The sequence below is a fragment of the Callospermophilus lateralis genome, chromosome 16, assembly GCF_048772815.1.
Source record: "Callospermophilus lateralis isolate mCalLat2 chromosome 16, mCalLat2.hap1, whole genome shotgun sequence".
In the NCBI taxonomy this organism is placed as follows: domain Eukaryota; kingdom Metazoa; phylum Chordata; class Mammalia; order Rodentia; family Sciuridae; genus Callospermophilus; species Callospermophilus lateralis.
The window spans coordinates 91603885-91861635 of NC_135320.1; the positions used below are offsets into that span (position 1 = coordinate 91603885).

Here is a 257751-nt window from a genome sequence, read left to right on the forward strand (position 1 = left end):
AGGAAGAGCTTGGTCCGGCTCTCAGGGGATAAGGGTCATGGGGGTGGGGTCCAGGACTCGACCTGTCTCACAAAGCCGGAGCAGACCAGGACCAGGCAGACGACAAAGAGCAGCAGTCCCTTCCAGAGTGTGTCCAGGTAGTACTCAAGCACGAAGACTGTAGGTGGACCGGCAGTGCGTGTGAGGACAAGGGGTGGGGGGGGTGTGGTGTGGCGGTGGTGGGTGGGCAGTGCCAGGGCTTTGGTAGGGAAGGGCCTGTTGAGCGCAGGCTCCCGCGCTATTCTAGCCGGCCCTACCTCTAGCGGGCGGGTACCCCTGCCCGCCCCGCCCCCAGCCCCTGCGCAGGGCTGAGGCCCCGCCCACCCACGCACCGCCCGGCTGCTGCTGGGTGAAGGGGTAAAAGCCGTTGTTCTTGAGGCGCTTGGCCAGGTGGCGCTCTGTGCACAAAAATCCCAGGGCCCAGAGATGGAAGCGACTTCCGGCAGAGGTCGTGGGCAGGCCACTGCCCCGGCCCTTGGGAACCTGTCAGGTAGAGGTGGTCATCCTGGCGGCCATTTCACTGACATCGCCCAGTACCCGCAGTCGTGTCATACCCGGGAGAAAAAGGCCTCCAGGGCTGCGGTCCAAGAAGGAACAGGTACTCTCTGGCAGTGCTGGGGCAGCAAGCCAGGTATCAGTACCATCTGAGCCACACAGGAGTTCTAGAAGTTCTGGGGCACGTTCTAGAAGGGGCTGCTCTGTTAACCATCCCATTTCCGTGGGCGTCTATGAGTACTTGGCAATCCCTGTACAGCCATTCAGTCCACACTGAGGGGTGGACAGGTGGACATACCCAGGGACAGCCCACTAAGTGCCTTTTTTTTTTTTTTTTTTTTTTTGTACCAGGGATTGAACTCCAGGGTGCTTAACCACTGAGCAGCATCCCCAGCCCTTTCTACTTGTTCAGACAAGGTCTAAGTTGCTGAGACTGGTTTTAAGCTTGTAATGCCCCTCTGCTCAGCCTCCCCAGCTGCTGGGATTTCAGCATGCTTGACCCAACTCACTCAGTGTCTTGAGGTGGGACACACACAGTCCAAAGTGTGAGCCCAGCAGTGACCAGGCGCAGCCCAGTCAGACTCCAAAAGGCCTCCACACACCGACTCCTGCCTGCTGCAGCCTACAGGGCTCCATCAGATGTGACCCTGTTTCTCACCCAAGGACCACACAGAGTTCCTAAAAATATTTTACTATAACAAAATGTTTAAACACCCCAAACTGGGAAAGGGTACAGGCAGAGCTGGAACTGCCTAGCTGGAGGAGGAGGGGCTGGTGAGGAGCTGCTCCAGACACCGCTGGACTTCCTCTAGACCTCGGTAGGCACGCTTCAGGCCCCTGGGGAGGCAGCGGCAGGATTCCAGGTTGAGGTACAGCAGGCCAGGGCAGCTACTGATCACAGAGCTGTGGGAAGGGCAAGTCATGGGAAAGTAAGCTGCTGCCAGGAGGAGGCAGGCCCAGAAGGCCGGGCTCAGCTAGGGATCCCTGTTTGCCTATGCTCTACCCCTGGCCTACTACCCACAGCTAACTAGGCTCAAACCCAGCACCCTTAGTGTTCCCAAGGCCAAGTGTCCACTCCCTCCCAGACCTCAGGGGTACTGAGCAAGGTGGCACACCAGCTCTGGGCCACAAGCAGTACTAGCTTCAAGGGCCTGGGGGATGGGTGCTAACCTGATCGTGCTTGCTGTAACCCGGGTACCCCTGAGGTTAAGGGAGCACAGGGCTGGGTGGGCACCTCCATGGGTGCCAGAGAAGGCAGCTAAGGCTTGCTCCAGGTCCTTTTCACTGAAGCCCTGGCCACTTAAGTCCAGTTCCCGCAGGGTGTGATGCCACTTCTCAGTCAACAGGGTGCTGCCCTCCTTAGCTAGAGCCAGCCGGTCAGACACACCATACAGGCCCAAGTGCAGCTGCTCCAGCTCTGAGGTGACAGGAATGGTGTTGGCCACAGGAAAAGCAAGGGTCCCCACATCCCACCTGCCCAGCCACCAAAAAGGACAGCTGACCTTTACATGGCAGATCACACAGACCAGCAGGCGTGATGCGGGCACAGCCACGAAGATCCAGCAGGCGCAAGTTGGGGGAGCCATGGAGCAGGCGACTCAGGACATCGTTGCTCACAAAGTTGCAAGTGGAGCTGGCGAGGCAGAGCTCCTCAAGGTTGGGGAAGCCTGGTCCCAGAGCTGCCCCTCGCCCAGAAGGCTTGGGCAGCCACATCAAATTCAGCAGCCGCAGTACCTGGGGACAAGGCTCAGGCTGCAGGTGGGGATGGGGTGGCAGGTGTAAGAAGCAAGTCATCAGGTACCTGCAGCTGGGGACAGCCTTTCTGCAGAGCCTCAATAGGCAGCAGCAGAGGAGTGTTGTTGCGGTTGAGGCCGGTGCTTAGCTCCAGGACCTGGAGCTTGGGGCAGCAGCTACCCTGCAGGAGTGGGAGAGTATACCTGGGTCACCAGCCTGGCAGTCCCCAGTTTAGCATTTGGCTCTGCTCCTGCCCGTCACCAGCCTACCAGTAGTGCACCCAAGATAGCTGTTGTCTGGGAACTATAGGTCAGCCACAGCTTGCGCATTCGGGGTCCAGCCTCCTCCAGAAAGCTCACCACAGCTGTGGACTCCACCTGGGGACCCAAAACAGAGCTACTTGTCACCTCTACCTAGGCTTCTTCAGGGTCCCTTGGGACACAGGGCTCACCATGGAGTGCTGTAGGTCCAGGCTGTGGAGCTGGTGGCAGGCTTTGGCTAGCATGATGAGAGCATCCGTGGTCACACTGTGGCAGTCTGAAAGCTTGAGAAAGGTGAGCCGAGGGCAGAACTCACTAACCAGCTGTGGGAAAATAAAGACCGCCTGGGTTTGGGGTAAGGTAGGTGAATGTCCACAGGAAAGACAATGATGGCCATGCCAACCCACTCTATGGCGCCTGTTATGACCTGCATTCTTCAAAGTGAGGCCTACCTGGATGCCCTACCTCTAACCACCCCCTACCAGAGATGAAAACAGGAAAAGAGATACAAGCAGGCAGGCGGGCATGCTGTGGGGCAGCACTGGGCTTCTCCCTCCAAGTACACAGCTGGTATGCAGGCCAACTTCTAGCTCTCACCTTCAAAACTGCATGCACCTGGGACTTCCAGTGGATGAGGGTCAGTTTCTGGAGCTGTGAAAACCTGGGCAACAGTAGAGGCCCAATTGCACTAGGTTCCCATGCTGACGTGACCAGCATCCTCCCCACCCAACACTGGTGCAGGAAGGCACAGGCAGAAAAGGGAGTAAGGACCACAGGGGATTCTTACCGATTGGGCATGAGCCACTCCAGGGAAGCAAGGAGCTTCTTCTCTGCCTTGACGCTGCCCTTGACACCGCGGCCAGCCAACGGGGGCGACAGGGTTACCGTATGCCAGAGGGCGGGCTGGGAAGCTGCCTCATGCCAGTGGCGGCACACGCGCGCAGCCCTGGGGGAACAGACTACTAAAGGCGCCCCCGGCGTCTCACGGGTGAAGCTGCCTACCGGGAACTGAAATCAGGACATTGCACTCTACCACTGAGCTACATCGCCAGACTCTCGCCATGGGTTTCCTAAGAGAGGCCGATATGCCCCTGCACTCGCAGTGCAGCGGCCACCCCAGCTCAAAGCCAGGCTTCTGGAGCTACAAATGAGAAATCTTGTGCTGCGGATGGGTGCCAAAACACTAGTGTACGCGCTCTCAGATGCTTTCGCTCTCAAAATCCAACTCAAGTCTGCGCTGGGGCCGGGGGTGTAGTGTACCTGCCAAGAAACGGCATGGGTCCATCGGCGGCCACTAGCAACCCGAAAATCTGCACCAGGACCTCCAAGGGAATGCGATCTCCCCAGCCCGGGTCCGGCCCCTGCTCCGGGTCGGGAGCCGGCTCAGGTCGGGGCCGGGGCCTGGGCTTGGCAGTTGCGGCGGGGCCCGAGGACTGTGGCCGCGGCGCGCGGCGGGTGATGCGCCTGTGCGCGCGGGCGCGGACAGGCCCCGGGCCGGGCAGCACGAGCAACATGCTGTCTGCCTGAAGCAGGTGGTATTCAGAGCCGCTGGGCGCCAGCCGATCCCACCACCAGTCCTCGGCCGAGCGAGCCCGCGCCCCGGTCAGTCTCCGGCCGGGGGTTCTGCGCCAGGATCTTCGCCTGACTCGCCTGGCGTCCATGGCCACCGACCGCGCGGCGGAGGAGCCCAGAGGAGCGGAAAGACAAGGCTGGAGGAAGCGGGGGGGCCCGCTGACCCCTGCCTTCCTCTCCGGCTGGGCCCGGCGCCCGGCGCTGAACTCGGCTTCCGGGGCGGAGCTTCCGCCGCGAGCCTGGGGGCGGGCCGGCCTAGGCGACGTGGGTCGGGGCTGAGCGTAGCAGGCTGCGTCCCGCCCTGCTGGCCGCGTCCCCGGCCCGGGCGGCGTGCTCGCGGGGCTGGAAGGCCGCTGGGCGGACAGCGCCGGACCCACGCCCTCGACCACGCCCTCGCCGGCAGCCCTGGGTCGCAGCAGCCCAAGGTGCGCGGGGCGCTGGGGCGGTCGTGGGGAGAGGGTGGTGGTGGTTGGTTAACGCAGAGCGCTGGTCCTCCGAGAGTAGCAGGGTCAGCGCCATCCTTCGCCCTCTTCCTGGCCACGCCTTGGACCGGTTTCCTGATTCTCGGCTTGCTGGCCTTGCTGTGTCCTGGTCTCCGAGAGGGCTCCGTGGTATGTGTAGCTCCTGACTGCCCCGCGGTGGCCTGTCCAGGTGCCCTGTAGTGGTTCCGCCCTGCACGCCTGCCTTTTTCCTTCCAGCTGGAAGGGGTCTTCAGTTCCCAGAAGAGCCAACGCGTCCTGGAATCTAAGTGGGTAAAGAACGGTCTGTGACCTTCACCCTAACCTGGAGGGCCTTCATTTGGCCCAATGGCTGCACCTCCGCTGGGCCATCTGGTGCTAACCCACCTGCTGGTGGCCCTTTTCGGTGTGGGCTCCTGGGCTGCAGTCAACGGAATCTGGGTGGAGCTGCCCGTGGTGGTGAAAGACCTCCCCGAGGGTGAGTGGGGGTGGGGTGGGCGTTGAGCCCGGGATGGTGGGCAGGCTGCCCTTTGCCCCTAGCCTTGTGCCCCTGACAAGACCTCCCCCCACCCCCCTGCAGGTTGGAGCCTCCCCTCGTACCTTTCTGTGCTTGTGGCGCTGGGGAACCTGGGTCTACTGATGGTGACCCTGTGGAGGCGGCTAGCTCCCGGCAAGGGGGAGCGGGTCCCCATCCAGGTGGTGCAGGGACTAAGTGTGGTGGGCACAGCCCTGCTGGCCCCTCTGTGGCACCATGTGGCCCCAGTGGCGGGGCAGCCTCACTCAGTGGCCTTCCTGACACTGACACTAGTGCTGGCGTTGGCCTGTTGTGCCTCTAATGTCACTTTCCTGCCCTTCCTGAGCCACTTGCCACCTCCTTTCTTGCGGTCTTTCTTCCTGGGTCAGGGCCTCAGTGCTCTGCTGCCCTGCATACTGGCCCTGGTGCAGGGTGTGGGTCGCCTTGAGTGTCTGCCTGCCCCAGCCAATGGTACCCCTGGGCCCCCCATCAACTTCCCTGAGCGTTTTTCTGCCAGCACATTCTTCTGGGCACTGACCGCCCTCCTGGTCACTTCAGCTGCTGCCTTCCAGGGTCTCCTGCTGCTGCTGCCTCCTTCACCACCATCTGTACCCACTGGGGGCCCCGGGCCAGGCCTACGGGTGGGAACACCAGGAGTGGAGGAGGAGGAGGAGGAGGAGGAATCACCATTGCAGGAATCCCCAAGTCAGGCAGCAGGCACCCCCCTCCCAGACCCCAAGGCTTCTCAGCTGTTCTCAGTCCGGGGTGCCTGCCTGCTGGGCCTGCTAGCTGTCACCAACGCACTGACCAACGGTGTGCTGCCTGCAGTGCAGAGCTTTTCCTGTCTGCCTTATGGGCGCCTGGCCTACCACCTGGCTGTGGTGCTGGGCAGCTCCGCCAACCCCCTTGCCTGCTTCCTGGCCATGGGCATACTATGCAGGTGAACACTGGCCCCAAACTTGTTGGTGGGGGACAATGTAGGGGTAGGGTCCTGATCCTGGCTCAGCCAGTCCTGAGTTCCTGCCCCTCTCTGGCAGGTCCCTGGCAGGGCTGTGTGGTCTCTCTCTGCTAGGCTTGCTCTTTGGGGCCTACCTGATGGCACTGGCAATCCTGAGCCCCTGCCCTCCCCTAGTGGGCACCTCTACAGGCGTGGTCCTTGTGGTAGGTACAGTGGGTCATGAAGTGGGGAAGGGGATTGCCCCTGTACAAGAGCGTCTCACACTCAGCTGCTGCTGTCGTCTGCCTCTCAGGTGTTGTCCTGGGTGCTGTGTGCAGGTGTGTTCTCATATGTCAAGGTGGCGATCAGCTCCATGCTGCACGGCGGGGGGCGGCCAGCACTGCTAGCGGCTGGTGTGGCCATCCAGGTGGGCTCCCTGCTCGGTGCTGTTGCCATGTTCCCTCCCACCAGCATCTATCACGTGTTCCACAGTGGAGAAGATTGTGTGGACCTGTGTGGTCCTTGAGCCTGTGCAGGTGGGACTCTCCACCCACCCCCCAACCTCCCACCTCTACCTGGACACTACCACAATACCTGAGCACCTGCTGCCCAGGGGGGCTTCCCACCCAACACTGACACGTTCATGGACACCTGCACACTCCACAGGAGCCCCTGGAAATTTCATACCAGGGTGGGGATCAAAGAGCAGGCCTGAAGCCAGGGACAGGTTGGGTCTGCAGGCTTGGCCCTGGGCCTAGGACCTTCATGGGTTTGCACAATAAAGCATCTGTATTCAGTGGGCAGTTGTTGATCACATGAGCACCTCTTCCTGCGAGGCCATCCCCCTCCCTGGCCTGTTCAGTAGGGGCCACTTCTCCACAGGTCCTGGCATCATTTCTGGGCAGACATCTAGCCACCCCCAGGCTACTCTCAGATGCTGTGATCACCCCAGGACTCCTCCCCACATTCTGTAGAACTGCCCTGGAGGTGAAGGCCAGCTCCCAGGGCCCACATGGACCCACGGATGCTGGGCTCAGGCAGTGTGGAGTCTGCCTGTCATCAGGGCCACTGTTCCACAAGCCTCTCTGAGGCAGGAGGGGCAGGCAGGACTGAGCTGTGCCCTGGAAATGCAGTGCCTAGCCACTAACTGCCTAAGAATGTCCTGCCAGAGGGTTGCTGCAGGGTCCAGGCATTCTAGAAGGGGTTCCGCGAGGGAGACTTAGAAAAGCTGGAGTATAAGGCTCTGAGCGGTGTAGGCCCTTCAGCCTGAGAGCGCCACCTGTCTTGAACTGCCGGCTTCTGGAGGAACCTCCAGGTGGGTGGCTCCCAGGTAGCTCAGACAGCCTGGCTCCAGAGAGGGGCAGAGGCACTTGGAGAATGATTCCCTTTGCAGCGTTGGGCATTAGGGGTGTGATGGCTGGTTGGGGTGAACCTTGGCAGTCACCTGTGCTGCTAAGTGGAGAAGAGGGACCAAAACAAGTGGGTGGAGTCGGCAGCTCAACAGGGCAGCACGACTCCAGGCCCCATGCCCACTTCCCTTCCAGCACTCTGACCTCTTCACCTGTCCACCCTGGACTGAGGGCTGCTTGGGGCCACCTCCTAGCTCCTTCTGTCTTCCTTGCCTCAGGTCAAGGATCAGGAGCATTACTGCAGCCTCTGCCCTGTGGCCACATGAGATTATGCAGGGTGTGCCAGCCCTGCAGACCATAGGGAGCAAGACCCTGCCTCTGTAGACATACCTGGCCCTGAAAGAGGGGGCAGGTGCCCATGAGTCCAGCCAGCCTGGTCTGGAGTAGGCCATAGCTCTGAGGTCTTCAGGTCCTTCATGTCCTTTTGTAGGAAATGGGACAAGGATCAAAATAGCAAGGGGAGGGAGAAAAGGCCCAGGGCCAGGAAGGTCCCATCAAGCCATGGGCATCCTTCAGAAGGCAGGACCGCCACCACACTGGGCCTGCCTGGGTCAGGGCACCCACCACTACAACTGGACAGGAGGGTTTCACACCTGGACCTGGGGCTGGGGTTGAGGCTCAGTGGTAGAACATTCACCTAGCATGTTTGAGGCCCGGGCTCGATCCTCAGCACCATATAAAAATAAATAAATAAAGATGTTGCGTCCAACTACAACCAAAAAAAAAAAAAAAAAAGGCAGCAGCTGAGGCTGGACACAAGGCCCATTGTTGCCTGGTCCACCACCAGGAAAAGTCCCCTCAGTTCCTCAAAGCTAGGGAAGGGCCAGTTGCGAGCAGCCCTTTTCCCGAGTGAGTGTGCCGTCAAACCTGACACTGAGCCCGGGGTGCTGGACAGAGTTCACGTGGCTGCGGCTGAGTGACTGCGGCAGGACCTTGAGTTCTGTGGCTGTCAGCCCAGAGGCCTGGACAGCTAGAGGTTCTGATGCACTCGCTGTGTAACAACACCTGGTGAAGGGACAGTGGTGACCTTTGATTTGTGTCTGTTGAAAGACCCTGTTGCCTGAAGTGGGGACGAGAACGGTGGTCCTTGAAGGAGTCCCTCCACTGGGTGGAATTCACAGCACCACCCAGCTTCCGTGTTGCCAGGAAATGGTGTGAGGAGTGGCCAGGGTTGGGAACCCGTCCCCCACCACCCCACCACCCCACCACCCCACCCTATCCTGGAAGAACTTGCTGCACACTGACATGAGGCTACTGGAGTTTTCTTTGCTCCAGTTCTCGCTAGCTTCTGGGGCTCGGAGGCCACTTGGGTTCTGGTGGGTATTGATCACAGTACTTCCAGCCCCTTGGGTGCATGTGTGAGCCATTTTCCTGATCACTGTGATTGAACTGGCAGCCTGGCCCCTGTGAGATGTCTTAGTGGGCTCAGTCATCTTCCTGAGAATGACCCAGGATTCCAGGCGCCCACCTGAAATGGAGGCACAGCAGAGCTGAGCACTGACAAAGTCCTGGGGCCGCCTGGAGCCAGCTGTGTCTAAAGCCAGGGCCCTTTGTACTTGGATCTCCAGGACTCCCAGTTCTAGTCTTCCCAGCCCAGTTTACAAGGTTCTCTAGTTTTCTCAGGAACCTAACTCCACCTCATCACATACTGCCAGCTCCAGCTACCCAGGGCCTAGTCCCCCCTCCTGGTTCTCCTCTCCACCTCCAGACACCAATCCCTCCCATTCCATGGATTTCCCAGCCTTTAGACCACTCTCACTCCTGCAGCACTGTGTGTGACGGTCACTCTCGGACTGAAGACCAGATCACCGCCCATCTTGCCTGGCCTGGAGACCTGGGGTCTAGCACATCCAGCGGGGAGGTCAGGCCCAGTGAGGGCCGAGCCTGTCTACCCCTGGCTTAGTGGGGGTGGAGATGGTGGCTCTTCGTTAAGAAAAATCAAGAAGTGCGGTGTTCCCGCTAAGAGCCCTAGAGCAGGTCCCTTGAAGGCACCTTGGGCAGGGAGCCCCTGTTTGGAAGAGTGGCCTCACAGGCGAAGGCCACGCTGCAAGCCTCCCTTGACGTCTCTTGCAGGTACCTGGGGCTCTGTCGGGGCGGTCCAGCTGAGGAAGGGCTCGCACACCTCCCCATCTGGCCCAACTCTGGGTGTTCTGAGAGGGTCAGGTAACCAGCAGGTCAGCCAGGGGCCCCAGGAAAAGGGTCACAAGGAGTGCATGTGGTGCCAAGGGAATGGTCAGCCCCTCTGCAAGATCAGATGGACAGGGCTGCAGTCCAAAGTCTGGGCCCTTGACCCAAAGGCTTCAGGTTTGGAACGGGGGGTGGGCGGGGGGGGGGGCTTGGTTTCTGAATCCCTCAGCCATGACAGAAAGTGACTCATCCTCTTGAATCTGTAGGCCCACAGAGGTGGGTGAGCCAAGAAAACTTGGGGAGTAGGGGGGATGGGACCTGGGTGTGGTCCGGTGGTACTGTACCTTCTTGGCACATGTGAGGACCTGGGTTCTATCCCCAGACTGCAAAGGCAACTTGATGAGACCTTGTCTCAAAAGGGATGGGGCTGGGGATGTGGCTCAAGCGCTAGCGCACTCGCCTCGCACGCCTGCGGCCCGGGTTCGATCCTCAGCACCACATACAGACACAAACAAAGATGTTGTGTCCGCTGATAACTAAAAAATAAATATTAAAAAAATTTTCTCTCTCTCTCTCAAAAAAATAAAATAAAATAAATAATAAAAGGGATGGGGAAGTGGCTCAGTGGACAGCATTTGCTGCCATGTGTAAAGAGAGACTTCAGTTTGATCCCCAGCGTGCCAAACAAAAATTTTAAAGTCATTATATTTGATTCTCAGGAACATCCTAAGAAAACAACTTTACAAAATACAGTAGAAGAATATGGTGGGGCACACCTCTAATCCCCATGACTATGGAGGTGGAGGAGCAGGACAGCACATTTGAGGCTGGCTTGGACAATTTAGCAAGACCCTTTCTTGGGGGGCGGGGCGGGGAAAGAACTGCGTGAGGATGTAGCTCAGTGATGAAGCACTTGCCTAGCATGAGGCCCTGGGCTCCGTCCCCAGGACACAAAACAGAACAGAAATGCTATGATGACACCCTAAAAATTAACAAGTCTTACTATCATCAAATATTCACTGCTCAGATTTCCAATTGTCTTGAAAATGTCCTCATGTAGTTCTGTGCCTGAGTAAGCCTTATTGGGATACTTCTTCAAGTATTAGTTGTTAGTTGCTAAGTCTTTTTTAATATTTACTTTTGAAATAGTAGTTGGACACAATACCTTTATTTTATTTATTTATTTTTATGTGGTGCTGAGGATCGAACCCAGGGGCCTGCACGCACTTGCTAGCCAAATGCTCTACCCCTGAGCCACACTCCTAGCCTGCTATGTCTTTTTTTTTTTAAGCTTTTTTTAATATTTATTTTTTTTAGTTATCGGCGGACACAACATCTTTGTTTTGTATGTGGTGCTGAGGATCGAACCCGAGCCGCACGCATGCCAGGCGAGCGCGCTACCGCTTAAGCCACATCCCCAGCCCCCCGCTATGTCTTTTTGAAGCAGCTTTTCCCCAAACTTTCACATGGTAACTACATCTAATATAAAATCTGCTGTTTCAACGGTGGTCAGTGTGCAAGTCAGCACCAAACATGGTCACTGGGTCCTGAAACCACTCCCTCTCTTCAGGCGCATAACTCTTTCATCTCGCAAAAAGGAAACTCTGAATCCACAAAACACTGCCTCTGTGTCCTCTCCATCTTCCAGGCGCATGGAAATCACTCTGCACTTTCTACAGAACTAAAATAATAAACTAGAAACACCTATTTAGTGCCAAAGGAGATGGTAATAGAAGATTACAGGAGCGAAAAAGGTAAGATGCCCAGAAAACAGATAGCAAATGCCAGAAAAATCCTTCCTGAATCATCAATTAGATCAAATGTGAATGGACTCCCGGGCACTGGACCCAACAAGTGTCTACAACAGTCTACCCAACCATGCCAGATACACACTGTGTTCAGGGGCACACGGAACGCTCCAGGACAAACCTACGTCAGGCCACAGGACACATCTCAATCAATTTAGAGGAATTGAGTTCTTGGAAAATCCCCTGTCAAAGAATTTGCTGAAAGGTTGCACAAGACCAAAGGAAGCAGATGGCCAGGGATTGTATGGAGTGCAATTTATTGGGGCCTCACTGACAGTGGTGTGGTCCTGGGCAGCAGCAAGGCAGGGGAACCCTGTTATTCAGATCAGAAGGAGGACAAAAGTGACTTCATCCAAATCAGAATGTACCTCGTTTATCTCAAGTTCATATAAAATAGGAATGTCCCAGGAGGTAGGGGTGCAGGGTCCAGTCACAAAGCTCTGTATGCTGCTCCGATGGCTTTGTTGGTATGGAGTTGTGGGAAGCAATTCAGAGAAAACCAACCATGGTTCCTTAGGGGCAGTCATAGCGGTCACCCTTGAGGGAGCTGCAGGGTGAGGCAGGAGGGTCGCAAGAGCTGGGGTGTGCCTTAGTGGTACCCAGCAAAGTGGTAGATCTCAGTGGTAAATCCTGGGTTCAATCCCAGTAAAGGGGGACCTTGCTTGAAATCCTGTCACAGAGACAACAGCGGTGGGATGTGGGGTCCAGAGGGTTAGTTCCGCAGACTGAGCCAGTGGCTGGCTCTCCAGCTGACCTCTCCTTGAAGCGGCTCACAGAAGGCCATTCTAAAAAAAAATTAAAAAAAAAAGAAGGCCATTCTGACCCAGCTGTGACTTAAAAAGATAAGGGCAGGTCACAACACTGGAAGAACGAGGAGCTTGTTATTTTCAGGGTTATTCTTTCTTAGACTGAGAAGTATAGGCCCCAAATTCCTCCAGGAATCCAAAACAGAACAGGGCACCTTGGTCTGGGCTGGCACAGGCGAAGCTCTGTGGCCCTCACACAAACCAGAATGACCTCAGTGTTGCCTTGAGGTCAGGACATCGAGGAGGACTTTAAAACTCCACCCCAGCCTACTGGCAGCCAAGGGTGGACTTGGAGCTCAAGAGGCCCCCAGGGACCTCCTGCACCTCCATCTGACCAGTAGTGAGTCCTGGCTCTTCTCAGGGGGCCGCTGTGCCCCTGAGGAGGCTCCCCCTCATCCTTTCTCTTCTAATAAACTCTGCCACACTGTGACTCACTCTCACATCTTGCTTGAAATCCTCTTACAGCAGACACACAGCCAAGGACACCAGGCAATCTCCAGTAAGATCTGAGGTCAGGTCTGACCTCTTCTCTGTTATCATCCCTGGGAATGCAGTCAGCACAAAGACACCTGCTAACAAAGGACAAAGGCATATGATATATCAATAGATTCAGGCCAGGCACAGTGATGCATGCCTGTAACCCAGCAGCTTGGAGGCTGAGGCAGGAGAATCATGAGTTCAAAGCCAGCCTCAGCAACTTAGCAAGGCCCTGAGCAACTTTGTGAGAACTTGTCTCAAAATAAAATAAAAACAGGCTCTGGGGTTGTGGCTCAGTGGTAGAGTGCTCGCCTAACAGGTGCAAGGCCTGGGTTCAATTCTCAGCAGCACATAAAAATAAATAAATGAAATAAAGGTATTGTGTCCAACTACAACTAAAAAAATAAAATATAAACAAAAGGGTTGGGAGTGTTGCTCAGTGGTTAAGCATCTCTGGGTTCAATCTCCAGTGCCAAAAAAAAAAAAAAAGGACTCAGAACAAATGTTTAACAAAATTAAACACCCACCAGGCCAGGTAGCCTGCACCTGTGGTCTCTGTAACTCAGGGGGCTAAAGCCGAAGGAGCTTGAGCATAGGAGTCTCAGGTCAGCCTGGAAAGGAAGTCAGACCAATCTGAAAAAAAGAAAAGAAAAAGGCGGGTGCCGTGGTACAAGCCTGCAATCCCAGCAGCTCAGGAGGCTGAGGCAGGAGGATTGCGAGTTCAAAGCCAGCCTCAGCAATTTGATGAGGCGCTAAGCAACTCAGTAAGGCCCTGTCTCTAAATAAAATACAAAATTGGGCTGGGAATTCGGCTCAGTGGTTGAGTGCCCATGAGTTCAATTCCCAGTCCCCAAAAGAATAAATAAATTAAAAAAGAAGAAGAAGAAAGGAAAAGAGAATCTCTTCGTGGCCTCCTGGCTACCTCAAGTGTAGTGCCTGTTCTCATCGGTGTCATAGCTAATGTGTCCTCTATCCAAGGACAATATGTTAAGTGGATTTTTGGAGAAGGGAGACCCGTCAACTTGGGACTGCAGCACCTCCCAGAAGGGTGCATCCCTTTGGGGCCATTATTAAAAAGAGGGGGAGGGGAGGGGTGGGGAGGGGGTGGGGGCAAGTCTACACCTTTTCATGACAAAATCACTCAGCACTCTAGGGTCAGAAGAGAACTTTCCCACCTGACACCGTGCCAGAACGCCCACACTTTGTCTCTAATCAACACTGTACAGGAGGTCCTGTCCAGGGCAAGTGGCAAGAAAATACGTAGAAGGCATCTAGACTGGGAAGAAGTAAACCATCTCTGTTCACAGTCAATGTGACCTCACTTATGGAAAATCCTAAGGAACCTGCAGGAGAAATCTAAGCTAGTAATTCCCACAAAGTTGCAGGATACAAGATCCGGTACCAGAGCAAGTTGTGTTCCTGTATTCTGTGTGCTGTCAGTGGTGATCTGAGAATGAGTGAAGGAAGGAAGCAATTTCTTTTCTTTTTTTCTTTTTTCTTTTTATTATTATTTTTTAATTTTTTAGTTGTTGACAGACCTTTATTCATTTACACGTGGTGCTGAGAATCGAACCCAGTGCCTCACACATGCCAGGCAAGGGTGCTACCGCTGAGCCCCAGCCTCAGCCCCTGAAGAAAGCCATGCCATCCATAATAGAATCAAAAAATTAGATCCCTCCAAATTTAAATAATCAGAAATAAATTTAATGAAATAAGTGAAAGGCTTGTACCCTGAAAACTACAAGATATTGCTGAGAGGAATTAAAGAAGGCCTAAGTAGGTGGAGACTCACCCCCTCTCTGTGGATCCTGCTGTTAAGGTGGCGACACTCTCGAGCTGCCCTGATGAAGCCCGCAGCCCCGCAAGGACCCAGATGCCTGCTCTGCAGAAGCTAGCAAGCTGACCCCAGAGGGCACAGCAAAAGGCAAGACGCCCAGTAGAGACAAAATGATCTTTAAAAAAATATATTTATTTTTTAGTTGTAGTTGGACACAATATCTTTATTTTTATTTATTATTTTTTATGTGGTGCTGAGGATTGAACCCAGGGCCTTGCACGTATGAGGCAAGCGCTCTACCACTGAGCCACAACCCCAGCCCCCAAAATGATCTTTTAAAAAGGTAAAATTAGCCAGGTGCAGAGGCGTGCACCCAACAGCTTAAGAGACTGAGGTAGGAGGATCAAAGCCAGCCTCAGCAATTTAGCAAGGTGCTAAGCAACTCAGTGAGACCCTGTCTTAAATAAAATACAAAATAGGTCTGGGGATATGGCTCAGTGGTTGAATGCCCTGAGTTCAATCCCTGGTACCCATCCCCTACCCAAAAAATATAAGTAAAATTAAGCCTGGCAAGGTGGCCCAAACCTGCAGCTTGGGAGGCTGAAGCAGGAGGATCGCAAGTTCAAAGCCAGCCTCAGCAAGTTAGCAAGATTCAAAGTAAAAAATAAAAAGGGCTGGGGATGTGGCTCAGTGGTTAAGCATCTCAGGGTTCAATCCCTCATACCAAAAAAAAAAAAAAAATTGAAAAAAATTACCTGTCTGTGGTACCTGCTATCGCAGCATGACATGATAAGATTAACTAGGACCTTCTACAGATGTCCATATTGCCAAGAAGCATGAGGAGAATCTGTAAGAGTCTCTCAATATCAGGGCACAGAGGCAAGAACAAACATCTGGGAAATATCCAAGGTAGCTTTGGATACAAAAATTATCCTGGGAGAAGCCAGGCAGGGTGGCACACATCTGTGATCCCAGAGACTGGAGAGGCTGAGGCCAGCTCAGCAACTTAGCCATTCTGTCTCAAAATCAAACTTAAAAAGGGTTGGGGATGTGGCTCAGTTATACAGCATCCCTGGGTTCAATAACAGGTACCCCACACACACACCAAAAAGACATACATATCTCCACCTCTATCCAGGGAGAAATTGAAACCCTTATTCATTGATGTTGGGATTGAACATTGGGTAACTGCTTTGGGAAACTATATTAGCAGTTCCTCAAAATTAAACCTAGAGGGGGCTGGGGATGTGGCTCAAGCAGTAGTGCACTCGCCTGGCATGCGTGCGGCCCAGGTTCGATCCTCAGCACCACATACAAACAAAAATGTTGTATCCGCCGATAACTAAAAAAAAATAAATAAATATTAAAATTCTCTCTGTCTCTCTCTCTCTCTCTCTCTCTCTCTCTCTCTCTCTCTCTCCACTCTCTCTTAAAAAAAAAAAATTAAACCTAGAGTAATTGTAAGGTGTAGCAACTCCACTCCTAGGTGAAATAAACACACCCAGCCACACAAGAATCTGTATAGATGAATGTTCACAGCAGCAGCATCCTTCCTAACCAAACAGTGGAAATAATCCAAATGTCTATTAATCAATAAACAGAAAAATAAAACGTGATGTGCCGGGTTTATGTTATCGCAACTAAAAGGCTCAGGAATCGCTCCAGGTAAACTGGGCTGACTGGGCTGTGCGAAATAACCACATAAGAGACACAAAGACCTTTTTCTTTGGGGTCCTGTGATGGCTCCTCTGAGCTTAAGGGTCCGCAGAAAGAGAGAGAACGAGAGCTATTCAAATGAGGCCAGGGGTCAGGTTTCAGGGGGCTGAGTATCTTCATGATGTCCACTGTCAGCAGGTTGGCTGACACCTGGGTAGGCCACACCCCAGGACACAGTAAGAGGAGGGGACACACACAAGGCACTTCCATGGAGGATTCTATCCTAAACAGGGCAAGGGGTTAGATTACAAAGGAACAGGTGAGCGTAGCTCCACCATGGGGCTGTAGCAAGACACACCCATGCATGTGACACTGAGCGCCTCAGCCACCTCAGCACCCAGCCGGGGAGTGTGACTCAGTCACGTGTAAGGTTGGTCTCCCATAGTGATGTATCCAGACAATGAAATATCAATCAGCAACTAAGAGGAGTGAGGCTGTCACCGTGGCCTTGGGAAGGCAGGCGAAGTGGGAGAAGCAAGCCACCGAGGACTGCGTCCCAGACAGCCCCCTCTGTGAAGGGCTCAGAACAGGCATATCCAGAGACAGAAAACAGAGGTGCAATCCGAGACCTCTGTGGCACTGCCAGCGAGGCTGACCCTCCTCAGAGTGCGTCTTTGCTGAACACTTACTGACACTTATTTTGTGGCCTGAAATGTTTTTTTTCTTTTGAGATTTTTTGTTTGTTTTTAATCCCCTTTTAATCAAAAGGGGAGTTGGGGAGTCAGTAATGAAAACTTTAAACTTTGGAGTAGGCAATGAGTCCCGGTGTTTCCAGGGGAAGTGCCGCCTTGTTCCAAGCACATCCTCCTGAGCAGTTGGATTTTGCTCTGGTGGGTCCCTGTCCGCTGTCAGAGCTCCCTGTGGGGAGGCACTTCCTGTTCACCATGGCTTTGATTTTGCTGCAGTGGAAAGTCAGTCTCACACCCATTAGTGAGTTCATTCCCTTTTTTTTGGAGGGGGGTATACGAAGGATTGAACCCAGGGTGCTCTATCTTTGAATTGCATCCCCAGCTCTTTTTTTTTTTTTTTTTTTTTTTTTTTGAGAGAGGGTCTTGCTAGGCTGCCTAGGCTGGCCTTGAACTTGGGAGCCTCCTGCCTTAGCCTCCTGAATGGCTGGGATTACAGGTATGGCCACCTGGGCTGACTGGATGGTGCTCTTTTGAGGGAGACACTATTCACCCACATTCATTTCATGGCAACAGGAAAGCCGTGCCTGCTAATGTCTGTTTATACTCTGTTTTTTTTATCAGCAGTTTTAGAGGGTGGAGTTTATTCCTGCATTCTTTCTGGATCAGGAAACCCTGTACTGGGTGTCCTTTCCCAAGAGTGGACTGAGGGAGGGGTCCTTCACCCACCTCTTCCTGTCTTAGGGACAGTGGTGGGTGTTTCCAGCATGCAGTTAAGGACTGGCTCCTTGCTTCAGCCTCGTGTGTGGCCCACACTGATCTCCAACCTGCCTCACTAAACTGTGCAGGTTGAGGAGGAGGGTCTGGGGGAGATCAGTGCTGGCAATGGAGAATATTCCAGAAAGTTCAGCCCTGGGACTCCATGTCCTTCTCTTTTTTTTTTTTTTTTTTTTTTTTAAGAGAGAGAGAGAGAGAATTAATATTTATTTTTCAGTTTTCGGCGGACACAACAACACAACATCCTTGTTTGTATGTGGTGCTGAGGATCGAACGCAGGCCGCACGCATGCCAGGCGGGCGCCCTACCGCTTGAGCCACATCCCCAGCCCCCCATGTCCCTCTCTTGATCCCTGGCCTAGATGTTGGGGATGAAGCACTGACGATGAGAGGTAAGTCCCTGTCCTCTTGGTAAGGTGGGCAAAGAATGTGCAAGGACAGTTGGTGGCATTCAACCAGCACGGGGGAATTTAATACCTAAGGGACACCAGATGCCAGCCAGGCGTTAGAAGACGAGGCCAGGGCCTCAGACTGAGCTGAGGACTGCTCATGCCGCTGGCCGAGCCCTGGGGAAAGGAGGAGGGCTGCGGGGGTGAGAGTAGTGCAAAGCCCCTGAGGCCTAAGCCACTCCCACTCCAAGCCTTGGTACCTCTAGGCCCCGCCAGGTGGAAGAAGAACCTGGAGTAAAGTCCAAAGGAGCTGGGTGTGGTGGTGCCTGTAACCTCAGCGACTCTAAGGCTGAGCTGGGAGAATCGAAAGCTCAAGGCCAGTGCCTAGGCCTGTAATCCCAGCGGCTCAGGAGGCTGAGGCAGGAGGATCACCAGTTCAAAGCCAGCCTCAGGGGCTGGGGTGGAGCACTTGCCTAGTGTGTGTGAGGCACTGGGTTTGGTTCTCAGCACCACATATAAATAAACAAATAAATGAAAAACAAGGGTTCATTTTATATATATATATATTTTAAAAAAACCTCCTCAGCAACTTAGTGAGGCTCTGCACAACTCACTGAGAACCTGTCTTTAAATAAAGTATTTTAAAAGGCTGGGGATGGGGCTAGGATTGTGGCTTATTGGTAGAGCTCTGGCCTAGTATGTGTGAGGCATTGGGTTCAATCCTCAGCACCACATAAAAAATAAATTAATTAAATAAAGGTGTTAATTAAATAATTGTGTCCATCTACAACTAAAACAAATAAATAAATAATTAAGATTGGGGATGAGGCTCAGTGGTTGAGTGCCCCAGGTTCAATCCCTAGTACCAAAAAAAAAAAAAAAAAAAGTTCAAGGCCAGCTTCAGCAACTCAGTGAGTGTGGGGAGCCACAGTGAGTGACCACACCTTCCAGGCCTGACACCTCCAATTCTGACCAACCTCTGCATTCGCTGTGACTTGGGTGGGGTCTAGCTCCGATAGTAAGGGGGGTCTTCTTTGTGGAGTGTGCCCCTAGGGTTGAGTTACACTCCCTGTCCCTTGAAGTCCTGCCCTTTGGATAGAACTTTCTAAGAACAAGAGTCCCCCCAATAAAAGCTCACTTTCAAATGTGCTCCCTCTCTTTCTCTCTCCTCAGCTCTAGTGACTTTCTCTTGCTCTTCCTTTGGGGAGCCTGAGGCCAAGAGCGGGGAAGCCATCCGGAAGCTTGTGTAAAGGTGAATTGTGTCTGTGTTTTATTTGGTGTCCCTGCAATTCACAAAAGAGATCTTAAGTCCAGCTGCCTGCACTGGTCAGGGGTGGCAAGTGACACCCTGTCTCAAAATAGAAAATGAAAGGGGTTGAGTTGAAGATGTAGCTTAGTGGTAGAGTGTCCTTGAGTTCAATCCCCAGTACAAAGAAAAATTATATATGTATATATATAGAGGGGGGGGTTTATTCCATGCTCAAAGTGGAACCTTGGGAGGGCTCCTGCCTGCGAGTGACAGGATCCATGCCGCAGTTCCAGTGTGCTATAGAAGAGACTTGAGGGGGAGCCCTGCGGGAGCCCTGCTGGGTGCTGGCTCCTGCCCAGCAGGATACTCAGTGCATTGAAGAAGAGCAGACAGTTGGGTCCTGAGTGTGTCCTCTCAGCTTCCTGGGGACTTGGGTGGAGACGGGACCTTAAAACCCTACAGTCTCAGGGCTGGGGCTGGGGCTCAGTGGCAGAGCACTTGCCTGGCATGTGTGAGGCACTGAGTTCGATCCTCAGCACCATATATAAATAAATTTTTTAAAAAAGGTACATTAACAACTAAAAAATATTTTTTTAAAAAACCCTACAAGCTGACAGCTCTGGGCTGGGGAAGACCCCTATATGAGTAGAGCTTCTGGAAGAGGGGCTTCAGGATGGTCCTTGGACAGTTCCTGGTGGTCTTTCCAACTCAGTCAGGGGGAGCTTTGCTGCCCTCAGAGGCAGATGGGTCAGATGGTGAGTTGCTAGGACAAGCTCCTTGGATGTGGAGAGTGGAGTTACTGGGAGGAAGGCCTGCAATTGGCCCTGGATCGACAGATTCTGGAGATGGCCAAGGCCAGAGGGGCCTGGTGATGTCGGACAGGGCAGAAGAGAGAATGGGGACAAACCAGAAATAGACCTACTGTGGAAGGAGTAAGAGATTCTGGTTGGTCCCAGAATCCCCAGGGCTCCTGTAAGCTCCAGAGACCAGAACACCAGGCAGAAAGGACGGCCTTGTTGTTCAATGGTAGATAGGAAGGCAATTGCACGTTCCCTCGGAGTGATCCTGTGAGGTGAGACAGCTGTGGGTGCAGGAGGAAGAGGGCCAGGAGGAGGAGCTCCTGTAACAGAGGGTTGAATCTGGTGCGCCAGGTGCAAGTCCCATGGAGAAAAGGGCAGCCAGATATCAAGAGAGGCAGGTGGGGAGAGCCGGTGAGGAGAGGCAGCTGCCATGGAGAGGGTCCTGGTGCCCTGGTGCATTTGAGGTCTCAGGTTCTGAGTGGGAGTGAGGGTGGGCAGGCTGATGCAGGCCTGGAGCTACAGGGAGTTACCTCTGTGGGGTTGTTGCCAGGTTGACCAGGAAAGGAGAGAACCCACTCCACAAAGAATTGACTACAGATGAGTTGTGAGGGGCAGGTCCTAAGTCACAGGGGTGGGATGGGGAGGGGGTGGCCAGAGGCTGCACAGAAGGGAGTGGCAGTCCCCCACCAGAGGGATGAGAACCTGGGCGTCATGAGGGACCCAGCAGGAGGAAGCCCTCAGTCTCTTGCTAATGCCCACTCTGCCTGTGTCCTGGAAGTGGGCCCTCACTGAGGCCAGGCTGAGCCCTCTCCACCTCTATTTGCCCGGCCCAAACAATCTCCTCAAGCCCCAGCACCCTGACCTTGCAGGTGGAGGTCACTCTTTCCTGTCCTGTTGGCACCCAGACACCTGCTTGAGATCTCTGTTTCTGAGGCATTGCAGGCTGGAGGGCCTCCTGTATAAATCCTGACACTTGGCTCCAGGAATACTACCTGGTATTAACTTTCTAAATCACCTATGAATACTGAGCCAGGCCACTCACCCTGCCATGTTTGGGATGCTTGCCCATCTCCTGGGGTGGGCAGGTATCCTGGAGCCCCAAATCTTCAGACAGGTCTGAAGTTCCATCCCCAGTGGCCTCTGCTGCCAGGCTCCTGGTCAGGCCCTCCTCAGGCCTCTCGCCTGCCTTCCTATGATGCAGGTTCCTGGGGCCCAGGACATCATGGGCGGCTCCCCAGCAGGCTACCTGGGATTTAGCTGGTCATCTGCTATCACTGAGTGCCTTCTGTCCTCTTTCCTCCCATTCCCATCTGAGGTCAGTGTACCTTGAGTCCTTTCCGTCCATGGCCCACTGCACCCTAGCTGCTTTTAGGGACCCCCATACATCCAGACTACAGCGTTCTCGTCATAGATCTGTCAAGGGCCAGGGCCAGAGGAGGTGGTCCTGAGAGAAGCACTACTGCCCTCTGGCCCAAGGCCTCTGCTTCCCTGATATGAGATCCCTGGAGTCTCCAATTGTTCCAGAAGGCAGTGTGGAAAAAAGGAACAGGTGCTTAAGGTGCCTTGAAGAACAAAGCGGCCACAGCAAGGTGGCCAGGCCACAGGAGCACCCAGCCAGAGACGCAGAGACCCAGGGGTGTTGTTGAGAGGGGCAGCAGCCAGCACAGCAAGAGCCGGGGGCGAGGAGAGTCGGGGAAACCGGCAGGACGCAAGGCTTCTGCAAGAGAGGGAGGGCTCTGCGGGCTCCATCCAAGGCAGCGCCTGGGTGCTGCCAAGTGCCACAGGCTCAGTGCAAGTGAACACTGGGGGTTACACGTGACGACGAGCATATATTAGTCTATGAGTTACCACCTCATTTTGTAAGGAGGAAAGTGAGTCCTGAGGAAGGTAAAGAGAGTCATTTCATCCCAGGTGCACGGAATGTTGAGCAGGGACCATTTCAGGAGACCTCGGGTAGCCCCAAGACCTTTAGGCCTCATCCAGCTTGCTTCTGGTTCAGCCCTTGCTGCAGGTGGCAGGGTCAGGGAGCTCGCCAGCGAGCGCGATCCCAGAGCCCGAGACGGGGCAGTCAGCGACCGCCAGGGGACGCTGCTGCGCCGCAGAGGAGCGCGAGACGGGCGTGGCCTACAGTCTCCGCCCAGCTCCGGGGCGGGGCTCGAGGACCTGGTGCGCACGCGCACCGCGCGTCCTCCCGCAGGGCCTGCTGGGCGCCGGGACGCCAGGGACTGAGCTCAGCGAAGCGCGGCGGTGGCATGTGGCGGCCGGTGAGGACTCGCTCATCCCGGGACCCGACCCCGCCCGCCCGGGACTCCCGCCCCAGGCCCCGAGATCCCAGTCACCCGGACCCCCGCTCCAGGACCCAGACCCGCATGCCAAGGACCCCCACCTCAGCGCTCCGTACCCCCTCAGGCCCCCACCGCCCCATCCCGCTCCCGTCCTTCTCTGCTCCTCGCAACCCGAGTGCTCTTGGACTCCCCCGGGCCTCTGACCGTTAGGGAGCGAGTGGACACCACACAACTGCCCAGCGAGAGGCGCAGCCTGCTTGCGCCCCACCCCCAGTCCTCTCAGGCCCCCGGGAGAGGGGGACACTCTTCCAGTCCCTGTCTGCAGCAGGACCCGTCCCCTCCCTGCGAGAGCCCGTTCCCTCTTATGTTTGGGTCTCGACGGACTCAGGGTGGCCCTCCCCTCCCTGGCCCCCATCTTCTATGCTGGCGATGGCCCTGTCCTTGGAGGCGCCCTGGATTATGGCCCTTTCTCCAGCACGTTTTTTGTGTGTTCTTTGTTGTTGTTTGCAGTGCTGGGGATCGAATCTGGAGTGTTCTATCACTGAGGTCTACCCCCAGCGCTTTTAGTTTTTTTAAATTTTGAGACAGGGTCTTGCTACATGGCTCAGGTGGGTCTCAAAGTTGACATGACTCTCCTGCCTCAGCCTCCTGAGCTGGGAGTATAGGCCAGTGCCACTGTGTGGTGTTCCTTTTTGGGCTTTTCTGTAGAGCTTGTGCTTTTCTAGGAAGCCTGGCCTTCAAGGTTAGGTACTGATAAGACCACAAGTCTGCCAGCTCGTGGCTTGCAGTGGGTAGCTTTTTTGCAGAAGACTGTTTTCTGGGCTGACAACAATGGAGTGATGTCAGAGAGTCAGGCAGAGACAGGGTTGGCCTTTGGCAATGCTTCTTCACATATCAGGCCACCAATCCTGCAGACAGGCCTCTGAGCAGGAGCTGCTTTGAGCTTTGAGTACAGCTTGGTCCAGCAGGCTTTGAGCACAAGAGCATTTCTAGTCACTAGACCCAATTTCCTGGCTCAGGTTCACAGTCTGACTCTTGGTTTTCTTTCCTTAGGGTGCATAGGGCTGTGGATCCTGCTGTTAAGCTGCTTGGTTCTAGTCCCCTCTTTTAGTTTTTCTTTTAAAGCCTCATTTTGAGAGTCCTAGTTGCTTCTTCCTGCCGCAGGCTGGCTTATCTGTGGCCACCTTTCATCTTTCCTCCAATTTGCTCTCTGACCTGCAGAGAAACAGGAGGACTCAGCCCTGCTCTGCCTGATAGCACCCACTTTGGGTACCTATTGGAGAGGTAATATTCAGAGCTTGCTTTTGCTACTTTATAGATTTTTGTTTCCACTGGAAACAGCAGCTATTGGAGAAAAACTGGGCAAGTGTTTCTTTTTGCAGACAGACTGGACACACAAGCCCTATAAGCAGTATGAGGGCTGGGGTAAAGGGAGCCAGTTTCATTTTGTCCAAACTGGAAGGAGAGGGGTTGCTGCTGGGACCAGTATAGCTAGAGCAGTCCCAGTAGGTAGGAGTATGTGGTCTCAATGGGGAGGAGCTGGTGATATGCGCGACAGTGTCCTGGGATCCAGTCTTCTCTGCCTTCTTGCCAGTGGTTTGGTGGTCGTGTCCTGGGTGGGGTTTGGTTTATGTGCAGTGTGGTGGAAATTATTCTGGCTGTGGGCTTGGCCCCACATACACTTTTTGGGCTCTGAGAGTCCCTCTGACATGGGAATTTCAAAGATGATTGCTTGGAGAACCCTGGGCATCCCACACTAGGAGGCAGACAGTAGAATTGCCCGATGAGCTTGTAGGAGCTCTTGGGCCATCTGCATGAGATCTTTTCCACTTTTGTCCTATCTAGGGCTGGACTTGCCCTCTGTTGCCTGACTGTGACCTTCTGCCTGTTGCTTGGCAGAGGTCCTAGTGTGCGCTGTGTAGGTTAGTTCTGTGCTTGCCCCCCCCCAATGTTATTGTATTTTTAGATTTTTATTTAATTAATTAATTTATTTTTTATGTGATACTGAGGATCTAATCCAATTCCTCACAAATGCTAGACAAGTGTCTACCGCTGAGCTGCAATCACAGCCCCCGCTTGGCCTCTTTTGTCTCTCAACAAGTGTGTGTGCCTCACCCCAGCACAGCACTCAGTCCTGGAAGTGTGGAGCTGCTTGGGAGGTGGACCTGCTCTTGGTCCAGCCAGAGACAGGTGCTTTAAGTTCACTGTCATGCCTGCCCGGAAAAGGACAGTGGGAGAGGGGTGTACAAGATGCAGAGGAACCAAGGAAGAGGAACAATGGTGAGCAGGGTGGAGCCACCGATGGGGCGGGGAGTTGCAGGTGGGATCCCAGGGCCAGAGCTCCTATTGTAGTGGGGGTTCCTAGGAAAACATCAGGAAACTGTGACTGGGTGTGATGCTTAGGGGCCAGAGCCTCCTGACTTCACCTGTGAGAGCAGTGTGCCCCGTGCTGATGAGTACTGGGACCTGCACACTTAGGCCTCAGCTGCCCACCCGAGTCTTGATGGAATGGGCAGTCATCAGCAGCACCCAGAGCTCCAGTTTCATTGTAAAGTAGTTTAGATGAGTGTTCTTGTCTGTCAAAGAATTGTGTGTGTGGTTTTTTTTTTTTTCTTTTTTTTTAATATTTATTTTTTAGTTATCGGCGGACACAACATCTTTGTTTTATATGTGGTGCTGAGGATCGAACCCGGGCCGCACGCATGCCAGGCGAGCGCGCTACCGCTTGAGCCACATCCCCAGCCCGAACTGTGTGTTTTAATATATGAAACTGATGTGACTTGATTATTTTCCTTCCAAACCTTTGGGGACAGTGTGCTTGACTCTGTGACCTTGGGAACAATACTGAGCACTGTGGCCTTGAGGACCCCTGCTTGAGGATTTTACCATAGGATGCCGAGGCCTCTGTGTCAGCTAAGAAAGCAGTTAGATTTGGGTCTTCCTCCCAGCTTTGCCAGGTCTTGTGAGTCAGGACATGTAAAGTCCCCATCTTAAGTGACACCTACTTTTACAGCATGTCTATTAAGTGCCAGTCCCAAGTGAGCTCCCCTCTCCGACCTTGAAAATGTCCATTTTTTCCCCAGATTCAGTGGGGGCTTCTCCAGGCACACTAGCCCTACCCTAACTTAGCTCAGCACTTGGTGGGCTCTAACTCCTCAGCAACACCCCTTCAGCATGAGGGTGCCATTTAGACACTGCCATTGCCTGGGGTCACCAGAAGACCTGAGGGGCTGGCAGCTGATGCTTGACTAGGTTGTGCATACTCTCCTTTGGAGATGAACTCTTCCTGAGGCTTCTTTGAACCTCCCTGAAGGGCTTGGGACCTTTCCCAGGAAGAATTGGTGGACGTGGAGTGTGAGCCCTCCCCCAGCCTGGCTCTCCCATCCGCTGCCTCCAAGTCACACGTACCCACAGCACATGGGCCCTTCCTGTCCAGCCCTCGTGTTGTCCTTGGGGGCCATGTGATGCTGGGGTCAGCCCTTTATCCTGGACAGCTATGTGTGAGCCTTGGCCCTTCCTGGGGCAGAGGTCCCTGATTGGTGTGGGTACTTGCAGCCTCTACCTTTCTTCCAGTCTCTGCCTATTGTCTAGAATGTATGTGGCTCCTTCTCTTCTGAATGCTGAATCTCAAGAGTAGTCATTGTGTCAGCTTTGGCCATTTTCTTTGCTTATCATCCCCTTGAAAACTGCAGCCAACCCTCTCCTGACCTGTTCCAGTTAGTGCACACCTCTCTTCATTTTTGGCATCTAACCTGTATGTACATGCTGGAAGTCTCCTTTTTCTTCTGGACTAAATCCCTTTTATCCTTTTGAAAATCAGCGAGAATCTGCCACTCCTAATAAAAATAATTCAACTCAGCAAGTAGGTATGGGATTGCCCTGTTAGATCGGGTGAGCTGAGGGTCACTGAGGACCAGTGAGGGGCTTGGCGCAGGGGAAAAGCCTTAGAGGGCTGTGTTGGGAATCCTGAGCCTAGCAAGGTCTCAAGCCCATCTGCCTGCCACGCACCTGCTCACAGTGCCTGGTGTGTTGGGCACTGCTCCAAGGACTTTGCAAACAGCTTGGTGGCCTTGAATTGCACGTCGTTTGTTCAGTGATCCCACTTCATGGACAGGGAAACTGAGGGACAGAGAGAGAAGTAATTTACCCCAGGCTGATGGCCAGTTAAGTGCTGGAACCAGGACTCCAGCCCCCAAAGACCTTCCAGATTCTTCCTGAGATTCTCAGCCTCAGCTTCTGGAACCCTGCACAGTTGGTGTGAGCAGCACCCTGGCCTCTCCCTGCTTGGTGCAGAGGAAGTTTTCTCCCAAGTGGTAATGAGAAGAGTCTCATCAGTGCCAATGTCCTAGGCACAGAATCACCCAAGGTGTGAGCTGCCTTAGCTCAAAAAACACCACTTTCTCAGCTGGGACTTTCAGTGCTAGATATTTTGCAACTTTTCTTCAGGAAAGTATTTCCCTTAATTTATTATTATTATTTTTAGAGATACTGGGGATTGAACTGGGGTGCTCTACCCCAGAACCTTATTTTGAGACAGAGTCTTGCTGAGTTGCCTAGGTTGGCCTTGAACTTGCAATCCTGCCTTGGCCTCCCATGTTGCTGGGAGTTGCAGTTGTCCAGATAACTACTGCTTAGATCTACTCACTATTAATATGCTGCCTTAACTGTTTTCTCTTTCTGCTTGGAAAAAAATATACTTTGTTGTCACTGGACTATTTGAAAGTAAATCGCAGACATTTTGACATCTAATCTCTTAACACTTTAATGTGCATCCACTAAGCAAGGACAGTCTCTTGCGTACCCAGGGTAGTTTTTCATGCCTGGATCACTAGTAATTCCCTCCATCTGCTGTAGAGTCCAGTTCAGACTTGCCTGGTGACCTCAGAATGTCTTGCAGGTGTCTTGCCCTCCTTCTGACTGAGGCTTTTGCTGAGCTTGCCATGGTGCCTGTCTGCAGTGCTCTTCTCACCTTTTCCTGTGACTTTTTGTTTTAATTTTCTGTTTGGAGAAGTTGCAGTTATTTGTAGAAGTAGAGAAAGTTAATGCCTGTGCCCATACCAGCAGTGCTCAATTCCTGGCTCATGCTACTTTTTGAAAGGGCCAGGTCGTTATTAGAGGATGTCCCTCACTGTGATTGCTTATATTTCAAGGTCAGAAGGTGCCTATCGAGCACAGGGGCACAGCTGGTGGCAGATGTTGCTTCTTATCCACTGGGCGGAGGTCTTGCTGGGAAGGTCAGTCGCAGCAGAACCCTTGAGAGCCAGAGTGGCAGCAGGTGTGTGATGGTATCAAGGCACCAGCTTCAGGCCATCTTGCCCCGGATCCACTTGGCTCCTGTCCCTTCTGACTGGACACTGCCCCTGCCTCCTTGGACTGATCTCCTGAGTGGGGGGTCAGCCCAGCTCCCTCTACTTCCTCCCTGTGGCCTTGGGACCCCTTACAGTACTGCTGAATACAGCTTGCTCTGTGCCTTCCCTTTCCTTTTGGACCTGGGCACACGTTCTGCTTTCCAGCCACAGGTCCTGTTTCCCACTCCTCAGAGATGCCTATGCCACCCTGGCCTTGGGCCTTGGTCCCCCACTGTCCAGGTCGTGGTGTGTGCCTCCACATTGTGCTCTCTGGGCTGGCCATGGAGCTCTGGCCCTGGTTGTAGGCAGGGCTGGTTTGTCTGTGTGCCCTGCATTGTGGCATGGGGTAGAGGACTCTGGGATAAGGTGGGCAGTGGGCAGGATGACCGCCTAGAGCCAGCTGCTCTGCAGGCATTCCTAGCTCCTCTTGTGAGCATCTCTGCAGCACTTGGTTAAGTCGCCTACCCCCTGGGCCTCTACAGGTTGTGCATGTCATGGCACTAGAAACATCTAGGGTGATGAGGTAAAGTCATATGGGCTGCAGGTGTACTCCCTCTGCCTGGGGCTTCCCCTGTTGCCTCTGGTTTCTTGAGAATCAGTGCCTATAGCTTGTGGCCTTGCTGAACAGAAGGTTTGGTCAGCCAGTTCTCCTGGGACAGTAGGTCATGAACCTTGTCCTTTGACCTTGGAATTGTTTTCATGGCTGCACACCTTGGCCAGAAACCATTTGGGTGTCTGCTCCTTGGTTGGCCCAGCTCTTAGGGCAGTGCTGTTGGGTGACACTGTGGGCTTTATTCCCTTAAATGCTGATTTGCTAGAAGAATTAGCAGTTGAGGAATCTTTAAAATCTCACATTTCAAATGAGACTGGGAGCCAGATGGAGTGGCACATGCTGTGGTCCAGCTGTTTGGGAGGCTGAGGTGGGAAGGTTACTTGAGCTCTAGAGCGTGAGACCCCATCTCTGAATAAACAAGATTGAGAGGTCAAGGTTGCCGGTGAGAGTCTGATAGCTGCGGTGCTGCCCCTGGGCTGAGCCTGGCCCCGGACCATGTGCACAGTTTTCTCTGCCTCCTCACCTTCGGGGAGGGGCTCTCTGGGGTCTGGTGAGTTGGCAGCTCCTTGTGCCTTTGTGCTTTCAGAGCAGCAGTCCTCAAAAGGGTCAGTTCTCCTTCCTGCACTTATTTCTAATTGTGTGGCCTGTGAGTGGCCTGCCTTTCTGTGGTCACTGGTCAGTGTTTCTCAGTAACTGATAGGTCACAGAGCCACCAAAAGAGTGACGGTGGGTCTTGGCATAGACAAGCCAGGTCATGATGAGTTCTTCCTGCAGAGACTGAGGGGACTTTGACAGTCGGGCATTTTTAGCCAAACCACCTTGGCCTTTCTTTGCCTGGGGTATGCTTCCTTCCGGGAGTTAGGCCTGTTCCTTTGTCCTGGCATCAGGTTGGTGGCCCAGTGAGTGAGGCACCCTGTCCTGGGTGTCACCTTGCTGAGCCTGCTGTGGCTCTTTGCAGTTGCAGCTCTGCCCCTTCCACTTGGCTCTGCTGAGGAGCAGGCGGAAGCCCTGGCCTTGCCCTGCAGTGTTCTTCAGGAGGAACTTCAGGGGCCCACCTGCAAGGTAACCAGCGCCTGTTCCATGGACATGCACCACCCCCCACCAAGGCAGGGAGGCGTTCTGTGTCGGGGATGGAGGCAGAGGGGCCTGAGCAGGACCTTCTATTGTACCTGCAAGGCAGGGTGCCTCTGCACACATGCAGTGCCTGGGACCCAAGATGACTGGGGCCCTGACCCAGGACAACATAACCAGCAGATGCTGGCACATCAGGAGGACATATGGCCATCTGCCTCAGACATAAACAGGGAAACCATTCTGAGCATGGAGAAGGGGGAGACTGCCATGGGTGGGGTCAGGCAAGAGATAGGAGCATCCAGAAGAGAGGTGGGGAGGTGTGTTCTAAGCAAAAGGAAAGGCCTCTGAGGCCTTGCGGGCAGTGAGGCTGGACCATATTGGACAGCTCTTCCTCCCAGCATCTGTGCATGCTCACACTCTGTGTCCTTGGAACAGACAGACTAGAAGTGGACACAGGTGGATGAGCAAGCCTCCTGAGTGCAGCAGCATGGAGGTTTGCTCTCCTTGTCTAGCTCCGCTGGGTTTGGGTGTCCTACCAGTCACTGTCCCGATGCTCACAACCTAACTGACCCGTCATGAGGGGTAGTGGTGGCTGTGACTCTGGCAGTGCCCTCGTCCCATGGAGTGCAGACCCTCCAGGCTGCTTTAGCTTGGCTGAGCCACTGTACACCAGTGGCCACAGTGGGACTGAACACGGGGAGACTTTCCCTCAGAGCCGCCTGATGTCCACATCATTGTGGGCGTCCTCAGTCAGGCTCAGTCTTGGGAGGGTAGCCCCTGCAGCTCCTGTCTGCCCCTCAGGTCCTCGAGTCCCTCGTCGCTATGGAAGAGGACACTTTCCACCACTGTGTTGGGGGTGCCCCTGCTCCTTGGAATCCGCTATTTCACAGCAGAGGCCCGGGAGAAGAGGAAGATGCGGCTTGTGGTAGACGGCTTTGGGCGCTTTGGCAGGTAGGAGGGACAGGTGGGCTGTGCCTGTCCGTGGAAGGGCTGCAGTGCTCTGTGGGGACTCTTGCCACCTTCCAGGTGTCTTTGGCTGTGGGGGGTGACAAGCATTGTTGCCATGCCACATGTGGATGAGGGACTGCCAGAGAGGGCCTCTCACACTGGATGCAGCCCCACAGACCCTTAGCTGGATGGCAGCTGCCACCTTCCCTTCTCACCCCACCACAAGAAGAGCTGGTGTTCCAGACAGGCTTGGGCTGGCCACAGCAGCCGCCCTGTTCCTAGTACCCATGGTTTTCCAGCCTCTCCTGTCTCAGTACAGAATGGAGGGCATGGGACAATCTGTGCCCTGCCAAGTTGACCCTTGTGGGCACTGGCAAGCCTTGGCTCCTGGTGTTTTACCTGTGGTAGTGCCAACATACCTTCCAGCTGCCCTTCCTCCCCTGTGCGCCACACTGTCACTTGCTGACACTATTATTTGGGTAAATTGTTTACGGTGGTCAGAAGGTGGTTCTTCTAATTTAGTCATTCCCTCAATATTTATTGCTGGCACCTCTTGTAAGGGAGCTCTCTGCCAGTTATGAATCCATTGGTTTATTTATACCATCTAGACTGAGAGATTTGCTTTATTAATGTGTTACTATAAGTATCATTTTTTTTGGGGGGGGTGGTATTAGGGATTGAACTCGGGGGCACTTGACCACTGAGCCACATCCCAGCCCTATTTTGTATTTTATTTAGAGACAGGGTCTCACTGCGTTGCTTAAGGCCCTGCTAAGTTGCTGAGGCTGGCCTAGAACTTGTGGACCTCCTGTCTCACCCTTTCAATTTGCTGGGATTATAGGTGTGTGCCCCATGTCTAACTTCTCCAACATTTTATTTTGAAGAAATTTAAACAGCAAAGTTGAGCACGCTCTATGTGCCAGTGTGGTGGCATACTCCTATAATCCTAGCTGGGGAGGCCGAGGCAGGAGGATCACAAGTTCAAAACCAGCCTCAGCAATTTAGAGACGGCCTAAGCCACTCAGTGAGACCCTGTCTCAAAATAAAAAGGGCAGTGGTAAGGTGCCTCCGATTCAATCCCCAGTACCTCTGCCCTTAGAAAAGAAAATGCTCTCTGCTTACCCATGTGTATCTGTGCCCATCCTGAGGCTTTGCCATGAGCTTCCTGTATCTTTGAAGGGTGTTTCTTTCCTGAGCGTTCTGCCCCTTCCTGGCACTGCTGTCTCCAGTCTTTCCCTGCCCAGCCCTGGGGTCAGTTTTCCAAGGAGCCTGGCACCTGGAAGTGGGGTGGGATGGTTGGAGCCACTCCTGATGCAAGCAGGCCTTGCCTTGCGAGGTGCACAGCTGGGCTCGGGGTGTGCATAGACACCACTCCCATGTGCCTGTGGCTGCGTTCCTCGTTGGCTAGATCACGTGCTCACATGGACGCCTCCCGTTCCTAGCAGAGTCATTCTGTCTCCCTCTGCATTAGTGGAATACTGAGTGTGGCCACCATCCTCACCTCAGGCCACCTGAAGGCTTCAGGTCTGCATTGCTCAAGGGGGAAGGGGCCTCCTGGAGTCCCAGGGAGCTGAGCAGTCCTCTCCATGCCCACTCTGCTGGCCACCCAAGCCCCTTGTGGCAGAGGTTCCCCCTGTGGGACGGTCCAGCTGTGGAGGACAGCTTAGCAGGTGCAGGGCAAGGCCTCACCTTGCCACTCCCATGGTGAGGGACTTATATCCCAGAATGGAAGGGACTCTTCCCCTCCCAGCTGTTAGCCGGGGTCAGACCACCCACCTTTTAGTTCTGAGCCCCCCTGTGCTGCAGTGTCCAGACCGACCAGCTGAGCAGCTCTCCAGGATCCCCACCCTTGGGCTCCATTCTCAGAGGAGTAGCAGCCTTGCTTCTCTTATTCTTGGAGACCCCTCCTCCTCCTTTCGGTGGTGACAAGAGGCCTTCCTGATTGGTGCATGTTTTTGCCCCCCCCCCCATCTACCTCCCCATCCCCTGGGTTTCTGTGGGTGTTAACAGTCAGGAGTGAGAGTGGCCTTGTGAGACCTGGGACTGAGACTGACCAGCAGGCACTAACTAGCTCACTAGGACCTGAGTCCTGGAGACTGGCATGGGGTTGGCGGGGGTGAGGTAGAGCCTGACAGGGCTCTGAGAAGAGGAACCAGCACTGGACTCCACCTCATAGCCTACCTTCAGGGGCTAAGGCCTCCTCTGCCCGCAGGTCCCTGGGGATTGGCCTGTACATCTCCCTGGACTACTGGTGGTGCACAAATGTCATCCTGCGAGGGGTGGAAGAGGTTTGTCCCCCTGCCCTGGGCATGCAGGGGGCACACTGGAGGTGGTGGGTGCCTTGGGGACTGAGGAGGTGGCTGCCTGCCCCCATCCTCCCCTCCACGTCTATGGTCAGAACAGCCCGAGGTACGTGGAGGTGATGTCTGCTTGTCACCAGCGGGCAGCTGATGCCCTGGTGGCAGGGGCCATCCGCAATGGTGGCCTCTATGTGAAGCTGGGCCAGGGACTGTGCTCCTTCAACCACCTGCTGCCACCAGAGTACATCCAGACACTGCGTGTACTGGAGGACCGGGCCCTCACTCGGGGCTTCCAAGAGGTAAGGCCTGCCAGAGGAGGGAAGGGGGTGAAGTAGTGCCCCCCTGCAGCTCCAAGTGCTGGCTCCTCCCAGGTTGATGAGCTGTTCCTAGAAGACTTCCAGGCACTGCCCCTTGAGATCTTCCAGGAGTTTGACTACCAGCCAGTGGCTGCAGCAAGCCTGGCTCAGGTGCACCGTGCCAAGCTGCACAATGGCACTGCTGTGGCTGTGAAGGTACTGGGCCACCACCCTGTGCCAGGTGGGCTTCAGGCTTGGTGGCGACCCTGGGTCCTCAGTGTGCCTCTGCCTGCTGCAGGTGCAGTACATTGACCTGCAGGACCGCTTTGATGGGGACGTGCACACGCTGGAGCTCCTGCTGAGGCTCGTGGGGCTCATGCATCCCAGCTTCAGCTTCAGCTGGGTCCTGCAGGTAGTGCTGCTCAGAGCAGGCCAGGCAGTGGGCGGGAGCTGGTCCTCGACAGTGACCAACCGCCCACATATGGCCCCAGGACCTAAAGGGGACCCTGGCCCAGGAACTGGACTTTGAGAATGAGGGCCACAACGCCGAGCGCTGCGCACAGGAGCTGAAGCACTTCCCCTACGTCACCGTCCCCCGAGTGCACTGGGATAAGTGCAGCAAGGTGGGCTGGGATGGTCCTGGGGGTGTGGCGGTACAGGCCTCTTGAGCTCAGCCTCCTGCCCTCCCACAGCGGGTGCTAACAGCCGACTTCTGTGAGGGCTGCAAGGTCAACGACATGGAGGCCATCGAGAGCCAGGGGCTGGCAGTGCGGGATGTGAGTGCTGCGTACCTAGTCAGGGGGTGGGGTGGGGGTGCTGCCGGGTCTGCTACACATCCTGCCCCCTCCCCAGGTAGCAGAGAAGCTGATCCAGGTTTTTGCTGAGCAGATATTCTACACAGGCTTCATCCACTCCGATCCCCACCCTGGCAATGGTAGGACCCCTGGGAGATGTCTTGGTGGGTGGCCTGGATTGACATGCTGTGTGTCTGCCACCCTGGCGATGGTGGCCTCAGCCACATACTATGTCTGTAGTTCTGGTGCGGAGAGGCCTGGACGGGAAGGCAGAGCTCGTGCTGCTGGACCATGGGCTCTACCAGTTCCTGGATGAGAAGTGAGCTGTGGGCAGGTGGGACCCTCTCCCTGTGGCCTGGCCTTTCCTGCCCCGAGACGTGGGGCTCATAGCCAGACCCTCCCACAGGGACCGGTCAGCGCTGTGCCAGCTGTGGCGCACCATCATCCTGAGGGACGAGGCTGCAATGAAGGAGCACGCAGCTGCACTTGGTGTAAAAGGTAAGGGCAGGTGCAGCCCTAGGTTGGGCAGTGCTAGCTGGACACAGCCCAGCTCAGGCCCTGCCTCCACAGACTACTTGCTGTTCTCTGAGATGCTCATGCAGCGGCCCGTGCGCCTAGGGCAGCTGTGGCACTCCCACCTGCCCAGCCACGAGGAGGTGGCCTACATGCAAGAAATGGCCCGCAGCCACTTCGAGGCCATCATGCAGGTGCTCCGGGCACTGCCTCGGTCCATGCTGCTTGTGCTGCGCAACATCAACACGGTCCGTGCCATCAATGTGGCTCTTGGCACCCCTGTGGACCGCTACTTCCTCATGGCCAAGAGGTTAGTGACCGAGGGGGTTCCCTGGGGGTGGATGAGGCCTGTGGGCTGATGCCTGTGTCCGACACAGTGCGGTCAGAGGCTGGAGCCGCCTGGTGGGAGCAGCATACCTGGGTATCTACGGCAGTGGCCTCCTGCGCCACGTGAAGGTTGCCTGGGAGATGTTCAAATTTGAGGTGGCTCTGAGGTGAGTATGTGGTACTGGTTGGGTGGTGGGCCTGGGCCTTCTGACAACCAATCTTTGACCCCCCTACTCTACCCTCCCATAGGTTGGAGACCCTGGCCATGCGGCTCACTGCCCTCCTGGTTCGTGTTCTGGTCCGCCTGGGCCTTGTGCCTCAGGCCGAGGAGCTCTACCAGTACCTGGAGACGTAGATCCCCAGGGCCAGGATGACCACACAGCTGCTCGTAGCCCTGGCCCACTGACATCAGGCAGTCGGGCACCTCACACTGTGGGGCATGGGGCAGTCATGGCCTGAAGCAGGGGAAACATTGTGGGGCCCTGACCAGCAATGACCACACACTCGTCTCAAACAATTTGTTTTCCTTGTTTTGTACAAAAGGTGGGGGGAGGCAGTGTGCGGGGGCAGGGTGGCATCCACATGCTTAGAAGTGGGCGGTGACACGGTCAGTCTCCAGCAGGTCATCAAGGATCTGTGGGGTGAAAGCCGTCAGGGCAAGGCTCAGCAGGGCAGGGTCAGGATGGGCGGGGGGTAGCAGGCCAACTCACAATGTCTGGGGTTGTGCCAATCTTCTTGGCCAGCTCCCCACGCTCCATAGTGCTGAGGTACAGGTAGCGGTTGAGCAGCTCTCCGTCAAGCACGTTGCGCACTGCGTTCTGTAGGATGCGCCGGTCCACGTGCAACATCCTGGGGAGGGGGTGTGGGGGGTCAGGGCAACCTGGGAGGGTGGGCAGATCCCTGAGGATGGTGGGTGCTCACCGGAAGGCACGGGGGTTGAGGCCAGCATGGTGGGGCAACATGGTGGTCAGTGCGTTCTGCAGCATCAGCAGCCTCCGGTAGGTCTTCTCCTGCATGGGCAGCAGGAGCCCAATGCCGCCATCCAGTGTGGCTGGGGATGGGGGGGAACGTGTGAGCCAGGTCAACCCCCTAGTCATCCAGTGTGGCTCGAGGGGGCACAGTGAGCTCGGTTACCCCACCCCACCCCACTCACCAAACCACGTGATGTGCTTGTTCTCCCACACCACCGACTTCTTGCTGGGCCCCTCAGTGGCCCCCCTGCATGGCGTCCTCCAGAACGTGTTCACATGGGCACCCACGTGGAAATCTGCCCTGCGCAGCAGGCGCATGCCCCCAAAGCTCTCCTTGGCTAGGTCAGAAGAACTCAGATCACTGCCCACCCAGTGCCCAATACCCAGCCCGAGTAGAAGTGAGGGAGGGAGGGAGGGCTGGGGTTGTGGCTCAATGGTAGCTCGTCTAGCATGTGTGACGCACTGGGTTCGATTCTCAGCACCACATACAAATAAATAAAGGTCCATCAACTACTAAAAAATATTAAAAAAAGAAGTGAGGGAGGGAGCCACTGACCTTCTGGCAGGTACATGTACACCATGAGGTTGCGGTCTCGGTCAGACACTAGGGAGCAAAGACCCAGAGTCAGCTCCAGCCACCCCCAGGGTGACACTCCCCCGAGACCCTACTCACCCAAAAAGCCCAGCTGGGCATTGTCTACCATGAAGTCCACACTGTACACCTCCAGAGGCTTGGCATCCTGTTGTCAGGGAGCAGAGCAGAAGGGGTGTCAGGAGGGGCCTGAGTATGACTCACCTGTACCCCAAGACCACATGAAGTACCCGGGACACCAGGCTCAGCGTCTTGCTCTCTTCTTGGTAGCGCAGCAGTGAGATGCTCTTCATGACATCTGCAGCCAAGATGAAGTTCTTGACGCTGATCATCTGGTGGATGTACAGCTGGGTGTCGATGAAGGCCATGCCTGTCAGCTCACTGGCCCGCAGGCTCCACAGGAAGATCTAAGGGGCAGGAAGGGTCAGTGGAGTGGGCAGGGTGAGCAGGCACAGCAGGGAGGGGTAGCTGTGTACCTTCTGGCCAATGGCTGACACTAGGTGACCATTGCAGTGGCACAGGGCAGTCACAGGCCCCTTCTGTTCCTTTTCATATAAGACCTTGAACTTGTTCTTGGTCAGGGGCTGGCCAGGTTCGGGCACCACCTCAATCACGTCCATGATGAGGATCTGGCAGGGCAAGGGAACGTGTGGGGATGGCAGACAGGCTGCCAAGGGCCGCCTGTCCCCACCTGGCAGCTGCTTACCCGCCCGCGGCACGTGACCTCCTCTCCCTGCATGAGGCAGGTCCCAGCAGCCACATAGCCCTTGAGGCCCGACACAGTCTCCTCACTGCGCAGCGACACTGTCTTCATGCACGTGACGTGTTCCCATTCCTCCAGCTCAATTCTGCACAAGGCCAGGCTGCATCAGGACACCCCAGTCCTGCCCTGCTGGCACCCAGAAGCCCCCACTGGGCCCAACATCACCTGGCATTAGGAATGGCCTCCCAGCTGACTGGGGAGATGAGCTGGATGGAGAAGGCCTCCTGTTGGGGGTGGATGTACCTGTCATCTGCAGGGACAAGGAGGCAGTGGTCGTAGCCAGCCCTGGGCATGGTCCACCCCACCCCTGGAGTTACATACCTCTCTCAATGGCCTCAAACTCCTTTTCCTCACCAGTCATGCGCGGGATGCGGGTGCAGGGTGTATTGGTGCTGGTGGCCACGGCGTACACCTAGGAGTTGAATGGTGTCACATGCCTGGGGTGCATGGGGGAGGGGGTGCAGGGGGAGGGGACAGACCTTGGACTCCACGTGGTAAGCCACATAGTGAGCCGTGCAGCGCAGTGGGATCTTCCTGACGGGCCATGGGGCATCGTAGGACAAGTAGGCAGGCAGGACACTGATCCGCAGCTCACCCTGGGGTGGGTGGAAATAGTCAGCAAGGCCTAGGGCTACAGGCCTCCCTACCGCCTGGCTAGGTCACCAAGTCTGGGAAAGGTCTGGAAGAGCTGTAGCCTTGGTCGTCAGTCCCCGTGCCTTCTGGCCAGGGAATACAGCACAAGGCATGGGAGCCCAAGCCCAGAGGACCCTAGAGACTAAAGCCACATGACTGAGACTGGCCACGCCGGGGACTGCAGAACACAGGCAGAGGGAAACCCTGCCAGCCCCAGCGCCAGCCCCAGCTTCTATCCAGTCCTGAGTGCACTAGCCCCTTGGAAGCACTCAACACCAGAGTCTGTCAGTGACTCAGGTGGTCATGGCTGCCACGTGGGTGTCACAGATGAGGCAAGGGCTTTCAGGGTATGCCCCACCAGCCAGGCCTCCACTGCCAACGCTCCAGCCCCCAGACGGCCCAGCATTAAGCCCCAGATCCCCCCTCCTGGGCCCTACCCTCCTCTAGATAGTCATCCCTGGTCCTCTGGGATGTGCTGCAGCTGAGGAGCCCTCCTGTCCCTAGCGCCTAGCTTAGCCAGGGCAGTATCAGTGCTTGTGGTGCGGCCAGAGTTAACCTTCCTACCTGTCTGTTGAAATACAGAAAGCCTCGGGGGCAATTGACATTGTGGAATGGGGCGAAGGAGTCGATGGGGCCATCGATGCCCATGGGGTGCAGCCGCAGAGCCCCCCGGCCAGTCACTAGGAGCCAGTGGGGTGAGGGACCACAGATGAACACCTGGAGACAGACACTGTGAGAACATGTGGGCAAGGTCCTGTTCCCCTACCCCCAGGCCCAAACAAAGCTGCCTGCCTACCCCAGAATAGCCATAAATGTCCTCGAAGTAGCGGAAACGTGCCACACGTCCCCGGGCCCCAGACCCCTCCTCCACACTGCCACCTTCTGCCTTCTTCTTGGAGGGTTTTGCCTTCTTTTCACGGAAATTGATGTTGTGGGGGACCTGGTGAAGGTGTCGATGAATGCCAGGCCCTTCAGATGCTGTAGCCTGGACCCCTCCCAACCCACCCCAAAAGGGTCTAGCAGCTGCACCTTCTTGAAGCGAACTTTGAGATTGCCCTGGCCAAGCTGAGAGTCATGGGGAAAAGCCTCATAGATAAGCAGCTCCTGGTCCACATGCACCTGGAAGTGAGGCAGGGTGGGCCACGAGGTGGGGCTGGGCCCCGAGGACAGAGTGGAGGAATGGGCTGGGCTGTGAGGGCAGGTCCCAGCCTCTGGGCAGGCACCAAAGGGCTCACCAGCAGGTAGGGCCTGCTCTGGCGACTCCCCAGAGCAACCAGCAGCACCTCCTTGACCAGGGGCAGCTCCCCCTGGCGCGTGGCCTCTTCCTTGCGGGCCTCACCCTGCGTGGTAGGCTGTCCAAAGGAGCTGTCCACCAGGACTCGCTGCCCCACAGGGAAGTTCTTCACCAGGAACACCAGCCGCCAGTCTGGAAGCTGGTAGATCTGGTGGGGGACAGCAGTCAGTGATGATAGGGCCTGCCGTGCTGCCAGGGCTGCTGAGCCACATAGGTGCACCTACCTCCATGGTGCCGTTCTCTCGCACCAGCAGGCACCAGTGGGTGGGCTCTGCCCGAAAGGGTGCAGGGTCTCGGTCAGCAGGGGGCTGGCTGCTCCTCCGGGCCTCCTCTTTGCTGGGGCTGAAGAGGGAGCCTGAGTCCCCATAGAGCATCTCCTCCTCGTCATCCACTGTAGGGCTGAAGACCACAGTCACGTCTCAATCTGCACAGAGACCCAGGTCTCCTGCACCCCGGCCCCCTGCACACCTGGTCTCTGAGCCCAGTCCCTCGGCCTCTGAACTGCTGCGGCCCCCCATCTCATCACGGGCCCCACTCAGGCGGCTCTCGGTGGTGAACATGCCGCTGACATCACGATACAGGCAGAGTGTGATCACCTTGGACTGCTGCAGGGAGAGCAAAGCCCAGTGTAGGTCGGGGTCAGTGGGGATAGGGATCATAGGCAGGGATAGCAGACACAGAGGGTGAGGCCTACATGGTGCAGTGGGGGCTTGTGAAGTGCCAGGCGGTGGTGGCGGCCACCATACGAATCACTCTTGAGCAGGAACATGGTAACATGGCCCTCGGCGCTCATGATGACCACATAGGGGTCGGCCACAGCGCACTGCACGATGGGGGCACCCAGGTCCACAGGAATGAAGTGCAGCTGATTCACTGTGGGCACAGGGTGGTCAGCACAAGGTGGCCAATGCAGCATACTCCCCAGGACGCGCTTCCCTACACTTGCCCACCTACCTCCTTCTAGCAAGCGGATGCCCAGTGGTGACACTTGGACAATGTAGCGATTGTCCCCAATGTTTCCAGCAAAAACCGTGGGGCCCTGTGTGGCAAAGCCACTGGTGTCCAGTTCCATGATCTCCTGGCCAGTCTGAAGGATCTGTAGGTCACGTAGTGAGTTGTGCCCTTCCCCGGGGAACCCCAGACGCCCACATCCAGACCCCGCCTTTCACCATTGTTGAGTCTTCCCGGCTCAGAATGAGGAAGCCGTGTCTTCGGCCGTCATCTTCTGCTTCAGGGGTGCTCAGCTCCTGCTCTGGGCCCTCTGCCTTAGGTGCCTCCTCCTGCAAGGGCCAAGGACAGGGAGGACAGAGAGCTGTGATGGCTGTGACCACTGGATCCAGGTGCCCTCAGGCCGCCACAGTCACTATCACCTGGGGTCCCACCTACCTCCTCCTTGCGCACAGGGGCAATGACTGTCCACATGTCATAGCAGCCAGGAAGTTCAAAGGTTGTCACTACCTGGGGCCGGATACTCTTCTAGAATGAAGACAGGGTGGGATGGGGTCAGCCTACTCAGGTGCTGCCAGCAGGAGCCCACCCCCCTTGCCCTACACACCTGCAGCACCGATAGGGCCCCGTTCTTCCCGTAGCCGGAGCAAACCACAATCTCCAGGTCTGGCTCAGGGCTGTTCTGAAACTGCACAGGTCGGGGTAAAGATGCTGCCCCAACCCCGCTCCTGCCCCCAACCCAAGCCCAGGCCCCAGGCACCTCTTCGGAGAGGAAGGCGGGCTCGCCCACAGCAGCATTGGCGCAGGGTCCGATGTTGAGCATGCTGTCACACACCTGCAGACACAGTGGCAGTCAGGTGTGGGGAGGGTGCGGGCATCCACGGCTGTCCCCAGTCTCACCTCAAAGGAGTAGGTGGCCAGCTGTGTGCCTGACTGGGCCTCACTGCCGTACACTTCAATCTCGTCCACCTCGTCCTGTGGCACGGACTTGCCCCCTGTAGCACACACAGCCCACTTGAGCCTTGCCCTGGCTCCCAGACCCACCCCACCCAACCAGTCCAGCTCTCACCTGACCAGCCCACTATGGGGTCCACCCGCTTCTTCTTGGAGGGAGGCTCTTCCTGTGAGGCAGGAGACAGAGGTGAATAGCATTTCCAGGCTGCTTTACACCAAGGGGAGGTGGCCAAGCAGACCCTGGGCACCACTATGAGCACCCACCTTGTCAGCAGCCTCGCGGACAGCACTGGCTGGGGGCTCCTGCAGCTTCTCTGTGTACTTGAGGAGGAGGGAATTGCCCAGGCGCGAGCCCAGGAACAGGTACCCAGGCTCCATGGTGACCATCTGAGGGCAGGCGTGTGGATGAGAGGAGGCCAGACCTGGACCCAGTGCAAGACCCCCCCCGGCCCCTACTCACACTGGTGGTGAGGACACTGGCGGCTGCCTTGTCAAAGTGGAAGGCACGGACGCTGCGCATGCCATCTGTGACGAGTGTCAGCACATAGCTGTGGGCGGGGCGGGCTGCTGAGTAGGGCTGGGGATGAAGGATGTTGGAGGGCAGGGGTGGGGGGTGCTGAATGAGCAGGGGAGGGAATGTGGGGGTCTCAGGGCAGACAGGGCCAGGGGCTCACATCTCGCCACCCTTGAGGGAAATGACCATCTTGTCATAGGAAATGAAGGCGGCCTGGGCGCAGTCCAGGGTGATCCGTACGCCTTCCTGAGTGCCTGTGAGGAAGGTGTCAAGCTGGCTGGAGGCCCTGCCCCACCCACAGCCCCACCCACTAACAGTCAGCTACACTTACGCAGTGGGAAGGCAGTGGTGCCCGTAGTGAGGCTGTTGAGAGCCACGCCGTACGGGGGGACACTCTGGTTCAGGTACAGCAGCGAGTTGACAGCGAAGACCACGACCCCACCTGGGGACAGACACGGGCTGGTAGGCAGGCTCACTGGTCCCCCCCAGGACCACTGGGTACTGCTGGGCCCTGCTCACCTATGGGCTTGGGCACAGCCAGGGCCTGGGTGCAGTCAAAAGGCAGGCTGGTGAGGGACCAGATGACAGGGTGGACCTTCTGCGTGATGTTCAGTGAGATGGCCACAATGGAACAGGTGTCCTGTCGCACTGCCACCCGCCTGGAGTAGCAGGTAGGTCAGCTGGGCTCGCAGCACCCCCAAGGCTGGGGTCCCACTTCCTCTCTGCGGGAGCTACACATCCCTGTCCCCTCTGCCCAGGCAGCTGGGTCCACAGCAAAGAGGGCATCCCTGGGCCTCACCCGGGCCAAGTCTGGTTGGGCTCGAACAGGATGAGCAGGGTGGGCTCGTAATAGCCGTGCAGGAACTGCAGGTCAATGATGTTGAGCAGCTTCTCGTCCAGGGCCCGCACATCGATGATATAGCTAGGCAGGAAGCTGGACCTCTGCCTGGGGGAACAGGGACGTCAGGGTGGGGCACACAGAGGGGAACCAAGCTCCATGCCTCTCAGACCCACAGCCGTGACCCAGTGCTCACCCCTCACCCACGAGCCCCTCGTGCTCCTCGGCCAGGCTCTCCCTGCGGAAGGGCAGCACCACCAGCCGGGTGCCGTAGATGAGCATGGCTGCACAGCGCCCATCGGGGTCCACCCGCACTCGAGGTGTGTGCACGTTCTGCACAAAGCCGTCCTGGGGGCAGAGGGACATTAGCCAGGAGACCTCACGGGCAGCACTGGGGGTAGAAGGAGGGAGGGAGTAGTTGGGCTGGCCGGGGTGCCTCGATGTGGCCTACCCGAAGCTCAGGCTCCTCAAAGTAGTGCAGGGACAGGGTCTTCAGATCGTGGGTGCCTGGGTCATACTCCACCACGGACAGCTGGGGGCAGGAGGTCAGAACTATGGCCTGCCCCCATGCACCCTGGGGGTACCAGCAGGCCCCTGTGTAGCCCTGCCCCCTCCACCCCCCACCCCAGGCCTACCACCCTCTACCACTCACCTTAGCATCCTTGAAGCTGAGCAGTAGGGCATCACGCTTGGCTCCTGCCAGCTGCACGCTGGCCATGGACATGACGTTGCCAAAGAAGGAGAAGGAGGCCACCAGCTCCAGCTTCTCGCGGTGGGCCTTCCCCTCTGGGAGAGGGCCAGCAGGTCAAAGCTGGGTGATGCCCTGGCTACCCACATGCCCAGGGTGGCCACCCCTGTACTTACCTGTGCTCCTGTCATTCTTGGTCAGGGCCTGGAGGGGTAGGAAGAGAAGGCAGTGAGGGGCTACATACATGCCTGCCTCTCCTCATCCAGAGACAAGCCCTGAGGAAGGACAGGAAAAGTTCACTCAGGGCTGAGCCCTGCCACCAAGGACCCTGGAGATAGCCATGCACCCTCCCTGGCCTGTCCACCTCTCACTCACGCACCCATGCCCCCAAGCCTGGTCTCAGGGATCTTCCCCAGGAAGCCTCTGCCTCACGTTTCCCCAGAGGCCAAGCCCCCTGCTGCCCACACTCATCTTCTGCCCCAAACCTGCCCAGCTGGGCATCCACAGATGTGAACCTGTGGGTGCTGCTCCAGGCACAGCGTAGGCTACACTAGCGCCTCCAGTTGGAGCCAAGGTGCTGCAGCTACCGGGAGGCTCAAAGGCTAGAAATGAGGCAAGGTGGCCATGCCCAAAACTTAACCCTCAGGGGGCTAAGACAGGTTTGAGGCCAGCCTGGGCAACTTAGTGTGGTGACCTCAGGGTTGTCGTACCTCAGAATTTTTTTTAAGTTTAAAAAAAAAAGTGTGGGGGGGATGCTGCGAATGTAGCTCAGTGGTGGAGCACTTGCTTTGGGTTCAATACTCAGTATGGGGGGGCAGGGGGGCCGGGGGAGATAGGCCCTGAAGTGCAGAGAGACAGGCACAGAGGTGCTTGTCTGTAGTCCCAGCTCTCAGGAGGCTGAAGCAGGAAGATGGTGTGAGCTCGAGAGAGAAGATAAAAGGAAAGCAAGCCAGCCCTGAGTTCTCCATGCCAGCTCAGGGTGCTCACTGTGGCAGGACTGGCAAGGCTGCACTTACACTAGACTCCAGGGACAGACTCAAGACAGCCACATATGGACCTGGGTGGGGTCTGCTCTGAAGAACAGGTGTGGTGGTCAGCACACTGTGCCCTGCTGGCCTAGCTCTTGGGATGATTGGCACCTTTCACCTTGGTGTTCTGAGGCCCTGAATTCCTGAAAGAAGGCTGACTACCCTGAGGTCACCGCACTGCCAGGAAAACTGGGCTGGCCACTTGGGGGCGGAGTGGAAAGGATAGAGAGAGACAAGACCACCTGCTGCTGCTGTGTCCTGTGCAAACCCAACCCACGGGTGTGTGCACAAGACAGACTAGGCTGTCCCTCCTGGGCAGCAAGCGTGCACACAGCAGTCTCCCCGCAGCACCACCAAACCCTGCTGCCTTGTGCTCATGCTGTCCTGAGAGGGCCGGGAAACAACTACCACATCTGGTGTCTTTGCATGTTTCATAACGACGGACAGGGAAGGATCACCGCAATCCTGGGGGCTGAGTGCCTTTCAGGGCAGTCTGGGTTGCTCCCTTCCACGCAGATGAGCTGCCATTTCTCTGATCTTTAAAAACCTGCGTTCCCTGTCAGTTACTAACCCATTTCTTTGCTTTCTTTTGCATGAATCTCCAGACAGTTGCCTGGGTTCACTGTTACCAAGCCTCCTTCACAGGGCCTCCCATCCTCCTCAGGTCAGGCCACAACCCCACTTGCCCCAGCCGGTCTTGTTCCACCTGAGGCGCTAGTGTCCTTCTCCCATGTGCTGCACCCCCAGCCTTTCCTCCTGCTGCCCTGGCCGCGGTCCTCCAACTCTTCCTGTCTCAACCTTTGCAAAGCTGAGGTGCCCCAGGGCCCTGTCCTTTGCTATCTCTGGGTAACTATACCAGCTTCAAAGGACAGACGCCACCCATAAGCTAAAGACCCCAACTCTGCCTCCAGCCCAGACCCCACTCCCATCTCTACTGCTGCTCTAAACGGCCACCTGCTGAGGAATCAGCTGACCAGCATGGGAAGCAGCTTTGCCCCACCCACCACACACAGCTCTGCATCCCCTCCCTCACTGTACTAGGGTTGGTCAATAGGACCAGCACAAAACGGCAGAAGGGACAGCAGTTGCGTCTGAGACCAAGCTCTGGTCTCAGAGGACCTGCCTCACTCTGGCAGTCTGTCATGCTGTTGAGGCCCATGCTGAGGAGTGGAGGCCTCCTGCTAGCAGTGCAGGCAGAACTCCAGTCCAGCTGAGCCCCAGAGGACCACAGCCCTGTGGGAAGCCCATCAGGAATTGCTCTGCTGAGCTGCTCCTGACTGTGGGTCCTCAGAAACTGAGAAATACTCCTCCTTCCTTAGCTTCTAAGTTTTGGGGTAACCTGTTCAATGGCAAATAGTAACTAATACAAGATCCATCCACAGCCTTCTCCAGGGCACAGAACAGCAAGGCCACCACTCCAGGTGCTCATACCAAACTTCAGACTTGCTGCCCACAGACCTGGGAAGACTTTTGGTCACCCTCACACACCTACCTCTACCCCACCACACCAGTCCAAGGCACTAATGCCTCTCCACTAATGGTACAGCCAGCTCCCAACTGGTTCCCCTGCCTCCTTTCACCTTCTCTTCAATGTGGCAGTCAAAGTGACCCTTGAAAACAGGTCAGATGATTCTTCTGCCAAAAGTGCAGCTCCACACTTGAGGCCTGGGACACTGGAGGCCACCCACCTTGTCACCTCTCTGACCTGTTTGCTCATCTCTCTTCCCCTCCAGCCCTCACTTGCCCTCCTGCCACAGGACCTCTGCTGGAACTGCTCTGTCTACTTAGAACTTCTTCATCTGATACCCACAGGTTTCTCCATCACTTTTCCTCCCCTGCTCAAATCCCACCTCCCCACGGAAGACATTCAGCACCCCACCCTGTCTCGCTCCCTCACCCTGCTCTCCAGTCTAAGACACTGCTCCCCTCTCACACTTCCATGGCTGTACATGGCTTGTTGTCCTCCGAGTGCAAGCTCCACGGGCAGGCATCTCTGACTGTAGTGTGCATCAGCATCACCCCAAATGCCTGCACACAGCAGCACTTAAATAAACATCTGCTGAAAGGACAAATGAATTCTGGTGGGGTCTCAGCCCATTCCTTGGGTTATTTTTATTTTTTAGTTGTAGATGGACAATACCTTTATTTTATTTTTATGTGGTGCCTCACACATGCTGGGCAAGAGCTCTACCACTGAGCCACAACCCAGCCCCGAACCCATTTCTTAAAAATGTAATGATGCACGTGAGCATGGTAGTGCACACTTGTAATCCCAACAATCCTTGAGGCTGAGACAGGAGGATCACAGATTGAGACCAGCCTGGGCTACTTAGCAAGACCCTGTCTCAAAATAAAAAATAAACAGGACTGGAAGTGAAGCTCAGTGGTAAAGCACTCATGGGTTCGATCCCCAGTACCAAAACTCAAATAAACAAACAAAAAAACCAAAACCAAATAATGATACAATAACTTCTAATTAGTAAAAGTCCACTACAACAGGTAAGAAAGACTGTTTAAACACTTATTTGGCTCTTTCAGAGATGGACCTGAAAAGCCCGTTCTTTCCTGTCTTGCTTGGTCAAGCACACCGCAACGGAGGTGCTTCTCGACCCGGGCAGCCCCTACTCAAAACGCTTGCGTGGCTCCTCCACCCTCTGCGCGCCCCGCTGCGCACGCGGGCCCTTGGAGAGCGAGAAGCCTTCCCGGTCGGACCCTGGTCGCTCTGGCAACCAGCGCGGCTCCGCGCCCCGTCCGGCCAGTGGACTGTCCTCGCGCGGACGCAGCCCCGCGCCGCGGGCTGGCGATGTTCGTTCTCCGGCTCCGCCTCAGGGAGGCAGTTTCCAAATACCGGCAAAGCGGCTCTCAGCCCGGCGGCGGCGCACGCCTGTAGCCCAGCGGCTCCAGAGGCCGCGGCGGGAGGATGGCAAGTGTGAGGCCGGCCAGGGCTCACGCGACGGGCCCGCCAGCCTTCCGGCGGCGAGGCAGGCTGCGGGCGGGCCCAACGGTGCGCGGTGCGGCGGCGGCCTCTCTGCGGGCGCGCAGGCGGCTCCGGCCGCATCCGCACCGCCGAGCGCTCTGGGCGCCGCCGCCGCCGGCCGCGCACACGAGCACGGCGGCGCGCGGGCGGCGCGGGCCTACCTCGGCGTCGCGGTTCAGGCGGTACACGTAGAGCTGCGAGGTCCCGGCCACCACCAGGTTGCGCTCGCTGTTGTTGAAGAAGTTGCAGTACATCGCGAACTCGAGGCCGGTGGGAGGGTGCGCCTGCTTGTAGACCGCGTACATGGTGACGCCGCCGCCGCCGCACGCCGCCGCGGCCGACTGGGGGACCAGGACAGCAGCGAACGCCGTCCGGCCTCGCGCGGAAGCCGAGCTGAGCGTTCCGCCCTCTTGCGTCTGCGCGGCGGCAGCGGCGGCCGGCGGCAGCGGCCCCTGGCGGCCGGGAGGGTCCCTGCGTGCGGCGCAGTTCTCCGCTTCCCCGGCGGCCCCAGGGTTGGCGTGCCGCCCGCTCCCAGGCCCAATCCTAGAAGTCCAGGGAAAGAGGGTGGTCATACCAGAAAACGGCTTGGAAACGTGTTCAGGCCAGGCCCCTATCCGCCGCCCAAGCACTGAGCAGTGGACTGACGGCACTTGGATGCTCAGACGGGTGGGTGACTTTTGAGCCACCCCCAAAGCCCGTAAAATGTGTTAAGAAAGACCTGGGACACAGCAGCCTGGCTCCCGCTTCACAGGGCGTCTGCTTTTTTGTTTCGTTTTGTTTCGTTTGAGGGACGGGGTGCTGCCCGCACTCCTGGACTTCACCAGGCCCTCACAGACGAACCAGTGTCTGCGTCAGGGGGGCGCAGGGAGCCCGCTGGACCCACGGAAGGAGTGGAGTCCCCAGGAGGGCGCAGGCGGGGTGCCCCTGAGCTCCGGGCCCTTCTGTCTCGGGGCTGGGGCCGGAAGGAGAGGCAGACCTGCCCCGTGGCCTGTTCTTCAATGAGAGATAAAGGAAGACCATCAGAGAGGGAGACTGGGAGGCACTGTGGGGAAGGACAGTGGTGGCCTGGACCATGGCCCAACGTTCTGGGAAAGGAGCATCTCGTCATCAGGGTGGGTGTGTGTGGGAGGGGCAATGGGGCCACCAGCACAAACCCTGGCAGATTCAGGGCTCTCAGCTTCGCCATTCAGAGGCCTTTGCCCTCCACATTTTCCTCAGCTCCTGCAAGGTGGGCCCCGGCTAGGGGACTGTCCAGTTCACACTCCTCATGCACCCCACACACTCACCACAGGCAGGCAATGTACTAGGAGCTCATGGGGTTTTTTTGTTTTGTTTTGTTTATACTGGGGATTAAACCCAGGGATACTCAACCACTAAGCCACATCCACAGTCCTTTTTATTTTTTATTTTTAGACAGGGTCTTGATTTTTTTGTTTTGTTTTGTGTGTGTGTTGCTGGGGATTGAACCCAGGGCCTAGTGCATGCAAGGCAAGCCCTCTACCAACTGAGCTATATCCCCAGCCTAGACAGGGTCTTGATACATTGCTTAGGACCTCCCTAAACTGCTGAGGCTGGCTTTGAACTTGCAATCCTCCTGCCTCAACCTCCAGAGCTGCTAGGATTACAGGCATGTACCACTGGCTTTTTCCTTTTTTACCCTCTATACTCATACTCATCTTGGCATGTTCAGTATTCTGAGCTGGGTTTAGGAGACAGAGAGTAATTTCTAGATGCCTCTTTTAAGGTTGATGATGATCCTTAAAAAAAAAAATCTGTGCTGAGGCTTGTTGTGGTGGCACACGCCTGTAATCCCAGCAGTTTGGGAGGCCTAGGCAGGAGGATTATGAGTTCAAAGCCAGCCTCAGCAATTTAGCAAGGCATTTAGCAATTCAGCAAGACCCTGTCTCTAAATAAAATTTAAAAAGGCTGGGGATGTGGCTCAGTAATTAAGCACTCCTGGGTTCAATCCCAATTACCAGAAACAAACAAACAACAACAACAAAAAAATAGAATCTGTGCTGAGTGCAGTGGCACACATCTGTAATCCTAGCAACTTGAGAGGCTGAGGCGGGAGGGTTCAAGTTTGAGGCCAGATTGGGCAATTTTGTGAGACCCTTATTCAAAACAAAAGTAATAAGGGCTGGGAATATAGCCCAGTTGGTAGAGGGCTTGCCTTGCATGCACAAGGCCCTGGGTTCAATCTCCAGAACCACAATAATAAATAAATAAATAAATAAATAAATAAATAAACAAACTTAAAAACGGGTCTGGAGATGTAGCTCAGTTGTAAAGTGCCCTTGGGTCTAACCCCCAGTTTCCTCATGCTGAGGTGAGTCTCAGAGTTGGCTGGAACATATGGCTTCTTGTTCCACACCATTCATGGGGAACTGTGTCAAGTCAAGGAGCTCTTGGATGTGGCCCTTCCTGCCCAAGTTCACCCCTGTTCCCTGAAGGCAGTACCCCTACCCAGCACAGGTGAACATCACCTGAGATGGACCTCTGGCTTTGCTGTTCGTGGACCTGATACTGGGTAAATGATGGGCTGGAACTAATGCCCCTAGGCTTCTCATTCCTTTTGCTCTCTTCTCCCAACTTTTTCTTTTACCTGGGGCGTGCATATAATGGCTAGAGCCTTCTGGCAGCTCTGGACCATGAGGAGTATTGTGGATTGAATTGTGTCAACCAAAAAAAAAATATGTTGAGGGCTGGGGCTGTAGCTCAGTGGTAGAGCGCTTGCCAAGCACTTGTGAGGCACTAGGTTCGAACCTCAGTACCACATAAAGAAGTAAATAAATAAAATAAAGGTATTGTTTCCATCTACAACTAAAAACATTTTTAAAAAGATATGTTGAAGCCGGGCATGGTGGTGCATGCCTGTAATCCCAGCGGCTCGGGAGGCTGAAGCAGGAGGATGGTGAGTTCAAAGTCAGCCTCAGCAATGGCAAGGCACTAAGCAACTCAGTGAGACCCTGTCTCTAATAAAATACAAAATAGGGCTGGGGATGTGGCTCAGTGACTGAGTGCCCCTGAGTTCAATACCCAGTACCCCCCCCCCAAAAAAAATGTTGAAACCCTAACTCTCACCCCAGAATGTGACTTTATTTGGAAATAGGACCATTGCAGATGGCATTACTTAAGATGGGGGTCATCTGGATGAAGGTAGACCATTAATCCAATGACCGCTGTCCTTATAAGCAGAGAAAATATGTACACAAGACAGTGTCATGTCAGCTGGAGGCAGATTTGAGCTGTGCTGTGACAAGCTAAGGAGCACCTGAGGCCACAGAATTTGGAAAGGCTCATGGAGCGGGTTCTTCCCTGGATATGGGAGGGAGTGTGGCCCTGCTGGCACCTTGCCTTTGGAGTTTTGTCTTCCAGAACCGTGAGAGAACCCGTTTCTGTCGTGTTAAGCATCCAGTCTGTGCTAGGTGGTGGTGTTAAGGCCGTCCAAGGAGACGGCTGCCAGGGACTCATGGTGGACACTTTCTGTGAGAAGCACAGGGCAAACCCAGTGACAGTGAGCTGTCACACTCTGGTCTGATCACCTCTGGGACTGCTTCTGTGTAAGAGCAAAAAGGCCTCTTGTGTGGAGCCCCCCTGGTGGTGCTGGCTTTGATTGGGAATGGGGTCCCACCTGGACAGCTCCTTTGACCTGGTTCTCTGGGTGGGGTCTTCACAGACAAGGGCTGGCGGCTGGAGGAGCCCAAGACAGCTCTCCTGGTGGCTGCAGGGTGGGCTTTCTTCAAGATGACTCTTTGTTCTGGGCAAGGAGAGTACAGCAGGGCTTCACGGATAAGGCTGCCTTTATTGAAATAGGGGCCCCAAACCTGGGGAGGGAGAAGGGGACTCTCGAGGTTCTGGGGTTCTCTGGCTGCTGACCCATCCAAAGGTATGAGGAGCCCTGGTCAGAGGCAGAGTCAACAGCTGTAGACAGGGGCAGGATTATTAAAGGGTGATATTGTCCTCGTACAGTGACAGCAGCAGCAGGACGGTCCAGCCGCCCAGCAGGCCCACGTTGTGCAGCAGGAAGAGGAGCCAGGGCCTGCGGTCCCGCACATTGAGCATGGCGGGGAGCTGAGGAGGGGGCACTGGGTTAGTGGCCGGCTTAGGCACCTTCTCAGCTCCCCACCCCAGGCTCCCGGCTGCCCACTGACCATGTCACAGAGCGCCACGTAGAGGAAGAGGCCTGTGGCTACTGCCAAGATCCAGGCCTCGCTCTCCTCGCCGACTCCGACTGCAAGCGCCACATAGAGGCCGGCGAAGGCCGTGAGCGCGGAGGCTAGGTTCAGCAGCAGCGCACGGCGCACCGACAGCCCCGCGTGCAGCAGGGCCGCGAAGTCCCCTGTGGACAGGGTCCCTTCCAGAGGTCCGCGCCGCAGGCAGGCCCAGCCCACCTTCAGGACCGACCCGCTGCTGCCCAGGGTAGCCAGCCTCACCACCTGGCGAGGTGCCCCCGGCACCCAGGGTCCCCCCACCTCCCAGGGTACCCCCACCACAGAGGCCACGCCCTGACCGGTATCCCCGCCCACCAGAGCAGGCCTGGTCCCTGCAGCTCACCCAGCTCGTGAGGCACCTCGTGGCAGAACACCGCCAGCGAGGTGGCCAGCCCGGTCTTCCAGGAGGACGCGAAGGCCGCGCCCACGGCCAGTCCATCAGCGAAGTTGTGCACGGCGTCGCCCAGGGTGATCAGGTAGGGTAGCAGCCTCAGCTCTGCGGGCGCGATGGGCATGAGTCCTCTCAGGCCTACTCCCGCCCCGCCGCCCGCCCACTGCCCGCAGGCCCTGGCACTCGGCGCCTCCCCAGAGCTCACCTGGGTTCAGCCTCCGGGGCTGGGGGTTCAGCAGCTCCGGACTCTCCTCTGCCACCTGGGAGGAACGAGGGGGAGCCCTGGCTGAGGTGGAGAAGGGGTCAGGCCTTGGCATGGGGACGGGTCACGGGACTATGGAGGGTTCTCCTGAACCAGGCTTTGCATGGAGCAGGGGTGGCCCGCTCACCAGGTCTGCGCTAGAGCCCTCGTGGGCCTGCTTGGGCTGCCGGAGCTCGCTGGGCGCCAGCTGCAGGGACACACCGTGGCTGTGGCCACCATGGCTGCAGTGCCCGTCCTTCTCTGGATCCTGTGGGGAAGGAGGTCAGGGGCTTTCAAGTCTCCTTCCTGTGTACCCACTGGGTCCCCACGAGCCTGACCTGGTCCTTGGGCAGCAGGATGTTGAAGAGGCTCTCAAACAGGAAGAAGATGTAAAGGCCTCCCAGAACGGCCAGTAGACGCCAGGTGGACTGTGGGCCAAGGCCCTCCCCACTGTGTGTGTGGTCCTCTCCACTGTGCGTGTGCAGCCCCAGCACCTGGGGAGCAGAGTGTGGGCGGGGGGATTTAGGGCCCACAGCGGGGGGGAAAGGCTGGGTCTGGGGAAGGCCAGGAGAGGGAGGGAAAGGAAGGACTCTGGTTGATGGGTGAGGACAGACCTTGGGTGTCAGGTGCAGGAGGGCGTCACCAGTGAGTGCACCCACGGCCATGCTCAGGAAGGTCTGCATGACATAGTGGGTGGCGGAGCTGCAGCGGGCACAGGTCAGCAGCAGGAGGCCAAGCACAGCACAGAGGCAGATGAGTAGTGTGGCCAGGGAGCCATACAGATACCCTAGGGGGTGAGGCCACACTGAGAACCCCCTGCTTCCCAAGCCCAGCCAGGGGATGAGCAGGAGTTCACCAGGGCTGCCCGTGGTCAGCAAAGGCCTTTGCTTACACTGGCCCTCCTATCTCAAAGCCTCCCTGAGCCCCCTTACAGGCCTCCATCCTTGCCTGCCTCCCTCTCTACCTGCATTCCTCCCCATTCCCAGTAGCCACTCCCTCTTCCCTAGGTGGGCCCCACTCCTGAGGCCAGCACCTTGGGCACAGCCAGGTAGGCCCAGCTGGGGGTTGGGCACGCACTCTCTGTCTGGCTGAGCTGGTCCTGGGCGGGTGACTTGGCCTGGGGGCTGCAGGCCCCGCTCAGTTGCTGCTGGAGCAGGGCAGGGCTCAGTCTGGTCCAGGCTTCAGGGCTCACCCCAGTCTTCTCAGACAGCCCATAAACAGCCATTACCTCCCTGGCACTCAGGCACACCTGTGGGGAGGTGTGCAGAACAAGGGTCAGGGGCTGAGCATGCACCCATGGGGCCCCCAGTCCTCCTAAGACTGCACAGGTGGCTCACCGTGTCCCACACACTGGAGCTGCTGTTGAGGATGGCAAGGGGAACAGGGTCCCGGTTGTTGGCCTCCCTATCCAGTTGACTGTGGTCCTCATGGTCACTGTGGTTGTGGTCACTGTGGGCCTCTCCACCCACTCCCAGGCGCTTCATCAAAGCTTCCAGCTCTGTTAGGAAGGACAGAAGTAGTGCACAGTGTATGGGCTCCAGGTCTGCCCTTCCCAGGGACATGGAGCCTGGGGGGTCTCAGCCCAGGTCTCACCTGCCAATGTCATGTTGAGAGCTTCGCTGCTATGCTGCCGGAACACAAAGTCCACAAAGTACTGAGGGCTTGGCAGGGCATGAAAACAGGACCCGTTCCTGAAGTGGTCCAGCAGGGCGGCCAGGACAGGGCCCGGGTTTTGAGGAGCTCCTGCCTCCACTGCCTCCTCCAGCAGCTGAGGGACATCTACACAGGCCTGGGGAGGGGTAGTGATAGGAGCACCAGAATTATTATAGGGTTATTGATTGTTGATTATGTTAATTAGTATTAATTAGTGGGTTGAGTGAATGAGTCTATGACTATAAGTAATGTGCCCATGATGCAATGTGAACTGCAACACTTAGAGACACTTCAGTTAGGGATGTAAGCGTCTACACCGGGAGCGTACTCCCCAGACCTCACCCAGTTATCCGCCACAAGCACAACTGAACTAGGACTTGAAGACCCAGACTTCTGTGGGGCGACGGGACCAACAGGACCTGGACAAAGAAACCGAGGCCTCCCGTTGCTGTTTTCCCCCCTGCACCAGACTCCTCTGGCTTGGATGAGTTCCAGCGACCCAGACTTAAGACATGTCACAGGTGAGCACCTGGGACCCTTGGTGTTGACTCAGGACTTAGAATTAGGAGGTCTAAAGTGTGATGAGCATTAATAAAACAGATTTGGTTGAATCTAACTGTGCCTCAGACTGAGTCTGTAGTGAGCACTTGTGACGGATGGGCCTCAGCCCCACCCTCAATGAACTTCTGGACTCCAGCTCTGCCTTCACCTGTTGGAATGTCTCCCACTGATCCACAGGGTCTGCACCCACCAGCCTGATGCACTTCCTGGATTCGGAACCACTTGTTTCTTCTCACCTACCACCTGGCTAGCCTCAGTTCTTCCCTGGGGCCACAGCCCAGCCCTGCCCTGGCCCAGCTAGTCCGGGCCCCCAGTCTGCTCTCTGGCCTTCTTGGGGCACCAGAGCCTTCCTGGTCTGCCGTCACTGGGGAACCCCACAGCCTACTCTGTCTTCACTGGGACTCCTGGCTCTGGCAGTCCCTGACCCAGTCAGTGTAAACCCCTATGAGATCCCCCAGGGCCACTCTACCTCCCAAGGTGGCCCCAAAGCCTGGAGGGCATTGTGTGGGTGTTTCCCCTGCTTTAGTCAGGACTGACCCCCTAATGGCCCCTTCCTGTGTTCTGGCCACTTTACCCTACTTCCTGACCAGCCCACATGGGCCCTCACCTCCTCCCCAGCAGGCTGGCCAGCAGACTGGGCCTTGATCTTCTGCAGCAGCTGACTTAGGCCCTGGGTCAGGGCCTCAGAACTCTCCAGTAGGACCAGGAAGTGGTCGGCATGGGAGGCCCAGCGGCCAGCCTGGATGTCTGCACATGTGCTCTCTGGATTGCTAAGATAGAGAGCTACAGCGGCGCTGAGGCGGGCTATGTACCTGGACTCTAGGACTGGTCCTGGAGCCAGCCCCTGCTTGTCAGGCCTACCCAGGGCCAAGATATCCTCCACAGACAGGCACTGTGGGCAGAAACAGGTGGACAGGAGCTGGACTGGGCCCATCAGAGAGGGCAGAGGCAGGCCCTGGCAAGGACGGGCCCTAGACCTTCTCTCACACCCTTCCCTGCTTGTGCCCCTCACTGGGCTCGCACACACAAAGGTCCCCACCAGTCAGATCCCCACCTCTGGGTTGGTTCTTCCTGAAGCCACTGCCGACTTAGTAGCCTGGGGAAAAGAGCGGAACTCTGTGTGTGGGGTGGGGGGCAGGTCTGACAGCCCCTAGCAGGGGAGGAAAGGCTCTGGCCTGTGGTAGGCCTGGCCCTGGCCTTGGCCCTGGCCCGCCTCCTGGAGTTTGCCCAGCTCCCTTTGCTGCAGGCTGCAGGGTGGAGCAGGCAGGAAGCACCGGGGCTGGGGGACCCATCGGGTGGGGCTGTTACCTTTCCACACGGCCCGCTGGTACAGTGCACACGGTCCACCAGCCTATTTAATAGGCTGCTCAGCTCCTCTCCATCCAGAGTGCCCTGGCCTGAGGTGAGCAGGCTCAGCAGACTGGCAGGCTGGGCCACCACTGCCGTTACCATCGTCATGGCCAACAGCAGCCCTGGTGTGAGCTGGGCTAGGAATACCATGCTTGGTCCCCAGAGTGCTCGGTGCTGTGTGGAGTCTGTGTGTCTGAGCCAGTTGTGGGCTGCTGGGACCAGACTAGGGTTGGGCTCTACAGGTCTGGCCCCAGCCCCAGGACCTCTCCCAGGTATTTCCTATAGGGCTCTGTGATTGGTTGCTGGAGGTGTCTGGGTTAACCATTCCAGTGGCAGGTCCTCCCTGATAGCAAGGAGCTGAGCTGCTGCCTGTTGGGGAATAAGGACTGGGCTCCTTCCCCTCGGTGATGGCCTGGGCATCCCTTCCCTACCTGCCTAACCCAGAGTAGTGGTGCAGGGTCACCCCCTCTGCTCTCCCAAGGGCTCCAAGCATCCCCTCCTGGGACTCTCTCTGGAGGTCACCCTCAAGTTTATGCTCCTGGAGCAGAGCAGCATGAAGGCCACGTTTGCACCTCAGAATCCTCCCCGCCAACACCTGCCTTGGTGCCTTCCCAGCTGTCTCCCCAAAGCCTGTGGCCCAAGTTGGGGATGGGGCTGTGGTCTCTGGGCCAGGGATGGGCTGCTGTGTAAGGAACCACAAAGGTGCTTGCTGAGTCATGTACCGCACCCCAAGCCCTTCAGGGAAAATCCCCAGGAAACTGCCAAAGCTCCAACGGACAAACAGTAAGGGAGGACACGACCTTCGCCCTGGCCCCACCTGCAGGGCTCTGGGGGTCAGGGTGTAACAGTGCTTCACTTATGCTTTGAATGTGGCCTCCCTGCTCAAATGGACCTGCTTCATTCTCTTGCTCTCTCCCTGCTCCTCTCTAATCTCTCCCCTCCGTAACCTCAGGGGAAACAGGATGAACTTTCCTCCCCATTTTAGGCATTTATCTTTCCTTGAATACACATCTGTCACAGGAACAAAGTCATCCAGACTTTGGGGATGGCACCAGATTTCAGGACGGGAGTCCCCTGTGTTTCTCAAAACCAGGTCCTTCTTATTGGATTGGCATCATCAGGGACAAGGACCGAGAGATGAGCAATAAGGGCAGGAGGTCTGGGAAGTGCCCAAGCTCTGGGCCTGGGGAGGGTCAGGGGAGGCTGTGGCTCCCAGTGTGCTCCCCCTTGCTGCTCTCTCTCCAGCCTTTGACCCCTGGGCCTTATCTCTACCTCTGTGCAGTCTGGGGGAAAGGTTGAACCCCAGGGATCTTGGACATCCCCAGGCCTAGGGCAGCCCTGCCTCTGGGCTCCTCCCACTGAGTCCAGCCAACCCCTGACACCCGAGCTCTGCAGGGTGGGGCTGGGTTGTTGAGCTGGGAGCCTGATGCCAAGGACTCTGTTCCCTAGCCCTGTAGGGTAGGGCAGGGCAGGGCCTGGTGAGCTTGGGCTGGATGTCCTGGGCCCTGGGGTCAGGTGCCTCTCCTGCCTGTCCCTAAGTGGAAGTTAGGGCAGGGCCTGGGAGAGGCTGCCTGGGACAACAAAAAGAGGGCAGCCCCACACATCTCTCAAGATGCGATGGCCAAAAATGGAGGTTTCCTTCTACTTCCTTCTACCACTGGGCTGGTTAGAGGCTAGGACCAGGCTGGCTTGAAACAGCCTCTGGCCACACAATGCTCAAGTTGTCAGCTTCTGGGCAAAGATCTGGGCTGGGTCTGATGTTCAGGCCTTCCCTAACTTCTGCACCCCAGGGGCCAAAACTGTCTGAGCCCTCAAAGGTCAGTGCAAGGCTGGCCTCTGCCCAAAGGGCCTCGGTGCATTTTCCTGTGCCCTCTCACTCTCCCGATGCCCTCTTGTCTAGTCTGAGAGCTACCACTCAGAGCATTCTCAGATGGCTTCCCTCCCCAGTAAGGCCAGTCCTCTGGGTACTTGTGAGGATGGCCTTAGGCCCGAGCCTAAGCAACTCACCAGTACCCAGGCTCACCAGGCACACCCACAGATCCCTCCAGTGTGGCCTCAAACAAGTCACTTCCACTGATCCTGATCAACAGAGTGAAGCCCCTGGCAGGCTGTCCTTGCCTGATAAGAGGGAAGGGCGAGAAGATGGGGGCGGGGAGACACCAACCAGATGCTTCTGACCCCGGGGTAAATGATGTCACTGAGAAATCCAGTGGTAGCTGATAAGGATTGAAAGGAGGGGCAAAAGCCCCCAAATGTAGTAAAAACAATAGAGCAAATGAACAGGGATTCAGCCACCAGAAACAAGGATGCACTCGAGCTGGAGAGCCTGCTGAGGACCTGACGTCCCATCACTTGTCATCCTTCCTGAGCCTCTGCATGATCCTCACCACTCTCAAACTCTACCACCTCATCTGGACCTTGGTGAGAGCCGCAACTTCTCCCTAAGACCCCCTCCTCAACCGGTCGTCCACTCCATGCCAGAAAAAGCCTGCTTGGTTCCAGACCTGGTCACCACGGTCTGAGTGGGTGGGCATCTGCTGGACATAAAGCCTAAGACTTAGGACTTTTGAACTTAGCCTGCAGAGGGGATGTCTGTCATTAGCCTGTCATGATTAGGTGTGTCTGCAGTGCTTAGAATGAATCTAGAATTGTTTGCTGTGAATTGATTATGTCTATTGCAATGCCCAGCATCAAGGATTGTCATTTTCTTGATTAAGAACCTACAGAGTGAAACTGTATGGAGTAATTTGAGAGAATAAAGCTCTGAAAGGAGCAGAAGCACATGGACATTTTTATTTCTCCCCTCGACTGCATACGTCGCAATTTTGCCCTCTTGCAACAGTACTGTACCCTCTCCTGCATCCCAGATCCTCTGCGTCATTCCATCATCCAGTAAGCTCAATGTAATTGCACCCATCATAAAAACAAAACACTAGGTGGAGGAAGTAACCCAGCAGTAGAAGGCTGGCTTAGTGTGTGTGAGGCCCTGGCTTCAATCCACAGAACAGTAAAAAAACAAAAACCATAAGCCTGTCACAGCTGCATTACCCAAAACAGCCAGGAGGTGGAGCCACCCAGTGCCCACAGAGGGGTGAGTGACAAGCCATAGTGTGTGTAGGTGTAGGCATGCTGGAGCAGCATTCTGCCTTTTAGAAGGGCGGAAATCCCATCACATGGTACAACATAGGTGCACTAGAGGACACGGCTGAGTGAAATACAGACATTCTTAAAAGGACAAACAGTGGATTCCACTTACACAATGGGGCTGGAGTGCTCAAATACAGACAGGAAGCAGAAGGGTGCTAGGGCTCGGGGCTGGTGCTTCCTGGGTGCTGAGGTTCACCTTGGGAAGATGGGGAATTCAGGCAGTGAAGATGGCTCACTGCAGCAAAATTGCCTGAAGTCACTGAACTGTGCACTCCAAATGGATACAGTGGCAAATTTACATTTTATTACAATAAAAGAAAAGAGATCAAAGCAACATACCTTTGCCATTAGCCCCTCTGAACTCCTGCAGGCCTTACATGCTGTAGTATCAAAAGGCTGTTTCTGCCAGGGGTGGTGGCACATGCCTGTAATCTCAGTGGCCTGGGAGGCTGAGGCAGGAGGATCATGAATTCAAAGCCAGCCTCAGCAAAAGTGAGGTGCTAAGCAACTCAATGAGACCTTATCTCTAAATAAAATACAAAAATAGGGCTGGAGATGTGGCTTAGGAGTCGAGTGCCCTTGGGTTCAATCCCTGGTACCCCTTCCACACACACAAAAAGGCTATTCCCCAGCCACCAAGGCTGTTCTACCAGCACCCTGCTCTGCCATACCCTGGTGCCATGTGCTGCAATGTTTAGCCTGCCTCTCTTGGTCGTATGGCTTACTGCTTTTCCCTGGGTGTCTTTTTTCATACCAGGGATTGAACCCAGGTGTGCTCTACCACTGAGATGCATTCCCACTCCTTTTTATTCTGAGACAGGGTCATATAAGTTGCTCAGGCTAGTCTCAAATTTGTGACCCTCCTGCCTCAGCCTTCCTAGTAGTTGAGTATGGTGGCCTAGTATGTGGCACGAGCCTGTGCTTGTGGTCTCTGACATGAGTCAGGTTCACAACAAATGCCACAATGGGCAGCTGGCAGCCTTGTTATGGTTGGTAGTTTTTCATGAAGCCGCAGGCTGCCTGGAATAGCCTTCTTGTGTGTGTGGAAGGGGTACCAGGGACTGAACCCCAGGGCTCTGACTGGAGCACTCAGGTGCTGAGTGGGGAGGCTGGCGTGGCAGGCGCAGTGGAGATTCCCCCAGCCCTACTACGTGCCCAGGCAAGGCCCACTGGGGAGGACAATGCCCCTGAAGAAACAGATTGTGTGCAGAGTGGAAGTGACAGGGCCAAGCTCCCATGCTGATCTCGGGAGCAGTGGCTGCAGGATCCTACCAGAAGGTCAGCAGGGTAGACAGATCAGGCAGGGCAGGCCCAGGGTAGCTACCCAACGCAGGCAGAACAATAGCATCTTTATTGGGAGTGAGTCTTGACAACACAGACACAGACAGCTGCTCTGGACATCAAGTCTCACAAAGCTGTCCAGGGTGGGTGTGGCCAGAGGAAGTGGGGGATGGTCCCCTAGGTAGCCATCCCCCATCCCCCATCCCCCACAGGCCACTCTGAGGCTCAGGCGTGCAGGAAGCGGTTAAAGGCGTTGTAGGCGGACTCCAGATCGAAGAGCATTTGCCGTACCTGGGAGTCATCCAGCTCATCAGATGCTGACATGCCACTCAAGGTCTGTAGCCTGGAAGCAGAGTGAATGGGGGTGTGGGCAGCAAGGCCATGAGGGCCCCTCGGTGAGGGCCTACATAGGAGAGGCACTCACCATTGGCTGACTGTTTGGCGGCCCTCAAAGTCTGGGGGCAAGTGGCTCATGCGGTGCATGGTCTCCATCAGCTCCCGCAGGTCAGGCTGGATCTGCAGACACAGGTGAGGGGCTGGGACTCTGGCCCTGCCTGCCCACCCACCCAAATCCCCATTCCATCTGACTCCTTTACCTCGTCCATGGCGCGGATTTCCAGGCGCAGTTTGTCCATTATTGTGATGAAGAGCTGGGGGGGCGTGTACGAGGTTTCACAGACCAGCTTGGTGTAGGGAGGCCCCTGGCAGGTTCCCCTGCAGGGCCAGGCCCCAGGCCTAGCCTGCCTGCTGCTCCCACCTCAGGTTCTTCATCATACCTGATCCCAAAGCCCTGGGGCTCCTTCCTGTCTGGGGTATTATGTACAGGACCCTCCTGGGGGTGTCTCCTGGCTGCAAGGAGAGCTATGTGGAAACTATGGGTACACCTACATACAACTTTCCCAGGCCAGGATCTTGCCAGAGTGGACCCTGTGCCTGTCTCATAGGTGCCTATGGGCAGACAGGTGGGCTTTGGGATGCTGCTCAGCTGAGGCCCTGGACTCTATACCAGTGATGGGCTGCAGAAAGTCCTCCTGCCCTCCCAGGAGACTGGGCTTACTGAGACAACATCAGCAATACAGCGGTTGAGGTTGCCCTTGTCATCCTTGATGGTGATGGGCCTGTCTTCCTTAACCCTCTCCATGGCGAGTGGGCAGTCCAGCTGAAGGGAGGAGATGCAGGTGCTCAGTCTTGCAAAGGGGCAGGCCCTATGCAAGCCATGGCCTCTTCTCAGGGGCACCCCACCGCACCCTTCCTGTGGTATGGAAAGAGTGGCTCACTCACGCGGAACTTGCGGCAGAATTCATCAATGGAACTGATTTCTGAGCCTTGAACCTGCCGGAAGGCAGCTTTGTACTGAACCAGGAGCCGAGAGCAGGCTGCAGTGTACCTAGTGAAAAGGCCAGCTGCTACCCATGCCTGAAACCAGCCCCCGCTCATCCTGCTTTCCCCAGCCTGTTCAGGCATAGTGGCTCTCATGGAAGACCAGGTGATGGAGTCAGAGACTGGACACTGAGGGCTGAGGCTTGCCATCGAGTCTGTACAAAACAAGAATTCTGGGGGAGAGCAGAGGCCAAAATACGATGGCCACAGGGGATAAGACTCACACTGGCACAGGTTCACATTGTCCTGAGAGGCCAATGGCTTGCTGGGCTTATTACCTCACTGAATGAAACCCCCACATCCACACTGGGTGCCAGGCCTAAGTAGCACTGCCTCCTACTAGACATCCCCAACCTCTCTCCTGGCCTCCAAGGAGTTTCCACAAATCTGGTCACCCGTGCCCGGCAGACAGGGCCAGGAGCACACATATTTGCATGTCTGCCCTTCACTAGATATCTTTCCACCCATGCAAGGTTTCCCTGGTTGAAATAGCACTGAGGCCACCTAGCACCCAGGAGCATTACCATGGTGCTGGGAGCCCTACAGAAGTGAGTGCCCCAGCAGAAGCCCCAGACCACTATTTCTGCTGCCTACTGAGCCCCTCTGCCTTGCAGAGCGTAGGAATTGGCTCCCAAGGTAGGGTACCCTTTGGACATTGAAGGGTAGTGGGCTTGCTCACTCGTTGGGGGTGACGCAGTCCTTGATGTATGCTTTTTCCAGTGCCTGCATTGTCTTCACTACTGCAAACAGCTCTGCCATGTTGTCATACCTGAGACAATCTGACCATCAGGCATGGCCCTGAAGCAGGGAAACCTCCCACAATGGGACGCAGCTATGGTGGAACTGTCAGCCCACCTCTCAGCCCATCCTTGGCAGATGTTCCTTGGAAAATGTCCCCCAAACCTGACCCCATGTTGTCTTCCCCAACTACCAATGTGGTGGTGGGTTTGGGGATGGCTACTCCCAGGAGGCTTGGATGGGCACAGGTGCATGCTGGGGGCAGCCTAGATGCTTGACTTACTTCTCCCTCTCCCGGGCATTCTTGTACAACTTCACTTCCTGTTGGAGAGAGTAGGTAACATGTCACCCAGTTGCATCTGGTGGCCCCAGGGGCCAGTGGAGGTCCACACAGCTGTTTGCTGTGGGCCAACACTGGCCAGGTGGGCACCTGACACTCACCTCATACAGCTCTGGCTTGTTCCCAGGGGCTGCAACAGAGTAGGCAGAAAGCTATCAGGCTGGCCACAAAGTGATCCCAGGGCAGTTTCTGATCCCAGCCCCATTCAGTTTCCTCCCTCAGGCCTCTCCTGAGCTCTATCCCAAAGAACTTAGATGGAGCTGAAGGATGGGGGTTCCATTTTCACCCCCAGTCAGTGGGCAGGATACTGGTTTTGAATGGCTGTGGCAGGCCTAGCTGCACAACAGGGAGAACCCCACTTTGTTTATAATGCCACAGTGTGGTACAAATAAGGCCTGTCACACACCTTACAACTTGGGCTCAATGGGAATCTCCAGGATGCCGATGCTCTGTGCACACTGAAGCTCATCATCTCTGTGCTGAGCAAGGCCAGGCTAGCTCTACCTGGAGGTCTTGGGGCTCTTACTGTTTATCTCTGGCCACCTCCAAGGCAGTATGAAGGTGGGGGGAGGTCGGTGACTTAATGACTCCCTCCCCTAACACATTTCCATCAGCCCCGCCACAGCATAAGCCTGGGCCCTTCCTGTTCTGCTTGGTGCAGGCATACTCACCTCCCATGCCGGGAGTGGCTGGGATCCCGTGAAACATCCTGCAGGATCTGTCAGCCACAAGTGAGACCTGGGGAGTACATTCAGCACCAATTCAAGAGGACCCTGACACCCCGAGTCAGGCCCTGATGTACATCTTCCCCACTGGCCCTCCACAACTATCAAAACACAGAGCCCATGGGGCGTCAGAAGCGAGAGAGGCTGGAGGCACTGAGAGTGATGTGCAGGACAGAAGATGGAACCCCCATCCTTCTGAGACAGGAGGAAGTGACAGTTGTTGGAAGACAGCATTTGAGGCAGAGGAGAGCAACCCAGCACAACCCTTCAGAGAGGGGCTGGGCTTTCTGAGCCCAGAATGTTCTAGGGTAAAAGGAAGGAGAGAGGGTTTTATCGTAGTATGGTAGGAATTGGAGTGCTAAAGGCAAGCTCGTCGTGGGAGGGCTCCCTGTCAGGCAGGGGCCTTTTGGAAGCGAGACCCCTGCAACGGTCCTACCTACTAAGGAAGTTGGGGGGATGGCTGAGGCGTGAAACCACAGTCGCAACGAAGAATTTGAGACAGGGTGGAAATAAAAAAGGAGTTAAAAGTGAGACGCCCGTTTCTGGCCTAGTGGCATCAGGACGGTGGGCGAACCCTGACGGCAGGGGCCTGGTGGGCAGGTGCGGGCGGCGTAGTAGGGAGTCGCCAGCCTGGCGCGCGGTCCCGAAGCAGCATCACAGCTCGCTGGCGGGATGGAACCCCGTGCTCCGGCTCCCTCCGAGCTCCCAAGGACACAGCGGAGCCCGCGGAGTCCGAGCACCTGGGAGGGCGCGAACGGGGGACGTCCGAGGGGTCGGGTCGAAGGGCCGCCCGCCGCCCAGGCCTGTCCCGCCCCGCCGCGAGTACCTGGGCGCTCTCGGCCGCTCCCGGAGATGGCGCCGGGGCGGAGCGCTCCTGACAGGCCACTCGGCGCTCGCCCGCGCCCACTGGAAGGGGCGCGATCGGCAGCTCGGCGCTCGGCGCTCCCGCCTGCGCTCTGCGCGGGGCTAGCCTTGGCCACGCCCCCGCGGGCCGGTTTCCGCCAGGGAACTCTTAGAGGAATGGGCTGCGGCAAAGTGAATCCCGCTTTACACCACCCATCCTCCACCCAGGAAGCCACTCCAAGAAGGCAGCAAAGACGTTTATTGAGGCTTCTGGGCAGGGGACGGGCAGGGTCAGAGGTCCCGGAAGAAGAGCTGGGGGCCCCGGGTCAGAGTGCATGAGCTGGGACTCTGCAGCCGCTGGCGCAGGGCATCGTGGTCCTCGGCACACAGGCCTCTGCTACATAGTTGGAGCTCCCGCAGCTGCGTGGTGATTTTGTCCCAGAGACCCGGGCCCAGGGGACCCTGGACAGTGCAGCCTGGAGGGCAAAAAAGTCCTGCTTCATCGTGGGAAGGAGGTGTGCCTGGCCCATGGTCAGGCAGATGGGCCCACTGGTGGATGCCACCCCCACCCCGACCGCACAGCGTGCCTACACTTTGGCCCACCCACCCATAGAATGAATTTTTAGTAGATCTCTATGTCGTGGGCCTGAGGGCTCAGAGCTTGGTCCTCTGGCCAGAAAGCCCAGTAGCCTCAGAACCTGGGGAAGCTGCATGACGTCGCAGGTGCCAGGAATCCAGCCAGGTGTGGAAGCAGGAAGTGAAAAGCCCAGGAAGAACTCAGGGGTTCCCTTGTGCACAAGCCTATTTCCCCTGAAGGGCAAAGCCTGCCATTCTGCCCAGGCCTCAGCTAGGGATGCCAGGCTGCTGGTGGGCCAGTTCACCAAATGCCCCTCTTCTGGAGTTGTCCTTCAGACAACACAGGTGGGGGCTGCCCTGGTGTTGCAGAACAAGCTACATTGTCACAGCCAGGACAGAGAGGGTCAAAACAACCCCTGCCAGAAGGTGGGAGGGTCCCATTGTGGCAGGGAACCTGGACCCTGGGTTTCCTCTTCCTGCCATCAAGAATGAAGAGATCCCTGTGGACGAGGGGCCTTTCTGTTATTGTCTACACTTGAGGGTTAGGCTGGATTGGGCAGAGGCAAAGACCCCAGGCTCCCCTGTCCCTTTCTTGTCATGCTCCACACTGTCTTTCATCATGCTGGCTTCTTAGGAGAAGTTACCTGAGCCTCAGCCTGTGAAAGTGTGGCAGAGGTGGCCACCATACTCAGCCCTCACCTGAAAGGCCAAGGAAGTGGAGGCCTTGGGGCCTCTGCTGGAGGGCAGACAGGAGCTCCTGCAGGCTGGCACAGCTGATTTCAGGGTTGGCAGACAGGTCCAGAGAGATGAGTGAGCGGCAGAGAGGCAGGCACCTGAGACAGTGTGGGAAGTTCAGAGATTAGCTTCCACAGAAGCCCTCACTCAATCTCTAGGGAAAGCTGCCCTACAAACCCTAGCTCTGGGAGCCATAGGCCAGGCCCAGCAGGCTGTGGCCCAACACAGCATAGGGAAGGTTGGCAGCACTACCTAGAGGTCGAGACTGCCAAACTCGCACACCTCTTGTCGCTCCCCTTAGAGCCGCCAAGTCTCCAGAGACATGGACTGATGCACAGAGGGTGCCAAGAAAGGCCATATAAGAAGGAAAGCTCTCAAGAGTCACGAGAGTATGGTAATAAAAAAAAAAAAAAAAAAAAACCTTTAGGATAGCAGCATGCTTGCCAGGCCAGCCCTAGACAGGGTGGATGTCAGAGGAACAGGGTCCCAGGTCTTCAGGTTGAGACCCCCCCCAACAGGCAACAGGGCAGGGGCATCACCTGCTTAGTTCTCTCACAGCTTTGTCATTCAGGTAATTTGCAGACAGAGTCAGGTGGACCAGAGCACAGTCTTCCTGGACATAAGCACAGGGAGGGAGCTAAGCCCAGTGGGCACTGGTCCTCCCTCCCTCCTGGCAGAGGTCCCCACAACCAGGAAGCCCCTGAACTTGGAAGTGAGAAGAAAATTCTCCTTCCTGGTGTAAGTCATGCTTGGCACCTTGTGATGTGAAAACCACAAGGACTTGGCCCTGGCTGGAAAAGTCCTTGGGAGAAAACACAGGGGCTTGGTGTGTTCCTCGGGAACTGTTTGGGGTAGAGATGCCATCCCAAATCCCAGATGTCCTTTTTGGTGGCCAGGAATTCATAGCCTGAGGCAGGTGTCTGTACAGGTGTCCTGCAGCTGTTTGTCCCAAATCAAATCCCTCCAACCTCCCAAAGGTCACAGTTATGGGAACCTTTGGTCTCTGAAGCCTCATGTTCTGGCTTTTCCCCACCTCATACCTTGGCCAGGTACCTGACAATGGGCTCCATGAAGCCCAAGTCACTCTTGCTGGCTGTCACAGAGCCAAGTTCTAGGTGCAAAAGAGTACAGGTGGGCAGGCTTTGCAGGGCCTTGGTCAGGGCAAGGGCACCCAGGGCATTGTAGGATAAGGACAGGGTCTTCAAGCGCTCAGCATCTGTACCAGGACCAGAATTTGTAGGCCTCATGTGGCCACCATCCTACCCACCCTCCACCCTGAGTTCTGGGCCTAGAACACTTACGACCCCTTTTGGAGAGGCTCTTCTCCATTAATTTTGTGGGGAAACAGGTTTAGTGGCAACGGCTCTTGCCCACGTTCTCTTGAGCCCAGCCTTCCCCACCCACCAATCCCTGGCTGCTGGAAATGGGCCCTGGGCCAGCATATCTGTGGGGGGATCAGGAGGAACTCACACCACTGTTGCCCAACATAACCCCTGCCCCAGGGATCCCTAGGTGGCTCTATTCCCAGCCTCTTGGCACTAGGGCTGCCAGTTATGCTCATGGCAGAACTGAAGCACAGAAGGCTCTAGCCATAGGCATGTGGTGGGGTTCAGCGCAGAGATGGCCTGCCTGGGATCCTGCCTGTAGTCTGGGAGCACAGCCCAGACTGATCCAGCACCCACACGTCTACCTGTGCCTTCAGAGGAGTTAGCTCCTCCTGAAGAAGCCAGGCTTGAAATCCCAAGCAAATCCCATCTTGGTCCTTATGCCCAAGACCCTTAATGCCTCCACACCTGGCTCAGGGATTAGACCTGCCTGGTCAGCTCACCTTGGAAGGCACTGCCCAGGGCTGCCTGGTGGCTCAGGAAGAGACTGGGACCAAAGCCACAAGCCTTCAGGCGCAGAGTGCTGAGTAGGGGGCAGGCCCGCAGGAGGGAAGCCAGGGCCTGACCACAACCGTCTCCTAGAGGGTTCATGCTTAAGTCCAGCTCCTCCAAGTTCTGTGGAAAACATGGTGAGCACTGAGTCCCTTGACATCCATGGGCCCAGTCCCCTCAGGTCTAGTCTTCTTGCAGGATCCCTGTTCCAGGCTGGGCATTGGCCAGTTCTCCCAGCTGTTGCAACCTGTTACTAGAGTTGCTGGCCTGCTGTACCCTAGGCTCTACCTGCAAGGTGGCCTGGCCTTGAGGGCCCCCGGCAAGTTGGCGTAGACTTTCCTGGCCCAGGTGATTAGATGAAAGATCAAGGAGGACCAGGCTGGGCATGGTGCTCAGAGCAGCCAGCAGCTCACTGGCACATCCATCCCCGAGCCGATTCCCTGCCAGGTGCAGCTCCCGGAGCGCTGTGTGTAGCTTGAGGGCTCGAAGCAGGGGTGTGAGCTGGGCCTGGCTCAGGGCCAGGGAGCAGGCACTGAAGGAGGGGCTTGAGCCCTGGTGCTCCATGGCCTGCAGCACCTGTTGGTGTTCCCCTGATGAGGGAGACATGGGGTTATCAGGGCCAGTGCCTACATTTTGCCTTTGGAGTTCTGTGGACAAACCAGGCAGCCCCAAGAGTTAAAGCTGAGTCTATTCCTACAAGCCTGGGATTCAGTGCCATGAGTATCTGCATAGGTGGGCCACTCTCACATCTGCATCCAACAAGCTTCCTGGCAGCTCCTTTCCTCAGCTCAGGGTTGTCTGCCCCCACCTGTCACCCATTCGTGGGGGCAAGGGTTAGGCAGGGAAGGGTGCACCACAGAACTGGAAATGGCAACTGGAAGATAGGGCCTGCATACCAACCACCTCTGCTTAGGGCTTCACCTAAAGCCAGGCTCTTGGAGCCCTTACCTTGTCCCAGGCTCTGGCAGGCCCTGCGGTAGCGGTCAATAAGTGGGGGCAGATCCCATGAAGTCACTTCAGCCAACACCTGAAGAGCACCGTTGGTGAGCACCATTGATGAGCAGCCTGGAGAGGCAGCTCCTGGGGGTGGTCTGTGCCCATGGCTGTGGCTCACCTCATCGTTGCTCTGCAGCACATCTGGGATGGAGTCCTGTGGGGCCAGCAATGCACCCTCCTTCCGCAGGCTGAGTCTGGGCAGTAGCCCACAGGTCTGGTAGTAGCGCTGGGAGGCCTGCTCAGCCAGCCAAGCCACAGAGTGGACCTCACTGTTGGGGGAGGGTGGGATGCTGCATCCAGATGTCCTAGGGTTCTGCCAACACTGCTGAGGCCTACAGCTCTCTCTCCTGGTAGCAGCCTTCTGTCCCTGCAGCCTGGCATCCTACCTACTCCTCAGACTACTCCTAGGGACTATAAGACTACCCAGGCCACATTCACTCAGGGACCCTAGGGAACAGTAGGGACAGGCCACCGAGGCAGTCATCACACATCCTACCCTGATATGTACACAAAGGAACTATGTACTGTGCTACCACTGAGGGCTCAGGCAAGGGGCTGCATGGTGGGCAGGGGGGACTGGGGTTCAGAGAGGGTAGATGTCACCATACCTGTGTGGGACAGGGACAAGGAAAAGGTTATCCTGAACTTGAACTCGAATCCGGATGGGAGGAGGCTGTACTAGACCCTGATAGGAGGAACAGGGGACAGGGCAGTCAGGAAAGACAGAGGCCTCCATCTCCACCTGCCCAAGCTGGGGGTTAGCTCTGCTACCAGCTTGTCACCCACCGAGGGCTGGCCTGTTGCAGGGCTTTCCCCAGGGACCCTGGGCACGTTGGGATTCTCTGGGAGCTCTGCAGCCAAGCTGCTGCCTCCAGCTCTGTCCAGTGTGCTGCAACTCTCAAGACAGGTCAGGCGGCTCTGCCTGGTCCGGGTTCGGGGCCTGGCAGGGTGTTCCTCATCGTCTGGCCCTACAGCACTGGGCCTGTTGCTGTCCCCACTGCCCTGGGGGCGGGGCAGGCGGAATGGGCGACTGCGGGGCAGGGGTGTGTCCAATTCCAGCCAGTCTCCAGCCAGGTATTCCTCCTCCGGAACGAGTGCTGTCTGGGGTGTAGGGGCTTCACCTGGGCCCCAAGGGCCCTGCCTGAGGCAGCGGCTCTGGGCACTGCCCACACCTCGGATGGCTGCCTGATAGGCTGCCTGGCCAGCACTCACTGTACTCGCCTCCCTGATGCTGGCAGGGCAAGCTGTCCTGGCCTCATCCTGTTGTGCTGGGGCAAAGTACCTTGGCCTCTTCTGGGATGGCATTTGGGGCCCAGCACTGTCCTCACCCTCTGAGCTGCTGCTGCTGGCCAACCTATGCCTGCTCCTTCGAGGCCTTGCCACAACTGATGCAGCCTGCTGTGGGGAAACCCTGGTGCAGGCTAGAGAGGCCTCTGAGGACCCAGGAGTGTGCCAAGGGGGTTCTGGGCAGGGGCTTGAGGGAGGAGAGGTCTCAGGATCAAACAGGTGGTTACTTGGGATGGTCCAGGAGGCTGGGGAGGCTGTAGGAGGGAGAATGCATCATGAGACAGGTACCAGACCCTCTCTCTCTGCCCCCTATGCTGGAGTGTTAGTCAGGGCCCAGAGCCCAAGGCAATGTCAGCAGGTGAAGAAGACCCCACTTGCCTGAGCCTGAAGAAGCCGCCCGGAGCCTCCTCTCCATGGCTGCTGCCTTCTGTTGTGTCTCAAGGTCTAGGTCCCTGCAGTACAACTTCACCCACTGCTGCAGTGTCTCCAGTGGGCTATGGCCCTGTGTAGCACCCAGCTGAGCAGGGAACAGAGCAGCTCCCACCCACCCTCTCACCCACCACCACTACTCCAGCTCACCTTCCTGGTTCGGAGGGTGACAGATGCCCCTCGCTCAATAAGCAGCTCAGCCACCTCAAAGTGGCCACAGGTAAGGGCGTCATGTAGAGGGGTAATGCCCTCACACCCCTGGCCACCTGGATCATCCACTGCAGCCCCGTGGTCCAGCAGGAAGCGGACGATCTCTGCAGGTAGGGACATAAGCCCAGCTCCCAATGTCTGCTCAGCCCCTCCCCGCTCTCTAAACCCCGTGTTGTGCACCAGGACTTGCCCATCCCCTGCTCACCCAGGTGTCCAAAGTTGCAGGCTTCATGTAGAGGTGTCCAGCCACAGTAGTCCCGAGGATTCAGGGGGTGGCCCTGTGACCAAGGACAGGAAGGAGCCTGGCCCTGTGTGCTTTGCAGCCTGGCTCTGGCCCTCTCCTCCACTGCCTGAGGTCTCCTCAATGAGGGTACCACTTCTGCCCAATAAGGCTGGCTGAGCAGCCACAGCACACCCTCTAGTCTATTCACTTGGCGCCCTGGGGCAGGCACAGAGCCTAGCTGAAGGGCCTGAGGTAGGAGGGAGGGCACCAGGGTTTTGGTCTGTAATACAGTCCCCATCCTGGCCAGGCCAACCCAGATTCTGCTTGGCATCTTAGGGCCCATTCTAAATATGAGAAAGTCGAGCCCATAGCTCCTCCCTAATGGAGCTAGGGTCAAGCAGTCTGTTGGTGTGATAGCTTACCTGCCTCACGAGGTCCTGGACACGGCGCAAATGGCCCTCAATGCAGGCTCGGTGCAGCAGGGTCTCCCCCATGTCATTGCGCCGGTTCCACTGTGGGCAGAGTAGCCTTGACTTGGGGCAGAGGTGTGAGGGGTGGGTGCGGCTGCCAGGACAGGAGGGACTGGGGCACATGGTCCTTACCCTGTTCACCTTCCGCCGGCCTAGGCAACCCTGAAACTCCTCATCCTCTTCCAGCTGCCAGGCCAGGCTGTCAGCATCATCCTCTGGAAGAGTCGAGCCAACTGACTGAGCCTGTGAGAAGCCAGCAGTAGAAACAAACCCCTGCCCTGCCCAGGCTCCTCTGACCTCTGAGGCAGCAGCAGCCATAAGCAGGAGAGCAGAATTCAGACCTGTGGGGCCAAACCTTGCTCCTAGGCTACCCCTCACCTGCCAAGGCCCCATTATTCCTCTGTCAACAGGGGATGCAGCCCTCCCTCAGTGGAAATGCCCACTCACCCCTGCCCCCAGGCTCTGCTCTACAGGGCAGTCTCCATCCAGACCTTCTGCCACCCTCTCAAATATCTTTGTTAGGCCGTGTACCCTGCCTGTTCTCACTTTCCACCCACTCCTGGTTCTGGTGATACTCAAAGGTTCTCTTCTGTTCCTTCCCTGCTGCCACTGCTCTTTCTACACTATCTTCTGTTGCCTACCTGCTGAACAGTTCTCCCTTACGTTTTAGTCCTTGGTCACCTCTTCCCACACCACTCACACACCAGCAATGTCCAACCTGACCTTCCTCTAAGACCTGGCCCAACTTCCCATGGCTGCTGGGTTACTCACTTGTGGTCCTAGAGGCCCCTGAAGTTTTCAAGTCACAGTCTTTCCAGGAACCTACACTCCAAACCTCATAGCCAGGCTCCCCTCTACCCACTCTTCAGTCAGAAATCAGCCTCAGCTCCCTACCTCCCACCAAACCTACTCTCAGTCCCATATCTTCTCACCCTAACCCCATAGCTGTGACTTAAGTTCAAGATCTGCTCTAGTCAGTCTTTCACACCCACCCTCTGCACAGCTGACCACACCAGCCTCTGGAGGGTTCCAGGCATGTGCTTGGTCTGGCATGAAGCAGCAAGGCCCTGAGATGCACCCTGCCTGGATGTGCAATACAGGCCTCTACTGGACTATCTCCCCAGGCTCTGGCCCTGTAGAGCCTCCCTGTAGGCTTCCAGCCCTTTGTCCACCTCCACAAAAGCAAGGGCTGCCTGCCTGACTGCTGGTGAGTCCTGAGCAGGCTCTGTGTAGGCAAAGTACCAATCCAGGACCTAATCCAGAGCAAGAGTCATGGACAAGGCCAGCTGCAGCCACAATGCCCTCACCACTCTCTGAGAGCTCTAGCTCACTGGCCTCTAGGGCCACGCTAGCTGCCGCCTCTTCCATCGCCTCCTCCTCCTCCTCTTCAACCAGTTCTTCAGCCGTACTCAGCTCTTGCAGTCTGGTTTTAGTGCCCGGAGCTTCTTGGGGCTGTAGTCTCAGCTGTACAGTGTGGAGGTGCTGCAACACCTGTTTCTGAAGAGAAAGAGGACATCTTCTTGCTCAAGGCTGGGGGTGGGGCGGGGAGAAAAGGGGCATGAGACAAGAGGGACAAGCAAGTTGGGCTTGCTGGGGACCCAGTAAAGGTGGGGCAGGCTCAGGTACCTGCAACTGGGGCCGCTGGGCCTGCTGGGCACAGTTAAGAGCCTTCTGGAAGCATGGAGCCAGAAGCTCATATGCATCCCCAGCCTCCTCGCGGGAGAGTGCAATGTTGAACCAAGTATTGGCCTCCTGGAGTGGAGGAAGAAGGAGCTGATGGCTGCTGCCCACGACATCCATAAAATGGCCTCCCCAGGTGCCTACACACAACAGGAATATCTGCCTTGGTTCTGCCCCATCTCCAAAAAATGGAGCTCAACGATTCTCAGAAGGAAGTCCTGTCCAGAGAGGCACCCATCTATGCGTACTGGAGAATGGTGGTCCTAAGGCAGAGTCCTGAGGACAAACCTACACTGAGGAGGGAACAGGGCACATCACCTCCAGGGCATTGCCATTGCGCAGCCTGAGTTCTTCTTCATAGTGGTATACTGCCTGGCGATAGTCCTTCATGTCTGCCCGTGTGGCGGCCAGGGACACGTGGATGGTGGCCAGCTCGAGGTCTGGTCTATTCAGTCGCTCAGCAAAGTGCAGCTGGAGAGAGGCACAGTGAGGCCCAGGTCCACTCTGTACCTTGCTGGCTCTTTTCTCCCACCCCACAGGGGCCACACACCTGGTTCTGATAAGCCTCAACAGCCTTGGGGAAGTCAGCCGCCTTAGAGAACAGGTCCCCCAGCTGCTCACAGATGGCCATGGCACCCTGAGGGTCACTGCTCTCAGACTCCTCCAGCTGCTGTTGCAGCCTGATCACTGCTATCACTGCCAGAAAGAGTCTCATGCAAGGGGGCAGCATAGCACTGGACACTGACCCCAGTCCTACCACCTGCCAGCAGATAAGAGAGGGTAGAAGAATCTACCATGTGGGTCCTTCAAAATCAGAACAAATAAGCTTACAGTCTAATAGTGCCTGGCTTGCAGCAAGGGCTCATTACTGTCAATCAGCACTGGCCACCACTATGATCAGTACAGAGTCACACACATGCCACCTGCCAGCGTGTCAGTGAAGATACTGCATTGTGAATAAAGGCTTGGCTAGTCCCCCAACCACCCTTCAATGCCCTTTGACATGTTGTGCTACAGGCTCAGATGAAAATGAGGGTTTGTCTGAGTCAATAGGGACCTATTCCTCTTGCTGGGAGAGGCCCAGATAAAGTTGACACACACTTGGGCCTCCTCTGTTGGAGGAGCAGAGCCCTCCCAACTCTTTTGGGGTTCACCCTCAGGCCCTGTCCAGCCTTACCATACTTGAGGCTCTGGCAGATAGCTGCCCTCTGTACAGGTTTCTGGGAACCCAGCCTGTAGGCCTTCTTCAGGGCACGTTTGGCAGCTAAAAAATCCCCCAGATCTTGGAGGACCTATGGAGAAAAAGAAAGTGAGGTGCTGACTCCTTAGGGACCAAGCTCATCCAGAGGGGGATGAGCCTAGAGTAGGTGAGGGCAGCACCTGGGAGACCATCACACAGCACTCGCTCTCCATGAACCGCTTCTTCATGGCACGTGCACATTCCCGGGCCCCCTCCAAGCAGCGCATGGCCTGAGAGTGCTTCCCTTCCCGACAGTGAATGGCACCCAGGTTATAGCGGGCACGGAACAGGTCCTCATAGAGGTGGTTCTGCCTGCAGAGGGCGAGGTAACAAGTGCTCAAAGTGCCCAGGACCCTCCCCTGATCTATAACAGTGGACAGAGGACAGCAAAGTACTTAAGATACCCCTGAGGTGCAAAGATTACCAAGCTAGTTATGGTTACTGATGCCACAGGGATTACAACTCTGCCATGCTGTGAGCTTGGGACCTGAACCTACTCCTCCCCAACTCTCCGCACAGATGACAGGCTTCCCTGCTCATGGAAGAGCAACAGCCTGACCAGACTGCCCTCTCTGGAAGATCTTGGGGCCCTGCTCCCTCCTGGGGTGGGGATAGAGCCTCACTCAGCAAGAAAGATGCTTTTCTTGAAGTAGTCATTGCACAGGGCTGTCTGCTGCAGGCTCTCAAAAGTGAGACCCAGGTTGAGGTAGAGTCGAGTCCTCATCTCACTCAGCTCTCGCTGGGACAGGGTCCCTGGAAGATGACCCCCCCCAGATACTGAGCTGCTTCCTCCCCCACATGCGTCCCCCCGCGCCCACCCCCCCCCCCCCCGCCACCAACTGTGGGAACAAAGGTCTTGCTACAGGCAAAGCATAAAGGGCACAAAAACAGATGCCTGCCAGAATCTAGATTGCAGGCAGCAAAGGTCCTATAGACTGTCATGCAGGAGTTTTGGAAAAGGGACCTGGATGGTGGGACACAGGAGTTAGGTGAGGGCACCCACCCTCCAGCTTCTCATCTATAATAGCCAAGCTCTTCTCAAAGGCAGCCTGTGCCTGTAGCAAGTCATCCCTCGACTGGCAGTGGTCATAGATGTCCAGGTGGGTGCGGCCAATGGTGGCCCATGCCCTCTGCAGCTCTGTGTGATTGGACAGGGAATCTGCCAGCTCCAGGTAACGGTGCTGGTGCTGGTGGAGGGAAAAAGCAGCTGAGCTGATTTCACCTTAAGCAAACCCATAAGTCCCAACCCCAGGGGAAGCCACTCTCACCCAAGACAGCCTCTGTTCTCCAAAAGCCCTGCAGTGCCATCCACACATGCCTCATCTACTTAGTGCCAGAGGCTGTCTGTGGTAATAGTTGCTCATAACATAGATGACTTGGAAGTTGGCTGGGGTGTTGCCACCACCTCCAGCAACAGTTGGTCTTGCTCCCTCTTCCCACAAAAACTGGGCAGAAGTAATAGTTCCTTAATAGTTTCTGTTGCCAGGAATTCACTACTGCCTGGTCCCAGGGAAGGCCGCAGTGCGCTGACCCCTGAACCAGGCTGCGCCCCTGGCAGGCCCAGAATGTGTGGCTGCCTACCAGTCCCTCTACTCTGAAACTCCCAAGTGGGGCCTCCTTCCTCAGAAAGCAGCCCCATAAGCGCAGGCTGCCACGCTGGATGCGCACCTGTAGGGCAGCGGAGTAGTCCTCCATCTCAGCCAACCGCTCTCCGATCTTGCGGTGAGCCACCGCACAGCCTAGGATGTCCAGGGCGCTCTCCAGGAGCCGCAGCTCCTGCTGGTGCTCCTCCAGGGCTTCAGCATAGCGACCTGCATAAGGGCACGGCGCGGGCCACCGGGCCAGGCAGGTTACTGGCGCTTTGGTGGCGGCGGGGAAGAGCAGAGTTCCCAGCCGCCAGCCCGCGCGTGCGCTCACCACGGCTGGCCAGCAGCTCCCCCAGCTGATGGCAGAAGGCCGCCTCCTCGTGCAGCTGCCCGTTCTTCTGGGCCCTGGCCTTGGCCTTGCTCAGCTCTACCAGGAGGAAGAAGGGCGGGGAGATGAGTGGAGACCAACTCCCCGCCCCGCGCTCCCGTACTTGGGCCCCTAGAGACTCACGGCGAAGTTCACGGTCTAGGCTCATGATCCTGCCGCAGCCGCCGCGATCCGGAGTTCCCGCGCTGCGCCGAGGTTCCGCCCAGGCCCCGCCCCTTCCGTCCAACGCCCAAGCCCCGCCCAAGGCCCTACCCCTGACGTCCACCTCGCGGGTCTCTCCTAGGCCCCGCCCCTCCTCGCGGCGCGCGGGCGCAGAGCGTCCTGGGAGGTGTAGTCTGCCTGCCTCAGGCACCCTGAGCTTTACGGCCAGGTCAGCGTCCAGCGTTGGTCACCAGGCACACGTCTGGGCGGGGCCGGGCGGAGGGGCGACCTTGCTCACAGCACCTTGGGGCTGCGGCTCCTGCTTTCATCCAGGTGTTCTGTTGCACCGTCGCTGCGTCCTCCTGAAATCAAAACGCACCACCTCACACTTGGATTTAAAAAGGACGCAGTGCCCTAACGTAAGAAGAAACAAAAGTGACTTGTGGTAAAATACACTTTGGGTAATTGGGCATGTGAACTCAATCAAGGGGACAGATGCCCCAGGGAACAACCTGCATTCAGGAGACACAGCCAGTCATATTAAAGGACTCAAGATCCCAGGGATGTTTGGGGGAGGAAAAAAAGAAGGAACCGTGTTTTCTTAAATGAACTAAGTACTATTTCCTAGATGTATATGCAGATTTTATGAAGGCACATTAATAAAACTGCGAAGCTACTTTGTGTTGAGAGATAAAAGGGTGTTAGGGTCTAGGCTTGGAGCATTTTAACAGATTTCTCACCTGTAGGAAGGTCTAACACGTCTGGAATCCCATGTCTTGGGGCACCCTGTCCCTCATTACCTTGAACACCAAATATCTGCCATGTCTTGGGGTTCTCACTCCTGGCTACACTGTAAGAAGAGTATTGGACACCTGGTGCTCGGGCTGTGTCCTGAGGCCCCAGAGGAGGTCCAGAAGAAGTGGGAGATAGATGGATTTATTTTTTTTTATCATAATCAAAACAGATCCAGGACTGGGTTGTGGCTCAGCAGTAGAGTGCTCACCTAGCACGAGAGAGGTTCAATCCTCAGCAACACATAAAAATAAAATAAAGGTATTGTGTCCAACAACAACTAAAAACAAAACAAAACAAAACAAAACAAAAAAACAGATCCAATGAGGTAAAACTCACTCGCTGTCAGTGGATGGACAGCAAGGCCTACTGTGGAGAGGGCATTGTGGAGGGCAGGTGGGTCCAGTAAGGGCTGCCAGATGGTGAAACAGGATGGTGAAACAGCACTGGTCTCTAGGTGTGGGCTGGGCCTAGGCTGTTCTGGGCTTTGCTGTCTCCACAGCTGCGGGTGTAAGGTGAGACTAAGCCTACAGAACTGAGCAGGGGGAGAAGAGACATTGGATGTAGGAGGGTGAAGTGCCCCACCAGGCCCCCACCTAGACCCAGGGGTGTTGGGAACAACAAGGTCCACACTGTCAGTCCCTTCTACACCCAAATCGTGGCTCTGAAACTGAGGCAGCTACTTGGACAGGCTGGTGAGGTGTGTGAGGAGCATAGTGAGGGTCGAGGGTGGGGTGAGGATCAAGGTGTGTGGAAGTAGAGGCTGGCTGATGACACAGGGACGCCCTAGCCCTAGAGCAGCTGGGAAGACCATGAACCGCCTTCCTTCCAGCCCTCAGATTCACAGGACAGCATAGTTCCTAGGGGCCCAACTCCCTTGACATGACTGTCTTCTCCATGCTGTTCTCCAGGTGAGCAGGCAGGAGGTGCTGCACAGGGCTGGAGGTCTGGGGAAGGGCACAGGCTGGGGCGGAGGGGAGCCGTCTTCTGGTAAGGACACACAGACAAAGCATAGTTTGGAATATTTTTTTAAACTACAATTACATACAGAAAATATCCAAAGAAAATGCAGACCACAAAAGTGACATGTAAGTCATTTCTGACAGCCATAAAAGCACTTCTTGCTCTGATGTTTAAAAATTTATTTTTATTGTTTTTGTAAATGTCTCACTTTGGGCAAACTGAGGGATGTGGTGCTCACAGAGAGTGGGAGTAAGATGAGGGGTATAGAGGCCTGGCTTGGCCTATACCCCCACAAGCCTCCCCACATCTGCAGAGACTAATCACCCCCATCCTCACAGATGACAGAAAAGGGACCAGGCTGAGACAGCAAGAGGACACAGGCCAGTAGATGTGCCTTCAGTAATAAAGGGTTCATGGTGACAATGGTGCAAGGTTTGTGGTGCCAGGGCCCAGTGTGGCCCAGAGACATGCCAGTCTCCTCCACTGCCCAGTTCCCCTAGGTTGCTAGGCTCAGCTGCTGCATGTGACAGTCATAGGGCAGGGGCCATGCTGGGGACAGTGCTGCAAGGCCTAAGCAGTCCTCCTAGGCATCACCAGACACACCACACCCCTAGAGAGGGCCTTGTCTGGACACTGCCCTTGTCCCCACATATGTCTTGGGCTGACCCTGTTGTTGACCCTGTGGGCTCCAGCACTAAGGAAAGGCTGTAGGACTGCCAGCCCTGGGCCTCCTCCCTCCTTGTGGCCTCCCAGACCCCACAGCCACACATGTACATACAGATCTGCTGCCTCCAAACCCCTGCCAGCCCAGTTGTGCCCTTCCTGCCCCAGCATAGCTGTGGCCTTGGAGAACAAACCTTCCACCCTGTCCCACCCCAGGAAACCATCACATCACCCTCTGCTGGATCAGTCTCACAGATACCCGCAAAGGACAGTTTCGCACTGTCCCTCATACCGTCACCTTGGAATCCAGAGGGGCTCCCTGAAGGGCCTCTGTTCTCCACAGGTCCTCTGTGCCTGTCAGTGGGTGTGGGACAGGGCTGTCCCATAAGGGCAGAGTAGTCATCGGGCTGTACCTGAGTCAGAGGCCACCGCTCCTATAGATGTGCTGGGTTTTGGGGTTGGGTCTGTCTTTGTAGAATGCAGAAAGCCAAACATGGGTCTTCCCAACTATCCAGGCCACATCAGCTTTGCGGAGAGATGGTTCCCCAGAGGAGTTCCCTGTAAGCTCTGTGCCCTGAGCTGGGGACTGGAGCCCAAACGGATCTTTGAAAACAGCTCTGAGAAACTTTCTGTCTGTGAGGAGACAGGAGAGCCATCCTTGAGGAGAAAACTGTTTCAGGCAGCCACCCTGGCCCCTGTGCTAAGCCATGCTCAGGAATATGGTTGGGGCTTGTGCTCTATGCCACAGCCCCTTCTCTCCATTTCTCAGCCCCCTGAGGGTAGGGTGGGAGGAGCCTCAGGGGTCATAAACTATGCACCCATGTGGCCAGGGCTATCCAGTCCTTCAACCCCATGGGGCACAGGCAGCCTGCGGGGAGGGTGGGGGCTGCTCCCAGGTGTGTGGTGGCCTGGTCAGGGCAGAGGAAACCCAGTTCTTTGGTATTAAAGCAAAAAAAGCTATCACAAAAGAGCCCCATCTCCTAAACAAAAGTTGAGGGGAGCTAATTCTACCTTCCCAGTAGCTCTGCAGGTCCCAGGGGAACAAAGGACTAGGGTCTGCTCCTCCAAGCAGGGCTGCTTCCCACTCCCCAGTCCTGCTCATAGCTCACACTCTGTGAGAAGCCATGCTGCCCAACCTTGGCCCTTGCAGTGGCTCTCTGAACAAAGGCCCAGCAGCCAGTCCCTGAGAGCAGGTTGGGGTGGTGGCCCTCTCTGACCTCACCCAACCAGGCTCACAGCCAGTGGCCTGCCTCCTTTGCAGCCTGAAGACACTGGGCCCCAAGGCTAAAAGGAAGTGAATGAGCTCTCTCTCACTAAAATGGCATCACTTTTAGAAGAGCCTGTAAAGAGTTTAATTTTTTCCTGGGAAGAGACAGAATTTCACCCTGCATTCCGAAAACATCTGCTGAGCCCTGGTGGCTGAGTCTTGCCTCCCTGAAGTAGCCGGGTAGCTGGGGGCGGGGAGTCCCCGACCCTTCATGGCTGTCCCTGTCTAGGCCTCATTCCAGAGACCTGTGACAGACTGTGGGAGAAGCAATGTCTCCAAGTCTCTCTTGGGGGCACACACAGGTGCCGTAACAGTAACCCCCAAGCCATACCAGAGCTCCCACGCCGTCCATTCACAGCCACTCCTTCCCCTCCAACAAAACAGAAAGTAGGAAACAAGGCTGCCTTTTAATTGCAATCAAATATGCCGTCTGAAGTCAGCAAGGGCCCCTGAGCCCGGCCCGGGACCAGAGCAGGCAGTGCTGCCTCACTGTGAGGATGGGTGCAGGGGCAGGGCCGCTGGTTCTTGCCCTCCTCACCACCCATCCCTGAGCCTGGGCAGCCCAAAGCACTGTCTCCTCTGTGGTCAGCCCAGCCTCCAGCCACCCTCAGGAGGGGGAGGCCGGGAAGAGGGGGAGCTGGAGGCAGGGACCCTGTGGCACACGCATGCAGACTTTCCCAGTGTTTGGTTTTGTCTGTTCTCCTCTTTTGCTAAAATGATCAGATGGTCATGTGAAGCCGCTGCCAAGCCAGGGGTGGATGGGATGGCGGCGCTGGCCTTGGCCCTCAGCTCCTTGGGCATCCTGAGCCCATCCTACTTCTGTATCTGGAAGAGGAAGAGCCGCAGGTTGATGTTCTTGGCAGCCAGCAGCTTGTTGCACTCCACAGAGTCGATGATGGGCAGAGGCACATAGTCCGTCTCATTGCTCTCGTTGGTGAAGACAAAGTGGTAGATGACAGGACTGATCCGCACATCATCATATGGGCCCTTGAGCAGCAGGAAGGAGCACTCCAGGGGTGCTGTGACCTTGCTCTTGAGGAGGAGCTGGAAGGAAAGTGTGCGCTTGCAAGACAGGTTGGGGTTGCGCTCTGAGTCATTCACACGAGCCTTCAGGACCCATGTCTGGTTTAGCACTGTGAACCGCGGTGTTTCATAGTACAGGCGTGTGATGAAGTCATCCGTGCGGTATGGTCGGAACTGGACTTCTGTGGAGACAGACAGGGCCAGAAAAGCCAGCCATTAGTGTTGGGCAGAGCTGGGTGGTGGTGCCTTCTCTGACCAGGCTGAGGACAGGCTCAGCCAGGGAGAAAGGCAACTTACCCGGACCTAGTGAGCTCTACTTGTCACAAGGCAAGTCAAATGCAAGTATTGCACATGGAGGCGCACAAGCTTTCAGGGGTCCGGGGATATAAACACCAATTAGCTGTAGAACCCAAGGCTATGGGAGGTCAGGCCATCTCCCAGGCGTGGCTGACCCATGGACCACCCTCCTCACCCCAGCCCTGGTATCCCAGCAGGGGCGGGGTAAGCAGACACACAGACAGGATGCAGTTCTGAGAACAAGTGTACTTTATTGGTTTGGATACAGAGCTGCCAGAAAAGCCGGCAGGTGAGTAAGTGGCACCCAGTCCTGCCCGAGGGGAGCGCCAGGTCCTCAGGTGTCCAGCTGCAACCAGGCTCTGCCTGGCATCTCTGGGGCTGTCAGTCAGCGGGCAGACCTGCTTTTGCAGTCCTCTTTTGTACCCACAGCCTGTGGCTGGCAAGTCCCTCTGTGGAGGTGTGGGTTCCCAGGCAACCAGTCCTTCCTGCATGGATGGGGCTTCCTACCTGGCCACTGATGTAGCCACATGCCCCTGCCCACCCAGACCCCACAGGGCCTGTCCGATCAGCTGAGGCTGCTCTTAACCAGGGGCTGTGGCTTTCTGCTGCTGTAGCCCCCTGGTCCCTCAGCCTCTGGAGCCTGCTCAGGCCTATACCCAGCCAAGCTCAGTCTAGGCAGCATGGTGTGACTGGCTGCATGGTTGCCCTGGCCACCTGGTGTTGCTGAGCAGTAGAGGGATGGGGTCTCCCTGAGTGTCCCATTGTCTGCAGGTGCTTCTTGCTGTCCTCTGAACCAGGCTCCAGCCTGACTCCTGCTTTCCGAAATGTTCAAAGGTGGTAGCAGTAGCCCAGGAGCCACAAGATCCAGTGGGCCTAGGCCCAGTCCAGTCTGCCCATCTGTGGACATCCATTCCTGGTACTACAGCCTGAGCTGGGTGCCCTCAGTTTGCTCTGGAGTTCTGTCCCTGAACAGCTTCTTACCAGCCTTGGGAGGCCTGTGGTGGCTTCAGTGAGGTCTGCTGACAGGGCCTGACCTGATGGAGGCTCCTCTTGCTCCAGCTCTGAGTGGCAGCCCTGAGTTCCCAGGCTTCCCTAACACACACCCACTTCCTGGTTAGACCCCACCTGTCCCAAGGCAGTGGAGCCCCACACAGTGATACCAGCTTGCTGGGATAGTAGGCCAGGGTGGGGAGGACAGGGGCAGGGGCTACTGTGAGAGCCATGCAGGTATGCCCTAGGCCCGGTTGGCCCCTCCCTCTGCTCAGTCTCCGACCTGACCTATCTTTTTTTCCCTGAGATATCCTCCTGTCCACCTGGAGGTTGTCCAGAGCCTAGCCATCCGGCGCAGCCTGTGCCCACTGCACAGAGCCTGCTGTCCCCAATACCCAGCTTCTGGTCACCAGCATCATCCCCAGTTCATACCCGTGTGGCATGCAGAGGGCAGTGGGGCACCTCACCTGTGTAGCCAATCTTCTCAAAGCTGAGCAGGCTGAAGATGCTATTGTAGAGTTGCATTTCCTTGCGGTGGCTCTGGTCCATCTCATCTAGGATCTCCATCAACTCATTGCCCGTCTTGGTGGGGTGGGCACATGCAGCTTCATGCACTGTCAGCTCATGAAAAGGGCCATGCCATGGGCAGCCGATGCGCTTATATTTGCACTGGGTTACCCTGGGAGAAGGTGAACACTGAGGTCACATCTATGCCAGAAGCAGGTGGCTGTGACCAGCTATCCCCCAGAAGCAGCTTCTGCTCAGTCAAAAACCTCTTCCAGTAGGACATACTTAATCCTGAGCCCAGCCACAAGGACAGGCTCAGAGAACATCTGTACCTGCATGCCCACATGTGGTGTGTGTTTGCGAGAGAGAGAAGGAGGAGAAGGAGGAGGAGGAGGAGGAGGAGGAGGAGGAGGAGGGAGGAGGGAGGAGGGAGACAGGGAAAGAGGGAAGGAGAAGAAGACAGAAATAGAGAACGGGGGGCAGCGCGGGGAAGTAAGAGAGCTATAAGCCAGCATGCTTCTTGTACCCACTGCTGTGGTGTTTCTTCATAATAAGGAGGCAATGACCATTGTCATGGTCCCATACAACATCATTACAGAGGAGGCCTGGTATTAGGGATCCACTGGATGAGTGGCCCTGTCCACCTACTGGGCCCATGTTGTAGAGCAGAGCTTCTAGAGTTCCTGAGCTGGCCACACTGTCCTGTGCCTTCTGAGGGGCTACCCCATAGCCAGAGAACCCTGAAGGTCAGGGTCATGTCTAGATAGCAAATGGGCACAGAACCTGCCCTGTCCCATGGGAAGCCCCATGCGCCCCCGCTACCCTGGGGCCTACAGGTTTGTTATGTTGCATACGGTACCCAAGGCCCAGACAACAAGGACAAACTAGCCTGTCCTGGGAGGGAACTTGCCTGCACCAGGGTGGGCTTCCAGCCCCATCCTGGGCCCCACATGTGTGGTGGAGCCCACAGCCTTAGTGGTTACCTGTCCTGGCATTCCTCTTTCTGGTGCCTCTCCAGGATGGAACGAGGAAACTGGCGCAGGCAAAAGCCACATTCTGAGGGCAGCTCGCTCACGGCTTTCTCCACAGCCAGGTTCCGGCAGCAGAGGCTCTTACTGATCTCACAACGACAGTTGGGGCATGTGGCCTGCTCCTCCTTCAGCCGGGCATCTGCTAGTAGGTGGATAAAACAGCCAGCGCACATCAAGTGACCATTAGTACACTGTGAAGAAGGAAAGGGAGATGAAGCTCACAGACCTGCGGGACGCGCGCACACACGTGCCCGCCCTTTCCCGTAGCATCAGCTTGGTCAGTTGTCCCAAGGGACTCCAGCTGGTGAGGAGAGGAGGGAGCATACGCCAGTCCCCAGTTCATGTTGGTGTCTAGAAAATGTAACAGCTGCTCCAGGGGGTGCCAGGACTCAGTCAGCTTGAGCTCTGTGGGGCACCATCAGGTCATGGGGGTTCCGCCTCTTCCCTGAAGCAAGCCTGGCTGGTGGAGATTGATTTGGCAAACCCAGGTCTTAGAACCTGGAGTTTTCCTTTGCCCTGTCCCATAAGAACATCTGGTTCTTGGCCTGGCAAGGCAGAGGCCCTCAGCCAGCAGCTGTCTCATTGGGGAGTGGAAGCTGCTCCCCACACACTGCAGCAGGCTCTCTCTCTGTGCCTTCTTGAAAGGCTGCTCATATGGGGACTAGGGCCCTCAGGGTGACCTAAACCCTGGTTCTTCATGCCAGCCCTTGCTAGTGAGCACAGGTGAAAGCCAGCAGCTGCAATTGCCCAGAAAGAGGAGCTACCTGTTGGGGCTATCTATCACCAGAATGACATACAGCTGTAGCAGGCAGGAGGCCAGGATGACCCAGGATGGAGGCAGGTAGGAATGGGGGCTGCGAGCGAACATGGTGCTGTGTTGGGTTGGTGTAAACTGGGTCAGCAAGAGCCAGACCGCTCCTGCTGGGGGGTCCTTGCTCATGTGGACAGTGCTGCCACAATCATTCCCATCTTGCATCTCTCACTTGTTCAACATACACCTCTAAAGTCACACAGTGCCATCAAAGGACTTGGGGTAGGAAGACCTCAAGAGGCTCACAGTGTGAGAGGGGAGGCCCAGGTGCTGGGGTCTAGCTCAGTGGGAGAGCACTTGTCTAGCCTGTAGAAGCACTGGTTCCATGCCAGCAGCACAGAGGAAGATAGAGAGACACCCATATGCCAAGCCCATCACACTACAGCTTCTAGACAGTGTGCACTGGGGAGAGGGATGTTCATAAGCTGCCACCTGGCTATGCCAGGGATCACACTACACAGGTGGGGTCCTTAGTGAATCCTTGCTCTCTTTCTATTGCTTTAGCAGGACCTCTCAGGCCAGGCCTGATGGACCCTACATGCTGAGGACTGATGGCAACAGAGTACTGCCACAGAAACCACATCTAGAAAAACACCACACATCATCTGCATTCAAGTCTAAGTTAGGTTAGAAATTAAAACACACTACAGCGAGTGCGGAGTGACTGGCTGGGTGCAGCCTGGATGAGAGGACCTAGCAGGGGTCAGGCAGCAGCAGGTCCAGACATAGAAGCTGGCTGAGGAGGGGGTTAAGGCAAGTCCTGGTGGGAAAACCAGGCTGCTTTGTATAGCCCCAGGAGTCAGTGGGGTGTGGAATGTGGGTAGCACAAGGGCTTAGGTCACAGGGCCTCTCTTTGCCCCCACCTGCTTGGACTGTCTGGTCCAAGGGCTGCTGATACTACCAGGGAGGGCAGGACATAGCCAGTGTCAGATGGCCACATATTCCTCAAGTTGCCTCCTCGGAGGGGAGCCAGCCATGTAGCACCATGCGGCATCCCTCAAGAGGGAAGCCCATAAGGAACTGGCACGGGTCCCCTGCTTTGAGGCTACCTAGGTCTTGGATGAAGCTCTGGGCCCAGCTAAGAGCTGCCTCCAGGGTCCACCAGCCTGAGGAGAGGGCAACAGTATTGCTGGCTACAGCCTGGTCTTCCCAGCACTTCCAAGCAGGGCTGGGGCCACTTGCCCCCATCCTGGCCCACTGGGCCTCTCCTTAAGCACCCCAGCTATCCTGGGTCCTGCCAGGTGGGTATCAAGGCTGCCAAGCATAGCACCATGACTTCTTAGCACCACACTTGCTACCAACTCCTGGCCACAGACCCCCAAACAAGTAGTTGATTCCTCACTATGGGAGAGGTGGTATTAATCCTGCCCTCTTTAGTCTCCCTCTGGACCTCCTGGGGGATCTGTAAGCTCTGGGGTCACTGCTCCTTCACCCCTGACAACTACTCAGCTGAAGATGTTCTATGGCATACTGGACAAGTCACACCCACACACAGCCCCTCACCAGCTAAGGGACATTCTCCAGGTAAACTCCCAGGTCAGACAGTCTCACCACAGCAGGGTGGTCACTATGCCCTAGGTTGTCTTCTGTCAACCTCTTGAACACACATAGGCCTGGCCATAGGGTAGCCACACAGTGTTTCAGCAGTGGGTGGGCCAGACTGCACCTGGCCCCTTGATTTGTGCCCACTACCAAGCCAGAAGCTGGGCCCCACCCAATGACTACACACAATGCTCACTCAACATGGTAGGGTCAGGCACCCAAGAGCCCAGGTACCTCCAGAATGCAGGTCAGGTTGCCCTCCTACAGCAGCCAGGAGGACTTGTACCTGCAATCCAGAACAACACTACAGGGCCTCCCAAGCAGTTCCTCCTAGGGCAGATGCTGGCTTGGAACCACAGTTCTGGACTCAGACCCCAGACCAAGGTCAACAGCAGCATGACTTTAGCCTCATCAATTTTCTTCTTATCGTTTCCTCACATGCACAAGGTGATGATTATAATGAGGTAAGAGGGTTAAAGTGACTGGTGGCAAGGGTGGGGAGCCAGACTACAGCAGGTTCAAAACATACACCACCCTTATGATCATCCACAGTAGAGCCCAGGAAGACCTAGAAATAGCCTGTACATCCCAGGACAGCACCTAGCCCTTCTCTCCACCTTATTGCAGGCAGCTCACATGTGCTCAGCCTGTGTATACCCGGGAGTTCATATGAGTGGCCCTGTCCCAGCCCAAAGAGAAGCCTGGCTACAAGCAGGTCCTAGAGATGGGGCCCCATAACTTCCAGTTGGTCATGAGTTTTCTGTGGTCAGCTGGCCTTTTAGGACCTCTTTCCACCCTGCACCACATGATCCTTTCAAACCCTGGGGACCCACTCTTTCCACTACCCAGACCCATGTGAACAATCTACCCTTCTGCCCAGTGGTCAGAGACCCACAGCTCTTTGCAGAGGTCACAATACCAAAATATGGCTGAGGGATTTCCCTTTGGACACTAACCCTAAAGCACTGCTCAGTCAGTTGGAGGTGCCTCCTTCCTCCCAAGAGCCTCCCAGTGTAGGCAAGGCTTTAATAACCACAGTGGTACTTTGGGACGTATCCCAAACTCAATGAAGCCTCCTTGACCTCCTTAGCATGGGCCTGAGCAGGACTAGTTCCTTGTCCAAGCCCACATAATCATTAAGGGAGAAGGCAGGACTTAAACCTTCCACTCAGGCTAGATCTGAATTACTGAATCAGGTGAAATCTGACCTCCCCTCCTGATGTCAGATTCAGGTGGGGCTCAGCAACCCACCCCCATCCCACCTAGAAATGCTCTCAGTAGCAAATGCTGCTTAAAAGTGATTTAAAGCTGGGTGCAGTGGCACATGCCTGAGATTCCATCAACTCAGGAGGCTGAGGCAGGAGGATACCAAGTTCAAGGCTAGTCTGGGCAACTTAGTAAGACCTTGCCTCAAAACTAAATCAAATTAAATTTTAAAAGGCTGGGAACATGACTCACTGATTGAGCATTTGCCTCGTATGTGAAAAGCCCTAGATTCAATCCCCAATACTACAAATAACAAAATGACTTATATTGATAAACTATCCCCACAAAAAGAACAACATAGCCTGTAGAAACTACAGAAACCCTCCTTGCTCAGTCCTGGGTTTTGGACACCTAAGCAGACTTATTTCCAAGATTCTTTCCTGTCTCAAGGAAAAAATATTCAGTGGTATCTGAGCTCATGGGCCATGTGAATGATGAAACCTGAGCTGCTACATCTTCTCAGGGGGTGAGGGACTGTGGGCAGAGATGGAGCAGTACCTGTTTTCTGGGCCTCTCATCGACAGGACTGTCAATCAGGTAAAAGTCCCCAGAGCTGAGACTTGGCATGGAGGCAGAAGGTCTTGGAGTGGGATGGCAGCAGAACATACCAACCTCCCTCAGGGCTGAGAGGGATTCAGGCACTAGGAAGGGATGGGCACTTTTGTGGCAGGGAGTGGGGAATGTCTTGACATGGGGCACTGCCTCAGACAAGCCAAAAGAAGAGCAGATGTGAGGGGTGACATGGAGAGCAGCTCAAGGTTTGCTAGAGCAACAATGGGGCATGCCAGAAGGCCATGGTCATACCAGATGGAGGCTGGACCACATCCCATGATAAAAGACCATCACCTACTGACTCCTGTACCTCAAAGTTCATGAGGAGTAGAAATGACAAGTGGTGTCTTCCTCCAGATGTCAAGACCCAGGCTTTGGGCCTCACAGACATCCAAAGGGCTGGGACTGGGTCCGCCTTAGGGAGAACCAAGTTGAGCCTTATATAAAGGGTTGTGCCAGGAGAGCTGGGATAGGGAGGTCAGGAATGAGGCTGTGGTTGTAACATCCTGGGTACCACCAAAGCTGGGTCTTCCTCAGAGAAGGTATTTCATAGGCAGAGGTGCTAACAGGTCATACTGCCCTTGAGGCCCAGGACTGTATCCAGAGCAGGGTGTCAGCATAAGCTTCCTGTCCTGCCCCTAAGCTCTTGAATGGGTGTTCCTGCTACCCCTCCAGCCCTCCTTCCATACTCTTGCCTGCCCTGATGCCTGCCTGGGACTTTGGAAGGGCCTTGCCCAGGATTCAGGAAGGTGGCTGCACACCTTGCCAGGCCAGTTGCCCAGGACACACCTAACACCCACACAGAACATCAAAGCATGCATCGGCCATCCCTGCATTTGCCCTTAACCCGACATGACATGGGCCACAGCAGCGAGAACCATTTGCTTGAGGGCCTTAACAAACTGCCCAACCTGAGACATGTTGGTGTATGTGTTTGGCCCATGGGGAAGCTGGCCCTGTGGGTCCAAGGACGCAGTTTTGAATCAGGTAGATGAACAAATGCCTGAGGCTCATGGCTGTTTCTGCCAATACCCAAAGCTTCCTTAGCACCACAAATGGTGCCTGGCTGCCAGGTAATATATTCTAAAGTTGCCATGTAACCAGCCAACCACATAACCCAGAGATACAACACACAGGGCTCAGCATGGCCACCGCCTCTTCTTCTCATGTCAGAGCAGAGTGCCTGAGCCAGCCCTCAGGACACTAGGCATGGCAGAAGCCCATTCCCAGCCATGAATTCTGCTGGGATCAGGCAAAATGTTGCCAGCAGGACCCAAGCATGATAGTGCACACCTGTAATTCTAGTAACTTGGAAGTCTGAGGCAGGAGGATCACAAGTTCAAGACCAGCCTTGATAACTTAGTGAGAACCTGTTTCAAAAATTAAAAACAAAACAAAACAAACAAAAAAACAAATTCTTTTTTTTTAAAGGGCCGAGGTTGTAACTCAGTAGTAAAGTGCCCTCAGGTCCAATCCCCAGCAGCAGGGGGAAAATGTTGCCTGAGGAGCAGAGAGCAAGAAGGCAAAGACTGGTTCACGACAGACAGCCAATCAATGTGGGTCATCAATGAAGGCTAGCAAAAGATGAAGGGGCCAAGCCAAGATAGTGGTCAGCAGTAGGCCCTGACTAGGGGCATGCCCACTCCATCTGTGCCTAGAACCTTTGGAAAGACCAGGCAAGAGCGTGGTCTGTCCTGACCCACAATGACTTGGTGGGGACAGCAATAATTAACCTCCAGAGTCACTGTACATGGCAGGGAACCCCCAATGGAAGTGTCCCCAGTGGCATTCAGAGGCAATAGGGAAGCTTCCTTCTTTCCCCTGGCCCCCTCCCCATTTCACACAGCAAGTCCATAAGCAGCCAAAGTTCCATCACAGGGCTCAAAGGCTCTTCTACAGCTACGTATTCTAGTTCCTTCTCCAGCTTCTAGAGATGAGAGAGAAACTCTTGTTCTGAGTGTCAGCTGGGAAGAATGAAGGTGGGATGGAGACTTGTGGCAGAGCCCACAACTTAGTGTCAGTAACCTTGGCTCCCCATGCTCAGCTTGTCTGCTCTTAGGGAAGCCATGGGGCAGCCTCAACCTGGCAGGGCACTAGTCAGGGCAACCCTGGACTTCATGCTGTTACATCTGCTCAGCTGCCCTGCCTCTAGCTGCCCAGGCCAGAGCTTACTCTGAACAGAGTGCAGGCTAGTTTGAACCAGCCAGGCTCAGAGGCCTGGTCACCAGCTTGTCTGGCCACAAGCAGAGCTGTGTGCACTAGAAGCCAGTACTGGGTGGCCTGTCATCATGCCAAGTCCAGCTCCAGACCATTCACAGGAAGGGAGACAAGGATACCCCTGACTTCCCTGGGACCTCCCCACTACTGACTTGGCCCTCACTCAAGGCCAAGGAGAGGAAAAGCTATTCCAGCAAAGGGGACCATGAGGCTGTAGGCAAGGAAAAATGGGCTAGGGGTTAAAGGGGTCCAGATGGTCCCCAAGAAGAGGGGTAAATGCTGGTGCTGGGACCAGCACTGTGGAAGATTCTCCCCCAGCTGACCCTGGCCTGACACGCATGAAGGTGGTTGCCCCATCCAGGACACCGGGGTCCTCCCAAGCAACCTCTGGTCAGAGCAGAAAGGACTGAGAGACTCAGAGGCTAGGGAAATAGCAACCCAAACTAGCCCTATCCTGCTTCCTACATATGTGGCCCCCTTGCACAGGACCCTGTCTAAACAGAAGCAAGGACCCACCAGTCATTTCCAGCTTCTGTAAGTACAAAATAATTGACAGGGAATCCACATTGTTTCTCAAAGGGGCTGGGGCCAAGGTGGAACGATCAGGAGAAGGCAGACTGATACTGCCCACTGACTCTGGGCCTAAACCAGAAGTCTGCTCTGTAACCAGGAGGGGACATTCTAGATCTACCTGGACTAGGTACCCATCAAGCAGCCCTGAGGTGGCAAGGATCCTGAGTCCAGCCACTGCACTGGATCTTCCTCAGATGGTGAATGGGATACCAAGGAAACCAGGCCTGGAATGGATGAGGGGGGCTGGGGTGGGAAACTCTGGCTTGATCTGGAGAAAGTACCCTGACTGCCAGTCTTGTAGCCGGCTTGTTGCAGGGGTTCCTCCAGACCAGAGCAGGAGGGCCGGGGGAGGGACAAAAGGCAGTCCCCTCCCTTCTTCCTGTTTTTCAGAAAGAATTTGACAGGGCTCTGGAGAACAGAAAAGAAAATATATACGAGTTCAGAAATGGACGGACACGCTTGGGGGTGTGGCTGCCAGAACAGAGGATCTCCCTCAAGTAAAGGGGCCTGTGTGCCCGGAAAGCCTGGGAGTGAGGAGCAGCGCCAAGAACGGGCAGGGAGCACAGGCACCTGTCTCTAGCTCTCCTGGGGTCAGCTGGAGGGGAGCGGAAGGTATCAAGAAGAGAACCTTGAAGGAACCTGGAAGAGGAGAGGCAGGATCTAAACAAGAAAGAGAAAACTGAAACTGACAGAGGGTCGGAACACGGAAAAAGGGGGTTCGGAGCAAGGAGAGGAGAGAGAAAACGAGGAGTTTCGGGACAGGCTCCAGGGTCCCGCGGGCGCAGAAGGCGGAGGTGAGGACCGGAGAGAGTCCCGGCTGCCGGCCCCGGGCCTCCGGGCCCGGCTCGAGGAGACGCGGCGCCGGGCAGGGCCGGCGGCCCTACCTGGTACACGGAGGCCTTGGGCAGGTCCAGGCACACGGTGCAGCACAGCACCGAGTAGAGCCGTTCCTCCAGCTTCCCGCTGCCCGCCGCCGCCGCCGCCGCCGCCGCCTCGGCCGCCTCGGCCGCCCGCAGCCGCTTCTTGGGCGGTGCGTCGGGGTCGCCGGCTGCCTCCTGCAGCTGCCGGGCGCCGGCCAGGCCCGCCTCGTCCGGGATCCCGGGCCCCGCCGCCTCGCCCAGCGCCGCCGCCGCCGGTCCCGCGGCCGCCCCGGGCCCGGCCCCGACTCCGGCCGGCACGGAGCCCGCGGGCCCTGCGGCCGGGCCGCCCCCGCCGGCCTCCTCGGCGCCGGACATTGCGGCCGGCCGGCCCGACGGGCGGGTGCCGGCGCGCTCGCCGGCTGGAAGTTAGGGGCGCCGCGCGCCCCCGCCGGCCTCTTGCCGCCGCCGCGACCCCACAGCCTACTCTCCGCGCCGCCGCCTCAGTGGGCCCGGCCCGCGCGTCGCCCCGCAGCCGCCGCGGCCACCGACCCCGGCGCGTCCGCCATCTTTGTTTTCCCTGCGCGCCCCCCCCGCGCCACCGCCCCCTCGTCCTCCCCATCACGTGGGCTCCACGCGGGGCCAATGGGACCGCAGCCTGGAACTAGACGGCACGGCGCCCAGAGCCAATAGGTGCACGAAGCGCGTGAGGCCCGCCTCCTGTAGAAGGTGGGCATGAGGGGCGGGGCCCGGACGAGCCGAGGAGGGGCGCGCACCTGAGGTGAGGAAGCCCGCCTAGGGGCGAAAGGACGGCCCCTACACGCAGCGAGTCAGCGGGGTCGGGGGTCTCCCTTCGCCATCGTGTCCCAACACTCGGGGTTGAATGTGGCCTGGCTCTCCCGAGTGGAAGGGCACCAACTTTTAAGAGCCCGACCGACCACCCGTCGTGTGCGGCATAGGATATGCTTCTGCTGGACACATGGGTACTGCCCGGGGGAGGGGGCACACTTGGGACCTCCAACCCCCTGCTCTGTTCAATCCGGTTTCCTATCCTGGGGTTGGAGGCTGAAGAAGGGTCCACAGAGGAAAGTGAAGGTCTTAGGGAATAGGATTTTGCTCGCACAGACTGGAAGGCAAACAGGTAGTCATTGAGTCAGCCCAGGGAAGGAAGATGTATTTCTGCGAATTGCTGCGTACAGCCAGCCCCCCCCCCCCTTGCCCTTACTAATCCAGCCATCAGCCCGTGAAGGTCACTGCCCCAGAGGGCCACCTGCCAGGCTGGGCAACAATATCCGGAATCTACTATGTCAAAGGAGAGCAAGGGCTCTGGGGCTATATATTCAAGGCACAGCAGCCCCTCCTGACAAATGTGCCAGAAGGAGGCCAGACTGAATGAGGCCCAGGCATGTTCCAGCACATCCCCTCCCTTTGTTCAGGGAAAACAGCTGATGCCCTGGAGGCTTCAGGAAGCTCACCAAAGGCCCCTCAGTCCCTCTCAAGAATTGGCAAATTTCATATTCCTGTAGAATTCCTAAGGTTTATTGGAGATCAAGTCTCTCTGAACCCACAACTATGCCCTTCCCAGAAGGAGGCCCCCCAAATGCCTGGGACCCTGGCCCTTTCATTCTGGTCAAGTTCCTACAGTGACTGGAGAAGAGACAGCACCTAAGCTCCATTCCTGATCAGTCAGCCTGCAGCAAGCCCACTGTAGGAGGGAAAGCCTATTCCTAGGGGAGGAAGCTCCAGGAGCAGGCTGGTGGAAAGGGAGGTGGTAGCCAAGGGAGAAGCTCAGCCTCGCTGTGTGCAACTGTCATTCCCACTGCAGGCGCTGTGTGTGCAGGGCCCGGCAGTAGGCCCAACTGCCTGCAGCCAGGGCCCAGCGACAGACATCCTCCTTCCGCAGCAGCAGCAGCCTCTCCTCCTCCAGTCGGCTCAGGAGGCCTGCTACACCTAGCATAGCACCCCCCCACATCCCATAAGTGTTGGCTGTGAAAATAGCCACAATGAGGATGGTCACTGCGACCACCAGCAGTACTGCCTGACCAGCCACAGAGCAGCCTTCAGGGCCAAGGTGATCACCAGCCACTGCCAGCACCATGCCTCCGCCCAGGAGTAGGTTAGCAGAGGAGCGGTCCCCGTTCACCCAGTGGAAGTCGAAAGCCAGAAGGGGCAGGCCGATGACTGTGGTCACCCAGGCTCCAGCGAGACAATCTTCATGTGTCCCCAGCCCTGGGACCAGCATGGAGGCAGCAGCCAAAGCCTGGAGCAGGAAACCAGCAGCAGCCCCTCGACTTGACTGTTAGTGAAGGAAACAAGAGGGTAGGTGACCCCTTGAAACAGGAAAAGGTTTGGGCTTCTCAGGGAGACCTGGTCCCACCTTCGCCTCCCATCACCCTCTCTCTGGTGCAGCAAACTAGGATTTTAGCGTGTGAGAGTGGGGTTACTTACCTGCGCAGAACTCACCGCTCCATGAAGAGACACCATTCCCAGCACCAGGTGGGACAGGACTGTGCTCCACTCACTCCCGGGCTTGGGGGCCATGGCGCTTGGGCAGTAATGAGTTTGAGGAGACAGGAAAGAGAGTTTTAACTTGGAGTGGAGTAACAGAAGTCAGGGACCTGGAGCCCTAACGGCAGCTCTGCGGGAACCCCAGGTTCCAGGGTCCCATGACTAGATGATAGAATAGGTACAGTTCTAAATTTTCCAGAGTCCCAAGGCCACTGGAAACACCTGTGCTAAAAGACTAATTAGACTGGAAAAAGCGAGAACAAAACTCGGGAGCTGGGCAGGGCGAGCGTGAGCTCAAGTAGGTGCAGGACGCGGGGGAGACCGAGCGGCGGGGCACGCAGGCCCTTGTGGCGGCCTGGGCCTGTCCCAGCGCTCAGGGAAGCGCCGACCTCGACACCTGGCCCGGAAGGATCCACGGCGCAGACCTGTGGGCCGCCAGCCGTTCGCAGTTCTTGACGGCGGCGAGCCAGAGGCCCTGGCAGGTCCACAGCGGTCGGCCCCGCCGCCTCGGGTGGCCTCCGGAGGTCCAGGCGAGCGGGGCCGAGCGCGGCCGAGCGCCGCCACCAGCGAGAGGAGTCGAGGCTAGAGAGGCCGGGGCGGGGCCTGAGGGGGACGGTCGAAGGCTCTAGGAGGACTCGAAGGCGCGAGCTCGGCCTGGGCTAGTTTGTGGGCGCTGGCATTTGGAAGGAGCTCGCCTAGCGGAGGGATCTAGGCGGGGCTTTGGGGGTGGGGCGGGGCGGCGAAGGGAGTCTGGGCTTCGAGGGGCGGGGCTTCGAAAGAGGGCGGGCTGCAAGGGGTGGGGAGGTGGCACACCTGGTCGCGGAGTGGTAGGGGTCTCCGCGGAGGACGGGAGGGACTCCAAAAAGAGGTGAGGCTGCCGTGGGCGTTCTCAATACTGACCGTCAGCGAATTAAGAACTGGGCGGCGAGCGGCGGAGCCGTGAGCGGACGGACCTTGCGAGGTGCGGTAGCGGGAACGCCTGTTTCAGAGAACCCCCGACCACACGCCCTCCCCTCAGCCCGAGCCTTCCGCGCGCGGGATCTGGGCCGTGGGGGCGGCCGCCGCGAGCATGCGCATGGGCATTGCGGCGGGCGAGTCCGGAGTCCGGGCGCGGGGACACGGGACGCGGGGCGGCGCGTAGCGGGGTCCTCTGCCGCCCCGCGCGCCCATGTACGCCTTCTATTCGCTTCTCATCTACATTTTCTACAGCCTTTTCCGCAGGGATGGAGGTGCTACGGCGACCGCCGACCCTGGGGACCCCGCCCAGGTGAGCAGCGCCGGTCGCCCCCACCAGGAGATGGGGTGGTGGTAGGCCTGCCCAGCTTACATCCTCAGGACGCTGCCCCTGAGGGACGCGGCGGTGCAGAGGACCCTTCTCTTGGTCCGGGCATTGGGAGCTTAGATCTCGGCCCCAACCATTCCTGCCCAGTTCCGGGAGGGAAGGAGCCCCACAGGCTGCCTGCCTCCTCCTCAGGGACGCCCCCTGCTCCCTTCCTAGAGAGTCCACTGCAAGCCCAGGGGTCGTCGTCGCCCCGACCACCTTACGCCAGAACTGTGGACCGAGCTGACAGGCTTGGCCGGTAAGTGCAGGCCCGAGTGCCTCGGGGTCCTGGAGGGATCCTCGCTGCCTGAGAGAGGGAGGGATGCCGTGACCTCATTGGGAGGGAAAAGAGGCCTAGTCTCCAACGATGGCTTGAAATGCCTCCTCCTTCTACTGCCTGGCCTAGCGGGCAGCTCCGAGTCTGAGGATGGGCCTGAAGGGGGAGCGGAGGACCGCCCAGCCGAGGTGTCCCTGGAAGAGGCGCTTATGCGCCTTGCTGAGTTCCTCTCGGTCCAGTTGGGGGCAGAAGAGAGCTGCGGGAATCCTCCTGAGTTGGGCAAGGTGAGCAGGGCCGAGGAGCTCTCCAGCAATCACTTCTCTTTCTTTAGCCCTTGTGACTCCCACAGTCCTGCCCCATTCCATCTCTGCTCTTAATCCGCTTTCCTTGGTCCAGGGGACTGAATCTAGGACTCTCCACGGTTTAGCTACATCCCTGCTTTTTGTTTGTTTGTTTGTTTTGAGACAGGGTCTTGCTAAACTGATGAGGTGAGTTTCAAACTTGCCATTCTGCCTCAGCCTACCCAGTATCTTGGATTACAGATGTGGGCCACCATTCCAGGTTTCTTGCTCTGATTCTTATCTCCTCACAGCCTGGGGAGGTCCCTCCACTGTTGACAGTGACCAGTCAGCTCTTGGCTCTTCTGGCATGGATTCGGAGCCCCAGGGGGAGGCAGGTCCTGCTCCAGGGGACTCATCCAGCCTCCAACGTGCAGCCCCCAATTCCAGATGGTTTGTAAAGGGTATCTTCTGTAGAGGAAGGGAATCCCATTAGAATCTAGGTGGCGTGCAATCTGGAATCCCTAGCCCAGCTTTGCTCCCCAGAATTTAGGCCACCTCAGTACTAACTGAGCTCGCCCCTCTCCAGGAACCCTTTCTCAAGAAGACAGCCCTTACCAGCCTACCCCCATCCAAGGGGAGGTGCCAAGGGGTGAGGCCCAGGGGCAACAGTTGCCTCAATTGGAGGAGGAGCAGAGAGCTTGGCAGAGGCTGGAACAGCTCATCCTTGGACAGGTGAGGGGCCCAGAAGCAGCAGGGACTGGAGCGGGTGAGACACAAAAAAGGAGTTTCATCCCACTCTTCTGCAGCTGGAAGAACTGAGGCAACAGCTGGAGCAACAGGAGGAGGAGCTGGGCAGACTGCGCCTGGGAGTGGTGAGGCTATTGGAGCAGGGGCTGGGAGAGGGCAAGAGGTTGCAGGACTTTCATATGGTTCTTAAGTGCAGCTATCTCTGCCAGGGGGCAACAGACTCAGAGAAAAGGATTCAGCATCTCACACTGGAGAATGAGGCCCTGAAACAGAGCCTGAGCCTCACTCAGGACCTCCTGCTGCATTGGGGCCCAGGCCCCCCCACCAGAGCCCCACAGGTATCCTGCTTGTTTGTTGCTCCTCGTTGTATACACCTGGCATCAGCAACAGTGCCCAAGCCTCCTTAGGTCTTTGAGTTTGCTGAAGCAGTGGGCTTTATCAGGGGGTCATCTCTAACAGGCAGGTCCTGGGGTGGTCTATGCAGAGCAAGCCCATCAGGGAGGCTGATGCACCTGGGAGAGAACCCCCACTTCATAATTCTCTGAGTGACCAGTTCTAGGAAAGTAGAGGGACTAGGGAAAGGAGTTCTGCCTGGAGTTGGGAGGCATGGGTTTGTCTGTGCCTGCCACTCTTGACTTGTTTTTCCATCTGTGAAATGGATCATGGAATGCCCCTCCCTGAGTTCACACCTGACTTGATGGCCTACCTGACTCCCAATTCCTGCAGGAGGAGGCAGAGGCACTGTTGGAGCTCCAGGGCCGGCTTCAGGAGGCCCAGGACACCACAGAAGCCTTACGAGTCCAGGTGGGCTCGGGGCCCAGGGACAAGGAGGGCTGGGACACTGGGAAGGGGGCATCTGGGACAGGGCCTGGTAAGTGCCTGTTTCCTTAGTGACAGGGGTGGGGTTCGGTGGGGCAGCTGGGGGTGCAGGAGGTGCAGCTGCAGGGCCTTCGAGGGGCCCTTCAGCAGCTTCAGCAGGAGACGGAGCAGAACTGCAGACGGGAACTACAACAGGTGCATGGGCAACTGGCAGGTAAGGTTTGGGAGCATGTGGCTCATGGAAGGCCATGGGTTCTGGGCTTTCCCTCTCAACTATTTTCCCACTTCAGGACTTCGGACCCGGATGGCCAGCCTGCGCCAGGGCTGTGGTGACCTCAGAGGACTGGTCAGCACCTTTACCCAGAGCTGTCAGGGTTCGCTGAGTGAGGCCCAGGGCCAGGTCAGGAACCCTCTTCTCTTCACATCATCTGTCTGTCTGGGTAGCCTGTTCACTGTTCTTCCAGGGGAGTTCCTATTATTTCTAGAGCTTCCTGGCTCTAAGGAATGCTCATACTTGGGGGTCAGTTGTAGGCTTTTAGACTAGAAGAGCTTATTTGTGACTTATGATCTCATGTCCATCCTGTGCAAACTGACAGTTCCTGAGAAGCCTAGAAGGATAGATATGATGTCCTTGTCAGGCCAACCAAAGGATGTCCCCAGGGTACCAGAGCCACTGAAAGTTGTGAATCACTACAGCTGTGGGCTACGAGGGCTCTTTATTGCTCCCAGCATTCCACCCTGCTTGGAGACTCTGGGACACCTGTCTTTGTCATCCTCAAATCCATGTTCCCTCAGGTATCCTGGGCCCTGGGGGCATTGTCAGCTGGAGGGGCTGGGACTCAGCTCCCTGAGGGGCAACAGGGGCCCCCAACTGGATGCCCAGGGCGGCTGCTGGAGCTTAAGGGTATGGCAAACTTGGGGAGCAGAGCGGCAGGGAGGGCAGGCCTCAGTGGTGAAAAGGCAATCTGCTGACCTGATCCCCACTGCAGGGAATATTCGGGTGCTATGTCGGCTGAGGCCAGGTACACCCTGCAGCCTGGTGAGTGTGGAGGCTGGACCAGGGGGCACAGTCACCACCTGCTATCGAGGGCGCCAGCGTCGTTTCCACCTGGACTGGGTCTTCTCTCCAGATGCCAGCCAGGAGGAGGTGACAGCCACCCTTGCACCTATTCTGACCCTTCCTCAGAGTCTCCCAGAGTCCAGAAAAAACTCCTTTCCCCTTCCAGTCTGTCCACCTATAGAAGGGAGGGTGAATCAGTTTTAGCCTAAAAGGGAAGGGAGCAGCTGGAGGGTTGGGGAGTGGCAGCCCAGCTGGACACTAAGGAAAATGAACCTATCTGAGGTTTACCGTTACTGCTCATGTAGAACTGGCCACAGAGTAGAGTACAGCTGGGTGCCACAGGTAGGAACAGTGCCATGACCCACAAGTAATGCCTCCTCTAAGGCTTCCATGAGAGATCACTGCTCCTCCCTGGGGTCCAGGCTCTTCCCAGCTGGGATTGCATTAGCCCTCCTTACTTTGTGGCCCTAATGCAGGTTGGGGGCCATGGGTGAGCAGGCCAGTGTCCAGCCCCAGCACTCCCCGACTCCCTTGTGTCTCTTATTTCTGCACCACCACCTGCCATGCCTCCTTTGTCCAATCGTGGACTCTTATCCTCCATACTGGCAATTTTAGATTATGGTTTCATGGCCATTAGCCAAGACTTTAAGCAGAGGTGACAGCCACCCAGTTACTAGCAACCTTCTACAGTGAAAGTTGGTTATGTCATTGCTCAAAAGGCCACTCTTTGTTGGTCATGGTGGTGCACATCTGTAATACCAGCTACCCAGGAGGGTGAGGCAGGAGGATTTTCAAGTTAAAGGTCAACTTGGACAACGTAGTGAGACCTTATCTCAGAATGAAAAATAATAAGAGCTGAGATGTAGCTCAGCTCTCTGGTAGAGAACCCCTGGGTTCAATCCCCAATACTACAAAAACAAAGCAAAAAATGAAGGCAACTATTATGTCTACCCATCTGCCCCTCAGTCACCTCTTTGCTCCCCTCAGGGCCAAGGTTCCAGTAGTCCTGGCTGGCTACTACCCTCCATACCCCCAGAGCCTTTTCTGGTCTCATCCTTCTCATCCTTTGTGTGTCAAGTGCTGCTCTGGACTGCCTGGACACTGCCCACTAAGCCTCAAGACAGGTGCCATAGAGAGGAACAACACAGAAGAGCCACAAAGAATGAGTAATATGCTTCCAGTCACATCTAGGGTTGGGACCAGGCAGTCAAGCTCCAGCACCTGGACCCTTGACCACTGCTCCCCAGGACCACCTAAATGGTCATCAGGACTCCACGTTATTTGCACAGGCTATTCCCTTTTTGTCACGTCTCTTTCCTTCTTTGCCTCACCCATTATTGCAAATACCACCTTTTCTAGGGAGGCAGAAGGTATCTTCTGGGCAGCCCCCTGTGCTCCCCTGGAGGCGTCTCCCTAGCGAATTGTGTTCTACACAAACTTTTTTCACTGTGCTTTCCACCTTTCAAGGTCCTAAACAGAGACCTTGGAAAGGGCTCAGGACACTTTTTCCACCTCTCTTTCATTCAGGTCTTTGGAGAGCTGGAACCAGCTGTGCTGTCCTGCCTCCAAGGATACAGTGTCTGCATCTTTACCTATGGCCAGACTGGGACTGGAAAGACATACAGCATGGAGGTGGGGTGGAGCTCACATCTGGGCGGTGGGGGGGGGGGGCTCAGAGGCTTGAATGTGAGCCCAATGGGGTATTCCACACCACCTTCAGGGCCCACCTGAGGACCCAGGCATAGCTCCCAGGGCGCTGCAGTCACTGTTCAGGGAAATGGGGACTGGAGGGCAGCACCGTGTGACCCTCAGCATGGTGGAGATCTACAATGAGGCAGTCAGGTCAGGGCTGTGCTGAAGGGGTGGTGGGCTACTATTTGCCCTGGCCCAAGACTCCTGCTACCCTTAGAATCCTGGAACCAAACTCTCCTGGTCTCCCCAGGGACCTCCTGGCCCCAGGACCTCCAGAGCGCCTAGCTGTGAGGCAGGGCCCAGCAGGACAGGGGGGAATCCAAGTAGCTGGCCTCACCCACTGGGACGTGCCCAACCTGGAGACTTTGCACCAGGTAAAGATGCCCTCTAAGGCCCCTCCTCTTGCTCCCATCTGGGATTGGGGACTGTGTACCAGCCGCGGCCTCATCGCTCCTAACAGATGTTGAGCCTGGGGAGAAGTAACCGGGCCACTGCCGCCACTTCCATGAACCCACGCAGCTCCCGATCCCATGCTCTCGTTACACTGACGCTGTGTGCAGCTTCTCCACCGAGTGCCCCAGGCACTGCAGGTAGCAAACACTGCAATGCCTGAGCTTTTGCAGGGTGTCCAGTGTGCCTGAAGCCTGGCCTTCCTTCATGTCGGGCTCGCTCACCTTTGCAGGCACGCTGCACCTGGTGGACCTGGCCGGATCTGAGCGTGCTTGGAAGGCGGGGGCTACTGGCACGCAGCGAGGAGATCCCAACAGTGCCCAGCGTCTGCGGGAGGCCCAGACTATCAACCGTTCACTGCTGGCGCTGGGAGGCGTGATGGCTGCGTTGCGTGCCCGCCGGTCCCACGTGCCCTTCCGCGACTCACAGCTCACACGTCTGTTGCAGCCTGCGCTTGGTCCGGGTACCACTGCTGTGCTGCTTCTACAGGTGTGCGCCCCGGCAGCAGCGGGTGGGGTGCAGGAGGGTCATTTGTGTGTGAAGCACTGCCGGCTGGCCCACAAGCACTTTTCCTCCTCAGATCTCTACGCGGCCAGAGGATCTTGGGGAGACCGTCTGCTCGCTCAAGTTTGCGGAGCGAGTGGGTCAGGTGGAGCTGGGACCAGCCCGGCGCCGCAAGGCACCACGCTCCGAGACCCCCTCCTCCCTCAGTACCGACACCCCACTTACTGGGACCCCCTGCACTCCTACAAGGTCTCCTGTCAGCCCTCCAAGCCCCAGCCCCGACAGCAGCTCATACTCTGCCCTAGGGCCCTCAGGGGACCTTCCCCCCTAGTCTTGGGTGGAGGCCTTGCACAAGAGACCTGGGGATATAACTCTGCTGGCAGAGGCAGCAGTACAGTTCCTATATCGGGTCTCCCAAGACAATCTTATTGACTTCTGGGGGTCTACTTGTCTCCAAACTTCCAGAGTTGCTCCCCACAACCCCAGCCAGAGAAGAGCCTGGAGAATTGATTTTGCCCCACCCCACTGGGTCAGAGGCCCTCAGCTCCCTCCTTATCACCATTTGCCATTATCACAGCACACAGCAGGGGATCCCAGAGCCACAGGAACCAGACTCTGGCCAAGGAGTTTCCCAAGTCACCACCTCTGCTCCAAAAATAAGACTAGGCATTAAAATGCTGTAAATTCTTTTAATGTTACACCACTACCACCACTTCCAGTCTATGTAGGGTCCAGTCTTTATTCCCTAACCCTTTCCCCAAAAGGTGCTACGTCCCAGACAGTTGAGGGATGGCAGGACTTCAGGCTGGACCCACCATTAGGCGCTCCCTCCCCCAGCCTGGAGCCAGGAGGGAGGTGACAGATGGTGATGGATGAATAGATAGATGGGCTAGGCCTGAAGATAGAATCATGATTTGCTACTCCAGGTTGAGTCCTGCTCCTTTAGCATTGCCCCTGGGTGTAGGGGGAGGCAGAGAAGCAAGACTGACCAAGCCCAGGTTGGTGCCCAGCTGAGTGGCAGCTTTTTCTGGAGCAGCCCAATAAACATTGTGGACTCTCATTAAGCAAGGCTGCAGCCTGGTGTTAAGACTATTGGGGCTACAGACATCTTCCTACCTTGGTTCCCCATCAAGGAGGTGGGGAGAGAAGCCACCCCTGCTCTAGAAAGCTTCAGAGGCTGTACCAGGAGAGCAGCCAGCCTGGAGCAGGGGCAGCCATGTCACGAGGGTGGCTGACCCACACATCATAGATGCTCTTGTTGGGTGGTACTCCCTGGAAGAGAGTGTCTAGATCCCAGAGCAGCCTTGGGGACCCTTGGGATTCAGAGGCCACCCCCCAGTAGGCTGGGCTGGTTGAAGGTGGGCACCGGGGACAGGAAGTGGATGGTAGTGGGGCTAAAGGCATTACCACATTGGGTGTGTAGATGGGCAAGTAGGAGGTGGGCAACTGTCCCCACAGGGAGGCCCTGCATCCCCCACTGGACAGTACCCCGGCATTGGAGGTACTTTGCAGGTAGTGCAAGGGCCAAGTTCTGGGCTCTGGGGATAAGCTTGAGGGCCCAATGATTGTCCCCTGGGAAGTCTCCCTCTCCATTCCTGTGGGCACTGGGAGAGGGCAGAGGGGCCACAGAAGCCTTTCAGAGGAGGGTAAGTGTGGAGTAGGCACCACTTCCTCCCCACTGCAGCCTGTGTCTGCCTGAGTTGGGTTGCTCTGTCCAGCCTGGGTGGACTGTTGGGGCCAGGGTGCTCTCTCCCCGGGGTTCCCTAACAGGGACTTGATGCTGAAGCCTTCCCTGGGTGGCGTATGGGGTGTGGGCGGCCGGTAGGTCTGGCCATGCAGCACGTAAGGGCTCAGGTCCTTGGCGAATGCTCTGCGGGCCTCCGGGTTCTGCCAGCGCCGGCACAGGGCTGTGTTCTGCAGGCGTAGCGCTTCTGCCGGGATGAGGCTCACATCCACGGCCCAGAAGTTGCCCTTGGCCTGAGGTTTCGCAGGGTCCTTGGGCACCTGGGGGTGGTAGGTTTGGGTGGGGCCGCCCAATCCCGGATACTTGGGGCTTACTCGCCCGCCCCGCCCCCGGGCTCCGACCTTCGAGGGCCCCACCTTTCGGAAGCACGGGTTGGAGGAAAGGTTGTGACGGATGGAGTCCTTCCAACCCTCGTAGTCATCCCTGAAGAAAGGGAACACGGCCTGGACCTGACGGATGATCTGAAACCGGGGGTTGACCGGCGCAGTGAGCCGAGGCGGGGGCAGCACCCCACCCCTCTCTCACAGCCCTGCTCAGGGGCACCCCCCTCAGAGGAAACTTATGCGCCAGAGGGAGACGCGGTGGGGAGGGTCCGAAAGAAAGGTCGCTTTGAGTCCCTCCGCTTCCATGACTGGTCCCACTGGCAGAGCTGGGTGGGCCAGGTTGGGGTGGAAACCACACCTGAGAGTGAGAGAGTTGGGGAGCCAGTCCGGGAAAAGGCCCACCGCGGGGCTTGAGGAAGGCGGGGGAGCCTCTCACCTGGGCCAGCTTCAGCCTGCGGGAGGGTGCAGCCTGAATTACCAAGGCAATCATCGCCAAATAGGTGTAGGGAGGCTTGTCATGCCGCAGGTATCTCTTCTTTCTTCTCCTGGGGGGCTGCGAGGCTGGCTCTGGATCCTGGGGCCCCAGGCGGGAGTTGCTACAAGGCCCCATGCAGGGGAGATTGTAGGCGTGGGTAGGGGCCTGGCCTCGTGGAAGGCTCAGGACTGTGGGGTAGTGTGGGGAGGCTGGGCCTGGGGCCTGAGGCCTGGCTGGGGCAGGCAGGCCTGGCCCTTTATCATTCGGATGGAAGGGGGAGGGGAGGGAGGAAAAGGCTGTGGGGGAGGGGAGTTGCAAGGGCTGCCACAATTAGCAGGTTTCAGTTAATCTGAAAGGGAGGGGCAGAGAGGATTCCAGTTCGGACTTCAGGTGACCTCCTGAAGCCACAGTTCCCCATTCCCAGGTTGCCTTTGGAAGCTTGGCATCTCCCAGGAGCTTGAAGGAAAAGCCCTTAGGAGGAGGGTACCACCTCCTCCTTATTTTGTCTGCCTAGGGCAGGTCTCAGGCTCCCCTTTAACAGATAGGAATGACTTCTTGTCCATGCCAGTTGCCAAGAAGGGACGGGTGTTCAAGACAAAGTTGCCAGTAGAACCTGGGTCCTATGGGCTGGACTTAAGGAACATGATCAGAAGCACTTCCTGAAGGGAAAGACTGTGAAGTCCCCATCCTAGGAGAAAATGGGAATGGGTACAGTGGACTTAAGTGATTTTTTCCCCAGGAATGTGCTACAGAGTTCAGATGAGCTCCTTCTCCCTGGCTCTGCACCTGGGGCCAGTCAAAACCTGTGATCTGTACCCAGAACCAAAGCCCAGTTTCTTCTCCCTATACCAGGCAAGCTTGCCCAAGAGAGCTTCAGAGTCAGGGCACTAGCTGTAGTGGTTGGTGCTGATACCAAAGCCAAGGGCCCCTAGATGTGCAGGAACCCCTTATTAGCATGCTAAATGGTTGACCTGCAGCATACAATGGGTATGAGGTGCCAAAGGCAAAAGACAGGAGTCTTGAGTGCACTGGAGGAGGGACTGGGGCTGAGGTGGGAGATGAACGTGGGGCACCACACTGCTCCAGCCACCCTCTGGTTGTGCTCTTTCTCACCACCAGATTCTCCCTTCAGACAGCATCTGGCTTTCTCTAGACTCCTATCACCTTGGCACTCTCGGGGCTCTCTCCTCTCTTCAGTTCCAGGACTCTCATTGAGGGGTCCTTGTGTCTCAGGAGGGTAACACCTATGGACTCTTAGCTCTACTTGACAAGGACGTTCTCTCTAAAAGTCTGAGGGTGTTCCCCACTGGTCCTCCCTTGCTGCCTCAACGGCGCATACCAAGGGCTCCTTCTAGCTGCTCTTCTCTGACACACCTCTCTCTCTCTCCCCTGCAGTTTTGGCTCTCGCTCTTCACTCCGCCCACGAAGGCGCTGATTTGAGAGATAGACTCCTACTACCCTTTCTTCAAAGCCTAGCACGAATAGACGACCACCTCTCCGGATCATTTGGCCACTTGTCCTTCCCGCCCCACCCGAAATCAGGGGACGTTCGCGCCACCGCGGCGCCCACCAGCGCAGAGGAAAGGCGGTGCCAGCCGCGTGAACTCCCCGGGCCCCGCCTCGGACAGCGTGACTCCACCCCCCGGCTCCCACGGGGCACTGCGACTTCCGCTCGGGACCTGGCAGGCCGGAAGTGTCGCGTTGCCATGGCGAGGCCGGCGCGGGGCCCGCCCCCGCGGCGCCTGAAGGAGCGCGGGGCCGCCTGTCCCCCTGCGGGGCCGGACTGAGTGCGCAGCCTGCGGGCCGAAGGTGACTCGGGGCGGCGCGGGGAGGGCGGCGAAGCTCGGGAGGCCCGGGGCGGAGGAGGCTGGCCCCCGCGGAGCGCCTCTGCGGTCCCGATCGGGCAGCGATTGCCGAGGGGCCGGAGAGGCTTCCGGAAGGGCCGCTTGCGGAGGCCACCAGTAGGCGTGTCCCATTTGTCCAAATGGCAGGTGTGGTTCTTGCAGCCTACTGGTCATGTAGGCAGTACCTATCTAGGCCTTAATTTCAGATGTGGACACAGAAAAGAGACTTGTCCACTCTCGGTGCGGGCTTTGGAGTCAGGGGAAAGGAGAAATTGGAGCCCCTCTGGGATTCAAGGAACCTCACTTGTAGGCGGGATTGTGGGCGACGCTGCGCGAATTGAGGTCAGGCGTGAAGTACTAATCAGCCCGTGGAAAGTGCTTCAGCTGATTTCGCCTCTGGCTGAACCAGACCGAAAGCTCAGGGCCTGGTGGGGTTGATTTCCACCGGTTCAAAGAGAAGAGGTGTATATGGAGTTATCCCAGGCTCAAGGGAGCCAGAGCAAAACTAGCCCTCCTTTCTTCCTGGTCCTTGTTTGGGATGCAAGCGGAGGTCAGGGTACCACGTCGTTCTCTCAGGCTCAGCAGTGACACCTCCTGGGGGTCTTTGCTCCCCAGGTGTTTCCTGGAAGGACTAGGGTTTTCCTGAAAGATTCCTCTTGTCTGTGGCAGCCTGGTATCCAGAGTCCCCATGGACCAACTTGGATAACTCCAGAATAAAACTGAGTGGTCTGAGAGGCTGGTGACTGCCCAAACCTGCACAAACCTTGGCTGCTCCGTGTTTGTCACTGTGATGGACAGCTTTGAGAGGCCAGCTGCCTGACCCTGTTCCAAGTCTCCCCATCACGTTCAGTGCTGTGATGGACAAGCTTTAAGGAGGTCCGTTTTTCTCCTGATACCTGGGCTGGGTTTCCCCCTATTAGCTGGGGCCCACCTCCTGTCTCTCTCTCTCTTTTTTTTTTTTAAAGAAAGAGTGAGAGAGGAGAGAGAGAGAGAGAGAGAAATTTTTTGATATTTACTTTTTAGTTATCAGCGGACACAACATCTTTGTTTGTACGTGGTGCTGAGAATCGAACCCGGGCCGAACGCATGCCAGGTGAGGGCGCTACCACTTGAGCCACATCCCCAGCCCTGTCTTCCTGGCATCCTCCCTCACCAGCTCAGGGTATGCCTGAATTTTGCTTTCCACCAAGGGTTGTCTTGGCTGGCAGGCCCCAAGAGAGGGGGCTCTGTGTCTTTGGGCTCAACTTTGGGTTCTGTGTTTTAGGGATTTCTGAATCTCTGGTTTGTATCAATAGCTGGTTACTTGTATGTCTCCATTGCATGGAGCTTAGGAACTTCAGTCTTAGGCATCCCAACAGACTGTTTCAGCCCCTAGATTCCACACCTGCTCAGCCCCACCCCAGTGCCTGTGCCACATCTACACATTGGCCAAGAGAAGACATCTGGGTGGAAGGTGAAGGGTCTTCTCTCACCTCTAGGCTTTCTTGGAACTACCTCCTCGATGTGCCTGGCACGTTGGTGTGCACAGCTGAGTGAACCTTCCTTGTCCCATCCCGTGTCCCATTCTGTTTGTACCCCCAATGCTGGCACATGCAGTGGCTGTTCCCCTGTATGCCCACCAGTTATTGAGTGCTTCCTGTAAGTCAGGCATTGGCTGAGCTCTGAGGATACAGCAGGGAAGCCAACGGTAAGCAGCATGTCAGAAATTAAAATGTGTTGACCATGAGGTGACCATAGAAGACTGCTGAGGAAGACATTAGACTTGATCTGAAATGCCAGAAGGAGCCAATGATCCTAAGATTTTGTAGGAGAACTTTCCAGATAGAAGCAATAGCTTCCATAAGGTGGGGTGAGGTTGACAGTAGACAAGCCTATTCTGTAAATATCACGGGTTTAACTTTATCACCAAGCCACACCTCCAACTCCAATCCTTTTAAACTTTGTCCATGCTCATAGATGTGTGTTCCTGGTAGTTCACGGTGGTTTTAATTTGTACTTTTCTAAGTTTGAAGGGTGTTGAGCATCTTTTCATGTGCTTTATTTGTATGTGGTGCTGAGAATCGAACCCAGTGCCTCACAAGTATCCGGCAAGTGCTTTACCTCTGAGCCACAGTCCCAGCTCCTTGGCTGTATATCTTATTTCATGAAGTGTCTGTTCAAATCTTTTGCCTGGAAAAATGGCTTGTAGGCCCCTTGTGTGGAGGTACATGCTTGTAATCCCAGTGATTCAGGAGGCTGAGGCAGTAGGATCAAAAGTTTGAAGCCAGTTGCAGTGGTGCATGCCTGTAATCCCAGCAACTCGGGAGGCTGAGGTAGGAGGATGAGAGTTCGAAGCCAGCCTCAGCAGATTAGCGAGGAACTCAGCAACTCAGCGAGACCCTGTCTTTCAATAAAATATATACAAGGTCTGGGGATGTGGCTCAGTAGTTAAGCGCCCCTGGGTACCAAAAAAAGAAAAAAAAGTTTGAGGCCAGTCTGAGCAATTTAGTGAGACCTTGTCTCAAAATAAAAAAATAAAAAAGGGCTGGGAATGTAGAACATGCCTGGGTTCAATCCCCAGTATGAGGTATGTAGGGGGAGAAACAATTAGAAAAATGTTTTTTTTTTTTAAATCTATTTTATTTTATTTTTTTTTAAGAGAGAGTGAGAGAGAGAGAGAGAGAATTTTAATATTTATTTTTTAGTATTTGGCGGACACAACATCTCTGTCTGTATGTGGTGCTGAGGATCGAACCCGGGCCGCACGCATGCCAGGTGAGCGCGCTACCACTTGAGCCACATCCCCAGCCCCATGATTTGTCTTAATAATTTTTTTTGGTGATACTACAGATTGAACTCAGGTCCTTATACATGCTAGGCAAGCTCTCTGCCACTGAGCTGCAACCCCAGCCCATTTATTTTAAGACAGGATCTTAGTAAGTTGCTCAGGCTGGCCTTGAGCCACTTGTGTTTGTGGGACTACAGGTGGCTATTGGGCTACACTCTCAGCCCAGCTGGTTCCTAGTTTCCTTCCTTCTTTTCTTTTCCTTATTATTTTCTTTTACAGTACCGGGAATTGAACCCAGAGACACTCTACCACTGAGCTGCATCCCCAGCCCTTGTTTTTTATTTTTATTTAAAAAAATTTTTTTGGTACTGGTGATTGAACTCAAGGGCACTCGAACACTGAGCCACATCCCTAGCCCTATTTTTTTTAAACACTAAAAAAAATTTTTTTATAGCTTTGTTTTATTTTACTTATGTGGTGCTAGGATCGAACCTAGGGCCTTGCATGTGCGAGGCAAGCACTCTACCGCTAAGCCATAACCCCAGCCCCCCCAGCCCTATTTTGTATTTTATTTAGAGATAGGGTCTCATTGAGTTGCTTAGCACTTTGCTGTTGCTGAGACTGGCTTTGAATTGGAGACCCTCCTGCCTTAGTCTCCCTAGCTACTGGGATTATAGGCAGGTGCCCCTGTGCCTGGCTGTCTTTTTTTGAAGTACTTTTACTTGGGGTTTCTCTATGTTGCCCAGGCTGGTCCTAAACTCCTGGGCTCAAAGTATCCTCTTGCCTCAGCCTCCCAAGCTTAGGATTACAGGCATACACCACCACGCCTGGCCAGTGTCCCAACTTCTGCACCCCATAAAGAATGTTGGGGTTCAGAGGAATCTGCTTGTGTGCATGTCTGTCTCTGTCTCTGTATATGTGCATATATGTGTGTGTATATATATATATATATTTTAGTTGTTGATGGACCTTTGTTTATTAATTTATATGTGGTGCTGAAAATCAAACCCACTACCTCACACATGCTAGGCAAGTGCTCTACCACTGAGCCACAACCTCAGCCTGGAATCTGCTCTTTTACACATCACAGGTCCCCTTTGTCATGTTCCTGATTTTTAGAACTTTGTCATTCTATGTATTGTGTCCCTCTATGATTTTTTTCCCCAGTGACCTTGGGGGCTGTCTCTACTCTGCCAGCCCCCACCTTTCTCCCATCCAGTTTATAGGAATTTGCTGAGTAATTGTGAACTGTCTTCCCTGGGATGCCCCCTTGTTCTTGCCTTGTTTGGATGGGGTCTCGGACGATGTGGGCATTGTCTAGACTCCATAGGTCTCCTGTTCTAAGGATCTGAATATCCCTGACTTCTGGGATATTCAGATGCCCCTTGTGTCCACCACTCCCAGGCCTGAACCTTAAGCAGCAGGGCTGCTGCCAGATAGGTGTCTTGCCTGCTGCCCTATCTTGACTAGGCTCATTCTCTGAGGGGGTAGGTTCTGAGCCAGAGCCAACCCAGGGTTATAACACTGTCCCCTTCAAAGCTCCCTTTTGTGATTTTGGTTTCCTCACTGTTGTACTCGGCAGACCTTCGTTTCCAGATCTATATAGTGCCTGCCGGTCATGGGGCATTAGAGCCCCAAGGCTAAATGAGGCTGCTCAGTGGAATGGTGCCTGTGGCCCTGGTTTCTACTAAGTTTATTTGCAGGGGCTGCTGGAAGTCTTCCCTGTCTGGTTCTCTTTCTGGGAATCTTGGCTTTTATCTTCAGTGCTCATTGATTCTCTTTTTAAATGCAGATGTCTCTGGCTGCCTATCTGCTTTCATTTGGGCATGTCTTCTGACACTTTTCTGTGAGTTTATTAGATGTGTTTTGGAGTCATGTGGCAAAAGGAAAGGAAAGTGAGAAGGGAGATTTAGAGCCTGCCCTGACTTCTGGGGAGAGCCCCCCAACCCACCCCCGGAGATTCTTCATTGCTGACAGATGCTGCTGCTAGAGCTCACAATTAGTCTGGTCAGACCCCCATGTGTTTCACGCATAGCTCTGCCCCTAGACCAGAGTGGGCTAGGAGCATGGCGTGCATAGATGTATGGATGGCGTGGGTCCTCCTTCCTCACAGGATGGTCAGCAGGCAGTTGTTACTGAGCTAAATAACACTTCATTTTGTAGATCAAAAATAGCAGAAGCCCAGTGTGGTGGCCTAGCCTGTAATCCCAGCTACTTAGAAGGCTAACAGAGAATCACAAGTTCAAGGCCAGCCGGGGCAAGACTCTTTCTCAGAATAGGGGGTGGGGCGAAGTGCTGGGGGTGTAACTCAGTGGTAGAGCACCTCTGGGTTCAGTCCCCAGTCCTGCCAAAATAGTGGAAGGTCTGTATGCGTACTGCTCTGTTAGGTGTCATGCCGAGAGTGCGTGAGAAGCATGGGGGAAGGAGGGGGGCTTTGTGCTGGTGGTACAGAGGGGTGGAACCTGGGGCCTTCCTGCCTCCACCTCCTCAGTAGCTGGCATGGGCCTCCTCACCTGGCTGCCTCCTTTTGATCTGTGTGTGTTAATTATTTAGGGAGGTGAATAGCAGTCTATCTCTGCCAGAACTTGTGCCCTCTCTCCTTGGGCACAAGGAGCCCTTTGCTGCTATGCTGACCTGAGGACTTTGTCACTCTCATTGTGTTTTTGCCCAATTGATCATCTGTCTTTTTTTTATTATTTATTTTTTTGGTTAGACACAATACCTTTATTTTGTTTATTTTTAATAATTTTTATGTGGTGTTGAAGATCGAACCCAGGGCCTCGCGCATGCTAGGCGAGCACTCTACTGCTGAGCCCCAGCCCCAGCCCTGATCATCTGTCTTTTGACTTTATGGGATTTTTTGTTTTGCTTTTATAATATAAACTTTGAAAATTTAATTGGATTTATAAGTTTCTGGGTTTTGTGGCAAGCTTAGGAAGGTTTCCCACTGTGCTGGGACCACAGAACGTTTTCCTTTTTGTCCTTCTTGAACTCGTGTAGTTTTGCTTCTCTCAACATCATGTGTGTGCTCTCTGGAGTTCATTTTGGTGTGAGAAGTGAGGAGGCCCTGCTGTTTCCCAGTAAGTAAGTGCTTCTTACTCTGGCACTTCATACCTAGAGTCCTTCCCCGTGCGGCCCAGTGGACTTATGGTGGCTCTGAGGGCTCTGAGGGGCTCTCCCTGCTGCCCTGGCTCCCCTGAGGACCACCTAGGCTCTGTGCATACCATACTGACCACTCCTTTCTAGATGCAAGTCCTCCTACTCGGGACCATTCCATCTGCACTTCCTGGCCTTTTCCTTACTGTGGCTGCCCATTGCTCCCCAGTCTTGCCTTTTATCATTTCCCTGGACTGTCCTCATGTCCACTCCTTGCCCCATACCTTTCCTCTTCATCGTCTGGCATAATCTGATCATGTCATGCATTCATCTGAGAGCCTTCTTGGTTCCCACAGCTGGTGGACAGAATGCTGTACTGTTCACGCAGCCACCGAGCGGCCTTGGTTCCCCTGCATCCATACCCTTTGTGTAGCACACAGCACATGTTCTTTCTCCTCCTGGCCCTGACCTTGTCCCTGTGCAGTGGCCTGTAGCTCTCCTTCCCGAGGGTGGTCTTCACATGGTCCAAGTGCAGCAGTAGAGAAGTCCTTTCTTCCATGCCCTGTCCCACTCATTCACTTCTTGTTTTACTTTTTCATGTTTCTTAGGCATAGATAAGTGTACAGGCTCTGGTTGTGGCTCAATGGCAGAGCACTTGCCTAGCACTGGGTGTGAGGCACTGGGTTTGATCCTCAGCACCACATAAAAAGAAATAAATAAAATATCAGTATTGTATCCATCTACAACTAAAAAAAAAATAGATAAGTGTACTTTTTTTTTGTGTGTGTGTGTGTGTGTGTGTGGTGTGGTGCTGTACCACTAAGCTACATCCTCAACATTCTTTTCGTGTGTCGGGGGGGCGGGGCGCGGGGAATGAGGGTTGAACTCAAGAGCACTCAACCACTGAGCCACATCCCCAGCCCTATTTTATATTTTATTTAGATTAGAGACAGGGTCTCACCAAGTTACTTAGCGCCTCGCTTTTGCTGAGGCTGGCTTTGAACTCACGATCCTCCTGCCTCAGTCTCCTGAGCTGCTGGAATTATAGGCGTGCGCCACCTTGCCTGATGCCAGCACTCTTTTTTTTTTTTTTTTTTTTAATATTTTAAATTTGTAGATGGACACAATACCTTTATTTTATTTATTTATTTTTACATGGTGTTGAAGATCGAACCTAGTGCCCTCACATGTGCTAGGCAAGCACTCTACAACTGAGCCACAACCTAGCCCTTGATGCCAGTACTCTTTATTCTTATTTTGAGATAGGGTCTTGCTAAGTTTAATGAGGCTGGCTTTGAACTTGCTGTCTTTCTGCCTCAGCCCTGAGTTGCTGGGATTAGTGGTGTGTTTCACCATGCCTGGCTTCCAATAAGAGTTTATTTAATTAATCCCCTTTGATAGACATTTAGTTGCTTTTCTGTATTTTATGTCAGAAATTCTGATACATTGAGTGGCCAGATGGCACTTCAGGTACTTCACAATGAACAGCTTGAACTTCACAGAGCAGTGCCTCTGGAATACCCCAGTGATGAGCCCTGGGGATGGCCTGCACTGCCTCCTACATCCACAGTGATCCGAGTGACCATTTGTCCTTCACTGTGTGGGGCTGCCCATGGCCTCAGGGTACAGGCCTTTGAGCGTAGAGCTGCCTCCTATGGGTCCTCTTCCCCAGTGGCTAAGCTGAGACCCCCAGGCACAGTTCTTGTGGCATTCTGCGGGCCCCTGCACCTGGTGCCCACATGTTGCAGCCCCTCTCCCAAGGCACTGCACTTTCTATTTTTTATTTTGAGACAGGGTCTCGCTAAGTTGCTGAGGCTGGCCTTGAGGTTACCATCTTCCTATCTCAACCTCTTGAGTCGCTGGGATTACAGGTGTGCTCTACTGTGCCTAGCCATGATTCACTTTTCCCAGAATCATGGGCATCTAGGGAGTCTCCCATTTTTTACCATGATAGATATTGGTACAAACAATATGAGCTCTTCTGGTTGTGAGTTACGGGAACCAGTTCCAACAAGCACAAGCATCACAGAAATGTAAAATCCCCCAGAACTGGACTGAGGGAGGCAGGCCAGGATGCCAGGCTAGCCATGTTGCTTCCTGGGACTCCTGTACTGGCTGCCCAGTGCTCTCTGCTGCCCACTGTGTGTATGCTTTCCCCCACGGTATATAGCCACAGCAGGAGGACTCTTCCTGCCCCCTGACCCTATCCTGCCCCTCTGCCTGCTTTGCTTTCGGGCTTCAGGGGGTGCTCCCAGAAGGGCTGTCAGAGGGGACATTTCAGGCCTGGGGATGCACTAGCACCCTTGAGGTGTACCTGTAGGCACCCTGAGAACAGGAGCCTGTAACAAGTGCCCCAGGCTCTTCCCCTTCTTGGCATTTCTCTGTAGCTCCTAGTGTCTTCTTTCCTTCTGTGAACAGAGTGCACCTCCACCTGCCTCGTCCCTGTCTCTGGACAAATAAGGTGACTTGTGCTTCACAGCCATCAGACTCTGGGCTCTCACTGTACAGTGGGGGTCTTGAGGTGGGTGTGTGAGGCACTGTGGTGGAGCAGTTAACAGGGCAGTTCTGGGTTAGGCGTGGGGATGATGGCGAGGACCTGCTGGAGGAAGGCTGTGGCTGGGGGCCGGGTGTGGTGGTGCCGAGGGTATCAGGCCAGGGAAGTCAGTCATCCTAGAACCGTTGGAGCCTGGGCTGGATCTGGGTGCTGCCTTACTGCTGCCCCATGGTGCTCGCTGCAGTTTAGGGGTGGCTCAGTGGTGGGAGGCTGAGAGGTGAGGATGGGGCCAATATCCATCTGGGAGGCTACTCCCCACGGGGTTCCACTCTTCTGTGCAGCTTGCCTGGGCTTGGAGCTGAGAAGTAGAATGAGTCAACCAGATGATCTGTCTGACATTCCAGGAGGCTGGGAGACCGTCTGTGGTGTGGTGGCCGTTTGTGGGGCTGGCCCACTTTGAGGTCGGCTTCTGGAGGGTGGATAGGCAGGCAGCATCTAGGGGAACTAGGGCACTGGAGTTTACAGCTTTCCTGGGTGGAGGTGGGTGCTGGACACCCCTGAAAGGCGACTGTCGGGGTGGGTGCCTGCACGGTGGGCCTGGGCCTCCCTGGGCTCTCTGGGCACACCTTTCAGAGGAAGGGGTCAAGCAGGGTGGGGACTGACCCTAGCTCAGGTGGAGACTGTGCCAGCCAGCCTCCAGCAGGAGCTCAGCCAGGTGGGTGCATCTGGGGGTGGGGACTGTTTGGGGGAGCCATATGGGGAAAGGCAGAGCCTCCCATGCTCACTCTTTTCATGGCAGCCAGAGGGGTCATGCTGCATCCTGAGGGGGCCTCAGAATGAGAACATTAAAAGTCAGCTGTGTTCCATTTGAAAAATGGTGGTTGCCAGCATGGTGGCCACACCTGTGATCCCAGCTGCTCAGGAGGCTGAGCTCGAGGACTTCAAGTTCCAGGTCAGTCTGCGCAATTTAGCAAGTCCTATTGAAAAAAAAAAAAATATATATATACACACACACACACACACACACACACACACAGAGATAAACATGTGAATATTTATTTACTTATTTATTTAAAGGACTGGGGTATAGCTCAGTGTTAGAGAGCCCCTGGTTTCAGTCCCTAGTCCAATATACACACACACAAGAGAAAGTGGTTGCTGTCCTCAGATTATTTTTCTTCTGTAGGACAAGAGCATCAGATATCTTTATATCAGCCAGGCTTGGTGGCACATGCCTGTAATCCCAGCGGCTTGGTAGGCTGAGGCAGGAGAATTGCAATTTCAAAGCCAGCCTCAGCAACTTAGTGAAGCCCTAAGTAATTTAGCAAGATTCTGTCTCAAAATAAAACATGAAAAGGGCTGGGGATGTGGCTCAGTGGTTAAGCACCCCTGGGTTCAATTTTGCCAGTGCAAAAAAATATACATATATCTTTCTACCCAGAGATGGGGTGGGTGTGGCCATTTGATCAGGTGGTCTTGGGTCATTTTCTTTACCTTCATTGGACAGAGGTGGGGCAGGCAGGGCAGTGGGCCTCCCTCTTTGCTGTGACCTCTTGGGGCAGAATCCTGATCACAGAGGGATGCAGGTCCCACCTTGTCAGCCCTGTTGGGAGGAGGACATCGACCGTGGGTGGCAGCAGGGAGGACTCTGTCACACGGCAGGGTCTGGCATCCTTGTCCTAATGCTGGAGGAGCTAGCAGGGTACCTGCAGAACCCAGCCTGCTTGTCCTGAGTACGGATGCTGGACCTGAGAGGGTGGCAGCAGGACTGGGGAGTCTGGGCAGGGTGTTGGGCTGGTTTACGTCAGCCCTGGCCCTAGCAGTCTGCAGAGGTGGCCAACTTTGGAGCAGGCTGCTCACAGCAGAGTTCTGTTGGGAAACTTCTTGACCTACGGAGAGCACACCAGTCCAGGGCTAAGGGCCCTACTGGTTCTGTCCCTAGGAAACTCAGACCAAGCTCACAGGGGCTAACTCTACCAGGTCAGACCTGTCAGAAGGAACCTGGCCAGCCTAGTGTCATCTGGCGTGGCAGTCCCCTTCAAGGCAAAAGGGGTGTTTGTTGAGACCCTTGTTGTTATAAACTGGCTAGGGGAAAATGGGGTTAGTGTCTAGGTTGCCGAGAGGCCTGGTTGTGTGGAGAACAGGATTCTGGGTCAGCTGTCTCTGGGCAGTGTGTGACTGTGCCTTCTGAGGAACAGAGCAGTGGGTGACCATGCCTTGTGAGGAATGGGGCCAAGATGGGCACTCCAGCTTACAGCCTAAGCTGTTTGCCTGTTGGTCCCTATAGACCTCAAGCCAGGTCGGTCACCTGTGCCTGTAACCATACAGCCCAGGTTCCCAGGATGCTTGGAGTATTGGCTGGCCAGGTCAGGGAGCCTGGCAAGGAGCAGGAGCATATGGTAGAGTGAGGGGCTGGGGAGCTGATCACTGGCCGAGATCAAGGAGGCAGGGCGTGAACTCAGGGACTCAGGGGCAAACTTTGCCCCACACAGCACACAGGGATGGCTGGCTGGTTATGGGCAGTGCTCCTGGCTCTGCTCCCAGCAGTGTACCTGGGCAGCCCCTTCTGCAGAGGGTGGGGTAGGGAGCCTGAGGTGCCCTTCATTCTGCCTTTCCCAAGTGTGAGAGCTGAGCAGCCCCCCAAGGATTATTGCCCTGCACTGTGTTCCGCAGGCAGAAGGTGGGCCCCACACAAGGCAGGACCCCAGGGTGGCTGCGAGTGGTCTCACCAGAGCCTCTCTGCCCCACCCTCTGAGCTGGCCTTGATGTGCTTCCTTATTTGCTCTTCAGGTGTATGTGGCTGCCAACAGGGGAGGCTCCCCTGAAGACACTGACAGGTGCCCTGTGTCCTCTGTACCCTGGCTGCCTAGGGCTGACCTTATGTGGCCCACCTCATTGGTCCTGCTGTGCCGACTGGAGCACCATCAGGAGGTGCAGGCAGGGCCAGGCCGTGACTGCTCCTTGACCCCAGCCAGGCTCCTGAGGCCTAGAAAGAGCAGAAGTTCCAAGGGCTCTCAGGGCCCACTGTGGACTGGCCCTGCCCTCCCTCTCCCTTGGCAAGGTACCAGGAAGCTAGAGCTTTGTTATCTGGGTAATTAGCTTCGGACCCTGGACTGAGTCCGGCCAGGTCTCAGGCTACTTCCCACAATCGGTGAACCCTGGTCTCAGGAGGGCAGTGAGGTGCTGCCTGTCTGGAGACCCTGCTACCCGAGCACGCGAGGTGCCAGGCCTGCGTGGGACCAGCTGTGGTACCCTTACACGCCCTTCCTTCTTGGGCTGTGCCCCTCAGGGCTGCCTGGGCCTGATCACAGCCTCGCCAGGGGCCAAGGGCACAAGCCTCAGGAAGGGGATGCCCTCAAAGGTGTCAGTCCAGCCAGCTGCTCTGCCACTCAAGCCTGGTCTGACCCCCATCCCCTGCACTGTGGTACCCCAAGCAGCCCTGTGGGTAGATACCCCCGACCATGGCTGAGCACCTGGAACTGCTGGCAGAGATGCCCATGGTGGGTAAGATGAGCACCCAGGAGCGGCTGAAGCATGCCCAGAAGCGGCGTGCCCAGCAGGTGAAGATATGGGCCCAGGCTGAGAAGGAGGCCCAGGCCAAAAAAGGCAATGGGAAGCAGCTGCAGAAGGAGGCAGCTGGCCGAGAGCCCCCGAAGCAAGTTGTCTTCCCTCCCAGTGTTGTCCTTCTGGAAGCCGCTGCCCGAAATGACCTGGAAGAAGGTGAGTGTACTTGTCCCAGGGTGGTACACAATGGCACTCCACTCCCATCCATGTGGGTGTGGCCTCATCCTGTGTGGGGCTCTGGGCTGGGCCTGTGCCTGTCCAGCACTCCTGGGCTTTAGCCACAGGGCAACCAGGGTCTCTTGTTAGGACAACCCATGCTGAGACAGCTGTTCTTCAGCAGAGGCCTCATGCAAAAGGTCCTGCTGTGAGGCAGGCCAGTGGTAAGAGTACCAGGCTGCAGGGGGCGCCCATCAGGGCCTGCAGAAGCATCCAGTGTATGGAGCTGAGCAGGCTGACAACTCTCACCGCCTCTTGTAAGGATGCTAGGCTGTGGGTGAGCACCCTGGCCTCTGCCAGCTGTTCCCTGAGTCCCACCTCTGCAGAGTAGGGTGGTAATACATACTTCCAGTTGCAAAGAGTAGGGCAAGCTGACCCAGAGCCCACACGGCTGACCCCTCTCGCAGCTGCCCTCAGTGTTCCCTTTGACTCCTTCCTGACCATTGGAGCCTTCCCAGCCTGAGGCCAGCCTGACCTTTCTGCAGGCCCTTCCTCTCCATGCTCATATCTGTAGCCCACTGAGCACAAGGCTCTGGGGTCTGGGGAGGAGACCTCTTGATTTTTCTTAAGGACTCTTCCTGTCTCTTTGGGGCAGAGGTGAGGAGGAGTGGGCAGTGACTGTGCAGGAGCCCTCCTGAGACCTGGAGGCTGGGAGGGGACCCGTAGAGAAGGGTGCTATGTGTGCCACAGGCCTAACCACAAGGAGCTGTCTTACTGCTGCATGGCCAGAGAGGACCCCAGGACCTTGGCAAGAGCGTGGTCTGAGATAGGATTGGTGAAGGGGAGCAAGGGCAGGGACAGCACTGGTTGAGGGGCTGGGCTCAACATCAGGAAGATCAGAGGAGTGTGAGCCCCTATGCTGGGGCTATACACAGCTGCAGGGCTGGGAGCTAAGCGTGGAATTACCGGCACGCTGTCTCACAGGAGGGCCGGTTCTTCGGTCTTAGGGGTTGGGTGTCATGATAGGAGAGGGGCTGGTGCTGCTGTGTGTGTGTGGCCTATTTGGGGCAGACAGACACCCAGGCTCCTTGAGTCGGCATGCTTCCTGCCATCTATACCAGTCTTCTTCTCCCTCCCCTGATCCCTGGGCATCAGCATCATGGGCCCAGGTGGCCTTGGGCCAGGGACGGCGTAGGCCAGTCAAGGCCTGACCCAGACGTCACCACCCCCTTCTTACAGTCCGCCAGCTCCTCAGGAGTGGAGTCAGCCCCGACCTGGCCAATGAGGATGGGCTGACAGCACTGCACCAGGTCAGCCTGTGTGCGGGTGGGCAGGGCAGGGGCTGGCAGGGCTCAGGCCACTCAGGCTGTGTGTTTGCAGTGCTGCATTGATGATTTCCGAGAGATGGTGCAACAGCTCCTGGAGGCTGGGGCTGACGTCAATGCCCGTGACAGCGAGTGCTGGACCCCCCTGCATGCCGCAGCCACCTGTGGCCACCTGCACCTGGTGGAGCTTCTCATTGCCCGGTAGTGTCCACTGGGCCTTTATCATGGAGGGGCTCTCTCACAGATGGCAGCTCCTGTGGCTATTCTGTGAAGCTGGCCAGGTCCTGGCTTCCTGTGTCCTCACCTCTGCCCATCCTGCCTGAGACCCCTGGGGGATATTTGGGCCCACCTGGTAGGCAGGGCCACCAGCTCTTCTCATGGTCTCCCCTGAGAAAAGCCATTCTGGTTAGGGTTAGGGTAGAACTAATAAGGAGGTAAGGGGAGCAGAGAGGCCAGGTGGGTCTCGGAGGGTGTGCGTGGGTATAGGTGAGCACTTTTCTCCAACAGGAAGGAAGGTGGAGTGGGGAGTGGTGGTAAGCTCTGTAAGTCCAGCTACTTGGGAGGCTGCGACAGGAGGATCTCAAGTTCAAGGCCAGCCTGGGCAACTTAGATCTTATCTCAAAGATTAAAAAAAAAATGTTTTGGTGGTATTGGGGATTTAACTCAGGATCTCATGCTAGGCAGTCATTCTACCACTAAGCTATATCCCCAGCCCTTTAAAGTAAAAAAAAAAAAAAAAAAAAAAAAAAAAGAAAGAAAGAAAAATTAATAAAAGGACTGAGGATGTAGCTCAGCTTTTGCCAAGGATGGATGTGGCTTTGGGTTCGATCCCTAGTCTCTCTCTCTCTCTCTCTCTCTCTCTCTCTCTCTCTCACACACACACACACACACACACACACACAGTGTTAAAGCACATCTGGGCTCAGTCCCCAGTACTGGGGGATGGGAGGAGGGTGGAGCAGAGGAGGTTGGTGGCTTCCTCAGGTTCAGGAGCCTGTCCTTCGTCCCCCAATCCTGGGCCTCTCCAGTAGATCAGAGACCCTTGTGTGGGTGACTGGCTGTTGCCATCACACCTAAGTGCCCCCTCTGAGTAGGGCAGTAGCCATGCAGCAAGCAGGCCCCCAGGCTCCCCTTGGAGCTGGGGACAGGCTGCAGGTGGGTTCCAAACCTCAGGCAGCCCCTCTGTGTCCTTTGCTCCCCTCAGCTCCCCTTCCCCCAGGCCTGCTTCCCCTGATCTGTGGGCTCAACATCAGCAACTGCTTGGCTTTCTTGCTTCACTTCTCCCTGGGGTCCCCGGAGTGCTGCATACCTCCTGCAGGTGTACCCTGTATTCATGGGGGATAGATGGGTGCCTTGGGCCTTGAAGCCCAGGTGGGTAGACTGCAGGATGGCCTGTCTGCCTTAGGAACAAGATCCAGAGCTGAGGGGCTGCCAGATGAGCCCAGAGGCTTCCTCTCCCAGCAGCAGCTAGAACCTACGTGTCCTCCCCATGTCTGCTGGCCCTTCCTGAAGGCAGTTTGGGGCTGGGGGCTTCTGCTCAGGGCGGACTTGCTGGAAGGGGCTGGGCGGCCAGCAGCTCTCATCCGTCCCCCTGCAGGGGTGCTGATCTCCTGGCCGTCAACACTGATGGGAACATGCCTTACGACCTGTGTGAGGATGAGCAGACCCTGGACTGCCTGGAGACCGCCATGGCCAACAGGGGTGAGTGTGCTGTGCCTGCCTGCTCGGGGTGGGCCTGGGCATTCCATCTCTGAGCCTGCTGCTCCACAGGCATCACCCAGGACAGCATTGAGGAGGCCCGGGCAGTGCCAGAGCTGCTCATGCTGAATGACCTCCAGAGCCTTCTGCATGTTGGGGCTGACCTCAATGACCCGCTGGACCATGGAGCCACACTGGTGAGGACTTGGCCACGTGGAGGGGGTCTGTTGAGGGGCTGGGGGCTTGTTGGATGGGTGTGGGACTGGGATTCAGGGCTGGGTGGCCTTCCTGCAGCTGCACATGGCCGCCGCCAGTGGGTTCAGTGAGGCAGCTACCCTGCTGCTAGAGCATGGAGCCAGCCTGAGCACCAAGGACCTAGACGGCTGGGAGCCACTGCACGCTGCCGCCTACTGGGGACAGGTGAGTGTGGTCAGGAGCAGATGTTGAGCGGGCTCTTGGCTGCGGCTCAAGCCCTCAGCAGTCCCCCACTGGCCGGCCTGCAGGTGCACCTGGTGGAGCTGCTTGTGGCAAACGGGGCCGACCTGAATGGGAAATCCCTGATGGATGAGACACCCCTTGGTGAGCTCCAGGGCTGCCTCCACCTGGTGGAAGGGACAGGCAGGGAGGCCCCCGTGACGCTTGTGGTCATCTCTCAGATGTGTGTGGTGATGAGGAGGTACGGGCCAAGCTGCTGGAGCTGAAGCAGAAGCAGGATGCACTCTTGCGAGCCCAGGGCCGTCAGCGCTCCCTGCTGCGCCGCCGCACCTCCAGTGCAGGCAGCCGTGGGTGAGCTCCCCCCACAGTGCATCCCCAGCCCCCACCCCGGCTGTGCCTCAGGATGGATGGGATGTCAGCCTGCAGGTGGAGCTGCCAGCACAACTAGGCAGGGTCTGAGGGCCAGGCTGTGCGAACCCTCTCACCTCCATCTCAACTCGGCCTTCCAGGAAAGTGGTGAGGCGAGTGAGCCTGACCCAGCGCACCGACCTGTACCGCAAGGAGCATGCCCAGGAGGCCATCGTGTGGCAGCAGCCACCACCCCCAAGTCCAGAGCCACTGGAGGAGGATGAGGACCACCAGACAGACGCAGAGCTCTGGCTGCCACCCCCAGAGGTGAGTCCTGGCCTTGTGCTACCCACCTTCCACGTGGCTCTGGCAGTTGGTTCTAGGCTGGACCTGGCATCCGTATGTGCGTCTCCCTTCCCACTGGTCCAGTGTGGAGCTGGGAGGACCAGTGGCCTTGTGCTCCTGGGTGGGCCATGCTCCTCGGGGCCGGGCTGTCGTCCCCTGCCCCTCACGGTCGTTCTTCTACAGCCATGTGGCCAGGTCCTGAGGCCAGGGCAAGTAAGAGGAGCTGCCTGCTGACAGCCTTGGGCCCTGATTCTGCCCACAGGAAGATGACCCTGAGGTGGCCAGGTCCCACAATGGCCGAGTAGGGGGCCCCCCAGGGCGGCACCTGTACTCCAAGCGGCTGGACCGGAGTGTGTCGTACCAGCTGAGCCCTGTGGAGAGTACCACCCCAGACACCCTTGTCCGGGACAAGGCCCACCACACCCTGGCTGAACTCAAACGCCAGCGAGCTGCTGCCAAGCTCCTGCGCCCACAGCCTGAGGGGCCTGAGGCTCCTGAATCTGGCTTGTCTGCTGACCCTGTGTCCTCCCAGCCGGACTGCGGCTTCAGGGCAGGTGGGGACCCACCCCTGCTCAAGCTCACAGCCCCATCTGAGGAGGCCCCGATGGAGAAGAGGCCCTGCTGCTTGCTCATGTGAGGGGCTGTACCCATTTCCAGGCCAGCCGGGGCTTGCCCTGGAGGCCCACTCTCAGGGTGTGCCCTGGAACTGCAGGTGGGCAGACACCAGAGTCTTCCCCAGCTTCTGCCCCTCAGGACAGTGGACTCTCTGTTGGGGATGGACGTTAGGCAGAGCCGTATCTGCAGGCATCTGCTGCAGAGTGTTTGTCCTGTGACGCTTGATAAAGGGGTGTTTGTCGTCAAGCCTTCCAGTGTCTCCGCTGGGGAGGGGCAGGTGGTGCTGCTGGACAGGTGCCGCCCATGCCCACGAGCACTCAGGCCTATAGGTGCATGCTGGGGCTCGCAAGTGGAGGCCTGGCCCCTGTGTGGGAGGGAGGCCCAAGGGCCATTGGGCAAGAAGCCTGGCCTTTACCCACACCCTCCCCGCTGCCTGCTATATTCGACTTCCTGGAAGCACTGTTGACTCTCTGCTTTCCTGAGGGCAGTGGGTGCTTTAGAAGGAAGCTCTTTTCGGGCCAGAGCTGAGGGGGCCCATACCAAGGGGCAGGAGTCCTGACCTGCAAAGGGAGGGAGTATTTTTTCCAGGATTCCTGGGCCAGAGCCAGTAGAGCAAAACTGGCACGGCCGGCGCCAGGCACTTCCCAGGGGCAGTGGCTCCCCAATTCGTGGCATGTTGCCCTGATCCGGGGCCCTGGCTGCCAACTTCTGCCTGGGCTGGTATAGGTGACAAGCACTTGGCCACTCAGGCTCTGAGATGAAGGGGCCCCTTAGGGGCCTCAAGCTGGAGGGCTGAGGGCACTGCCAGGTCATCTTTCTGTCCACAGTAGGCAGCCTGCATGGCCACCAGCACTGGGTGGTGTGAGTTTAGGCTACCCTCCTCTCCTTGCTGGGTACTGACCTGGGCTGCTCAGTGTCCAGGGCCCGCCTGCCCTTCTAGCATCTGTGGTTGGAGGGTTGCTGCCCTTAGCAGGTCTGGGGGAGGGCCAGGGGCTAGCTGCTGGTTAAATTTAGTGAGTGGGGCGGTACCTCTGCCTAAGGTCCACCTACCACCACAGCTGCCACTTGGGCCCTGATGCCAGAAGTCAGGCAGTGGCTGGCTCTGACTGGGGCCGGGCTCATATTAACCTGTCCTCTGATGTGAGGACCAAAGGAACAGGCCTGTGAATTGGGAGGCCATTGTGGCAGCAGAACTGAGAGGTGCAAGTTGAGAGAGGTATGTGATTGGGTCTGTGCGTATGTGTGTGCGCGCGTGCATTCCCCACTTAGAACTCCTGGTGGCTTCTCTCCCAATCTGCAGAAGCAGAGGAGCCAAGGCTCCCCTTCGGTCTAACCAGCTGCTACTGCCCAGCTCAGGAGGCTGGCTTCCTGACTGTCAGTTCACCCTTGGATGCTGGCTGGCCTGGCAGCCTGCGGAGGCAAACCCTGGGAATGGCCTGTGAGCCTGTGGAGGTGGGGTTCTGGGGGCCTATCGCAGTTTACTTCCTGCTCTCTCCGCCAATCAGGAAGGAGGGAAGGTGACAGGCTACCCCCCCCATGCCTGGGGTGTGGCCCCAAGGGCAACCCCAGGCTAATGTGTGTTGAAAGGGTGTGAGGGCAACCTGGGGCAAGGGGTTCGAGGGTCCAGGGTTGGCCTGCCCTGTCTCCAGCCCTCCTCCTCCCTCCAGCCCCTTGCAATGCTGATCAGGGACCAAGGTCCAGCCGCAGTGTTCTTGTAGTCTCTGGGCCATGGCCATTGCCCTGGTGGAACTCAGAGTCTCTACTCCTCATTCGTCCCCCCCCCCCAGCCCCCCCCAGCATTCCTAAAGCCTGGCTGTCACCTAGGAGACAGGTCTGTCTGCTGGCCTAAGAAAAGATGGGGGTGCCAAGAGGGCTAGGCCTCAGCAGTGCCCTGCTGAGGTAAATCCAGTGGCTACTGGCTCCAGTCTCATCTTAGGGGTCACCCCTACCCAACTCTGCCAACCTCTCAGGTCCACTAAGGCCCAGGCATTGAGCCCTTCCCTCCCCCAACACCAAGGCCGTCTCTCCCTACCCCCCATGTGGGTCTCCTGCTCTCCTGTCATGGGGACACTGGGCGGGCACTGGGACTCACCCCAAGCCCCGCCTGCTGCCTCACCCACGCCCTCTGCCTCCCTGGGGCAGAACTGTGCCCAGACTATGGGGTGGAGCCCAGGCAGCTCCAGCTCCCTCAGCCCTTTCTGTCCCTTTCGTTGGAGCCAGTAGGCTGCAGTGAAGCCGTGTCCTCTTACTTTGAGCTCCCTGATTCAGGCTCCCCTCCCATCCTGAGCTCCCAAGCCTGGACCCTGCTGCCCCCACCACCACTTCTGGGCCTGCCACCTCCTGAGCCACCTTCCTGCCTGATCTGAGCAGAGTCATGGCCTTGAGAGTAGGTGACCAGAGCCGGGCTGCAAGGAATGGGCTGAGGGAGAAGGTGCTGACACTGGACTCCATGAACCCATGTGTGCGCAAGGTGGAGTACGCCGTGCGTGGCCCCATAGTGCTGCGGGCCTTGGAGCTGGAGCAGGAGCTGCGCCAGGTACGGTCCTGAGGCCCTGCTACCCTCCTGTTGCTCCTGGGCTACTAGATCAGCCTCTGGCCCAGTGGCACTTGGGACAAGGGCTGTGGGGTAATGGTGCCCAATCTGGCTGGCTTCTCCCTCTCCCTCCCAGGGTGTGAAGAAACCCTTCACTGAGGTCATCCGTGCCAACATTGGTGACGCACAGGCCATGGGGCAGAGGCCCATCACTTTCTTCCGCCAGGTGAGGCTCCTGTACTGCTTGTGTCCCCTTGCTCCAGCCATCAGTGTGCCTGACCTCATCCTTGTGTCCTCCCAGGTCTTGGCTCTCTGTGTCCACCCAGACCTCTTGAACAGCCCTGACTTCCCTGAGGATGCCAAACGAAGGGCTCAGCGCATCCTGCAGGCCTGCGGGGGCCACAGCCTGGGTGAGTGCTAGTGCCAGACGGGGAGAGCCCCAGGAAGAAGCAGAGAAGGGTGGATCTCTTGGGAGGGTTGTGGGAGGACTAGCCACTTTCATGGGTCTGCTCTGCTCTGCTCTGCTTGCCGGAGTCCAGGGGCCTACAGCATCAGCTCTGGCATCCAGCTGATCCGTGAGGATGTTGCACGGTACATCGAGAGGCGAGATGGAGGCATCCCTGCTGACCCCAACAACATCTTCCTGTCCACGGGTGCCAGTGATGCCATCGTGGTAGGCTGGGCCAGGGCAGGACACAGTGGCTCTTCATCTGTGGTTCCACAGGGCAGGGGATGGGTGCAGCCCCTTGGCCCCGCCAACACTGCGCTCCTCACCCTGCCCACTGCCCACAGACGGTGCTGAAGCTGCTGGTGGCTGGCGAGGGCCGCCGGCGCACGGGCGTGCTCATCCCTGTGCCGCAGTACCCGCTCTACTCGGCCACTCTGGCGGAACTGGACGCAGTGCAGGTGGACTACTACCTGGATGAGGAGCGCACTTGGGCACTCGATGTGGCTGAGCTGCGGCGCAGGCTGTCTCAAGCACGTGACCACTGCTGCCCACGCGCGCTCTGCGTGATCAACCCCGGCAACCCCACCGGTGCGCCGCCTCCCCGCCCCACCTACCCTGACCCCTCCAGCCGCTACATGCTCCTAGGCCTACCACAACGGGTCAGTCAACCCCACTGTCCAGATGAGCAGGGGTGGGGTGTTGGGTGCCTGCAGTTGACCCTGGCCGCGCTGCTGTCCCCAGGGCAGGTGCAGACCCGGGAGTGCATCGAGGCCGTGATCCGCTTCGCTTTCGAAGAGGGACTCTTTCTGATGGCTGATGAGGTGCGTACAGGGACGCGCAAGGGAGGGTGGCTGCTGGTCAGCGGCGGGCCGCGTGACGACAGCGCCCCTGCAGGTGTACCAGGACAACGTGTACGCAGAGGGCTCGCGGTTCTACTCCTTCAAGAAGGTGCTCACCGAGATGGGCCCACCGTACTCCACGCAGCAGGAGCTTGCCTCCTTCCACTCAGCCTCCAAGGGCTACATGGGCGAGTGCGTGTGGGCCAGTGGGGGTTCTTGGGCTCCAGCCACTTTCCCGTCGTCCTCTCTTCCCTGCTGGGCCTGGACTTGACGCCTGCCCCACCTGGCAGGTGCGGCTTCCGCGGTGGCTACGTGGAGGTGGTGAACATGGACCCTGAAGTGCAGCGGCAGATGCTGAAGCTGATGAGTGTGCGGCTGTGCCCGCCTGTGCCGGGCCAGGCCCTGCTGGACATGGTGGTCAGCCCGCCAGCACCCTCTGACCCCTCCTTTGCGCAGTTCCAGGAGGTGAGGGAAATGAGGCCAAGGGCATCTGGCGAGCCAGTTGGGGAAAGGATTGAGGGCTATTGTGTCCCTGCCATGCCCTGACTGTCCCCTCCGTGGCTGCAGGAGAGGCAAATGGTGCTAGCTGAGCTGGCGGCCAAGGCCAAGCTCACGGAGCAGGTCTTCAATGAAACTCCTGGCATCAGATGCAACCCAGTGCAGGGTGCCATGTACTCCTTCCCTCGAGTGCAGCTGCCCCCCCGGGCGGTCCAGCTTGCTCAGGTCTGGTGGGGCAGGGCAGGGTGGGCGGAGGCCTGGGCCTAGAGTTCTGACCGCCCTCCACACCGCAGGAGCTCGGCCTGGCCCCAGACATGTTCTTCTGCCAGCGCCTCCTGGAGGAGACCGGAATCTGCGTGGTGCCTGGGAGTGGCTTTGGGCAACTGGAGGGCACCTATCACTTCCGGTGAGACCAGGCCCGCACAGCCTGCCAGTGCCTGCTGTGCCCCTTTGGCTTATAGCTTGCCCTTTCCAGGATGACCATTCTGCCCCCCATGGAGAAGCTTCGACTGCTGCTGGAGAAGCTGAGCCGTTTTCATGCCAAGTTCACCCGGGAGTACTCCTGAGGCCACCACAGGGACCAGGCTGGGCTGCCTGGACTGACTTTGCCCAGGGACCTGGTGGTCTCTGGACCCCTGAGAACTTGCTGCTGCCCCTTGGGGGCTGGGCATCTCTCTCTGCCAGTTCCTAATAAAGCTGAGTGCGGTTATGGCTCTGGAGGGGTGAGCCCCGCTTCCCTGGGTGATGACTCCACCTTTGGCTGCCCCGACTACCTTCAATGCAGGCTTGGGGACCCCACTTAAGGGACACCAGGGCCCATCTTCAGGAGCAGTGGTCAAGGTGGGCTCCCAGTGAAGGACCCTCCTGTCGAGTATCCACCTGCTAGTCCTAGAGACAGCACCTCAGTGGCTGGCTCTCATTCCCTTGGTCTGACAAGTCACATAAAAATCAGGTAATGGTACCAGTAAGGACAGGCCACCTGTGCCTCCCGGGGCAGCCCCAGATCCGTCAGGGAGGAGATGAGACTTGATAGTGAATCACAGGGGCAGTGGCACCAGAGAACCCCCATCAGAAGAAGTAGCCTTTTCTGAAGAAGAAAAAAGGTGTGTGCTTCACCCCTACTCTCCCTCTGCCAGCAGGAGGGGGCTGGCTGGGCTCCCTCCCACTGGGGAGTGACAGGGCTCAAGGTGGCAGTGCCCACCTGGGTTCTGCAGGAGGAGGGGAGACCTTAGTGCAAATGTAGCCCACTTGACTGGGAGGCCTGGAGGCAGAAAAGGGATGCTGAGGGAAGAGTACCTTGAGGAAGTCGCGCGTCCTTGCCTCTGAGACACAGGGTGGAGGGCCTGTTGGGTGCACCCTGCAAACACAGCTGTGCATCATATTTGATCCCCAACAGTGTTCCTCTGAGGTAGGCATGGTAGTCCCATTTTATAGATGAGAAAATTTGGGCTCCAAGACTGTGGAAGTGTCGGGACACTAGTGATTCAGAAGCCACAGACAAGCTGGCTGTCCTTCGTACATGCTGAGATACACAGACTTTGAGACTTTTTTTGGGGGGGAGAGGGTACTGGGGATGGAACCCAGGGTCAACCCCCAGTCCTTTTGTTTTTTTTAAATTTTGAGATAGGGTCTTGCTGAAGCTGGTCTCAAACTTGCGATCCTACTGCTGCTGGCTTCCAGGGTTGCTGGAATTACAGGCCTCCACGCCCAGGCTGGAGCTGGTTCTTCAACCAAGGCCTCATTTCTCAGCCTCATCTTGGCTTCCTTATCCCCTGAGGGCACAGCTCTGGGCAGGAGAGACTGCACTTGGGTCTCCCTTTTAGGATCAGAGTCAGGAAGGGTTGGGCCTGATAGGTCAGGCTCTCCTCATTGCGGGGCAGGAGCGGAGATATGGGCAGTGTGGTTGGCTGTGTCCTTCTGGTTGAGCCTTGGCCCTGCTTTCACATAAGACCCCCGCCTTCCGTGGCCCTCGGTGGCTAGTACCTTGGGGAGAGGGCTGAAGCCACAAGCACAGCGGAGGACCACAAGGCTCGACCAGGACAGCGGTACGGAGCTGGGGATACCGTGGAGGAGGCGCCACGAGGCCCAGCCCAGAGGGGCCTACTCGCCTCCCCAGGCCCCGCCCCGCGCAAAGCACGCTGGGAGCCGCGGGCGGCAGGAGCCTGCAGTCCTGCGGGGTGGAGGTCCTGGTTCTTACTGGACCTCAACGCGCGCATCCGGGCCCCAGCTTACCCTGCCCCTGACCCGGTGCGGATGGGACAATGCCGTGTCAGACCCCACCGGGGCCTTGCTCCCGGCCTGAACCCCCGCGGGCCCTTCTGACACTGACCATGCACGGAAAGCTGCTGCCGCTGGCCAGTCTCTACTTGGTGCAGGGCCTGCCCTATGGGCTGCAGTCCAGCCTGCTGCCCATCCTGCTGCGGGCCCGCGGCCTCTCCCTGACGCGCGTGGGTCTAGCCAAAGGTCTGTATGCACCATGGCTGTTCAAGCTGGCGTGGGCCCCACTGGTGGACAGACGGGGCTCCCCGCGGACCTGGCTGACGCTCAGCACAGCGGCTCTAGGCCTAGTATGTGGGCTGCTGGCCGCACTGCCTCCCAACCAAGCTAGCCAGGACGCGCTGCCCGCCACCGTGATGGGGCTGCTGCTGTTGCTGAACCTTGGTGCGGCTGTGCAGGACGTAGCCCTGGATACACTGGCCGTCCAGCTCCTGGATCCAGCCGAGCTGGGACCCGGCAACACCGTGCAGGTGGTCGCTTACAAGCTGGGGGCAGCGCTGGCCGGGGGCGGACTGCTGGTTCTCTTGCCCACTCTATCTTGGCCACTGGTCTTTGTGCTCCTGGCTGCCACCTACTGGCTGGCCGCTGCACTGGCCTGGACTGCACCAGCGCTGCACCAGCTACCATGGCCTCAGCCCTCGGGGCACACCCCACACCTGCAGGATTTGCTGGCTGCTCCTGAGACCCTGTGGACAGCAGGCTTTGTGCTCACCTACAAGCTGGGTGAGTTAAGCCTCAAGCCAGGTAACAACAGGACCGGGGCCTCAGGGACAGCTCCAGGTGGGTCCCTGAGGCCTCTGGGACCCACTTAAGGGGCCGCCCTCTTTCTTGGGCTGGCTCCAGAACCCAGCCTTGATCGCAGCACCCAGGGTTCTGCAACCTGGCCTTGCCTCTTGTCCTCCCTCAGCTCCAGCCCGAGTCCTAGCCCCTTGAGTTGCTCTGCTGTTGTTGTCTGCTGACCCTGGGCTCCACCAAATGCCCAATGCATCTCTCTTCCAGCACCTGTGGCCCAGGATAATGGGGGCAGGGCAGGGGCCCAGGTGGGGAGAAGAGAAGTAGGGGCAGGCATGGGGATTGCTGCTTCTCCTGCAGGTGAGCAGGGCGCTGGCAGCCTATTCCCGCTCCTCCTACTGGACCATGGTGCTTCTGCCCCAGAGCTGGGACTCTGGAATGGCTTGGGTGCTGTGGCCTGCTCTATCACTGGATCCTCCTTGGGTGGAGCCCTACTGGCCAGGCATTGGTAAGCCCTTCTCAGCCTGCCCTGCCCCTTCCTCACCCTTGGCCCTGTCCTAGATCCTCTGACCTATAACCTCCCCACTCCCACCCCCACCCCAGGGAGCCACTCCTTCTGTTGAGGTCAGTGTTGCAGCTCCGCCTTGGGGGCTTGGCCTGCCAGACTGCCCTGATCTTCTACCTGGACACTCCAGGGGCCAGTGTGGGCCCTGGCACACTCCTAAGAGGTGAGGGGCTGGCTTTGGGGGTGGAGGGTCCAGGAGTTCTGGGCCCTGCTGACCTCTCTTCTCTCAGGAGCAGCCTTGCTGAGCCTGTGTCTGCAGCACTTTCTGGGGGGCCTGGTCACCACTGCCACCTTCACTGTGATGATGCACTGCAGCCAGCTGGCACCCAGGGCCCTTCAGGTGAGGGGATGTGGCAGGGACACCCAGGAGCTGGGAAGGCCTGAGGCTCTGACCATACACCCCATCCCCAGGCAACGCACTATAGCCTCCTGGCCACTCTGGAGCTGCTGGGCAAGTTGCTGATGGGTGCCCTGGCTGGAATGCTGGCTGATGGTTTGGGCCCACATCCCTGCTTCGCCGTCTTTCTTGTGCTCTCAGCACTGCCCCTTTTGGACCTTAGCCTGGCACCCAGCACCCTGGCCTGAACTGGGCGGTAGGACTGTCAATAAAGCCAAGTGTGCCTTCAGCCTGAATGTGTCCGCAGAATGTGAGGCATAGTTGTCCTCAGACTAAGGGCTGCCTGGCTGGAAAGGAGGGCCCAGGAAAACAACTCGAACCCCTTTTATTCTGCATTTTGGAACCTCTTTGTCACAATTCAGTTGCTGGCAGATTTCAGTACTGTGTTGATCATTGACAGCTGCACTGCTGCCTTGAGTGGCCACGTGTCTACCTGTCTTACACGGGGGCAGCAGCCTTGTGAGCAGGGCAGTCAGTCATCGGCCAACCAGTAGGAGCTCCTCTGTGGCCAGGCGCATCAGGGCATGGAAACTCAGATGTAGGTACTTTCTCCAGAAGCGCTGGTCCTGCCCATATACCTGGGCTGGGTATCGAGGGCTTCCTGTGGTGGAGCAGAAAGACACAGACCTAAGGTGGGCTGGTTCCTGTCCCTAGCCCTGTCTGCATCAGGCAGCCCCTGGAGCCCTCACCAATGCCATGAAAGATACGAGCCACGGCCCTGCTGGAAAACCTCTCTTCTGGCCTCAGGGACAGGAGCTGGCGGATGTCATGGCGGACCTGGTCCTCCCAGTCCTGAAGCTGTGGGTGGACAAGCACATCAGACTTCCCTGAGCTTCCAGAGAACCACGTCCAACATAGCCAAGCCTGGCAGTTGAGGAAGCCTGTGGACAGGCTAGGTAGGGGTGTGAACTGTCCAAATCAGGGATATGGGTGTGGCACCATCCTTGGCTTTGGAGATCACCCCAGAGGGGCTACACTCACCTGGACCTGCCCGGGCTCTGGGCCCTGCTCCTCTATCCCTCCCTCTTCCTTTTCCTCTTCCTCGAAGTAGCAGCTGAGTAGGGCCTTCAGCTGGGCACTGCGATCCATGTCAGGCTGCTCGAGGCAGGGCCCACAGCTGGGGAAGGCCACACTGGGGTGCAGGGGTGAGAGGAGCCTATCAAGACGGCCCATGGGGACAGAGTGGATGGTCCCAGCACCTGCTCACCCACTGCCTACCTGTGAAACGCCTCAGACATTCGGCGCAGATGTGCCAGGGCCTTGCGCTCTTGGGCCTGCACGCGGCTGAATAGAAAGTCGCAGACCTCGTCCCTCTCCTCAGCGGTCAGATCCCCAGGGCTGCGCAGGTGGAGTGCCAGCTCCCTGAACTCCACAATCACCCCTGTTCCCCGCAGCACACCTGCCAGAGTGGATCAGATGTAGGGTGGATGGGTGGGAGGGTGGATGGGTGGCAGGCAGTCAGGTGGGGGAGTAGGGGCAAGCACACCTGTCCTGGGCTCTGGGTCCCACTGCAGCTGACGGAGAGCCTGCTGCACAGATGCCAGCTCCCAGCCCATCGAGTTCACCAGCTCTACCACATCAAATTCCATGGAGCTGCTGCCTGGCCCCATGTCCTCGGGTGGCCACCTGGCCCAGCATGCAGCTGCAAGAGGACACCTGTGCTCCAGAGGAAAGGGGCATGTGACTAGCATCCCTGGCCCTCTGTCCATATCCCTGACCTGGGGTGCTGTGTACTCACTTGTGGGCCAGTGCCTGGAGCTGGGTGGGGCCCCCAGGGCAGCGCAGGTGACAACGGGAATAGGTGGTTGGCAGCAGCTCCAGCCAGCGCCGTGGATGCAGCTCCAGGTAGCACAGCAGGGTCTCGATGGCTGTAGGGGGGAGCGGGCTCAGGTGGTGTGGGGACAGCCCCCCTCCCCCATCTTCCCGGCCCTTACCCTCTTCCGGCATGTCCAGGGCCTGCACTATTTGCTGTATTGGGAGTGCTCGTGCATGGCCAGGGCAGACCTGTCCCCGCCCTGGGGCTGCTGAGTGGCCACTGTGCTGCTTGGCCTCCTGCGGGGGGGCCCCAGCTGTGGGCCTCATCCCATTCCTGCCTCCTTCCTGCTCTGGAGGCTGTGCGGTACAGGAGCAGGGGGGAAACAGGCGCTGTACCAGCTTTTTCAGGGCCAGGAAATCGGCACCGTTGGCGTGCACATGTCTACGCAGCTCCTGCAGGTCCTTGCCCTGTAGAAGCAGAGCTATGAGTCTGTGTGGCCAGAGCACCAGGGGCTGGCCTGGTGTGAGGGATGGCAGGGTGCCAACCTGGGGCTGCAGGAAGAGGTGGCAATGGGCAGGCTGCCCATCACGTCCAGCACGGCCCACAGCCTGCACATAGCTCTCAAAGCTTGGGGGCATCCCCAGGTGCAGCACGGCCCGCACATCTGTCCTGTCTAGTCCCATGCCAAAGGCCACGGTGGCCACCACCACCCGCAGATGGCCTTGCATGAAGGCCCGCTGTACTCGCTGCCGCTCCCGGGTGCACATGCCAGCATGATAAGCTGCAGCTACAGTCTCTGGGGCATGACCTTGGGGAAGATGGAGAGATGGCTGGTGGCATCAGGGTTGGCACACGGGGTGGCCCTGGGGCCTACCCTGTGGTGCCCTACCTCTAGAGCCTGGGTCCTGCCCTGCACCCAGGAAGGTTCGGAGAAGTGCAGCAACTCGCTCTGTGTCCTCCCGTCGGTTGCAGTAAATGATGATTGAATCCAGGGCACGAAAGCGGTCACTCTGCAGCAGCGTCACCAGAGCCTGGCAGGGAGCAGTGGTCACTGGCCAGGCAGGATGTGGGCTCTCTGCCCAGGACCCTGCTATGTGCACACCTACCTGGTGTGGGTTCCTGTCTACAGACACAGACAGGTGCAAGTTGGCAGGGATGGGGGCTGGCCCACCCCAGCCAAGCTCCTCGGCTACACCCAGGTGCTGGGCTACATCACGAGCAGTGCTGCGGGTGGCTGTGGCTGTGAGGCCCAGGAAACAGCGTACGCCCAGGCGCTCCCGAAGTACCTGCATCACAAGGGAAGGGTGATGGTGAGGCCACCCAGCCCATGGGGCCCTTATCCATCCACCACCCACCCTGACCCCTCTTGACTCACTTTGCAGATGCGCAGATAGCAAGGCCGGAAATTGTGTGACCACTGAGAGAGGCAGTGGGCCTCATCAATGCAAGCAAAGGCCACGGGGGGCAGCTGGGAGGCCTGGAGGAAGCTGGCAGGGCCGCCAGTCCCAGCCCCAACCAGTGCCTCTGGGGACAGCATCAGCACATTCACCTGGGCTGCCTGCACCTGAAGGCATCAGGGTTAGGGGCACTACCCAGATGACTACCCACAGACCCCCATCCATGGGGTACCCTGACCTTCTGCAGAACAGACTCCCGCTGCTTCTTGGTCATGCCTGAATGGAGGCAGGCTGCCTTGAGACACGGGGGCAGGCTGGACATCTGCAGATAGAGGCGGTGCTGTCACAGGCTAGTCCAATCCTGGCTCTCCCCTGAATTCTGCAGGTACTCAATCAACAGGCTCCTTGGGAGAAGCACCAGATCCTGGGGTCTGGGATACAGGCACTGGCCCTGCCCATTCCCTAGGGCAGCGGTCTCACTTGGCTGGGAGCACTGTGATGCCCAGCCAAATTACCCCACACCAAAACCAAGAATCCTCAGCTGAGGCTGTGGGCCACCACCCCCAAATGCACCCCTCTTTTGGACCACTTTTACTTCCAAGCTTTGGGAGAGTCTGTAAGAGAGCCCTGGGCCTAGGGCCCTGAAGCTAAGGGGCCTGATGGTGGGTGTTGGGGGTTAGGCCCTGTTACCCTTGAGCACAGGTGAGCAGAACACCTTGTAGCTGCTGGTGTTCAGGGCACCAGAGGCTTTGGTTCCCAACACTTGATCCACACACCTGGTCATCCATGAGTGACAGGAGCGGGGAGACCACCAGTGTGAGGCAGGAGCTGCGGCGGGCGCACAGCAGGGCAGGAAGCTGGTAGCACAGGGACTTACCAGCACCTGTAGGTAGCTCCAGCAGTGTGGAGATGCCTAGGCCAGACAAGAGGCAGTTGCAAGGCTGTATCCAAAGGCTAGAGCCAGTCCCCAGTGGCCACACTCACCGGACAGGATCCGCATGACTGCATGTTCCTGCCCTGGGCGGAAGGCTCGGTACCCTAGTTGCTCCAGGGCCTGGAATACCTCAGCTGGTGTCTCTGTGGACACAGGTCTTTGTCAGTAAGGCCTCCAAAGTCTCCCCACCCAGAGGTAAAGGCTCTGGGACAGTAAGTTTCTGCTCACCTGCTACCTGTCCTGAGGGCCCTGGTGGGTAGAGGGGTAGCACTGGGGGGTGCTGGGATGGGGGACACACCTGTAGCTCAGGCCCAGTAAGTCCTGTGTTCTCACCAACTGGGCAGACGAGAGAAGGTATTTTGGGGGCTCCAGGCTGCACTGAAACAGCCTGGCACAGGGGCCACACCATCCTCCTCCCCTGACTCACTGGGGAGGTGGCAGCAAGCAGTGTCTGCTCTCCAGGCTGCTTCTTCCAAAGTAGGAAAGGACTGCATGTTGTCCCTGTTCTTGCCAATCTCCTTCTGAAGGGTCAGAGTGGGGCCTGGGCCAAGGGTGAGGAGATGACAGGGCATTATTTGAATAGAAGTGCCTACCAAAGGGGCTCAGTACTCCCTGTTTAGCACTGGCCCCTCCCATTTATCAGGGTGGAGGCCTCACCTGGCTTGGAGCACTGGGGAACCCAGCGGCCAAACGGCCCAGACTGGAAACAAGAATCCTTGGCTGGGGGTCTGGCCCCACCACCCCCAAAACACTCCCCTTTCTTCTGCCACTTCTGTTTCCATGCCTGAGGAGGGCGCACAAGAGAGAATCACATAAAAGGGAGATGGGAGAGGTATGGGGAAGGCCCACCCCGTCCTGCTATGCCCATCTCACCTGCCTGCGGAGGAGCCTACCTCGAAGGGCCCCACCCCACACATAACGTTTGTGCTTCATGTTCAGCCGGACATAGTTACTTCTGTCCTGGACAGCTGGTCTACGGGACAACGTATGGGCCATCCCCTTCGGCTTCTTTGTCCTAGATGGACTTGAAGAACTGCTGCAGGGCTGAGATGGCTGGGCCTGTACAGGTTGACCTGGAAGGTCGTCTTCAAGTGCTACAGCCCCTGTCCCCTCAGACAAGGGTCCTGTTTGGCTGATGTCCTGCTGGGGCTGCACAGTGCTCCCTCCATTCTCACTCCACTTTGGCTTCTTGCCTCGAGGGCTGCTGGGCTGAGGACTCCCCATACCATTTTGGGCTGCCTGTGGGGCTGGAGTCTCTGGACCTTGTGAGAATTCCTCAGAGCAAGTATTGGGACCAAAGACAAGAAACTCTTCCGACGTCAGGTGTTGTGACTCCTTTCTACCCAGGCCAGGACTGCAGGCACTGGGGGGCTTCAGAAAATCTAAGGGTCCACTGTGGCACCGCTGAAGCCAGCCAGGGTCTAGGGAGCCCAGCCGCAGACTTAGAGATGCCCGAAGCTGCTGGAGCCGGCCTGAACTTCGCTTGGGCTCGGATGGCTGGGGAAGTGTGCCGCCACTGACTTCTTCTGGAGAAGTGGGGGCAGTCCTTGGGCTGGGTGGACCTGTGGTGGGCATCTTGGACAAGGGTCTTCGTGGAGGCTGGAGTCTGCTGCCCAGCGTTGGCTCAGCCTGGGACAGGGAGGATAAAAGAGATCCCACTCTAAATGACAGCGCAAGGTAAGATGCACAAACCTGACTGTGAACAAGACTGAGGGCAAAGGCTATCTTGGAGTACCACTTGGTAGTCAAGTCCTAACCAACACAGGGGCCCTGCCTGTGCCTGCACATAGTGTGGAAAGGTGGACACAAAGGCCTGCCTCTGGGTCTAGGGCACCTCTGGGCCCAGCTCGAATGTATTGCAGCCCACTTCCACTTTTCACCTGTAGTATGACCTTGAGATTGGCCTTGAGCCTCTTTCCATAGTCCTGCACAGATCCCCATGGGCTCATCTGTGGAGTAGGTTGTGGACTCTGGGTTGCTGCCCGATTCAGATGGGGTCCCCAGCAGCTGGCCTCCAGAACCTTCAGGAGGAGGAAGTAGGGGTCCAGACCAGAAAAAGGCTGGCAGGAGGGCTGAGGTGTCTGCAACACCCACCCCCAGCAGGAAGGCGTGGCTCTATCCTCCTCCCAAGTTCTATGCTCCGGAGGCTTGGCTGAGATTGCTCTTGGCTCCCAACACCGGGCCGTAGAGGAAGCTGACCGGCAGGTTGGGGTCAAGGGCTCGGGTACCTCCTCGGCTGGGAGCGACGGCTCGGAGCTGCGGAGCTCGCCGCCGGCAAGGACCACCGACTGCTTTAGGGCGCGGTACTCCCGGTAGAGAGCTGGGTGGGTGGGAGGACGGGAGTCGGGGTCAGGGCGGGGTCCGCATCACCTCGCTCCCCAGTTCCCCGGCAGGCCGTCCCGCGCTCCGCGGTCCCCGGTATCGCATTGCTCACCGCGGACGTCCTCGGGCGCCGCCTCCACGTCTTCCTGTGAAGGGAACGTGTCAAGCGGAGGCTGCGCCCTCTACAGCTCTCCCCTCCCACTACAGCTCGTACCTGGCCGGGCCGCCGCCGGTGCTGACGCCTGAACCCGCGCTCCCACTCCTGGAGTCGCGTCCGCACGTCCCGCAGCCGCTCCATAGGGATCCAGTCCCGAGTCGCGGATCTTCCCGCCACAACAGCGACGTCGGTCTACCAGCCAATGGAGCTGCTCGGCAGGGCTGGGGCGGGGCCGCTGGGACGGATGACCAATCCGCCGGGCCCTGTAGGGTCGACCAATGGGTTGTGTCTACGTCATCGTCGCGCGCCGCGGGGCTGGGCGGGGCCGGTGGATGGCCGAGGCGGGGCTGGAGACTGGTGGTGGCTCTGGGGTCGGTGAGCGCGGGCCGCCGGGCTTGGGCCGAAGTGATGCGGCGCGTTGGCAGGACTGACTGGACGAAGGGGCGTAGCGCCGGGCGCTCGCGCCGGGGAGGCGAGGGCTGGCGTTTGTGAGCCTGGGCGGTGCCGCTGGGGGCGGGAACGGCCTGGGAGACCCCCACGCCGTGAGAACGGCCTCGGGGTCGCCTGGGACTCGCCAGGCCTGGGGGAACAGACCTGCTTGGGCGGCGGAGGGTCGTCAGGTTGAGGGCCCATAGGAGCGCGACAGGGGCTTTTGCGCTTGTTCCAGCGCCGGACGAACGGGGGCATCGCGTAGAGACTCTTCTCCGGGCGGCCAGGTCGGGGCTGCCTTCGTTTCCTTTTGCGACAGGTGCTCATTCCGTCTGTCTTGTCACCGAGGTATGCATCGTCCTCGCGAGATTTGTGCACGGGAGCGCCAAGCCGAGGGTGGGCATACGGGGTTTCCCAGAAGTGGCTCCTGAAGGGCTTGGCCTCGAGAGGTCAGTAAGCTCAAGGCCCGGTGGCTGGAATGCTCTCTGTCCCTTTCCTGGGCTGTGACCTTGGTCAAGATCTAGGCCTTGGCCTTCCTAACTGTAGGAGGGGGATCAGGGTAAGGTGGCTGGCCCACAGGAAGCAGGGCCGAGCCCTTGTGTCGCAGATATTCTGCAACCTCGGGTCTTTTGCATGCATCTTCTCAGCTTGTGTGCTGTTTGTGCCTCATTTGAGCAAGCTCAGGCTTGGGCCTTTTTGAATCCTTGGTTTCTCTCCACGTTGATTCCTCAGGGAAGAAGAGAGATGCTTAGACAGGTGGCAAGGGTCACAGAAGGTGAGACTTGCTTTTTCTCGGGGGTTTCCATCCCTGGTGACATCCCAGAAAACAGTAATTATCCCTTGAGCTAACGTTGAGGGCCTTGATCCCAGGCCATGTCATTTTAACTCTGTTTCCCAGGTTTTAATCTTTTAAGCCCTGATGTTATTAAGCTGTGTCTGTGCTTTGTGGAATCTGAGAGCAGCCCTCAAATACATCTGTGAGGAAGATGAGGGAGGGAGCTGTGAGGGGGCTGCAGGTCCCCCTGGGAGAACTCCATCTGCTGCAGGCTGACTACGGGCTACAGGGAGGGGCCTGGGCTCTATTCTACTTTTGAGGAAGGATTTCTGAAACAGCTTTGTGATTTGGGACCAATGGGGCCTCTGCAGAGCAGTAACCATCTGTAGAAGCACAAGTAAACTCAGTGGTGACATACCATTTATGTACTACAATGCTTTGTTTTCCTAACAAAGCCTTTTGCTTCTGGAGGTTGGGGTCTGGGGTGTGGCCTTGTCCCTGGTCCACTCTGCCCAGCCAGTGCCAGGTACCTAAGTGGGTACTTCTCTGGGTCACTGTTCTCCATTGTATGCTCCAATTGGGCACCATATTGGGCTTTCTCACCACTGGTGTATAGAGTGGATATGACCTAGTGGTATTCTAGGTTTTCTTCACTGAAGCTCCTCTCCTGCAGGTGGCTGCCTGCACAGCCCAGCGCCATGCACACACTTGTGTTCCTGAGCACTCGGCAGGTGCTCCAGTGCCAGCCAGCTGCCTGCCAGGCCCTGCCCCTGCTGCCCCGAGAGCTCTTTCCCCTGCTATTCAAGGTGGCCTTCATGGATAAGAAGACTGTGGTACTACGTGAGCTGGTGCACACATGGCCCTTCCCACTGCTCAGCTTCCAGCAGTTGTTGCAGGAATGTGCTCACTGTAGCCGGGCATTGCTGCAGGAGCGACCCAGCACTGAGAGCATGCAAGCTGTAATCCTGGGGCTGACTGCTCGGTTCCACACCCCAGAAGCTGAAGCTGGCACACATTCCCTCTGTAGGTATGGACTTACCAGTGGGGACTTCAGGCCTGGAGTTACAAAGAGGGTTCCCTGAGGAGAGCGTAGGTTGGGGTGCAAAGTTGCAAGAGCTCTGTGTGGCAGCAGACCGTTTTTCTTGTCCCAAAGTGGCTGGGAGGGGTTGTAGGCCCTGCTCTCTCATCCCATCTCAGGCCATCCCTACTTCTAGGAAGCACACACTGCGGGTGCTGGATATGACTGGTCTCTTGGATGATGGTGTGGAGCAGGACCCTGGTACTATGAGCATGTGGGACTGCACAGCAGCTGTGGCCCGCACATGCATTGCTCAGCAACAGAGCAGGACTGCTGAACCTGGACCAGCCCCTATCCCTGTGGAGGTTCGTGTGGACCTTCGGGTGAACCGGGCCTCCTATTCATTCCTGCGTGAGGCTCTCCGAAGCAGCGTGGGCAGCCCTCTGCGGCTATGCTGCCGGGACCTCCGGGCTGAGGACCTGCCCATGCGCAACACTGTGGCCCTGTTGCAGCTTCTGGACGCAGGCTGCCTGCGCCGAGTGGACCTCCGCTTCAACAATCTGGGCCTGCGTGGCCTGTCTGTCATCATCCCTCATGTGGCTCGCTTCCAGCACCTGGCCAGCCTGCGACTACACTATGTGCATGGGGACTCAAGGCAGCCCTCTGTAGATGGTGAGGACAACTTCCGCTACTTCCTGGCCCAGATGGGCCGCTTCACCTGTCTTCGGGAGCTCAGCATGGGCTCTTCTCTCCTTTCAGGCAGGCTGGACCAGCTGCTCAGGTGAGTGGGCCCCATCATTGCTCTACCCTTTCCCTCCATGGGGACACTCCCTGGGCCTACTTGTCTGTGACCCCTATGTCCCCACAGTACCCTGCAGAGCCCCTTGGAGAGCTTGGAGCTGGCCTTCTGTGCTCTGCTGCCTGAGGACCTGCGCTTCCTGGCAAGGAGCTCCCATGCTGCTCACCTAAAGAAGCTGGACCTGAGTGGTAATGATCTGTCAGGAAGTCAGCTAGTGCCCTTCCAGGGTTTGTTGCAGGCGGCAGCAGCCACACTGCTGCATCTTGAGCTGACTGAGTGCCAGCTTGCTGATGCCCAGCTAGTAGCCACACTGCCCACCTTGACTCGCTGTGCCAGTCTCCGCTACCTTGGCCTCTATGGCAACCCGCTATCCATGGCTGGCCTCAAGGAGCTGCTGCGGGACTCAACGGTGCAGGCTGAGCTGCGCACCGTGGTGCACCCCTTCCCCGTGGATTGCTATGAGGGCCTGCCCTGGCCTCCACCTGCATCTGTCCTTCTGGAAGCCTCCATCAATGAGGAGAAGTTTGCCCGTGTAGAAGCTGAGTTGCACCAACTGTTGCTGGCCTCAGGCCGTGCCCATGTGCTCTGGACCACAGACATCTATGGGCGACTAGCTGCAGACTATTTCAGCCTGTGACCTCCTGGCTTTGGATGAGACAGGCCAAGAGCTTTTGCTGGGACTCTGCTGGAGGCCTGACAACAAAGACCGGTCTCAGGTTTCTTGCTCCTGGGCACACCTTAAGCGTCCCATGTTTTCTGCAGTGCCCGCACCTGCTCCCTAATGGCTGGCTGACTGTGGGCCCCGTGCTGGATTTCAGGCCTGCACTACCCTGCTCAGTATAGCTGCACTTGGCTCTCTGTGGATGTACCTGGGATCCCAGCTGTTATCCAAGGGACACTTCTGGGCCCTTTGCATCTCCTTACCAAGAGCGCAGCACTGTGGGGCTGAAGGTGGGACGAGGCCTAGGCCCTGATGCAGCCTTTGGCCTGTACCTTGTTCCCTGCCCTGGCGCCAGAGCCACCCCGCCAGCCGGCTATGGGGCTGGAGGGTGGTGTCAAGGTACAAACGTGCAGCGTGTCTGGAGTTTGAATCTTTGCCTGTTTATTCTAGCATCTGGCCTGCTGCCCCTCCCTCTGGCCGCGTAACCCCACCAGCACTGCAGGCCAGGGCTATCCCCGGGCATCGTGGACCTTCCAGGTCACGGCCCGTCGCGGCTCTGTCTGCAGGCGCCCCAGTTTGGTGCTCCAACGCAGCTTCCACCTTTACTGATGAGCATGCGCTGCGCCACGCGGGCCGAGGAATGGTGCTCACGTCATCGGCGCGCGCCGCCGGCTCAGCAGTGGATCTCGTAAGCGACGCGCGGCGGGAGGCGGAGTGAGGGGGGCGGCCCTTCTGGCGGTCTGCCCTCGGTAGGCGCTTCTGGCGGCCCCTCGGCGAATAGGGGCTTAGAGCGGTCGATGACGAACATCTCGTGGCCACGCTCGTCGCGCAGCTCTTCCAGCTGCGCAAAGGTGCAGGGCCCGTCCGAGGAGTAGTCGTTGACGAACAGCGCGCCCTCTCCTGGCTGCGCACCCGCCTTTTTCCTCCGCCTCCGCCGCCGGCAGATCATGGCGGCCAGCAGCAGCGCCGTGAGCGCCAGTAGCGCGATGGCCGCCGCGATGGCTGTCTGCGTGGCCAGGCCTAGGGCTCGAAACGCCATACTGCCCGCCTCGTGCCTCGGGGCGCGGCCTGGGGGTCCTGGCGGCGGGGCCGGTGGCGGCTGCCGGGACGCATTAACCAGGAGGCGGAAGGGCACGCTCGCGGCGCCTCCGGCGTTGGCGGCCTCGCACTCGTACTTTCCCGCGTGCGCCAGGGTGATGTTGGTGAGGAAGAGCATCCCGCTGCCGGTGTCCGGGGCGGCCTGGCCACCCAGGCCTGGCGCCCCGCCTTCCAGCCGGGCCTGCGCCTGCGGACGGCCCTCACGAGGCTGAGGCACCTTCCTCCAGGTCACCAGGGGCTGCGGGTAGCCAGAGGCTTGGCAGGCCACCCGCAGGTCCTCCCCTAGGTTGGCTGTGAGTTCCAGCGGCTCCACGTGCACAGAGGGAGGAATGCAGATGAGGCTACTGCCCGACACCTCCAGCAGACTCTGCAGTGCCAGACGCGGTGGCTCTGCACACGTGATCTTCTTGTCTCTGGTGCTGAACAGTCGCTGACCCCCCTCCTTGATCCAAGCGCCCAACCAGTGGAGGGCGCAATCACAGCGCCATGGGTTCTCTGTAGGCAGATCAAGAACACAGTTGAGGTTCTGCTGGCCCTGGCAGAAGCCCACACCCCACCTCCTATAGCCACCTCAGTGGAGTCTCTTCTCTGAACCCCGGTTGCTGGGAATGAGGAAGGCCTTTCACCCCACTTTAGTTCAGTGATGCCCACACAGATATTCCAGCAACACTGAAACTTTAAAAACAGATGCCCTCTCCTGGAAACACCCCGAATCCTGGTCAGCTCTTTCGCCTGCCTGCCCTTTCCTGGCCTCAAAATGTGAAAGAACCTCAATTCTGTTAAGTCATTCTGGATCGCCTACCTTTTCTGTCTCAGGCAGGTGCCTAAGTTATGTATCTATCAGAACTTCAGTTCCCAGCTGCCCTTTACCAGAACTGCAGGGTGGTGGTGTGGCCCTCCAAAATGCTGCCCAATGGTTTATCATAGGGACCCCCTCCACACCTGGGCCTGCTCCCTACTGATGCCACTGAGCCCAGTTAGAGACCCCTGCCTGAGGAGTTACCTGTGAGGCGCAGGACTTGCAGGCTGGCCAAGGGCTGCAGGGCCTCACGGGTGATGGTGCCCAGTTGATTCCTGCTGAGGTCAAGCAGGGCCAGGGAGGAGAGCCCTGCCAGGGCCTGGTCCTCCAGCAGCTCAATGCTGTTTTCTTGCAGGTGCAGCTCCTGCAGTCGCTGGAGTAGGGACAGCAGATCATCAGGAAAAAGGGCCCAGGGGAGCTAGACTAGGTTGACTTTTCTCCCCTAACAACTACTACAGCGCGCTGGATGACTGGCAGGACAAGAAGATCCCGCGCTTTTGGCCTCTCACCGGCAGGTGCAAGAAGGTGAAATCCAGCAGCCGCACCAGCTGGTTGCCAGCCAGGTAGAGTACACGCAGCTGGGCTAGGCCCGCAAAAGCCCCTCCCCGCAAGCCACGTAGCCTGTTGCCAGTGAGGGCCAGCTCCAGCAGGCGCGGTTGCGCGCGGAAAGCGCCAGACTCCAGAGCACGCAGGCTGTTGTTGTGCAGGTAGAGATGGCGAAGGGCGGCGAGTGGCGCCAGGGCGCCTGGCTCCAGGCGCGCGATGTTGTTGTCCTGCAGGAACAGCGTCTGCGGGCCGGGGGAGGGCGAATCTTACCCCACTGCAGGAGTCTCTCGCTCCATTGGGGCGCCCCACCGACCCCACCCGGATGCTCACACAAGGCTCCCTCCATCCCATGGGCACTCGCAGCCTGCTCCAACCCGAGGCCCGGTGGCCCCACATGGTGCCCACCTGCGTCCCTGGGGGGATTCCCAGTGGGACGACGCGCAGCCGCAGGGCGCCGCACTCAACCGTGGCGCTGTAGCAGCGGCAGGCGGCGGGGCAGCCCGCGGCGCGAGGCGGGAGCCCTGGCAGTGGCGGCAGCAGCAACAGCCCCAGCAGCAGCAGCAGCAGCAGCAGCACAGGAGCCCCCGGGGCCATTTCTCTAGAGAACGGCCTGGGACTGTGAGCCTCCCCAGGGTTGGCCCCAGATGGGATGGATGCACCTCCTGAAACACAGGTTGGCAGGCCAAAAGCACGAGTGGAAGCCCACACAACCTGTGTCTAACTTTCACAAAGTTTTAAGTCAGTTTGTGTGCTGGGGATTGTAAGTCAGCTGTCTGCACCCCCCCCCTCCCAATAAAGAAACCGATGAATAAAATTTTCTAGTTTACTTCCTTGACAAAAACACCAAGACTGAGGGCAGGAGGTTCAAGTTGAGAATTCTCGGTGTCCTGTTATGGGGAGGGCAACCCATTCTCAGACCCCTTCCCATGCCTGTCCTGAGGGCCCTCTGCTCATGCATAGCACAGCTGGTTCAAGCTCCATCTGACCCTGTTGACTCAGCCCCGTGGCTCCTGAGCTGGGACCCAGGACTACTCGCTACTCAGCAGCAAAATCCGGGACCTACCCAAGCATAGACCAGAAGGAGGGAACGGGCCCTGGGCAGGCATGTCCTCTTGTCTTCACTCTCAGGACTGGCACAAACCTAAGGCTCAATCCAAAGCAGAGTTCCTTAGGTGCCCCTAGGACAAGACCTGTGGTCTCACTTCAAACTCTAGAATTAACACTAAAAGCAGGTATGCTCTGGCTCCACCTGGTGGTTCATACATCATGACCTGAAGGGAGACCTGGGCAGAGGGGAAGCCAGATGCCAGAGCTGGGTTTTTTCCTCAAGTAACTTGTAGAGAATTGAGGATGAGGCAAACAATAGGAAAGTTAATTCAGGAACTATGGGCTGGGACTCTCTAGGCTGGTTACAGAAAGAAAGCCCCTGTCTTTGGGGTAGGTGGAGTCCTGGGAAAGATTGGGCGTGAGAGACGGGCCTTAGGTCACCAATGAAGCTTTTGTGCTTCTTTGTGTGTGTGGGGGGGATTGACCCCAGGGTCTCACATGCTAAGCACATACTCCGCCACTGAGCTACTACAAACACACCAACTGGGTTTCAGGTATGGTTTTCTAAGCGGGCTAGAGAGAATAGGAAGAAGCATGTGGTTTGCAGGGGTTTATGTGCATGTACCTGTGGCCTCAGGGATGGGAAAGCTGGGGTCTAGTTCCAAACACAAGAACCCAGTTTTAAAGCTATGGGTGTGACTTGAGAAACCAGCTCCTCTGGAGCCAAGGAAGGCAAAACCCAGGGTATACTGTCACCCAGGTGTCCCTATCTGTGAGTCAAGATGAAAGGTGCCAAATGGCTTCAGTGCTTGTTTCAATTCTGCCCTAAACTGTAACTCACACGATGATTTATAATCAGGACATATGAGTAAGCACAGCAATAAAGTTTTAATGGAAAAGGCAGAGGCGGTTGCCAGGGGTCTCAGGATGTGTGTGAGCCCCCAAGAAATGGGACTGGGGGGGGGGCGCATTCTTTGGGCCCATGGCATTAGTCTCCCTGAGCACCAAGGGGCGGCCTCCAGCTCCAGGACTCACCCACCCACCCAGCCTCCAGCAATAAAGCCTTGGTTTCTTCCTTGGCTCGGCTCTGCAGCTCTGGAGGACCCGCTAAACACACACTGGTGTGGAAACACTGCCCGGACAGGGATGAGGGACCCGGATGAGGGCCCAGAAGTCCTTTTACCAGCGGACAAACCCTAACCCGGCTTAGCAGGGGACTGGGGGCACCCGGTGTCCTCTCTCCGGCACACTCGAGCCAGGATCTCCGGGTGGTCCTTGCGACCGGCGCTGGGATCCTGCACGAAGTCCCCTTTCGCCCTCTCGCGCAGGTAGGTGCAGGCCTGCGATCGTGGAGGGCGTGGTGTCCGCGTGCCCTCCCCCGTGCCGGGTTGCACACCCTTCTAGGTGCGTGCCGGGGTCCGAGCCGGGGAGGTCCCCGATCCCGCCCCTAAGCCCGGTGACCTTGGGTCGGGGCCCCCCCTCACCTGACGCTCCGGCGGCTCGCGGCTCCCCGCCGAGCCTGCGGCGGCCTGGCTCCAGCAGAGGCGGGGCGCGCACGCGCACCGGAACCCCGCGCCTCCTGCGCCCGCCGCCCGGGCCTGACGTCGGGAGCGAGGGCCAATCCAGAGGATGCCCGAAAGGGGAGCGAGGAGCAGAGCAAGGGGCGGCGCCGAGCCCTAGGACGGGCAGCAGCACCTCGGACAGCGCCAGCAGGCGGAGCCCCGGCGCGCTCCACGCACGCGCACGCGCACTCGGCCGGCGGAGCGCAGGATCCGCGGGAACTCCCGAACTGTCCGCGGCTCAGGACCGCGGAGTCGCCAGCAGCAGCGGGGCCAGCTCCATTGTGAGGGCCAGGCGACGGCCCTCCCAGTGCACATGCGAGGGCAGCGCGGGAGCGCCAGGCCCGTACTCGAAGCAGGCGCTGAGCTCGAAGGCCAGGGCAGAGCGCACCAGGCCCACGCCGCCCGCGCGCTCTGGCGCCGGGTGGTACAGGCGCCCGTTGGCCGCCAGGGGCAGCAAGCGCGCCGGCTCGAAGGGCACTGCCAGGGCCTCGCCCCCGCCGCAGTAGGAGAGGCGTGAGGGTCCGCGGCCCGTGGCCAGCAGGTGCGTGAAGACCACGGGCCGGTCCTCACAGCGCAGGAAGTTGCGCTCTCTGCCGCACAGTGAGAGGAAGGGGAAGGCGGCCTCGTAGCGCCCGCTGCGGTTGGGTTTCAGGCGAGAGAAGAAGGTGACCAGGAACTGCAGGTCTGCGGGGAGCAGAGAGTGCGGCTGCTCACCTCGGCAGGCGCCTCACCCCGGACCACACCCAGGGCCGGCGCTGGCCTCACTGCGACAGCGGGGCACCTGGTGCGAGTCAGCCCTGGGTCGGGGCCGGGGGCCGGGCCTGTCCTCGGCTGTCCTGAAGGGCGAAGGAAGGGGTGCAGCAGTACCTTTGAAGCAGGTGATGAAGTTCTTCATTTTGGAATCATCCAGGAAGAGCTGCAGAGGACAGGCCGAGGCCAGTGAATGAGAGCCCGTGGGTGTGTGCGGGGAGGGCGACCCCAGGCCCGTGTTCACGGTCTTGCTGTTCCCTGTGCACACTCGGTGCAGGGCGGCGCGTCGAAAGGAAACCCGGGCCTGCTGTCTTTCCGACATCTACCCGCAACCCGAGTAATGCTTCCTTGCACTTTCCGTGGCTTTTCCCCTTTTCCTTGATTACAAAGCAGGCCGAGCCTCCCCGCGCGGGCACTCGACCTCCCGAACCGCCCGCGGGCTCGGGACGGTGGAGTCGCCAGCAGCAGCGGGGCCAGCTCCATTGTGAGGGCGAGGCGACGGCCCTCCCAGCGCACGTGCGAGGGCAGCGCGGGAGCCCGTACTCGAAGCAGGCGCTGAGCTCGAAGTCCGGGCAGAGCGCACCAGGCCCACGCCGCCCGCGCGCTCCGGGTTTTTCCCGCTGATTGTCTGGGCTCTGCAGAGTGGGGCTCACGCACTTTCCAGGTTCCCCCCTTTCCCTTGGCCTAGAGGACTCCGCTCCTCGTCAGTACGCACCGGGACTCCAGCTCCTGACCCGCCCCCACAGAGGCCCTTCCCCTTCCCGGCGCCCGGCCTCGTTCCCCACACACCTGACCCTGATGATCCACGTAGTAGAAATACTCGCGCGTCCGGGGCTCCGGGCTCTGGCCCTGCGTGTAGGAGACGCCCCCGTCTCCGCCGCAGGCCCGGGCTCCCCGCGACCGCGCCAAGGTTAGGGCCGGTGCGCTTAGCGCCCCGCAAGTCCGCCACATCCTCCCGCTCCGGAAGCGGCCGGCAGGTCAGGCGGGGGACGGTGCACGCGAACAGGCGTCCGCCGGCGCCGTGGCCTCGCGCCTCGGGTTCCGGCCCCGCCCCGCGACCCGCAGCGACGCCAGAAACCCGAAGCGGCGCGCGAGTGTCCACACGAACTTTATTCACACGAAAAGCTGTCCCTCGGTCCACGTGTCAGAGCACGCCTGGGGCCCGCTCGGCAGGGCTGGCTGTTTTGTTTTAATAATAAATAAAAACTCAACTCTAAAAAATATATATATAAAAACCGGGAGAAATTAAGTTTGACAACAGTTGGAACTGATTCCGTAACGGGAACGCAGGCGAGTCCGGCCCCGCCGCCGCGCGGCGCGGGGTTGGGTCGGGAGCTGCGGGTAAGGAAGGAGGGTGCGAGTGCTCTGCACGAGGGCGGTGAGGACGGCTCAGAGATAAATAGCATCTGGTTAGAACTATGTCCTTAGCAAATTTAGTCCCGACGTCTGTCGCTCTATTTATATCTCTATGCACAGGAGGGCGGGGTGCGGGATGGAATCTGGACTCGTAGGTACACCACGAAAAAATACTCTCCCCCCGCCCCAAGAGTGCCTGCCCGGCCCTGCCCGCCGCGAGGACTTTGGTTCGGGGCCCTCCCCGCGCAGGAGAGCCGCGGCCTGGCGGTGGGCAGCCGGGGCTCTGGAGCGGAGAGGCCGCGCGGCGTGTGCTGCGGCCGGCCGGGAGGGCAGTGTCGCTCGGCTCCGGGGAACAGAAGGCACTTCTCGGGGCCGGCGGGGCCTGGCATGCTGCCCCGGCGGGGCCCCCGCTCCCGCGTGCGCCGCGCAGCCCGCCGTCCGTGGTGCCCGCGTGCTATAGCACGCCCTCCATAAAGCTGGTGTCCAGGTGCTGGATGAGCACGCGCAGGAAGGACATCTCCTTGCGTGTGTTCTCGAAGATGACGCGCGGGTCATCCGACTGGCAGCGCAGGCAGTTGGGCGCCATCACCATGGCCAGGTTGCTGACGTCCATCTTGGTGATGGCCACGTTGGCAGGCTGCACGAACACCTGCGGGAGGGGAGGAGCGGAGGGCGTGGCGGGTGGACCAGAGGCCCGGGGCGCAGGCCGGGGGCCGCGGGGACGTGGGCGGGGCAAGAGGCGGGTACCTGAAGGAAGCGGATGAGGTAGCACAGCACCATGCGATTGATGCGGGGCAGCGCGTGCACCACGGCCACGGCGGCCTCGGGGCTCTCATAGTGAGCGATGCACTGCTCGTAGAACTCGTGCGGGATCAGGGGCTCCTCCAGTTCCCGGTACCACAGCTTCAGCAGCGACGCTGTGGGCGAGGGCGGTTCAGGTGGGCCTGCTCTGGGAACGCGTGGGCCTAGCAGCCCGCTCGGACCGCACCAGGGAGCGTAGGGAAAGGGCTTTCTGGAAAAGATTCCCTGCCCAGGTCTGCGGCCACTGGCGCTGCTGCATCACAGGCTAAATCAATCTCCATGTATATATCCCCTTAGGAAAGGTATCCTGGCCGTTCAGTTTTCCCAAGATGGAAATTTGAAACAAAAGTTTCTTAGATCTTCCTTCAGAGCTGGCTTTGAATAAAACCTAGGGTCCTGCCAATCTGACTCAGTATCTGTGGATGGAGGAGTGGCACAGTCCAGCCTCTCCCCCAGAGCGGGATATATCCGACTAGTGATGGCCCCCCCACCCCCAGGTGCGGAAGGAAGGTCATGAGATACAGCAGGGAAAGAAGCTGTGGGTGACAGGAGGAGTGAGTGGACAGAGGCTTTGGTCTGAATGGCCATCGGTGCATGCCCTCCTGTTGAGTGGTTCAGGGACTTACCTGGGACATGGGGGTCCTCCAGGCCTGTGGGCACCTTCCATTGATCCACCTGGAGCTTCAGGGCGTTTACCTCATCAATGTCTCCAGGCACCCTGCAGAGCACAGGGCAGGTCTCAGGCTGGAGGGCCAGTTTGGAACAGTCCTCAAGGCCTTTTCTCAAAGGGGCCTCATGGCTCTTTTGGGCTTCTGCCCCTTGTGCTTGGGTCAGGGGTGTGGGGTCTCCCAGACTTTCCCTTCCTAGACCCTCTGTAGGCTGTTAAGGCCCAAGCTTGCACACCTGTTTCCCAGATTGGGGAGACTTTTCCTTCTGGGGCTTGGGCAGCCCTGCTCTTGAGAGGCGAGTCAGGACAGGGGCTATGCATCCCTGTTCACAGTGCTGCAATGCTCTGATGCCTAACTCATCTCCCTCTGGGGCTCACAGCTTAGTCCAAGCACCCTCTGGACCCCTGGTGGCCATTTCTGCAGAGGCAAAAATCTCTGGTCATGGTGCTGCCAGACTGAGGATGAACCAGCAGACCTGCCTCCTAAGGATGGGGCCTGACCTTCCTTTCCTCTCTTGGCCACATGTCCCTTGGGCTTCCGCAAGGTGGCCCACCCTTCCATCTGCTCTGAGGCAGGGGTATGGATGCAGGCCTGATGGGCCTCCAGAGATGCACTGTGGACACAAGCCTGTGTCTCCCACATCCAGGGACCAGGGTTGACAAGGCACCTGAAGATGCCCTCCGTCTGGTCACCGTTGAGTGCCAGCACCTCCTCGGAGAGCCTCGTCTGTACCCAGGGCAGCTGCCGGTCTGGGTAACGTTCCTTCTGCATGCTCATGACCTCCTGCAGTGCACTGCCAAACATGGATGGGCTGAACACAGCATTCTTGGCGTGCCGGATCTCCTCCACGTTGGGCTTCTTTAGCCCCTGTGAAGACAGCCAGGCTCTTCTGTCCTGGTCTGGCCCAGCCTTTCTCCTGCTAACCCCCCTCCCCCGCCCCAAGGATCTTCTCTTCCCTAACCAAAGCCAGGGACAGTCTCAGAACCCTAGCCACCAATTCACCAAGGGGACCTCTTGCTGGGCCACCTACAGCACCCAAAACTTCAGTGGGCCCCCTGGAAGTGGGCTGGAAGGTGGATGGGCCAGTTTGAGCTATTAGGGTGGACCACAGTCGGGGGCCAGGTCTATTGATCTGTGATGGTTCTGGAAGCCCGACTGGCAGGGGGAGTCCTCTGGTGAGATAGGCCAGAATGGCTGGAGAAACATATATGAGGAATAGGAAGTGGGGAAGGGGCCAGGGTCTGGGACAGGCACAGGGGGCTCAAGAGACTTCCTGGACAAGGGTGGGAGGAGGGACAGAGCCAGAAAACAAAGTCCAGCTGTGTGCTGTGACTGAGACCTCAGTGTTCTTTGGAGTCACAGAGGCTTTGCAGGGAAGGGCTTAGGCTCCCAGAGGATGCAAAGGCAGGGTCTCTTCCAGGCCCACACTGCAGCCTGAGTCTGCCAGGCTGAGGGAGGGACCCCTCCAGAGGGTGGTCTCGTGGCCTGCCATGGCTGTACCTGACTCCTGTATCTCACCACACCAGCTGGTTTCTTGGGTTGGTGCACCCAGGATGCTGTTCCCTTGCTGTCCCTCCCACGCACCAGGGCAGGCTGGGCACAGCCAGGCAGCTGGCCCACTCATGCGAAAAGGCCCCTTAATGCGGCCCTGTGCAGGACACACCAGTTTGCCTGCACCACTTCTGAACTGGGGGTCCAGGCATGGAGAGGAGCCCCCTGAGGGGAAAGGGGGCATGGTACAGGAGGAGGGCCCTGAAGCCTTTTCAGCCAGCTGCCTAGGTGCACCCTGGCAGCACCCTCTGCCACTCAGTGCTCCCCTGAGCCTCACACCACCCCACCACTCTGGCTGGGATACTCCTCCCAGCATGCTTGTACCTTCTTGGCCCCTGTCAGGGCCGCCTTCTGCAGCTTGTGGTAGCAATACTTGGCGTAGGTGCTTATCGCCACCCCTGGAAAAGAATGGGTGCTGGTCAGCCTGGGGTGGATGTGCAGGGACTGAGAGAGCAGCGACCAGTGGGCCTGGGGGATGGAGGGCTTGGCTATGCTCCTGCCCACCTTGACTAGCACAGCAGCCCCACTCTTAGGTAATGCCCTTTCGAGTGGAGCCCCAGGTGGAGAGCCTTTCCCCACACCCATGTGCCAGGCTGGGGGTCCCCTCTGCCAGCCCACTCAGAAGGCCAGGCTGCGGATCCAGCTGCCCTGTAGGAAGACACAGGCAGGACAGAGCAAAATCTGAGCCCCAAGGCCTCCAGACCTGCCTACCCTCCCTGGCCCTGGGGAGGAGGGCCTGGATGAGACACCACGCTGTGCGGAGGGCAGCTAGAGCTCTCCTGCAGCCCTGGTCTTTAGCCAGGGGCCCTCACGGGTCTGAGGCTGCCTGGAGATGGGGGAGGAGTGAGGGTACAGGGAAGCAAGGCCCTGGTCCTAGGCCACAGTGTGAGGGGGAATGTGGAGAAGGTGCCAGCATGCTCTACCCCATGAGAGGGCAGGGCGGTGGCAGGACCACCTTTGGACCCTTTGAGAATGGGAACCAGGCCTCCAGGAAAGGACCTTCTGTAACTCAGCCTCCCTGAAGCAGAGGTTCTAGCTGCGAGTCCTGTAGGGTCACGAGATGGCAGGCAGAAAGACCAAGACGGTGCAAGGGAGAGGAAGGAAAGGAGACAGCAATGCCTCCCCTGGGACCTCGGATGTGTGCCACCCTCCTGGCCCAAGCAGGAAAGGGGTGGGGAGGCAGGGACAGGCAGGCAGCCCGAGGCATGTGCTTCTGGGCATGGGACCCTGCTCTCGAAGGTGCTGCCCCTCCCCACACCTGTTGCCTCCCAGGGTGTAAGGGTGGCCTCCAGACCCAGGCCTTCACAGCCTTTGCCTTCTTTTAAAGGAAGTAGTTTCTGTGGATGTCTGCGGACACAGGGGTCCTTAGACTCAGTTCAGAAAACATTTTAACACAAATGTCTTGATTCATGAGAACACCTTTTGTTTCTAGTTATCCTAAAATGGCTCTCTCCTTGTGTGTCTGTGAAAGGAAATTCGTTTTAAATCAAGCAGACAAAGGTTTCTCACAGACAACCTGGACCACCCTCTCCAGGCCCCGCAGGCATTGATCCCGTGCCTGGATCCTTCGAGCGCAGGCCATTCTGAGGGCCCCTCATTTTGTGGGGATGAACAGACAGTGCTTAAGCCCTTACCCCACAATGTTCAGAGCTAGAAGCTCTGCAGAAAGCAGCAGGTGGAGAAGCTTCCAGGCCCCGGTTCCACCCAGCAGGGAGGACACCTGCTCCCTGGGCAGGAGAGGTCTGAGGGGGTGGCCGGGCTGCCTCCTGTCCCTGAAGCCAACACCCAGCCCTTAGAGCCTGTGATTGCCTGAACCAGGGTGGTGTCCTGGGGCCACTCCCTCTCCGCTGATGATCTCTGAGCCTCAGTTTCTTGGTGTTAGGGATTAAACCCAGGAGGCACTGAACCACAGAGCCACATCCCCAATCCCTCACCCCCAGCCTTAATTTTTTGACACAGGGTCTCACTAATTTGCTCAAGGCTTTCCTAAGTTGCTGAGGCTGGCTTTGAACTTGGGATTCTCCTGCCTCAGGCTCCCGAGTTGCGTGCACTGCTGCTCCTGTCCTTTCCTTGGAGGAAGGACCGGGGCAGTACAGACTCACAGGTGCCTGTGAAGGGCTAAGCTGAGGTTGTGGTACTAGTGCTTAGAAGAGAGCTGCAGGCACCACAGCTGTGGTTCATGGTCCAGGTCCTGGAGTGACTTCCACTCTCTCTGAAGCACCCAGGATATAATGGGCAGTGCCCACGGCCAGCCTAGGAAGATCCTCACTTGTGTAAGATGCTCTGCTTCTAGGCCCCTGATCTGGCCTTGCTTGACCCACTAGCCCTACTCGGACCTCAGCCAGCGCCTCCATCTGTCTGGATGCAGGTTAGCCCAATTTGGTAGGTGGAGACACAGCTGCCCACAGAGAGTAGACAGAAGCAGTGTCCGTGCTGCTATACCAGGGGTCCAGGTTATGAACTCTCAAAGGCCACAGCTGTGGCCAGGGTGGGCTTGCTCCCTTCTCTGTCCCTGACACAGCCCAGGTTGCAGTGTCCTCATCAGATCTGCACCCCGGTCCCGAGCCACCTGCTCCCTGCCCTACCACCTGCAGCAACAAGATTCTCTTGGTCAACTGGCATCTGTCCAGTTCCCAGGCCACCAGTGGCTGGCTCAGGCAGGAGCTCAGAGATCCTTCCACTGCTGTCCCAGATGAGTAGCTGGATGCCCATGGCCTGGAATCTAACCCTGAACTGTAGCTGTCCTGGAACAAACCTGCTGGCGGCCTCAGGGTGAGGACAAGTCCCTTGCTCTGCAGATGCCATCCTGGCCTTGCCCACAAGGGCCCCTTCAAGCCCCTGAAGCTTCCTGCTTGCCCTAGGGTTCACTCTACATAGGCCTCACCTGCAGAAAGCTCCCGACCACATGTGTCCCTGAAGCAGTGTGCAGTCAGAGAGGGCTTTTCAGAAGGGGAGAGAAGCAAAGTGCAGGAGGCAGGGTTCCAGACAGACAAGCGTGAGCCACACTTGGTGAAGGCAGTTCTGCACAACTTGTGGTGGGGGTGGTGGGTCTTGGAGGCCCTGAAGTGGCTCACCTGCCATGTTAGCAGGAACTGTTCTTATTTCTGGACAGACTGGGCAGCCTGGGTCCTGAGCCAGGGCCCAGGGAGAGGGCAGGGAGACTCCAGAGCTTGGGGGACTGTGCTAGGGCTCATCACGGAAGAGGGGAGATTCCCTGATGACTTCTGGACACCAGGCTCTACTCTCTGGCCCCAGGGGGATCCTGGGCTGGAGGACAGGGCTGGGGAAGCACTGCCACAGGGTACCCCTGTTCTCCTTCCTGTGAGCCTTACCTGGCTCAGGCACACTCACTCACCTGAGGCCGCCTCCAGGCCTTGCTGGCTATTCCTCATGCCCCCTGCCCACCAATAACCCAGCAAACAAATTTGGAATTGTTCTGGGTACCACCAAGGGAGGTGCAGGGCAGGCCTGGCCTCTCCAGGATCCTGTCAGCCACCCTGGGCCTCCAGAACACTGAGGAGATCCGAGCCTGAGGTTAGTGTCCCTCCCCGAGCCCAGAAGCGGTTAGAGAAGAGAAGGCCAGGCGGCCGAGGCTGGAGAGCAGAGCTGTGCAGAGGCAGTGCCCGGGGCTGCAGGAGCCCTACCATCCGGCTCTTCAACATAAGGCTTGGGTTTCTTTCTCAATTTGGACTTCTTCTTAGTGTTCCTTTCCAGGAGCTCTCTTATGTGCTGTGTCACTGGGGAGCAAACAGAACCATGAGGACCACAGATTCAAGCCAGGAACCAATGCCCATGTGGTTCCCGCACTTGGTGGCAAGGAGGCCCCTGGGCCTGTTGGGGGCTGTCCCCGTCTAGCTGGGGACCGAGTGTGTCTGCGGGTGGGTGCCATGTGCAGGCATATGCACACCCGGGGATGCATGAGGCACAGGGCCCTTTTGGCATTGTGGGATCAGTAGACTGGCTCTCTGCATACCAGAGGTAGGCAGGAAGTGGAGGGAAGGGAGTGGGTAGCAATGAGGCGGCCCAACCACTTGGCCTTCTGCTGACAGCAAGCCTGGGGCTGCCCTGGCTCCTGAGCTGGAGGAGATGCTCAGCCCATCCTGCCCACCAGCCAAGAAACCAACAGAAACAGGCAAGTGGCCACTTGGGTGCTGCTGCTAGGGGAGGAGGGGCTGGGCTGTCCCAGGGAGCTGCACAACAGTTCATGTGTCCCGAGGGAGCCTCGTCATCAGGTTTTCCGCACTGTGAAGATACTCTTGCCCTTTCAGGACGTGCTCTCTGGGGGGAAGTCTCTCACAGGGACCGGACATTTATTCTCAACTTTGAATTATAATCCTCGTGATGATTTTGCTGCTCACCTGTTCCAGCTTTGCCACTGCAGCTCTTTCAGTTGGTTTCTGTGTCCCTTTGACAGTCACCATTATTGGTCTGCTCGACTTTTTTTTCTTTTTTCTTTTTTACCAGCAATACTACATCTTGTAGATTCCCTGCACCAACCTAAAATCAGTCACCCAAGGAACTACAGTTCCTCTTCATGGAAACTGGTATTTAGAAACCATCATCTAGGTATTAGGTGAGGGTGTCCGGATGCTAGGTCCCCTCGACTGACAGCAAGGACATCTGTGCGTCTTCTAAGAATTTTTGTATCCATCTTTATATCCATCCACAGATGTATCCATCTGTGTCTATATTAAGGTAAACCTGAGTTCATACTAATGCCTCGGATCACCACCCAGAGCCTCACACAGTCCATCACTGAGCTATACTTCCAACCCCTCATTGTCTTAATTGTGTCTTGGAGGATTCCTCCTCCCTTGAAGATTGGACCCAGGGGTGCTCTACCACTGAGCTACACACACACACACACACGCACACACACGCGCGTGCACACACGCACGCACACACACACACATATATTTTTTTAAAATTTTGAGACAAGGTCTCACTAAATTGCTGAGGCTGGCCTTGAACCTATGATCCTCCTGGCTTAACCTCCTGAGCTATTGAGACTACAGGTATGTGCCATTGCACCTGGTGGATTTAATTTTAAGAAAGTCCAATTTTATCATTGTTTTTCTTTTATAGATAGTGCTTTTGGTATTATATTTGCTTAATGCAGGAAAACACAGATTTTTCTCCTATGTTAGAAGTTTTTTTTTTTTTAATTTTAGGTTTTATTTATTTAAAAAATTTTAACTGTTTTTTACAGTATTGGGGATTGAACCCAGGGTCTCACTCATGCTAAGCAAGCGCTCTGCCACTGAGCTACATACCTGGCCCTTTTTACTTTATTTTGAGTTAGAGTCTCACTAAATTGTTAAAGCTGGCTTTAAACTCAGGTCTCAGCCTCCTGGGTTGTTGGGGTCATGGGTGTGTGACACCATGCTCAGCTTACTTTTAGGTTTTATATTTTGGTTTATGATCCATTGAGCTATTTTTTGCAGACAGTATAAAGCATAGTTGAACTCTGTCTTGGTTGCATTTAGATGTGCAGGAATCCCAGCACCACTAGGGAAAGCCTGCCCTTTCTTCGCTGAGTCAGTTGTCCTGCACCTGAGGAAACGGCCCGGTTCTCACATGGGTGTGCTTTGGGGACCTCTGTTCTGCTCTAAGACCCTTGTCCACCTTGATGCCAATGCTGCCCTCTCCTGACCACTGCAGCTGTACCAGGCCAGCAAGTGCGGCTCTCCTAGGCTGGCTGTTCCTCATCAAAGGGGCTTTGGCTATTTTAGGCCCTTTACGTTTCCCATGAACTTTAGAATCAGTCTTTTTGTTGTTACTGTTGCACCAGATTGAATCCAGGGTTGCTTTATCACTAAGCTACATCCCCACAGGGTCTTGTAAGTTGCTCAAGCTGGGCTCAAACTTTCAATCCTCCTGCCTCCGCCTCCCAAGCAGCTGGGATGATAGTTATGTACCACTGCACCCAGTTCAGCATGTCACTTTCTAAAATTAAAAAAATCAAAAATTAAATTTGATTAGGATTGAATCTATAGATCAATTTGGATGGAAATGACATCTTCACAACACTGAGTTTCAGATCCATAAATATGGTATGTTTCACCATTTATTTAGTTCTTTCAGTAGTGTTTTGCACTTTTCAGCACAGAGGTCTTACACATCTTTTGTTAGAGTTCTCTCAGTATATCATACTTGTCAATGCTTCTGTAAATGGTATTTTTAAAATATCAGTTTCCTATAGCTTGTTGCTAGTACATACAAATTGATAAATTTTTAATGTTTTGGTCCTGTATCTTGTAATAAATTCAGTATACAGAATACTCTTCCAGTAGTATTCTGCAGATCATACTGTCTCTAAATAAAAACCACTGCATACCTCCTCTCCAACGTGTGTGACTTTTACCTCTTCTCATGATTGAGATCCAGCTTCGATTTCCAGTGTGATGCTGTGGCACAGCGGGTATAACTGAAGGTCCGAGCCCTGCTCCTCTTGTTAGGGGAAAGCATTCAGTCTTTGGCTAATAAGTATGAGGTGTGTGTGTGTGTGTGTGTGTGTGTGTGTGTGTGTGTGTGTGTTTTTAAATTGTGATAAAATATAAACATAAGTTTGGCCACTGAACCATTTTTTATGTACCATTCAGTGGCATTAACTACATTCACAATGCTATGCAACTGTCACCAAATCTCCAAAACCCTTTCATCTTCCAAAGCTAAATCTCAATACCTATTAAGCAATCTCTCTCTCCTCTCACTCTGCCTGACCTTGCTTTCTGTGTCAGTTTGTCTGTTCTAGTTATAGGTAAGTGGTAGCACACCAGGTTTGCTGCCGTGGGTCTGGCTCTCATCTTCGGCGTGTTTTAAGTCCACTCATGCTGCAGCACCTATCGAGTGTCATTCTTCTTCGGGTGAATGATGTCCTCTGCATGGCTCTGCCACATGTGCTCACCATTCCTCAGTGGGTGGACCCTGGACCACTTCCACCTACTGGCTGCTGTGAACAGTGCTGCTGTGAACACGTGCAAGTGTGTCTGAAACCTTCTTTAAATCCCTTTGGGTACTGTAGTTGTTTTTTGGTTTTGAGTTGCTGAGGATGGAGCCAGGGCCTCTCTCATGCTAGGCAAGAACTCCATCACTGAGCCACACACCCTGGCCCATGTAGGTTTTTAACAGATGCCTTTAATCAGGGTAAAGAGATTATCTTCTTTTCTTAGTTTGTTCAGTTTTTATCAAGAATGGGATGTTGGATTTTATGAGATGGTATACTCTTTTTTACTTTGTTAAAATGGTTTCCATTTTCCATTGATTGCTCCCCTCCCCCCATACTGGGGCTTGAACCTTGAACCCAGAGGTGCTCTACCACTGAGCTATATATTCCCAGCCCTTTTTATTTTTTATTTTGAGACAGAGCCTTGCTAAATTGCTGAGACTGACCTTGAATGTGAGATTCTCCTGAGTCACTGAAATGCCAGTGTATGCCATTACCCCTGGCTAAACCTATCTTTCGTTCCTCGATTCCTAGGATAAACTTCACTTGGTCAAGATATATTATCTCCTTTATATACTGTTGTACTCAACCTGATAAAATATTGCTAAAATTTTTGTTTCCTTGTTCATGAGGGATTCTTTCTTATAATGTTCTTCTCTAATTTTAGCATGAGTGAATCAGGAAACATTCTCTCTCCTTCATTTTTTAAAAAATATTTATGTTTTACTTATAGGTGGACACAATATCTTTTTTATGTGGTGCTGAAGATGGAACCCAGTGCCTCACACAGGCTAGGTGAGTGCTGTACCTCTGAGACACAACCCCAGCCCTCCACTTCATTTTTCTGGGAGACATTCCACAGAATTGCTGCACAAACAATAAAGTGTTTGGTAGAATTCACCAGTGAAGCCATTTAGGCCTGGATTTTTAGGTACAAATGCAATCTCCTTACTGGACATATAACTTTTCTGTTTCTCTTTGAGTGACCTCTGGCAGCCTGGGTCACCTGAGGAATCTGTCCATTTTGAATTCCTTAGCAAAAGGTTCACTATACCTGATTGCTACCCCTTCAGCACCTGCAGGGCCTGCAGTGGCAGGACCTCTCACTCTTGGTTTTGGTGATTCATTTCTTCTCTCATTTTGTCCTTGTCAGTTTGGCTGTAGATTTACCCAAGAATCAGTTTTTTTGTTTCATCAGCCACTGTTCTGTGTTCCCTTGTGTTGGTTTCTACTACCATCTTCATCATCTCCGCCCTTTTGCTAACTTCCTGTTGTGCTTTGCCAGAAGTCCCACTGAGAGCACAAGCTTCAGCAGCAGTAGAATCCCCCGGGCTTCAGTCTCCCATGGCATTTGCAGGACTTCTCCCACAATTTCTTTTTCTTATTTTTTTTTATGGGGGGTACTGGAAATTGAATCAGGGGTGTTTTACCACTGAGCTACATGCCTAGCCCTTCCTCCTGCCTCTGCTTCCCAGGTTGCTGGGACCACAGGTGTGTTCCACACACCTGGCTCCTGCAGCTTCCTGATCCAGGGCCAAGCACCTTCCCCATCTGGGTTAGTCTAACTGAGGGGCTCCTGAGGACAACCAGGAGAACCTCCTAGTGCCTGACACAGGTTAAATGGGGGTTACCTCATAGTACCTGGGTCCTGGGGTGGTGATCACAGAGTGGAGGTCACACAAATGCTGATAAACAAGTTGATCAAGGTTCCTGAGGCCAAGGCAAGTGGTTCGGGGCCAGGGCCAGGACCAGTGCCAGGTCCAGGAGCCAAGCCGAGCTCTTCCCTCATCATGGGTCCCTCTGCTGTGGACTCATTCTTCTAGGTGCTATGTGGTCAACTGGTTGGTCTTCCAGAGCATGGTCTACATCGTTCTGGGCTGCTCAGGCAGCCAGGACCCATGCTCTTTCTTTGTTTTTATTCTCAGTACTACGATAGAACCCAGGGACACACTACTACACTGAGCTACAATTCCAACCTTTTTTATTTTATTTTGAGACAGGGTCTCAGTAAGTTATTGAGTCTGGCTTTGGACTTGTGATTCTCCTGTCTCAGCCACCTAAGTAGCTGGAATTATAGGAGTCACCACCACACCCAGCAGTACCACATTTTTGACCAATATTTCTTACACGTGGAAATTGGCATCTCCCAGGGACTATAAGCTGTCTGGAGTGAACATGAGGCCTATTGAAGAAGGGGCGGCCACCTTGTGTGTAGAGGTCTCTTCTCTGGGCTCAGGGTGTAGTACAACCTTGGACAGGCAAATCCAGGTTGGGGTCCCCAGTACTAGAGATGGGGTTTTGGCTGTGAGGGCAGTTTGAATGCTAGCAGAACCACACAGAGCCCATCCCCCTGTAGCCACATGGTCCTCTGAGACCTTGTGGGCCTTACATAGGAGCCTCAAAGCTGAGCCTACTTCCCTCTGACGTGCAAGACAGGGCCCTGTGGGTGTGCGACTCTAGGAGAAAAGCAGGCAAGCCTTTGTGTGAGGGAGATCCGGGGGCTCCTCCGTGGGGCCTGAAGCACAAACTCTTCTGGGAAGCCCTGGATGGCGGGACGGCCCAGCCACGTACTTGCTGGTCAGCCGGCCCAGGCAGAGCAAGGAACCCAGGCCTCTGACTGCTTGCCAACTACTGCCCACTCATACGGTTCTCACTCAGCAGGCTCTCGGATCTGTGGGCCCAGTGCTGTCCTGAGCAGCGCAGACACCTTCCTGCAGCTCCCACGTCAAGGCCCTTTCTCAGGAAGGCAAGGTGGTGACCTAGGGAGCCCCAGGACTATACCAGCGCCTAGAGAGGTCCAAGAAGATCAAGGAATAGGGTCCCTGAGGCGCCAGTGCAATCCAGGCCCCAGGTCAGTCTGTATCTGCTGCAATGCGTGTTGCAAGTGCACACATGGGCAGGAATAGCATGTTTTCCAAAACTGTTTACAAGTGTCTGAGGAGCTGGTGGTTCCTGTGCCTGACATGCCTTCTCCAGAACCCCCTCCCTCAAGTTTCCATGGCAGCCTGAGAGCTGCCTTTCCCATGCCTGAGCTGGGGCAAGGCCTAGAAGGGAGCACAGTTTCCACCCAGGCAGAGGCTGCACAACCCAGAAAAGCTAACCTGTCCGCCCTGGCAGGGGTGCATGCGCACATGTACGTGTACCTGAACACAAGTCTGCACGTCTGGCCGTCAGTGCTACGGCTGTGTCCTACAGATGCTCACGAGCATCATGTGGGACACAGCCCGCTACAGCTGGGACTGCCTGCATCCTTGCCCCATGCCCACTCTGTCCATCCCAGGGCTTGGGCCAGCCACTAGCTTATCACATGGGGACTGCCCAGCTGAAAGACCATGGCCTGGGCCCAACAGACCTAGTGCATCCCATCTGGGGGCCTTCTATTTGACACCTGGCAGCCATCAGCAAGTGGCCAGCTCAGCTCACCTGTGCTGGCCTGAACCTCTGGCCCTCAGGGCAGCTCAGCTCATAGTGCCCTGGAGACCGGCTGATCTCCATAGGCTTGTGTGTGGGAAGCCTGTGATTGAGTTGTGGCAGATGCACTGTGGCCACCATGCCCCTCCCTGCCTAGAACACACAGCTTAAGCCTCACGGCGCAGCTGCCTTATAATGCAGGGTGACAGAAGCCAAACTGGGCAGGCATCAAAGGGCAGGCCATATGCCCTCATCTGCCAGGGCTGCCTAGGGCTCTTCTCAGAGCCAAGGTAGGGTGCCCTGAGGATGCCCACAAACCACCAAAAGCTGGGTGTGGGGTCTCCTAGGGGACATGCATCTTCTTAGAAGTACCACTCCTGTGTGGTGCCAGGTCTGGTGGGGTGTGAGGATAGGGGACTGGGCGGGTGTGGCCCAGAATGGCTGGGAGCCCTCTTCACAGCCCTTACCTCAGTTGCAGCAGACCCTAGGGGTGCCAAGGGCCCTGCACGCTGGGTCTTACCTTTGGTGTCATTGACAGGGTCCATGTGCCGGTAGATGTATCCCTCTAGGTAGGAGTGGAACTTGGGTGTGGGCGGGAAGAAGGCCAGGCAGATGGCCATGAGCTCCCAGCCACGGGCCAGGCTCTCGAGGCGGAAGTTCTCGGTGGTCTGCCTGCACAGCTGGATGTAGAGCTCATCCCGGAGGCCCTGCACACTCCAGCCTTTGGTGGCAATCTCGAGGGCCACATGCAGTGGGTCTGCCTTGGCCCGCCGGTCGCCCATGTACATCTGGATCAGCTTGAAGATCTCACAGGCCTCTTTCTTCACATGCCGGTCGTTGGTCACAATCATGGGCTTCTTGATGGACTCACTGCTCCAGGCCAGCATGTTGGCGATGGACACCTTCCGTCGAAAGAGGCCCTGGGTGTGCTTGTTGAAGTGCTTGGAGGCCCAGTTCTCGATGTCCGTCTCTGAGGAGGGCTTGCGCAGCGTGAAGGTGGGGAAGACACAGCTGGAGCTGGGCATCGCGCTACGGTTCTGCCGGCTGCTCTCAAACTGGGCACAGGCTCCTAAGTCCTCAGACTGGGAAGGACAAATGGGCTGGGCCATCGGGGGTAGGGATGGGGTGGGCAGCTGGGCCCACTTGGATCACAGTCCCAAGAGGTGTGAGCCAGCCAGGTGTGGCGTGGCCAGTCTAGCATAGCCAAGAAGCTGAGCTTCAAAACCCCAGGTGGGGTGGCAGCAGGACAGCTGCACTGTCAGGTACCCAGGGAGAGAGGGCAGGGACAGGCAGGGGTGGCTCTCAAGCCCTGCTCCCATCTCTGCGGGACCCCCAGTGGCTTGGCCTCTGCAGGTCCCTCCCTCCATTAGAGGTAGCTTTCTGTCTGCTCACTGTTTCCCAAGGTTGCCTCTCCCGTCTGTCCTGTCATCCTACCAGTTTATGAGCAGTGGATGGAAAGTCTGGCTGGATGTGGCTCTGAGCTCACTAGCCTGGAGGGCCCGGGAAGCCAGCTACCCACGGGTCACAGAGGCCTTCCCCAGCAGGGCAAAGGTGGGCCTGCCATACATGTCCAGGAGGCCTTAAGATTTTTCACTTTAACTTCCTTGGAACCTGGGCCCACTAAGCAAACCAACCAGATGCCAGGTCACCCTCAGGCTTGGCCTGTGTCTATAGTCAACCAGTGCGAAAGGTGGAAGCTAGAAGTGGGAATGAGGACATTAGAGCCATCACATCTGAATTGCCTGGTGATCTCCAGAAGGGAAGACCTGCAGGTGGACATGTGGGGCACTGACTGATGGGTGCTCTGGCACTGTATGGGAGGACACAGCAGGCTGAGCTTGGGCTTGGGCTCCAGCTCTGGCTGTGATGTCTGGCAACCACCCAGTCACTACCTCACTAGCAGCTCTTCCTGCCTGAGGGAGACGTGCTTGGAGATAGTTCCAGAGCCACCAAAGAATGCTGATGCCCCAGCTCCCCAGGAGTACGACAGTCCCAGAGCTGGTTGCCAGTTGCCCTCAGCTGCTGTGTCCTGCAGGCAAGGCTTGAAACTCCCAGCAAGCCCTATGCCTGGTGGTGGGTGGCCTTAGTGGGGTGTTCCGTGAAGGTGCCCTCCCTGCCAGTGGTGTGCTGGACGTTCAGAGGCCAGGCTCTGAACACGCTCAGTGCCACACACGCCTTGTGGATGCCAGGTGCACCCAGCCCCATTCTGCCTGCAGCTGATCCCAGGCTCTAGACTGGGACTTGGGGTCTTGTGGGCCCAGGGTCCCCATCTGCCCACCAAGTACTCCTCACCTGTGAGGGGTGGAGGTAAGGTTCTGGTGAGGCCAAGTTGGTCTGCACAGAGACGCTCTTCTCCAGCAGGATCTGGGGGAAGCCGAGCTTCTCGAAGGTATTTCGCTTCCAATGCTTGCTGTCCTGCTGCGCCAGGGCCTCATCCTCACTGAAGGCGCGCACCACAGGTCCGGGCATGGGTAGGGGCACAGCACCATCACTCTCGTAGCCAGAGCCATCCTGCTGGGAGTCCCAGCTGCCCCTCTGCTTCATGTGAAAGTGGGCCTGCTGTGCCTCCCAGGCCAGCCGCGCCTGTGCCAGGAAAGGCTCGGCCACACCCCGTGCTACGTCCACTTCAGCCTCTGTACGCTTCATCTGGGCAAGGCTGGGCCCACATGGAGAGCGCTCCTCAGCCAGAGGCTGCTCACCCAGTAGGTCCCCTGGGCCATCCGTGGAGGGGGCGCCAGGAGTTTGGCACAGAGAGGGCTTTCTGCTCTTCCTCTTACGTGTGCCTGGGGAGTAGCCCGTGGAAGACATGGTGTCCTGCTGGCTGGACCAAGACATGGTGTCCTCCTGGGCTGGGGGCAGTGGTGTGGGTGGTTGGCTCAGCCGGGGCTCGGGTCCCTCCATGGTGCTGTAGTCTCCAGACCTGATCCCTAGGCGTTGGTCCCTCAGCAGGCAAGGGCTGGGCTGCAGTGAGTAGGAGCCACCACCAGGGTTGGGAGCATATTTGTGCCGGGGGCCTGCATGCAGCTTGGGGCTGGAGCCGGCCTGCTCCACGTACACCAGCTGCCTTACATACTCCTTGCCTGCCGGGCTGTACTCCAGGCTCAGGAAGCGCTCAGGGCACTTCTGCTTGGTGCGCACCAGCTGCTGGCAGGGGGAGGCCGGGGCCGGCTTGGCCCCGGGCAAGAAGGGGCGGGGCTTGCGGCTGGGCGACCTCTGTGGGGAGCCAGCCTGGTAGGGGCCACCAGCCTCGAACTGGACGTCCATGGGGGGCTCATCATAGATGGGGGCCTGATACTCCATAGGGGGCTCCTCATAGAGAGGGGGCTCATAGCCATAGCGTGGGGAGGAGGGCTGTGAGTCACTGGAGGACTTTCGAGGCTGTGTGAGCAGCGGGGAGCAGCTCCCGGAGAGTTCAGCCCGTCTCAGGAAGGGCGAGGGCCGCCTCTCAGGGAAGAAGACGGCGCCTTCCGAGTCCTGGGTGAATGTCTGCAGGTTGGGCGAATGCTGGCTGCCAGAGGGTCTGCGGGGGCGGCTCCCAGGCTGGCCATCTGAAGAGTAGCCATTGCCCTGAGGAGTGAGGAAGCTGGGCTCCCTGTCGGCGACCTTGATGAGCATGCGCTCCTTGGTGCCCGAGTTCCACCGAAGTGAGGAGGTCCTGCAGGGAAGCAGACCCGCAGTCAGTGGAGAAGGCTAGCCCCATCTCACTGCTTGGCTCGGTGGTCTCACAGCACCCTCCCTGCTCAAGGGGGTGCTCCCTACGAACCATCTGGCACTCTCCCAGGAGCTCTCCTGCCCACATTGCTCTCCACCCGCCCAACACCAGGCACAGATTCGCAGCTATCATGAGAAGGAAAGGGGCCTTCCCAGGGACCACTCAACTGAGCACACAGTTGGTGTGTGGGGGGTATAGGGGTGTTCACCAGTGTCCCAGGTGAGACCAGCACACTATGCCAGCAGCTCAAGACCCCATTTTGCACCAGAGGCTCCTGTGAATCCTCCCTTTACCCCACCTACCCACTAATACCTGCATTAGGCCAAGGGTACCCACAGCCTCCTGGGGGTTAGACTGCTTAAATCCTGGCCCCTCCCCCAGCGGGCTCATGCTGGACATTTGGTCTCTTAGCTTCATTTGCTCTCTGCCCCAGGGCTATACTGCTGGTGGACTTGATGTCTTTGCATGCTCTGCCTGCTGTGAGCCCAAGGTTGGCACAGGTCCTGAATCCACAGTGGTACCTGCTGTAGCTAGGGGCCAGACCCAGGACACTGCTGGGGAGAGATGATGGGGGGCAGAACTTGTCCCTCCTTCACACTCTCTGCCCCAGGATACTTAGGAGTAGCACTTCTTAAATCTGTGGCTCAACATCTTCTATGAGTTTTGGTAAAATCCTGACCATTATCTTTTCAAATATTATGTTTATCATATTTCTTCTAGTTTGGGAATTCAATTACAATCCTTTTCACCATGCATCCTGTGGTTTTCATGCTGTGTTCTGTATTTCCCATCCCCGGCTTCCCTATACTTCAGAATTGATATTTTCTTCTGATCTGTCTTCCAATTTACTAATTCTCCTCTCAGCTATGTTTAATCTAATTTAAAATCCATTGTTTTGATCCATTCATACTGCTATAACAAAATTCCAAGGACTGAGTGGTTTAAAAACAAGATATTTACTTAGTTCTGGAGCTGGAAGTACCCAGTCATGGCACAGACAGATCCAGTATCTGATAAGGACTCCTCCCTGTTTCACAGGTGATGCCTGGCTGTGTGTTCTCACCCAGGGGAGGTTTGAGCTCTCTTTGACCTTTTACTTTTTGTGGTGGTGGTGGTGGTATTGGGGATTAAACCCAGGGGTACTCTACCACTGAGGTACAGTCCTTTTTGCAGGAAGCCATCCGTGAAATGTGCGTGGACTACATCAGCACTGAAGCTACTGAGTGGGAGGGTCTGGTGTGGGAACTTGCACTGGCGCTCCTGCTGTGAGATGGCCTGATATACGTGAACTCCCACCGAGCTTTGCCAAAGGTTGCACACAACCCAGGAGACGGTCATGACTGTGGCGAAGCCAACAGCCTGCCCACCGGCACCACGTCTTGTTATTCGTGAAGAAGCAAGCACCAGACAAGACTCCTTGTCTTGAAGCCTTGTCCCTCCCAATCCCCTTTGATCCGCTATAAATAAACCAAATGCAGGTTCCATCTTTGCTAGAAGCCATAACCCTATGTTCAGCTTGGCCTGTTGCTGCCCCTGCTCTGAAACTATATTTCTGTGTCCTGTGTTTATTTCATAGTCCTGTTTTCTTAGCTTTTATTTCTCAGCCAGCCCGTCCCTCTGGAGGGGAACCCTTTCCCTCACTCATGCGGGACATGTGCGAGACCTTTTTCATTTTTTATTTTGGGATAGTCTCAATAAATTGCCTCGGCAGGCCTTGGACTTTTGATTCTCCTGCCTCAGCCTCCTGAGTACTGGGATTATAGGCAGGTGCCACAGTGACCCACTGGGGCCTCTTAAGGACAGTGCCCTCCTCTGTCACAAGTATGAATTCCTTCATTTACCCCCATAGGCCCCATCTCCTCAAGCTATTCAACAAAGGAATTTGGGTGGGGGGCGGTGGTGTCAGGGTGGCCTTAACCTGACTGTAAGTATGGCCTTAGCCTAAGCAACTCCATTTTAAAATAAACCTGCAATCCCACCAGGCACAGCCTACAGATCCCTCCAATATGTCAATTAGGCCTAGCCTGATAAAGACAAGTCACTTTCCACAACCCTGATAAGAGTCAGGGTGAAGACACATGTCATTTGCCTTCGCCCTGATAAGAGTCAGAGGTATAAGATCAGGGTGGCAAATCACCAGACCATATGTCCTGACTCTAAAATGTAAGATGTCATTAAGAAACTTGGTAACAGCTGACGAGGACCGAAAGGAGCCCCAAAACTCAGTATAAATGATGGAGCAAATGAACACTCAGCCAGCTGACACTGATGCCCACATGCCGGAAAGCCTGATGAGGACCGGGGCTGACATCCCCACTCCTCTCTTGGTTTGCCTGATCCCCTGCATCTTCCTCACCTCTCTCAAACTCCATAGCTTTTTGCTCTGGTGAGAATGGCGACATCTCCCTATTACCCTCTCCTCAACTGGCCATCAACTCCACACCAGGAGCCTCCATCGGTTCCTAATCTGATCACTGGGGTCTGAGTGACTGCATCTGCTGGACTTAAAAGCCTAGGACGTGAGACTCCAGACCTGGCACTTGAGTTCAGCAAGCGAGGGAATGTCTGTGATAACTAGGTCATGGTTAGGTGTGTCTGCAGTGCTTAGAGTTGACTTAGAATTATTTGTATGAAGTGACTATGAATATTGCAGTGCCCAGCATTAAGGATCATCATTTTCTTGATTAAGAACCTATAGAGTGAAATTGTATTGAGTGATTTGAGTGAATAAAACATTGAAAAGGGCAGAAGCGCATGGACATTCTTTATTTCTCCCTCGACTGCATAAGTGGCAACTTTGCCCATCTCAACTAGGGGACACACATTTACACCTTAGCACCATCTATTGTGTTCCTGGTTTTTGTTTTTCAGTTCTAGAATACACATTTGAATCTTTTAAATTTCCATTTAGGGGGCTGGGGCTCAGCGGTAGAGCGCTTGCCTAGCATGTTCGAGGTGCTGGGTTCGATCCTCAGCATGACATAAAAAAAAGAATAAATAAATAAATAGAGATAAAAAATTTCCGTTCAGTATCTTTCACATTGGATATTTATCAAAGTAACTTTCGGGTAAATCCCAAAAGGTAGATCTGTTTCTGTTTCTGATCAACTCTGGTATTTTAGACTGAAATTCTGGTTGTCGTTCATGAAGAGCCATCATGGCCATCTGGGCTCTGGGCTTACTTTAGTTTCTGGCAGGTGTTAGCAGGGCGTCTCCTTGAGGAGGGAGGGCCCAGCTGACTGGGGCTGGGCTCGTGCTGAGGGCAGCCTGCTCACGGCTCACCCTCCTCCTCGTTCTGAGGCCCTTGAGGAGTCAAGGAGAAAGCAGGGGCTCGCTGGATGTTAACTAGAGGAAGCTCCTCAGCCCTGGGGACTGCTTGAGAAGGAGCAGTCTCCAGACCTCACCACTTGGTACCTCTCTGAGGACTTCAGAGTGGTTCTGTGTGTTTTGTTAGCTTCTCCAGCTGTCAGTGGGCGAACGTGGGTCTGAGGTCTGCAAAGAAAAGCCCAGAGCATCTCTGTGACCCAGCTGTGAGTCTGATCTCTAGGTTCTGTCCCTCTGATATGAGGCCAATCTGGACAAGGCCTTGATGCCTCATTCCCTGGGACAGGTGATGTGGGGCTGGGACTACTCCAGAGTGACAGGTGTGAGACCACTCAGAACAGCCATGCTGCAGGCCATACTCCTTACGGCCTGGTGAGGAGGCCCCATTCCTGGAGTTTCCGCTCCTGGCTGCTGAGGCAGAAGCAAGTGTTAGGAGAGGCAGAAAAGCCTGCTGGTCAGGAATGCCCTCTACTGCAGCCACCGCAGCTGGTTCTGTCGAGGCAGGGCAGAGGTGGGAGAGAACCAGGCAGGTGGCTGCAGGCGGTCCCCCAAGGCTGCGTGTGTCCTGGGCACCTGCACAAAGTCTCGTTTGGTTCTCAGAGGAGGCCAAAGCCTGTGGGGGAGCCTGGTCACAGGTACCATGGCTCAGAGAGTGAAGCCTTTCTTGGAAGTGCAGCAGTCAAGTGAAGGCCACCCCATGGGTGTCCAACATACCTTCTGATCTGAGCGCTCTCTCACCCTGCCCACTTCCTGGTTCCCCATCTGCTGTATAGGCAGCTCCAAGCTCACCACAAGGGCTGGGCCCCTCTGCAGCCCCATATCCTGCACCCCACTCCACCACTTTGCTCTCCACAGTCCTAGCCTCACATGGTGGTTTGCAGGCCCTGACAACTGTGATTCTGCCTCTGTCCCAGGAGCCACTGGCTCTGATGGCTCTGTTGCCTGCAGTCCTGTCAGGCTTCCTCTTGGGTGTGTCTGCCTTCCCCCACATTCCCTCCTCCTAAACCCAGACTGTCCCCATCTCTGGCACATCCTTCTCCTCAGCTCCCTGGTTCCAATGACAGCTCTGACAGGTGACGGCACCAGAGAGCAGACAGGGGCAGAAAGACCCCTATCTCTGCCTCACACGGATTGGTTTCGACAGTGAGGGAGCAGGAAACCCTGGCAGAGCCACTGCCTCTGGAAATGCCAAAAGGGAGGCTAGCCAGGGTCAAAGGACTCATTCTGTCCAGGGCCCTGCAGGGCATTTTCCCCAAAGGCTATTTCAAAGGAAGAATTGAGAGTCCTGCACAAAACCAAACTCCAGAACTAGAACCAAAGCTGGAATGTTTCTCTCTACCATGCCGAAGCAAGAGGCCTGGAAGGACAAGGGCGAGGCCAGCAACGGCAGCCCTGAGTCCCCAGACTGACGGCACATCTCACAGACAGAGCCTCTTGCCAAACAGAGTTGTGCTTGTATGACATAAGAAGAAACAATCCCTGAAACTGACCATTTGGCCATCCATTCCGCAGCTCCCACCACTGCTGGCTCCTCTTGCCTGGGCTGATGGCCAGGGGCTTCACTCACAACCTGGGGGCTGCCCGGCCCTTGACCTGCTGAGGGCCCTGCTCTCTGAACAACCTCTGAGGTGGCACAGCCTGCTCCTGGACAGTTCCCTTCCTGCCTCCCCTCCGCACAGAGTTGCTAGTGCTTCAGGGGTGCCTCCTCCTCAGTCCTGCCAGCTGACCCTGTCCCCCCACCCCTGCACTGGGGACTAAACCCAGGGCCCTCCACATGCAAGGCAAGGGCATACCACTGAGCCACATCCCAGCTCTTTTTTTTTCTTTTGAGACAGGGTCTCGCTAAATTGCTGAGACTGGCCTTGAACTTGGGATCCTCCTGCCTCAGCCTCCTCAGTTGCTGGTGCTATTTCTGATCTTCCTTCTCTCTCTGGTAAGTGCATCACTTCAAAGGCAACTACAGGCTGCTCTAAGGTCTCTCTGGAGGCTGAGCTCCAACTATGCCCACCCCCACATCCCACTGGGGGCTCTCATGGGACACATCTTCATTCCCTCACATGATCCCCACATTCTTTTACCTTCTAGATCTTTCTCAGATCTACTATTCCTTTCTCCCCAAACTGTCCCCACCCCAGGCCTGAGTTGGCTCTGATAGGGCTCTGTCTCTGGAACTTTCATTCTCCCCAAGAAACCCATAGCTGGCCCCAGCATGGGAATCCCAAAGACTAACACCTCACCTGGCCCAACAAAGACTCACGCAGCCAGGATGTGGCTCTCTTGAGCCTCAGTGCTGGGGTCAGGCCTGCTGTCCAAGGCAGTCCTAGGCAGCAGGAATACCAGAATGCTCCCGCCAGGCTCAGCAGCAGCATAGCTTCACCTCTCTCAGCTTGGATCACCCTGGCTTCCTCTCAATAATGTGTTCCATATGACTGTGATTCGCTTCCATCCCACTTTCCATCACACCATCTGCACCACCGAGGACAGCTTGTGAGAGAAGTGCCGCTCTGGGACTTCAAGGCCAGGTGGGCACACAGGACTGGCTGCATAGCCAGGCAGCTCACCCGGCCTCCAGTGTGTCTGCATTGAGGCCTCCTCCTGGGGGGTGCTGGGCAGGTGGGTGAGTGGGTGGGTGTCCTCATGGCACACTCCACCTGGGAGATGCTGTCACCTCCAAGGAGCCTTGCTCTGCCCATGCTTTGTGGCACAAGTGAACTGGGGGGTCAGCATGGGCATGTGTGTCTCTCTTTTGAGCAGGCTATGATCTGTGAGTGCCAGTCCAGGTCTGCTCAGGTGATGTTCAGGTGATGCTCAGGTGATACACAGAATACAGATTCTCAGCAGAAAGGATCCTGGACGTCTCAGCTGGGGGTCTGACCTCCTCCCTCCACACCTCCCTGATGATAGAATACAACATCTGCTTGCACACACGTTGGCAGCCCTCCTGTGGACCTGCTTCGTCTTCCAGACATCACCAGGTCTCTGTCCCAAGGTCTCAGTAATGGTAGAAGGGGCAGGAGGAGAGGGCTCAGCTGCCTGGCATTGAACTGCCCCCAGCAGGTCACAGATAACACCAGACTGCAGCACCGCACTGGCCGAGGGCCAGAGCACTCTCCGAGTTTCAGGAGCAGGCCCCACCTGGGCAGACATGCTGGGTCGCCTCTGTGCAGCTAAGCCCAGTGGGTCTCAGATGTACCTCACCAGAGGTCAACACTGGGGATGGTCTACTTCTCCAATCACTATTTATTTACTTAGAAATGCAACTGCTTGTCCTGTGCTGGATGGTCCAGCCAGCAGGCGGACCACACCAGGGGTCTGAGTGGGTCTCTGATAGGCAACGTCATCAGCAGGGTGAGAGGCTGGGGCTGCCAAGACGAGCAACAGGCACAGGAACAGTGGCCACCAGAGGGCTGAGGGGCTAGGGGCAAGGAGCCCCACAGACTTCAAGCCTCTGCAAAGACCAGACTCATCAGCTCATGTGGCTAGAGGAGGTCCCATAGGGCTGAGGGCGGCTCAGCTGCCAGAGGTTTGGCAAGTGGGAGGACATTGGAACAGCTACCCATCTCTGTGATACCTGAAAGGCCCAGAGGGTCTTCTTTGTTCTATTTGGGACCCACCTCACTGAAGGCTCTGCAGGTGCCTGCTATGACAATGGGGATGCTGCCAGTCAGCCAGGCTCTTTTAACGGACAATAGCTCCCCAGGGATAGCAGGGTTGTGACAATGCTCAGCCAAAGGCCAGGTGGGCACATGGCCATACAGAGCATACATACAGTCCAGGAAAGTGCAGCAGGGGTCGTGGGGAAGCCTAGGCCTGTGCCAGAGCCAAAATCAATCTCACCACAGTGAGGATGAGCAGCCACCAGGAATGTGCTGGGTCACAGTGACCAGGAGGCCAGTGCTAAACTCATCTTATGACGGGGAATGAAGCCTGAGGAGTACAGAGCATGCCATAGTCATGGGTCACAGTGTGGGCAGGGCAGCTCGAGGCCCTTCTTGATGTTCCACAAATACGAATCTGAGAGAGAGACCACTGTCCGAGGAGGAGCCTAGGCTCTCAGGCCTTCGACCCTCTGCAGCACCATTGCCAGGTCACTCCAGGGACAGCACTGACCCTGGCCCTGAGACCCTACAACCAACCACTCACGAGGCAATGGAAGACCAGTGGGCTGAGGGCTGGCCCTCAGGGTCCTCCAGCTCCGCACAGTGAGCCGAGGCCCCTCCCTTGCCAGGACTAACAGGATCTTCCGGACTAGAGTTGAAAAGCACTCTGACACGAGTAGCCAGTGTTGCCCAGGCGTCAACCACATGCCAGGGACCTTCATACTTTACTTTTCCAATGGGGGACAAAGGCCGCACCCAGGACCCACAGCTATCTGTTCTAGGCAGCGACAAGAGTCTTCCCAGACGGGCCTACCAAGCCATTTTGGCAGCCTCCAAAGCCACCATAGGGCGGGCACTGCCCCTGCTTTCTGCTGAGTCAGACTCTGCTCCAGGTGCCCCATGCCAGCCCACCCAAGAGTCCATCTCGGGATAGTGGATGGATGTGGGGAGGTAGAAGGTCTACCTGTAGTGAAGCAGCTGGCCGTCTGTGCTATAATCCCGGTAGACCTCATAGTCCTTCTCGAGGATCACGCCTGGTGGTGACGAGCTGAAACACAGGAGAAAGGGAAAGATCCAGGTGAGAACGTGGGGGCTGCCCTTCAGCTGACTAGGGAGGACACGGCCTGGCTCCTGCTCATAAGGCTGTTGGGTATTTCTTCTGCCCTGCACCCGCCTCCTCCCACAGGGTCAGCCCATGGTGACCCATCCAAAGGCCACATGCCAGGACAGGAAACCAGCCTTGTCTAGTGTTTCAGGAACCTGAACCACTGGGTGGGAGCTGCTGCTCTCAGGATCCAGGGATGGGTCAGGGAAAGTCACAGCTTCAACCAGCACTGACAGGATGGCCTGAGGAAGAGGCGTAGCTAGAAAGATCCTCACGGGGCTGTGTGTGCCTGAGTGCCAGGCTTGGCACACTCAATAGAGATCTAAGAAGCAGGTGACAGAGTGAGCACTTATCTTGACAGATATTCACAAGGCATGTGATCAAACTAATATATATTAATGATTAAATAATCAAAGAACCCTTGGTACCACCTATAATACCAACCACTCAGGCAGCACAGGCAGCAGGATCGCAAGTTCAAGGCCAGCCTGGGCAAGTTAGCAAAACACTGTCTTTAATAAAAAATAAAAAGGGCCAGGTGTGGTGGCGCATGCCTGTAATCCCAGCAGCTTGGGAGGCTGAAGCAGCAGGATCACAAGTTCAAAGCCAGCCTCAGCAAAAGTGAGGCACTAAGCAACTCAGTGAGACTCTGTCTCTAAATAAAATATAAAATAGGGCTGAGGATGTGGCTCAGTGGTCGAGTGCCCTAGAGTTCGATCCCTGGCACCAAAATAAATAAATAAATATAAAAAGATAAAAAGGGCTGGGGATGTCAGGTGTGGTGGTGTCCCAGTGACCATGGGAGGTTGAGGCAGGAGGGTTGATCACAAGTCTGAGGCCAGCCTGGGCAACTTCAGGAGGTCCTGTCTTAAAATCACCTGAGAAAACATTGATTTGGCACAACTGGAGATTAAGTGGAGTCTGCTAACTTGAATCCATCATAAGCCACTCCCCTGGACTTGGCCATCATAAGTACCAAGGATATTTTGGTCAAAGACAGCAGCTGAACATCCTGTCACACAGCAACCCAGCAGCCAGGGAGCCACATATTTTATTATGATTTTTTTTTTTTTAAACTCAGGGTTGAGTCAAATTTTCTGAATATGAAAAACTTCTTTTGATCACTATTAAACACTGTGAATGGCTTTGGAGATTAGTTTTTGTTGCAGACTTGGTAACGTTTCTTAATGAATTCAACCTAAAATCACAAGGCAAATGGTGACAGCCTGTGAAACACACTACAGCAGTCACTGCAAAGACAACTAATATCTCAGTCACAAGCAACGTCGAGCTCTTTATCCACATACCACCCTGTGAACATTACCAGAGGCATGATCCCATTCCCACACATATTTGTAGCAGGTGTCTTCCACGCTGAAGCTATAGTTCCAGCAGAATCTTTCAGACTCTGACACATGTGCAAGCATAAAGGAAACTTGTGTTTCAAGACCTACTTAACGGCAGTTAGGAGCTTCTGCCTAACCTTCAGTCAGGTGTGACCAACCTGCAAGGCACTGCCTGATAAAAGACACACACCAGGAGAGCAGTCTAAGAGGATTTGATAAATGCCAAGTCACAAATATGCTCAATTAAAATCATGTATGTGCAATCCAGGTCCAAATCTGGCAGCACCTCTGTCTATGAAGAACAGCAGCCTCATCACCCTGCTGTTCCCTTAGGATGCCACATGCTCTGCTGGAGCTGCTCACCCTCTCATCTGCTGTGTTTACCCTCAGGGACCCTGTTCCTGCTCACAACAACCAACCAGGGATAAGCTGAGCCAGCAATGACAAGGACAGTGGAGTCAGCAGCAAAGGGTAGCAAGAGCTGTTTCCATGTGCTCCCTATGTTCAGAGTGAGAAGCAGACCCAGCACATCGTGCAGAGGCATGGAACATGCAAAACCAAATCCAAACTCTATATATGAACATCACACCTGAAAGGGATTGACGGGGGTCAGCCCTGAAGAAGAAAAGGCCAGCGGCTGGATGCACAACACAAGAAACTGCTCACGATGAGGCATAAAACAAAAATGTCTGTGACCAAGCAGTCACACACCTGGTGGCCTCTGTAGCTGGGGGACCCTGACCACAGGCTCCCACTGCAGATCAATCTGCCTGACAATGCAAGTAAGGTCCTGCACCTGAGCTACCTGTTTCTTCACTTGTACAATGAGAATGACAGCAGCAGCCCCCTCTTGGGGGATTCAGGAGAATCAGTCCCCAGCTATGCCAAGGAAGGGCAACCCTTCAACAAACAGAAGTCAAGTACCAAAGATACGACTCTATTAGCCAGGAAAATACCCACTGGGGGGCCCCTCCTGACAGCTCACTGAGAAACTGCCTGCCCAGGTTTTCTGGGCCTAGAAGGTTCTGTTTCTCTAATGAGCTCCTGGATCTAGGAATCCAGGTGACTAAGGACAGTGTCAACAAAGAGCAGGTCCTGAGCAAAATGGGGAGGAAGGAGCCAGAATGTGCATCAGCTGGGTCACAGCCATCCCCTCACCGGCCAGAAACCCCCAGCCCTCATTACTACTCACAAGTGGAGAGCCAGGAGGCAGGAGCTGCGGCCAGGCAGCCACATTCAGGCCCCACGCCACCCCCTCCCAGGGGGACCACCCAGTGCCAGCCAGCCCCGACCCTCCTCACCTGCCACTCTCCTCCTTTGGGGTCCCCAGTGCTGCGGGCCTCCCTGCCCTTGTGGGCAGTTCCTGTGCCCTCTCCGGGGCTTCAAGCTCGGGCTCCAGTGAGGAGCCAGTGCTGCCATCGCGGCTGCCACGGCCGGGACTGCTGTCAGCCGAGGCACGAGGGGACTCTGTGTTCTGCTTCAGCGTCTGCAGCTTGGCCAGCGGGATGATGTCGCAGTTCTGCGGGCGGTGCCACACAGTGCGCTGCGAGGCGGCACTGTAGTAGTAGAAGCGCGAAGTGTTGGGGTCAAAGAGCTCCCACCACTGGTCCTCGCTGGTGCGTTTGATGCGTACTCCGGCTGGAGGGTCCCACACGCACTCGCCGGTAACCAGGTTGGCATACATGCGCTCCCGGGTCCGAGGCTCGATGATCTCCACCCACTCCAGCCTGTGGGGACACAGGTGAGAGAGAGGACCCACTCTCACTGCCATCCCAAGAGCACCAGGCCCAGGTGGCCTCTCGCTGAGCAGGAACACCACCACTTCTGCACAGCGGGGTGCGGGGGTGGGGGCTTTCTACTGGGGAGCTCAGCCTCCGGCCTTACGATGTTTTTTTCTAATTAAAAAGATAACCTGTGAATAATGGAAACTAAAGCATCAGACAAGACCATTTGAAAACAGGTAAGTTTGAAGTCAGGGTGTGCTTGGGCGACATCTGGCATTTTTAAGCTGCTTCCAGGTTTCTACATGGAAAGAATAACCCTCTACAGCCTTGGAATGCCTCTCTGTGGGGACACTGCCTCTGCCTGGCTGGTTCCTCCATCATCCCTCACTCACTGACCCTATGGTGGCCCAGAGTAAGGGGACCTTCATCACATCCATGGTCTTTCTCCAATGACGGTGGAACCAGTCCAGGGATAGGGCTGCTCAGAAAACAGACAAATGTCTGCATTTGCATCTGCCTTCCTGGGGAGTACTGCTGCTGCAGGTGGATTCTGCACCTATAAGCCCTGATGCCACATGGGAAGAAGCAAAGTCAAGAACTTAACTGGGGGGGGGGGGGCGCAGAAAGGTGCATAGCTGTCACTGCTGCCTCTCCAAGCCTCAGGCAGCAGCCCTGGATCTGTTTTGTTTTGATACTGAGGAAGGCACCAGGGGTGCTTTATTGCTGAGCTACTACCCCAAGCCTTTTATTTTATATTGAGACAGGGTCTCACTAAATTGCTGAGCCTGGCCTCAAACTTGTGATCCTCTTACCTCCACCTCCCAAGTAAGGGGTTACAGGCATGAGCCACTGTACCTGGCAGACCCCTGCTTCTTGCTGATATTGATGTCAAGTGCCTCAGCCCTTCCTTAATTACAGGACCCTGGTCCTGTGAGTGGATATCACAGGCAGAGAGGCTTGTGGCTGGGGAATATTCTGGGCAGGGGCTCACCCTTCTGGGTGTCAGGAGGCTCTGAGGAAGACCTCACACAGCCAGAAAGGGAAGCAACCAGCTCTGAGCCCGAGTGGGCTGGAGACAGGTATGTTTGAAGTCAGAAAGCAGATGGGAGGGGGAAGAGGGCGCAGAACGATCAGTCTCTGTGATCACAGAAATTGAGGTCCACTCAGGAAGCTGAGCATTGCCATCCTGCAGAAGCATCTCAGAGCCCTTCATCCCACTGGGCTGAGCTGCCCTTAGGGTATTTCATCCCTGACTCCTGGACAGTCTGGAGGGGCATCTGTTTCATTACTGGCATCTGAGTGCCTCTGCCAATATGTATGGATGCCTGGGTTTGGGTCACTCCCCTCCCTCTGAGTGGGCCCTGGTAGCCTGGCAGCCGTAGTTCATCAGGTCAAGTGGATGCTCTTGGGGATAGTCAGTTGGGCCACCTGGTCAAGGGGGCACTCAGACCTCTCTCTATGGTTGATAAGCTTCTCATAGGGAGACATGTCCTGCCTGTTTCAGGAGTCATCATGGAAGCTCAAAGTCATGGGTTGAGTCTGATGCAAAGTGGCATCTGAGCAGTCCTCTAGTGCTGCCCAGTGCTGCTCCCTTTGCCCTCTGCAGCTTTGAGTGCTGATCAAGAGGGACTTTGTTGTGTCAGCAGGGGTGGGGATGGGGGTGGGGTGATCCTGTCTTTTTTTCTGTGTTTTCCAAGTTTTCCACAATGTTCACAAGATTACTTTTGTTATCGAGAAAACACACACACACACACACACACACACTATCTTGTATAAAAGAGTGCATTTTTCAACTATGGTATGCAATAAAACTTTCACAGTATCAAAATTTTGACGTTTTACAGATGCAGTAGGCATACTTCCACAAAGCACCTGCGCCTGCACGGTCCTGTGTAGCGCACCCCTCTGTGGAGGGAGCCATCATGGCGTCCCTGAAGGGGTGTTTTAAGATGAATGCAAAATTGATTGCCAGGAAGGACTGTCATAATCCATAATTAAATGAAGCTATACAGCCTCATTTTCAAAAGCCATGAGTCTCCTTCTATACATACATTTGTATAGAAATCATTGGAAAATAAACCCAAAGATTAAAAGGGGTCATCTAGGGGGCTGGGGCTGTGGCTCAGCAGTAGAGCACTCACCTAGCACGTGTGAGGCTCTGGGTTTGATCCTCAACACCACATAAAAATAAATAAAATAAAGGTATTGTGTCCAACTACAATTGAAAAAAATCTATTTAAGGGGCTGGGGATGTGGCTCAAGCGGTAGCGCACTCGCCTGGCATGCATGCGGCCCAGGTTTGATCTGCAGCACCACATACAAACAAAGATGTTGTGTCTGCCGAAAACTAAAAAATAAATATTAAAATTCTCCCTCCCCCCTCTCTCATATATATATATATATCTTTTAAAAAAACCAAAAATCTATTTTAAAAAAGTGGGTGTCATCTAGGAGCAGTAGAATCTGGTGTAATTTTCCCCTTTTTACTCATCTAATTTTTTTCCCAGACTTTGTAACAGAAAATTTCAAACACACAGAGACTGGTACAATGCATTGCCACATATAGTTGTCACTTGCTCCTGATTACTAATGCAGTGAGACATTCCTCTCACATTCGCCAGCTGCTTACATTCCTCATTTGCTAGACATACAAGACTTGCTGTTAAACTTTTCCTTCTTACTGACTGGCAGGAGTTGTATTTTTAAACACACCTGCCCTCAGTTATATGTTAAAATAATCTACTATATGTCTTGTCTTTTTACTCTCTTTATGACATCTTTGGTCTTTTGATGAAAACATTTTATTTTTACTTTTTAAAATTATGTTTGTGGTGGGGCTGGGCTTGTGGCTCAGCAATATGGTGCTTGCCTAGCACGTGCAAGACGCTGGGTTCAATCCTCAGAGGGAGGCAGGGAGGGAGGGAGGGAGGAAGGAAGGAAGGAAGGAAGGAAGGAAGGAAGAAAGGTATTGTGTCCAACTACAGTTTAAAAAAAAATTATGTCTGTGGTACTGCTTGAACCCCAGGGTGCTTGATCACTGAGCTAATCCCCCATCCCTTTTCATGTTGAGAAAGGATCTCGTTAAATTGCCCACGATGGCCTTGAATTTGTATCTTCCTGCCCTATCCTCCCAAGTCTCTGGGATCACAGGGGTCACCATCACACCCAACCCTTGGCTATTCGTAACCCTTCTCTCTTTATGGATCTTAGAATTGGTCCTTGAATTCCATTCACAACCTTGGGTACCTGTGTGGGATCTCCCCTCAGCCTACTGACTGGTGCAGGGAGCACAGAACTCTCTGTAATTCGTGGTCATCCCCAGGTCCCTCTCGTTTTGTGGGCTAGGTCTAGGGCGCGAGCACTGACAGCCATCAGCACACTCCACTGGCACTGCCCACCTGCTGGTGCTTGTTCCAGCCTCAGGAGCTCTGTGCCGGGGGTCTGTCTCTGGGCCTTGCCTGGTTCTGTGGTTTAGTCCCTCCATCTGCACCTCTCTGTACACCTCCACCCCCCGTCACGGCACAGCAGAGACTCTCACCACTTCTGCCCAGCACCACAGCTCCCTGGCTCCTTCCTTCTCTGCATTCACAGCCAGTGAACAACTCCATGGAGCACTCAGCATGCCATGGCACCCAGGGCTCCACACAACCAGTCTGAATGATCCATTCCCTCTAAAGTCACACTGCAGCTGTGCTGCTCTGGGTGGTCCTGTGCCCACCTGTCCCAGTGACCCTCCCTGGAAACCTTCCCCTCATCTTGCAACACAAATGTGAGACCTCCCATAGCTGGAAAAGGGACCCACCTTCTCTTCTTCCCTCTGCAGCTTAGCACTGTGTGGAGGGCAGGCTGGGGCTTCAAGTGGCACCAGCCCAAGGACATTGCTGGCTGTGCCTCTCCCAGGACACACCTCAAGTCTTAAATCTGCATTCTCTTGGGCCCCTACACAGCCCACTTTACTCAGGAAAAAAAGATCCAAGTATCACACAAATAAAGAAAAATGGCCACAGTCAGTGTGTTCGGAAGAAGGGTGGGTGGGTGCCCCTCTTCCTGAAGCCTGCACCATACAGCACAGCCATGACCTTGAAATTGTAACCTTGACCACAGATCAAACTTGGCACCCAAATGTGACCACAATGGGTCTTCCTTCCTCCCACCCCTCCAGCCTGCATAACGGCTCACACACTGCTGAAAACTCACACTGGCCCTGCCCACTGCTCGATCCATCCCTGCCTTCCCAAGGTCCTGGCTGACTGCACCGCCTGTCCCCCCTGCAGGGCACCATGCATGTCTTTCAGCCACAACTTGGGAGATGGAGCTCTCCCTAGAAACTCAGAGCGCACGCTGTGGGCCCAGCCCCACCTCAATAACCAAGCTCAGGGTCATCTCAGAGCTTTCCTTACAGACTTGTGGCTATGGGGACCCTCACCCTAGGGCACAGGGGCAGGGGTTTTCTAGGCCACAAGCATTGCTCCATCAACAGAGAGTGGTGGCCAGAAAACTCTCATTGACACGGATGCCATGGAGGCCCCAGAGACACAAACTCCCCTCACACTGAGCTCACTCCAGAAGCCCAGCACAGCACTGACCTGCAGGCTGGAGGAAGACTCAGAGCCTGCCACAGGAAGGGGCCCAGATAAAACCCATGGAAAGAACCAGGGAAAGAGTCTACCCCGAGGATGGCACACATCATTCCTGACAGGGTCCCCTAGAAAGACCACAGTAGCTGACACCTCTGCTCACCTTTATAAGGATTGAAATCCAATAAAAATCATAGCCAAGCATGCAGAAGGTGGAGATGACCAAAAGCCAGGCGGACTGGAGCAATGGCACATGCTTCTAATCCCAGTGACTCAGGAGGCTGGGTCAGGATTGCAAGCTTAAGGCCAGCCTGGGTAACTAAACAAAACCCCAGCAACTTAGCAACTTCCCAAAACAGCAAAGTAGCACCAAATACTGCTGCACATTATGGCCCCCTGAGGTAGAAGGCACTCATCACCATCAGGGAATGAGAGAACTCAGGAAAATGCAGAATCATACAGAAGGGCACTGTAAACACATGGACGGCCCCACCAAAGAGGCCCAAATGCCCACTGCACAGACCTGGGGCTCTGTGCTCCATGTGAAGGTGAACAGGCACAGCTGGCCCTGCTCCTTAAGCTGAAGCCCTGGCAGAAACCCCCAGACATGGCACTCATGCTCACAGCAGCAGAACACCTGGGACAAGCAGGGGCCATCCAGGCGCCCATACCCAGCACATCAGCCCACAACGCACGATCTGAGGAACTGGGCACGGCATGAGGTGGGGCTCCCTGTGAGGTTCATGAGCAAACAAAGCTGACAATGATGGTGGCAGGTCCCCGCTGGCGGGACCAGTCCACAAAATTGACCATAGGACAGAAGAAGAAACCTCACCTTCCCACATCGGCAGCCCTGACCTCCCCTAGCAGCCAAGAGGAGGGCCTGCGTGGATGGGGTGGAGGAGCCACAGGAGGCCTGCGTGGCTGCAAGGCCAGGTGGGGCAGAGCACAGGTGCCTGGAAGCCCACCGGTGAGCCCCATCCAGGGTGCATGCACCAGCCAGCAAGGGTGGCACTCAGGTTGGCCGCGACACCCAAGCCTGCTATATCCCCTGAGGAGGATCCACTGCCACTCTCAGCAAAGAGCAGGTTAGCCCCTAGGAATGCTCACACCTCACTGAGATGAAAACCAGGCTCTCGCCAGGCGCTTTTGGTTGCACACTCAACTCTGCAAGCCTCTGAGGGGCAGTCAAGGGAACAGATGGCTCCAGGCAGCAGGGGCTTGAGCAAGGAGACTGGACCACAGCCCAGAGTCCAGGTTTCTCTCACCCAGGGCAGGGCTCCTCAGAGAAGTGGCAAATTCCAGGCCTGGGGCAGGGAATACGAAGGGGCCCTGACCCCAAAGAAGGGGTATGTCCCAAGTCACGGGAGCCCCAGTGATTAGAGCCAGGACACAGGACAGTTCCCGGGATGGAAGAGTTGGATCAGTGTCGGTGTTCAGATGGAGGCAGACAACTCCCCACAGAGAAGTCCCAGTAACTTGCATACAGAGGCCCGTCCTCCCCTCAGGGAGCCCACACACAGTCCCCACCCGAGTGGTGGGCTCCCTCTGAGGAGCATGATAGAGGGGAAGGAGCCGCTCAGAGGACCTTGGACAGCACAACCTCACCAGCACATCAACACTGGTGTCAACGGTGACAAGCCTGTTGACAACTGAGCTCTTGACACAGTGGGGCCATCCTCCCAAAGAAAAACATCAGACAAATTCAAACGGAGGGACATTCTGCAAAATACCTGGCTAGTCCTCCTCAGAAGTGCCAAAGTCATAAAAAACTGGGAAAGTCTAACTGGGCCCAGTGGCCCACCCTGTAATCCCAGCGACCTGGGAAGCTGAAGCAAGAGGATCTCAAGTTGGAGGCTAGCCTCAGCAACTTAGTGGGTCTCTGTGTCAAAAGAAAAAAATAAAAAGGGCTGGGGGTGTAGCTCAGTGGTAGAGAGCTCCTGGGTTCAATCCACAGTATTAAAACAAAAACAAAACCCAGGAAGGCCTAATGAACCATCCCAGTCCAGTGGAGATCACGGAGACACGGCGAACACGTGCCAGATGGGATCTGAAGACAGGAGGGGCTTTGGTGAGAACTAGGAAGGAACACTGAATAGAGGTGCAGATTTCAGCTGAGGACGACAGACCAGTGTGGGCTAGGGGTCTGCCACACACCCAGAGTCACAGCCATCAGAGCTGTGCAGGGGGCCAAAAGGCCCCTGGTGGGGCTGGGGTTATGGCTCAGTGGTAGAGTGCTAACCTAGCATGTGTGAGGCATTGGGTTTGATCCTCAGCACCATATAAAAATAAATGAACAGGGGTTGGGGTTGTGGCTCAGAGGTAGAGCACTCGCCTAGTACGCGTGAGGCACTGGGTTCAATCCTCAACACCACATAAAAATAAAAAAATAAAAAAATAAAAACAAAGATATCGTGTCCACCTATAACTAAAAAATAAATATTTAAAAACAAATAAATAAATAAACAAACAAAATAAAGATATTGTGTCCATCTGCAACTAAAAAGAAATAAAAATTTAAAAATGCCCCTAGCACTACCTTGGCAAATGCCACTCAACCCAACATTCTTCAAATAAAAGGATAATTTTTAAAAAGTAAGCAATGTCCATACTTTAAAATGTTAATTTTACATCCTGCAGAATACACATCGAGGACAGTGTGCCTCATTTCGTACCTAGGGTAGGGGCTACATGGGCTGTGTCCCCTTGCTGTGGGGACAGAGACAAGGAGCACGGCTGTGGGAGCCTCCCAGGAAGACTCCTCCTCTTCTGACAGGCACCTGAAGCACCTGCACTGCCCCAGGCCAGGGGGAACTCAGGAGCCAGGACAGCCCACAGGGCTCCTGTGCACCAGAGGCAGGGAGGACCCAGGGAGCAGCCAGAGCATAGGGCCAGGATGGCATGCACACGCTCATGTGAGGGTGGGACTGTGGCTTTGCAGTCCTAAAGCTGTGTCCTCCCCTGTGGCCAACGGTGGAGACATCCAAGATGAACTCAGACCTGCTGATGCCTCTGAGGGAGATTTAAGGACCCCAGGTGCATCCAGATGCCCGAGGGGTAGGGCTGTCAAGCCCGCTCCTCCAAAAGACTCGGCAGGCAGAGGAGCATGAGCAGCCCTCAGAAGCCGAAACACACTGAAGCTCCACATACGCAAGGCACACATGTGTCACCCTTGCCTTAGAGACTGGCCCCTGCTTCTGGTTACCTGGCTGCTGACTGAATTTGCAGCACATTCAGCCAACATGAGTGCCACCACTCCCAAGGTCCTGACCCATACACTGAGTGCTAACCCTTCAGCCCCCTGGCTGCACAGGGAGGCGACTGTGGGCCTTTCTCACTGGCCATACTGCAGGCTGAGCAATGTGGGCTGGGAGAGAGCTTCCTGGCTGTGAAGACAGGCCAATGGCAAAAGATGCCACCAAGTGAGGTACTGAGCAACTCAGTGAGACCCTGCCTCTAATAAAATACAAAACAGGCCTGGGGATGTGGCTCAGTGACCAACTGCCTTTGAATTCAATCCCTGGTACCAAAAATAAATAATGCAACCAAAAGTGCATGGGGATTGGCCATCTCCTGTGACCACCACAGTAATTTGAGTGGCCTTTAGTTGCCTCTGTAGGTCTTTGTGTTGACCATAAGGCCAACTTCTGCCAATGACTGAGGCAGAAGTGAACAATGTATAGAGTCTCAGGGTACACTGAAGGGGTCCCTTCATTTCCAGGGATATCCATGGGCTGCAGCTGTGGCCAGAGGCATATGGTCTCCAGCCTCCCCTGCAGACGCTGCATCCTGGAAGATGGTCTAATCCTGTCTCTGTCGGCACAGACCGAGGTGGGCAGTGACAATTGTAACCAAAGAACACCTAGCAGGTCTGCTGGGGCGTCCAAGAAGACGATTCATTGGCAGTGATGTGAAAATAGATGTGGTGGAGGCTGGGGTGCCTGCGGCAGAGACTCGAAGGACCAGGTTCTTGCTGCCTGCCCAGACTTGGTGACCAGGTTCTCCTGGCTAGTTTGAAGGGAGCAAGGCGGAAGCTTCTAGATAGATGGGTGGAGCATTTCCAGGAAAGAAGGTGACAGAGGAGGGGGTGGGGAAGGCGAGGCAAGGTTTTTGGCAGCACTGTGTAGGGTCTGGGGCCAGAACTTGGGGAGCATACCAATGACAGATCAAGGGTGAATGTGATAAGAACCAATGCCACTGCCTGGGCTCAGTGTCCCTTGGCCCTGGGATGCTGGCAGGGGCTGCCCTCATGGTTCCACTTCACTCCTTGAGGCTGCTACTCTCACTTTCTCTCCTAGCCAGTGGTAGATTTTACCAGAACAAAGTTGGGATACTCCCTAGAGAATCTGAATACAGAGAAGCTTTCAAAGCACACTGCTGACATTCTGAGTCTTAAAAGCAGCAATAACAATTCTTATTTTTCTTTAAAATGTGAATATAATGCACTAACCATGACTTGACAGAGAACAGGTTTTGTTCCCTTTTTAGTGCACTCCTGTGCACAAGTGGCAAGAGCCGGCTTTTCAAAGGCATATTCTTGGTATCTCCTGGGGATGGCATTCAGCCAGGATCCTGAGAAAACAGAGGCAGGCAAAAGTGTAGAGAACACTGGGCCCCAGGGAGTCACTGCCCAAACAGGTATGGGCAGGACCCAGACATCCAAGGCAAGGGACTTCAGAACTCAGAGGGGTACCAAGTCTGGGGAGGCCCCAGGAACTCTGGCTGGAGCTGGACCTTAAGGATAGGGAGGGACCCAGCTGGTGGCTGTGGCATGTGCAGGTTGTGGTCTGGGACTGCTCATCTCTCCTCATGGGCAAGGGGGGGTATCAGCACTATGGATTGAAGAACATGCATCCTGTCCTGGGGCTGTAGTCTGGTCCAGTTGAGCATCGGGTCAGTGGGGGCTGCCAGTCCCCCAGGCCAAGGGGACTGCACAGAGAAAGGGCATTGTCACTAGGTGGTGACAGATAAACTGTGCCAAACTAAGCAGGTAAGGAGAGCGTAACTGGCAGCTGTGCAACTGCCCAAGGAGTTTCGGGGCTTCACCACCAGTGGGGACTGGACCCTGTAAGCGGGAAATGGCTGAAGTTTGGTAGTCTCCTGCTGCCCTGATCTGAGCAGTGTTTGAGAAGACTTATTTGGTGAGAACATTTATGATGAACTGCACAGGGAAAAAATCATTTGGTAAGGAAGGTGGAAGGTAAGAGAAGCAGCAATCCCTGGCCCTACAGGACAGCAGGAAACAGGTCCTCTCCAGCAATCCCTTGGGTGCTGATGCAAAAGGACCCTTCACAATGCTCCTGTTCTGGAGATGTCGACTTTCAGATAATGACCTGTCTAGACAAATGTTTCCAGAATGACTTCAGTGAATGCCAAATACATACCAGGCAAAAATCACCAGGTGAGACAGGCACATTCCCTACTCCCCAGACTCCAACAATGCAGTGTCAAGGCCCCTTGACAGGGGAAAGGAGAGTCTCAGCAACAGTGCTGGGACAGGCAGACACCCCTGCAGAAAAGTGAAGGTAACCCACTTTAGGCCACGAACAAAAGAGTGAAGACTGGGTCAAGGATGCAACACAATAGCTAAAATCATAAAACTTAGAAGAGGGTACATTTTCATGACCTGGGGGCTGGTATTGGATTAGACTACGACACCAAAAACACAAGCAGCAAGAGAAGCAGCAGATGCACTGAACCCAACAGAGATGAGCCTCCACTACAGACCACCACCACCACATGAACACAGCCACGCACCAGGAGTGCACACGTGCCACCATCTGTGACAAGGACTCAAATCCAAAGCATTGAAATCACATGTGCAGCCAGGCCTGGTGGTGCACACCTGTAGTCCCAGCAACTCAGGAGGCTGAGGAGGATTGCAAATTCAAACCAGCCTCAGCAAATTAGTGAGGCCCTGAAATGAAAAAAAATCAAAAGAGCTAGGGATGTGGCTCAGTAGTAGAGCTCTCCTGGGTTTGAGCTCCACTACCAAAATAAACAAACAACACAACAAAGAAGAACTTTTACAATACAATAATAAAGAGATACATAACGCTTGGGGATGGGGTGTGGCTCTGTGGTAGAAGGCATGCTTAGTGTGTGTGAGGCTCTCAGTTCCATCCCCAGGACAAACACAAAAAATAGAAAAAACAGCCAAAACACCATCAGCCACTGCTGACCTGCCTGTCACTCTGCAGCATATGGGGGATGTGGGGCACTACAGGAAGACCAGCTCACTGAGGAGCTGGGCCAGACCCACTGTGCTCTAGGGAACTGCCTCCATCAGGTAGTGAAGCCTGTACATGACAGAGGTCAACAGAGTCAAACAGGAGCTTAAGCAGCCCCAGCTCCTCAAAGACACCCAGGAAGTGGTCAGAGGATGTGGAGGTCACAGGTCAAGGAAAGGCAGTCTTTAATAATGATGCTGGGATAGCTGCAGCAGTTTGGAAAACAAAGAGCCAGGTCCACACCTCACTCAAGGTTAAACCCAAATGGATCTAAGACATAAGGGCAAAAATGGAACTCTGGGGTCAGGGCAGCTCAGTGTGGAGTACATGCCTCCTTGGACCACAGGGCCCTAGGTTCAACCCCAGGACCACCCCCCCCAAAACAGAACTGCCAGCACCACCATCAAACAAACTGTAACCCAATGTCGGGATGGAGGGGACTAAAACTCCAGACACGCTGGAAGATGAATCTGGCACGTTCAACTGCATAAGAACTACACAAGAAAAAAATGCCATGAGTAAAGCAGAAAAGATTCTGCTTTTTGGACAAATTAGTGGAAACATATGGAATATGAATTATAAAGGGCTCATATCCTTGGTATACAGAACAGAGCACAAATAAAAACTCCACAGGAAAAGGAGAGAAAGAGTATGTCGCAGGGTGAAGCGTGATACACAGTACATCTCTGCCGGCCTCGTCAGTCATAAGATGCTACCAGCAGAGGCCCCAGCAGAGCTGCCCGTGGGAGGCACGCTGGACTGGCAGGTGCAGTGCACAGGCCCTATGTGGGCCGTGGCAGCACCATGCTTCACAGGTGTTCCTCGTCAGAAGTTCACCAGAAGATCCATCTCCAAAAGGAGCCATGCTACCCAGGAACAGGCTGCTTCTGCAGCAGCGCATGTGACTGCACAGGCCCAGCTGAACAAATTCTGGGAAACACACAACACTGGCCTGGGAAGCTGCAGTAATGGAGGATAGTTGTGATGGTGAGAGGCAATGACTTACAGGAAGTTGCTAAGGACTGTGTGGGGAACACAGAGACAATTTTTTTTTTTTTTTGGTACTTGGGATTGGATTAAACCCAGAAGCGCTTATCCACTGACATCCACACCCCTTTTTATTTTTTTATTGAGACAGGGTCTTGCTAAGTCGCTGAAGCTGGCCTTGAACTTGTGATCCTCCTACCTCAGCCTCTCTTACACAAATGCTGGGACTGCATTTATATAGGAATGAGGGGAAAGTTGGAAACCACACCAACAGTAGCTCTTCTTCTTCTTTCTTTTTTTTTTTTTTTTTTTAATATTTATCATTTTGTAGGTATAGTTGGACACAATGACTTTATTTTATTTACTTACTTTTATATGGTGCTGAGGATTGAACCCAGGGCCTCGCACGTGCTAGGTGAGTGCTCAACCACTGAGCTACTACCCCAGCCTCACCAACAGTTCTTACAAACAGAAACCAAGTAGGTAAATGAGGTCCTGATGAGTATACCTTATAGATTAATTTGTAACCCTACCTCTCTTATTGAATGTTCTATTTAAGAATGGATGACAATCATGTTTAAAAGGGTTGGGGTCACAAAAGACAGGGAGAGGCTGTAGAAATCATGCAGGTCAGAAAAGTCTAAAAACACAGAAGCCAGAAGAAAATCCGTTAAGGAACCCTGCACTGCACAGGGTCAGGGAGTGCTGCCAAGGACAGCAGAGAATCGGCTGGCACAGGGCTGACAGCAGGGGATATCAGAGTGTGTGTCAACACCACATCTGCTCATCCTGGCAAGTGTCCTGGCTCAAGGACAGGTTATCTAGGGGACACACACTCAAGGGCCAGGGGCCTAAGAAATGGACCTGCTCCAGAATGACTCAGAAAAAGGGACTGAGCAATTAATACTAAGAGCAGGTGATGGGGCCAAGGCATATGAGGTTCCCCAGATTGTTCTTATTCTTGTAACTTTTCGGTAAGCGTGCAATATTTCCTAATAAAAAGCTGAAAATTAGGAAAATGAAAATAATGAACTAAGGCTATTGCGTCTATGTGGACCAATGCCTACAGAAAGGCCTGGGGAACCATGCTCAGCACAGGGGCTCCCATGTGGGGCATGTGGCCTCTGTAGTGGGCAAGGCAGCAGTGAGAGGCTGTGGTAGATAAAGCAGGACTCCCACAGGCAGGCACCGGTCAGCCCTGGCAAAGCCTTGTGAGGAGCTGTGCAGGCGCCTAGGACCTGGAGAATGAGCATGACCCCCCTGAAGTCCTGCACCCACCTCCCCAAGAACTCTTCCTTCCCACTCACCTGAGGCCAGGAATGCTCAGGTGTACACAGTGCTTCCTTACCTGGTGCTGGATCCTGGGATCCTGGACTCCTGCCCGTCAACATGATGGCTTCTACATTCATAGTCCTGGGTCTGGGACATCGCGCTCAGGTCTTGAGCACCGAGGTGGACAGATGTCACAGGGTCATCAGGACGCCTTCTCCAGCATCATATAGGAAGGGGCCGCTCTACAAGAGAGAAGTGTCTAAGCACCGATGTAGAAAAACTGTACGACCATGACAATCCAGCCCTCAAGGCCAAGTGGGCTCCCAGGGCCTAGAGCTCCCTGACCAGCCAAACCCCTAGAAGCCTCCTTGTGCCCAGCCCCTCCTTGGCAATGGGGAGACCTCCTGCCAGCTGCCCACTGGAGGGGCTGCAGGACCATGAATTCTGCTGGGCTCCCACTGGCACCTGACATCCAAGCCTTCACGTCCTCAGCTGTGAACACGGACACTGCCACTCAGGTGGACAGCACAGCAGACATGTGCAGTGCACAGCACGGCTCTGCACCGGCAGCACACCACGTGCACATGGATCACACGGATCTGGTTTGTGATGGAGGAGGGCTCTCGCACAAGGCTGCACTGGCCAGATACACACATGAAAAAATGGGCCTGGACCCCACACTCAGCCTAGGTACAAAGTCCAACTATAGAAACGACTGGCTTTGGGGACAGGAGGAATATTAGTGCTTGAACCCAAGGGCACTGCGTCACTTCTCAGTCCGGGTCTTGCTAAGTGGCCTGGAATGGCCTAGAGCTAGGATCCTCCTGTCTCAGCCTCCTGAGCAGCTGGATCATGGGCTGACACCACATGTAAGCTAACAATACAGCTTTTGGAGGACAAGAAAATCTTCCAGTCCTGACTCACACAGGAATCCCATGGACTGCCTCCAATCAAGTAGAACAGCTGTTACAAAAAAACCCCAAGTCCGTGATGACTGCACCAAAGACCAAATCCAGAACACACAAAAGTTCCTACCAATAAGCAAGACAAAAGGCAGAGGGGCCTATAGGAAATGTGAGTAACTCTGCCCTCAGGACAATGCTAACTGAAAGCACAAGAGCCTCCAATCCTGGAGCGGCAGCATCTCCTAAGCTGAACACACCTGCCCACCTATCCCCTGGCTCTGCCTCCTCTGTGGAGGCTGCAGAGGTATGTGCAGGGCTCTTGGCACCTGGGCTAGCATCTGTTACCAGCAGCACTCTGCCCGACAGCCAAGGTGCCCAGACAAGCAGGACCCTCAGAGAACACAGCCTGATGTTCCTTGGCCCCACAATGGTTGCCATGAGCCTCCCAGGCCTGAGGCCAGGGAAGAGAGCCACACATAACTGAACCTGATTCTCTTTTACAAAGTTCAGAACCCATCAAGGGCAAACACTGCTGCTAGAAATCAGGCAGTGACAGGGACTTTGGCACTGCCAGCTCAAGCCAGGGCTGCTATGTGGGGCACAGAGCTATTTGCCCCTCATGTTTTCCCACAGGCGTGCCCCACAGGAACAAGCCCGTGGCAGTGCAGAGCAGGGACATCACTGTGGGGTTTATCACCTTGCTCCCTGCACACCTGGGGCTGGCGAGGGCTGGGAGAGGCAGAGCCAGCATAAACCTTTATGCCCCCAGTCCCCTGTGGAGTAGAGGCCAGGCTAGGCCCACTCGGCCCACTCAGGCATGGGTGGCGATCCCTCTCCAGCCTTCTTACACCACCAGAATAACAACACACCATTCATTCAAATTCAGAGGACTAGGAATGCTATTTTTATTTATTGGTTGTTTGCTTTTAGGAATGCTATTTTTAAACATATAATTCAAATTTTCCTAATTTCTTGAGAAAATAGGAGAAACTTGAGTGGTTTCCACGTTTTAAAAGAGTAAAATGGCAGTGTTAGTGAAAATTGGAAACACTGACAACTATTTGCCAGAGCCCAAAGCACTTCAGACCCACCCCTTCCACCTGCACCTTTCTTCCTTCAAGCCCAGCCCGCAGCACTGGCAGTGGGGGCCCAGATCTCCTCTGCCTGTCCTTCTACGTGGATCCCAGCATCCTTTCCAGACAGCCCTCTGCAGTTGGGGCACCGGGCACTGGTGACCCCAAAATGCTATAGGCAATGTCAGCCTTCAAAATGTGCCCTTAGCTCTTGAGGGTGTTTGTCTTTGTATTCCCACACAAATTTCAGGAATAGCTTCTCAGTCTGCATCAGAGCCTGCTGGGTTCAGCTGGGTGGACAGAAATTCAAGCAGTCTTCTGAGGCCATGCAGGGCCTCTTTCCCCAGCTAGCAAGGTCTGCTTCCTTCCAGCAATGTCCTGTAGTTTCTACACACACCTAGTAAATGTACTCCTCAGTCAGCTTTCCTTCCTGCCTGCCTGCCTTCCTTCATTCCTTCCTTTCTTTAAGATGGGTTCTTGCTGTGTTGCTCAGGCTGATTTTGAACTGGGCTCAAGTGATCTTCCTGCCTCAGCCTTCTGAGTAGCTGGGACAATGGGCACCACTACCAGTCCTGGCATATCTGTGCTTCTTTTCTTTTGTGGTGCTGGGGATCTAACGCAGTCCTCACACATATTAGGCAAGTTCGCTACCACTGAGCTACATTCTCAGCCTTTCTATTTTTATGCCAAAAATTTAAAGACAACTTCCAGTTGTTTGCTGCTAGTACAGAAAGATGCTATTTATTTTTGCACTTTGGTGGTGTATCTATAACTTGCCAAACTCACCAGTCTAGTTGCTGTTCTGTGGTTTCAATCAGTTTTCTGCATAGATGATCACGTCGACAGAGAACCAAGACAGTTTCACTTCTTCAAGCCCGGATCCTTCTCCTTGGTCCTGTCGTATCACACTAGCAAGAACCTCCAGCATGATGCTGATGGAACTGGTGAGGGTGGGCACTGGCAGTACTGGAGAAGCATCCAGTCCTCCCCACTGAGAATGTGAGTGCAGCTTCTCGTAAATGCCTTTTGCCAGGTTCAGAGAGCTCCCTTGTGTTCCTGGTTTGTCAAGTTATTTAAGAACTCAGGAAAGGCTGGTGGATTTTGGAAAATATTTTTCTCTACTGAAATGATCACATGATTTTCCTTTTCTAATTTGATAAGTTGAATTCCACAGATTAGTTTTCTTTTTTCCCCCCATGGATTAGTTTTCTAACATCAAACCAACTGCACATTCCTTGGACAAAAACAGTCACGATGCAATTATCCTTTTCATATGTTCTTGGATTCAACTGGCAAAAAATTTTGTCAAGAATTTCTACGTCTGGGGCTTGGTAGAGGCTTGCCTAGCACATATGAGGCACAAGGTTCAATCCTCAGCATCACATAAAAATAAATAAATAAAACAAAGGCATTGTGCCCTGTCAACAACTAAAAAAATAAGTTTCTGAACCTGGTCTTTCTGTTCCTCCTGCAGTATCTCTGATAGTGTCAGGACAACACTGGCACGATCAAATGGGTAAAGACATATTCCCTCTTGTGGTTTTCTTGGGGACTTCCTAGTCTGTTTCTTTCCCAGTGTTTGTTAGAGTGCAGTGAAGCCACCTAGGCATGCAGCGTTCTGTGTGGGAAGGCTTCTGGCCAGGAGCCAATGTGCTCACACACAGGGCTGAGTGGTGTTCATGTGTCCTCTCAGGGAGCTGCAGGGCACAGGTCCTTCTCTGCCCCTTCACAATCAGCCTTCTGCAGGGATGCTGCATCCTTCCACACATCTTGTTACTTTTCCCTAACTTGTCTGGCTAAAACCTTAGTTTTGTTGGTCTCAAAAAGATAGTTTTGGGCCTCAATATTTTGTCTGTATTTCTGCTTTGATTAATTTCCACTTTGATCTTTATTTCATTTCCCCCTGCTTCTTTTGGATTTAATTTATTCTCCTTTTCTAGTTTCTTAAGGTGAAAGTAGAATTAATATTTTACACCCTTCAAAAAAAAAAAAAAATCCAGCTTAGGTATTAGGTCTTTAAAATCTTCCTCTGTGCTAGGTAAAGTGGTGCACACCTGGAATCCCAGTGGCTCAGAAGGGTGAGGGAGGAGGATTGCAAGTTCAAAGTCAGCCTCAGCAACTTACCAAGACCCCTGTCTCAAAAGAAAAAGAAAGAGTCTTCCTCTGCTCCAGCTCTGTCCTAATAGTTTTGATGAGCTACATCTTCGTCTTCATCTGATTGAAAAACCTTTTAGTTGCTTGACTTGTGAATTACACAGAAGTATGTCACTTAATAACTGCCAACTTTCCAGACATGTTTATTTTATTTTGGTACCAGGGATTGAAGTCAGGGGCACTCGACCACTGAGCCACATCCCACAACCCTATTTTGTATTTTATTTAGAGACAGGGTCTCACTGAGTTGCTTAACGCCTTGTTACTTGTGAGGTGTTTTTGAACTTGTGGTTCTCTTGTCTTAGCCTCCCCACCTTGCGTACGCCACAGCGCCCAGCTTGGTTTTTAATTTAGTTCCATTTTTTGGTCTTTGAAACTTATTTTAAATGATTTGGAGTTAAGTTTATTAAGATATTTTATGGCCCAGGAAAAGCCTATTTTGATGAATATTCACTGAATATTCATATTGATATTCAACATTCATTTTGACAAGAGTATCTACCCTCTTTCCCATCCATGTGCACTGGAAGAGTGTGCGCTTGTCGTAGAGCACTGCAGAGCCGGTGACGTTGCCTGGCTGACGGCAGCCACGAGTATCCTCTCTGGTTCTTCCACAACTGGCAGGCATTGCCAGTCCCTCTGACAGAACTGTGGGCTTATTTATCCTTGCGGTTCTGCTGGGTTTTGCTTCACGGATTTGTATCTCTGCTAACCCCTTTATTGTTATGAAATATCTTTATCCTGGTAGTTTTCTTGGCTCTGAAATCAGTATATTGGATGCTGCTACAGAAATTCCAACACACTTTCCATCAGTGCTAGACCCATGCACCTTTTGTCCTTCTCTCACTTTAGCCTATTTACGTCTTAAAAGTGGGTCAAATATCTGAGTGCTGATTTTCACATCATCTGACAGTCGGCTCTACTCCAGTGATGAGCCAGCTGCATTGGGGACTGGACATACAAGGTCTAAGCCCAACACCTTGCTGTTGGTTTTCTGCCCTTCTTGTCTGCCTTCCTTTGGATTGTCATGTGGTTCACCTTTATGCACACTGTTGACTTAGCAGGAATTCATTACTATCTTAGTGAACACCTTTGGGTTTGTGGTACTCATATCTATCATGGCCTTCAAGTCAAATAATATCACTTCAAATATAGGAGTCTATTATTTCTCCTCTCCTGGATTTTTTTTTCCTTCTGGTCCTATACTCTACTGCTACATGTTAAGCACCCCTCATTCTGCCACAATGCTATTCATCTTATTACAGGTCAAGCATCCCACATTCACCTGCGGTCACCACCCCATGTCCTCTACTCCCATGTGCACAACTCATATCCTCTTGGTCTCCTCTCGAGTCTGAGTTTTCCTGCTCTGCAGATGGGTCACTCCTGCCTCTGCAGGCGTGCCAGGGCCTCAGCCCACCTTTACATGGGAGGCTTGTGCATGGCAAGAGGCTTTTCTTTGGGGCTTTAGACACCAGTCTTCTTGTGCCTTATTTCTGACAGAAAGGTGTCATTGCCACATCTTCTCTCTTGGCCATGTGATGTCTTCTCTGCCTTCTCTCAAGCCGACTCTGTGACAGGTTCTAAGCAACTTGGTACACATGCTCTGTGTTGCTTCTGCACTTCGGTGTTGAGACATCAGATCTGGGTTTGGGGTCTCCATCGAGCTTGGTGCTTTGGGCCTCTTCCTGAGCTTCCGCACACAGCAGGCTCTGGACACCAGGGCAGCCCAGGGATGCTTGTTGTTTCCTCAGTGACTGTTCCGTGTGGACGGTGTCTCCACTCAACTTCAGGCTTGCTCTTCTTCCCGTCTACAATGTCTACTCTACCACCAACCCCACCAGGGTGCTCCATGCTTGGACATTCTGGGTCTGGGTCTAGTTCCATCTGGTGTCTCTAGACACCTTCTTAGTCTACATGTGAGATGTACAGTCTTTCTTCCAGAGGCCCTTGTCCAAACTATGACATCTATGTCAATTTTGATTAACTTTTCACTATAGCATGGGTCTATTTTCCTGAAAATACAATTTTGTTGGGTTCAAAGAAGGTAAAACTTGTCTCCCTGGATGGTTTTCTTTTTGCAGGGGAGATTTATCTGTTCTTCTTGTTTTTTGGGGATCTTTTATTCATGTCAGCTTGCACTTATGGGTACTCATTTCACACGCTGGGTTGTACTCCAGGGTGACTTGGGGTTCTGCCCCAAGTGCTAGCTTGTTGGTTGGGAGCTCCTGTCACTATTGGGGCCCTTCACAAACTACTGCCATTGTGGTGTTCTGTGTTTGTTTTGGCTCTTCCTGATTTTCTGCCTCTGCAAGATGTTCCAGGCTCATCTTGTACTTCCTGACCCCATCATTTCAGTCATTTCTCCAAGGACTGCTGGCTCCCTTTATTCAGGGATGGTATTAGAACCAGCATCTGATTTCTAGGCATGTTTGTTCCAAGGGCTGTTGCTTCTCAACTCTCTCAGCTCACACACCAGAGTCAGGCTTGCATGTGTTCACCCGAGTGTATGTACATATCCACAGCTGTTTCTACACACATCCACCTGTAGCTACATGCCACATGTGAATTCACAATGGCTCCAACTCTGACCCAGACGAATCCAGTCTCCTCCCCTTGGAGGCTGACCCTACTTTCAAGCCTCCTCCCCTTAGAGGCTGACCCTACACCCAAGGGAATTTTTACCAATTTAAGTTTAATACATAGTTTATTTTGTCAGGAAAATTTTCTCACATTTATAAACATTATTGCTATTTCATATCTTACTGCATTGACAAAAGATGTTCAGAATGATGGTAAAATCAAAATAGTAAGCATTTTTGTTTTGTTCCCAATTTCAGTCAAAATGATTAAAGCCTATCCTTTTAATTTCTTTTCACTTTGTTCATTTTAGACATTTATCTACTCATGCATAGCTTTCAAAATTACAGGCAGTCAACTTACCCTTTGATTTCTCTCTGAACACAATTTGTTTTAAATTTAAGACATTATCAGAGTCTTAAATCATCACACTGTCTTCTATAACCACAGCTTTCAGTTGTTCTGCCTCAAAGTTCAGTGTTTGCTTTCCTTACATACTGCATCTTTGACGAGGTTTTCCACAGGTTCTGCAGGCTCCTACTGAAGCTTTCCTGCCATAGCACACCCTCATGGCAACTTGGCTCCGTGTGAATTCTGGGAATGACAATTTTCTCTCCCCTTCTCAGAACTGTAAGGCTCTGCTCTGCTGCCTTCTGGAGTAGACTGATGCTGGGAGCCAGGTGGCTGGGTTTACAGGAAGAACATTTCCCAAATGCTCAGGAACACTGGGCTTTTTGTTCTTGTTGTTTTGTTTGTACTGGTTATTAAACCCAGGGGTGTGCTGCTACTAAGCTGCATCCTCAGCCCTTTTTATTTTGGATATTTTGGAAGAGGTCTTGCTAAGTGTCCAAGCTGGCTTCAAACTTAAATCCTCCTGCCTTAGCCTAGCACTGTTGGTCATTGTGCAGCCAGTTCTCCCAGGAGTAAGACCTGCCCTTCATGTGCACTCAGCTTCCTTCACCAAGAGTGCTCCTGCTCTGCATCCCTCACAACTGCTGGGTGCTACAGTCGCCCTGCTGGCCCTTCTGCTTCCATTCTTCTCCCCAACAGCCTGGCCCCTTATTCCTGCTACGGGGGCCTCACGCGGTAATGGCTTCACTGTTTGTTCTTCCGAGCTCTGCCAGCTCACTGTTTTGGAACTCTCTCTTCCCTATTCATGCAGTTTGAATTTTGTACTTAATACAGAGAAGGTTCCATTCTGCTTCCTGGGCTGCAACTTTGTTTATTCTTTCTCGGCTGTGCTCTTTCCCTTTACTCTTCCCCTCCTGCCAGCGTCCACATGAGGGTGCCTGAGGCCTCTGGATCATCACTTTTTTTTTTTTTTTTTCATTCTTTATTTCGTGGTGCTAGGGATGGAGCCTAGGCTTTGCACATGCTAGGCAGGGACTCTCTCACTGAGCTGCACCAAACCCCTATACCTTTAAATGAGGAAAGGGAAGCGCCCTCAAACGAGGTATCATTCCAGATTGCTCCTCCACCAAACTTTCTTCCTGGTCTCTCTGGAGGCAAGTTTCTGGTCTCAGCAGGCTCTCCAGTTGTGCAGACAGGCGCCACAGCAGCTCTCTGGGCCCCACACCATTCAGGGCCCTCAGGAGGCTAAGGCCCCTCCAGGCTTGGAGTGGCTGCTCTGGCAGGCAGGCTGTACAAGACCCCAAACCTCCCAAGCTGCACTGACCCCCAAGAAGCTTCTTTCCCAGTGGCTCAGGTAAAGCCTAAGAAGGCATCCAGGGCCCTGCACTGGCCTGTGTCCCCATCTTGCCTCCTTGGGTAGGCCATCCCTTCTCTGCTCACTGGGATGGCGGGGAGCAACCACACCCAGGGGCCCAAGCTCCTCAGACAGGGACTATCAGTCCACTTCAGTGGTTCAATGAGTCAAGGGTCAGGAGAAGAGGCCTCCTCTGGGCCCATACACCAGGGGAGCCAAATCTAAGAAACTGCTAAGATGGGAACCTAGTGGCAGTTGGAGACTCCCCCTTTCTCTCCTCCACTTCACCCTAGTTCGTTTGCTTATTTCTGTTTTGGTAACAGGAATCAAACCCAGAGGAGCTCAAATAATGAGCCACAACCCCAGCCCTTTTTATTTTATTATTTGGGTCTAAGTTACTGAGGCTGGCTTTGAATTTGTGATCCTCCTGCTTCCGCCTCCAGAGCCTCTGTGATCCCAGGTGTGAGCCAACACATCTGTCCCATCCCACCCTATTAGGAGTCTGGATCTTGCTGAAACAGGTGGAGCACCTACTTGGGCCTGCCTCACTCACAGATGCTCAGCCTAGACTACACACAGCTGCCCCTGAACCACAGGCTCGTCTGCTAGCAGGGCTCACCAGCACCATGCCCAGCCTAGGGCACACACAACTGCCCCTGAACCACAGGCCCATCTGGCAGTAGGGCTCACCAGCACTGAGCCCAAGTGCTCACCAGCACTGTGCTTTGCAACCCTTCTTGCTCAACGCGAGCCCAGTCCTGCGACCCCCAGCTCACCATGGCTGTTCTTCCCCGTCTGGCTGGCATCCTTGGCTGTAGCTGCTTCAAACCACTGTGGATGATATGTTGTTTCCTGCTCTTCATTTTTTGTTTGTTTCAGTGAGTTTCAAGGAGGAATTAGGATGAACAAGTCTTTGCTCAGCTAGCATTTCCAGAGGCCTAAGTTCCACCCTTAAGATTGTCTACAAGCAGCTTTCCAAGTCCTGCACAATGAGCTGGTTCATGCCCTGAAAGCCTGACTGTGCACAGGGCACAATGGCCCATTCTCTCAGCCCCAAGCCTGTGACTGGCTCAGCGCAGCGAAGGCTCAGAGAGCAGCTCGGCACTCCTGGTGTCCACTGCCTTGGGAGGCTGCTTTCCCCAGCCTCTCCCCTGGAGGGCCACACTGGTCTAACTCTGGGATCCAGCAGGTTGGCAAGTTGTGAGATCAATACCGTTAAGTAAGGACCTGCTTTGGAAATGCTTCTGGGAAGGAGAAAGGAAGATGTCCCACCAAACCCCACAGAGAAAAGAGTGTGGTTGGGAGCCACCTCATGGCAGTGTGTGAGAATTGTCACTGCCTAAACAACCAGCTGAGCCTCTGGACTCAGACTGCACCTGACAATTCCTGGAGATGGGCATCAGGACACAGACCCGCCTCACGGCTCAAACCCTCCTCCTCCTAGGTGCCAATCCAAGTCTGGCCTGGGATCAGGGGAAGACCAAGGTCCTATGAAGGAGGGGAGTACCACACAGCACCATGTGGAACAGGGCATTGCTCTTGCTAAGTCTCTTCACAATCGACCATTTAAAAACCCTCCAAAGAACAAGGTCTCTGTTCACTGCTGCGACTCCAGGGCCAGGCGGCTGCTTAGTGAGTCCACACGGTTTTAGAATGAAGTGACTGCTTGATGTCTTCACAGAAGCACTTCCACATCATGATCCTGGTCTTCCTTCTCACCTGAGGATCAGGACATGCCTGCCCAGTGTCACTGAGTGCCAGGACGGACACCTGAGGAGAGCAGGCCCCTCAGAGATCCAGGAGCCTGACTGCCTCACTTCACTCCTGATGGGCCGTGCCAGAGCCCTGGGGAAGAAGGTCATCATCTTAAAAGTATGAGTGAACTAAAAAGACAAAAAGGGCAGGAACAGGAGCAAGACTATGTTTTACAATCTAACATAAGCTCCCATTTTATATTTTATTTGTGGTACTGGGAATTGAACCTAGGGGTGCTCCACTATTGAGCAAAAAGAGAAGCTAGAGTCACTTGCCTGAGCAATGTCAATACCACCGGCAGAAGGTAGGCTGGGGATGTAGCTCAGTGCTAGAATATTTGCCCAATATGCACGAGGCCCTACATCCAATTCCCAGCACTGTAAAAGAAAGAAGACAGCTGGCAGCTGGGGCCAGGCCTGTCCCAGGACGGTGCAGAGCAGGCCTGGCCACTGACCACAGTGCCAGCATGGTCGACACACAGGAGCAGGAAAGAAGCCACTCACACAGCAGCACCAGGCTCTCCTGCCATACCCCATAGCTGTTCCCCACCCCACTCATTCCTCAGTGCAGCTAAGCTCTGGTCATGAGTAGGCGAGAAGGTTCTTGGTTCCAACCTCCTACACAGAGTTCTGGAACAGAAGACACTCTGTGCCGGCCCCTGATGGGGTATGTTTGGAGAATGAGCCCCTGGAAACAGAAATCTGCTTCTGGGGCTGGCAGCACCTCAAGCAGACCAGGTCCCTCGCCCATCTCTCCCGACACATGTCTAAGGTTGGCGGGCCATGTGTGAGCACATGTGCATGTGTGTACACATGTGTGAAGGAGCCTACCATCAAATGTGCTGTGCGCCTCTTAACCCTGACTTTGGTCCAGGCTGCTCCCGGCTGCCCTGGCACCTCCCAAACACCAATTCCTGCAATGTGGACACCAGGTACTGGTTTGATGGCGACTGTTAGGACAGGAAAGGAGCCCTGCCACTGACCAGCAGGAATCCCTATAGTTTCATTCACTGGGGTGGCCCCTGTGCCCCAGGCTGAGCTGGGAAGTCAAAGGCCAAGACCATCTTTGTAGCCCTTCCCACTCTCCAGGGGAAAACCTGGGAAACTGAACAGCATCTGAAAACACCAGGGACAAGAGAGACCTGTGGAAGCTGGGGTCACTACCTGGCACCTTCAAGGACTCCTCTGTAGAGGTACATTCATGGGAGGAGCTGCCTGCCCAGAGCTCTGTGGGTTTGTCCTCCTTCCACTCTGCCCTGGCTACTATCACAATGTGGCCCTGGGCCACCTGCCCTGTGGTACTACTGGAAGTCTTCCTGCGTTCAGGTCGCATCCCAGATCGCATCTGCACATCCTCTCTGAACTGTCCATGTGTCCAAGGAGGGCCACATCCAGAGGTCTTCCTAGTGAGCCTCTCCACACACGTCAACAGAAATCTACAGTTGTATCCAAGGCCCCAGGACTTGCAGCCAACAGATTCTCAGACCAAAGTTCTCCGACTCCCAGAAGCAGGAAGAATCATACAGTCCTACTCAGGGAGGACACCTGGAGAAAAGCACCAGGGAAAGAGACAGGAGTGAGGATTCCAAGGTCAGCCAAAACAGGGAGAGAAAAGCCCTCTCTGGGCATGAGCAATGGCAAGCTTCCGGCTGCAGGCCCCGCTGCTAGAGGTTCTTGAGTGCATTGACCAACAGGAGCTGAGCACTCATTTCTAGTTTTCATAAGAGATAAAACAACCACTGTTTTAGGCAAAAACATGGCAGGGCCAGTTCAGTGGGAGGCCCAGTGTGCTGGTGTGTTTCTCAGAAGTCCTGAGCAAGGACCACTTGGTCAGGAAGCCTGAAAGGTAGCAATGTATGATACAATGTTAAGGGCCAGCATGAAAAGACACTTACCCTACAGAACTCCGGGGAATCCTGCTGCCCCCGAGGGGATCGCTTCAAGTTACTTGATGGCAGTTTCAGAAAACTGCTGGTGAACTCGAGAAGCGTGTTCTTTCAGAAGATGCACCTGCCAGAGCCTCTTCCCTAAAGTCTTCAGGCTAGTCCAACGTTGAATCCCAGCAAGAGGCAGAGGCTGGGGAGACTCCCAGAGCTGCCAGTCTTCTGCAACTACTGACTGGGAGGAATGAGAAAGGCCTATCTGTGCCCAGGGATGTTTCCTCCAGGAGAAAAGTCAGCCCTGGCCGGGAGCCATGCTTCAGTGTCAGACTGGAAGTCAACGTTTTTGAAGAAAACCTTGCCTTACATCAGAATGATGAACTGCATGGTTTCAACCCACCCTCTGATGACAAACAGACGAGAACTGCTGCTGAGGCAAGACAGAGGGCCCGAAGACAGATGCAGGAGAAAGGAGAGAGAAGGAGACTTGTGAGGCCCTAAAAGCCCATGATTGACTGACTTCACAGACTAGTATTTTCCTCTGGGCCTGTCACTCCCATATTCTTGAAAAATCTACAAACCTTATAAAGCTCATAAAAGCTGCCTATTTTGATTAAAGTTTAAGTACACTGTTGGTCTACAAAACTATATGTTCAAAGGGATATGCGTTTTAGGAAACCTATAATGTAGGCACATTCCACCATCTAGATGGGGGGACTATGTCAAACTCAAGACCCTGAGAGCATGTGACACTGGGGGATTTGGGATCCAGAAGCAGGAATGCCATGCCATTCCTCAAAGCTCCCTGTAAAAGAGGAGCCCAAGACCCTGAAAGCAGATCTCCCTCTCTCACATGCATAGTCTCTCTTGCTAAGTGCATACACTGTCCCACTGCTTTCTTTCACTGAACTCTAATGTGCCCCAAATTATTTTCTGTAAGAAGTCAAGAGCCTACCCAGGCCAAATTAGGTCCCTCTCTCCCCTTTGGGGAACCTGCTTGGATGCTCCTCCAGTGACACAGAAAATCCACTGATAAGTTACCAAGAATGTTCAGAACTCAAGAGAGCAAAGATTAAGGAAAACAGGAACCTGGAGAAAGGGAGGGACCAGAGTGTGGCCTCTGAGGGCCTGGACCAGCAGCTGACCTTGAGCTGTGTTTACAGACTGCAAGAAAGCAGGGGGAAAAGAAATCCACAGAGGAACCCGCAGAAGCCAGACCGCAGAGGGTCTATGGTGGGCTGGAAGGACAGCCACAACCCGCCCTCAAAACTCCTGAAAGTCAGGTAGGTGAACACGGTGACGGCTGGAGCTCAGACAGGCAGGACCTGCCATGGGACGCACATAGCCAGGCACAAAGGTTCTAAAGCCTCAGGTATTTAGGGAGGGCAAAAATGTAGATGAATTTTAGATTTTGATAAATGGGTTCTGCATGTTAAAACATCCACTGTAACCATACTGGAGATGAGTAAATTCTAATACACAACAGAAATAAAATAAACAAAAAATAATTGAGAGGCCAAAAAAGGAAAGCGAACTGTCCCCAAAATGACAGGACAGTACAAAGTAAGATAGCAAAAATAAATTCAAGGGGCTGGGGTTGTGGCTCAGTGGTACAGCACTTGCCTGGCAAGTGTGAGACCCTGGGTTTGATTCTCAGCACCACAAATAAATAAACAAATAATCCACTGACAACTACCTACCTAAATAAATTCAAGCACAGTAATACAATCATAATAAATATAAATGGACCAGGGGGGTCTGGTAAAGACAGAGGCTGTCAGGCGAGACCTTCAAAGATCCAGATGCATGGGGGCAGGAAAGACGGTGGAATCAATTACCCCAGGTACATGTATGACTGCACATGGGGTATGACGCTACATCATGTACAGCCAGAGAAATGAAAAGTTGTGCTGCAATTGTGTACAATGAATCAAAATGCATTCTGCTATCTTATATACCTAATTAAAATAAATAAAATGTCTAATAAAAAAAGAGAAAAGATCCAGATGCAGTCATGTGCCGCACAACACCCAGAACAGCAGTCCCACAGGACTGGGTGACTCTGTAGCCATCCACCCCATCAAGGCTCACTCTTTTTTCTTTCTTTTTTAAAAATGTCATTGCATTTTTTATATCTTTATCTAATTAATTAATTTTTTATGTGGTGCTGAGGATCGAACCTCATGTACTAGTCAAGTGCTCTACCACTGAGCCACAACCCTGCCCCTAGGTTCACTCTTAATGTCCACACAACAAGGTTACTTCACGGAAAACTTCTCAGAATGTCCCCCTCCTTAAATGATGCAAGACTTTGTGTTCTTAGAGGAGACACATCTAAAATGTAGGACATGAACTGGGCATGGTGGTGCATACCTGTAATCCCAGCTGCTCAGGACTTTGAGCCAGGAGGATCACAAGTTCAAAGCCAGGCTCAGCAATTTAGCAAGGCCCTCGGCAACTTAATGAGATCCTGTCTCAACATAAAAAACAAAAGGGGTTAGGATGTGGCTCACTGGCAGAGTGCCCCTGGGTTCTATCCCCACCAAAAATAAACAAACAGTGGTGCTCAGGTCATAGTGCAGTGGTAGACAATTTGCCTAGCATACGTAAGGCACTATGTTTGATTCTCAACATTGCATATAAATAAATAAAATAAAGATCCATTGACAACTAAAAACAAAACAAATAAAATTTTAAAAATAATAACACATAAAGGCATGACATTCAGAAAGCCAGAAATGGAACTGCTGTGTGGCTCCCTTAGTGCTGACAGAAGGCTTCAGCAACACAGTGGATGGGTGCCTCTGGACCTGGTGTACAGCTTCACAGCACAGGAGGCAATGTGGACAGAGGAGGAGGCATGGGAGAGTTAACATGTGCTGTTGCAGGGAGACAACACACTCAGCCAGGCTTTCTCTGGTGGGCATGCAGAATACTGCATCAGAGGCAGGAAATACTGATTCCTTCAACTGCCCATGGAAATTTCTGAAACTGTGCAACTGACCACACCCTAAAGCATGAAGCTCTCAACAAATGTCAAAGGGCTGAAGCCACCCCTCAGCCAGGCTCCCCACCCAAGTGCCTGAGTCAGTCTCGGGGACAAAGAACGAACCAGGCAAGTGGGCAGACAGGACAGACAAAACACCTCCCAATACATGGACTGATAGCAATGAGAGGACCAGGGCCCTAAATAAGATACCTGCTGTCATGAGAATATTGCCAAATGGAAAAGGAAGACAGGCAGTACCAGGCAAGAAACAGCAGCAGTCTCGGGTGAACCAAGCAGCTTTGGTCCCAACAAAGGCATAAAGGAGCTGGGCACAGTGGCACACGCCTGTAATCCCAGTGGCTTGGGAGGCTGAGACAGGAGGATCATGAGTTCAAAGCCAGCCTCAGCAAAAGCAAGGCCCTAAGCAACTCAGTGAGACCCTGTCTCTAAATAAAACACAAAATAGGGCTGGGGATGTGGCTCAGTGGTTGAGTGCCCCTGAGTTCAATTCCCCAGCTCGCCCCCCGGCAAAAAAAAGGCATAAGGCAGCTCTCAGATCCGAGGAGCCCTGAGAGTTGATGGAACACCCTATCTGCAGGAACCACCTCCCACTGAAGGGCAGCTGCCAGCTCAGAGGAAGGTTACCTTCCCTTCCATCCTAAACAAACCTGTAGGTATTGCATCCTCCAAAATCCACATGCTAGAACCTAAACCCAACATGATGGTGTGCAAAGGTGGGCCCTGGTTAAGTCCCAAGGACTCCACTGTCCACTTACTCTGCCACCCGAGGACACGGAAGGCAGCACAGAAGACAGGGTCAATACTGTGGACTTCTAGCTCCCAGACTGTGAGGGACACCTACTATACTCCTGTCACTGGGGCTGAAGTCTTTGTTCCAGAAACAGGGATGGACCCATACTCCTTCCTACCTGTCTTTCTGCAAGGGCCATCTTCCTGGTTTCCCATTCCTGCTCTCCTGCCTTTCACAACACCCCTGCTCACTTCATGGGTGGACAGGCTCTCACCCTGAGGACTCTCCTGTGACTTTTGACATTCATCTCCCTGAACAGTCCATCTCTGGGAAGTGGGCCAGTCTGTCCTGTTGGAAGCTTGATCTCACATCTCTGAGATGTGGTGTGTCTGGTCCTTGCAGTGTGGCTACACCATCTCTTGGGCCCACTGGTTAAGACCTCTATTTCTTTCTGGGATGATTGCAGAACCCAGTACAGAGAGAAAGGCCTGGCTGCCAGGGTTCTGGGCACAGGATTCCACCCCTCAACTGGACCACTACCAATACTTCCCTTTTCCCTGGAACCTGTCTCTAGAGAAAAAATTCACATGGGGACAGCTGTCAACACAAGGATGCCAGGGAGAGGATTCAGACTTCCAATCACTGACAGCCTTTGACCAACCCTGTCTTCTAGCCTCCACTTTGGGGAACAAAAACCACTGATCTGGAGCCCTGGATGGTGCCCTGAGTTGTGCAAGCTGGCTCTTGTCCTTCCCCTGCAGGATTCTGCCTCCTGGGCATCTGGCCTCCAGAGACCTGATGCTGTTCCATCGATATCCAACCCCGTCATCTTTTTTAAAATGCCTGCAGCCATGGCTGGCCCTGGCCCAGGCCTCCTCTGGCTGCAGCAACCCACCACACTCTACACAATCGCAGCACTCACTGCCTCTGTCTGGCAGCCTGAGCACATCCAGGGGCTACAAGTTCCAGTGAGAGCACAGACTTGTCCCCTCAAAGCCAGCAGAATGAGGCATCTGGGCATATGGCACAGCAGAGCCCAGCCCAGGCCCAGGTCCACAGCCATGTCTCCCACTCTCATGTACACCAGAGAATTTTGGTGGCAGGTACCTCTGTCTCTCATAGACAGCTGGCTGGACCACTGCCCTCCTTCCAGACATGCTCTACAGAGGACCACCTCCTCAGGGGGAACCTGGGTGCTGGATGAGGACCCCGGTGCTGGGCTACATGTGGGAAGGCCACATGACAGCCCAGATGGTCAGTGCTGAGCCCAGGCCTGTGTGGCAGGGCCTCAGGAGCTGAAAGAAGAGCCACTGATGCCTGTGTAATTCTTGGGCATATTTCTCACAAATCTAATCCCAAGTATTAGAAATTCAAAGAGAAAAGTAAGAAACAACGATACTCTAGCAATCATGTTTCCTAATCACAATATTTTTTTTACTTCCTTTTTTAATATACCTTTGTTTTATTTATTTATTTTTATGTGTTGCTGAGGATCAAACCCAGTGCTTACACATGCTAGGCAAGCACCCTACTACTGGGCTATAACCCCAGCCCCTTTACTTACTTTTCATTTAAGATGTGAACTATATATCCAACCCAGGAAGTTCTTCATGAAGCTTAGCATTTCAAAAACCAGTCACTTCTGATTTGAAGCTTAAAAGCTTTTTAGTGAACTATCAATATCATCAAGTTCATGTTCAAATCATGCTTTGGTTAGAGTACTCCTTCATACCATGAAATATTATAACAGAAAAATCTGAATCATTGAGTTTTAAATTGAATCTGGAATCGGCTCACAACAGAAGCAGCTGCTTCTCCACATGAAATGAAAAGAAGGTACGTGAACACACACACTGCATGCCTCCGTTGTGCTGAGAGGATTCTAAGGGAAGAAGCCCAGAGAAGGGAGAGCAAAATAGCTCATCCAACTGTCGGAGAGAAGAAACAAAACATACAGAGGCCTTGGGCCAGAGCAGCCAACCATAAGTCTATCTAGGACTTATGCTCAGGTGTGGCCTTACAAATATGTCTGTGATCTAGCTTAAGAGCAGTTTAGTCACCAGGAATGTCCACTAGCCAAGGCAGCAATCACTTCTATCCTGCCTTAAGAGAACACGCAGCTTCCTTCTACACTGCCCACGACTGTGTCCTCCTCCAGCGCCAGATCCTTTCCCACAGGTCTTCCCACTGCCTTGGAATCTCGTCCTGGTGGGCACCACAGGCCCCACCCAATTACACTGGACGAGTACTCTTACCAGCTCATCCCTCACATTCAGCCCAACCCAGCTCTGCTGCCTCCCACAGCCCCCTCAGCTGGCTCTCCCCAGCACAACCACCACAGGGAGAGACCCCAACATGGTCACAGGGCTATCCATCATTCTTGATGTGTTATCTGTCCTAAATGCCACAGCATTTGGAAAGCTAACTCAATTCTCAGGATCATTTTTCTTACCTTCATTCTTTTTCAATAATAAAAAACAGGCAGGTGTGAAGTCAGCACAATAACTCTCAGCTGCCTCTAGTAGTTCCTGCCCACCTTAACTTTCAGTGGCAGATTCACCTTTCAAAGTTCAACTTGATTTTTTTTCTTTTTTTTTGAGGGGCTGGAGCTTGAACCCAATGCCTCAGACACACTAGGCCAGTGTTCTACCACTGAGTTGCATCCCCAGCCCTTAACAGGTCAACTTCAGGCTGGGGCTGTAGCTCAGTGGTTGAGCGCTTGCCTCGCATGTGTGAAGCACTGGGTTCGATCCTTAGCACCACATAGATAGATAGATAGATAGATAGATAGATAGATAGATAGATAAAAGTTCAACTTCATTACAGAGCCAGAGCTCCTTGTGGAAACGTAATGGCTGTCCTTGTTGCTACTCTAAGACTATTCTATGCAGACTCTGGTTTGTCAGATTCTGGTCCCAAATCAATTGTCCTAGTGCCTGATACAACAGGGTGAGCACAGGCCTGGGGTGAACATGCATCATGGGGTCAAGGAGCCATCCCTACCTACTTCAACAGCTAAGGCTTGCTGTGGGTGCCAGTAGAGCTAAGCAAAGCCCTGTGGCTGGCGATTATCAGCTAAGAGTACTCATACCCATAACATCTGAGCACAAGGCCCAGAACTCAAGGAAGGACCAGGAGCTCACCCTGCCAGTAAAACCGACCCATCCTGTGGTGTTGCCTTGGCTCAACCTCTCCCAGAGTCCTTCCCTGGAATGCACACAGACTTGTCACCTCTGAACTTTCACTGAATCCTGATTTTTGGTGACAATACCACCAAGGTTGATGGCGCTGTGTGAGCAGCCCAGAAAACCTGCCAGGTAGCTGTGGCCCAGGAGCTCTACAGAGTACCCCAGACAACACAAGAGCCATCAGACAGCTCCACTGTCGTGGGCAAAGTACTGGGAAGGCAGACTCCACGGTGCACTGCCAGGAGTCTTTCAGATATTGGAACAATGAGTTTAATTGGTTCCTTTTGGATAGTGTAATAACTGCCAGTATTCAACTGTTTGTACAGTTTGCTAGTAGAATAATTTCAAAATCTGTAGCTTTAAGTGCAGTAATCATAAAAGTATGAGTCTGCAGTGCAGCATGAACTGACTCCCCTGCAGAGGCTCTGGGAAGCAACTACTGCTGCTCCCACTGCCACATGTGCCCAAAGGCCACCGGCTTCACTTTCTGGCATAATTAAAAAGGGCGGTATTTCAGGAAAGTTGTAAAGACAGTCATGGCTTCAATAGTCAGCTCTGGGAGGCTGTGCTGCAGTAAGAACCATGTTAATGGCCTCAAAGCAGGAGCAGTGACACTGGTGATTCAGTTGAGCCAAACAGAAGTTGTAAAATGCTTCCTTTAAGTGAAAAGGTCAAAGTACACAACATGAGGAAAGAGAGAAAACTGAGTGCTGAGTTTGCTAACAGCTATAGTACAAACAAGTCTACCCAAGGAATTGTGGTGAAGGAAAAAGAAATTCATGCTAGTTTTGCTGGTGCACCTCAAACTATAAAGGCATGGCCACAGCAAATGACACAAGCTAGTTAGAGGGACGATACTAGACTGTGTATGTAGGTATAAGAGAAAACATAGCATGTAGATAAGGCGTGGTGCTATCTGCATTTTCAGCATCCCTGGGGGACTTGGACAGTACCCTCATGGAACAAGGGGATAACTGTAAGCTATAATTTCATCACCTATGGATTCAAATTTCTTACCAGTTCTATAATATTCTGAAGCTGACAGATCTTCAAATATTACCTCTTTTCCATTCTATTTTTCCCTTCTGGGGCTGAAATCAAATGTATCTTAAAGTCGTACATCCAATCTTCCTCATTTCAACCAACTTCACTGTCATTTTCCCATCTTATCAACCATCTTTGCTGTGTTCTTGACAAACGTCTTCTAGTTAGTTCACAAAGTCTCTCAACCATGAGCACCTGGACACTAAGCCTATTGGTGGAACTTTGTTTTCTGCAGTGCTGGGTGGAACCCAGGGCCTTACATGTACTAAGGCTCGTGTTCTACCACTGAGTATACCCCAGCCTTATTGGTGGGAAGTTTTCATAAGTTTCAACTATTGTTTGTCGGGAGCTGCCCTGGATGCAAACACCCTTAAGTCCTGCCATACCAGCTTCTGACCAATTGTTGCCTTATCTGTCATGGCAGTGCGCGTAGCAGTAACTTGGGCATTGCCCAGCTCTGATAATGAGGCATGGCTCCAGGCGTAGGTGTCACCAGCAGGGGGTGAGTTACACTCACCTGTTCCTTTGAAATCCTACCCCTGGCCTCATTTGAATGGCTTCTCCCCAATAAAAGGGTTCGGCATGTGCTCCTGACTCTCTTTCCATGGACCCCTAAGGTCAGAGTAGCCGTCACAAGACCCAAAGAAAAAGGTACTTCTCTGTCTCTGTGTGATCATTTTGTGCAGCCCAGATCACCTGAAGTGACCTTGAGTGTTTAGTCATGGGACCAACAACTGTTTGTTTCTAGAGGTTCTCCAAGATCATCTCAAACCCTCTTGATCACTCTTGTTAACACCTTGTCTTCTGTTTACCTTTGTGGTTTTTACATCCCTTGTACCTCCCATGTTTGTGACTTTGTGGGGGGTGGGTAATAGGGGGTGGTACTGGGGATTAAATCTAGGAGCACTCTTCCACTGAGCCACATTCCCAGTCCCAGCACATCTCACTAAGTTGCTTTAGGGCCTCACTAAGTTGCTGAGGCTGGCCTCCAACTTGTAACCCTCCTGCCTCAGCCTCCCCAGCCACTGGGAACACAGGCATGTGCCACTCCACCACACCCAGCTTGATGCTGAAGAACTCTGATGGTTCTGCAGCACAGGTGGAACCCATCATCTGCTTCCCTCAAGCCAGCACATGATCTGGCTTCCTCAGATATGCTAAGTGAACTGCCACTCTCTTGTCTGCATTCTAGCTTCCAGAACTCCATCACTCTTGTCTCTTCTCCCACTTTGACCATCCCATGTGAAGTTTTAAAATATCAGTTTAGCATTCATTTAGCAGTTTTTGGGAGAGAAAGCATTTGCCTGTGTCCAGTCAGAAACCCTTACCTGGAGCCAATGTGCTTTCTTTAAAAATTACCCACAGCAGGGCTGGAGACGTGGCTCTCCCAAGACCACTGCCCTTCTCGGGCACTCACAGAGCACCACTCCACCCTGATTGGTAGGCCAGGCCAGGTGGCCAGTGTGGAGACAAGCACCCCTCAAAATGCTGCTGCAACCAGCCACCTTTTTGCTTCAGACATCAACAATTTCCATGTGGCTGGCTGTTTCCATCAAGACTGAAGAGATGGGCAGAAACACTGGGGTGCCCTCACTCTTCATCTGTACTGACTTGCTGTGTGTCTTTCTCATATTTTTTATGTTATGTTTTATTTAGAAACAGGGTCTCACTGAGTTGCTTAGGGCCTTGCTAAGTTGCTCAGGCTGGCTTTGAACTCGCGATCCTCCTGCCTCAGCCTCCTGACTCGCTGGATTACAGGCGTGCACCACAGTACCCAGCTCGTCTTTAAGTGAGGTTACTGAGTATCAGATGGAGGCAGGGGCTCTGAAGACTCCTTCCTAACCCAGCAGGGAAGCCAGTTCCCAGACCAAGATGCCTGTGTGTGGGCACCCCTCTGGGAGCAGCTTTTCAAACATGACCCAAAGGGTTAGTCTCTATCACAGGGTCACAGGCACAAAACTACACAGGCTGCTGAGCCTTAAGCACAGTATCTGGCCTTATGGGGGCAGAGATTTTGGGGGGAGGAACCACAGCTACTCCTTCCCTTGCTGTGGCTTACGTCCCTTATGAGCTCATCCTGGGCTGAAATATTGTTAAGTGGGAAATGCACTGAGTGCATCTGAAAGCACATCTGCCTGGACACTATCTGAGGCCACTGGCAAGTCCAAGTCTGCTGAGAAAGACCACCAGGACCTGGTCTCCTGCTGCTTAGACTCAGTCTTCATAGGGTTTTTCTAAAAGTAGAGTCCAAGATTCAGAAGGCTGAGACAGAAGGATTCCAGGTTTGAGGCCAGCCTCAGCAATTCAGTGAGGCCCTAAGCAATTTGACAAGACTCTGTCTTGAAATAAAAAATAAAAAGGCATGGGGATGTAGCTCAGTGGTTAAGCACCTCTGGGATCAATTCCCAGTGCCAAAAAGGAAAAAGCAGAGCCCAAGATGAGAGCCAAGGTTCTGGGTTTGTGCTTGGGAGGTGAACCAGAGAAGAGCTGACTTGGGATTCACCCCAGACCCTGCCACAGACAGGGTAGCTGGCCCTGCAGGGGTCCAAGGCACACAGGCATCAAGCACGTGTCCTCAGGCACTGAGCGCAGTCACATCCTGCTGGCAACCCCACAGGCACACATCACATGGCCACCACCGCAGCCTTCAGGGAGGATGGCACAAGCCTTCTCGCTGTTGGTTCACAGCATCTGTACACCTGACCCCAAAGGCACAAACACCCTCAGAGACACCCTGCCTACAAAACTTGCAGGACAGGGCTGTACCGTCTGAAGCTGCTAAATTTGTGGTAACTTGCTATGGAAGCAATAGAAGATTGACACAATGGGGCTGGGGTTGTAGTTCAGTAGTAGAGCGCTTGCCTAGCCTGCATGAGGCACTGGGTTCGATCCTCAGCACCATATAAAAATAAAATGAAGATATTGTGTCCACCTAAAAAAATTAATATTAAAAAAAGAAAACCCCACACAAATGACTTCCTCCTTCCTTGAAAGCTTATGCTATCAGTTATTCCTTGCTTCTCCCTTCCTGTCAGCATTTAAAAACATTCCTGTCTCCTCCATCTTAAAGACATTAATCCAGCAGGGCTCCCTCACCCTCTGCCCAGGTGTCCCTGCAGTGGCCACCCCAGGGTTGCACCTCACCTTTCACTGATGCTGCGACCCTACACTACTGACCACATCCCTGCTGACATCACCAGCAACTTCCATGTCGCTAAGCCGAGTGCAGAAACTGGCTCTCAGTATTCTGAAGGGCCAAGACTTCTCATATGCAACACCCAAGGCAGATGTGATAGAGGGTGTAATAGATAAAATAAACTTTACCAAAACTCAAAACTTTTGTGCCTTAAAGTGTATCACTATGAAAACAAAAATCCTGGGAGTCTGAGGCAGGAAAAGTGCAAGCTCAAGGCCAGTATCAGCAATACTCAGTGAGACTCCGTCTCAAAAAAATAAAAATAAAAAGACCCAGGGATGTGGCTCAGTGGTTAAGCACCCCTGAGTTCAATCCCTGGTACAAAGAAAGAAAGAAAAAGAAAATGACAAGAAGATAGATGCAATGGTGCAGCCTGTAATCCCTGCTACTTAAGAGGCTGAGGCAGGAGGATCACAAGCTCAAAGCCAGTCTGGACAACTTAGCACGACCCTGTCAAAATAAAAAGGGCTGAATACATAGCTCAGAGGTAGAATCCCTGGATAATCCCCAGTACCATGAAAAAAAAAGAGAGGAAAGGAAATTAAGGGAAAAAAAAATAAGCCACAGACAGGAAAAAAAAAATTCTACAAATCATGCATCTGACAAAGAACTTGCATTTACAACATATAAAAAACTGTTACAGGGCTGGGGATGTGGCTCAAGTGGTAGCATGCTCGCCTGGCATGCGTAGGGCGCTGGGTTCGATCCTCAGCACCACATAAAAATAAAAACAAAAAATAAAAGATGTTGTGTCCACCGAAAACTAAAAAATACTTTAAAAAAAAACTGTTACAACTCAATAACAAGAAAAAAAAAGAAACCCTTTTAAAGACTGAGCAAAGGATCTCAATTGACATCTCTCCAAAGAAAATACATGAATGAACAACAGGTGAATGAAAAGATGCTCAATATCACTGATCATCAGGAAACTCCAAGTCAAACCCACACCCAGACACCCACCCCCTCACACCCACTAAGAGGACTGGAATCCCAAATCAGGTGAGCACTGCTGGGGTGGGGGAACGGATGCTGGGACCTGCTGTGAAAGCAAGATGGGGAAGCAGTTCAGTGGTTTCTTCAGAGGTTGGACATGCATTTTCCATTCGGCTTGCAGTTCTACTCCTTGGATTCTACCCAAGAGAAATGAGAATACATTTGTTTCGTCTATGTGCAGACACGTACATGCACAGTTCTCATGAACCAACCGAAGCTCGTCAACCAGAGCATAGGTACAAAACATGGTGAACATGCTCATTGGACACTTTAGCAGTACAATGGAATAAACACTAAAGCAAAAGAGTCAGACAACAAAAGGCCAATCTTATAGGATTCCACTCACAGAAAAGGCAAATATGCAGACAGAAGTGGTTTCGTGATTGCCTGCGCTGGGCTGGAAGTGATCACACAAAATCTCTCTGGGGTTATGAACATGCTTTCAAATTTTACAGTGGTAATGACTGCATAACTCTGTAAATTTTCTAAAAAGCATCAAATTTTTGGTTAAGGTGAATTTTTGGCATACATATTATAATCTCAATAAAACCATTTAAGACATCTCAGAATGAATGCTGACTGGCTAGCATTCCTCCTTGCTCCTGCCCTGCATTTCTAGCTCCAAAGCCCTCTGTGTTGTCATCAAGGCCTTGTCTCTACCACTACCTCCCCAGGGGTATCATCTCCAGGGCTTCCACCATAGCCCAGTGCCAAGAATGATGCAGTCTGTGGCTGCACACCTGGCATTCTTGGGGTAGAGTGCTTCCCTTGCATGCACAAGGCCCTGGGTTCAATCCCCAGCACCACAAAGAAAAAAAAAAAAAAAAAAAAAAAAGGGAATGGATAAATCTAAACTACAGAAGAGAGAAAACACAGGGGTCTGCTATCATCTCACCCCTGGACCACCATGGCCTCCATCACACAAGCTCACACTGTCTTCCCACAGGAATGATCAGATGAGGTCGCCCCACATGTACCACTTAAGGCTCTCAAAGCTCTGATGGTGAAATCATCCCCTCACCGGCTCTTCCTTACCCTAACCCTCCAGCCAGGCCAGCAGAAATGCAGGCCCCTTTACAGGTCTCTGGGTTTTTACCTCTCACTCCCTTATGTTCCAGCTCCCTCGGCCAGGCTTACCTGGCAAACCCAGAGCTCCCCTTTTCCATGCCTGCAACTAAATACTCAAAGGAAAACACAGCTGGCCAGTCTCTCCTTAATCCCCACCAAGCGCGCATTAGCTCATGGTTCACACCCTTCCTGGCCCATTTCTCACCTTTTCTGTCTGCTACTCCCTCCAATGCTTAGTTTGCTTCCTTCTCTGAGGAAAAAAAACAAAAAACCAGAGGACTCCCACAGACCGCTGTGGACTAGCATATGACCACGACCTGCCTGCCACCCAGCCAGCCTCCAGGAAGACTTTGTCTCCTCCTTTACCACTTCCTCTCTCCCATCAGCACATAACCAGCTACCATTTCTTGCATCTTAAAAAAATATGTATGTGAAGAAATACTCTGGTGACCTACTGCCCTTCAAACACCCTTCAAAAAGGTGTCTGTCTTGGGGCTGGGTTGTGGCTCAGAGGTAGAGTGCTCGCCTGGCATGCATGAGGCACTGGGTTTGATCCTCAGCACCACATAAAGTAAAATAAAGACATTGTGTTCACCTATAACTAAAAAATAAATATTAAAAAAAAAAACTTCTGATTTCTTCTGTCCCATTTTCTCTTGACCCCACTCCAAAAGCACTTTTATTCCCCTCACTCCCTTACACCTCCCATGTAGACCAACGATGATCCACACGTCCAAGAGCAGTTCCCCATCCTGCTTCTCTGACCTCACAGTGGAGCAGACCACTCCCTCCTTCTCATTACTTGCCTCAGATTGCTCCCTCTTCTCCACTATCCCTCATGGACCACTCCTTTCTCTCCATTATCCACCATGCACTCTCCCTCCTCCCTTGATTAACCTTCCTCACTTGGCCTCTGAGTACCGTAGCCTCCTTCCTGGCTCCTGGCCCTGCAGGAGGCCCGTATCTAGGTGGACCCCCTTCTCTACCTACATCCCTGCCCTGGAGGTCTCCCTCAGGCCCACAGCTTACTCCTGTCTCTATGACAATGACTCCCTAATCAGAGGTTCGATCACCACACACCCCAACAACTCCTCACTGTCTTGCAGGTAAGTCCACCTGCAATTCTACCAGGAAATCCCAACATGTCCACAAAAGTCAGTAAAAACTAATGAAGAAAAGGTTAGAAATGGTCTCTGGGTTCCAACATCCTATTAGCTCATTACCACTTTGGTGGAGCCCCCCACCTAGATTGCTGTCTTCACTCCCATGCTGCCCACAGGCCCTCCTGGTCACCCCTACACACAATGCCCAAGCCTTCACACTTGGCTGCTACACAGCTCCAGCTGGATGGTTGTACTGCTGTCTCCTCAGCCTAGACTCCCCTCTCCACAGGAGGTTTCCCTTCTCTATCTGCTCATCTCCGTTCAAATTCATGGACTTTGTTAACAAGGCCCACCTGACCCTAGCTGTCTCCATGTTGCTGCAGCACTGACCTCTAAGCACAGTGAGAGCAAGGGCTAGCCTGCCCTCCTCACTGCACTGTCTCACTGTATGTCTGTGTGGACACACTAAGCATTGACAACTATGTGTTTATACCCTGAGCTCAGGGAGGTGACAACACATTCGAGAAGGTGTGACTGAGTGGACATGGATCGGGTTCTGCCACCAGCTAAGTGCCTGCATGGGTCACAGCCCTCTCCAGCCCTACATGCTCTATCTGTGAACATGACTAAGAACATCCACCATGTGGACAGGTCAGTCATAGATTTTCTAAAACCAAGGAAGTACTTAGAATGGTGTCTGAACACACACACACCAGATCACAACAAGGCCAGCAGCCACAGTGGGCACCATTTATCTTCAAGACAATTTTTCTAGACTACATGGCATCGTCTGGTAAGGCAATGTTCAAACCACAGACGGGCTGATGGTGCCAGCCATTCAGGGAATCATTTTCATAGCTCTTCTCAACCTCCTCTTGTATTTCTAAAATGCTAGGGATTCCTGGATTCTCCCCAAACTGGCAAACTTAGAGAATGGGGTAAAAATCAAAATTTCTTTGTTCCTCATCTCTTCACAAAGGACATTGTTTTTTGTTTTCTTAATGCATGCACTATAATTTTTTAAAAGCAAATTTTAAAATTTTAAAGATAGGGCTGGGTTTGTGGCTCAGTGGTACAGCACCTGCCTGGCATGTATGAGGCACTGGGTTCAATTCTCAACACTGCACATAAATAAATGAATAAAAAGAAAGGTCCATCAACAACTAAAACAGAATAGGAGACAGCCCTATTCTCATGCTGACAACAGCCCACCTGATTCCCTGGGTGCCTGCTTATCTTCTCCTTACCCTGGCAGCATCCCACAGCTGCCTCTTCTGGGCCTGGTGAACAGCTTCCTTCCTCAACAAGATTCCTCTCTCTAGAAGACCAGCTAAGGGTCCACAACTTCTGAGTTATACAACTTCCCCAGGGCCTGCTGTCACAGATCCCCGGATGCTGCCCACACTGTTGCCATGGGGTGTGAGCACTTGCTCCTATGTCCCCCAGCAGAGGCTTTGTCTGTCTCCTCCATGTCAGGAGCACACAGCAGGACAGGAGATAATGAGAGTAGGGTGAGAAAGGGTGGGCCTGGCAAGCACAGAACCAGCCAGGCAATGGAGCCCTGCCAAACCAATGGAGAAGCGTTCTATAGTCCTGGGTCCCCAGGGCCTTGGGCAGGAAGCCCCACACTGTTCCCAGAAGCCATTTGTGGTTCCTACGCATCCCTGGGAAGGTCCCACATGAGGGTCTCTGGGACCTACAGCATTATTCCTCTGAGCTTTAGGCTGCTTCTAGTACTTCTGGTCAGAAAAAGTAGAAATGCCAGGATGCAGCTGGATTCCAACACAAGGTAAAGGCCAGCAATACTGCTATGAACTCTCTGGTTTTAGAAGCTGCTTCGCTGTGATTAGTGAAGCCATTATAATGAGAGTGAGCAGGAGCTCCAGAAGGGAACATTCCAATGTCAGGCATAACATGGGGCCTGTGGGGTGGAGAGATGCATCCATGCAGATTTCAGCACAATCTTGATGCCTGGTAAGAATACGTTGGCCAGCAAGACGTCCCAGGGAATGGTGGAGGGGGCTGCAACAGGAAACATTTCTGTGAAGCTAATGCACAAAGGAAGCACCAGTCACCCTATCTGATTAGTGCTGGGGACTTCAGTAGCTTAAAGAAACAGTCCAAAGAAAAAGCAGAAAAAGGGAAAAGAAGCATGGCAAAAAAGGAAAAAGAATTGAATGCCTGAGCCAGGCAGGGGGTCGGTGCCCGTGCCCAGCACCTGGGCTTCAGGGGTCCCTGCCACACCTCACTACATCTGGTGTTTGTCTCAAACCAGCCTGCAAGAGGGCAGAAAAAGTACTATTGGCTCATCAGCCTCTTACTCGTAAAACTAATGTTTTAACTCCTTTTTTTTTTTTTTTAATGTTTTTTAGTTGTCGATGTACCTTTATTTTTTATTTATTTACATGTGGTGCTAGGGATCGAACCCAGTGCCTCACGTATGCTAGGCAAGTGCTTTACCACTGAGCCACAACCCCGGCCCCATGTTTTAACTCTTTAAAACATTATATATAGGGCTGGGGATGTGGCTCAAGCGGTAGCGCGCTCGCCTGGCATGCGTGCTGCCCGGGTTCGATCCTCAGCACCACATACAAACAAAGATGTTGTGTCCGCCGAGAACTAAAAAATAAATATTAAAAAAAAAAAATTCTCTCTTTCTCCCTCCCTCTCTCTCTCTCTCTCTCTCTCTTTAAAAAAAAAAAAAAAAAAAAAAACATTATATATAACCCCCAGTAATTTACAGAGTCCTCCGAAACTTGGTCGAGCTTCAACTACACAATGACCCTGGACAGAAGACAGCACAGATGTCTAGCTGCAGACAGAGCAGGATGTAGTCAGTCAGTGATGTATCTACAATCAACGACACAACTAGCCCTTGATGGAGTCCAAGTGTAATTCAAGGCTCTGTCCCACCTGTGTAGCAGCTGCTGCAGTGCCTGCTGGGGCCCCGGGTCTCATCTCAGTACCCAAGACTGAGTCCCCATCACAGCCCCCCACCACAGCCCTCTGTGGTCCCCACCCAGCCTTCACCTCCCACCATGAAACACTCCCTTCCTTGTTTTTGTTTTTGTGTTTTAGTGCTGGGGATCGAACCAGGGCCTTGTGCATGAAGGCAAGCACTCTACCAACTGAGCTTTATCCCCAGCCCTTACTCTTTTTGTTAACAGTTTCACTGAGATGTAACTCACACACAATTCACCCATTGAAAGTGTACAGTTTTGTTCTATTCACAGACATGGGCAAGCTGTATCGTGCCAATTTTAGGACATTTTCAATACCCTAGAAACTCTACTCCTCTTAACCATAATTCCCACAGCTTGTGGCAACCATTAATCTACTATTTTTTCAATGGATCTACTGGAAATTTCATATAAATGTAATGATACAACATGTCTGGTTGTTTGGGGTTTTTTTGTTTTTGTTTTGGTATTGGGAATTGAACCTAGGACCACTATTCCACTGAGCCACATTCCCAGCCCTTTTTGTTTTATTTTGAGACAAGGTCTCAATAAGTTGCTTAGGGCCTAAGTTTGCTGAGGCTGGCCTCAAACTTGCAATCCTCTTACCTCAGCTTCCTGAGTCACTAAGATTACAGGTGTATGCCACTGTGCTCAGATGTGTGCCACCGTGACCAGTTGTGTCTGGTTTTTTTTTTTTTTTTTTTTTTTGGACTCAGCACAGTATTTTCAATGTTCATCCATGATGCAAACAAACCAATAATTCATTTCTTTTATTGCCAAGTAATATTCCATCCTATGGATATATCACATGTTGTTCATCCACTCTCATACTGGTGACATTTGTATTGTTTTGTGGTGGATACTGCCTGCGCAGCTGCCATGGGGTGTGAGCACTGTCCACTGTGTACTCCATCAGAGGTCTGGCCTTGTCGACTTCACGTGAGAGTTTTTGGGCTCCTGAGCATGGTGGTGGATACCTATAATCCTAGTTTGCTGTTTTGGGTTTTTTTGGGGGGGAGGTTCCAGGGAGTGAACTTAGGGGGGCACTCAACCACTGAGCCACATCCCCAGCACTATTTTATATTTTAGTTATAGACAGGGTCTGACTGAGTTGCCTAGTGCCTAACTTTTGCTGAGGTTGGTTTTGAACTCATGATTCTCCTGCCTCAGCCTCCTGAGACGCTGGGATTACAGACATGCACCACTGCACCCCGCTTGTTTTTGGTTTGATATGGGGTCTTGCTGTGTTGCCCAGGCTAGTTAAACCTCATGGGCTCAAGCATCCTCCCACCACTTCACTTTCCCAAGTAGCTGGGATGACGGGTGTCACCTCACTGGGCCTTTGGATAATACATGGGTGGTTTCCACTTGTTGGTGGTTGTTTCTGTGAATATGCATGGACAATATTCTGGGTGGACATATGTTTTCCTATCTCTTAACCATAAGAACACATAAAAGGTGACTGATTTCGGGCTGGGGTTGTGGCTCAAGTGGTAGAGTGCTTGCCTAGCATGTGTGAGACACTGGGTTCAATCCTCAGCACCACATAAAAATAGAGATATTGTATCCACCTAAGACATATATATATATAAAGGTGACTGATTTCCAACAGAGAACTCATTTGTTTAGAACTACTTTAATATTTAAAATGCAGAGATAGATAATTGGGAGAAATATATGACCAAAGGAAGTACAGAGTTAAAGACATTCAGGGACAAGAGCAAACCAAATGTCATTAAACAAACGACTGAAGACATAAGTAATATTTCTAGGAGTGCATCAAGAGGCACATCCACACATTTAAAATGCTGTACCTGCAACCTCATTTCTATCTGCACAAAACATAATGTTCACTAGCAGGAGCTGGTTAGATAAATTACAGCATGTCCACACTGAAGAAGGCACAGCCATGGAAAAGAAAGTACTGGAAAATGACCTCTCAAACATAGTTGAAAAAGGCAAGGGTCATAAAGGTTTTTAAAAGGATAGGAAAAAAAGAACACATGCTTGCCTATAGGGTTACAAAGTATCTCCAGAGGGAGATAGGAAAAGCTGGTCCAGACAGGTCTCCAGGGAACCAGGCTCTGGGGAGAAAGGAAGGAAGCTCTGCTGAGCACCCTTTGTGCTTTTGCACCATGTGAACATATCATCTGTTCAAAAAGATATAAAATTAAAACTTTCAGGAATCAATAATAAAGTGAATCTGTTGAGAATCAAATAATTTATACTTAGGAAACATAAGATGAGAGAAGCCATAGTCAGTTGGATGCAGCCAAAATGGAGAAAATAACTCCTGGGCTTGTTGACCATTCTTTCTGGGCACTCATTAGCCCAAACCCATCCATCTGTCTTTTGGTACCGGGTATTGAACCCAGGGTACCAAGCCTGGGGATATGGCTTAACCACTGAGCCATATCAATGCCACAGTCTGGCTGGGCACAATTCAGGAGCCACTTGTCAAAAGAAACAAACTTTATTTTTAGAACCACACAGGCCACTGGTGGCCCGTACAGGAACGAACCCGCGACCTTGGTGTTATCAGCACCAACAGCTTCCTTGTGATACACTTGGGTCATGTTGCCAAATCACTCCTGCCCCACGATGTCCCACAGCTGCAGGCGCACCAGTGTTCTGCTGTCCCAGTTGAGGACTTTGAGGCCAAGCATTGCTTTCTATATTTTATTTAGAGACAGAGTCTCACTGAGTTGCTTTAGGCCTCACTAAATTGTTAAGGCTGGCTTTGAACTGTTGATCCTCCTACCTCAGTCTCCTAAACCACTGAGATTACAGGCATGCACTACAGCACCCAGCTCAAGCCCACCCATCTTTATTGATGTTAAAGGCAACATACAACAAGACATCAAGAATATATGTATATGCTATCCTCAAGGAATTCCCAGACCAGGCAGAGACAGGTGTGGCTGTGCAGGGACCAAAACCACCACCCAGAGCCCACAGGAGATGGGAGGTAAAGAAATGGGTGCTGAAGGAGGTGGGGAAGGACTCTTACTGATGCTGCCTCAGCCAGGGTCAAAGATCTGAAGGAGCCCCATGAACTTTGCTTGTTTTGAAGGAAGAAACACCAAGCAAGGCTTGGCCCAGTGCCTCAACAAAGCTGCATCACTGAAGTTAGAGCAGGTCAAGAACACATGGGGTTCTGGAGTACAGTCTAGGAGGCTCTGGGGAAGCTGGGTGCCACCCTGGGCTGTAGGAGTTATCAGCACCCCTGGTCTCACACTCCTAGTAAAGGAAACCAAAAGCATCTCCAGATATTGCCAAATACCTAGGTGAGACCATGGCTTAGCACACATCACCTGAGCAACTATGTGGAAAAGAAAGTGAGGGGTTCAAAGTCGAGGGGAGAACACAGGTCAGGAAGCCAGGTTTCCAGCAGCCTCAAACAAACTGAAGTTCCAGAGCACCAGAGAATAAGGCCCAAAGAGCAGGTACTGAGTCTGAGAAGCCTTAGAGACTCCTGTGTCCTAGGCTGAGGAGAGCTATTTAGCTGCACCTTAACTCCCATCCATGTGAGGCCACCCAGATGGCAGGGAGCAGGCTCAATCATTTTTGTGGAGGGCTAGGAGGTGGGGTGAGGATCATGGCATTATCTCTGGTACACATTAATCTCTTGCCTGCAAGAGGGCTCTGCATTCTGTAGCTCATAGAAGCTGAGCTGCCAATTCAAGATGAAATCTGATGAGAAACTGAGTTTCTGCTATCCTCATGCCATGAAAACAAGCATGTCCCACATAAGCATTGGTCCTGGGTCTCGAAGCAAAATCACAAGCAAATGGAATGTATGCAGGAAATAAGATGAAGCCACAGAAAACACAGTGGCAATGTGCTACTACTGTCCAGAAAAACCTGTCCCAAAACCCTGATCTGGACTGATTCCTCTCTAGGCCACCCCACCTGTCATTGCTCAGCAGGAAAGTCCCTGTTCACATCCCTGTGATGGTTCTTTATTAGCTAGAATATTAAAATCTGAAGTCATCAACCTAAATGCAGAGATCTTTCTATCATCATCCTCATCTCCCATTATTTCTTTCTTTTTTTTTTTAAAGAGAGAGAGAGAGAATTTTTTAATATTTATTTTTTAGTTTTCGGTGGACACAACATCTTTGTTTATATGTGGTGCTGAGGATCGAACCCGGGCCGCACGCATGCCAGGTGAGTGCGCTACCGCTTGAGTCACATCCCCAGCCCTCCCATTATTTCTTATACAAACTTTAAACTTATACAAACTTTAAACGACATATAAACCACCTTCTTTCCTTTGCTCCTAAATTTAAAACATTTTCTGCCTGTGTTGCCTCCTTGCAGTCAAAACCTAGCAGCCACCTCTCTCCAGAATCTCTGAAGCATGCTTATCCTGTGACTGGACCAGAAGTGAAGGGTTCAGGCTTTGCAGGCCACACAGCCTGTCACAACTATTCAATTTGCCAAAGCAGCCTCTGACAATACAAAAACAAGCAATGTAGCTGTTTCAATGAACTTTATTGACAAAACAGGGAGGCAGTCTCCTGTGGGCTATAATTAAATTGAAAACTAAAAAAAAACTAAATAAAAAAGCTGGATATGTAGCTCAGTGGTAAAGCACCCCTGGGGGCAATCCCCGGGACCAAAAAGAAAAATGAATATATCTAAGTTACAGAGGAAAGAGATGATCAGATCTAAGAACAGTCATCTCCTTGGAAAACATGTGGCTTCTCCCCACTTTGCTCTAAAGCAACTCTTCACTTACTCCAACAGTTTGAGGAAAGAAGAACATCACTGTGCTGGTAATTCAAGTTTTCATTATGTTACACATCCTCATGGTCACCTAAGGTTTATTTTAAGGAGCTACACTAAAGCAACTCTGTGGAGAGCAACATGGCTTTGGAGGTTTGACTCAGTCCTCTGGACCTTACCCAGGAACAATCCTACCTAAGCAAGGACAGAAAGTTCCATGGTATTCCAAGATAGTTCATTAGATGCACTCTTTCTCTGAAGATATTTTTTTAAAAAACAGTTCTATATAATAACTTACGTAAGTACATATGATTCCTTCTTTTACCTTTATAAAAATCTATTTTTCCTAATATAATCTCAGCTTGTTTGTGGAAGAAGCAATAGACCCCGATTTCACACTCATATAATACTACACTATCTACCAATAGTGCTGGGGATAACTGAAGAGCCCATGATCCAGCACATGCACCCTGTAGCACCCAATCCCACCCACACCTAACCCTGCCAGGCCAGAACCTTGGCTGTAAGAACAATCCCTAGCTTTTTAAAATACAAGTGCCAGGGACAACGGGTTTTGCAAGTTTTAGTTCACTCACAACAAGTCTCCGGAGCCAGTACTACTTAGCGTACCCATTTTACAGCTGAAGAACCAAAGCCAAAGAGTACTTGCCTAAAACCACAGAGCCAGTAAAGGAAGAGTCACGACTCAAAAGCGGTCGGTCTGGCTCCAGAAAAACCCTCTAGTCCCTTCTTCCCCAGCTCACTAGACCAAGCGCAGGAGGGAGGCGCCTCTCGTTCCTTCCAGCAGTCGGGCATCCAGGATGGCTTAAGGAATGAATGGATCCTGGGCTGTCCCGTCAAACCTCCATCCCTCTTCCTCTCTCCCCAGGCTCATTGTGAAAGAGAAGCAGCCCACAGAACCACCTGCTGTTTCCAGAAGGCACTCAGGACGCAATGCTCAATTCCCCTCCCTGGCTTTCAAAGACAAACGTCCGTATTGTCTGCACCAAGGGAGGAACCGAAGCCTTGCAACTGTAGGTTTTTCTGCAGAGGTCACTGGAGGCTTGGTCAAACCCCCGCAACACTGAAGGGGGAGGGGGCCCAGCCGCATTTTTGCCGCTGAAGGCTGCGCAGCGCCCACAGCAGCTGCGGTGAGGAGAAGCAGCATGGAACACACCCACAGCTGCCGCGCCTGGAGCCGACTGCACGTTTTAAAATAAAGATGTCCAGGCCCGGACTACAGGCTCTCGGTCCCCACCCACACCACGCCGGCCCCCGTGATGTGCCGAGGAAGCTCCGGCTCCAGAGACCCCGGAAAGGGCAAGCCGCCCCTGCCGCAGAGGCCGGCCACGGAGCCCAGGCACGCCACGCGCAGGCAGCCATGACCCGGCCTGGAGACGCCCACCGACTCCCCGGGCCCGGAGGACAAAGCTCGATCAGGGTCGCAGCCAACGCCCGCTCGAACCCCGCCCGGCGGCCACCACCTGGTCCCATCCGACCTCACCCGGAGGAATGGGATGCCGTCCCGCTCAGGAAGAGCACCTTCACACTCACACCTGTCCTCGGGCCGGGCACACATGCACTCACACCAGTCCCCAGGCCGGGCACACATGCACTCACACCTGTCCCTGAGCAAACATGCACTCACTGTCTCCAGGCGGGGCACACACACACTCACACCTGTCCTCGTGCTGGGCACATTCACACCCATCCTCTGATCAGGGACACGCACTCACACCTGTCCAGGGCCAGGCACACATGCGCTCACACCTGTCCTGCTGGGGGCCCACGCACTCACACCTGTCCTCAGGCACGCGCACACACACACACACACCCGCCCTCAAGCCGGGCACAATCACAACCACCCTCGGGCCATGCCTTCTCACACTCATCGCTATCCTCGAGCACACAAGCATTCACTCCGACCCCTACATCCGGCTCACACACAACCATATTCCCGCCCCTCACACTTAGAATGCCCATCCTCGATCAGGGGCACACTCACGCACCCCCGGGCCGGGCACATTCGCGGACTCACACCCACCCTCACACCCTGCGGCGTGTGCCTCGTCCCCTCGCGGCCCGACCCGCGGCCTCGGCGCCTCCCGCCCGGCCCCTCGCGCCCCTTCGGTCTCTGCAGGACCGAATTCCTTGCGCCGGCCTGCCGGGGCCTCCGCCTGGGCCCGGACGCCGGGCCGCAGCGCAACCTCTCCGCCATCTTCCCGGCCGCGCCGCCCACCACCCGCGTTCTCACCGGCCGGCTGCACACGGGCCGCGCCGCCACGGCCCTTCATCCTGGGCCGCGCGCCGCGCCCAATCTGTCCGCGGCTACCGGGCCGCCGCCGCCACAGCCACCCGCGGTCCGAGTCCTCCTCCTCCGCAGCCGGCCCAGTGCGCTGCGGCCCCGCGTCCCCCGTCACCAAGCGCAACCCCCCGCCTCCGGCTCCGCCCCCGCGCCGCCGCCGCCGCCGCCGCCGCTAGGGGGCGCCCCGCCTGGCAGCACTGCGCTTGCGCTGGCGCGTGGCATGCCGGGAGCTGTTCCTGGCACCGCCCCGCTCCAGACCCCGCCCCCAGCGTCGCGCGACTCCACTTGCATCTGCGCTCACTGAACCTGCACAGCCCCGGCGCTTCCGGCGCTTCTCAGCTGGTGGTGGGTAGTCCCTGGCGCGTCCCGTTCTGTATTTGGTATGATTTCACTTGTGCGCACCATGCTGGGCTCCCTGCATCTGAAATTTCCCCTTTCCTCGACTCTGGAAAGGTAGCCTTGCTAAAATATCTCGCGTCCTCCAAATCGAACTGCTCCTTATCATTTTCTTTTTGTCTATCATTTTTTCTCGGTTACAGCCTTTCTAATAATGCTCCCTTTTGCCTCATTCATTTCTAGAAGTCGTATTCAACTTGCATTTCTAGCAATAAGAAGGATATGAAACCGCGGAAGCTCTCCGCGACAGCACACCATTCCGTCTTCGGCGTTCGGACACCGAGCAAAAAAGCGCGCCGAGACCCAGGTACTCTGCACCTCTGCTTGCAGCCTGCGGGTCCGCTTCGGACTCACTCTGCACTTCCCCGGAGTCATCACTCGCTGCACCCCAGTGCACGTGGACGAGTGTACCTGCGCCGTGCCTTCAGCTTGCTCGGCATTGCGCTCACCTGAGGAAACCCAGCTGGACGAGCCCGACCATTCTCCTCCGAGGCCTTTGGAGAAACGTCACCAGCGGGCCTGATGGGTTTCTGTTGGAACCCTTGACCACATACGCAGAAAGAGCACCTCACACTCCTAAGCAATCTCCAAGAGGGCATGTCTCCTCGCTATCAGATAACTTCTCAGATCCCTCTAGTTAAGCCTCCCAGAGGGACCAAAACACCCATCACCAAACCGCAGGCTCACCAATCCATCCCCCGCCTTTCACTTTCTCTCCAGAAAGTAGGCCTTCCTATTTCTCTTCTCCTATCGAATACAGTTGCTTCAGGGAACTGGAAATCCATGCCTTTCTCCTGCATTGTCAGTTTGCCCATCTCCATTGAATAATTTCCAAGAGCATGCAAACACACTCTCTGTGTTCATTATAAAAGCAAAAGTCCTCCTTTACTCCATCCCACCTCCCTGGGGACTCCACTATTCCCTTAGTGACTGTGCCAGCACCTCAATATCATCTTGTTTTATTTCTTTTTCTCTCTTCCACCGATTTCATAAAAATGTTCTTGCTTAGGTCACTTTTTGTGGAGTGTACAGCATTCTTCTGTTGTTGCCCTGTCTGAACGTCCAACATGTGGCTTTTGTGGATGGTAGCACAGGCTGTACAGGTCTGTGATTGTGAGGGGATGACCCTGTGTGTCCACACTTGTAGCACAAATCGAGGTCAGAGTTTGGGTGAGGATTGCGGGCAACCTATCCACACATCCTAGAAAGGTGCAAATGCAGTTATTGAGGACTTCTGGGGGAGGGAACGACATCCTTTGCCTTCACCTTCTATGTGAGTGTAAGCAAAGATAGAGGGCGAGGATTTTCTTAGAAAAAGGGGTAGACCTAATAGTGGGGATTATTTTCTATTTCTACTCTCCTTCCCAACAGGTGTGAGCATTTATGTAACTGAAAATTAAAATGTGGAAAAAGATAGGTTAAGGGGAAATGACACAAAGTAAATGCAAGATAGCAATTTTAATATTAGAAAAAGTAGAACATAAGTACAAAATGTTATAAAGGACCAAGGGGAAATTATATTCTCAGCAAATTATAGATAATTAACTATATTAATATATTCATTAACATACTTGAAACTGATCTTTGGTGAGATAGACAAGTCAACCACTGTGAACAGAGAATTTTAACACCTCTAATAAATCAGGCAGAAATGAGCCAAAATACAGAATACTTGAATAACATGGTTAACAAACTTAAACTAAGAGATATAGAAATAACATTATATCTAAAATGCAGAAGATGCAAACAAGGAAAATTCACAAAAACTGACCATGGCACTGATTCAAATTCTAGAGGATCAGTGTCATTCAGAGTATAATCTGGCACAAAAGGAATAAGTGAGATACATCCCAGATACAATGAAATAGCCCCCATTAAATTCTTCAGTTAAAAAGGAAATAAAAGCTGGGCACGGTGATGCACGCCTGTAATCCCTTCGAATTAGGAGGCTGAGGTAGGAGGATTGCTGAGTTCAAAGCCAGCCTCAGCAATGGTGAGGCGCTAAATAACTCAGTGGGATTCTCTAAATAAAATACAAAAGAAAAAAAAAGAGCTGGGGCTGTAGCTCAGTGGTAGAGCGCTTGCCTAGCTTGGGTGAGGCATTGAGTTCCATCCTCAGCACCACATAAAAATAAACAAAGGCATTCTGTCCATCTACAACTACAAAAAATAAATAAAATACAAGAAAGGACTGGGGATGTGATCAGTGTTTGAGTGCCCCTGAGTTAAACACCCCTGGTACAAAAAAAAAAAAAAAAAGGAAATAAAAATTTAATAAATTGATGTCCTCTTAAAATCAGTTCAGTTCGAAATGTAATGAAACCCTTTTCAATCTTTCATAAATATTTATTATAATTATATACAAATGTTTAGTCCCAGAATTTGAGGTGATGTGTAAGGAAACAATCAGGAGAGAGAATGGGCTTGTAAGCTGTTTTTAGAATTAAAGAGTATATAAGGAACACTCGGTGTTTATGGGTGAGGGTAGAAAAAAAAAAAAAAAATAGGACTGGAGTGTAGCTCTGTGACCAAGTACTGTGCTTAGCAGGTGTGAGGCCCTGGGTTCAATATCCTAGAACCAATAATAATAATAGGTTGAAAAACAATAAACAATAAAAATTTCTGGAATAAAGTAATTGAGGGAATTTAAAATAGAGTTTTTATAAGATAAGAACAATTGGAAAATATTCACCTATGCTCTAGATGTTGGGAAAGGAGAGCAGCATTCCAAATTAGAAAAAAAAAAATCAGTAATCAATAAAATAAAGAACAGCAAAATACAGAATATCAACAAACTAAGAATTGATGGTTTGGAAAGGTTAATAAGGCATTCCCTAGAGGAATGGATAGTCACCTTTCAGATGTTGCTGCCTCACCATCTTACTCCTCTTTTCTAGCTTCTCACTTTCCTGATTTCTCAAGGGGAGATGGCTCTGGGCTCAGTCCTGGGATCCTATTCCTTCATAGCTAGGCTGCTACCTCGGTGAACTCAAGCTACCCACACACATGTGCACTTGGAATATCAGTTTCCCAATGCCTTCTTGGCTCGTTGCATCCCCAATGCTCAGGTCAATAAATATTTGTTAATAAATGAACAAACAAAAAGAATTAATGAAGATGATGCAAGACTTATGCACAATAAATAGATTTTTTTTTCCTTTATACTTAGGGGGTCAAGGCTGTGGCTCAGCAGTAGTGCACTTGCCTGGAATGTGTGAGGCACTGGGTTCGATCCTCAGTACCACATATAAATAAGTAAATAAATAAATATCCATTGACAACTACTAAAATGTCAAGTGTGTGTATATATATATATACATGCATACATACGTACATACATACATATATATATTTAGACTGGGTGCAGTGGTGCACATCTGTAATCCCAGCGCCTGGGAAGGCTGAGGCAGGAAAATTGCAAGTTCAGAGCCACCCTCAGCAATGGCGGGGCACTAAGCAACTCAGTGAGTCCCTGTCTCTAAATAAAATACAAAATAGAGCCAGCTGTGGGAGCCGGGTGTGGTGACACACACCTTCTATCCCAGCAGCTCAGGAGGCTGAGACAGGAGGATCTCAAGATCAAAGCCAGCCTCAGCAGCAGGGAGGTGCTAAGCAACTCAGTGAGACCCTGTCTCAAATAAAATACAAAATATGGCTGAGGATATGGCTCAGTGGCTGAGTGCCCCTGACTTCAATCCCCAGTACAAAAAAAAAAAAAATATATATATATATATATATATATATATTTAATTTTTTGATTGTGGTAAAACACACATCTGTTGGCTTAGAAGCTAAGGGAGCAGGCACGTGCTCTGTTTGTTTGTTCTGTTGAGATATACACGATGGTAGAGTATATTTTCATATACATACATGGGGTACAAACCATTAGAATTTTGATCCCATTCTTGCATTGTTATGATGTGAAGTTTCACTGGTCATGAATTCACATAGGAACATAGGAAAGTTATCTCCTGTTCATTCTACTGTCTTTTCTGTTCTATCTCCTCTCCCTTCCCTTCCCTATCTCTAATCCAATGAATTTCTATTCAGAAAGAGAGAATTTGTAAATATATTAAGTGCAGAATGGAAAGAAGACTAAAAAAAATAAGAATGGTATAAATAATAATATAGGAACACATTTTAAATGAAATCTTTTCAAATTTCTGGGAAAAGAAAAACTGTCAAAGTTGATACAAAAGAAAACAGGAGGACAACTAGTAATTGTGACAGACACTTCCCCCACACACCATTTAGGGACAGTTTAATAGGTGAGTTTGATGGATCTTTAAAGAAACAGTACCTACCTAAAAAAATTGTTTTAAAATGTAGGATGCCTGGGCTGGGGTTGTAGTTCAGCGGTAGAGCGCTCCCCTAGCACAGGCGAGGCCCTGGGTTCGATCCTCAGCACCACATAAAAATAAATAAATTAATTAAAGATATTGTGTCCAACTATAACTAAAAAACAAATATTAAAAAAAAAGGAGGGTGCCTATCTCACTTCTTTTTGGGAGGGCGGTGCGGTTGTTGAACTCAGGGATGCTTGCCCATGGTACCAACACACCCAGCCCTATTTTGTATTTTATTTAGAGACAGGGTTTCAATGAGTTGCTTAGGGCTTCACTTTTTCTGAGGCTGGCTTTGAACACGCCATCCTCCTGCCTCAGCCTTCAGAGTCCCTGGGATCACAGGCAAGCGCCCCCATGCCCTTGGCCTACCTCACTTCCTAGGCCACTCTCATCTTGACTGTGTGTGTGAACTAGGGTTGAACCCCCAGGGCCACTTTACTCCAATACTTTTTTATTTTGAGACAAGGTCTCACTGAGTTGCTGAGGCTGGATTCAAATTTGCTATCCTCCTGCCTCAGCCTCCCAATCACTGGGATTAGAGGCCTATGACACCATGCTTGGCTAATCTTGATTCTTAAAGTAGATAAGGATGGCAGAAGAAAAAAATATTAAAGGTTCATCTCACTTAAAAACAAATGTGGGGCTGGGGTTGCAGCTTAGTGATAGAGCACTTTCCTAGAATGTGTGAGGCACTGGGTTCAATCCTCAGCACCACATAAAAAAGTAAACTAATAAAGTTTTAGTAAGATTTTTTAAAAAATATAAATGTGAAATTCCTTCATAAAATACTGTTAGCTGAATGCACACTTATGAAAATGCAGAAGTTTCAAGAATATGTAAAAATATAAGGATAACATCAGAAAAATCAATGTTAATTTCCCACATCATTGAACTAAAGATGAAACCACAGACTCATCTCAATTTTTCATAAACGTCAACATTCCTTTATAATAGAAACTTTAAAAACTAAGAATATAGCCTGGCACAGTGGCACATACCTCTATGCTTAGGAAGCCAAAGGAGAAACATCACAAATTCAAAGCCAGCCTCAGCAACTTGGCAAAATCCTGCCTCAAAACAAACAATAAAAAGGGCTGGGGATGTGGCTCAGTAGTAAAGCACCCCTGAGTTCAATCCCCAGGTACCAAGAAATAAAAACTAAGAATAGCTGCTGTGGTGGCTCAGGCTTGTAATCCCAGGGGCTTGAGAGGCTGATGCAGGAGGATTACAGTTTGAGGTCAGCTTCAGCAATTATTGAGGCCATAAGAAATTTAGCAAGACCCTGTCTCAAAAAAAAAAAAAAAAAAAATGGCTCTCGATGTGGCTTAGTGGTAAAAGTGCCTCTGGGTCTAATTCCAGTACCAAAACAAACAAACAAAGAAAAACCCTGAGGATATAAAAAAAATATTTATTAAGTATACATATAGAGAATATATACCAAAATCCTATATTCATTATTCTCAGAATAATTCTGAAAATCTTTAGATGGAAACTCTTTAAGATCAATATAAACCAGGAATGGTGGTACACATCTATAATCTCAGTTACCTGGGAGGCTGAGGCAGAAGGATTCAAAGTTCAAGGCTAGGCTGGGCAACTTAGTGACATACTGTCTCAAAATAAAATGTAAAAAAGGGCTAAGGGTATATGTAGCTCCATGATAGAGCACCCCTGGTTCAATCCCAGTACTGCAAAATAAAAGGGGAAAAAATAGGAAAAAACTAATGGGGAAAGATTGATTGTTTGATATCTTTGGGGGAGCTATATGGAGAAAAGTTAAGCTGGATCTATACCTTAAGTGTACTAAGTTGGTTTCCCAATGGATTACAAACATAAATGTGGAAAGTAAAATTAAAACAAGAATAGGAAAAAACACAGTAAAGTACCCTGATGACATTGGAGAGAGCAAAAACTTCCCAAAACCACAAAGCTCAAGGCAAAACTAAAAAAAAAAAAGCTAATATCATTTCTTAAAATTTATTTCTAATTAAACAGATGTCATTGCAAATTTAATAGATGGTACACTAGAAGAGATCTGCAATTCAAACTTGAAAAATGACTCACATCTAGAATACACAAGAACTCTTGCAAATCTTTAAGAGACAAAAATAAAGGAACTCAATAGAAAAGTTAAAAAATGTATATATGTGTGTGTGTGTGTGTGTGTGTATAAATGGCTGGATAGTATTGGGGTCATCAAACTCACTTGGAATCCATGAAAGGAAAATTGAAACAACTGTGATGTGTCTTTGTTTACACATCTGTTTCAAAAAAAAAAAAAAAAAAAAAAAAACAAGGGAATTCTGTGTCACTCAGTGTGGACAAGGACAGGGCAAACCAGGAATTCCCAAGCACTGCTAATGAGAATGTGAGTGGCATAGGGAGCCCCAAAAGACAGCCTGGTGTGGATGGTGGCATATCCCATGATATCCTATGAACCAACAAACCCTTTGCAGGCGGGTAACCCAGAGGAATTTTTGCCTAGGTCCATAGAGACTGTGGAAGCAGATACTCAGTGCAGCCCTGTTTGCAGCAGTGGAGACTAAGAGGCAATGTGGAAGTTCATCATTAGGTGATGTGTAAATAGAATGCAGGGAGTGCAACTTGAAGTATATATTCTACAGCAGCTGGGAACAAAGAACCAGCAAACATAGCAAGAGGAGATGCCAAAAGGAAGAGTTGCATAAAAAAAAAATTAAATGGGACTTACACTGAACTTCATGCTACAGTTTGCATGTTAAATATCCCCCAAAGAGGAGGGTGTGGCACATGCTGGTAATCCTAGTGACTTGGGAAGCTGAGGCAGGAGGATTGCAAGTTTAAGGCCAGACTCAGCAATTCAGCGAGGGCTGAAGAGCCTTAGACTGTCGAGTTCCTCACGACTAAAACACTCAGGGTCACTTGAGGTGAATTGGGCTGCACAAAATAACTACACAAGAGACAGAGAGACCTTTTTCTTTGGGGTCCTATGACAGTTCCTCTGACCTTAAGGGGGGGGGAGGGAGAGAGAGAGAGAGAGAGAGAGAGAGAGAGAGAGAGCGCTGAACCCTTTTATTGAGGAGAAGCCATTCAAATGAGGCAAAGAGTCAGGTGTTAGGGGTTGAGTCTAGCTTCGTGGTGTCTGCTGTCAGCAGGGTGACTGACATCTAGTGAGGCCACACCCAAAGGCAGAGCAAGAGAAGGGGACACACAGAGGGCATTTCCATGGAACATTCTATCCCAAACAGGGCAAAGGGGTATAATTACAAAGGAACAGGTGAGTGTGGCTCAACTCCATGGGTGACACGCCTACATCTGAAGTCATGCCTTCAACTTCCTGACTGGGACCATGGCCAGATCACTACGAAATGTAGTGATCGGTCAAAGCCTCTTGCTTCAGGATGGAAGGTGCAAATCATTCAGAGTGGCTCCCCACATTAGACCCTGTCTCAAAATAAAAAATAAAAAGGGCTGGGGATGTAGCTAAGCAGATCAGCATCCCTGGGTTCAATCCCCAGTACCAAGAAACAAGTAAACATTGTCCCCTAAAAGCTCCCCAGCATGGCACTGTTAGAGGTGGTGGTGTTGAGGATGGGGCCTGGTGGGAGGTCTTCATGTCACTGGGGCCATATCCTTGAGGGGACTGTGAGACTCTGTCCTGCCCTTTTTCTTGTTTTCGGGCCACAAGGTGAGTGGTTTTGCTCTACCACATTCTTCCACTATGAGGTACTGCCTTACCAAAGGCTCAAGAGCAATGGGATCAACTGACTGTGAACTGAAACATCTAAGGCTCTGATCCAAACCAACCTTTCCTTTCTGTAAGTTGGTTGTCACAGGTATTCATTACAGTAATGGAAAGCTTATCAACATGTTATGTAAATTAAAATCACATAAACCAAAGGATAGTATACATTTTAGCCAGGTACAGTGGCATATGCTTAGTCTCAACTACTTGGGAGACTTGGGCAAGAGGATTGCTTGAGCCCCGGAGTTCAAGGCCAGCCTGGGACCTGATTGGCCCTGTTAAAAAAAAATAGGAAGGAAGGGACAAAGAAAGGAGCGAAGGAAAGAAGACTTGCAGTCTCAGAGAAGCCTCTGCATCACATCTGGATGCCAGAGATGGCTGTGCACAGCACTTGGCATGAGGCCAGCAGGCACACACAGTGAGCCTCAAGACGCCTGCACTCCACGGGCAGAGATGTCCATGGCGCTGAACTCCAAAACCTTCTGCTCAAAAAAACTAGATGTACAGGGGGCTGGGGTTGTGGCTCAGTGGTAGAGCACTTGCCTGGCACATGCGAGACCCTGGATTCGATCCTCAGCACCACATAAAAATAAATAAGTGAAATAGAGGATTGTGTCCAACTACAACTAAAAAATAAATATTAAAAAAACTACATGTGTCCACAGACATCAGGAGGAGGCCACAGGCCAAGCTCCCATCCAGGTCTGCCACTCCTGATCTTCAGCCTCAAGAGTGGGCCTTTCCGTTATCTCCATCTCTATGCCTTCTGGCCCCTTTTGCCATCATCCTACCAGTTTTCAAGTTCTGGTTCCAATCCTTCCCTCATGGGATCCATCTGACTCTGATCCTCCAGTTGACCCTGCCCTCCCCGTCAGTTCCTGCTTCTCTCCTCTGTGTAGGTTTCATGCAGCCCCTGCTTATCACACGGTTCCAGATAAAGGTTTGGCCACTACCAAACAGCTTCACCTCACGCCTGTAATCCCAGCAGCTCAAGAGGCTGAGGCAGGAGGATTGGGAGTTCAAAGCCAGCCTCAGCAACAGGGAGGTGCTAAGCAACTCTGTGAAACCCTGTCTCTAAATGAAATACAAAGTAGGGCTGGGGATGTGGCTCAGGGGTCCAGTGCCCTTGAGTTCAATCCCTGGTAGATTGCCCCCCATCAAAATAGTTTCACCTTTTCCTATGACCCATCCTGGGGACTCACTTCTTAACCTGCTTCTCTCTTGGCCTACATTCTGGGATCAGGCCACATAATATATCACTGGCTTCTCCTAAGGCTGTCTTTGTCCCCATTCCATAATAGTACACCACAGGGGGCAGCTACCATGGGCAAGAACCTGCCAGGGTTCAAAGGAGTAGCTGGCAACGTTGACCCCTGGAAGCCTACCTTCTGCCACAGTGCACCAAAGCCTTTCTTACTAGATCCTTCTTCCACACCCATTGCACCCACAGGGCCCTGCACTAGGAACCTCAGACACTGCCTGATGAGCTAGCAGAAGGCATTTCTGCCTTTGCCATATTCCTAGATGTTTCTGCAGGCACCAGGGGAAGGCTCCTCCTGGACTCTTGTGGCAGTGCTGGGAGGCAGCTCATGCTGTGGACGTGGCACGTCCACTTGGCTGGTATATGCTCTGCACCTGTGGGTGAGCTGGTGTCTGATGAGGGTGGAGTTCTGGCTGAAGCTTTCCCACGCTGGTGGAACTCATGGGGCTTCCTTCTGGAGTGTGTTCTGTGGTGATAAATCAAGTGTGACGTCTGAAAAAGACTCACTCACACTCGGTGCACACATAGGGCTCATCCCGACTTTCATTCTTTGGTGACCAGTCAGGTGTGATACTTGACCAAAGCCTTTGTCACACTCCTGGCATCTATAGGACCTTTCTGTAGGACATAATCTGGATGGAGGGTCGAGTGTGACAGCTGGCTGAAGCTTCCCCAAACTCTACATGCCAAGGGCTTTTCTCCTGTATGAACTCTGATGTTTAATGAGATTTGCTTTCTGATTAAAGGCTTTCCCACACTCATTACATTTGCAGAGCTTCTCTCCATTATGGTGTTTAATAAGATTTGAAGGCGGGGGTTGTGGCTCTGTGGTAGAGCACTTGCCTAGCATGTGTGAAGCACTGGGTTTAATCCTCAGCACCACTTAAAAATAAACAAAATAAAGGTATTGTGTCCATCTATAACTAAAAAAATATAGAGAGATTTTAAAAAAGGTTTGGGGTTGGGTATATAGCTCAGGTGGTAGAGTGCTTGCCTTACATGCCAAAAGCCCTGGGTTCAATCCCCAGGACCACATGCACACACACACAAAAGTTTGAATTCCTATTAAATCCCTTGCTACATTCATTACACAGGTATGGTTTCTATCTAGCGAACTCTCTGATGTCCATTAAGGATTGAGTCATGATGGAATTTTTTCTCACACTGAATTCATCCACAGGGCTTCTCTTAGTTTGAATTTTCTTTTTTTTTTTTTTAATTTTTAGTTGTAGATGGACACAATACCTTTTATTTTATTTATTTTTTGACTATTTTTTTAAAGAGAGAGAGAGAGAGAATTTTAATATTTATTTTTCAGTTCTCGGCGGACACAACATCTTTGTTTGTATGTGGTGCTGAGGATCGAACCCGGGCCGCACGCATGCCAGGCGAGCGTGCTACCGCTTGAGCCACACCCCCAGCCCCTCTAGTATGAATTTTCTGAAGTCAAAAAAGGTGTGAGTTTTTGCTGAAAAAGTTCCCACACACATGATATCCATAGGCTTTGACCCACTGGGACCTGCCACCTGACCACTCAGGCCTGGTTCCCACGGAACACCTTGGCTACCTACCCTCTATCCACCAGTGTTTTGTCCTGGCCCATCCCTCTGATGCCTCTGCACCCAGAAACACACATTCCAATTTGTTATATTTCTGGTCTTTCCCTGCTGTGTTGGTTTTCAGGGGTGCTGGCCATTTGCCTGGAACCTTTCTTTTGGGAAAAGATCTTCCTTCTGCCCATTCCTATGATTTTTCCCCATGAATGTTCTGCTCCTGCCTCGGTCCTAAAAGCCTGTTGAGACTTAGATGCCTCTGGATTGCCTCTTAGGGAAACTTTCTGAGTCATTGCTTGAAATTCTTTTCCAAAAGATTTTTCCTTTGAAGTTAACTGATGACACTTTGTCTTGACTTGAAAATCTGAAACACAGAAGGGAAATTAAAGGCTTGCCTGTGAAAGGGGAAGGAAGGTACAGGTGTCCCCACTACAATCCCCATGTAGGGGTATGTTCTAAGACCTCCAGTGGATACCAGAAACAGGTTAGCACTGAACCCTAAACAGACTTTGCTTTTCCCTTTCATTTTAGTGCTGACAACTAAAGGAGCACAGCTGCTCAGTGCCTGCCATGTGCCTTCTAAGAGCCAGACACAGAACCTGGTGCCAGGAGTTCAGTTAGGAATAGAGACCCTGCCCCCATGGAGTTGGCAGCCTAATGGGGAGGCAATAATAGGACATCAGATTCGGACAGAGAATTCCTCTCCAGCTGGATGCCCCCCCCAGACCCACATGCAAACTCCATGCAAAGACTTGGTTTTGCTTAATCTTAACCTCAGCAGTTAGAAGAATGACTACACATGGGTGCACTCAATTCGGGCTTGTTGATGGAATGAGTGACAGGGTCCTTCTGCTGATGGCATGTTCCAAATGTGGACACAGTGCAGTGTTCTGTTTATGATGAACCCAGTCCTGATTGGCCTATCACGCAGACACCAAGAGAATGAGCATCTCACCTGAGCAGCAGCACACTGTGTCACTGTGGACTTGCACTTGGAGGGACAGGGGCAGGAGGGGAGGTGGTAAAGGACTGTCGCGTTTCTCAGGACTAAAACACTCAGGGTCCCTCCAGGGGAACTGGGCTGCATGAAATAACCACACAGAGACAGAGAGACTTTTTCTTTGGGTCCTGTGATGGCTCCTTTGAACTTAGGGGTCTGTGGAAAAAGAGAGAGTGAGTGCTGAACTATTTTATTGGGGAGAAGCCACTCAAATGAGGCCAGGGGTCAGGTTTCAAGGAGTTGAGTCCAGCTTCCTGCTGTCTGCTGTCAGCAGGTTGACTGATATCTAAGAAGGCCACACCCAAAGGCAGACCAAGAGAAGGGGACACACAAAGGGCGTTTCCATGGAACATTCTATCCCAAACAGGGCAAAGGGGTGGGATTACAAAAGAACAGGTGAGTGTGGTTCAACCCCAGGGGTTGCCCACTCAGAAGACTGGCCTCTGAGGTGGGGGCAGGGAGACGGACTCAGGAGTCATGGCACCACAGCACCAGGCTACAGTGATCTTTCAGATCCCCGAGGGTGCGTCAGGACTGGAAGGCGTGGTACCTCAATGTGGCTCCCCACAAAGGCCAATCAAGGCCATCTGCCCTCCAGGCTACATTGCTTGCAGCTTACACACAGCACTTCCCTGGGAAACTTGCTGTCATTCACTTGTACAGGGAGGACCCACAGGGCCACAATCCTTGGCATTCCTCCCCAGAGATGACCCTGGATCTGAACTCTGGAAACTGTTCATCAAGAAGACAACTGTCAGTGCTGGAGAATCAAAGCTGCCCAGCCTGAGGGCCACTGAGGATAACAGAGAAGGGCCCCAGAGGAGGTTCAAAGAGAAAGGAACTAGAGGATGAGTCCACTAGACACTCCCACAGAACAGGGGCACTGACCTGGACTGCGGTGAGAGCCCAGAGACCAGGCACTGGGATGCAGGATCTAAGGCCCCACTCTGTGGAGCCCACCCAGAGCCCTCAGGGTATGGTAGTTCTCCAGCATCATGTCCCAGTAGAGCTCTCTCTGCTGGGGGCCCAGGAACTGTGCCTTTTCCAAAGTAGATTACAGAGCAACGTCCTTGAAGGTCATCATGTCCTATAATAACAGGTGCTTGCTGCTCAGAACCCCTCACCCAATCTGAGGGTACAGGTAGAGGCTCTGTGTGCATCTCCCAGCCTTCCAGGTAGATGCTGGGGAAAAGTGTTGGTGGGCAGCAGTGGGCAGGGGAAAGGGGAACTGTGTGGAAATACCGTACCCTCAAAACTGGGGTCTCTCTCCAAGCCCTGTGATCAGCTCAGCTTGGTGGGAAGGAGTAGCTGGCAAGCTGGGCCTGGATCCAGGGAAGATTCTGTTCGGAGCCCCAACGGTGTGCTGGGTGAGGGACTCCAGGCTAAAACTGTGAGGCCCAGATGGCAGCTGCTCTCTGAAGGCCAGCTCACCTGAGACTTGGCCGCCATGGCTGGGCTCTTCCTAGAAATAACTGACAGTGGGAGGAGTGGTCAGAAGGAAAGCATGGGAGCACATGAAGGCTGCTGCCCACTAGGCTTAGCACCGTCTGCAGGGGCCCTGGGCCACACTGTTGGCTGGCTTCAAACTCGTGATCCTCCTGTCTCAGCCTCTCAAGTGCTGGGATCAAAGGCGTGTGCCACCACACCTGGCTCTTAAAAAAAAAAAAAAAAAGTATTAATTCATTTATTTATTTTATTTTATTTCAAAAATATTTATTTTTTAGTTGTAGCTGGACACAATATCTCTATTCGTTTATTTGTTTTTATGTGGTGCTGAGGATCGAACCCAGTGCCTCACACATGCCAGGTAATTGCCCTGCCACTGAGCCACAGCCCCAGCCCCCTTCCTTGGATTCTTAAGCTGTGATGTCACTGCCACTTCTTTCTAACAACACTCTCAGCCTTCTCCCTCTCCCTGTTGCCACTGTCTGGCTCTCTCCTCCCACCAAGCCCTCCTACAAGTCTTGACCACTGTGTGGTTACAAATGGGCTGGGAGCTGACCCAGGGCTCCCTGCCCTGCCTCTAGCTTTCACTCCTCCTTAAGCCAAGCCATCTCAAGTCAAGGCCACACACTCAAGAATGGGCTGCTGAGTTACATGGGGGCGTTCCCAAATAAGTGTGTCCTCAATTAGTCACTTCACCTCCCTAAGCCTCGGTTTCCCCACCTGGCACTTGAGAACTACACAGTTTTAAGGTAGGGACTGAAGGAAATACATTTGGTTAAAGCATTTGCTTTAGGCCAGAGCTGGGCAGGTCTTCCAGAAAAGCATGCTGCTGACAGGGACAACATGTCCTTCTCCCATACCCCATCACCCTACCTTGGGACTCCACCTCCCCGCATCTCCCCAACCATCTGCTGTACCTGCTGCCCACACCCTAGCCAGTCAGCCTCTGGGAAAGCTCTAGGCCCATCCTGCTGACAGCTCAGCTCAGGGTGGGCCTTCTGCCTCTACCCTTCTCTGCCACAGCACTCCCCCTCTCTGACAAGGACTCATTTTTTGTTTCCTAAATGCACCTCCTACTTAACTCTCATCTGTCCTTCAGGTCTCACCTCTAAGATGACCTCTAGCTCAGTACAGGAGGAGTGATACAGCCACAGGCACTGTCCATGTCACCTCAGAGCAGTGGGTCAAGATCAAGAGAGAGCTCAGAGCAGAGGGCTGCAGGGAAGGTGTGAAGAGAGTGTCAGAGACAACACAGCCAGAGGGCAGGGAGAGCAGGGCCACCTCGGCAGGGAAGTCTGCACCGGGGTGGGGCTGCAAGGCACTTTAAGGGAAGTGCTGCAGCCAGGAGGAGATGTTCCCAGGGAGCAGGAGATGGGTCAGAGTGTGGCCTGCAGTCCTGTCCCTGGTGGCTGAGGCAATGGATGTGGGAGCATGTTATCGAGATGTGTCTGTGGCCTCTGGTCCTGTGGGCCTTCCTCAGCCCCTCTATGCCTGTCTGGCCACTGGGTCCCCTGATCTCAGTCTCTACATCCAGCACTTCCAGTGTTGTTTTGTCCTGACTCTAGCTTATCACCTCTCCTGCCTAGGCCATAGTTCCCACACTGCCCCAGGCCTTAACCATGCAGCCACCAGTGTGGCCAAGGCAACCTCTCCCTTTGGCTATACCCTTGCCATTTTGCGGGGGGAGGGTACCAGAGACTGAACTCAGGAGCACTCAACCACTGAGCCACATACCTGGCTCTATTTTCTAAGGATCTGGCTCCTCATTCTGAGGACAGTGGAAGATGGTAGTTACATTTATGCTTTAAAAAGATCATGCTATTCTCAAAGTAAGACCTGCTTCGTATTTGCAGAAGAGAAAAAAAGATGTACTGGCCATTACTTGCTAATGAGCACCTCTGCCAAGACCATGACTCCATACCACTTGGGATGAAGGGCAGTGAGTGTCAATATGGGTGGGCTCTAGAATGCATCTGTAACAAGTCAGTGTCACAACAACGACAAAGAGCAAGGTAGCATATTCCAGATTAAAAGAGCCTAAAGCAGCTAGGTGTGGTGGCATGCACCTATAATCCCAGCAACTCAAGAGGCTGAGGCAGGAGGATCTCAAGTTCAAAGCTAGCTTCAGCAATGGCGAGGCACAAAGCAGCTCAGTGAGACCCTGTCTTTAAATAAAACACAAAGAAGGGTCAGGAATGTGGCTCACTGGCTGAGTGTCCCTGAGTTCAATCCCTTGTACCCCACCCCCAAAAAAGAGCCTAAAGAGACACAATCACATGTAGTGCACCCTGGGCATGGTGGCGCATGTCTGTCATCCCAGCAGCTCGGGAGGCTGAGGAAGGAGGAGCTCAAGTTCAAAGCCAGCCTCAGCAGTGGCAAGGCACTAAGCCACTCAGTGAGACCCTGTCTCTAAATAAAATACAAAATAGGGCCAGGGATGTGGCTCAGTGGCTGAGTGTCCCAGAGTTCAATCCCTGGAAAAAAAAAAAGTAATGTACAACTTTTAATTAGCTCCTGGACTTAATATAGCCGTTTAGTCAGTTTTTGTCCCCTGTTGTGACTAAAAGACCCAAAAAGAACAATTAGAGGGGAAGTTTATGTGGAGACTCTTGGTTTTGGAGTTCTCAGTTCATGGACAGCCAACTCCTCAAGGGTCAGGATGAGGCAGAACACCATGGTGGAAGGTTGTGGTGTACCAAAGCAGGTCAGGACCCGGCCAGCAAGAAGCAGAGAGAATACACTCTGCTTTACAAGGACAAAGATATAAGCTCCAAAGACATACCCCCAATGACCCACCTCCTCCAGCCACACCCTATGTCCTACAGTTACCATCCAGTTAATCCCTATCAGTGGATTAGCACCAATTAGGTTAATGCTCTCATGGCCCAACCATTTCACCTCTGAACCTTTTTGGATTGGCTCACACATGAGCTTTTGTGGGACACCTCATATCAAAATCATAACATTCATTGTTGAGAGCCACAGCCGAGTCGGGATGGCATCTAGCATTTTGCCAGAAGGAGTGGTTGAGAGGTGGAATTAAAAATTAGTAAAAACCAAACCAAAAGGGTGTTAAGTAAATTGCTAGAAGAAGGAGGCATCTCAGTAAAATCAAGAACAGTTAGGGGATACGTTGAGACGATACAAAGGTGTAGCCCATGGTTCATTAAAGAGGGGTTATTAAATATATCACAATGGAACCATCATGGTGAAGATTTAAAAAGGATAGAAAAGGAAAACCCAGGAACTCTGCCAGTTGGCAGATTGCCATTGTGGATGATGATACGATTTTGTTTGCCTAGTCCAAAGCTTTCAGTTCAGATTATGGTAGAATACATATTAGATCAGGAAAAAGAGGAGGCCTCTCGAGATAGTCAGAAAGGGGAAGAAAGTTTAGAGCAGAAAAAGCTATCAGGGGAAAAGTTACAACAGGAGACTGCTAGTAACACCGTTCTATCACCAGAGGGCGTAAGTGTCCAACCAACAGCTCCACCTATGGAGACAACATATGCTGAGACAACATATCCTGTAGTTGATAGATGGGATCCTGAGAAGGACCTCAAAGATTAGCATGCCCTGTATTTGAGGAGGCAGGAGGGCAGCAAAATTACCATGTTTTAGATTTTAAAACAGTGAAGCAGCTGAAAGAGGCCGTAACAACCTATGGTCCTCAAGCGCCCTTCACTGTAAGCTTGGTCGAATCCATTACCAAATTGAACATGACACCAGCAGATTGGACTAGTATGTGCAAAGCTGTGCTAAATGGAGGACAATACCTGTTATGGAAGGTTGCCAATCAGGAATTTTGCATGGAGACGGCTAGGCGAAATGCAGCAGCTGGTTATCCTCAGAGAAATCTAGATATGTTGTTAGGAAAGGGACCTTATGAGGATCAGCAGCAACAAATTGGATATGATCCTGCCATATACTCACAAATTGCTGCAGATGCGGTTAGGGCATGGAAGACTTTACAAGGACATGGAGGTTTACAAGGTCAATTATCTAAGGTAATACAAGGAGCTAATGAACCTTACGCTGAATTTGTAGATAGGCTTATTCAAATAGCTACCAGAGTTTTTGGGGATACAGAACAAGCAATGCCATTAATTAAACAGCTAGCCTATGAACAAGCAAATCTATGGTGCAAGGAGGCCATTAGACCATGGAAACATGAAGATTTAAACACATACATTAAATTATGTAGAGACATTAATGAACAGGGGCAAGCCAGGCCAAAAACATGCTACAATTGTGGACAAACAGAACATTTTAGAAGGAGTTGCCCCATAGGAGGAGGGTTTAACAAAACTGGATATGATCAATGGGGTAGAATACCGGGTATTTGCCCACGATGCCATAGAGGGAGACATTGGGCTAATGACATCTGCACCCCTGCCAGAGCAGTACTAACTCCAGAGATGGGAGTTCAGACCATTCCCACAGGGGTAAAAGGACCTCTTCCCCAAGGAACAGTAGGCTTATTACTGGGATGCAGTTCTTCTACTCTAAAAGGACTTATGATAAGTCCTGGGGTAATTGACCCAATTAAGAAGGTGAATAAAAATTATAACCAGTTCTCCAAAGGGTATATCAGTAATTTCACCAGGAGATGGAATAGCACAGTTATTAATAATATCCAGCCTACATGATAAATTTTCCTGCTGTACTATAGAAAGAGGTTCCAGGGGATTAGGCTCCATAGGTGTAGATTGGGCTATGCTTTCTTTAAATTTAGATCCTCGCCCCATGATAAAACTAAATATTCAAGGACATGAATTCAATGGGCTACTGGATACAGGTGCAGACCTTACCATCATCTCTCGTCAAGAATGGCCAAAACATTGGCCATTACAACAAGCCACTCAAACATTTCGAGGCCTAGGAGTGGTGACTAATCCCCATAGAAGTGCAATGGTATTAGATTGGAAGGATCCTGAAGGGATGTGAAGGAACTATACAGCCAGATGTATCCTCCGGCACTCCGCGCTCCTCGGCACGCACCCGGCGCCTTACCTACTCTTTCGACCAAGGCGCCAACGTACCGGCCTGCAAAGGGTTCCCATTACACTAAGCAATGAACTCAGGAGAACACACCTCCTTCATTGCTGAGTAGAATCCCCTGGTTTTCGTGTCCTGAAGGGTGAAATTCCAGGGAGCAGGAAGCCGCATCCCATTATCAGTAAGGGAAAATGAATGGCATCCCTCTGTGGCACATACTTCAGGTTGCTCTCCCTCCACACACTAGGAGGGTCTTATTTACAAGGTAGCAAATGCCAAGGTTGAGTAGCACAATGGGGCCTTTCCAGACTAAGCCACTTGTGTAATAGTTTTCTCTTGTGTAGAAAACAGTCATGTAGGGGTTGGGGTTTCTCTTGCGTAGAAAACAGTCATGTAGGGGCTGGGGTTGTGGCTCAGTGGTAGAGTGCTTGCCTAGCATGTGTGAGGCACTGGATTCAAATCTCAGCACCACATACAAATAAATAAGTAAATAAAGGTCCATCAACAACTAAAAAATATTTAAAGAAAAGAAAACAGTCAGGTAAGTAGCAGGTAGCATCTGTTTTCTTTGTTTTAGGATAATTTTTTTTGCAGACAATTTTTAAAATTTGTTCTTATTAGTTACACAAGATAGTAAAATGCATTTTGACATATTTTTTCATATATGGAGTATAACTGTTGAACCATGATGCAAAGAAAAGACCACTGACTCCAATTATAAATCAAATTAAAGCAAGCTTATATTGTGTACCCAAATAGAGCTGGCCAGTGGCTGTCTCACCCAAGGCTTTGAGCGTGCTAAACAAGCCACTCTATCACTGAGCTATACACCCCCCAGCCCCCTTCCTACCTTCTTAGATAATTCCTTAATCATGTGGGAGGATGCAAATGATTAAGATCCTACCTCAGCTCCTCCTGAGAGTTGCACACCCCACCATCTGTCCCTGGCCATGCTTTTGCCTTCTCCAGGGTCTGTTTGTGCAGACTCAACTCAGGCTGTTGGTTCTGCTGCAGATTGCTCTATCAAATGTTCAGCTGTGTTAGCTGTGTATGAGTGTAAGTCACACAAAAGTAGCTACTCATGACTTTTAACCATGACAATTGTTTGAGTTCTCATCCGGAGAGAAATACAAATAAAACTACAATCAGAGCCAGGCATAGTGGCACACTGCTGTAATCCCAGCAACAAGCTGAGACCGGAGGATCTCAGGTTCCAGTCCAGGCTCAGGAATTTGGCAAGATCTTCAGCAATTTAGTTCTCACTGGACCCTGTCTCAAATTAAAAAATAAAAAAGGGCTGGGATGTAGCTCAGTAGCAATGTGTCCCTGGGTTCAATCCCTAGTACCTCCTCAAAAACCAAACACCTAGTTTCCCCATCAGTGGGTGTGGCACTGTTATTTGTCAACACAGGGTGTGGGGATAGCAACTTTTTGTCCAGCTAGTGGCTGAATTGGGGCAGGGCCCATGGTCAGTTGGGCACACTTGGGTAGCAAGTCTCAGCATGAATACTGCCAGACACTGCCCCAGCAATTCCACTTCCCTGAAGTGTTTAGACATACAAATAAAACGTGTATAGGATTTAAACGTGTCTGTGTTTGTGGAAGATTGCCAGTGACATACATCCTCAGGCCTTAAAATTTTTTTATTTTGGGCTGGGGTTGTGGCTCAGCTGTACAGGGCTCCCCTCGCACGTGCCAGACCCTGGGTTTGATCCTCAGCACCACATAAAGATAAATAAGTAGAATAAAGGTATTGTGACCAACTACAACTGAAAAGAAATAAATATTAAATTTTTTATTTTGACACAGGGTCTCCCTGAGATGTGAAGGCTGTCCTCGAACTTGCCATCCTCTTGCCTTAGCCTCCCGAGTCGCTGTGATTACAGGGGCGCCTCTGCACCCAGCACAAGTTAATTATATTTCAATAAAGCTTATAAATGATTCTAAAAGAGCTGACGTCTCATTTTCCAGGTGGCAAAGCAGAGGCAATCTGGGGGCCAGGGGGAGGGCCTGCTGACCAGTGTCTGGGCTTCTGATCGCTCCAGAAGGGTTAAGAACCGGCCAGAGCTGGTTCACCTACTCATTGGATCCCAGCTCTCCCGGGAAGGGATACTGGAAGGCAAGGATCTGATGGGGGCCGACTGTCCAGGCGCAGAGGTGTGATCCAGAGGCCAGGGTGGCCCAAGGGAAAGGGAGCCCTGTAAGCCTATGAGCAAGTGCTCAGGTAGCTTACAGCTCCGTGTATGGGGGCTGGGGGCAGGACCACGGGGGTCCGGGTGACTCGGGTTATTCACTGTCCAGAGATACAGGCCAGGGGGCGTGGCCTGGCGCATTGGATGGGGCGGGCCTGGGATGCTGGGTGTGGCCAGAAAGGGAACTTGAATCAGACTTGAGCCGCAGGGGCGCGGCCAGCGTGGGGAGGGAGGCGGGGCCTGAAGCGCGCGGCTGGGGGAACCCACCGCTAAGGAAGCACAAACTGCTGGGCGCTGGGGTGGAGGGCGCAACCTGGACCCATGGAAAGTGAAGTCCTGGAAGGAGCGCGAGGAGTCGAGGGCGGTGACCCTGAGACGTGGATGTGGCCAGGGCTGGAGGCATGGCCCTGCCGGCCGGTGTGCTGGAGGTCCCCGTAGCGCCCCGAGGAGAGGAGAGGCGGCCGGGCAGAGTGGGTCTGGCGTTTCTGCCGTCGGGTCTCCGTGGATCCTTCTGGGGCACCAGTGCCCCCACTGTTCTGGGTGCCGTGGGTGTGCCTGACAGAACCAAGGGTGTAGCAGGCTGGGGCAAGGTCCTGTCTCCACCAGGACGTCCCATTGCTCCGCACTTAGACTGCCCCCCTTCCTGGGAACCTTGGCAGGCCGCGGAGACGAGTGGGAAACTTGAGGACCCGATACTGACCTTGCCACCTGCCCAACCGGAGGCGAGGTCCCACCTGCTGAATCTTGCTATCTTTCCTGTCTCCGGGCTTCCAGCTGCCCAGGGCTGCCCCACCCCTGCTGGCCCACGTCTTCTGCCGCCACCGCCACCGCTGGCCTTGGTGAGGCTGCAGTGGGCTTTGGAACCCGAATCCACTGGTTGGCACCAGACCGTCTGTGGAAATCAGGCCCTGCTCTCAGTTACTCCATAAGATATGGAACAGTAGTTTTCAGCATTTCCTAGCTCTCAGTTACTCCATTTTGAAAAGCAGCAGTTTGCCATGAGTTACCCACCCCCCCTTTTTTGATTTTTTTTTAATTTTTGTTTATTTTTTTAAGATTTTTTTTAGTTGTAGAGAGAACAGTACTTTTATTTTACATATTTATTTTTATGTGTTGCTGAGGAATGAATTCAGTACCTCACACATGCTAGGCAAGCACTCTACCACTGAGCCACAACTCCAGCCCTGAGTTACCCATTTAAAAAAAAAATATTACTTTCTAGTTGTAGCTGGACACAATATGTTTATTTTAATGTGGTGCTGAGGATCAAACCTAGGGCCTCAAACGTGCTAGGTGAGTGCTGTATCACTGAGCCCCAACCCCAACCCCTTGAGTTACCCATTTTAAGTGCTAAGTTAGAGTGACTCTATACCTCGTTTGTACAGATAACCCCCATCTACCTAGCACTACCATAGGTGCAAACTGATATATAAAAAGAGACCCCCCCCCCAAGACTGGAAATGGCAACACACTGACCCTATTACTTGATCATTCCTCATGAGCCTTGCCCAGGAAAATTGCTACAGCAATGATTCTCTTACTTTCTTTCCCAGGAACTTCAGCTCCCTTGGTTTCTCCTGTAGGTGAGGACTTCAAGCTGACACTTTGAAATGGCCTGCCTTCCATACCTGTGCCTAAGGTAAGTTCTGACCTCTGGCCCAGGATAGATCTGACTATCTGCAGTGATGCTTTTGTGTTTGCATGTGCTCCCTGCCCATTTGCTCAATGAAGTCTCCTGTAATCTGAGGCTGCCTTAATTTAGCCTTTCTGTATTTGTTTAAAGTGTGGTATGTTACTTGCACCTTATAAATGTTAGTAATTAAGACTGTAATAAAATAACCTGTGATCACCTGGCTCATGACTACCAAATGACTGACCCACGAGTATTCAGTGAATTGAAACCGATGAAGATGTGAGTTTATTGTTACTCAGTAGATTCTGACATTGTGGAAGGACACAGGTGGTGTCTGGCCTATGCTGACTGCTCAACTAGGTCAAGACAACCTCCTACACCAGGTCGGTTGCTCTGAAGTCGCTTTCCTCCTTCAGGGTCGAGCTGGGATCCTTGGCAGGCTGACTCTCGGAAAAGCAGCCTTCCCAATTCCAGAAGGAGTGTCCAGGGCTGGGCTCTACCAAGCTAAGAGCAGCCTCTAGAGGGCCGGACCCAGGGCCCTACGCCAGAGTGACTAAGGACTCCTCCGGGCCCAGCTTCGGTGACCACCGACTTGAGGCCCCTCCTGATGTCCTAGAGCGGCGCCACGGAGGTGGTGGGGGGCGGCTGGTGGCTTAGGACTGGGGCGGGGGACACTCCTGGAGGGTGTACTTCCCCGGTGCATGCAGAGCGCCCAGCTGGTTTGGAGCCTTCGGGCTCCGGCTCTGGGAAGAAGGTGAGGCCTTCAGAAAGACGGGCCAGGGAGGGGCTGGGGCGGGCTCGCGGTCTTGGGAGCCCCGGAGGGGGCTAGACGAGCTCTTGGCAGTCCGAAGCTGCCTTAGCAGATGGATGGTTTAGCAAGTATTTTCACCCTCCTTTTGTCTTTTTTAACCCCCTCCCAGCAGTGGGAGTAAAACTCCCTTGTCTCCGCCTCTGCCACGGAGCTACATTCCCACTGTTTTTACTTTCTGGATGCTACTGTTTGCAGCACAGAAGTTCTTGATATTGATGTAAATTGTACATATTGTGTACATACGTATTATAGCTTATGTAATGTACACAATTATGTTATGAGTACGTATGTTATGAGTGGTCTGAAATGGAGAAATCTAGCCCGTCAACGTGCATGACCTCACTGTGAGGTGAGAATACCCTAACATCCATTCTGGCAGTTTTTAAGAACACAATACATTGTTAACAGTAGTCACCAGGTTGTACAACAGACCGCTCCACTTTTCATCCTAACTGGAACTTTGTATCCTTTTACTAATTTCTTCCTAAACCTTTTAGTTTGAACTAATTTCAAATTTATAGAACAGCTGTAATAAAGCAGAAAATTCTCAACTTTATTCAGATTCACCAGATTTTTTTTTTCTTGGAGGGGTTACTGTAAGATCCTTACACTGATGCCCAAAACTGGGACGGGGATCTCCTGTCACCCAAGGCAGAACCGGCTCCCAAACTCTTAGCCCACCTGTTCCTGTCACAGTCCACTCCTCTGATCACCTGCCTGACATCCAGCACCGACTCGCGGATCAGTGAGCTCCCCCATCCCATGAGCGCCTGAACTGTAACTCACCAGGGAATTGACCGTTGAGTGTCCGGCAATCCCTCCGGGTGTTTTAGGGGGTAAATGCACCCCACTCAGACCCATCAGGGTCGTGGTGGACCCCTGGGAGTCAACCGCCTGACTCCTCCATCTCCCCTCACTCTTGGCTCCTGTGGACAGGCTAGGGCAGCTGCCACAGTCTGTCTCACCCGAGTTCTGACTCCTCTGTTCCGCCTGAAACTGTTCCACCCAGAAAAAGTCTCCTTCTGGTTCTTTTGTTCCACTCGAAAAACTCCTGAGGTCAGGTTGCCCATGGCCGTGGCCCTATTTGGGTCTCACCCGATGGCACTCCCCTGGTGACGACCAGGCAGTGCCCTCTATTTCCCTGTGGCCGTAGGCCATTTTGGGGACGCCCACTTGACCCTCCGTCTGTTCTGGAGCTTCCAGGAAGCTCTTTTTGGCCCAGGGGGTTTCTCCCTCTCTCTCTCTTTCTCTGACTCTCATCTCGCCCTTCAGGCATGGGAAATTCCTCAACCCTTCTTGCCGATTCTCCCTTGCGGTGCCTCTTAGATAATTTGACACCATGAGCCTGGCCCCTGATATTAAACCAAAAAGGCTCATAAAATTCTGTACCCAGGACTGGCCTACATACCCCCTAGACAACTAAAAGGTTTGGCCCATGTGTGGGTCTCTGGATCCAATTTACTCTGGGATCTTTTTAATTACTGTGAGTGATCAAAGAAGTGGAACGAGATTCCTTATGTAGAGGCTTTTTCCTTGCTACGATCTCACCCAAATCTCTGCACCCAATGCAAGCCTCAACATCTACTCCTTGGTCACAAGCCTCCTTCCTCTTCTTCTCTACTCTCTGCCTCCACTTTCCACCCAGCTGACAAACTGCCTCCACACCACTCTCCCCCACCCTCAGCCCTGCTTTCCCCACTTTCACCCCCTCCCACTTCCCCATCCTCTACATCTGCGGCTTCTTCTTCTGTTGACACTCCCCCCGAAGCTCCTCCCGTTTCCATTCCTTCTGCCCTCCACCTCAGTTTAGCCCACCCACCCGCCACCTGTTTATGCACTAATGCTGCACCTAACCCACAAGTCACTATACCTCATCACCCAACTCAAACTTCACATGTTGCGTCCCCCCTTCGAGAGGTCGCCGGGCCACATGGGATTTTAAGGGTTTATATTCCTTTTTCTATGCTTGATCTTTCTCAAGTAGAGAAAAATTAGGATTTTACACTGCAAACTCTGTCTCTTACATTAAAGAGTTTCAATACTTAACCCAAGTCTACAGCATTACCTTTCATGGTCTCTATATGATTCTGTCCAAAATTCTCCTCCCTGAGGACAGGAGAAGGGTCTAGGACAGGCTAGGACCTACGCAGACCAGATTCATCAGACTGATGCCCACCATCCCCGAGGGGCCCAGGCGTTCCAGACCAAGACCCTCATAGCGGTTATAATGATCCCCAAGACCTGAGACACAGGGACCACCTTATTACTTGTCTGATGGCTGGCCTAAAGGCAGCAGCACAAAAAGGTATTAACTTTGATAAACTCCAGGAAGTCCTCCAGGAGAAGAATGAAAAACCCTCAGCCTCCCTAGACCGACAAACAAAGGCTCTTCTTCAGTACACTAATTTGGACCCTGAGTCCAAAGGGAGGCAACTTCTTATGACCTATGTGTTCTCACAAAGCTACCCTAACATACTGGCAAAGCTAAAAGAATTAGAGAGGAGACCCTTGACTCCTTAGACTCCTTAGACACGGCCTTCGAGGTCTACCACAACAGAGATGAAAGAGCAAAATGCCAAAAATGCCAGATGTTGGCCCAGGTGTTACAGGGCTCCTTCCAACCTATGGAAAAGGGGAGACAACACCCCCACAACAAGGATCCCCTGGGCTAGGGCTTGCCCTAACCCCAGGGCACCGCCCTGACCATGCCCCAGATGCCGATGTCCTGGCCACTGGGGATCGGACTGCCCCAATTCCTGGAGGGGAGCTGAGGTCAGTCCCCCCACCAGTGACTTGCTGGGCCTAGCAGCCAAGGATTGACAGGGCCCTGGGTCTTCTGTCCCGACCTATTCAATCACCAAGCAGGAACGCAGGGCGGTTATCCGAGGGGATGGGCGTCCCACAAACTCTTTGGCAGACACCGGGGCCACATTCTGGGTTCTGAGAGAGCTTTGGGGAACTACCTATCCCTCCAAATCTCCTATTGTTGGGGTAGGGGTTAAAACCATCATCCCACGCAGAACTCCTCCCCTCACTTGCTCCTTATCTGAGTTCTCCTTTTCACACCATTTTTTGGTTATGCCTCAATGGCCAGTCCCCTTGCTGGGAAGGGATATATTATCCATCTTGAAGGCCTCCAAAACCTTACCCTTATTGTCTCCCCTACTCATATCGTCGTCATGGCTTTACTCCCCAACAAAAAAGAGACTTTACCTCTTTATGTCTGATGTGAAGACTCCAACGACCACCAGAACACACATTTTCCCCTCCCCTGTAAAATAGTAGATCCAATTATGTGGGATACTGAAACCCCATCTCTGCAAATTGCTCTCCCATGGAAGTGCATCTTAAAGACCCTAACCACTTCCCAACGCAGGCCCAATACCTGTTGCTGACTGCCAGTCTTAAGGGCCTAAAGCCAGTCATTCAGAGCTTATTGAGAAAGGGGTTCCTCCATCCCACACACTCTCCATTCAATACCCCAATTTTAGCAGTAAAACAGCCTAAAGGAACATACTGTTTGATGCAGGACTTAAGGTTAATAAATTCTTCAATCAGTCCCATACATCCCCTTGTTCCAAACCCTTATACTATCCTTTCCTCCATTCCTACAAACTCCACCTGTTTTTTAGTTATTTATCTTAAAGATGCCTTCTTTTCAATTCCGCTATCCGACTCTTCTCAAGACATATTTGCCTTTACCTGGACTGATCCAGAAACTAGACATTCCCAACAGTTAATCTGGTCTATCCTACCCCAGGGGTTTTAAGACAGTTCACATATTTTTGGACAAGTCCTTGCTGGAGATCTCGAAGATTTTTTCCCTCTATGCCCCGACTCAACCCTCCTATAAAATGCTGATGATCTCCTCCTCTATAGTCCCCATTAGAAACCTCAAAGTCTGACACAGCCACCCTCCTGAACTTCCTTGCTCACCGAGGATATAGGGTTTCTCTGAAAAAGGTGCAGCTCTCTCTCTCTGAGGTTGTTTACTTAGGGTTCCACATTTCTCAAGGGAAGAAAGCTATCACAATCGATAGAAAAGGCCGTACTGAAAGCCTTCCAGTACCCAAAACTAAAGAGTTCCTGGGTCTGGCAGGCTATTTTAGGGCATGGGTACCAAATTACTCATTACTTGCCAGACCACTATATGATCTAGCAAAAGGAAACAAGCATGAGCCCTTGTGACTTTTAGCTGCATCACACTTCAGAACCCTCCAGAAGGCCCTCTTACAAGCACCGGCTCTACACCTGCCAGAGGTTAATAGGCCTTTTACTCTCTATATCCACGACAACCTTGTTGGGTGCTGGGACAAATGTATGGGCCCACCTTCGCTCAGGTGGCATACCTCTCAAGACAGATCCACCTATCCGGGGAAGGGCTCCTTGTCTCCATGCCCTAGCGGCCTCCTATGTTTTATTAAAAGAATCGCAGAAACTTGGATTGGGGATGTGGCTCAATTGGTAAATGGCTCGCCTGGCATGCGTGGGGCGCTGGGTTTGATCCTCAGCACCATATAAAAAACAAAATAAAGGGGGCTGGGGATGTGGCTCAAGTGGTAGCGCGCTCGCCTGGCATGCGTGCAGCCCGGGTTCGATTCTCAGCACCACGTACAAACAAAGATGTTGTGTCCGCCGATAACTAAAAAATAAATATCAAAAAGTTCTCTCTCTCTCTCTCTCCTCTCTCACTCTCTCTTTGGAAAAAAAAAATTAAAAAAAAAAATAAAGATGTTGTGTCCACCGAAAGCTAAAAAATAAAATATTTAAAAAATTCTCTCTCTCTCTCTCTTAAAAAAAAAAATCGCAGAAACTTACTTCTGGAGCTCAAATCACGGTCACCTCTCCCCATCACCTCAAGGACTTGCTAACGTACAAAGCACTGCAAACCCTCCCTCCCTGTCGAATTCTCTCTCTTGGTCTCTTTCCTCTATGACTCCTCTGTGTCCTTCCAAACCTGTGCCTCCTCTCAACCTGGCAGGCTCAAGGTCAAACACAACCCCCAATACATAAATGCAGGGAAATTCTAGAAAATTTCCTCCCATGCCCAACTAATATCACTGAGGGACCTCTAGACCAATCTGATTACACCTGGTTCACTGATGGCAGCTCCTTTATGTATGAGGGGATCAGAAAAGCTGGATATACTGCAGTGTCCCTATCACAAGTAATAGAAGCCAATCCCCTGCCTGCAAAACCACTAATCAAGAGGTTGAGCTGGTACCTGCAATGCAAACCTGCAAATTGGCAGCGAGGAAAAATCTTACCCTTTACACTGACTCCAAATATGTGTTCCATATTCTCTTATCTCATGCAGCAATTTGGAAGGAGAGAGGTCTCCTGAATTCAAAGGGCACCTCTATAACCAACTCCACATACATCATCCAGCTACTACAAGCCTCCCAGCTCCCCAAAAAACTTGGAGTTGTCCATTGCAGATCACACCAAAATGACTCCTCCCCATCACACAGGGGAATTCAAAAGCAGATCAGGCAGCCAGATAAGCTGCCCTTTCAGACCCACCAGATCTCTTGTCGCACTGTGCACTCCAACATTACCCAATATTGGAGACCCGCCCAAACACGCCCTCTTTACTTACCTCCACTCCATTTTTCACACCAGTCCACAGACTCTCAAAGCCTTTCTCCACTCTCTCTTTAGACTCCCCAGGATAAAGAGATACAGCAAATCACAGCCTCATGCCAGATATGCAAAAGAGTGAATCCCAATACATCTTTAAAACCTGGAACCTTCCCTTCTCATCAGGCTAGGGGCCATATTCCCGGGGCAGATTGGCAAATCTACTTCACCAACATGCCCAGAGTAAAAAACTTCAAATACATATTAGTTTTAATAGACACATTCTCAGGATGGTAGAGGCCTTCCCACCTCAAATAAGCAGGCTACGACGGTGGCTAACATCCTCCTGACTGAAGTAATCCCTCAGTTTGGGATGCCCACTTCAATCCAATCTGACAGTGGGCCTGAGTTTGTCTCCCAAGTAACTCAGAATTTGGCAAAGACAATGTCCATCCCATGGCACTTTCATTGTCCCTATTGCCCCCAAGCCGCAGGTAAAGTTGAGCAAGCCAACCGCACAATGAAAGACATCATAACGAAGCTATCTTTAGAGATTCATTTAGATTGGGTTAAGCTCCTCCCTCTTGCCCTACTATGCATGAGGGCTTTACCAAAAAAGCCCTCCCTTGTCTCCCCCTTTGAGATGATGTATGGTCGTCCTCTTCTCTCCCAGGAATCGCACCAGAGCCTTGGCTGGTCCCCGACCAATGTGCTCCCTCCTCCTCTTCCATATATGCTCTGAGCTAGCCCAGATCCAGAGAACTCAGCTGCCTCCTTTCCCCTCAAACCAGGCAAACGGGTCTATTTTTCCTCCCCAGGGGAAAGATCCCTGCTAATCCCCAATAGGAAAACCATCACAGGTGGTCCTGTGCACACCAAGGCTGCAAGACTCCAACAGGAAGGAAAGAAACTAACCCCCTGGATTCATATTTCTAGGTTAAAACTGGTAGCACACCCTCCAGAAGATAATCCCACCACAGCTCCCAACCTTGCAGGATCCGCACAATTGCCCAGATTTACCTGTGAGATATCCCCGATAACCCTCTCAAGCTGTTTTTCACAGTCAGGCACCACCCTCCCTTCCATCCCGGAGAAGAACACACATAAGAATGGGCCTCCCGATATGATCTAGGAACCCATGGCAACACAGTACATCCACACCCTATTTGGACCTACGTCTACTGACTTTATACTTACTCTCTTTCAAAGCTCAGTGCAGGGAAGGCTATAAACCCTGTACCATCCTGTCCCATGAACTGTAGCCTAGGAGGAGTTTTAAATTCTTCAACAAAACCCCTCCAAAGCAGTTACCACAGTGATCCCCAGGCCTGAGAGCACAATAACAATAGATACTGGATGGCTGTTGGTGAAAACCCGGGCCCGGCTCCCCTGCATCATGCCCAAGTGGCTGGATATTCAACAAGAAGAATTGCTTGATGTACCCAATTGGCTGTCTGATTTGGTTAAGGCAAAAACAGCCAAAGATCCTCTGCTCTTTCTTAAACTTGTCAATCTCTCTCTCAATCTGTTAAAGGCTACTAATAATACAAACTATGTACAGGGATGTTGGCTCTGTGTTTGTAGGCTAGAACTGAATCCCCAAAACTAATAACAAACCCAATAAATAGTTCTTGGGCCACACTCAAGGAGAACTCTTCAACTCAAGACACCACAGCCAAACTCTCAGGTGTCCCTCTCTATCAGGCTGCTCCATTATGCTTTCAGTCGTCGGGGAATACACCAGTAGGAAACTTACTTGAGAAGCAATGTCAAGAATCCCTCTATCAAAGGGTAATAAGGCCCACTGCCCACCAGTCTCAAGGCATCACTTTTATGTGGGACAACTGTATACCGCTGTCTGCCCCCTGACTGGAAACAGGCACATGTATTCTTGTTCTCCTATTTCCCTAAAAAGACAGTTCCAGGAGATACAGAAATACCAATCCCTCTCATGACACACATAAGACCCAAAAGGGCGATCCAATTCATACCTCTCCTCACTACTTTAGGAATTACAGCAGGCTTGCCAATGGGTACAGCAGGTTTGACTACCTCCCTCACATACTATAATCAATTGTCCAAATCATTCATAGATGACCTCCAACAGGTGACTGAGCCCATACTTACCCTCCAAAATCAATTAGATTTCCTTGCAGCAGTAGTCTTACAAAACCGCCAAGGCTTAGATCTACTCACAGTGGAAAAAGGAGGCCTCTGCCCATTCTTACAGAAAGAATGTTGTTTTATATTAATCAGTCAGGAATAGTGAAAGATAAGATTAAATAACTACAGGAACAACTAGAAAAAAGAAGGCTGCAATTGGCACAACAATCCTATTGGGACCTCTTCACAAACCCCTTATCTGCTGGAGACTCCCGATGCTAGGACCTCTAGTTGGGGTCTTTTTATTCTGTGCCTTCCTTCTTTGCATTTTAAATTCCTTCAAGGACAAATTAACAAAATCTCTAACCAAACTTCAATCAGTTCCTCCTCAGGGATTACCAGCTACTTGCCAATGAGCTGGATAACACTTATGTCTACTCATACTGAAAAGCCTCCACCAAGTGCTGAAAGACGAAGATACCAAATGACAACTCCACTGAAGGGCCATCTCTACCCCACCATTCCAAAGAAATAAGCCCTTGGTTTTTAGCCATATATGTTCTAACCTGCCTTCTCCTGAGCATAGGTCTTTTTATCTACCAGCCCTGGATGACATGGATGACATGCCAGACTGGATTACAAGCCAGAAATTAATGCTGTCTCTTTTGCTCCTTTTCGTAGCTGCAGGCTTGTGGCTTGCACTGTACCTCTGTTACCCTCCAATGCATGCAATTCTTACAAGCCCTATGGGAAGATAGTTGGCTTATCTCTCCCCCTGGGCCACCCCAATGAATGGCTCATTATATTCAACAATTTGTGGTTGCAGGGCACGTTCAAGGACTTCTCCCCGGAGGAAATCCATGCTTTCAGCGCAGGGATATGGGGCCTCCTGGCCCTCCTTCTCCAACCAACTGACCTCCCTCCCTCTAAACAACACCCCTACTCAGCAGGAAGAAGCCAGAACTAGTATGATGCCCCCAAACCAAAACAAAAAAAGGGAGGAATGTTGGTAAAGATGGCGCCCGAAATGCATCTCTTCCGGGAGTTCAGGTCCATGATGCACTGAATGGCGTGAACTACCAACTAAGTGGCACGAACCATCACCTCCAATCCCTGAAATGGCGCAAACTGTGACCTCCCACCCCTAGGAGACTAATACCCTGTCCTGCCCAGAAATGGACCCTTGGCCATTAAAGAAGTAACATCCAACTCCCCCTGCTCATTCTCTCTCTCTCTCTCTCCCCGACTTCTTCTCTTCTGTGACCGGCTGCTATGGTCCCACACTATAAAAATCTTGGACAGGTAAATGGTTGTTTCGCTTGTTAAATTTACGGAGCTTTTCCGCCGCTCCGTACAGTTACCAGAGATTGAACCGAGGGGTTCTTAACCACTGAGCCACATCCCCAGCCCTTTTTACTTTTGAGACATGGTCTCTAAATTGCTGAGGCTGACCTTGAACTTGTGATCTCCTGCCTCAGCCTCCTGAGATCCTGGGATTACAGGCTGTGCCACTGCACTGAGCCAGATTCAGTAATTCTTCATTTTTGCTATGTTTATAATTTCTCTTTTTTCCTTCCTGGGTGCCTTCTCTTCCCTGCTTTTCTTCTTTTTGGTGGTGGTGGTCAGGGGAGCATTTTTTTTCCCCTGTGGTGCTGGGGATTGAATACAGGGCATTGTGCATGCAAGGCAAGCACTCTACCAACTGAGCTATGTCCCCAGCCCTATTGTTTTAAAAGATCTGATTCTAGATGTTTTTAATCACTCCACATGCTTGTTTGATGTTCCCGTTGAACTCTGATCACCTTGGCCTCCCAGCTCCATCTTCTTGAGTCA

At 53.9% G+C, this 257751-nt stretch overlaps 20 protein-coding genes and 1 pseudogene across 55 annotated transcripts in view; 8 read left to right on the forward strand and 13 right to left on the reverse strand.

The window, feature by feature from the left end:
• The window catches only part of Catsperq (catsper channel auxiliary subunit theta), a 1481-nt gene extending 890 nt beyond the window's left edge, over positions 1-591 (reverse strand). The window contains exons 1-3 of the mRNA XM_076835799.2: positions 565-591; positions 372-522; positions 63-157 (exon numbers count right to left, since the gene is read on the reverse strand). Of these exons, the coding sequence (XP_076691914.1) occupies positions 63-157; positions 372-522; positions 565-591 (273 nt within the window). The remainder of the gene's footprint in view (positions 1-62; positions 158-371; positions 523-564) is intronic.
• A 468-nt stretch (positions 592-1059) lies between these two features.
• Positions 1060-4280, reverse strand: Fbxl6 (F-box and leucine rich repeat protein 6). Of its 3 annotated transcripts, none has more exons than XM_076835760.2 (9): positions 3789-4280; positions 3316-3474; positions 3126-3189; positions 2720-2851; positions 2538-2645; positions 2336-2449; positions 2037-2232; positions 1705-1951; positions 1060-1437 (listed from the first exon to the last, which is right to left on the reverse strand). In XM_076835760.2, exons 1-9 carry the CDS (start codon positions 4187-4189, stop codon positions 1287-1289), a joined length of 1572 nt encoding a protein of 523 aa, XP_076691875.2. In that variant the 5' UTR covers positions 4190-4280; the 3' UTR covers positions 1060-1286. The 3 variants fall into 3 exon arrangements, with proteins under 3 accessions (XP_076691875.2, XP_076691874.2, XP_076691876.1); XM_076835759.2 differs by having other exon boundaries at positions 2037-2264; positions 2332-2449; XM_076835761.2 differs by having other exon boundaries at positions 1377-1437; positions 1769-1951; positions 2037-2264; positions 2332-2449.
• Positions 4281-4360: 80 nt separating this feature from the next.
• Slc52a2 (solute carrier family 52 member 2) lies at positions 4361-6812 on the forward strand. 2 transcript variants are annotated; one of them, XM_076835628.2, is made up of 6 exons: positions 4361-4525; positions 4583-4711; positions 4799-5036; positions 5139-6012; positions 6110-6233; positions 6323-6812. In XM_076835628.2, the coding sequence occupies exons 3-6, from the start codon at positions 4907-4909 to the stop codon at positions 6533-6535; spliced, it is 1341 nt and encodes a 446-aa protein (XP_076691743.1). In that variant the 5' UTR covers positions 4361-4525; positions 4583-4711; positions 4799-4906; the 3' UTR covers positions 6536-6812. The 2 variants fall into 2 exon arrangements, with proteins under 2 accessions (XP_076691743.1, XP_076691742.1); XM_076835627.2 differs by having other exon boundaries at positions 4605-4711.
• A 6722-nt stretch (positions 6813-13534) lies between these two features.
• LOC143382413 (U2 spliceosomal RNA) lies at positions 13535-13695 on the forward strand (annotated as a pseudogene).
• Positions 13696-22163: 8468 nt separating this feature from the next.
• Positions 22164-34946, forward strand: Adck5 (aarF domain containing kinase 5). 4 transcript variants are annotated; one of them, XM_076836106.2, is made up of 15 exons: positions 22164-22233; positions 29114-29217; positions 30031-30180; positions 32390-32465; positions 32576-32776; positions 32849-32989; positions 33072-33185; positions 33265-33396; positions 33466-33549; positions 33626-33707; positions 33808-33886; positions 33974-34065; positions 34123-34390; positions 34458-34574; positions 34657-34945. In XM_076836106.2, exons 1-15 carry the CDS (start codon positions 22222-22224, stop codon positions 34760-34762), a joined length of 1758 nt encoding a protein of 585 aa, XP_076692221.2. In that variant the 5' UTR covers positions 22164-22221; the 3' UTR covers positions 34763-34945. The 4 variants fall into 4 exon arrangements, with proteins under 4 accessions (XP_076692221.2, XP_076692223.2, XP_076692222.2 ...); XM_076836108.2 differs by having other exon boundaries at positions 34186-34390; XM_076836107.2 differs by having other exon boundaries at positions 34138-34390; positions 34657-34944.
• Positions 34917-46993, reverse strand: Cpsf1 (cleavage and polyadenylation specific factor 1). 2 transcript variants are annotated; one of them, XM_076836103.2, is made up of 37 exons: positions 46769-46993; positions 42779-42806; positions 42567-42700; positions 42366-42446; positions 42111-42262; positions 41876-42022; positions 41596-41735; positions 41408-41518; positions 41237-41330; positions 41023-41110; positions 40827-40949; positions 40678-40729; positions 40509-40603; positions 40369-40443; positions 40216-40296; positions 40047-40136; positions 39830-39940; positions 39615-39756; positions 39355-39533; positions 39129-39262; positions 38885-39059; positions 38602-38808; positions 38396-38485; positions 38163-38306; positions 37931-38083; positions 37213-37329; positions 37055-37145; positions 36899-36983; positions 36677-36818; positions 36447-36599; positions 36201-36377; positions 36052-36118; positions 35935-35982; positions 35561-35716; positions 35329-35458; positions 35118-35256; positions 34917-35041 (listed from the first exon to the last, which is right to left on the reverse strand). In XM_076836103.2, exons 1-37 carry the CDS (start codon positions 46910-46912, stop codon positions 34994-34996), a joined length of 4323 nt encoding a protein of 1440 aa, XP_076692218.2. In that variant the 5' UTR covers positions 46913-46993; the 3' UTR covers positions 34917-34993. The 2 variants fall into 2 exon arrangements, with proteins under 2 accessions (XP_076692218.2, XP_076692217.2); XM_076836102.2 differs by having other exon boundaries at positions 39129-39265.
• A 3555-nt stretch (positions 46994-50548) lies between these two features.
• Slc39a4 (solute carrier family 39 member 4) lies at positions 50549-55167 on the reverse strand. The gene is made up of 12 exons (XM_076835801.2): positions 54976-55167; positions 54275-54559; positions 53047-53242; positions 52791-52951; positions 52531-52702; positions 52068-52240; positions 51792-51947; positions 51602-51721; positions 51418-51472; positions 51165-51317; positions 50762-50949; positions 50549-50681 (listed from the first exon to the last, which is right to left on the reverse strand). The coding sequence occupies exons 1-12, from the start codon at positions 55165-55167 to the stop codon at positions 50553-50555; spliced, it is 1980 nt and encodes a 659-aa protein (XP_076691916.2). The 3' UTR covers positions 50549-50552.
• Positions 55168-59496: 4329 nt separating this feature from the next.
• Positions 59497-63560, reverse strand: Vps28 (VPS28 subunit of ESCRT-I). 2 transcript variants are annotated; one of them, XM_076835516.2, is made up of 10 exons: positions 63455-63560; positions 62575-62641; positions 62005-62033; positions 61847-61884; positions 61505-61594; positions 60727-60832; positions 60503-60604; positions 60042-60095; positions 59870-59961; positions 59497-59788 (listed from the first exon to the last, which is right to left on the reverse strand). In XM_076835516.2, the coding sequence occupies exons 2-10, from the start codon at positions 62609-62611 to the stop codon at positions 59671-59673; spliced, it is 666 nt and encodes a 221-aa protein (XP_076691631.1). In that variant the 5' UTR covers positions 62612-62641; positions 63455-63560; the 3' UTR covers positions 59497-59670. The 2 variants fall into 2 exon arrangements, with proteins under 2 accessions (XP_076691631.1, XP_076691633.1); XM_076835518.2 differs by lacking the exon at positions 63455-63560 and adding an exon at positions 63065-63438.
• Positions 63561-63755: 195 nt separating this feature from the next.
• On the reverse strand, positions 63756-75364 carry Tonsl (tonsoku like, DNA repair protein). The gene is made up of 26 exons (XM_076835942.2): positions 75292-75364; positions 75112-75207; positions 74863-75005; positions 74198-74381; positions 73818-73947; positions 73335-73506; positions 73132-73246; positions 72505-72650; positions 72273-72425; positions 71901-72026; positions 71582-71771; positions 70407-70489; positions 70227-70316; positions 69787-69859; positions 69522-69685; positions 69321-69444; positions 68442-69196; positions 68264-68340; positions 67774-67924; positions 67608-67686; positions 66948-67249; positions 66611-66782; positions 65823-65998; positions 65322-65395; positions 64747-64880; positions 63756-63947 (listed from the first exon to the last, which is right to left on the reverse strand). The coding sequence occupies exons 1-26, from the start codon at positions 75314-75316 to the stop codon at positions 63763-63765; spliced, it is 4119 nt and encodes a 1372-aa protein (XP_076692057.2). The 5' UTR covers positions 75317-75364; the 3' UTR covers positions 63756-63762.
• Positions 75365-77233: 1869 nt separating this feature from the next.
• On the reverse strand, positions 77234-91241 carry Zftraf1 (zinc finger TRAF-type containing 1). Its single transcript, XM_076835637.2, has 4 exons — positions 90688-91241; positions 82795-83033; positions 81772-81983; positions 77234-80199 (listed from the first exon to the last, which is right to left on the reverse strand). The coding sequence occupies exons 1-4, from the start codon at positions 91036-91038 to the stop codon at positions 79808-79810; spliced, it is 1194 nt and encodes a 397-aa protein (XP_076691752.1). The 5' UTR covers positions 91039-91241; the 3' UTR covers positions 77234-79807.
• On the forward strand, positions 90472-101388 carry Kifc2 (kinesin family member C2). 7 transcript variants are annotated; one of them, XM_076835632.2, is made up of 19 exons: positions 90472-90597; positions 94378-94435; positions 94667-94748; positions 94896-95050; positions 95359-95497; positions 95634-95779; positions 95854-95919; positions 96004-96132; positions 96521-96598; positions 96713-96827; positions 96904-97013; positions 97409-97517; positions 97603-97760; positions 99201-99305; positions 99394-99515; positions 99616-99739; positions 99826-99955; positions 100048-100304; positions 100396-101388. In XM_076835632.2, exons 4-19 carry the CDS (start codon positions 94976-94978, stop codon positions 100648-100650), a joined length of 2118 nt encoding a protein of 705 aa, XP_076691747.2. In that variant the 5' UTR covers positions 90472-90597; positions 94378-94435; positions 94667-94748; positions 94896-94975; the 3' UTR covers positions 100651-101388. The 7 variants fall into 7 exon arrangements, with proteins under 7 accessions (XP_076691747.2, XP_076691750.2, XP_076691749.2 ...); XM_076835635.2 differs by lacking the exon at positions 90472-90597 and adding an exon at positions 93135-93156; XM_076835634.2 differs by lacking the exon at positions 90472-90597 and adding an exon at positions 94108-94129.
• On the reverse strand, positions 92178-93847 carry Tmem276 (transmembrane protein 276). 2 transcript variants are annotated; one of them, XM_076835639.2, is made up of 3 exons: positions 93594-93847; positions 93109-93205; positions 92178-92956 (listed from the first exon to the last, which is right to left on the reverse strand). In XM_076835639.2, exons 2-3 carry the CDS (start codon positions 93199-93201, stop codon positions 92471-92473), a joined length of 579 nt encoding a protein of 192 aa, XP_076691754.1. In that variant the 5' UTR covers positions 93202-93205; positions 93594-93847; the 3' UTR covers positions 92178-92470. The 2 variants fall into 2 exon arrangements, with proteins under 2 accessions (XP_076691754.1, XP_076691753.1); XM_076835638.2 differs by having other exon boundaries at positions 93109-93844.
• Positions 101389-101489: 101 nt separating the features above from the next.
• Foxh1 (forkhead box H1) lies at positions 101490-102996 on the reverse strand. Its single transcript, XM_076836462.2, has 3 exons — positions 102823-102996; positions 102420-102524; positions 101490-102323 (listed from the first exon to the last, which is right to left on the reverse strand). Exons 1-3 carry the CDS (start codon positions 102994-102996, stop codon positions 101490-101492), a joined length of 1113 nt encoding a protein of 370 aa, XP_076692577.2.
• A 1585-nt stretch (positions 102997-104581) lies between these two features.
• Positions 104582-121896, forward strand: Ppp1r16a (protein phosphatase 1 regulatory subunit 16A). 5 transcript variants are annotated; one of them, XM_076835559.2, is made up of 13 exons: positions 104582-104670; positions 105375-105581; positions 105729-105798; positions 115853-116782; positions 118022-118092; positions 118163-118308; positions 119705-119808; positions 119878-120002; positions 120100-120225; positions 120309-120384; positions 120462-120591; positions 120750-120915; positions 121196-121896. In XM_076835559.2, the coding sequence occupies exons 4-13, from the start codon at positions 116524-116526 to the stop codon at positions 121568-121570; spliced, it is 1578 nt and encodes a 525-aa protein (XP_076691674.2). In that variant the 5' UTR covers positions 104582-104670; positions 105375-105581; positions 105729-105798; positions 115853-116523; the 3' UTR covers positions 121571-121896. The 5 variants fall into 5 exon arrangements, with proteins under 5 accessions (XP_076691674.2, XP_076691675.2, XP_076691676.2 ...); XM_076835560.2 differs by lacking the exons at positions 105375-105581; positions 105729-105798; XM_076835561.2 differs by lacking the exons at positions 104582-104670; positions 105375-105581; positions 105729-105798 and adding an exon at positions 107388-107459.
• Positions 121897-122362: 466 nt separating this feature from the next.
• Positions 122363-126585, forward strand: Gpt (glutamic--pyruvic transaminase). Of its 4 annotated transcripts, none has more exons than XM_076835567.2 (12): positions 122363-122764; positions 123804-124084; positions 124218-124307; positions 124383-124491; positions 124621-124754; positions 124874-125117; positions 125271-125350; positions 125424-125560; positions 125659-125833; positions 125936-126091; positions 126160-126272; positions 126342-126585. In XM_076835567.2, exons 2-12 carry the CDS (start codon positions 123923-123925, stop codon positions 126430-126432), a joined length of 1491 nt encoding a protein of 496 aa, XP_076691682.1. In that variant the 5' UTR covers positions 122363-122764; positions 123804-123922; the 3' UTR covers positions 126433-126585. The 4 variants fall into 4 exon arrangements, with proteins under 4 accessions (XP_076691682.1, XP_076691681.1, XP_076691679.1 ...); XM_076835566.2 differs by having other exon boundaries at positions 123817-124084; XM_076835564.2 differs by having other exon boundaries at positions 123919-124084.
• A 1428-nt stretch (positions 126586-128013) lies between these two features.
• On the forward strand, positions 128014-130066 carry Slc33a2 (solute carrier family 33 member 2). Of its 2 annotated transcripts, none has more exons than XM_076836005.2 (5): positions 128014-128887; positions 129236-129383; positions 129479-129603; positions 129671-129780; positions 129852-130066. In XM_076836005.2, the coding sequence occupies exons 1-5, from the start codon at positions 128128-128130 to the stop codon at positions 130023-130025; spliced, it is 1317 nt and encodes a 438-aa protein (XP_076692120.2). In that variant the 5' UTR covers positions 128014-128127; the 3' UTR covers positions 130026-130066. The 2 variants fall into 2 exon arrangements, with proteins under 2 accessions (XP_076692120.2, XP_076692121.2); XM_076836006.2 differs by having other exon boundaries at positions 128014-128866.
• A 247-nt stretch (positions 130067-130313) lies between these two features.
• On the reverse strand, positions 130314-136544 carry Recql4 (RecQ like helicase 4). 2 transcript variants are annotated; one of them, XM_076835682.2, is made up of 22 exons: positions 136461-136544; positions 136359-136392; positions 136153-136244; positions 135805-135945; positions 134798-135553; positions 134582-134708; positions 134352-134465; positions 134153-134260; positions 133975-134067; positions 133767-133903; positions 133223-133312; positions 132969-133151; positions 132700-132879; positions 132483-132624; positions 132139-132401; positions 131772-132060; positions 131576-131705; positions 131324-131493; positions 131056-131236; positions 130819-130969; positions 130527-130635; positions 130314-130438 (listed from the first exon to the last, which is right to left on the reverse strand). In XM_076835682.2, exons 1-22 carry the CDS (start codon positions 136542-136544, stop codon positions 130314-130316), a joined length of 3699 nt encoding a protein of 1232 aa, XP_076691797.2. The 2 variants fall into 2 exon arrangements, with proteins under 2 accessions (XP_076691797.2, XP_076691798.2); XM_076835683.2 differs by having other exon boundaries at positions 134153-134245; positions 134331-134465.
• Positions 136545-136738: 194 nt separating this feature from the next.
• On the forward strand, positions 136739-143329 carry Lrrc14 (leucine rich repeat containing 14). 8 transcript variants are annotated; one of them, XM_076836442.2, is made up of 8 exons: positions 136748-136774; positions 137120-137180; positions 137565-137607; positions 138281-138634; positions 138822-139406; positions 139494-140484; positions 140652-141999; positions 142338-143329. In XM_076836442.2, exons 4-6 carry the CDS (start codon positions 138306-138308, stop codon positions 140059-140061), a joined length of 1482 nt encoding a protein of 493 aa, XP_076692557.1. In that variant the 5' UTR covers positions 136748-136774; positions 137120-137180; positions 137565-137607; positions 138281-138305; the 3' UTR covers positions 140062-140484; positions 140652-141999; positions 142338-143329. The 8 variants fall into 8 exon arrangements, with proteins under 8 accessions (XP_076692553.1, XP_076692554.1, XP_076692558.1 ...); XM_076836438.2 differs by having other exon boundaries at positions 136739-137281; XM_076836439.2 differs by having other exon boundaries at positions 136739-137180.
• Positions 140505-145143, reverse strand: Lrrc24 (leucine rich repeat containing 24). 4 transcript variants are annotated; one of them, XM_076836434.2, is made up of 6 exons: positions 145060-145143; positions 143592-143669; positions 142934-143190; positions 142492-142770; positions 142187-142355; positions 140505-141678 (listed from the first exon to the last, which is right to left on the reverse strand). In XM_076836434.2, exons 2-6 carry the CDS (start codon positions 143632-143634, stop codon positions 140759-140761), a joined length of 1668 nt encoding a protein of 555 aa, XP_076692549.1. In that variant the 5' UTR covers positions 143635-143669; positions 145060-145143; the 3' UTR covers positions 140505-140758. The 4 variants fall into 4 exon arrangements, with proteins under 4 accessions (XP_076692549.1, XP_076961704.1, XP_076961705.1 ...); XM_077105589.1 differs by having other exon boundaries at positions 143592-143706; positions 145060-145100; XM_077105590.1 differs by having other exon boundaries at positions 143592-143675; positions 145060-145096.
• A 12-nt stretch (positions 145144-145155) lies between these two features.
• C16H8orf82 (chromosome 16 C8orf82 homolog) lies at positions 145156-146881 on the reverse strand. Its single transcript, XM_076836447.2, has 3 exons — positions 146677-146881; positions 146005-146053; positions 145156-145821 (listed from the first exon to the last, which is right to left on the reverse strand). Exons 1-3 carry the CDS (start codon positions 146836-146838, stop codon positions 145376-145378), a joined length of 657 nt encoding a protein of 218 aa, XP_076692562.2. The 5' UTR covers positions 146839-146881; the 3' UTR covers positions 145156-145375.
• A 124-nt stretch (positions 146882-147005) lies between these two features.
• Arhgap39 (Rho GTPase activating protein 39) lies at positions 147006-224956 on the reverse strand. 2 transcript variants are annotated; one of them, XM_076835536.2, is made up of 12 exons: positions 224825-224956; positions 188573-188738; positions 175008-175433; positions 172220-172303; positions 162913-164275; positions 161141-161702; positions 153908-154000; positions 150588-150661; positions 149380-149579; positions 148671-148762; positions 147991-148160; positions 147006-147892 (listed from the first exon to the last, which is right to left on the reverse strand). In XM_076835536.2, the coding sequence occupies exons 2-12, from the start codon at positions 188650-188652 to the stop codon at positions 147698-147700; spliced, it is 3339 nt and encodes a 1112-aa protein (XP_076691651.1). In that variant the 5' UTR covers positions 188653-188738; positions 224825-224956; the 3' UTR covers positions 147006-147697. The 2 variants fall into 2 exon arrangements, with proteins under 2 accessions (XP_076691651.1, XP_076691653.1); XM_076835538.2 differs by lacking the exon at positions 153908-154000.
• Positions 224957-257751: the final 32795 nt, after the last annotated feature.

Excerpts from the sequence above, each read along its gene's own strand:
- Slc33a2 (XM_076836005.2), top strand. The coding sequence starts at position 128,128 with ATGCCGTGTCAGACCCCACCGGGGCCTTGCTCCCGGCCTGAACCCCCG. Across the intron at positions 128,888-129,235 it reads TGAGTTAAGCCTCAAGCCAG|GTGAGCAGGGCGCTGGCAGC; the intron begins GTAACAACAGGA and ends CTTCTCCTGCAG. Across the intron at positions 129,781-129,851 it reads TGGCACCCAGGGCCCTTCAG|GCAACGCACTATAGCCTCCT; the intron begins GTGAGGGGATGT and ends CCCCATCCCCAG.
- Kifc2 (XM_076835630.2), top strand. The coding sequence starts at position 94,337 with ATGTACGCCTTCTATTCGCTTCTCATCTACATTTTCTACAGCCTTTTC. Across the intron at positions 97,014-97,408 it reads TGAGTGAGGCCCAGGGCCAG|GTATCCTGGGCCCTGGGGGC; the intron begins GTCAGGAACCCT and ends ATGTTCCCTCAG. Across the intron at positions 97,518-97,602 it reads GCGGCTGCTGGAGCTTAAGG|GGAATATTCGGGTGCTATGT; the intron begins GTATGGCAAACT and ends TCCCCACTGCAG.
- Adck5 (XM_076836106.2), top strand. Across the intron at positions 29,218-30,030 it reads TTCAGGGGCCCACCTGCAAG|GTCCTCGAGTCCCTCGTCGC; the intron begins GTAACCAGCGCC and ends TCTGCCCCTCAG. Across the intron at positions 33,186-33,264 it reads GCTTCAGCTGGGTCCTGCAG|GACCTAAAGGGGACCCTGGC; the intron begins GTAGTGCTGCTC and ends ATATGGCCCCAG.
- Fbxl6 (XM_076835759.2), bottom strand. The coding sequence starts at position 4,189 with ATGGACGCCAGGCGAGTCAGGCGAAGATCCTGGCGCAGAACCCCCGGC. Across the intron at positions 2,852-3,125 it reads AGGTGCATGCAGTTTTGAAG|CTGGTTAGTGAGTTCTGCCC; the intron begins GTGAGAGCTAGA and ends ATTTTCCCACAG. Across the intron at positions 2,450-2,537 it reads CTATCTTGGGTGCACTACTG|GGTAGCTGCTGCCCCAAGCT; the intron begins GTAGGCTGGTGA and ends CCACTCCTGCAG.
- Tmem276 (XM_076835639.2), bottom strand. The coding sequence starts at position 93,201 with ATGGCCCCCAAGCCCGGGAGTGAGTGGAGCACAGTCCTGTCCCACCTG. Across the intron at positions 92,957-93,108 it reads GAGCGGTGAGTTCTGCGCAG|TCAAGTCGAGGGGCTGCTGC; the intron begins GTAAGTAACCCC and ends CTTCACTAACAG.
- Arhgap39 (XM_076835536.2), bottom strand. The coding sequence starts at position 188,652 with ATGTCCCAGACCCAGGACTATGAATGTAGAAGCCATCATGTTGACGGG. Across the intron at positions 149,580-150,587 it reads CCCTGACAGGGGCCAAGAAG|GGGCTAAAGAAGCCCAACGT; the intron begins GTACAAGCATGC and ends CTGTCTTCACAG. Across the intron at positions 148,161-148,670 it reads GGAGGACCCCCATGTCCCAG|CGTCGCTGCTGAAGCTGTGG; the intron begins GTAAGTCCCTGA and ends CCTCGCCCACAG.
- Foxh1 (XM_076836462.2), bottom strand. The coding sequence starts at position 102,996 with ATGGGGCCTTGTAGCAACTCCCGCCTGGGGCCCCAGGATCCAGAGCCA. Across the intron at positions 102,525-102,822 it reads GCAGGCTGAAGCTGGCCCAG|ATCATCCGTCAGGTCCAGGC; the intron begins GTGAGAGGCTCC and ends CCCCGGTTTCAG. Across the intron at positions 102,324-102,419 it reads CCAACCCGTGCTTCCGAAAG|GTGCCCAAGGACCCTGCGAA; the intron begins GTGGGGCCCTCG and ends TACCACCCCCAG.
- Gpt (XM_076835567.2), top strand. The coding sequence starts at position 123,923 with ATGGCCTTGAGAGTAGGTGACCAGAGCCGGGCTGCAAGGAATGGGCTG. Across the intron at positions 125,118-125,270 it reads CAACCCCGGCAACCCCACCG|GGCAGGTGCAGACCCGGGAG; the intron begins GTGCGCCGCCTC and ends TGCTGTCCCCAG. Across the intron at positions 126,273-126,341 it reads GAGGGCACCTATCACTTCCG|GATGACCATTCTGCCCCCCA; the intron begins GTGAGACCAGGC and ends TGCCCTTTCCAG.
- Zftraf1 (XM_076835637.2), bottom strand. The coding sequence starts at position 91,038 with ATGTCCGGCGCCGAGGAGGCCGGCGGGGGCGGCCCGGCCGCAGGGCCC. Across the intron at positions 83,034-90,687 it reads CCAAGGCCTCCGTGTACCAG|TGTACTAATGGTCACTTGAT; the intron begins GTAGGGCCGCCG and ends CCTTCTTCACAG. Across the intron at positions 81,984-82,794 it reads AAAGAGGAATGCCAGGACAG|GGTAACCCAGTGCAAATATA; the intron begins GTAACCACTAAG and ends ACCTTCTCCCAG.
- Vps28 (XM_076835516.2), bottom strand. The coding sequence starts at position 62,611 with ATGTTTCACGGGATCCCAGCCACTCCCGGCATGGGAG. Across the intron at positions 61,595-61,846 it reads AATGCCCGGGAGAGGGAGAA|GTATGACAACATGGCAGAGC; the intron begins GTAAGTCAAGCA and ends AGATTGTCTCAG. Across the intron at positions 60,096-60,502 it reads GTATTGCTGATGTTGTCTCA|CTCTTCATCACAATAATGGA; the intron begins GTAAGCCCAGTC and ends ACGCCCCCCCAG.
- Slc52a2 (XM_076835628.2), top strand. The coding sequence starts at position 4,907 with ATGGCTGCACCTCCGCTGGGCCATCTGGTGCTAACCCACCTGCTGGTG. Across the intron at positions 5,037-5,138 it reads GGTGAAAGACCTCCCCGAGG|GTTGGAGCCTCCCCTCGTAC; the intron begins GTGAGTGGGGGT and ends ACCCCCCTGCAG. Across the intron at positions 6,013-6,109 it reads GCCATGGGCATACTATGCAG|GTCCCTGGCAGGGCTGTGTG; the intron begins GTGAACACTGGC and ends CCTCTCTGGCAG.
- Recql4 (XM_076835683.2), bottom strand. The coding sequence starts at position 136,544 with ATGGAGCGGCTGCGGGACGTGCGGACGCGACTCCAGGAGTGGGAGCGC. Across the intron at positions 135,946-136,152 it reads CGTCGCTCCCAGCCGAGGAG|GTTCTGGAGGCCAGCTGCTG; the intron begins GTACCCGAGCCC and ends CTCCTCCTGAAG. Across the intron at positions 132,880-132,968 it reads GCTATCTGCGCATCTGCAAA|GTACTTCGGGAGCGCCTGGG; the intron begins GTGAGTCAAGAG and ends CTTGTGATGCAG.
- Tonsl (XM_076835942.2), bottom strand. The coding sequence starts at position 75,316 with ATGAGCCTAGACCGTGAACTTCGCC. Across the intron at positions 69,197-69,320 it reads GGCGGCTTCTTCAGGCTCAG|CCTCCCCAGCCTCCTGGACC; the intron begins GCAAGTGGGGTC and ends TCCCTCCTACAG. Across the intron at positions 63,948-64,746 it reads CCACTTCCTTGGCCTTTCAG|GCTGCACTGTCCAGGGTCCC; the intron begins GTGAGGGCTGAG and ends TTTGCCCTCCAG.
- Cpsf1 (XM_076836102.2), bottom strand. The coding sequence starts at position 46,912 with ATGTACGCGGTCTACAAGCAGGCGCACCCTCCCACCGGCCTCGAGTTC. Across the intron at positions 38,486-38,601 it reads AGAGCAGGCCCTACCTGCTG|GTGCATGTGGACCAGGAGCT; the intron begins GTGAGCCCTTTG and ends CCTCACTTCCAG. Across the intron at positions 36,984-37,054 it reads GTTTGAGGCCATTGAGAGAG|ATGACAGGTACATCCACCCC; the intron begins GTATGTAACTCC and ends TTGTCCCTGCAG.
- Ppp1r16a (XM_076835559.2), top strand. The coding sequence starts at position 116,524 with ATGGCTGAGCACCTGGAACTGCTGGCAGAGATGCCCATGGTGGGTAAG. Across the intron at positions 120,003-120,099 it reads TGGACCATGGAGCCACACTG|CTGCACATGGCCGCCGCCAG; the intron begins GTGAGGACTTGG and ends GCCTTCCTGCAG. Across the intron at positions 120,385-120,461 it reads GATGGATGAGACACCCCTTG|ATGTGTGTGGTGATGAGGAG; the intron begins GTGAGCTCCAGG and ends GTCATCTCTCAG.
- Slc39a4 (XM_076835801.2), bottom strand. The coding sequence starts at position 55,167 with ATGGTATTCCTAGCCCAGCTCACACCAGGGCTGCTGTTGGCCATGACG. Across the intron at positions 51,722-51,791 it reads TCCTGCTGCCCAAGGACCAG|GATCCAGAGAAGGACGGGCA; the intron begins GTCAGGCTCGTG and ends CCTTCCCCACAG. Across the intron at positions 51,473-51,601 it reads AGGGCTCTAGCGCAGACCTG|GTGGCAGAGGAGAGTCCGGA; the intron begins GTGAGCGGGCCA and ends CGTTCCTCCCAG.
- Lrrc14 (XM_076836437.2), top strand. The coding sequence starts at position 138,306 with ATGCACACACTTGTGTTCCTGAGCACTCGGCAGGTGCTCCAGTGCCAG. Across the intron at positions 138,635-138,821 it reads GGCACACATTCCCTCTGTAG|GAAGCACACACTGCGGGTGC; the intron begins GTATGGACTTAC and ends CCCTACTTCTAG. Across the intron at positions 139,407-139,493 it reads AGGCTGGACCAGCTGCTCAG|TACCCTGCAGAGCCCCTTGG; the intron begins GTGAGTGGGCCC and ends ATGTCCCCACAG.
- Lrrc24 (XM_076836434.2), bottom strand. The coding sequence starts at position 143,634 with ATGCCTGCCCAGGGCCCGTTCCCTCCTTCTGGTCTATGCTTGG. Across the intron at positions 142,356-142,491 it reads TCACCTTCTTGCACCTGCCG|CGACTGCAGGAGCTGCACCT; the intron begins GTGAGAGGCCAA and ends TCCCTACTCCAG. Across the intron at positions 141,679-142,186 it reads GCAAGTCCTGCGCCTCACAG|AGAACCCATGGCGCTGTGAT; the intron begins GTAACTCCTCAG and ends ATCTGCCTACAG.
- C16H8orf82 (XM_076836447.2), bottom strand. The coding sequence starts at position 146,838 with ATGTGGCGGACTTGCGGGGCGCTAAGCGCACCGGCCCTAACCTTGGCG. Across the intron at positions 146,054-146,676 it reads ACGTGGATCATCAGGGTCAG|CTCTTCCTGGATGATTCCAA; the intron begins GTGTGTGGGGAA and ends TGTCCTCTGCAG. Across the intron at positions 145,822-146,004 it reads CTTCATCACCTGCTTCAAAG|ACCTGCAGTTCCTGGTCACC; the intron begins GTACTGCTGCAC and ends TGCTCCCCGCAG.